Consider the following 288,358-nt stretch of genomic DNA (forward strand, 5'->3'; position numbering starts at 1 on the left):
ACTTCTGCCACTACCCAGTTTTTCAGCCACTCGCTCTATCTGAATTCACTGTTTGTACTGGGGGGAAGGTGGTGAGGGGTCTTTTTTCACTGATGCTGGAGAAAATTGATACAGGCTCTTGCTCCTCTTTTCTGTGAAGGAATGAGTCTGAAGTTTCTTGAAAATACAGGTTATACAACACTTCTAGGCACTGTTTGTGAAAACAGGCCCTGAAGAGTAGCATTTCTGAAGTCTTCCTACATGAAGGATCTGCCTCATGTTTGATAACAGAAGAGCAGTCAAAGACTGTTTTCTAAACTTTCTAGAAGAATGAAAAGAGAAACAAATACTTCTAAAAGGACATGCCTTTTCAGTTTAAGTATGGAGTTGTTGCCTTGGTAATGTAATGTTATGTGCCTCCCCACCCAGACACCCACACTCGGAAATGCATGTGTTAACACATTCTCATCTGCAAAAGAAACTTCTCCTCTTGAGTTGCTAAATGTATGGGTTTCTGTCTTGCCTGTGACTCAGCATTTCCCATGAAATGTTCATAGACTTGGCAGTAGTCTATCAGTTCAGAAGAGAAGCGATAATACTGCTAGAATTAGGATAGGATTTTCCTATTTACATTTACCTGATTATCATTTCTGGCTTCAAAGGAGTCCACCTTAAAGTTCATTGCCCCAGCTTTTCAAGGAATCACACCCATGGCATGCCTTGCTAGTTGACTGCAAGAGATTAAAGTGACATAAATATAAATACATAGTCAACAGAAACAGAGAGAAAAGCGAGAGAAGATGGAGATTGAAATAAAAAAAGAGGTGAGGACAATGAGACAAGCCGAGTGTTTCTAGCAGCTGACCAGAAAGGCTCATACAGCACCAGAATATGTGTGGGGCTTTCTAAAGAATTTCAGAGCTAGCAAGCTAGGCAGCATCTCCAAATACCAGAGACCGCATCATCTTTTCAAAGAGCAGTAAAGGAGGGAATTCAGTCCAACAGTAATTCAAGCAGGCAAGCACACATGTCTAGCTAGCTACAATTCATTGCTGGCACAGCTAAGTGTATAAAGAGAGAGGGAGGGATTATTTTAACAGATTTCTCAATCCAAAAACAAGGTAGGGGAGCCTGGATGCCCAGGCATCTGAGCAGCAAGAGGGGAAGAGGGAAGCATGAATGAACACTAGCTTTGGGAGCCAGATTTGTGCGTTGGGCAACTCAGAGAACAAGATTACATTAAACAAGTCTGGAGGAAAAAAAAGAGTGAAGAAAAGAGATCTGAGAAAACCTGAGTCGGGTTTTAGGCAAGAACAGGCCCCAAAGGTCTGCTAACAAAACCTAAACACTGAGCTTAGTAATAACTCTACCTCACCAAGAGAAAACAGCTCTAGAGTATAATTGCTGCCTCATCATAATTGTAAATAAAGCATCAACCTGGTTGGCACTGGCAGGAGTTATATTTAATCTTTGTCTCCCACTGGCTGGAACAAATTTTCAACAGGAAAAGAGGGGTTGGCATCAGGGGCTGGGCTAAGGGAGGCTCTGAGACGCTGTTGCTGGCAGGTCTCTGCTGAGCTGATGTTTCTTCTCTGCGTCACTGGATAAACGTGCCTGCCTGAGCACACCGCAGCAGGTCTGAGCCTGCTGTACCAGTACTTGTAAGGTACGCTCCAAAGGGTCGCAAAGGCTTACACTGCCCAAGCTGGCTTGTTCCGAGCTAGCCCAAGTGTTCTTTCCAAGGCCTACCTGGTATGACTGGGACATCTCCTAGAGGGAAGGTGCAATATGCCAAGTGGGTGGATGAGAGAACACCATCGAGAAAAAGGCCCAGTTGAAGGACAAGAGAGATGGTGGTGGTTAGAGAGAGAGTTTCAGGTGTATGGCAGCATAGTAAGAGGAATGAGATGAAAAAAATGTGGGAAACAGAGATGAAAGGTGCAATAAATGGGGAAGGTAAGGTAAAGAGGGGGAAGATAACTACAGAAAAATTAGAAAGAAGTATAGGGTAGGGCAATTTTATGTCATTTTCTAGAGAAAAAAAAAAGGCCTAAGGTGCAAAATCCAAAAGGGGGTCTAGAGGAAGAAATAAGATATCTCATGTGGTATGATTTCGCACAGACTAGAAGGTAAGGCATGTCAGTGCATAATAAACAGGACTGTGCGTCTTTAAGAGACCAATGTTTGTGTTTTCCCATGCTCTCCTATTGTGGAAATAACTTTCTGAGTCATTTCTCTGATCCTGGAGACAAACTGAACAGACACAAAACATAACAAAACACAATAGCAACGGGAAGAGAGAAATTCCTCCCTCCCCCTTCCACCACACACGCATTTTACGTCAGCGATCTGAATGCACTCAAAGCCTCCCAGTGGAAGAGAAACAAGGCGCAGACCGACAGTGTTGTTTGGTACACACCTTTTGAGTCAACCTTCTCCACCACTGCATGAACAGTTAAAACATGAAAACCACACTTCCCCAGTCTGTTAGTTTTAAGTATTTTATCCAGTCTCTTTGGTTAAAAGTCTTACCTTCCAGATTTTCCACAGACAGTGAACTGCAACAGGAATTTGCTAGCTTTTTTAAACTTCAAAGTCCTGCACTTCAAAGACCCTGCAATTTTTCTCCAAGCCTCATGCCCCACCCTCTGCAGAAAAGATGTCAGTTTGGGACTCTCTCTCAAAATGCCACATTTGGAAGCTCGCATACATCTAAAAATCAACATCACGACTATTATCTTCCCAGAGGGGAGTAATGAGATGGGCACCCCCACAAGTGGCTGGCCCTAAACCCAGGCTGTATCAAGACTTCCTACACCAAAATGCAGAATCACCTCAGATCAGACCCGAGACAAGTCCATTTTCTCTGTTTCTTCCTTCAGCCTCTATTACTGTGCTGCAAACTATCTCAAACCCTTTGATATTACAGACAATAAAGTCCCATGAAGTTGCAAGGCCTTACAGGTCTGGTTTAACATGCAACTTTTTTGTTGACTTTGGAAGTCGTAAAACAAATCCCAAGCTTTTCCACTCTGGGGCTGCCGTACAAACTGCTGTTTGCAGCCCGTTGGGAGGACTAGGATGACTTGACAGGAAGAAGGAGGAAGAAAGTTTTGTTCAGGATTGCCAATCCCTCCTCTGCCGCTGCAGCGAGCCCTGCCCCCAGCTCGCAGGGCTGGGGCCGACGGAGATGCCCGCACTCCCAGGCAGCAGGCGTGGGCTGGCTAAAGGAGGCAGAGCATGTTGGCAGATCCCTCAAAAGAAATGACCTACATCCACCTTCCTCCCTGAGGGAGAGGAGTCACTCTCAGGGGCTGAAAGCAGCCACAGCACTCCCCAGCTTTTGCAACTTTCCCTGAAGACTGGGTAAGGGATGGTTTACCCTTACCATGCCCTCACAAGCAGCTCTACTGAATAACTTGGGTGAGCGAACAAGAGGCAAACCCAGGAAACACGAACCTTGTGGAGGGTGGGACTGCACAAACAAGAAGACTGGGTGAATAAATCAGGCCTGGCTGTTGGCTTCCCTGTAAGAAACCTTCCATTAAGGTTCCACTGGATATTTTTGGACCCAACCTGTCTATTTTTAGGCAGGATAATTAATGCTGAAGGAAATAAGGAAAAAATCAAGCTTTAAGTCCAAGAAAATTTGGTATTCTCCACAAAATCACTATGATTAAGGAGGACTAAAAAGGAAGGGTTATATTTCAGGAGTAAAAATATGCTACAAGTCACTGTAAAAATTGTATGTTACATGGTGTTTGCTAAGAGAGGGGAAGCATTTCAAGAAGACAGTGCTTCACCACTTAACTGTTATTAAATAGGAGTGAAGGCACAGCTGAATTCCCAGCTTTAAAATGCAGCTGGTCTCTGGCTAGGTTTTTGTATAGCACTCAGCTGTGCTGAGGCTCCCAGCTTCTCTGCCAGTTGTGATCTGGCTTTGGGAGGGGCTGGCTGGGACCTTGAGAACAACTGGCACAGGCTCTGCCCAGTTCTGTGCATGAAGTTACGCAGTAAGAGAAAAATCACAGCCAAGTGACGTAGCACCCTCACCAGGTCCTTAAAATAATGTGCCTGAAGTACAGGGCTATTATAAGGCTAGAAAATCTGTTTTATGAAGTAAGATGGGAGGTTCTCAGAAAAAAACCCCACCCTCTTGGATATGGGAGCCAAAACACGATGGAACAACATGTGCAATGCTTTCAAAATTCAGCTATTATTTTACTGATAGCAATGGTTTAGATTCACATCCCTCAGCCTTACGACACAATCTTCTATCAGTGTTAATCTTACCATTGCCTGTAGAAGAAGAAAGCCTTTCCTTAGTCATCTTCTGTTCGTGTGTTCACATCCCATCTCAAGTCCAGCTTGTAAATTCCTGACACCACAGGGAACATTTGTGTGAAATATCTAACAGAAGTGGAACATGTTGGGAGCAGCAGTCAATATCTGAAGCAGTACCTCCCTTTTAGGTGCCTCTAAAAAGAGTTGCCTCTCTGCTTTGGGGAGTATCACACAAAAATTATCTTTTTAACTTAGAACTGCCATTTCCTGTAAGCATGACTGCGGTCTGGGAAGGGTTGTTGCTAGGAAAAATCCCTGGGAATTATTCAGTACAATTTCCTAATCATACCTTTCCTGCCTGATAAACACTTGCCCGTGTCTGTAATTACACAGAACCTCTTTGCAAACCTGCTGGATGAGGATCTGTTTATTTCTAGCTCAGGGAGGTAAATGTCATCTCCCATGAATGATAAAACAATTGGAAGAATAAGGACATGCTATAGAGTGTCTTTTCTAAGTGTCTTTTCTAATGAATAGTATTTCTAATTTTAAAAAAGTTTGCAGATGTGACAGGGTAATGAGCATTTGAACTACTTGGTGCTAGCCATATTTTAACGATAGGAAGCACTATACAGTAAAAGTGATGCTGAAGCATTTACATTTTGTATTTGCTTTCAATTACTTTTGGTAATAAAATGTTACAGCAGTATTGTCCACAAATCTTAGAAGCCCAGATTAATGAGATATTTATGCTACAGCTAATGAGCTCCTGGCTTCTCGATAATTTCCACAAAAAAATAAGAGTCATTGTATGAACAGCAGAAGCCAAAGGCAAAGCGGACTGACTGTGGTACAGGTTTTATCAGTTCTAAAAATACATAGCCCCCTCTTGACTGGCCAAATCTAAGCCAGTGGCACAGCAAATACCTCAAAGGCCATCAGAGAGCAAGAGATTTAATTGCCATATGGGAAATGAGCTCAGTGAGTTCATCCAGCTCTCAGGTGACAAGTACCTAACACCAGCCACTGCCATTGACATCTGTGGATACCTCACAGAGACACGCACATGGAGCCAACATGAACACAGGATGGGCGCTTTCCTCTTTAGCCAGATTCTGCTCTGGATGAAAGGTCTGGATGCTGGAGCAGAATTAGTGCTGTCTGCCTATAAGCACAGCCCTGCATTAGAGCTGCCTTCCTTCATGGATGCGTCCCACTCTCTCAACCCTGTAAATTCTTTAGTTCTGATGGCAAATTTATAACATGCTCGGTAACATATTAACCAGCCTTCTGCAAATTGTTGGTTACTATATTAAATCCCAGCTAGAACCCAGAAATCCTGGAAAATTATCAACGCAAGTGATGTGTCACCTTTTCGAAAAGAAAGGGCTATGGAGCTGTTGAAACTTTGTTGAAGAAGTCAGGGAGTAGTTGGTTATTTTATGTAGTCACGTACCCATAATTTGAGTTCATGTCTGGAAACAACTTCCTTTTTTCTTTGTAATTTCTTAAGTTAAAAACCTTTCTTTAAAGAAGAAAAGCGACATTTTTACACTAAACTTCTGCCAACATTTAAAATCCCCTAGATGGTATATTTGCCAGTTTTATGTTTTTCTAGAATACTGTGCAGAAGACAAGAAGTCAATAACAGATTTTACAACTGACTCTGATACCAAATGAAACTCATGATTCTTCTCTGTTCACATAAATTATGTTTGGAGAACGTTACCTATAAGCACTGCAAAAAGAGATAGAGGAATTTTCCCCTGCAGTTACATTTTCCCATCACTTACTAATTCCAATGTTTTGTACTTACCTTCAAATCAAGTTCAGTTCTAGAGCAGAGAAATTGAAACTCCTCCCAATTGTCTAGGCAGGAAATTAGACTTCAAATCTAACAGGACTCTTTTGTATTATGTTTATCAGTATGCCAAAAATACTGTGCTGGGGACACAAACAAGCAAGAGAAAGTGCATATAAAATGGCAGTTGTGAAGATCTATCTTCCTGTGCTGTCGGCATTCACTATGGGGCAGGAGCATCTGGCGACCTTTTGGAGCAGCTCACACACCTGAAGAACCAGCCGGGACAGAGCAGATGACAGATACTGAGCTGACAGCAGTGTCTGCCTGAGGAGGAATGAGGTTTCATCTAATGCAATCTCAAACGGCGTGGACGCTGCCTTGTGGAAGTAAGGATCATCTGTGAGGTTTAACAACAGATTTCATGGGGCCAGACTGGGTGCTTGCTCTCTCTGTAACTGTGCCAAAGAGCAGAGCGAGCTTGCTGCTCCTACCCATCTTACATAGGCAGGGCCCTATGTAGGCAGCTTTCTCTGGTCTACCTATGGTAAATATACTCACGTACTTACTAATTAAAATGTATTAATAACTGGGTCCTACACTAGCCACTGCCATTTGCTCCATCTGCTTCCTACTCACTTCAATTCAATAATGGGTTTTTTATTATAATTGGCAGATGAAGTCTAATGTGTGGTATTTTACACTTCAAAAAAACTTGAATATACCACAACTTACATGCTGTTGAATCTTGCATAAGAGGTACGGATGCTTGGGTCTGCCTTGTTTTCATTCCAGTCACTCCAACAGTTTTCAGCCTTTGCGGCCATCCTAAAGATGATTTGCTGTAGAATGAAGAAAGTAAATTCAGTATTATTCTGCACAGCACTGAGACACATGGCTTTTCTATTCAGATCGTTCTGTGACCCTCTTGAGTGAGCAGAGTGACTTAACATTTTTCTGTGCAGAAAGATGGTATTTTCATCTTGTAAGTGTAAAGTGGGGCATAACAGAGGGAGGCCAGGAATCCTTTAGGAATCTCTCCAGCCCCAGAGGCTCAGGTAACTGCCTTGGCCTTTGCTTCATCAACCAGATTTCTCTTAGTTCTTATGCTGCACGTAGCTAGACATTTGGGCAAATGCTATGGTCACAGTAATAATAATCATATTTTTGTTCATTTTTTCTCTTAGATTCACAGCACTTGTGGGCTTAGATTAGCTGTTTAGCAGTCTTGTAAACCATTATTACCAGCTCCCAGTGTAGCCCCATAAAGTCTGCTTTCTCCTTAAAGTCTTCATTGTCCCTCCTAGGAGACATGCAGCTGGCATGCCAGCCACAGTTTCTATTCCTGTTTTAGGATCCTTATGCCTCTCCGAGTTCTCCACTCTACTTACCTCCGTCCTTTTTTTTTTTGTTTTTAGATTATTGACCCTGAGGGGCAACACCTGCAATGCACTCTCCATTTACAGTGTGTCCCTGATCTGTGACTGGTTCTTCACATGTGGTAACTGATGCAGATGCTTTTCAATGGTGCAATTCCATTGTCACCATCTCTGATGTACACTGAAATTAGACAAGGGAGAATCAGTCCCTACAACAGGGAGGAGAAACTAAATTTTTCCCACATGACTGGTACTTGCTATCGATCTGAGTTTTATAGCTATGTTAGGTTGCTTGAACTACTTTCATTTTGCTTCCTCTGAGTTAACAATAGTAACAGCTTTATTTCAGTCAGGCATCCAAGTTAGGCAGAGTTTATGGGGAAAGGTACTCAATTTGTTCTTCAAAATGCACTTTTTTTCTTGCAGATGTGGTTACATGAAGAAAAATATTGCAATTGTGTTATAAAAGTAGAGGGAGTCTTTCAAATGTGGTGACAGGTATCAGAGTGATACACAGATTTATTTAAGGAGACCACAGGAAGTAGAACACAACTCTATAAAGTAAAATCAAGTATGCACTTACATATGGTTAATTTTGTAAAACATTTTTGTTTTTAAGCTAGTTACTTACTGAACTATTCGACGTATTAAAATCCAGTCAGATAACCCATATATGATATGCTTTTTAACAGCTCTGGCTACAGAGCTGCCCTCTAGTTCTAGGGGTAAAGTTTACCCAGTCAGTAATCTTTCTTGAAATTTATTGATCTTATAAATGGCAAGGTTTAGAAATCTGACTTACATGGGGGCTCCAAAAAACGCTGCTTTTTAGAAGTATTTTCTAGTTACACATGGAGTTTAACTGAGCCATCTGCGTAGAAATCAAACAAATGAAAATTAAAAAAAAAAAAAGTTTTCCTGTAGCAAAGATGACTACATTAGGAGTAAATTATGTAACTTTTTGGATAGGATTTGAAGTTACCAGAAATCAAACTATAAATGCTAGTCAGGTTGGTGAGGAAGAAAAATGCCACAGAAGAAAATTGGAATCACTTATGACAAAGCTGACAGACTGGGGAGAATGCCTTTTGATCAGCACTCTGCAGATGTGGGCCATTTCCTCTCTTTTCATTAAGAAATCAAATTTTCACTACATGCTATTAAAAATAAGCATCTATCACCAGTTTTCTGTGCAGTGGTATGTGATACCAACACTGCTTCCTGCATCCCCACAGCGGGAGATCAACAGATGGTTAACTGGTAACAGTTGTCCAGGGGCGACTGCAGTGCAGGTTGGTGCAGTGAGCAAGCCATCAGAGAAGGAGGTTCACCCCAAACAGAGCCATTTGACAGGGTGACCCAAAGAAAGTCATTATTTTCTAACACTGGTTTTCCTCTTTAAAACTTTTTATAAGGGAGATTAGCGACAAGCAGCTTAAATTAAAATGCTATTGTCCAAACCTCTGGATTGACTGAACACTCATCCATGATAGTTCTAAGCACATAAGTGAAAAGGAAACAAATCTCCAAAACAAGCTGCGGGAATCCGCATGTTCAGATTTGGGCCAGGATGCCAATCAGGGAGGCCAACCAATGCTAGATTTCAACAAGTAAAGCCTTATGTTGCTTTAATGTCCTTCCCCCAGAGAAGTCTCAAAGTGTTTCTTGAGTGTAAATTCCAGTTCTGCAAACAAGTCTGTCCTGCGTTTTCCTGAAGCCCTCTTGGAGTTAATAAAGCTCTAGAAGGATTCAGGAGTCTGATCATATTGAACAAATTGCATGATTGTGACCTTTAAATCAATACAAAAAGAGTACACAAGAATTATGTCATGTACCACTGCATTAAATGTAAAATAATTCCAGTATCAATCAGCCAGGCAGATAAGTTTAATATTACAATGTCCTTGTATTTAAGAACCATATTCCTAGAAACTAGTCATGCCAGTTAAGAAAACTTCAGCAAAGGCACATATTTGAGCAAGTCTATAACCTCTACTGAGTTAGGTATGCTGACCCTTAGCTTCTCTTTTGCCTTTAGGTACAGTATGTTCGCACCAGGAAGAAAGGAAGTCCTAACGGCAGGTTGGCATATCACTAGATGGAAACCTTTGAGAACAGGTAGACATGTTCAAAGATTTTTTTATCTCCCTGCCCCCCCCCAAACTATTTTACTATCTGATTTATCCCCAATTCAAATTCAAGACGATGTCAAACAGCAACTATTGAAGGTAAACACACGCTATGAACACAGGCACAATAATAAAATGGTTAATATGGAACTTGAATCAAGAATGAAAGAAGGGTAAAATTAAACTTATTTGTGAAAAATTATTATTCACTATTATGTTATAAAAAATAGGCCCTTTCAAACCTTTTTAGATTCCTTGAAAAGATTAGAAGTTTAACTGACTAATAATTAATCACCAATCCACTGTCTCAAGAGAGGGCCAGCCCTATGCTAATAGTTTTATCAATCACCAGGGGAAAGTGCTTAAAAGAATTATTAATATTAGGAGATTAATGATTGGATGCTAATACAGAGTAATCTGGATTGCTCAGTAAACCAAGTGTGTGTGATACAATCAAAATTAACTCAGACATTTAGGAAAAAACCCAGCAACTTGGCTATACTTACCAGGTGGAGCACTCTCGCTCAGGAAGCAAGGACTCTGAAAAATCCTGGGTCAAACAGCAGCTGAATGAGAGTTCCTCGTACATCTTATGGCCAGAAAGACTAAAGACATCTTTGTGAATAAATACACAATAATTTCAGTTAGGAAATAAACTTGTACTGAAATGTAGACGCTATCAATTCCTATATAGAATCAGAGACTAATTCAGAAGAGAGGCTGTCTAATACAGTCTGCAGCAGCATCTGCCTGAATTAATTCTTGTTGGAGCTGGAGTGTATTTCACAAAAAGCTTTCAGTCTAATTCAGGTATCTACAGATCAAGGGAGATATTAAAAGGCTGGAGGAGACTTGAAGCACAGGCATGAGAAAGATTACATTCCAGGAACTGAAAATATGCCTTTGCAACGGCCTTGGAAAGCACAATCTGCTTAGCCTGACACAGAGACAGTTAAGGGATGGCCCCATCAGAGGGTACAAGCAATTCAAGGGCAACAGACAACTCCACATCAGACAGGAGTGAGGCGAGATCCAAAGGCAGAAACTGGAGTTAGGCAAATTCAGGTTAGAAACACAAGTTTTTTAAAAAATGGCTCATTAACTGTTGGAACAACTTACCACATGTTAATATGACTTCTTCAGCACTTGGGATTTCTCTAAAGAAACACTGTAGTTCAAAAATAGTTGTTTGACAAATATGCTGTCTGCCGCCTGATTACACAGGCATAGATTTCCTGAGGACGGCAACAGTGACAGTCACAGCCCAGCCTGTCCTACAACAGCACAGTGGCATGGCAGCCTTTGCAGCCTAGGAACTAGGAATACGCCGTAAAAATGAAACCTGAACAGGCCTGGCAGTGCCTGATTTCTGGCTTTTGCCTCAGATTGTCAAAGTTATCCAATTTATGCAAATTAATCTTGAAATAAAACTGAGTGAACTTTATGGCAGCAGAATGAAAGCTTGTGACGAGCCAATTACACCACCCCCACCCGCCCCCAGTTTGACATGCCCCTTGTTTCTTTCCTAGGGTTCAGTGTTCCCCCAGCGTAACAGTGAGGAGTACACAAAAAGCACAAACAAGAATTCAAGCAAACGAATAGTTTAGAAATAAGTTAATTTTATTGAATAGGCATTATAGCTTCTCTCAGTTTCAAATAATGGAGAAGCGAATTCACACGGATTACAGAGCTATCAGTTACTTTGAGTAATCTTTCATAAAAGAAAGAAATTAAATACAGTTTTGCTATAAAAAGTGCGACAGTTATAACTGGAAGTTTTTCAAAACAAAAGCAAGTTTTACTACCTATTGCAAAAATTGGTTTAGTGCTTTAATACTTTACAAAGTAACAATCCAACTGCTAAAAACAGCTCTTACACATCATCTTTGTCAAAGTATGGATCAGATTAAAAATGACATTTAAATTGATTTTGAATGAAAACTGCATGTAGAAAAGGTTCTCAAGAACTCACACTTTTCACAACAAAAAATATTCATTATCCTTTAATGTTAATTAATGCTCCTGTTTCTTTTGAACAATGGATTTAAACATGATATGGCAGTCAGCTTAAAAATGATCAACTGTTTTGTTTGCAGACAAAAGTGACTGCAACCAATCGCGTCTTTAAATTATGAATAGGGAAGGGAATGGGAAAAGATAAATTCAATCCTTTCATACGGGATAAAAGTTTTGCATGAAAATGGTCAAACCAAGGAGGAACCTGAAAAGTCACTTCAGTGTTAAATAAATTTCTGCTGTATCTATTATACTGTTTATTGAAATCCTAAATCTCTTTGCTAAACCAGTATAAATTTATAGAAGACAACAAGAAACACAAACTCTGAAAAAAGAGAAGGATGGTATGACTACCAAGAAGCTGAATTCTTAGCCAACAAAAATCAGTGAGACTTGCTTTATTCCTTATTAGCATTTACTTAAGCCCTGGTGAGAGCCAACTACTATCTTTCTTTGAAATATGGACTTCAAGTACAAATACATTTATTGTACATTTCTACGGTTTTAAAAATGCTGTTTTCTAGGTGATTAGAAAGAGTGACATTACCTGTCCTGATTTTTTAAACTGTATATAATTAGCTTTGGTGATAATTGAACAGAGACCCTCAGTTAATGAGTAAATGAACTTCTATGAAATAAGGGTGTGACATCTGTGTTATTTTAATTCTCGTTGGGGGAGACAAGCCACTTCATATGCAAACTGAACTGAGAAAGCCAAATCTTCTTTATTGGAAAATCTACCACAGGCTCTAAGGACAAAGAGCTTTAGAATTTGTCTAAGGAAGCAGAAGATGAAAGGAAAAATGTCAGCAATAGCAAAAAAGGTGTACAAACAATTTGGGGAGGGCATGTTATACAGTAGTAATAGTAAAGTTATGATGAATTAGCTACATATACATTTTGCGTATAATAATTCAGACTGTCCTTCAAGATTTGCCCATATCTGAGAGGCATGGGGTTTTAACAAAACAGAATTGTGTAACAAAAAAGATTAAAGTATACCAAATGGCAGAAATACATGTAAACAGCATTGATATTGTCAATGTTTCATTCCACTGTTTCCACATCAAAATGTTAGTCGCAAGAATCAATGAGGAAGAACAAGGACTTCCAAGGAGAACAAAGTCTTTCAGCCACACAACAGTCAACTTCAAGGCATTATGAAAAGTTTATAACAGTATTTTACGTCTTAAAATTGAATGCAAAATAAAGGCCTAGATGGATTCCAATAAGAAAACCAAGAGCTCTATGCAGATTTGAAAAACTGCTTCATAGCTGAATGAAGCAAGACTGAAGTAAGACTGGCACATTACAACTGCAACAAGGAGTTAGCAGGGTAAGAGCAACGGGCTTGGAAAAGACACAGAAGTAATTGCTCCTCCCCAGGAAAGAGCACAAACCTAACCTAGATCATTGGCATAGAGTTTTATACAAAACTGTCAAAGCTGGCCTGGAATACTATGGTTGGGACTCCTAGCTGCTTAGGTCTATGTGGCTAATTCCACTCATGATTTAATCTAGGCTTAAATCCTGTTTGTTCTCCTTGGCTTATGGTGAATGAACAGAGACTGATATCACATGCATGCAAAGCTCTCTGAGCGGCTCCAAGGGAAAACCATTTTTTGTACTGTACACGAACTGTGCATTATACAAAGACCGTATTTACAGTACTCAGAATCTTGAGCAAATAAACAATAAAATCATTGCTTAATTTCTGTTAGTATTAAAACATAAGTGCACACAATTTGCAAAGTTTAGAGACGAGAGCGCTTCTATCACGCCCACATGGCTGTGTTTCAATTCATACCTGATTGCAAGCCCATTAAAAGGAGACATAGGGCATTCTCTGAGCCTGAGATGCCATGTTTTTCTGCTACATCTCCTGCATATTTTAAACAAAAACATGGGGAAGAGGCTTTGTGTTACTTAAACCTAGAGGCAAATGACAAGGCAGTGTTCCACTTCATCTTTACTCCAAAGATACTGTTCAGACACCACGGGCCAGAATGAACTGTATCTGTTTTAAAGGCAAGAATGACCAGGCTTACTCTGTTTTGGCTAGGTTGGCCATGGCTCTCAGGCTCTGACATACTGTCAGGCTTCATCAGGCAAAGCTTCTGTGCCAAGGGGTTCTAATTTTATTCTGTGGCAAAGCAGTTACATAGGATTTACCTAAAAAGGTGGCTTTTACCTCTCAGCTTGCCTGAGAGGAAACATGCAACTCCAGTGTAATTCCATTTTCATGTTTACATTGATTTTGCATGTGCACAAAGGAAGAACTGGGTCACTGTCACACAAGTATATTCTTTAAACTTCCCCCCTCCCCTCTTTTTAAAAAAAACAACCAGCATTTGAAAGAGGCAAAATGAAAATGAAATACACAACTCACACACAAGAGTTAGGCACTGTTTAGTTCTAACACTGGATCATATTTTTGCAATCTCAGGTGATTCTGCTACTAGAGTAGAATTTGCTTTCTTTAAGAAGGGAAGAAAACGTGCCTTTTTTCTCTCTCCCTTCTTCCCCAGTAGCAAACCTCTGCAACAAAGAAAGAGACTACATTAGATGCAGAGATGAATGGCAAAACAACATTTCTCTGTTTTCCTAGAACATAGGAAGTCTTGACAGGAAATTGCTTTTGATACATCTTACCTATTTTCCCCTCTTTTTAGTATTTTGGTTACTCCGCTAGCTATCATTATCTCTGTATTTTTACCCCATCTCCTCTTTTGCCTAAGGTTTCCTGACACACTGACACTTATCAAAGAATTACAATTTTTTAAAGAAAAATTTCTTTTAAGATTACAGGTTATTCAGATGAATATGCTTACAGTTACATAGACGACAGCAGGCTAGAGCGTTTTACAGTCATGGTTAAATGAGGAAGTGGGACAGAGGCTGCATCCAGTTAAGTGACTCTCGGTCCCCAGAGTCATAATTTTAAGGCTGTTTGGAACATGGTGGCTTTTACCCAGATCGTATGTTCCACAGTGCAAATGCGCATCAGCCATTTCAATTCTCTTGGTACAGTACATGCATTCAGGTAATGGGAGATAAAACAGCAATCAGAACAGCATATTCACTTGAGAGGAAAAAAACCCCAAATAAACAGAACAGAATGATCATGATATCCATGGAAAAAAGGTCTTATATCCCCCAAAAAATCAGTGGAATACACTAGCCCCATTAAGAATGCAGCAGTTAAATGGAAAATTATATGGTGTTCTGGTACAAGGCAAGTCTCTCCATATTCAAACAATCACTTCATGAATAAGCCCAATTATTTGTTCATACATGGAAAATTGCTAAAGAGAAAATGTAAATTCCATTGACTGGAAAGAGGTGTAGACTAATAAAGAAAAGCCCTGAATATGTGTTGGAGTAATGCTCACTTGATTTTCTGAAACCAAGAAAGCTTTTGCTCTCACAGAAATAGATGCTCAGTACATCTTAAAACCAGTCTATTTATTAAGAGAAACCTAGATGCAGAATCTTAATGTTAGGCATCCAGATTCGAAAATTTTGGTTGCAGGACATACCTTAATAGTAATTCTTAAGCAAACAAACAAACCCAAACAAAATAAACCACAAAATTTATGGAATTTTAAAAACTACACTGACTCCTAACTTAACATATGCATTGGTTTGCAAAGTCTTTTTTGCACAGTTCATCAGTAATTGATATGTACAGTACAAAGAACTATGAAGAAATAAAATCTGAACACTTTAATCTGTCAGACGCTAACACACATTTGCTATATATTAAGACACAATGTATCTGCCAATTAGAGGATGACATTTCTATGATCTAGAGTGATTTTCTTCCCACAGATGCTAAATGATTGCACTGGTTATTAATTCTTGATTTTCAATTTGAAGGAATAATAAATCTCTGATTCTGTTTTTAGAAAAAGCAAAGCAATCCTACTCCAATGGATTCAGAGTGTATTATGAATGTCCCAAGTCAATCAATATCTGTGCAGAAATGTTTCATTTGGTAAGAAAACTTTCCAGATGAATGTTTATTCAGAAGCTGCTTATAAAAGTGGCTATTGGTAGGGACTGGAAGGAAGAATGGAATTAAATAGGGAGGAATAGTGTTGTACCAAAATATATAAAGAAAAATTTAAAGCTTTTCAATTAAAAAAAATTTGTATATTCAACTCGCATTAGATATAGATGTGCACAACAGACAGAGCAGTTAGAAACGACGAGTACATTTACAAAGCTTTCTTTTCATGGTTAATTTCTACCAGCATTTCTGAAGGTAACCTACTAAAATGATGACCCTGTTTATAATAAAGGCGCAAAATATTGCTCTGTAGCATATTTTGAAAATAATATAAAAATAATTTCTATATTACAATTTAAACTTGGCTTGTAAAATTCCAACATAATACAGCCTTAAGTCTACAAACAGAACATACTTACAAACACCTTTGTGTTGTTTTCCTCTCATTTTTAACAATAGAGTATTTTAGTCATATACACTGGAAATTAATGTGCAAATTAAAATAGATACTAGTGTCTGTTACTGAAATAAGTTAAATTCTATGCTATATACTGTTTGGTGATCCTCTGCGTAAGCTGCCATACCCTAAAACAAATACTCTTCAAATACACTGACAGAGACTTAAAATACACTAAGCTGAAAAGCCACCTACAATCATCATCAGTTATTTTGCTTCTCTGGACCTATGTTTATTTGAGATTATTTTGGTTTCTATTAACATATGGGTTTTACCTGTGCAAAACATTCCCAGTGTTATGAAGACCTTACTCCCTTACTAGCTCGTACTTTACTTTCATGTCCCCCTTGCAAGTATTTTGGGTGTCCATGAAGCACCTGATTTAAGGCCCCCACTACTAACAGGATTCTGTCCACAGATTTCAGAGGACAGCAGATTTAGCCCAGAGGCCTAAGGCTTCCCTCTGCTCCTCAGGCAAAATTCTCATTGATTCTCTCATTGGAAGAGTAACGCCAGGCAGCCTGAGGGGAACAAACACTGGCTAAAGGCTCAGGCCTTGATCCCACAAACATTTATGCTTTTTCTTAACTGTTATGTTAAGTTTCTGAAAATAAGCAGTCTCCTTGATGTCAGGGAGACTATTCATATTGGTGAAGTTGAGCACCAGTGTAACTGTCTGCAGAATCACACAGTTAGAGGGCAGTATTTTGTCAGATCTGTGCTGTGCATTTTTTGATACCTACACATTCATCACACGAGAAGTAGATTACCCTGAATATGCCTATATGTACAAGGACTGGTATTGCCTCAGCAGACTGCTTTGATCTGCAGTCAAATGCTGTGCAAAGCCACGTTAAGCGCCTCTCCTCAATGCTTTCTGTATCAAGTAATACTGCTCATCATGAGTTTTGCAATTTTAGAAAAGACGACTCTGAAGACTTCACTTGGCATATTTAGACTTCTTAAGAAATAAGCAACACAAAACTTTCCAAGTACAGCATCTTTCTTTCACTGATCGCCTTAATGTTACCTTTGACTTAGGAAGAAGGAACTAATTGCTAAAGAAAGCTGGGTCACACACTATATTTCCATTGCATTTATAAAGCTTAATGAACCATAATAACAAAAGGTTAATCAATTGTTTTAAAATCCAAAACATCTGAAGTTACTTTTGATAACCTACACCATCACCTTCTTCTGAATGAGCTGCTTGTTAGCCATATGCTACAACTGATACCCACATCTGAAAAAATACTTGTAAAGTCTAGCAATAGTTTATTAACTCTTTACAAAGCACTTTAAATGGAACTTTAATATAAAGTGTGACTGAAACCCATTATGTATTACAGGCGTCCTCTGTTACGAACAGACCTTTGTATCAGAGTTTATGAACAAAGTAAAAAAATTGCATAATAGGTTTAAGCCTTTTTTAAATTAGAAAAATTGCACATTCACACATTAAAAAAATTCCAGCTTCCTCCAACCTAAATATCTCCTGGTGATTTTGGATCTATTCTGGGAAGGTATAGCCTACCCAGGATTTAGTCTGCACTTTTGAAATTTGGACAACAGTGATAATTGTTGAATCACTAACAAGCAGAGAGGAGAAAAAAGCACATACAAATGCAAAAATATGCGTGTGTATTGCAGCCACTTGAGCTAACAGAAGAAATGAATAGGGTCCTCCAAAACCAAAACTGATTTCTGTACAGCTAGGACTAGGTGGTAACTCTAACAAGCTCTGGAAGGTATAGAGCGGGCAGATCAGGCACAGAAAAGACCTTGCTGGCCTGTGGGCTACATATGCTTTCAACGCAGGGAAAAATAAACCAAAACAGCAGTCAAAGGTTAGCCATTTAGTGCAACAGAAAAATAAATTTGAAAATTATTCCCTCTCACACCTAGCTAAGGAATGACACAATTTCTTTCAGTGCTGGTGAATGCAACTCATGAGCAGTTTGGAATTCTCTCGGAAAAAAATAGTTAGAAAATTTCCTCTTATAGCTAGACTCCTCTTTTAATGGGACAATCACTTCTTCAGGAGGAGGCACTGTTTCTGCATGTTTGGACTGTTAAATACCAACTCTGGTATCCCCTTTAGACAACTGCCACACATAGCTCAGAAATAAAAAAAACAAAAAAATTTTCACAGTATTACTTATCCAGAAAAAAGGACAACTATTAGGAAAAGATGGGTAGATTTGAACTGGCAAATTGTGTTGTAGGCCTGCAACTTCTTTTCAATATCAAATGTTAAGGGACAAGAGAACAGTGGGGTATTTGAAGAGATTTCTAAAAGAAAACAGCAATATTAAACAAATTATTCAAAGATATACCAAGAAAAGGATTCTGAAGAAACAGGCACAACTAAAAAGTGTTCTGTCAGTATTTCATATAACAGATATTTTAAAATAAGCAATCCAGTAGTGGTAAATATTTATGGAAATATCTGAGTGACTTGAGGATGATAGTGAACACTGAAGTTTGGTATCCTACACAGATAAGCCTATTATTATTCAGAAGATCAATTAATTTTTCAAAATAATCTAACATACAGGTACAATCTATTCAATAATTTAGAACAGAGTAATTTATCTAAATATTGACCAACTGTAAACCTCTTTTGCGAATAGTAGATCTTAAAAACATACTATAGAAACAACTCCTTTGAAAAATGGGAAATGGCAAATTCTCATGGTAATTGCTTATTTTTACATATGTGCTGTTACTTTTTTCCTCATTCAGAAAGGATACAACTGACTCAAATATGCGGGCTGGTGTAGTTTGCTGCTAATGTAATATTTCTTAAGCACAACTTTACACAGAAACAATTCTCAGAGTATCAAATACTACTGCTACTCTAATGCTCTAAGAATTCTTAAATATTTCTTTTTTTTATGAAGTTTTATCCTGTCAGTTTTCTCAGTCTCAGCAACAAATACAATCAAGTATGATATTTGATTTGTTTTAACATGATCTGGCTTGTTTTAGCATAATCTGCAATCACAGATTTCTTTGGCAATGAGAATTTACATGTAATCACAACAGTTAACCAAAAAAGGACACTGCTTACCAGTGTACGCAACCGGAGACATGGGTTTTAGAATGTGCTTACCTTAAGGACAGAAGTCAAATGGAGTTTTAACCTCTCATTATGCATACCAGTATTTCCCTTTTATGAAGCAATGCAAATGCAGTAACCTTCAGTGTATGCTCAGTATACGGCAAGAAATATGAAGTACAGGTCTGGATTCATGGAACAGCTGTCATGGCAAAGTCCATGACTTTTTAGGAGTGGCTAATGGACTTATTTTGAAACTATTCTTTAAGCCTCCCATTCAGCAGAAAACCTAAGATATGGTCAATTTTAAGTATGTGCTCAGTTCCACAAATTTCAGTGGGAATTACATTTAGCAAAAGCTTATGTGCTTTTCCTGAAAGCCAGTACAAGTCAGCATAAGTTTGTGCATCTTGTTTCACAGACTACTTTAGGCTTGGTTTCAAAGCTAACCAGGATTAACTGTACACAAGTGAAATGGTTCCACCCATGTCAAGAGTAAAAATTGGGGTACAGCAGAAAAGAATCAGAAACAAAGACTCTTTGGCAAAGAATCTCCTGTGCGGGCCAGAAAAGTGCTATTCCATAATGAGTAAGGCAGAACTCATGTTCTGCACCTTTAGGTGGCACAGTAAGCAGTCTTGAAGGAAGTACTTCACCTATTTGTGGAAAATGAGCTCTTTAGAAAAAAATGTAGATAGACAGTAAGTGAGCCATTGCTTGCAAGTGTAACAACACTTAAAGATCTGTCTTACTACATTATGCCAGTTGATGGTGGAGGGGTGCAAAACCAGCAAGTACTATATTCAAGAAAACTTCCTAATGTCATACATCTACTTTAACAGTATTTGCGGTGTCTGCTTTACAGAACTGTTTCTATGAGCAAAGTTTTATTTTCAAAAGTATTGCAAATACTATGCAAATATTATTGCAATATTATGTAAATATTTGGATATCAGACTTGTGCAAATCTGTGCTAGGAGTTGCCATTCATACTGGAGGTATTTTATAGCCATCTTGGAACCTCCTGGCGGGTACATAACTCTAGGAGAAGACTCAAAAATAGGTGGAGCCAACAGTCTTCAAGAAAGGCTCAGAAGTAGTTATGTTTGCAGTAACTATCACTCGATAATGTTGAGACAGGAATGAATAAATAAATAATGATTAAATGCATGCAATGGCTAAGGGAATCAATTGATGCAATACGTTTGTTTTGACAAGCAGTTCATTCAGCTCTAAAATGATCCTAAATTTCCTAGCTGATCATCAAATTTTCCAAATCTAATAAATTTTTTATATTTTATTTTAAAATTTCTCTCAATTTTAACAGCGATGAAAATTCAGGTGCCCAAAACTATACTATGTGGGTTTTTTTTGTGACGTGAAGTCTTGCAAATCATAATGTATTTTTTATAAAACCTGTTTAAAAATTCAGTACAAATAAAAGTGGCTCAAATCTACTTATTTATGGAAATGTAGAAATAACTGGTAAGAACTTAAAACTAGGAAGAGCTGCAGCCCTCATGAATTCAGACCTTTCACTCCCATTTTCCCAGAATCATTCAATTTCAGACTAAAGTGAGTACAAACATTAGTAGTAATGCAATATGCTGCCATGTTAAAAATGTGCAGTATGCAAAATCACTACCCTCCTGAAAAAAAAGACTATGAAAAATTTAGGTTTTACTGAGGAAAAAATACTCTCATAATAGCTATAGAATTTCAAATGCCTGCAAGGCACATACTACCCTACTACAACACCACATCTCCGGTATTATGACTTTCCCCTATCATTCTACTACCTGAGTGATGTCAGTGTAAATTCAGGCACCATTAGTAAATTTTTGACCAAACATATACACAGCACTGACAAAGGAGTAAACAACCCTTCAGCTTACCAGTATATGTAAAAAAGACACTGACAAAATGGGAAATAATATTTTTTTTTATGATAAATTAATCCTATCATTTCCTCATTGCCCTGGAAAACCGAAAAGCTAGACACTATTTACTCATCAATCCTTTATTCTTTTTTAAGGATTCCTGTTACTGCAATTCAACACTGTTTACTTTGTAAGTAAGAAAATGGTAAAACTAAGTAGTCACGGAAGAATCCTCAATGCCTGTGTCCCTTGCTTTCTCTCTCCCTGCGCTTTAACTCTTCTTTGTAGCAGTATGAACAGTAATTTTCAGTCTCAGGACGACCATAAAAGGAACAGTTCTCCTTCTTACAGCGGTTCTGCTGGATGGAATATATTGGGCAAACTGTGCTTCTGCCTTGATTTTTATCATTGTTCAACCAGGTCTGAGGAGGATCCTCATCAGCATATTCTAAGCAGTCTCTAATATCACCAGTATTGAATCCATTTGTGTATGTCTGAGACTTGTGTTCAGTAGGCATGGCATAGCTCAGCGATTCCACTGTGTTCACTGTACGGATACCGGATATCCGGGCTGGGCTATAGCTTTGAGAAGACAGTGATCTGTTTTGTTGGGGATAGGTGGCACAGGTTTTTAAGGTGCCAACCACTGGCTTGTAGGTATCATCTTGGAAGCTCGATGGCTTGGAGTTGACATCATGCAAATGGATGACACTTTGCCTTTGAACAGGTGGTGTATGGCTATAGTGGGCAGATACTGGAATGGGTCCACTTTTCTTAGCACCATTACTAGGTGAAGAAAATGACCCAGGAGTGGGACTAGTGCGATCTTTAAATTTTAAAACCAGTTGAGTTGTATGGCTTTGAGGCAAGACGGGTGATGCCCTATCCTGAGGAGACGTTTCTAATTTTTCTTTTGAATATGATTCTGGCTCCAGTTTCCTACTAGATGACCCATTCAGTGCAGCCTTTTTCTCGGCATCCTTTCTTTTCTGTTCCTGTTCTGCATTGAAACGCTCCTGTGCACTGGTCAGGTAATAGCCTATCATCTCCTCGTGGAACTGATGCCTATGACTGGTCAAAAGAAGGCCAGCAAAAATAAACTTTCGTTCACCCTGCATGGCAGCTCTCAAAATATTTAGGCTGAGTTTCACGTCAGTGCTGTACTTCCATGGGTCAGACTGCTTGTCAGAGAAGGGTTTAGTGTTCATCTTTTCAACGGGTGAGTTGCTAGCTCTGTCAGTTGGAGATGGAGTGGTCTTTTCAGATGGAGAAGTGCTCGCAGACTGTCCAGATTCCTCTTTGCTCCCTTTTCGAGACTTAGACTTCTTCTCTTTGACTTTCTCTACTGCATCACCATTTTTTCCATTCCCTGAACTGGCTCTGCTCATTTTGCCATGCACCAGGCCTCCAAGACCACCCATATTCTTTTTCAGTTTAATTCCCAGGGTTTTACTGAGGCTTCCTATTTTATTGGCAACTGAATCTGTCCTGGTTTTGTCTTTATCTTTCCTCTGTTTGTCCTTTTCTTTTTCTTTACTGTTTTTGCCATTATTGCCGTTGGAATTACTACAGATGGAATCGCGGTCCGAGTCCATTGAGTCAGCCAGAGACTGAACGTCTTCCCCGGCTGAAGCTGTAGGGGATTCTGGTTGAGCCAAAGGGGCCTGCTATGGAAAAGTAATTATAATTAGATACAGCAAAATCAGTTTCATACAGGGACTGGGTGCAAAAAAACCCCAAATCCAATATAGATTTTTTACATTGATTTTAAATGTACTTTTTAATTTATGCACTGACATTTTAGATTGGTTTCTTCACCAAATAAAGCTTATTCGACTGTGCTGACTATGTATCTTGCTTGTTCCTACAGTAGCTTTTGGCTCATTTCAAGCACATTTGTAGAACAGAAGTCAGCCATTCAGAGGTTCTGTGAAAATCAGTGTCTGAATAATGGAGAGATGCGAGTTAGTGCTCCTGTTGAGAGGAAGGCTGCAGCACAACCTCCCTGCTTGTGTTGACCAGCTGAGTGGCTGGCCAGCATACAGAGATCAGTCATTCAGTAGGACGAATCTACAATACAAGCTGTCTCTCAGCCAGGGGGGAGACAGAGTGCATGGAAAGAAACTGACAATATTGTGATGGAAGGGAAATGAGGTTCTGCTGAAAGCGGTGAGGGGGATGCAGCACACAAACCTGTATGTAGCAGTAATTCAAAATTCATTATGTTCAAAACACAACTTATTTAAATTCATTTCTTCATTGTTCAGGTCTCTGGTGCATGAAAATCAAAGGTACGGTGCACCAGAGCTAAACATCTTGCCTGAAATATTAAACATTAAACTTAAGCAAGTAGACTGAAGAATACCGTGAGGTGTATTCATTGTCATTGGAAATACAGTGCAGATAAAACTGGTGTCAGAAGTCTTGAGTTCCAATTTATATTTTAGGTAAGGTGATAAAACATCTTTCTGGAAAATGCAGTATCGAGGATCCTAGAATACTTTAAAATGTGGCTCTGTTCATTTACTCCTGCAAGCTAAAATCTGCTAGAGATAAATATGAAACATTTAACTAACCATAATGACTCGGGGAGGGGGGGGGAAGCTCTGGAGATGTATATACTTCCAGTATAGAAATGCATGCCTGCTTCTTGTCCCTGGGTACTTAAATGTCCTCTCTCTCTCTGGAATCCCTGAGCATCCCACCACCCAGCTGGGAGCAGAGCTGTAATCCCCACTTGGCAAAAGAGGAAATGAGTGCTAAAGTGACCTGACCATGCTCATGTGGCACATGTGAAGCAGGGAGAGGTAAGCCAGGTCCCACAAGTTTCAGGGTCACAGCTTACAACTACAGTACCGTTTTGCCTCTCCTTTTTCTGATGTGGTAGCTACCACTGTAGAAACTGTAGAAAAATGGATTTTTCCCCTCTTGCAGCTTGTTAAATGCTCTCCCCTTTTGTGTTCTGTTCCTCCTTTCAAATCCCATCTGTGTAGGCTGTCTAAATCACCTCCATCCTCTCCTAGCAACCTTTTGCCTCCAGACTAACCCCTCAATCTAGTCAATGTAATTTGCAGAGAAATTTGCAGCTGACTAGGTGCCAGCTGGGCATGGTTCTAAAATAGCTTTCTGAAAGAACCAGGCTCCAGTTCAGCGCCAGTCTGTGGCCTTTTGTCAGCCACTCTAAACTGGGAGCTGTCCAGGGGTGCAAATGTATTCTCAGAAAGAGAAAGGACTTGGGATTGGTGACCTAACAGTGGCATTAGGAGAGCAAGCCAAAGTTCTGAGAAAACAATGGTAAGAAAAGGTCTATTTTAAGGTTTTTCTGAACTACACGGACTACTGAAATAAGTAACAGAAAGATTAAGCTAGAAAATACATTTCAGAACAGAGTATGAGTTGCAAAAATACACAAGCAATGGTGTTATTAAAACAAATAACTAGAAAAATCTATAAGCCTGATCACAATGACAATGAGCTATGACTTGTCCCCACTGCTAGGACACTTAGGTGTTTCCAGGCAGCTGGCCAGTCCAGGCAGCCTACCCTACACAACACCATGTCGTGCCTTGTATCTCTCATCTTGGTTTAGACCGAAGGGGAAGTTTACCTTACCCGTGTCTCAGATGGTATGCGTATCCATGTTACATTCATATAGCTGTGTAGAAGATTAAGCTTTGCCTCAAGAGATAGAATCAAACTAAGGATGAAAAAAGAAGGGAACAAACAGTCAAAAAGCCTGAAAGAAAAAGCAATACTTTTTAACAGGGAGAGGTGTAACAGCAGCCTGAATTGTGACCATCAGCTGGAGACCCACCCGTGTCTTCTCCCATGTAACCAGAGAACATAAACAAAGCCCTCCCTGTTAGCAGTTCTCCCAATACTTCAATCAGGTATGTCTCAAGACATTTTACTGCTTAACAGTAAAGTTACAGAAAGATCTTACTTGGCCAGTCTGGTGTTATCATTGTCATCTTTTCCCCACTCCCAGTCTTTCCCAGGATCGACCGCAAAGTGCAAAGGCAGTAACTTGTGTTCAGAGTCAGTCAGGGGGATCACCGCTGAAGTAGAAAAAAACAAGGATTGGGGTGGGGGGAACAAAAATGACAAAAAAAGGATTTAGCTGTGAAAAGCAGCATAACTGGTTGAAGAAGGGGGGCAGAATTTCAGTGTGCTGCAGAACTGTCTCATCCAGAGCACCACAAATGATTTATACCGGGCTCCATCTCCCTACTTTGATGTTTGTGCAATAGAAGAGGAGAGGGAGAGGTTAATACACTGATTGCTCCTGGAGTGAAAGATAGTCACCTGTGGAGGAGGGGAGACCTCTGGGAGACCAACATTGCCATTTTGTAATGCACAATAAACATTTCCTGGAGACAGAGCCATTAGAATAGCAGAAAGCAATAAAAAGTTGAAGTATTCCTGCCTGTCTCTCACACAGATGCACATACTTGTTAATTATGTCTTTTCAGTTTAGTACCTTTTTGTTTTCCACTGTCAAAGAAACAAAAATATATTGATAGCGGCATTAAGAAACAAAGCAAAACGCAGTTACAGAGATTTTGGACTCAAACTGTGAATTAACATAATTGAGGAGCATAGATCAACATATATATGGCTTAAGAGGTCAGTTTGCGGCCTGTCTTGAGTGTAGTGAAAAGACCATTACTGCTGTTATATCCCAGCATTACTGTCCAGCTGTTTTGGCTCTTCTGTCCTTTCCTCTCTCTGCTAGGGCTCTGCCTTCTGACACATATCTTAATGACTGTGCTTTATACTCAGCATGCAGGGACTGCACTCTGATTTTACAGTGTCTGTCATTCATCACCAGCACGAAACTAAGAGAAAAACACTGTCAGCTTTAATTAAAGCCAGCAATTTGCTTCCATTTCATTAGAAAAAAAAGTAAAAGCTGTTGAGGGACTGGGTGGGATCCTCAGCACAGTGCAGGTCACTGCTGCTCCTTGACAACCAATCAAGGAATTTAATTTTCTAGACTAGAACCCTTAAGGACTTTGCCTAGGTGTTCATTCCAGCAAAGCCAAGGGGCAAAGCAACCTGGAGAAATCACCCAAACATTATGGCACTGAACTACTGAAAACTGATTGCACTTATTGGTTATATGCTGTTTATATTCTTTTCTGCAGTTCAGAAAACATATGTTGTCAAAACAAAGGTACAGCATTCTTGGTTAAATATGGTTCCTCACCTAGCACAATGCAGGCAATTTAATCTGCATTTTAGATTAACACAGTGAAGTCAGTATTTGGTTCAGACAGTTTGACAACAACTGCAGAAAGTCACTCTCTATATATTTTCATCTTTGCAGACTGGAAATAAAAAGGTCAAACCTCTACAAATTTAATGGAAATGTTGCCCCCTGCTGCTTATAGTAGGTAATTCTTGAAATATTTTCCCCATATTAACTGCAAATATAGTATAGAACAGCTTGAGATTAATCAACTTTAGTTGCAGATACCACTGTAAGATGTGAGCACAGAAATGAATATTGTAAGAGAATTTAGCTCCTTAAAGAAACTCAGTGTGAGTAAGTAGCAGAGAGTCTAACTCTACAGTTCAAAATACACTGTAAAGCGAGCTCCTGAAGCACAAGAATGTAATAAATGTACAGCAGAGGTGACAACTGAATACACTTTTTAACACTTACTGGTGTAATATGAGGGCTTACCCCACTGCATTCAATGAAATTATTGCTGGAATAACAGAACACAATTAACTGATCATATTTCCCAAGGAAAACACATATTCTGCCAATTAACTGAATTACTAGCAGGTACTGACTGGATTCACAACTGACCTTACGATGCAATATGTCAACCGTTTAAAGGAAGAAGGCAACTTAGAAAAGAGCAGCATTGTAAGTTTGCAACACAACCCTTCCACTTCTGGTAGTACCTGACCTCACAGGTACAGCCTGGTAGAGAACTGGGAATGTGATCCTGAGGCAGGTCATGTTGGGAAGCCTGGACCAAAGAACTATCAGAGAGTTGAATCAGTCTCTTTGGGATGTAAAACTCAAAAAGTAAATTTGAGCTTCTTTTCTAAGTACAGCTTGAAACTAACTCGTTTTCACATAGTTCAATAAATAATCATTTTTATAAACAAATTTTAAAGGAATCCTTTTTAAAGCTGGCTGTTTCTACTGATATTGAAAATACACCTAATAAAAATGTTTAGTGATACTCAATTTTATTAAAGTCTTAATATCTAAGTACAAAAAGCTTAGAGCTGATTGTCTATAGCATGTCACTGTTGTCTTAACTAATGTACACATTATGACATGTACTGTCTCCATCTTCACACAGAAATTTGTTAACTATTATTTTTCAAACTCTGAGTTGAATGGAAACTATACTCATTCTGAGGGATAGTCTGAGGTTGGTATGAAGCACTACCATCTTCATGCAAAAAGTATCTGCTAAAGTAACGGAGTTTTAAAATTCTATATTCATTCACAGAATCACACAATCGTATAGGTTGGAAAAGACCTTTAAGATCATCGAGTCCAACCGTAAACCTAACACTACCAAGACCACCACTATACCATGTCCCTAAGCACCTCATCCAAACGTCTTTTAAATACTTCCAGGGATGGCGACTCAACCACCTCCCTGGGCAGCCTGTTCCAATGCTTGACAACCCTTTCAGTGAAGTAAAATTTCCTAATATCCAGTCTAAACCTCCCCTGGTGCAACTTGAGGCCATTTCCTCTCGTCCTATCACTTGTTACCTGGGAGAAGAGACCGACCTCCACCTCTCTACAACCTCCTTTCAGGTAGTTGTAGGGAGCAATAAGGTCTCCCCTGAGCCTCCTTTTCTCCAGGCTAAACAACCCCAGTTCCCTCAGCCGCTCCTCATAAGACTTCTGCTCTAGACCCTTCACCAGCTTCGTTGCCCTTCTTTGGACACGCTCCAGCACCTCAATGTCTTTCTTGTAGTGAGGGGCCCAAAACTGAACACAGTATTCGAGGTGCAGCCTCACCAGTGCCGAGTACAGGGGCACGATCACTTCCCTAGTCCTGCTGGCCACACGATTTTTGATACAAGCCAGGATGCCATTGGCTTTCTTGGCCACCTGGGCACACTGCTGGCTCATAGTCAGCTGGCTGTCAACCAACACTCCCAGGTCCTCCTCTGCCAGGCAGCTTTCCAGCCACTCTTCCCCAAGCCTGTAGCGTTGCATGGGGTTGCTGTGGCCCAAGGGCAGGACCTTGCACTTAGCCTTGTTGAACCTCATACAACTGGCCCCAGCCCATCGATCCAGCCTGTCCAGGTCCCTCTGTAGAGCCTTCCTTCCCTCAAGCAGATCAACACTCCCACACAACTTGGTGTCATCTGCAAACTTACTGAGGGTGCACTTGATCCCTTCATCCAGATCATTGATAAAGATATTAAACAGAACTGGCCCCAACACAGAGCCCTGGGGAACACCACTTGTGACCGGCCACCAACTGGAGTAAACTCCATTCACCACCACTCTTTGGGCCCGGCCATCCAGCCAGTTCTTTACCCAGTGAAGCGTACACCTGTCCAAGCCATGAGCCGCCAGTTTCTCCAGGAGAATGCTGTGGGAAACGGTGTCAAGTGCTTTACTGAAGCCTAGGTAGACAACATCCACAGCCTTGCCCTCATCCACTAAGCAGGTCTCATTGCAAGAGACTTCCTCGCTCTCAGGGAATTCTGTTTGATAGCTGGGGTTTCTTGTAGGATTTCCCCACGTTCCTGACAGAAAAGTATTTTCATGTTAAGACTGCAAGCAGGATCCATCACATTCATTTCTAAAGCAAACCCAACAGATCGTAGCATCTTCCTGATGCCCAGCGACATCACAGAGTTTGCAACTTTGGTGTGGTAGTTTGGTTACACTTGGTTTTGGGTGCTCTCTAGCTGAAACCACACTATTTGAAACATTGTCTACAAGTCCTCATGCCAACAGATGGGATACGTCAAAAGTAACAGTGGCTATTTCATCCATGGCAGTTTTAAGACACACAGTGAGGACTTTCATGCCATTCTTCAGTTGGGTGTATTGCCTTCTGTGCTGTGAAGTCACAGTGTTTCCCAGCACTCATCTTCATGCCTCAAGTGTCATTATTAATTTTCTATAAAGAAGAACACTTTAACTATTTCTGAAAATACTGGTAAAATAAAATGCTGACACAGATACTGACATACTGCTGTTAAAAACCACTGTCACACCTCTCACACTTGTTACTGCAAACTGATTGTGGGCAGCCATTTCACTGCTGACTGCCTGACAAAGCACAGGAGTGTGGGAAGCTCCAAGTTCAATGACGCAGTCTTAGGGGCAGTTGAGAACTGGTCTTTATTTTCTGTAAACAAAGATACAAAACACCTGCATAAATATAGCCTGTACGAATACAGAAGTATTTATAGGTTTTTAATCAGACGTTGTGGATTTCAAAACAAGAGGGTCTTTGGTGACTGTCAGAATGCCAGCTATGTGCTGGGTAAAAAGAAGACATGTCAAAATGTGTTTTAAATCCTCTCCAGACAATAGGATGTTAGCATGTTTTCTCTCTTTATATACATTTATAGTAGTGCTCAAAATGATCTCATAAATGAGTATATGCCAAAGCAGAACTTCAGGCATTCACATTAGCATTTATTTGACCACAGATATTGCACAAATATAGGACATACTGTCTCCTCCACAAGACAGCTTCTCAGCAGCTTAAACATGTATGTACATACATGCAGTAGTTCAGACAGCTCCAGATGCTGCTCCTGACATCCAGTTACATGGTTAGAGTATAAATACTATAAGTTATGAACAGCCTGGCTATCAGAGATGCTCCTTTTAAGAAGTTGTAGCTCTAATTTGAACTATCAGAATGCAGCTCAGCTACATTCTGATAGTTCAAAATCTGGCCATGTACTGTGGCAGCTGTGCCATTGTTTTCTGATTTAACAGTTGTGGCTCTCCCTTCCTCTGTGCCAAAGCTGCCAACATCTCTATGCTGACAAGGTACAAAAAATAGGCATTATTAGAGCATCCTTGTGCCAATCTATTTCCTGTCACAGCATTTGAAGAACAATAGCAATGCTGTGTTAGCTGTTAGACTGCTGCAGTCTCTAACAGCAACCAGCTTGGCAGCTGAAAGCTAAAGCATTCCCTTCATCCCACACTTAATGCCAAATTGCTCTCTGCTGCTCCACAGAATTGAAGCCTGTGTATTCAAGGCCCTGCAGGAAAAAATGTAAAATCAGATCATACAGAAAAAATACTGTTTTGATTCAACAGCCCTTGTAATTAACCTGGATGAACTTATACATGAAAAAAAGCCAACAGGTAACGTTACTGATGCTGTGCTGGATATTTGGTAGCTTTTTCTCTCCCAGCACCTTTCCTGTGTGACTACAGGCATAGGAAAATCCTACAGAATGACAGTTTCTAACCACAAGAAGTATATTTAACATTATTGCTAGCACTTGTGGGAGAAATCAAATATGTCACCTTGTTATCAAACCAAACATCTTGTAGTGTGTAATTAACAGGAATAAAGGGCTTGTAATATTAGGAATATTTCAGTAGGTGGCACCAAGTTGTATCACTGAATACTTTAACACATACTGAGAGGTAGGGTCAGAGCAGCTGAACAGTAGTTTCCCTCACTACTTTTTGTCAATCCTGTCACTTAGAGGATGCCACAACAGCAAAAGGTTCGGTGGGTGGCGGTTACCCTATCTGCAAAGTTATTGAAGAGAGAGTTAAGTTCTGTGTATTCAATCAAATTATTTACACATATAGGCTCTTGTAAGACCTGTGATAATGAAGTATTGTATGAAGGCAGATAGACGTGCCTGAAATAAATGAGATTACTGTCAGTCTACTGATACTATTCCAATCCCAATTGTTAGAAAGTAAGAAATGGACTCTGCCTACTCCAGAAATTGTCTTGTTTCACCACCAACAGAACTCAGACCTAAAAAGGATCAAGACCAAAAGACATGGAGGCATGTTCTACAACAAGACAACTGTACAATCTGTAACATAGACATATATGCAGGAGCTGCTAACGTAATAGCATGCTGACATTACAGTCCTGGCTGCAGCGTATCATCAGCAACCATCAACAGTGAACAGTATCCTTAAAAAGGCTCTCCCCAAAACTCGATCTGCATTCATATCACATTATTGCATTAAAATGGTATGAATTTGCTTTGCAGACTTTAATTTCTCACAAGGTGTTTCACATCATACCTCAGTGTACTGCTTTGGAAATGGTTCCTATGTGAAAAGCATTTTCCTAAGGGCTGCTCTTCTACAGATTGAGGGCTGGAAGGCAGCTGCAATGTCCTAGTGTATAATGCAAAGGCCAGACCTATTGCCAAGCACCTACCTTCAAATCCCTGCAATAGCTATGTGCCACTGAAGGCTGAATAGTTGGACTGGATTGATTTTCCCATTGAATATCTGACATCTAGATCAACCTTTTTTTCCCTTAATGTCTTATGATTCAGTCTCCTCTTCACCAACACAAAGTTTGCTAATACCACATGCAACCCTTTGTAGAGTGCTTCCCATCTCACACAACCTCATGTAAAAAACTCTCCGCTCCTTCCAAGAAGGATGAACACGTCAAATTCTTGCATGAAGATGTCTACAACAAAATCTGTTGTTCAAGAGTTTCTTTCCTCCTTTGCTTCATTTTAATGAACGTCTTTCTCTCTACTTTGCACAGCTCCAGCATGCTGACTGTCTCATAAGCATGGAAAGTGCCTAATACATCCAAAATCAGATGAAATGCACATAGGGTTAGGGAATTAAATGAAGGATACTTAGTTGCCTCTAAACTACTCTCTAGGGAGGAGGACTAAATGAAAATCACTCAATCAGGAGATCTCAACAACCAGCACACATTCCATGTTTACTTTACAGATATATGCATTCATAAGGGATTTAAAACACCTCTGCAGTGTCATCAGGCAAAAAAAAGGAGGACTCATACGTAACAGCAAAACTCCACTGAATTTTTCTAAAGCCTCACCGTGTTTTTGGCAAAACACTTTTCCCTTCCTCACAAAAGGAGCAAAGACAGATAGGAGTTCATCTCACAGCTTTCTATTATTAAGCAAACAGGTCTTCCAAATAAGGGCAGCTATAGCTAGCTCCTAGGCTACTGATGCAGGAACAAATCCAATCCTGAAGCTCTTGTCACTCCCAATCCCATATCCAGGAAGCTCAAACTTGACACAGAAATATCTGGTCAGACTTCATCGTCACTGTTCCGAAGTAAAACAGAAGACAGCAATATGATGAGATAAAAAAATTTCAAGTAAATTTTTTCAAATGAGAAAAGTGTATTTAGCACACTAGAAGAGAGATTTTTCCATTATGTGAGTTTTCAGTAGTAATCTGACTAATATTTAATCTTCTAAACACTTTAATAAGCCAAATTAAAAAAGGCCTTCAAGAACCCAGAAGCACAGTAGGTAACTATGATTATACTTATTTACATATATGGAACTGACAGAAAAGGTTTAAGTGCTGAAAACAGACAGGGACAGCACAAGGGTTAGGACTGAAGAGTTCTTGGCTCCCAGTCTTGTGATTAGACCACTTAGACTCCTAAGAATGCAGCAATAAAATTTAGTGGATATTGTTTCCTTTCTGATAGATAAATACACCTACAGGTAGAAGAAAGTGCTTTGTACATTGTATTCAATAGATACCCTTGGGTTGCTGTGTTTATAGCATACCTTGTTCTCTCTGTTGATCTTTTTGTTCCATGGAAACAAGAGCAGAGAAATGGGCCTGATCATAGGCTAGCACAAGAGGTGAGCAGTGGCATCTGTTAGGTAGAACTTCAAGTGGCAAATAAATTCCTCCAAATGGTATAGGTGCGAATGCTGCAAAGAAAAATAAGATTTTTTTTTTTTTTAAACTATGCTAAAGAACAGACAATAACGTTCCTTCTATTGTATGTAACAATTGTACTACAACATTTTCAGAGCTCCAGGAGAGCAGCCTAAAGTGGAGTAATCAATGCAGAAAACAGTCATAACAACAGGTAAAATTTCATTATAAAAACATCAGGAAATATACTAAGAACAATAATGAAAACATTCTGCTCTTACATATATTTTCCTTGCTCTATTTGTTTACTAGTAAATATATTAATGTCTTATAACAAAATATTGATGACTCTCACACATATGCAGATTTGTATCTTCCTGTAATACTTCTAGGTAGAAGGATATTGACTAATAATCAGCAGTAAACACACTATCAGTTCTCTTGGTAACATACTCTGCTCATGCCTTGCATTAACAGATTTCTATAAGAAACATTACAAACATGTTTATAATCCACACACACGTCATCACACACATCATGTATGTATGCATGTGTATATGTGTGTATATTAATAACGATAAGGAAAGATTAAAAAAATTCTACAAGTAGAATTTGAATGGGATGCTGCATCTGTAAGGGCAAAGCTCTTTCCTTTGAAAGATTCTACACTTGTTCATATATAATTATGGAAAACAGCATGTTTGGGCAGGAACATTCTCTCAACATGTTTGCTTCTGACCAATTATTTTTCATTTTGCTGTGAAAATATGAATCCTTATTGCTGAAATATTTCCAAAATGAGCATAAGGAAAAAGTAAACCCAAACAATGCACTGTTTTTACTAGAGACTTTGTCTTTGAAGAGGTCTGCTGTGCCCAGACTTTGGGACGGAGAACAGTATTGTTTTTGAGGCGTAAATCTATATTTTGGTGAGTCTATCCAAATTTTACCAAGTTATTAGTCTTTTTGAAAACCTGTACTTTGTACTTACAACAGTTAAACTGGGGTAATGTGATGATGCTGGTCCATGAGGCCAGCAGTGAGAAAAACACTGGTATTATTGTGACAGAATCAGATTGGGTCAAGGAGAAAAAAATGCGGGGGGGAGGGCAATTTGGGATAGGAAAAGTTATGAGGAAATGAAGCAATAGTGATCAAGTCTGTCAGAGCCGACAGCAATCATACAAGCATTACTTGTAGTTCATAATTTGAATGGAAACTGAAATTACCCCCCAGCATTTTCCTGTAGAAGTAAATTTCTGTAGACTCCATCACATGTTTAACATCCCCCTTTAATCAACCAAACACTCCCCTTTAGTTAAGCAACATACTATCATTAAGTAGTATTCTATTAGTTCATGGTAAAAAGTGAGAGAGATTAATTTAATCATTCAAGTCCTACTCAGACAGCTGTCCAGCTGGCTCCACATATGGATCTAAAATTTGTGTGCTCACATGTGCAAACTGAATAAAACTTTCTGGAAACTTTTGAATAAGAGGCTGCAAAGGAGTTAGTAAAAACAAAAAGCCAAAATATACACATTCAATTTTTCAAAGTCAGATTAGATTAATTGATGCGGAGTTTTAAGGGGCACCAAAATAACACAGCAAAATTAGAACCTTGTTAACCTAGACCAGTAAGAAATGTATTGTGTTATGTAATTTGATCGTTCTTAAGTTAACAGTAAATATCTAGGATAAACAGATTTTCAGTGAGACTTACATAATTAACCAGTATCTTTTACTTTTATCTAATAGAAATGGATTGAGTATCATTCCGCTTTTCCTGGCCCCCCTCCCCCCCCCAAAGGCAGCAGCTATGCCATAAACACTCAGATATGTTACAGCTGGCTCTTTTGTTTGTGATAGTATATGATTGGTTCAATTTACGAAGGTGCATACATTTCTAATGAAAAACTCTTACCTTCTCCCCCTGAGTCTCGTAACATTGTGTCTGCTACTACAACAATAGGTCTTCTCAAAATATGCGCTAAGACAAAAACATGGAACTCTTCTAAGCTCTCATACACTGGATCTTCTGAATTATCGACTCTGGAAGACACGGCATTGAAACTTTTTGAACCGACTTGAACCAACCATTGAAACTTTAGTGTACCAACACATCGCAGCAGCTATTTCTTCTTCCTTTTCACTCATATTCCCACTCTTCTGAAACACATATTCCAATTATTGAAATAGGTAACATAAGAAATTGGAAAGGAAAATATATTTCTGGAAATAATAGCAACTGAGAAAATGTTTTCACTTGCAGACTCCACACTAGTTTAGTAGTCAGCAAAATTCCTTACTTTCTAATATTGTTTGGTAGCCTAATGGGAATAAAAGCAACTCTTAGCCAAGCTCCTGGTATAAATCTGCTTTTGTCACAAAAACCATAATTTCATAATCATTCACCCTTGGCCCATAGACTCTACAATGAAAGGTAAGTGTTCTTCTAGTTCCTCTAAACAAAATACAGGTGGAGTTTACCTTGGTAATGTAAGAACCATTGATGTCAGCTTGAGTAGGAGGAATTTAACTTATAAAGTTGTCAACCTTTTTTCTTTGATTATTACCAAAACTTTTTTTTTTTTTAAGATGGGGAGGGGTACCTGCCTAAGGAACTGGAGATTTTCCTACTAGATTTTCAAATGAGATGCATTTCACCTACTTTCAGACATCTAAAATCAGAAGTCTAAGCATTTCACCTTGACTGCCTCTCCAGATAATAAAAAAAGGTAGGCACATCTGGAAGTAGGATCATCCCTCTCCTCTTAAGCATTTGCCCAAAGATGAGATGAAAATTCTCATTTCTCTTTACAGAATACAGAAGGAATCTAGATCAAGATGTAGTTAGGTGAGACAAGGCCAAGCATTTTTGCCAGTGGAGCTTTGTGTTCTGAAAACACATAGAAAGAATCAATACAAATATCTTATATGGTAGGAGAGCAGAACATAGAACTCAAACAGTAAGACAGCACTACGGAGAAACCCAAGTCTTTTCTTTACATTGGCCTTCTACATTGGTCTGATCCAAATACCACAGGAATTAATGAAAGTCTTTCCATTCTCTTCATCTAGCTGGAGCAGATGCAGAGCACTTCAAAAAGTGGAGAGATAATATTTCAGTTTTGAATTAAAATAAATGTTTTATTGAGGAGTATTCCATAGGTCTAAGCAGAGTTAATCCTCAACCAGCTTCACAATGAGCAGGTAATTTAAGACAAAGACAAAAAAGTGCTGTTCCTGGAAGGAATTAAAAGAAAAACAAAACACCCCTCCTCCACGATGTAAAATATAATTGGAAGACAGTTTGAGCACCTGAAGAGTCTTCTGCACTCTGAAGAGTTGTTTCTTCCTTTTGAATTGTTGATACCATTACGGAATATACATCTTGGGAAAAAGATTAATTAAATTCATTATCCTTACTTTGTGAAAATGCCTTTCAACATTTAGTTCTCCAAAACATGGGTATTAAGTGGTAATGTGCTGACAGTATGGTGTTTTGTGTCAAAACCATGATAATTAGTCCTAAATTTCAAAGGTGGCCAAAATGAATAAATTACCTGCTGAAAGAATTTGACAAAGACAAGTACACACTGTATGTTTTAAAAAAAATGAGACTGAGTTATCCCAGTCCCATCTCGGATTGTTTGGGCAGTTTCTGTTCTATTCATAATCTGATGTCTGAAAGGCATACACAATGACAGAAGACAAAGAAAAACTGAATAACAGGATGCCTATTAGAAAAGATATCTGGTTGTGACAGGAATATCAGAGAAAACTCATATTAGATTACATAATTACTACTATCTAGAAGAACATAGAGATAAGACATTTAGGAAAGCCAAAAACGTGTACAGCACATAGAACAAGATTTGTAATTTTTTCACGTCAGTACTAAAAAGTTATAAAGCACTCAGGGAACCAGTCCCTGTCAGATTCATCTACAGCCTATACATCTATTCTCAATAGCATGAAGTGTCAGAAATTCAAATTTAACAACACAAACCAATAGTGTTAAACTACCACTTACATATAGGAAGGCAAATCCTTAGAATAGAATTTATGGACTAAAATCCTTAAATTCCTTAAAATACATCTGTGCTATCCTATTTATCTGAATACATTAGTCTTATTTTCCCAACCTATACATTTCAAAATTCAACACATTTCAAAAACACTTTTTCTTCATATATGAATGGACAAACACAATTGCTAAGTTTGTTTTAAATGTTCTCTTTTACTGAAAAGCTTACAAAATGCACATTTACACACTTCATGGCTCAAAACTTTTGACAGCAAGAAGAGAGAAACTTTATGTTTAAGAACACGTGCTACTAACTTCTAGGGATATGCTGCTGATCACTAAATGCAATGGGGTACTTTTCCCCCAAAAAAGGTAAGACTGAAAACCTGACTTAAAATTGAGTGACAAAACAAAAAAAAAACAAAACAAAAACAAACAAACAAACAAAAAAAACAAAAAAAAAACCCCAACAAAATCAGCATGTATCAGTATCAGTTTCCAATGAGCATCAGGGCTTTGGATCAGCCCCACAATCTTCCAGGAAACAGAAATGCCCAGCACCTTTGGAAAGCTAACCTATAAGGTAAATCAGTTTTGAAACAGATCATTCTTTCATCCGGACTGCAAGAATAATTCTGTTAAATTCCTCACTTCTCCAGCTGAACACTTCCAAGCCCTTTTATGACTTCATAAGCATTTTAAAGAATTTTTGGTTTCAGTTATCTTCTTTCCTATTTTTCTAGTTTAATGTCATTAATGTCACTATCACATTTTAAAGCTTTGCCTCTACCTAGAAGACAGAAATAAACACACTAGATGGAAGAAGACTGAAAAATGGTAGTGTTGTGGGAAGCAGACAAAAGTAAAGATGATAATTCACAGCTGATTGCCACTTAAAAATATAATACACACAGAGAACAGCTTCTGTGAGACGTGACAAATAAAGGTGGGCAACATAACCTAGGCACACTCTTAAATGAAGGCAGTGATTTTCCTCTTATTGTTAGGTGTGCAGAGAACTTCCATAATTAACTGTCATTAATTTTCATTATATGTGAAAAATAGTAACTGAAGATAACTGTAGGGGCACTGCTCTAGAATATGTGGGACAAATACAGTAACATTCTCACAGGTCTGATGGCATCCAGCCCATCCCTGGAACTTCACATTAAAATCTTTCATCCCAACCTAGGAGCACAGCAGGATGGAAATTATTAACAGGAGGCTGATGCAGGATACAAATTCTCTGATCAAGCAGTGAGACACCTCTCCTTCCCTGTATCCCTCTTCCTGTTACCCAAACTCGTCAAGAAATTTTTCCTGATGTTCAAACTAAATTCCCCATTTTGTAATTTCCTCTCATATTCCTTACTGAATCCTTCTCCATTGTTGGCTGTGACAGCTTTTCAGCATTTGCAGTCCATTATGTCACCCTCAGAGTAATTTGTTAGCCAAACTTCCAAAAGGAAGTTAGAAGAATCATGTTATTGGCAAGACAATATGCTACAAAGATTTCCAGCTATTTTCTCACGTTAGTATTTCCAGACTATCAGTCCTAAAGTTTCTCTTCAAATCCTCTAATTATTCCTCATCGCCTAGTTAATGAGGTTTCTAGAAGTGAAAGGTATATTCCAGATGCAGCTGTATCAGAAGGACCTTTATCCCTTTGGTCAGCTGATGTCAAGCCTGACTGCCCACGAAGTCCAAAATTCCACTGGGCTTTTTTACTCTTCAATATCACATCACCAAGTTGCTTGATTCACTATTTATGATCATATTCACACATTTCAAATCCTTCTCTTCTATTACACATCTGTTTTCCATTGCTTATTTTCACAGAATCACAGAGCGGTTGAGGTTGGCAGGGAGCTCTGGAAGTCACCTTCTCCAACTCCCCTGTTCAAGTAGGGCCACCTAGAGCCAGTTGCCCAGGACTGTGTTCAGACAGCTTTTGAATATCTCCAAGGAGCAAGGCTTCACAGCCTCTCTGTGCAACCTTTTCAATGTTCAATTTTATTTCATCGTTGCCAGTAATATATGATGGCCCACATAAATTATTTCAGTGCCACTGCTGAGGATTCAGTATGAATTTTCATAAAGATTAATGAGAATGAAAAATCATCATTAACAAGTATCCTTGGCAACCTGCCACATCCTTTGATCCACTTACCATTCCACTTTTTTTCATGGACCTTTATTTATGCTAACTACATGGCCATGAAAATTGTGGACAAAATAATTTTTTCAATATAACATGGAAGCAAAGGAAATTTAAGAAACTGAAATTAATTCTTCTGTTCATGTAAAGTTAATTTTTAAATAATGAAACCCACATATATAAGAGCACATAAGTCTGCATTGCAGAATCCTGCTCAACCAGGGCACTCTGGCTAAATAATTTATCTTGATGGTAAGAACAAATTAATTAAAAAAAGAAAAAAAAATTTAAAAAATCTCAGTCTACCCTACAGGACCACTGATACCTCGAATCCAAACAGGGTGGACACTTACTCAGCACTCCAAAGAGATTCTCTCTGCTATGGAAAATCCAATTTGTACTGCAGCCAGTAATGAAAAAAAAAATCAAAAAGCTGAAGTGGAAAAGTCACCTACCCTGCTCTTCCACCTGGCTATCTGCTGTCTGTTCCTCTCTTTTGCCTGCAAACTCTGAGCAAGATCTGTTTTCACATCCTTGGATTTCCTTCTAAACAGCTCCCTGCGGTAACCTTGCTTTTTTTCCCCCATACATACGCTCCAGATTCTCAGTTTGTCCAACAGACTCATAACAGCTATTCCAAGTTTAGATTAAGTTTCAGCATTCATGCAGAGCAAGAGACCAATGCCTGCAGACAGTTGAGGTGTACTGAAACAACATGACAAGTATCAAGTTCTTCAACCTGGTGGTTAGGTACAAGCATGAGACCAGAATGAAATCCAAGTTCGTATCTTGATCTGCCACCATTCCATTTCTGAAACCTCTTTTTCCCTGCTTAAGAATCCCAAAACTAAAACCAACATACACCACAGCTGCAGCTTACTAGCAAGTACAAGTTTCTGCTGTAGATAGGTGTAGGAACCTATCCATTGATTTCCTTACACAGTATTTCAGCAATGAGATTCAACTCAAACACAAAAAGTTGCACAGTAGTGGGACATTTCCCTTCTTTTCTTCAGGGGGAAAAAAAAAAAAAAAAGAAGAAGGTATACTGCATTGACTAAAGGAGCTACAGAATGTGAATGTTTCGAGTTCCAATTTTTATTTCTTAGTCTTTAAAAATATCAGTACTTTTTTCTCAGGCAAAAACAATATCTAGGAAGCAGTTTTCAAGGCATATAATAAAAGAGAAAACCTAAATCAACTTTCCCTAGATTATTTTGGTTTGAATGTTATTTTGTATTTAGCTGTGTGGGAATGCATGCTTTTGGGTAAAACATCTTCTGTGGCACGTGAGATGCAACCATCTGTCAAATAGGAAATATCTTAAATTCAACAAAAACTTGTTAAATAAGGAAAAACCCAATCACTACGTAGGTACTAGTACTTAATTTTAATATGACATAATTCTGATCCCTCCTTTGCCTTGAATTTTATCTCTTTCGAGAGTCTGTGGGATATCCACTGTTTTCAGATCTGAAGGGCTGTCTGAACTAGCATATTTGAATCACCATGGCAATTTGATTATTTCCAGGCTGCATTTGGCTTAAGTACAATTTACATCAACTGAAAATAGTCCAGATGAAAAGATGTATTAGCCATCAGAAACTTCAGCTAATAAGGAAAAGATATACTGTTATAATGAACCTTTTTCTATCTGCACCCTATACTTGCTGCATATACTAAACACTTAAAAAGGAATAGCACTCCTATAATAGACAACCAGATCAAATAAAAATAATTTTAAAGCAATGTCTTTGTTAAATGATCTAAACTAAATTCTCCACAAGATGAGGGTCTTTGATGGACGCAGTAGTTTTGCATGAAGTTTTGTATGTTGAAGTACTCTGAATACCTAACCAAGTCCAAAACCTCAGATTACATGCATTTGAGAGGTACTTCCTGTTTCAGTGTTCTGGTTTTCTGCCTTAAATAAAACTCTAATGACACATGGGAAAATTACAGCAATATTCCCTCCCTTCTTCTCCATTTAAAATCACTTGACTTTATTAATAAGATAGTGCCAACAGCATATGAGACAACTAGCTAGAAGGTGACAGTTAACACTAAATAAGAATACCATCCACTTTCAAAATCTGTATTAGGTCACACCATGACACAACACAACATCTAGCTTTCAGCTCTACTAGGTTTTCAAGAAGTGAATAACAACAGTGATATTCAATCTAGCACTAGAACAGGCTTTGAAATCTCTGACTGACAATAGCCTGCAAAATGAAGGAATGGGTTGGAATTTCTTCTTTAGCAGGATTGCAATAGTTAGGTTCTTAACAAAAACAGAGTACAAGACATTTTCCTTTTTTCAAAGCAGTTGCTTCAATTCAGTACCCCTGGTTTTGCTTGTGAATGGAGATAAATTAAACAATTGTGTTAATCTGAAATTTATTTTTTACACTTACAGAAAGATGTGCAAATCTTTCAAAATAAGAATCTGCTTCTTAGTTAATTAGTTTGCTCTGCTTTAGTGCTTGAAGGATTTTACATGTTGGAAATAAGAACTTAAGAGCCAGGTTTTTCTGTGTTCCCTTTTTCTTTTTATTTTTTTCCAACTTCCAAGCCTCAGAATGAGAGTGCTCTCAAAGAAGAAATCTTTGGAGATTTAGCAACAATTGCTGATCTCCTTTGCACGTAGTCTACTCTGAAAAATAACTAAAAGGAACTTGCAGGTGAATGAGGCAGCGTAATTCCAGACTTAGGCTTTGTCACTGAATTCTGCTGAAGCAGATACAACTTCTGATGCTCTAGCTAATTCTGACACCAAAGGAGAATGCCTCAGCTACAATTCAAAGACTAATTTGCGAGCTTTCTTAATACAGTACCTAACTAGAGAACATAATACACCTCATCTCAAAAATACTATTTTGATATTCCTTTTCCTTCTCAAGGGCTCTATTTTGAACACAGGTACATTAAACTGAGAAAAGAATTCATTCTGTCACATTCATTCTGTCTTTGGAATGATTGTAAAGAGAATTATGTATTCACACATTTAATAGGCTAAGTGTCTTTCCTGATTCCTCTTTCACTATTTTAAAGGAAAAATTAACTGTTGTCTATTTATCCTTACTTTATTTTGATTTGCAAAGAGATAAATGCAAACCACAGTGAGAACATTAAAAACAATTTAAATTAGTTCTTTATGTAGTAGTGATACTCCCTGTTTAAGTATCTGGGAACTGAAGGTAGAGATGGTTGATTGACTGGCAAATGCAACATTTGAGGACATCTCTGACTGGTAGATACTGAAACTACATAGTACATGAAACATACAGAATGAAACAGACAGGATAAGGCCAGAGAAAATTGGTGGTGAATGGCCAAATTTAATAGAAATGTGAATTGAACTGCATTAAAAGACTAAAGCGTACCAACAGGAAAATATCTACAGACATAGGAAACAAACTAGAGAGTAAAATGAAAACCAATCTATTTTTTTTTAGCCTCAAAATAGAAGAAAATGAGACACATTATGGCTGACAATTTTCTAAACAATGTCCTCCTGCATTAGTAGAATTACCTATCCTTGACATCACAGGGTTAAAAGGAAAATATAATATTCTTTCAAAGCCCACAGAATATTTTCTAAAGATTTTATTACTCTCATCCTGTTGTATGCCCTATTTTGTCAATTTACTTATCACCACATGCAATTTTCTCCAGGGGAAACAGTAGCTAGAGAAAAACATGCACTGAGTAAACACTAAATATTTTTAGTGATAAACACTAGACATAAAATCTAAAGCTTCTGCATTCTTAAGGCTGTCAATAAGCCTATACTTTGGGAACAACTGCACTGAAAGTGAGGAATGGTTTATCATACCAGCTATTGAGGCAGAATTTGTATGTGCATCAGGGGTATTTAAGTGTTGTAGATTCTATTTCACCCCAAACTTTTTCACAAATATGTTTCTATCCGTTTTTTCCAATAGCTTCTAAACAGCTAAACTAAATGCATGCTGGCAATAAAGTAGACAGTACTGGGTTTTTCCCTGCGACCATCAGATTTTCTAGTACTGTTTATAATAAGCTAATTGACTAAAATGCTACTAATTGAGTATTACACAAAGATTAAACATGCATACTAAGCTGGTCTTCAAGAAAACACACTCTTTCCTTGCTTGCCTGCTAGCACTGGGTAGTAACTGGCAAACATTGCAATTTTTCAGAGTGTAATCAAAGTAGCTGCAATCAGCCATACTCGTATGGAATCAATCCAGATAAACAGATATGAAATTAGGTAAGAACCTGATGTCATTCTTAGAAATACAGACATACCCTATGCAGAACCTTCCAGCAACGTCAAACTTTACTAGGATGATAGTGAATCAGTTTAATTTGAAATAAAAACCCCTACCATTTTTAAATAATTCTTGCGTTTGAGAGCACTATTTATGTTACATAGGTTTAATAAAAGCTTGAATAGTCAAAGAAGGGGCAACTCTTCCTATTAGTGCAATATTAATTATAGTAATTTTTAGTTAAAGTTTTTTATAACTGTTCAAAGACTGAAGTAGCATATTGATTTTTCAGAAGAGTTTCATGAGACTACAAAGTATAACTCAATATTCTACTTTCTGTTTAAAATGACACTGCATCCAAATATTTAATCTTTAGCTTTAATACCAAAAATATTACTTCTTTCCTCTGTATGTTTAGGGTTAACAGCATTTTAAAAGTAGAAAATGTGAAGAGTTACTTGATGACTTTCCCTCCAAAAAGATCTCTCAATATTTTCAGTTTGAACTACAAAGCAAAAAAGGACTGCAATAAATGTATGAATATGAGAAGATGGCACTAAAGCTGTGCTAAAGCACAGAAAAGGTGATATCCAGGCACAAACTACTTTCTTCTAGAATGCTACTAGAAGATGTGATGTTATTCTGTCATTCCATGTTTTAGTGAAAATATCTGAGCAGTGGCTATCTTTCTGATAAGTCTTCCTCAAATTAAAAGCTACATTATCTTCTGTGAGCTGAGGCACTTCCTCTCCTTGAAGCTAAATGCTACTGCCAACATGCTTGTTCTAGAAACCAAGAAATTAGGTTTTATGAAATCCAGACTCTTTTGGATACAAAGTAACCTCCGGTTAGTGTGGTAACTGTACAAGGAAACTTAATAAAAATGCTAAATATTATAATGGCATGTTTAGATAATTATATCCTACCATGCAAAAAAATCGCAACCAGTTGAAAAGGCAGTTTGATGGTCCTATAAACATCTTCATTCATTTGTACTGTATTGTTTTCCTACTAAGAACAAAAACAAAAAGATTTTGTCATACTCTAAACTTACCCACCACCAGTGCCTCCATTTTTGCTGAAATGTGTACGAGGCTCACTTGATGCCAGTTTAAGCAGTTCATTCCACTCCCGCTCCCATTCTTCTTCTGTATAGACTAAACCTGACTATGGAAGAGAATGAAATACCTTTATGATTATGCTGGTACAAAATGCAAGCAGAGTTCTATAGTACTATTTACGACTAACTTATTTTGAGCTTCGTACATGACACAGTTTAATATCTTGGACCATTAATGGTTCAACATTTCTATTCAGGTGAAAGAATATTAACCTATTAAAAAGAGATCTAAACCACTAACTGTATACTGGATTACATTTCTAGATGTGGGTCTGCTGCTGCTGACACAGTGCTCCACTATTGGGGATCCAGTTATTCATACTCGTGTAAATTCCTTGCAACCATGGTTAGCGTGCTTTACTGCCCATTTCTGGAGGTTTCCTTTCTTCCCCAATATATGGAACTACTATGAATGCCCTCCTTGGCAGAGAGGTGATACTTTCTCCCTCTGTTCAAGAGCAGAAAGGGTATATAAGTGCTTTTGTGCCCCCGTGTTTTCATGCAGCCTAAAGTAGCTGAGTCAGTCACAGCTTAGCTGTTTCCTCACTGACTGCTGCCAACAAAAAGCAGATTACAAATAAGTCACAAACATTTAAGTATATTCACTTGATTGCATTCAGGATTACTCCTGAAACTGGCTTTTCTAGCCACTGTTAAGGCACAGACATCTTCAGAAAACAACACATGCTGAAGTACAGCTTTTAATCAACAGTCAAACCAAACCTACAGATTATTTTAGTTAAGAAACATCCACTCAATATTTGCTCACAGCTCTAAGAATCCTAATTCACCATCCTGGGGAATCTCTCCTAAATGGGGTTTTCCTTCTTTTGTGGATTTCATCCACTCATTTTATAATGCTTGTGATAGCTAAATTACACATTTAATTTTGCAGCCCAAGATTTTCTACAGGTTTCAAACTCATCTTAGACTTTTGTAGGCACAAACCTGTGCATATTTATGCCCACAAAGCTACAAACACATTTGCATTCTGATACAAAAATTCTAAATACAGGTATCTCTTTCCCCATGCAAAATGGAAGCACAAGGAATTTGATAGCAATTAAAACTTTCACACCAAACTTCAGAAGAATGCTTTTGACCCTAAATTATATTAACAAGACTGTCTTTAGGCCATACAGACCTCCTTATTCTGCTGGGTCTGTTGCCATCTCCATCTTCTTTTCAGTGCTTCTCTTTCAGCTCCACTTCTCATCATAGTATAGAGTGCTTTACGTAAAACAAGGTCCCGATCATGAAATCCCCACATCCCTAAAGTAGCACAAGACAACATTCAGTTGTAAAGAAGCTACAGTGAAATAGAAATAGTAAATACTAATACAATTAATGTTACTCTATTAGCAAAAGAAGCATAGCTTATACATTATTTAAGATTCTCCTTGGCAAATAATTCACTCATTATTTTTAAGGTTTCCTAAAGAAACAGTCAATATAGATAAGCTAATGAACAACAAGAGGGAATTCTAACGAAGTTTAAACTTTGATTAAGGAATGACTAAGGATTTGAGTTGTTTCAGTGTTTGCTTGCAGGCAACTTCAAGTTTGCTGCAAGCAATGGAATATTCAATGCACAGGCTGGTTTTAGCTGTCGTTGCCAACAGAGCTTGCAGACACAAGAATGCTAATGACAACTGCAGGCAGTTTTGTGAATCCCAGATGATACTGACACGCAAAGGCCTCCAACTCTTACACAGCATGATGGTAAATTTCCTTTGGCTTCAACATCCAAATAAAGAGACGAGCATTCAAGATGATTGGAAGTCTAAAAATACAACCAGCCACAGGCTTTCAAGCTCATTTTAAGATAATAAAATATCTTCATGTAGTTGAGAATAGTAACCTACAACGAAAGAGAGCAGAGCTCTCACCAAGACATGTGCCCATAGACAACCACATTTCAATTACCATGTTGTCAGCTGCTGGCATTAAATATGTTTATTGAAGACTTTGCAAGTCAAAGTACCCCAAACATTTGCTGTAAATAATATACCATTCCTCCTAATTAAAAATGAAGTGGACAAAGATAAAAGGACCCTTGGAAACAGCAAAAGCTCTTTTCTTACTACTTCTTTCAAAAAGAAGAGGCTCTTCAAAACTTTAAAAATACCAGCGTTTTTTAAAAAGTCACCTTTTGGGGTTCTGCTGGTGGAAGATTTTAGCAACTGCAACAAAAAAATAAGTTTCCGCATAATAGGCTGGGATATAGAAAGCATATAAAAGACTTTCAGCTTCACAGGTTTCTATTTATTTGATTTGAAGAAAGGGTTAAAAGATTTTGTATTAACAATTAATTAATCAATTGGAAATTATTTGAATTCACCCCAAACTCTGTTTCCCTTATACTTAAACTCTACAAGGAACCAACAGAGATAATAGCTAGATGTTGCATTCTTGAAGACAGCAAGAGAACTGTTTAACAAAAGCCAGAGAATGAATGCAATTCCTCGCCCACAATGAGGACAATCCTGCAGAAGCACCTGGAATTTGCTTGTTCCAGAGGTGTTAGGTTAGGCTCTGTAAGGAAAATGCAAATCACTAGTGTTTATGATATATGGTTTTTCATACTGTTCCAATTATACTTCTTTTATAAACTGAGAGGTTATGCTTTTAGGCACCTCAAGCATGCCTAAAGCAAACAGTACTTAAGTGAAATTTGAAGAATATATTGCTCCAGAACCAGGCTTTTAATGGAAGTCTTTGCATCTCATGTGTTTCTGAGCTTTTGCTGGGGATAGAGAAAAGTGGTAAATATTTTTGGCAGGTTTCATGTACAGACTCTCCCTTACCTAAAGATGCAGCATGCAAGAGGCAGTTTCCATCACCTGTTGTAGCCAAGGGAAGAAGACGTTTGCAGCTTGTACACACTGTGGACCACCAATTCAGTCGTCCTGAAAAGAAAGCATCTATTAAAATGGTGGAGTGGATACTAAAACAGGATGTGTACTGTGTACAGACATACAGCGATGATGTGTAATGTTGAAGGTTAATCACGAACATCCTTTCTGCCAAATAAACTTAAATGTAATGTCAGAAGTGAAAACTGAAAAGATTAGAGATAAAAGGCAGATAAACTTTAACTACTCTCTAAATGTATTTGCAATAAGAAGAGAGCACCTTTAATTAATTTGCATCTTCCATTCTCATATGCTGCATTCAGGGATGGATTTCCAAGGAGTTCATTGCCTAAATACCATTATGAGTCTTAGTATCAGTTCCCAAACATAATCGACGTTGGCCTCCCATACACAGATAACAGATTACGTTACAGTAATAAAGTCTCAAAAGACAAAAGTAATATGTATGTGTTAATCAAGATATGTTACTGTTAGGTAAGTTTATTAAGTAAAGTACTATTGTTTCAATCAGATGGATTGTTTCAACAGCTGATTCTCCTCTCATTTACCATAGCGTAAATCATGATTAGAGCTACTAAAATCAACAGCTATACTACCAGCGAATTAAAATGAGACCAAATACATAGCCCGAGGTCTAGGATAGCACGTGACTTTTCTCTTTGAGAACATTTAGAGAACCACTTATCCATCATTGCTACATGAAGCATGTTTTACAGATTATAAAACAGAAATGGACTATGAAAAAGACTGACAAGAGGACAGATATTTGATGTATCTAGATGAGCAAATAAAGCCATGAAGAGTATCAGTGCCAAAGCCAACACTGGAAGTACATAATTCCTGGCACACAAGTTGCTGTGTGGTAGCTTACTGGAGTGTTAAGACTTGGTTAAATGGTCATGTGAACATTTCTAATATAAAGAAAGAGAATGTGACTAATTGTGTAACATCTCTGGGGACAAGGAAGAGCAGATGATGATGAGTAGGGCTGGTATATTTCCCAAAACTTTTGGAAAGTCTGTGGGTAATGCACAATTGAATAATTGAATGAATAGTGCAATAGGCAGCCCGTGGTGACTCCATTTCTTTGTTTGTCCTCTTCTGCAGCCTTTTTCTCCCCCAATTCCTTTACTAGCAACCTGAGAGGAAATAGCATCTATATATTTGTACAGTCAGTCTTGCATTTAAGGTTAAATCCCCAAAACAGAAATAAGCTCAAGCAATGAAAAAAACTTTTTTCCATTAATGTGTTTTCATTACAAAATTATACTGAAGTTTATTTGTAATGGCAGGTAATACATATTGTGCAAAAAAATAGTACAACAACATTTTAACATGTGCCCCCAATTACTTGTTCCAGGTACTAAGAACTATGTAATTAAATTTCACTTAGTCAGTATGGGTTGAGAGTTACTATACTATAAAGGTAAAGATGCATAGCAGATCAATAACTAAACACATTTGGTAATGCTCATATGATTTCAGCAGCTAGTTTATAAATGCCCAACATCTCAGACTAGGCTTATTGAGTTCTAAATTAAATATGCATTAAAGAAGCTTAATTTAAAGTGCTATTGGACAGCCTTTGGGAAAGATAAATCTGAAATAACAAGTTATCATTTTTAGCAACTCCTGTGTCTGTGGGCTGTGAAATAACAACTTGCCACCTGTTTTTTGCAGAATGTTTTGGCGGTATCATATTAAGTTATACCAAGCTACTGCTTAAAGCATAGTTAAAAGACCTAAAACAGACAGACCTTAGGACTTAAGGGAATAATGGGTGGTATTCCTTTGCAGATTAACTAGCAGCTATTGGTAATAAATGTCAAAGTCTGGTGTTTAGGTATCTTTTGAATAACAGGAAGTTCTATAAAAGTGATCTGCTTTCAAGTAGATTATGCAAAAAATGTTTGTGGGCTTGGTTAACATCACAAAGCTTATGGCTAACTAAAAAATTAGCAAAAATGCATTGGATTATAACAAAAAAAGCGGTGCATTTTCATTTTTCAAATCTAGTGGTTATAGTGGATCCCTTTAGGGAAACAAGAGGAAAGTGGAGCTTAAATGAAAACTGGAAACAGTTCTGCCTCAGGCTTATTTCTGTCTGCTTTGATAAGACAATATTTATGGACAAACTAGACCCATTTCTCACCCTCCCTCCCTCTGTTGGTCTCCTACTTGATCTTGCTTCTTAATTTCTCACAAAATCTATTTAATCTTAAAAAACACAATTTCAAGAAATTGATTTGTTGTTTTATAGCAAAAATACTCTGAGAATTAATATAGCCATATTCTAGTATATGAAAATTTTATCTTAATTTTAGATCAAGATTAAAAGTCCTATCCAGGTCTATGATCTAGCAACATACAATCAGAGAGGCAGACACAAGCATACAATATTGCCCTTTCTTTGCACGATACTTAAGACTTCGGGTCCAAACTCAAAAGAAATGTTAACAGAATCTAGTATCTCCCATGGCTGAAGATTGCCAACTATTTCTGTATTCTGATATTATCCTACTCCTGCGCTACATAGTGTGTATCAGACTTCACATAATACAAAGCACATATAGGCTCCCCCTGCTCCCTTATTTGCAGGGCCCAACAAGAATCAATCATTCTGATACAGAACCAGATATATATCTTGTATTCCATGCAAAGAAGGTAAGCTGAATCTCAGAGAACGTTTTGCAAACTGTCGAAAACAGACAATATCACTACTTTAAAATCTACTATCTGATGACTCCCAGGACAAGATGCAAACATCAAAAGCTACCCTATTGTAAATACACTAGAACTGTAGGCATGAATATAAGCTGGTCTTATGCAACTGTTAGGTTGAAAACGTCAGTATTTGAGGAAAAGGAAATAAGAAATATTTTAAAACATGGGTTTTACCCAACAATATTCATAATGTTGGAGTATTATTAATAGACACTAGAAAGGTTTAAGTGTTATTTTCATAAGCCTCCATATTGTATTACAAGCCACAGGTGTATTGTTTCTTGCTGCAGGATTTATGAGAGGAAATTGCCAAAGAGGATTCTAGATGATTATATGACCTGAATGGCTCAAAAAGAAGGCAGCAGAGAACAGCGAATGCATTTCAAGTATTAACAGGGGCCAGGCTTGGCTTTCCATATCAGCCCCTGATGCCTTATGCGCTGGTACTATAGAAGGTAAGAAAGCATTCAGCGTGATGTCCTCTACGCAAAACCCCATCAACAGTATAAACAAGAAGGTAAAAATATGCAAGAGAAATTATTCTAGTTTATGACTATCCCATAAATATGCTTATACGGAGCTGCCCTCCAGTTTAGTGACGTCCGTTATAAAGTACTCATTGCCCAAACATGCACAAAGTTGGTGGTACACATACAAACCAACCAAATCCAAAACAAACATGAGGTTACAGAATACTAAAGAATCTTTGTAGAAACTGCCCAAGTCCTTTGCTCCCTCTTCATTTTCTCCAGTCCGTATTTTCTTTTTTGTGGTTTAAGCTACTAATAAACTAAATGGCTTTACAGATGTGGGATTTTTCTGGTAAAATTAACCACCAAAAAGTTACGACGACTTAGGAAACAGGAACTTAATATAACTCTTTCTTGACAGGGGAAAAGGAGATGCTACAAAGGATGAGCCCCCTCTCAAGCTCTACACAATTGAGCGTGGTTGAAGTTTCACTGCAAAGCTAGATTGCATATCATTGCCTCCAAGGCAAACAGTCAGCTTCTTGCCTGCAATGCCACTGTGCATTTATTGTATCAAAAATAAACCAGAATTCTTACAGAAAAAATGGAATACACATTAGGAGAAAAACAAGGATGGTTAAAGATGGGAAAAAGCGTGAAGTGTCGTGTCATGGCTTGTACAATTTTACCTCAGATTGAGTGCGATTGTGTCTTAACGCACTTCACTGTGCTATTAACAGTACTCTTTCATACAGCTAAGTAAACCAGTCTTCGGCCAACTCCTCAAAAACACTGACAGAGTAGACATCTCACTGAGGAAAACAAGTCGATCTGTGCACAGTGGGACTCAATGTCTGGTTTCCTGCGCTTGTCGTACATGTGGCTAAAGGTGAGACTTCTGATGGCTTTTCTTTTGTTTGTTGTTGGGCATTCTGGAGGTCTTTCCCATGTGGATTCTGTAGCGTTCAATAAACAATATTCACGTTGTTTTTCTTCTATGGAAATAGAAGTTTTTCTTCTATGGAAATACTAAAAATAAGCTAGCTGCTTATTTTCATGAAACTTGTAAAAGCTTATTCACAAATATATTTGAAATTGGCAGAGTTAAATTTAAAAAATAAACAGTGGTACAATCTTAAGAGACAGCTTGTGGACACAAGCTCAGTTTCCTTAAGAAACTAGGCTAAAACTAGCCTTTCTTTCATTCCTCTCTTTTCATATTTCCAGAAATCCACCTGTCATCCATCCCCCAAGACACAAAGTCACAAAATAACATTTTCAACTTCCAAAGCAAGTCTAATTCTGGACACCCCATATATTCTCAAAAGCAATGGTTCACCCTAAACACTCACCAACTCCCCTTGGGAATCCAACAGCAATAACTGCTCTGGGGTGTGCACAGGACTGACTGGCTAAGTCAACAGAGGATTACTCAGCCCACTCAGACTAGTCAGACAATTAGCAATGGGTGCAGGAACCTCAAGTCCAGATTTCAGCAGAGCTACTTCTACACTTTGCATGTTTCTTACATTACTAGCTACGAGGATTTTTTTGTTTATTTTTAGTTTTAGTCCTTTCATACAATAAATGTGTACTTGCAAGTATTGACGTGAAGAAAATTACAAGAACAGATTTTCTACATGGGCTTATATTAATCATTCAGTGACTGCTTACTTTTTAAAATAAGGGAATAAATAAAGCATTTACCAATACTTTTTCTGTACTTCAAAGAAAGGACCTTCTTGTAGGAGCTCTCTCTTTTAGCCTAGATGATGAAATCAGCTTCGCAGTAGCATCTGCAAGGCTATTCATATTTACTGATGTCCTTGAAATGTAATGTCGAGCTGTGCATGTAGAAATAAGTAAAACTGAGCAATCAAGTAAGTGCTTCTCTTTTAGCCTGATGCATAAGCAACACAGACTGTCACAGAAACTACTGACGAGAATGCAAATCAAAGATCATAAAACAAGATGGCACAGAAATATATGACTAGGCCTAACTGGCTGTAGATAACTGATATTACAGTTATCTACAGTTCTATTTTCTGCAGGTTAACAGTTCTATTATCTGCAGGTAACTGCAGATCCCATATTACTGGTTTTCTTCATTTGTTTCTTTCATAACCCTAGACAGACAGTTTTCTATGACACTGCATTTCATCCTACTCTGTGATACAATATTTGTCATTTATATTAGAACTGAATTACACAAGCATGCATTTCAAAGCTTGGAAATCAGGAAATTAATACAGTTCTCTCATAATTATAATGGTTGCTATCCCAGCACCCTGCATATACCATGTGAAAATGTGTTAAAAATTCTGGGATAAGAAAATATTTCTACAACCTGAAAAGGCATCAATTTTTCTTTAACAAAGCTTAATTTTTAACAGTTGGAAGTCAAATGTTTCCAGAATTTTGGTGGATTTGTTTTGGGGGATGTGAAACCCAGGCTTAACAACATATTATTGTTTATTTTGCCTGTAGCTGTATAAAATGCTTCATAGAAAACATAAACCTGAGCACAAAAAGTGTAGGAAAGCAATATTCTTGCAGGTTCATACAGTTTACTTTTAATTTTTGTATTGAATTGTATTTCAGCACTGCAATAGAAACTTTTTTTCTCTTCATTAAAAACACTGTGTTAGACCAGCCATTCTTCTGCCTATACTATGGTATTTTGAACTCATCAGTACAGCAGAAGTTTTCACAATATCTCTCTGTGTCAACCTACACATTAACGAGACATGGGAGAACACATGTATATAATGAAAATCAACTTGCTGCAGCAAAATATTTAGAATTCTAGAATTCCTTTCACACAGACTTCATTTAATATTATCACTATCTGAGCCATCCTCCATCGAAGAACCATACTGATTACTGCAAGATCACTCAGAGATCAGTCTGCACATTACTTACAAGGTGACCTCATTCCGATTCAGGCAATAATGAACAGCTGAGTTTATAAGACGCACAAAACCCCAAAATGCTTTTATGAATGTGGTGAATTCCATCCTCTAAGAGAAATATTCAGAAAGCAATCACACAAAGAGTAGAGGATACATTGCAGCAGCAGAGAGTGAGTAAATCATACTGTCTTTATCTGGGCCTTTCCTTTATAATCTCACACAGCATTTCTGAATAAATCGGGAATTTTGCTCTGAGTTTCTATACAAGTAGGATGTAATCTGAACATCCTTTCACATATAGATGTAATGGTAGCAAGTGCCTAAGGATATAAAAAGAGAATATAAAAGCCTTACAGGCTTTTATAGGCATTCAGCTCATACAGCCACTTCAGACAACACGTGCGACAGTCTGTTAATAGTTAATAATTTTGATAATTTTGCTCTCCCAATCCATGCTTTGTGAGTAGTAAGCTACTCTATGTTCTTAAAAAAGTTCCTCCTCCTTTTGCCTAATCAGCTTTTTTTCCCTTCCTTTCTCTTGAAATTTATGTCCTTAAACCCAAGCAGACACCTCTCTCTTTTCCTTTAAAAATATCCCCAACCTCAGCTACAGAAGCTACTGTCCTTCATGCAGTTTGTTTTGTTTTGAAACAGACTTTAGGCCCTTTGCAGGGAATGCACCCTATCTGTTAATTTTTTTTATGTCATTGACCAAACCATAGTCAAACTGGGCCCTCTGTTGGTGGGAGACAATAAAATGTCTAATGTTATGTGACTTTCCTGTTAATTCACTCTCTTCATTTCAGACAACAATATGTCTAAAATAGGCAGGAAAGAAAAGGAAATGGAGTATCTTTATGTCTTAAATAGAGACAAAAGGTCAGTTTACATGAAGTCTTACATGATTTTCTTCAACACTCACTGTTTGATCTGTTCAACTTACTTGAACTGAAGAACTGTTTTCCAGGAAGTTCCAGTTTATTTAAGTGAAATGCTCACATAAGTAAACCAAGTCTACATAGGCTACAAGAACACCTGCTATCAAAACCACAAGCATTTCAAATGGTCAAAACACCCTCCTTTCCAGGATGCAAGAGGCTCTGGGGAGGAAGGGACTTTTCCAGCGTGAGTCAAGTTATTGCCCTAATTAAAGTAACGTGAAGAAAAGAATAAATTATTTATTCTAATTTTCAGAGATATTTGAGAGAGGAATGCTGAGGCAGAAAATTCAGTAGCTTCTGCAGCCCTATTTCAAGTTCAAAGCCAGCCAGCTCTGTATTAATTAGATGTCAGCTCCAAATTCACATATTCCCTCATTTTAAGGTCAGAAAACCACTGTGATCATCTAGTTTGTACTCTTGCATTAACTGACGCTAAAGGCTGTAATTCCACTGAAGCAGGTAGGTCAACAATGATACTGTAGCAAGATGTTTTCTGACAGCCCTATGGAATTTGGAGTGTTTGGCAGAGCTGCCACAGGAAGAGCCATCCTGTTTTTTCCCTGGCCTTCTCTTCTTGTGTTAGCTGGTTCCTAGAGAAACTAGATGTATTTTCTTGATAGGTGACTGACAGTTTTCATAGTTGGCTGGTAGCATTCCTGCATTATTTTATACTGCTATTTTTTCCAGAAAAGGCCTTCTGAATACTGTTTGGGGTTTGGTTGGGGGGTGCGGGGGGGGGCTGTTTCTTAAGCAGAAAACCCCTTTCTTTTTTTTTCTAGGGTTTTATTTTCTCTGCTCCTTGATGCTATTATCTAAGTATGTCTTGCTTTTCAAATACCAAAGCCAAAAAATGAGCATATGACAATACATAAGTACTCAGTGTGACACCAGATTAGCAGAGGTGCTGCCTAAACACTATGATGCAGTGCCCTGATCAATAACAAGCAACAGTTTATCAGTTTGAACACACACAGTATGACTATGCACCAAGTCTTGAGAATGCACTCTCAGATGAATACACAGTGTTACACAAGCCAGTATAGCAATGAACAGAAAAAAGCTGGCTATTCGATATTCCACAGGCAGCCATGAAATCAGATTTTATAACTCCTTTATATCACCAGAGTTGGGCATTTCACTATATAGGTGTGTTCATTTCATGGTTCATTAATACACTTGCTATTTCATAAGGCACGGGTACTAATTTTAAACACATTTCTCCATATCTTTCAAAACTGACTTAAAACTTTAAACTACTAATAAATCTGAATTAAAATTAATTTTAAATTTCTTAACTTTTTTGCCATGGCAACAATGAAATATTACTTTAAAATTATTTAGTTTCTTATTACAAAAATAATAATCAATACATAAAATACATATTTAAAAACTATTTTCTCAAGCTGCAACAGAACTTGAAGCTGCTTCCTTTGTTAGTCATTGCAATGTAATTTCCTCACAAGAACTGGAAGTACCAACCCGCTCCGACCACCCAGACTCATGTCCTTCTCTATTGCATGAATTCCCCATCAGTCCTCGTTTCCTTCCTCCCTCAATTTCTTTGTTTTGTTAAGTAAATTCGACAGTTTTCTCTAGAATGTTTAAAAGAAACAGAGAATCAGGGTATGTGTCACTTTGCAAAGAGCACAGTATTTGCTTTTACTCTCTGGCATTTATTTCCCATGCAGGATGCGCAAGCTCCAGAAATGAAGCGTGATTAGAAATGTCAACCAAAATGTCAGATTGCCCAGCTGCTGACATCAGAAGTATTTACTCACCTGCTTGCTCCAAAGCAACCATTGTTGCCTGCTCAATTAAGTCACGTTCAATGAAGCTTCTGAAATCTTCACTGTACACACTAAGGTCTGGTAGCTGGAATGTGTAGATGGGCATCTCCAAAGGAAACTGCTCATTGCTGCACTCATTTGCTACATGCGATCGAGCAAGGGAGACTATAGCTGAGCTGGCATGAGAAATACCTCTGGAAAGACGCTTTTCTGTAGAAAAACCAAAGAGATATTATAGCCTATAAGACTACCTAAAAGACCAGTCAACACCAAGTCTGGCGAATGCCCGTTCATTTCACTCAGGAATTTATTCCACTTCTTGCATGTTACTTTATTTGGGTTATTTCCCTACTGTAAAAAATTCCTTAGTTCTTACTATGGATCCCTATGGCAAGTCATAGGAACTTCATTCTCCTTCTAGCAAAACAGATAAACAGTAAAAGTAAAGAGATATGAAAGACAAGTATTTTTATAAAAAAAATTTTAAATGTATCTTAAGTTTCCAAAGATGCATTGGAAGAAACATTTACTGGCAGACAGATGACAATCAATTAACATTTTGAACTCTTAATTTAAGTTGACTTCTTGTGAATCAAAAAATCCATCACTCTACAATCACTTCATATCGAACGTGCCATACAGTTTTAATCTCAGAACAATCTACCTGAAAGCAATTTTAACATCATTATGCTGACTTTAAGACAAACTCAGTTTTTATGCGTATGTGTTTTCTAAAATCCTGATCCAAGAAACAATACATAGTTCAAAACGAATGATGAAATTAAGAAGCCTGGTACAAAAGAATGCATTATTTTATCAAAACAACTATGAGCTAGTGTCTTACAATTTATTGAATTTCTCTGTGGACAAATGCTATATAAGGAACAGTAAAGGGTCATTAAGGCAAAATAAGCATTAGAATGTTAAGAAAGGGACAAAATATTACTATCATATCATTTCACTTTACTATATGGCCTCAGTTCTGGTATCAGCAAATGGGTAACAGAAACACTCTTCAAGTGCTTAAACCATGAATCATTCAGTCAAAACTGATAGAGATATTTTCCCTCTGTTTAGTTTCTGCCCTGTACTCCTGTTTATATTTAAAAAAACTGAAATGAACGTTTTGTAGCTGCTTAAAATTTATGTTCACCAAATGTTAATAATCTTCTCTCTCAGAAGTTTCTTTCTGCATCTGAGAAGTGACACTCCTTAGAACCACGGTACCACTGCCTTTCTGTGCTTCAAAAGGACGGACCTTTTGATTGAGTTGCGCTCTTCTCTAGCCATCCTTCGCAATGGGGTTTATCTTACAGTAATATAGAAAGTCTCCTGCGCATTGTACTGAATTTTATTAGTGAGTTGACACCACATTTATGGAGTTTCTTACATTTTTGAATATGCAGAAAGCTTTCTGGTGACATTTATATAACATTAAGTTAGATAATATTTTCATTGATTTTCCTTGGAAATGGGTACCTTATCATACTGGAAGTTTTTGTAAAAAACTATTTGGTGCAACTTCACCTCTGTAGCTTCATAAATACTACCATAAACTAGCCTTTAGTGATCAACTCTCAAACATGTACAATGCTATATTAAAATAAAAGAAGTTCCTGTACTCCTGTGCCTTCAGAAATTAACAAAGAAGCTTACTTAAACACAGCTTATTACTTAAGCTAATACTGTTTTTAAAACATCTCAAACTGACTAACGGTTATTAAAAAATTAATTTTACTGGAGTTTGTGAACTTTGTTTCTCTAATGGATCAAAGTTTTTCTAATTTTAAGAGCTAAATTGCACTCCCTAAAATATCCTAAATGGAGGGGGGAGAGAAGGTTTGATTACATTTGCATTTCTTTCTTGTCCCCGTACCTCTCAGCTAAATAACTTTTAAACAGGGGAACTGAAGTATAGGATAGCATCTCCGTTTGACATCCCTTTGCTACCACTCCATCACCCCTTTCCCACCATGGTCCAGCCCTCACCCATTGGCTGCATCCTCCACTCCAAGTACTTGGTCCATAACAAGACCCTCCTTTCCCTTCTCTGCTCCCCTCTGAACATCCTCCTCACTCCAGTTTCATGTTTCAGTCAGAAATGTCTCTCTAATCGTGAAGTCATCACTTACGCATTGAATTGGTAGCAAAGTTACTGTCAATCCAGGCATTTAAAGCCACACTTACCCCACCCTACCTACTACACTCACTAAAATATCAAATAGCTATATCAGTATAAACCAGACAGTTTAATAAAATGGAATTTTAGAGCGAGCTATATCCTAATGAGGATGAAGGGACACAGTTTTATCAACTACAGTGTGCTAACTCTTCCTCCCTTTATTTGTATTCAGTGCTTTTAAGAAGTCATAACAAGCACTACAGTTCCTTTTCTACCGATGGAAGTTATCAATTTTAAAAAAGCTTTACTGACACTCCTAAGTATGATACCATTTTCTGTTTAATAGGAGGGAAGAGCCAGCAGAAGAAGGGAAGCCTTTGTGTTTCTTCTAATGATTGCATAGAAAGCCATCACCAAGCTAGTGCTATTACCTCCCTAAATGACAAGCTGTCAGACTTGCAGATTTATTTTGGTGCAAACAGCAGTTCCTTGATAAATTAATTTAAAAAAAAATGCATTCCAACAGTCTGAGAGAGATAGTGATCTGAAATAAAACCTATAAAAGATCTGCAAACAAAAAAGTAAATTCTAATGTTTATCATCCTGTACTGGAAATCAACTGCTAGAGGTAGTTGACTCATTTTTCTTAAGGTTTCAATTTCTATTTGGCGGCAGATAGGAGGTTGTCCTTTCTTCTGTGGAACCATAAAAGAACAAAATTTTAAAGCTGAAAGTTATTCATCGATTTCATACACCCTAATCACATGCTATGAGTAAGAATGCAAAGACTGAAATATGGAAATTTTTTTTTAACCTTTTTTTGGTCTCAATAAGCACAGAAAACTACACACAAGAGTGGTCTGTGACACCCTCTAATTAACTCCTTTTATATGTACCATAAGACTGCTTGGGGACAACGTATTTTTGTACTTTAATCACACATTAAAAAAACAACTTGCAGAACTGAAGCAAAGCTCATGACAACTGAAACACGTGAAACGTAGGGTCCAGCAGCAGCTCTGTGAATCCCATCACAATGACACAGTTCACAGGCTGATGGCAAATGACTTCCAACTCCCTGCAGACAAGCACAACTTGCAAGCACACAAGCTAGAAAGCTGTTTGTTCACAACAGCCCTGGAGAAGAGCTCTTACCTTGAGCAATGTCATCCTGCCTTTGCAGGCAGGGTCGCTCAGCCTTCGTCACCTGGGGAGGCTGCTCTGGCTCCTGCTGCTTGTAGTATTTGCCCTCATTGAACACCTGTGGCAGGTTGGCGGTGTGTACCTGCCGGAGCTGCTCATAGTCACTCAAAGCTGCTGTCAAGTCCCAATTTTTGCCTGCCAAATAGCAAAAGGACATTTTGCTCACATCTGTACGTGACCAGACTGATAACCTGGAAACCATTTTCATATGCACTTAAAATATAAACTTAAATAGAGAAATCACTCTTTCTTAAAGCATCAGCAAGGCAACAGAGGTTCTTTTGATAAAACATTTTACAACCACTCCTCCCTCAACAAAAATGCACAGTTGATAAGCACCTTGAAAGTACACAGCAAACGGACAAAGAGAGAAATCTATTTCTTTATTTTAATTCCTATTTTAGTTTTCTTTATATCATAATTGGAGAAGACCTCAGGAAAGCTCTTGTCCAACCTCCTGCTCAAAGCAGGGTCAGCTATAAGATCAGACTAGATTGCTCAGGGCTTTATTCAGTTTGGTCTTTAAAATGCCAAGGATGGTGACTGTACAACCTCCTTGGGCAAACTGTTCCCACATTTGACTGTCTTCATGGGACCTATGTCCACTCTGAACCTGTCTCGTTTCAACTTACACCTACTGCCCCTTGTCCTCCTGCCACACACCACTGTGAAGAGCCTGGCTCCAACTCCTTGATAACCTTCTTACGGCACTGGAAGGCTGGTGTTAGATCCCCTCAAAGTCTCCCCATTTCCAGCCTGAACAAGCCCCACTCCCTCAGTGCCTCCTCATAGGACTTGTGCTCCAGCCCCCAACAACCTTTGCAGCCTTCCCCTGAACTCAATTCAATTTATAGCTGTCTTCCTTGGACTGGGGGTGGGGGGCAAAATTAGACACGGTATTATAGATGTCTAATGAGTGCTGAGTAGAGAGGTCTAAATCACTTCCCTCAGTCTACGGCTTATGGTCGTGTTGATATAACTCAGCATATTGCTGGCTTTCCTAGCTGTCAGGGGACATGGCTGGTTCATGTGCAGCTTGCTGGCTACCAAGACCTCCAGGTCTTTTTCTGCCAACCTGCCCCCCAGCCTGTATCATTGCAGGGCGTCCTTCCTTTCCAGGCACAGAACTCTGTGTTCATCCTTGTTAAATGTTATCAGCTTCCTGTTGGTCAATTCCCTCACTCTGTCTAGGTTCCCCTGAATGGCAGCTCTGCCCTTGAAGACATCAGCTGGTCCCCCCAGTTCCAGCTGGTGTCATCTCCAAACTTGATGTTGCCTCACTGATGAAGACTTTAAACAGGTACAGACACCTGAGGTACAGCATTTGTTACCAGCTTCCACCTAGAAAGTTATTTGCCCATCTAGTTGTCCACCCATCCAGACTGTAACATCCTAACTTGAACGTAGCAATACTTTGCAGAAGCATCAAAAGCCTTGCTAACGTTGAGATAAAAGGTATCCACTGCTCTCCTCTCATCCACAAATCCAGACATTTTATCATACAAGGCAATCAACACCAGGATTTCCCTTGCTCAGATTCCAATCAAATGGCTCCAGAAACTGGCAATTTAAGATGAACACTAAATCCCACAGAATTTAACATAAAATACTGAGAGGCAGTAATAATTCACATATGTACAGTTGTATTAATAATAAATAACAATTAGCAGCAATGATGGAAAGACTTGACAGCATTATAGCACAAAAGAGTGAGAAACTTTCTTATCTTTCTATTCGCAGAGCAGCTAGAATGCAAATGCAAAATTCTTCAGGTCCCTTAATCTTACAGATCAGAGAGAACTTGCTCTCACAGAGATTTTTAGAAAGCAGATAATATAGGACAGTGTTTTGTAACAAAACATGCAGTGAGAGGATTCAGTCAATGTGCTTCCATGTCTGTGTGAGCTGCTCATGGAACCTGCCAACACAGAATCCTCTAAAAGGTTTGCTTCCAAGCTCCCTCTCCATCATATTGCTATGACCAGCGATAACAGAACACAGGCTAATATCCGGAGATAAAGAAGTCTGTTTAGTACAGGTGGTGAAATGGTACTTGTCACTCTCAAAAAATAATAATGAGAAAAATGTTGAGATGTTTGTATGTTATTTTCAAAACAACCTTGCTGAGTGAAAACACGTACATGTCCTAGCATTCTCCAAGTACTTGTTTTTAATTGGAAAATTACAAATATTTAATAGCAAGAAAAAAGATCCCACTAATTTTATGAGACTTGTACAGCATTCCATGAGCACTTTTTCTGGGAATTCAAAAGTAACCTGATTCTGACTAATACATGATTTATTACACCATAAGAAGTTGTCACTTTATGTACTTTGAGAAGCTACATTACCTGAGTAGCAGTTATATTTAACTTATTTGCTTACACAAAGGAGAATAAGCTAAAAATAGTACAAAGCAGATTTATGCAGATAAAAGAAAGTCTTTTACTGTTACACAGTCATTTCTGTGAAGAACAAAAACCTAACTGAAGCAGGAAAAAAAACAGCACAAACAGCTGTTACCTACAGGGTTGACCTAAACTACCTCAGGTTTTGAAGTACTAAACAAAATTGTGAAAGGAGAATTAATATCACCAAGCAAGAATGTTATATACATCCTCAGTAGTCCATAATATAAACGACCATGTCAGTGATATGGAATCATATGTTATGCTGTAATCTTCTATTAGAAAGCCTGTAGGACAAAATGTAAATTCAGTGAAAATTGTCAGAGATCCTAGAACAAGGACTTGAGTTATTGCCAGCTTTTTTTTTTTTTTTTAAATCCCATGTAGATTCAATGGCTATAATCCAGTCAGGGCTCTGCTCTAACTATGTATATCATCTGAATCAGGTTGCCCAACCCAAACATCGAAGAATCATGAGTGTGTTCCCAAGATTGATGTGATCACATGAATGTGTTTGGAGTAGGGATTGCTTTTCTTTGGTCCTGTTTTCAGGAGGCACTTACAATATGTTTTTTAAATCTTCTCAATCATGAGGACAATAAAGTAAAAATTTTTTTAAAAAGTGAACGTGACAATAAATATAATTCTAGGAAATGTAGGTTTAAACAAAACAGTATTATCCGAGCATTGGCAATGCTACAAGTCCAGCGCTAAGTGACTCTCAGCAGCAACCTGGGTTTATTCAGTACAGATCCTTGAGTAACAGACCTATATTAATGGAACACAGACAGCATTTCTCTAGTGTCAGGGCATTCCTTACACATCACCTGCACAAGATATTTTCACGTTTAAGTTCTGAAATCTAACAAAAATCACTGTGCATGTGCTGTAAGTGACTGCTGTGTGACAGGGCTTTGATGTAAGTAATAGGAAAGCAGAAAATCGGTAGACTAACAGAAATCCTGCCGTCCTTAGTTTTAAGCCAAATGCAATCATCTTATATAAAAGCTCTATCATAAAAATTACAGTCAGTCTTCAGAAACTATGCTCACAACGTGTTGCAATTAAAACTAAATTGCATAGTTTTAACTCAAGCTGACTCTTGAATTATGCTCCATGGTACAATGTAGCAACTGAGCTTCTAATACAGACTTGAAACTATACATAAAATAAAATTTCTGTATCTGAATGTATCTTACATAGAAATACTTTATTTTCAAATCTCTCCATCTCCCTGGAGTTGTCTCTATCTCCTGAAAAAAATCACCAAAGCCTTAAACATCAGAGAACCAACATAGGAAATGATTACGGGACTCATTTTCCCCAAATTTGCTGGAGCCTCCAAGCATCGGAATGCAAGAAAAAAAATTCAACCAAAGTAGAGAACACATTAAGCACCTTCCTGTCCCCAAGAAATAGTGTTTTTGAATATTAGCCACCCTAACTGACTAGCATAAGTGTTTTCAGCTACTCTCTGTACTGGAAACATGTAAGCTTGCCCCCTTTGCCAAGGCTTCCTCTCATTTTGTTTTATATTTTCACAAGTAAATACAAATGACAGACCTTTTGTTTTTCCCATTGCCCGTAAAAAAGAGGAGAATTCATCAGTTTGGGAGGATTAAAGAAGAAAATTCGTAAGTCAAAGTAGAGGAAACTGGAGGCAGCAAAGAGAATTGAAGGAAAGGAAGAGACACAGATCACATCAGATGACAAGTCACTAGTAGCACTGTATCAGTTAGTAGCAACTGAATTGCTCCAAAGCAGCATCGACACAGTGGGTTTACATGAAAGGCTTTGAGTTTCTAATGGTCAGAGAACATCAGTCAGCAAAAAGATGGAGTAGCACAAAGCTGGTTAGAAAACACAGGTAGTGAATCATGATCAGGATGCTGGAATCAAATTAATTCATTAACTCAACAGAAAGAATACTCTTACTGAACAATTATTTCCAGAATAGCTGTGTGTGCTATGTGAGTCAGCAGGTGTAAAATTTAAACAGGACTGAAAGGTCTCTGCTTTAAAACCAAGTGTTTCTAGTGTGGAGGAAAAACAACAAAACAAAAGTGCAGCTGACCAAGGAATGGAAGATGCACTCTGACTGAGGGGTCGTACTGATGTTTTAACATCAGAGACAGCAGGCGTCTACATGAAAGGGAAACTGACAAAGAAACTCAGTTACACGGTGAAGTTTCTGTCCTAAATAACCGTTGCTTGAATAACGACAGGAGGCACTGTCAGCCTGAAAAAATCCCAAAGACTTAGATAAAACAATATATAATTTAAGAAGCCACTTATCCATTTTTGCCTTACCACCTCAAACTGGTTTAGTGAAGGGTTAAAAAAAAAAGAACAGCAAAGGTAGGACTCGCTTCAGAAGCATTCCAGATGATTCAGTTTTTCCTGATCATCAGAGAGCACTGCTTCCCCCCGCCCCCACCTCTGCCCTATTTAGACAACTTGAAGAGTCCAAGAAGTGTTCAGAAGTGGGTTTCCCAGTGATCTGATGCTCTGAGACCAAGCTGAGAGACATAACGTTTTCCCAGGCCTGGTCCTGGATCCAAAAAGCCTAGCTTTCCTTAGGGCACCTCAACCAGGGACAACATAAAAGCACCAACAACAGAAGAAAGGGGCAGGGGATGAGAGCTGAGTGTCCAGTGCCAGGGCTTTCTGTGGTAGGTTCACTGGATGCCAGATCCCAGGCTAGAAAGAAGTTGAAATGGAGGCAGCGATCAAGAGCATTCCCTATGCAAGAGTACTACTGCAGGATCCACAGAGAGTGAGTTCTCACCTTGGCACACTGCTATTCTGCAGTGACATCCTTAGTGAACACTGGGGAAAGCTGTTTGCTATTAAATCTAGCTTTCGAGGGAGGGAAAAGTTGAGGTGACCTCATTAGGACTGACCACATTATGATCAGAGAAGACACCTCATTCCTTCACCTTTCCCAGCCCTTCCACCTTGCCTTCTTGTCCTTCTCAACCTGTTGGACACCATCCTCTCCTTAGAAAACATTTGATAAAAGAAATCAAAGACCAAGACCTAAATTTTTATATTTAGCCTTGACTACCACTATTTTCCTCTTGAGGCACTTTAGCAAGAAAACCAGCCCAGGGACAAGACTGGGAATTAGATGGACAAACTACTGAGCCAATAGGTTAATCAGAAATTTAGAATAAACCACTCTGATTTTCCTCAGACTCTGCAGCAAGGAAATTAGGTGCATGTCAATGAAGAGATCAAACCAAACCAGAGTAAACTTCACAGGACAAGAAATATTCCTGTAGCTGGTTTTTTGCATATCTGGTTCTGCCCCAAGCTTCATGTAGGCTGCATCATCCACCACATCAGATCCATGCACTATGTACGCACACATGGTATAGCACTATAACAAATGTGAAACATTTACATAATTACTTTTTCCTGAGTGGAACCAGAAATGTTGCACTATCAGACAGCCAAGGGTTTGTTTGCCCAGGCATTATTTTAAAATATCACTGCTTTGTTGAGTTTTAAATAAAATAACATATTGCACAGTTTAAAAAAAAAAAAGAAAAATACCCCACAATACAACTATATAGTGGTCTCTATTGGAAGTTCTCTTGGAAAAGTTTCAGACTGACCTCCTGACAAAGTCCGGATAACTTTCTTTTAATAGATATATTTCCAATTCACTCCACATTTTAATAAGCTGATCAGCTTGAAAGCTGAAATCTGAAAGCAGAAGGGCACTAGAAACTTTGCACTTTTGCTTTAAACCATTTGCTACAAGACTATCACATATTGTAATTTTTTACATGAGAAATACACTCTGCCTTCATAAAGGCAGTATGATTAGCACCACTTAGGTTTTACAAGTTTTCACAGTGCTTAGACAACTGCATTCACCCTTGTTTTTCTGGAGAATAAGGGTCCATCTTTTTTTTAACCTAGTGTTTCTCTAGTCAAGTCTTCAACTTGTTTATGCTGTGAGGAGAAAGTGACTTCTTAATGCTCTGCAGCACATGAGTAATCCTTGCTTGCTCAATGTTAAGCACATGCTTTGTCAGATCACAACTCATACTCTCCAATAACAAAAATCAGGCACCCATTAAGCAGCCTACACTAGTTGTACCGATACTAGATTTTACGTTTTTCAGGCAGATAATATTCAGGCAGCAAGACCTGAGTGACATGCTACTATTTAGTCTTTGGGTTTTTTGCTTTTTATTGTTTTGGCTAGAACAGCATAGCTTAGCGGGGCTGTAACAGTTAATAAATCTATTGTCTTTCACTTCTTAAAACAGATATAATAAAACTAGAGGGCAGTTATCATTAATTAGTAGGAATAGCAAGCATGCAACTATAAAGCACTCCCCCCCACCAAGCTTTCAAATATCCACCCACTCCAATATGTTAAAAAGAACATTTGAAAGGTCACCAGCAATTCTTGATTTAATGATAAACAAAATGCTAGAAAGGATGCAATTCGAGATGGGGAACTAGGAAAGACCTAAATAGTAAGGACCACAATGAAGGGCAACTTGCAGCAACAACATATACACAGGACTTCAGCAAAGAACATTTTAAAAGGGGCAGGAAATGCTGCCTAAAGCTAAACAGGACCAAAAACATGTAAGAAAAAGGATGCAGAAGGGGAAGGTTAGACAGAATTAAACAAATTATGATGCAACTTGTGTTTACAGTTCAGGAACTGCTGATGCATATATCTAAGAAGGAGAAGCAATAAAAATATCCAGTAAGAATTAATGTGAAACTTTCACAAAACAATAAAGGAAAAAAAGAAGACAAAATGCTACACAGCTCACAGAGAAAGCAACTAGGACAAGATTACAGGATGATGTATTTCAGAAAATAAAAATTAGGTCTATAGAAGAACAAAAAGACAACGAAATTGAACAAGAAACTAAGCTGGAAGGATGAGCGAGCATCATTTTTCAGTGTGACAAATACAAGAAAGTAAAAGAAGGTATTTTGGTGAGATAGCAGTAAAACTAAATGGACGCACCTTTTGGAATTTGTAACCATTCTAATCAGATACAATATCTGCCCATGCACTTTACATTTAATGCCGTTTTTGTTGTTAATGAAACTCACACTTGAATGCAATACCATTTAGAAACCATTTTTTTTAAAGAAGAGAGAGACTACTGAAGAACCAGTACCAGCAATATAACTTTCAAGGTTTGTGCCACCATTTCTTAAATATTTTACTATCATTGTCTGTATTTTTTACTAGCAAATTGGAAAAAAATTACAATCCCACTATTACTAAAGCTAATGCAAAGCATCCACAGGAAAAAAAGCGCCTCCCTATTAAAAAAAAATAAAAAATTCAACAAAGCATCCCTGCCCACAGAACAGAAAAAGTCTTGCTGGAAGGGAAAACTTTTGTTTTCAACAGCATCCCAATCATTATAACTCCTTCAAATCTACTGCAGAGAATATGCCTCTGTGACTCAAATACTCCATGTCAGAAAGGTGTTCTTGGCATAGCAGCTGTCCCACAAATAGAAAGCATCAGCTGTTAGGTGGGAAGCACATCATCTCCCCTTTTAGCCCATTTAACGGAACCAGCATTTTACATGAGACTATACTGTGGATCAGTAACAAATCAATTAAACAGGCACAGGAATTTTCAGCAGGAATGCTTGATTCACGTAGTCCCTCCCCTTATGAAGGTGAAAACTACCTGTAAGGATGTACAATCTGAGATGTTTACAAATGACCAGACACAAATCCAGTATTTGGCAGGCTGTGTAACATACTTCTAAAAACAAAATCCAGGGCTCTTATTCCATCTACGTTCTTCTGTGCCATCTTTCAGCTTAGATTTTGAGCAGTTATGCATGTTAAAAAGTAAAACAATATGAATCTCTACATCATGACGTCTTCCTTCCAAGAACACAGGAAAGAGTTCTGAGCTGAAAGTGTTGGCTGCAAGGCTGAGAGAAATGAGAAACGCTCAGAGTTTTACAGTTAGGTCTGAACAAGACAAGTACTCACAATGTTTCATAGCATAAAGCTAGTACAAGTGTTATCATCTTGACTCACAAGTCAATTGGGTCAATTTGACCCAATGGAATACAGCCATTATGGGACGACATAAACAGAGAGGGCAATAACCTAACTTTCAGGTAGAGAAGAATAACTAACCTGAGGAAGGCACTGAATATCAAGACACGATCTATGAAATGGACCTGTAAGTTCAATTTGAAGCCAACACAGAAAGTAACACTCCAGGCTAATGCATTTATGATGATCTCCTTCTAATCTACTGGAATTCACGCTTCTGTGTAGTTCTACACTGAGATGAAATCATTTGAAATAATCAGGTCCCCAGGAATTCTACATTAAGGGCTCCTCATGAACAAGGATGTGCCTAAGATAGGCCAACTTATGGCCAACTGCAGCAAAAGAACAATTTTTGTTCCGGGGGTTACATGGGTATTCAATTGTACAGGAGAATTCAAAAAGGCCTGAACGTTGTGAACTGATTTAGCTCTCCCAAAACAGAGGAAAATGTTTGAAGTTCTTCCTTTTCCTATGAACCTCAACTCTGTCTTGTCTAGGTTTAAAGTTAATTTCTGTGCCTCTGATACTCTGTATATTTGGGAAATGGAAATGTTCACATTTGCCACAATAGAAATTAAAAGCTGAGCATGGTTATGTATTTTGTCATTGACAGGAATTCTCCCTGCATTCTTGCGCATCTGGGAGGATGATGTTTTGTGAGATGCTGTTGGTTAAGAGGATTCATAATTGCCAATAATTATATGAAATCTTGAATTTTATTTAGGACCAGAGGGGAATATTATTACCTTTGTACAACGAGGGACATTGTTCAATCATTCTAATATCTTGTCCAAATCTTCGCAGAAGCCTTTACTTAAATGTCTCGGCTGAACCTGACTAACTTCTATACTTCCATCTTTTTAACACAGCATGTGTTTATAGTTCTATGTGCTGGTGAAGTTATAATTAACTGTTCCAAACTAGAAGAGTTCTGACATTTTACCCTCACAATTTCATAGGACTCTCTCCAAATATTTAAAATTGTGATTATAGGCACAAGGCAGAGTTATCAACTAACTAGCTAACTAACTAACTAGTAATTCCAGCTTCAACTGCAAAAGCTCTTTTACTTCTTCAGTTATTGCTAGCATTGATAATTCTAGGAGATCTTTTACTGGATAGAAACTATTTATTAAACGTAGGAGCTTTAGGTTACTATGCTAGAAAGGCATTTGGAGAAATGATAAGCAGCTTCTGTCTTTCAAGGTTATTGATTGTTAGTTTTCACTAACATAAAATGATCCTCATTTTGTGCCACTAGGCCAGTGCACGATGATTAATTAAAAAAAAATAAATTATGTATATATATAAAAATTTAAATCCCCCAAACTTGACAATCTGTTAAGATATGAAGCCTACCATCAGCTTCTTTCCCATGTAAGGAAGTCTGTTCTTACAAACTAACTGCTAATAAAGCAATCCACAAGTTCAGTTTAAATGCAGTCATTTCTTCCTATTTGGCATGAAGTAGATTAACAAATATTAACAGGCTTAAGATAAGAAGAGGAACTCAAGACCAGCTTTCCTTGTAAAAAACTTATATGCAAAACTAGGATAAAATTAGACCATAAGTTTTAAAACAAGATTTAATTTTGGTCCATGTTCTCAAAGGAAAATAATGTAGCAAAGACATTTTGTTAACATTTGTCTCATTTTCTGCTAGAATGCAAAGTCACTCAAAGCTGAACAGACAGCTGGAAATGACAATTTTGATCGCTGTGTAACGAGACATCAGTAACAGCTCAGCTTCCTCTTCCCTTTGCCAAGCCCTCCACAAGAGAACTAAAAAAGGAACTGCCTGAGGGAGAGCAGAATGAGAGACTCTTTTGGGGGAGTTAGCTTTGTACACTCAGTCACATGACAGTACTGTAAATTTCTCTCTCCCTCTCCATTAATTATATGCTTTTCTTTGAATTCCGCTTATATACACTATTCTTTGAGGAGATGTCTATCTCCTGCATCTCTGTCTTACCATGCGGTCAGTCTCCTTTAACACATACATTTCATGACTGGAAAGCCAATCTCCTGATTTCTGAATTAATGGTGAACTACGTATACCTTGATTAAGCGCTATATAAAGCTGGAAATAGACAGCAATTACTTTTATATAATGGTGAAATACTACATCATTTATATAAATAAATGAAACCATTTGTACAAGTAAAAGGGCAGTTTTTCAGTTAAATATATTAAATTTTATGCAGTTTGGATTATTTTTAATGTTTTTATTAATTTTTATTATTCTTATTATTACTTTTATTTTTTTTATTATTGCCTGTGAATTTCACAAATCCTCCAGTTCCTGATGGTTCTCTATACTGCTGGCATTTTAAAATATTTCATCCTATGCCTTCCCCCTATATTCAAGTGGTAATTGCCCGCACACCTGCTGCTTCCTGAAAACTAAGCTGTTTTCTAACTGATTTATTAGTAATCTCCAAGTTCATCCACACCTATGGCCCTGGCACTGTAAACCAAATACAGCATAACTTGTTTTAAAGATTAAACTATTTTCTGTAATGGTTTTCTTTCTGCCTTAGGCCACATTTTAAGTAGGTTATACTTAACAACTCAAGCATTACTGCTATTCTATGCATGGGAGATTCAAGGTGCCAGCCTAGACCATCCAGAAGGAAAAGGGACATGTCCTCCTTATTCCTGGATATTGGGGAAGTTGGAGATCAAACACAGCTGAACAGAAATCAATTATCTACCATGCAGACCTATCTGTTTACACTTAAGAATTTTCCCAAAGCTTAGTGAGGCAAAGTCTTTCCACTGACTTCAAGGTGCTTTTGGGTCTGGCTGCCATTAACAAGCATGCATATACAAAGATGACATCTGGAGAGTCTTGCAGCTGATTTCATGTTTTCCTGTGACACTAATCTAATACATATCCTAATTTAATCCTGCACAAAGCAGTGATACACATGCCTACCAGCATGGGCTGCTTTTCAAACTATTTTGCTGAGATTGTTGTTTCTTTCACCTGGGTCACATTTATTGTCAAATTACTCTGTCAATATTAACCACTTGAGCTTGGGCTTTTATTTTAGCCTGATTTTAAGTAAAATTAGAATTTTTTGTGTGTTTGCTTGTTTTTTCCCCTGTTATCCTCAAAATTAAGTGAGGGCTAAAATGCAAATCTCTGGGTAATTAATGGAAATCTTGTAGCATCTAGATGTCCCCAACTTAGCACATTTTCATTCCATCAAACTAAAAGGAAGGCAAAAAGCAATACCAAACCTTCCATTCAGCTCTCCTCACCTTCTGCTATGTTCACCTAGTTCTCATGTCTGAAACATCTCCAGTTTTTCTACTGCAGGTGGGGGAAAAAGGGTTGGGATTTGGTATATAATTTATGATGATAATACTGACATTACATTTCTTTCGGTTCTTTTGCACAGCAATTGATAGGTTAGTTTTAAAGTGAAAAATTAAATTATCTAAAGAAGTTTGGAAATGGGCTCATTTTAGACTCATTTCCTTCCAGTGCTTTAAATTTGGAAATTTATGATCTGTTCACCTTCTTGAAAATTGAGGCATTGACATCAGCAAATAAGAGAATAATGATAAATGCTTCCTAAAACAATCGGACCTAATCTCAGGAGAAGCATTTACTGAATGCATAGCATAAAATTGAAGTTTAAAAAACCATATAAGTGGCATACGCAGCACTCGAGGTTAGGTCACAAAGAGCAAATAAAGTAACAGTTTCAGGTTCTCCAGCAGAATTGTAGAGGTTCATGCTGTCTTTATTTGCACAAGGGCACTGATAAACAACTGTCTCAGCCAGTGATTTCTCAAGAATTTGCAGTCGTGGCCAAAACAATAAGTAGCTACCTCCCTTGGACTTGACTATGTGGATGCAATTAATTTGTGGAATGAAAAACTACTGAGGGTTTTTTTGAGCTTCTTTTGACGTTTGATGATTTATAATACACCAATTCAAAGAAATCAGAACTGATTTAATTTAAAGAAAAATAGTAGTAAAGACCAGCAAAGGTTGAGAGATATGGACGCCAACTTTTTTAGTAAAGGAGCAGTTTAAAAAAATATATTGGAAATAGTACCTTCATCCATAATCAGCTTATTAGGAAAAGTAAGTAAAGTTGAAAGAACATGCATTAGTGAACAAGAAAAATGTCAACAGGGAATCTGAAAAGTTGGTCAGCAAATATGCAAAACAAAAATAAGCTTAAAATGGACACCCAGTGAAGTTTCACAAAATGTAATACCTACTCTACATAATCTCACGTACAGAAGTGTGCTTTCAGTTCTTGGGAGCACACAAACAAGGTAAAAACCTCAGAAAGTGGTGAACAATATCTCAAAGAGATATGAAATGAAACAGATGAAAGACTCGGGAAGTAATCATCCAAAAATGAAAGTGAAGCTGGAAAATAACATTTCTAAAAAACAAATGGTTTAGCAAATGTGTACAATCCACTAACATATAATTGGCAGAGCTAACGATACATAGTTGAAATTTATTAATATTCATTTACAATTAATTTAAAATAGTTGTAAGCATCTTAATAAATATAGAAGTCCAAAATATTAGAGTTTTATACCAGATCGTCATGACAATGTTTTAGTTGCTTTTGGTTTCATAAATGTAACAGCACAAGGCACGAGCATGCTCTTGGCCTTTATTGGAAGTAAAAATATTTCAGATCATTGATTTCTATTCTTTTTAGCTGGAATCAAGGCAGAACATTGAAAGTATGATAAAATTTTTCACATACTTTTTATTCTTTTTTTTTTTTTAATCCATTCATACATCCACATTAAATTGCCTCATAAATTATTCCTGTGCTGCACTAGACACATCAAGATAAAATGTTGGCTATTAAAATAAATATTGAACACAATTATTTTTGAAGAATGCAACTATTAGCACTTAAGCAGAATTATTTTCACTGATATACATCAGTGTATGAGGAACGTATCTATGAATGAGATTAAAGGGTGAGTATATATTTTCAGCAAGAGCTAAACAATTAATCACTGAAAAATAAATGGACGGAAAAGAAAATGAGTATCAAGAGCAGAGAGACCTGAGACAGTGGTATTAGCGACCTGTACAATCAAAAAGCAGCAGAAGCAGATCTCCCAGATAGTGACGACTGAGTAGAACAGACTACCTCATTCTGATGTGGAGTTTTGCTACAACCTTAAACATACAAGTGGACTCTAATAGAATATTCTGCTTTTCTACAGTTCCTATTTTCAAAAATGAGGCTAATCTAATGAAAACACAGAATGCTTCCATTTAATGGAAAAACTCTTTTACAATAATACGGAATGAACCGTGTCCTTCTATGCCCCAAACTGTGTCCTTTTTTTAAAGTATCTGATTGTCTTCCAACCTTCTAGTTTCCTATAGCTACTAAGTTCCTCATGAAAGACAGGATAATAATACCAACAACCATAAGTTTAATAATAGGGGGTAATATATTTTGGAAAAATATACAGGGGAAAAGAATTGGTAATAATCTTGTCCCGGTGCACAAGATTCAGTGTGAGATTTGAATGCAGTTTTAAGATGTGTTTTTAAACTTAGGAAAAGATATAGAGGTTCACACTGTGCTCTTGGATACTGCTAGTTCAAAATGAAGCCTTCATCTCAGGGAATTATGTGAAAGGTTGTTAGAGTAAGATTTACAGTGATGGGAATGCTCTTGTTTTCAGGCAGGCTGATTGAGTAAATCTGTTGTGTGTTTTTTTGGAAGACAGATGAACTTCTACAGTCTTCCCTCCTCCAGAATGAAAGCACACAGAGACAAGATCTCAGGTCTGCAGGTCTGTAGCAGCCGTTTTTGGTACAAAGTGATCTGCTTCAAGGATATCTGATTCCTGAACCATCACACTGTGTAATGTCAGATCCAGTTTCCATATCCCCCGAGTCAAATGCTACTCGGAGTGCCAAGCAACTGCCACAGTCACTCTCTCCACTCTATAATTTGCTGACAAATGTGGTGCTCTTATATTCTTCCTAACCTGTGATTTTATTTATTATCTGGTACAGTCAGCAAATAGCTTTTGGTGTCCTTTTATTTGCATGGGGACATACTGGTCATTCTTTGGTTGACTTGTAATTAACAACATAAAAACATCAGGATTTTTGATGTCTTGAAGATGCCATGAATTTGAGGACATTTAATCTGTAGATGTGCAGGCTCTCCAAAGGTAATTCCCGCTAGGTGTTTAGAGTCTCTGCAAGATTAGAGATGAAGGTGTAAATAGCTATCAACCAAGTGTCCTCTCTGGAGTCCTAAACAACGAGGATGAACATTGCAAAGTCTTGTAATCATAACCAAGCTGAAAGAACTGTGCTTCCCATTTTAATAATTCACCCGTAATAGTAGCTAAGAATTTTGGCAGGGCTGGTAGAAAGCTGTTCATTCAACTGAAAAGAATGATGGAAGTAGTCTGAGTGATCCAGAACAGCATTCAGAGAAAGAAAGCAAGGAGTGCTGAGCAGAGAAAGAAAAAGCCTTTCAGTATAAAAAGTACAGAAAGGTACCAAGAAGAACAAGAAACCAAAAACAAGCATGAAGTGTTCTATACACAAGACACTGCCAGCAACTAACAGAGCAGACAAAGAGTACTGCAGCTTCTGATGGAAGACAGATTCTGATGTGGAGACAGATCATCTGGAGAATTCAGGCCCGAAATAGCTCACTCAGCTATTGCTCAGGCATGCAGGCACACTGTGAGCACAAGAAAAAATTTATACCAGCACAGAGAAGGGTAGATGAGAGCCTCCTGAACTAAGAGAGGTAAGATGCTGTTTGGGTTAGCTGTATATAATCCCCATGAAAGGATTTTTCTCATGATCTCAGCTACCGTGGGTTCTCATCCTATAAGTGGGCATGCAGTTACTGGGATGTTCAAAAGCAAGGGGGAAAAAAAAAAAAGCTGGGGGCAGAAAGGGAAAAGAAGAGTATTCACACTTTAAAGCTATAAAGTCATTCTAAGCTCTCATTAAACTGAGTTACTAAGCATCCACAGCACATCAGAGAGTGGAATAAACTTTGATTACTCATATGATTGTATATCTTTAATAGATACATATGAGTAATAAGGTAAACGATTTTGTACTATCAACCTCTGGCCCAAAAACAATGCATAATCTATCCTTTACCATATGCCAGTTATATAACTCTACATGACTATAAATCTAACTTTCTTTGCTATGCTTAATTATTATTTAACACAAATGGTTTACAAATGTATTTACAAAATACATCCAGTCATAAATATCACCACTGTTATATTGAACAGTTGGGAAAAGGCCTTAGTTTTGAAATATTTATATACAGTTTAATGAAAAAAAACCCCACTAAATCAATCATAACCCATAGTTCTATGACATATCAGATTGTATTCTCAAGTTTCAAAAGTTTTCTTTAACAGCAGAAGTGGGCTGTTCATAAATCTACCAAATTATCAGAATAAACTATAATGGAAGGAAGGTTCTTTACAATACTCAAGAAAACTCAAACAGTAAGGTCTATGTGCTGTTAAGTGCTAAGCCCCTTCTGCCTCCACATACCTTTCCTTGTACTTTCTCCATCTCTGTACATATAAGTTCCCATAGCTGTATCACAAATAGCAAACAGCAAGTAACCTACAACTGGCCTTTCAGGCTCAATAAGTAGTATTTGAAAAGTAGGAATGAAACACAAGTTGTGCATTGGACAAACACAAACTAAGCAGTTTCTAATGCAATTTTATCCACCAGTGAATGGCCGATTAGACAGATATAAGGCTTTTCTAAACGTAGACATAGCAATGTCATGAAGATAAAATTAAATTCTCAGGCAGAACTAAGAAAAACAAACCCATTTTTAATTTCGATGCAGCTTTAAAAGTCTGCATTCACATCCATTTTCAGATGTGCATGACAAAGTTCTCATACCATTGAATTAATGTCTCTAAGATTTTAAGGCTGTGAAATCTGAACTCCTTAACAGTGAAGCAACTGCATAGAATTCTAGAACTGGCAACTTCGAAATATCAAACTGAGCATAAACTTGACCACAAGCTCCCTGTGCAATACTAAAGCAAACTTGGCCAAAGATACAAACAGCAGCATATGCAATGTAACTGCAAAAAGGCAATCTTTGCACTAGAAAAATATATACCAAAATAGCCAAAACATTTTTGTATACATTCTTTTGAATGGTAGAGAAAATATAGAGACAGTGATACTTGGAGCTCAACGTGTTTAGCTTATCAAAATTAGAATGAAAAGCAATTGGTTTATAGTATTATTTATTTTAGAATACTAATAGCTGGCAAAAAGAATGAGACACAAATAAATTAGAACCAATATATGTGTGTGTATATCTATTTTATTTTTTAAAAAATCTCTTTATATCTTCATTTCAAATCAAGAATGGACACTTCCTGGAAGATATGTGTCAAGCACAAGTGGAATGTTTTAGTGAGACAGGTAGCTGTGCTCAGTACGAAGTTCAACAGAAAAAAACTGCAGGGATTTTACCAGCAGGACAGGCAGAGTATAGAAACATCAACAGAGACAATATTTAGGACAGCTTAGGACAGAATTTAGAAAATCTATATACAATCTATATGTGACGTCTAGATTTTTTTAGCTATTTGTACAACAGCTAGTGTGTCTTTAAGTCGCCCACTTGTTGCCGGGGAGAACACCACATATTGTGCACAATACTGTCCTGATGCATCCACAGGACAATCAAAGCAAAACAATTACTATATTAAAATAATTGGATAAGGAAGCAGAAACTGGTATCCTTGATTGTCTACAGGATAGTGAAATTCAAGAAATTTCCCCCAAAAGATGAACAAAGGAAACAGTATTAGAAATGGCTCTGAAAAAGATGTGTACACTCCATAGAAGCACGATATGAACATTTAGTCTGAGCAAGTAATACAAATAGAATCTGTGAGCAGATCAGAAAGAGAGAAGGGCTATGGGACTGTAGAAGAACTGACCAAAACTTGTGATTACATGGAAATGAGGGTCTATACAAGCAAGGTTTTTTTGGCTCAAAGTTCTCTATGATATTAATTTTGGGGCTACAAACTACAACCAAATCTTGAAATTTCTCAAAAATATTTGTGCACATCTGTTTTCAAATTTTGAATTGAAAATATTATACAGATATCTTCATTCCAAGAGCAGGTGCAATACATTTGCTATAGCCTTGTGCACCATGGCACAAGGTGTTTAAGGTGTCTTCTGAATATTGTTTATCTTTAAGAAGTTACTTCATGGATTTCAGTGCTGCTCACAGAACCCAGTGAATCTACACACTGTGACAACTACGAAAGACAGTCATGATGGTGTAAGGGTGGCAGTCCCTTCTGTGTCTTTTTTAAACAAATGAGAGACCACTGGATCAATTACTGTCCCCTAGCACAAGATACAGCCAGTGTTAGAAGCTGTTACACCACACGCAGCCACAACTACATGTGCTGAAATGTTCCTGTGAGCACATCTTGTCCAGAACTAGCAACAATCCCTTTTACTTTGATAAATTCCTGTGTAGGAGGAAATAATTTGGGCTAGATGCATATGTCTATTAGCCTGTTCAGAATAATGAAATTGCTTATTGCTTATTTCTTTGTTAATATGTATGGTGTGAATTTATTCATCTACAGAAATGAGAAATACAACACTGAAAAATACTATACTATATTTATTTGGAAGCATTATCCTTTATAGCAAGGAAAAAATATAGCAAAGAAAACAAGATAAGCAACTCTTCTGAACCGCCTCTGATATGTAGGAACACTTTTTCAAATTTTGGCAATGCTCTATCAGCACAGTAACTGACAATCTGTCCTGATATTGCCAAGAAAAACCTTCTCATATTCTTTTTCAAAAAGACCAACAGATCAAGACAGACTCTAGGCTACAATGACAGGTTGATCAAATCAGTCAGACAAAACAGAGGTCTCTTAAATATAGCGAGCCAATGATGATATTCATAGTTAGGTATTCTAAGGTTTTATTGCATGTAACACAGATGACTTGGGAAATGCTGCAAAATTGTGTGCACCTCTGTGTTTATAATATATAATTCCTTATTACTGAAAAACCCAGAGTAAAAAAAGAACTTACAGCAAAATTTAAAACTTTCAGCATACGTATGATAAAGTGAAATCGCTCTTGCAAAAAGGAGATATAAACCCTGATGTATACTTTTAAGTCTGCTGTGGCTGTTCAGTAGTTACTGTGATTTAACACAAAATTTCTTAAAGCATATTAAGATTTAAAAAACCCCAAACTTTCACGGAAAAAGTCCAGTGTGCATGTATCAAGCCCACAGAACCGCCTTGCAATTTACATAGATATCACCTACTCATTTCTAACTTCCCATCTTCACAATTGCTGTCAGCCTACATCAGAAGAAATGAACAAGAACAACTATTACAAAATGCCTTCAAATATCAAAGGTGTCTTTCCACTTTTAAGCTCATAAACTTAAAACTACTACAATAAAATAAATAAAAAGACTCAGTTATTCTTCTGATATGGCTTCTTAGATGTTTTTCGGCCTAGCTATTTGACTCCCATACCATGAAGTTCAGGTATGTGTATTAATCATCGGGTTCCAAAAATATCTCTGGTTTCTCTATTACTTTACAGTAAGTCCATTTCAGACTAAACTTAGCTGCTTTGCACAGTGAGCTGAAACATTTACAACTACTTTCAGCTTTAAACTTTACAGCTGAAAACAACAAAATTCAGCTAAAGCCCCCTCCCCTCTCTCCCTGGCACTTATACTTTTAAGGTATGACTATTAATAACCTAAAATACAGCAATCTAACACTAAGAACTTTTTAAGGCTTTTGCTGAAAACACCTACCTTAGTATAATCATGGTCAGCTTATTACAAGAGTTGACTTACTAGTCAAAATACTAAGAAATGTCTGTTTCCGTAGACCAGAGTTCTCTTTTTTATGACTGGTTCTTGCTTTAAGCAGTGAACACAGGAAATACTTGTGTCCTGAAAGCTTACCTTCCAGTAAGTCTCTTGCCAGACCTGGTTCTGCCCCTGTGGACCGAACAAAGTCTGACAGGACTGCATCCATATCAAGAGTCATGTGATCATTCAGAGATGCTGCCAGACATGCAGCAGCAGTAGGACTCGCTGGTTGGCTAGAAGGCATCCATCTGACAAGGAGAAAAAGAAACAGGATTTTAGAATATACTCCAAAGTGATGTAAACCACATTTTTCCTCTCTTTCCCAAAGACGACTATTAAAAGTGCTAAAACATTCAAGTTACAGCATATTAAAATAAATAGCATTTGTCATCCATCTCTGCTTTAGCCTAGAAGCTGTTGATCACTCACACTGGAAGGCTTCCTCTTTCTTAACATTTAATATTTTTATTGATTTTTCTTATGTGCAGCTTGTAAATAATTCTGCAACTTGAAGACTCCAATCCAGCTAAACACAGGCACTGTTCATTCAAAGCACAATCATCATATCACTGCCACTGCTCATACACTGAAGTTTAGCAAGTATTTAAATGGTTGGCTAGCCTAGAGCTCTTTTGCCTTACTTACCAATACTAACATATACACAAGAGTGCTTAGTATTTGTTTTTATTTGCCTTGTCAATGCCACTTCCGTAATTTATAGTTTCTCCACTGTACTGGGTCTGGCTGGGATGGAGTTAATTTTCTTCATTCATTTTCTAGAATTGTGGCTAAACCAGCACTGATAACACATCAATATTTTAGTCATTGCTAAGCAGTGCTTACAAAGCCTCGAGGCCTTCTCTGGTTCCTACTCTGCCCCCCTAGTTCATAGGCTGGGGGTGGACAAGAGCCTGGAAGGGGGAACAGCCAAGACAGCTGACCCCAACTGACCAAAGGGATATTCCAGACCATATAACATCATGCTCAGCAGTAAAACTGGAGTAGAGTCTTTCTGAAGTAGCCATTACTCAGAGACTGGCTGTGCATCAGTCTGCTTGTGAGAGGTGGTGAGTGATTGTCTTTGCATCACTTGCTCCCCCCGCTCCCTTAATGAAACTGTCTTTATCTTGATTCACAAGGTTTTTTTCTTTCTTTTGCTGTTCCGATTCTCTCTCCCATCCCACTGGGGAGTGAGGAGAGCGAGTGAGCAGCTGGTAGGTGCTTAGTTGCTGGCTGGGGTCAGCAAACTCCAGGGCTTTGTACAGCAAACTCCAGAATTTGTTAATGGCCACTTTCAGCTTTTGCTGTTTGCTGTGTTGTTTATCACTTTGTTTTTCTTTGCCTGTGAGAGCTATGATAAAAGCACTAGCCTTGTGTCTAATCTCGTGTTTGGCCCATGTATTGCTGCCATCCCAATACTCTGGGACTCATCTCATGGAGCCAATTAACAATTACACCTTTCTCCTCTTCTCCTTCAGGAGCAACTTTGTAGGGAAATTAAGAATGCCACCTCTCCTTCTCCTCCAGGGTAGATGTTTCCTGCCTTGTTGCAATGGCCCTTCATTTTCTCAAATATCCCTGCGTAACTGAAATGCTCGCATTATGCAGAAAGATTACAGCTGTCTGCCAGGCAAGCAAATTATCACTTGGTCACTCTGCCACTGGGATACTGAGGCCCATAGTCAGAAATTAGAGGGTAAGGAAGCCCAGCAGCTGGGATCCCTAGCTAAGGACTGGGGTATCGGGAAAGGGACTGGAAAAGGGACAGCAATCCACAGCCTCTGGAGGCAGTTCCTATTGAGTGTGAAGGCAAGGTATCCCCTCAAGGAAGATGTGTAAGCTACTAAGGCAAATGGACCACCATTGAGGAAGGTATCCAGTATCTGAGGGAATTAGTGGTGGTGGAGGTGATTTATAGCAATCTGGACAACAACCAGTCCTCCAAAGATCTGGACAAAATCCAGCGCATGTGGCGGAAGTTTGTATGGAACACACCGACACCATATGCCAGCACACTGGCAATAATGGACTGGACAGACATCAAAGTACCAACTGTGGATAGACTGGCCTGCCAGCTCTGGCATTTCAAAGAAAACCTCTCTTCCTCCACAAACCTGTGGGCCTGTGTCTACCTTGTGCTGCCTACCTTGTCCAGCCTCTTGGAGGATCCTTCTGTTGTGGGGTGTATGCTGAAGAACAGCAGGTGTTGACTACTACAATGAAGGTGCATGGTTGACAATATTGCACCAACCAAGAATTCCTGGTTCCCATACATGAGCTGATCAATTGGCAAGAGAGACAAGGAGTGATCAGCAAGACTCGCTTAGCCTGTAATAGTCCCATACGGCCCGCACGAAAGTCTGATGGTGGGTAGAGGCTAACGGTGGACTACTGCAGCCTCAACAGTCATGCCACCATTGTGTGCTGCTGTACCGGCCATGCTAGAACTCCAATATGAACTGGAGTCAAAGGCAGTCATCAAGTGGTATGCTGCAACTGACACTACCTATGTGTTCTTCTTGATTCCTTTGGCAGCAGACTGCAGGCCACAGTTTCCTTTCACATGGAGGGGTGTCCAATATGCCTGGAACTGACTGCCCCAGGGATGGAAGCACAGCACTACCATTTCCATGGATAGATACAGATTGCACAGGAAAAGGGTAAAGCCCCCGAACACCCACGGTACATTGACATCATCATCATATGGGGCAACACAGTGAAAGTGTTTGAGAAAGGGAAAAAGAATAATCCAAATCCTTCTGAAACCTGGTTTTGCCATAAAACAAAGCAAGGTCAAAGGACCTGCACAAGAGATCCAGTTTTGGGGAATAAAATGGCAAGATGGACATCATATCCCAATGGATGTGATCAATAATATAACAGCCATATTCCCACCAGTTAACAAATAACAAACACAAGTTTTCCTAGGCATTGTGGTTTTCTGGAGAATGCATATTCTGGTTACAGTCAGATTGTGAGTCCTCTGTATCAAGTGACATGTCAGAACTATCTCAGCTGAGATAGTATGTGCAGTAGCCCTTTGGCCAGTTGAGCCCTGGGCCTCAACTGGAGCCTATGGTAGAAAGCACTCAGAGAGACTCAAGGTCAATCTGTAGGGTTTTGGAGCCAAGGGTACACAGGATCCAGGGTACTGGGTATGTTTCTAGCTTCCTCTATTGTAGTATTTCTACAGTTGAATTTTCAGCAGAGAAGCCACCTCCACAAACCATATCAGAAACACCTGCAACAAATATACAGTATAAACACTTGGATTGACTGAGGCCCAGCTGGGAGAGGCAGAAAGAAAGGGTCTGGCAGGATTTCGCCCGTTCTTCTTCTGAGAGATGCAATTAGAGTACTAGTTAATACAATCAGGGTACACAAAGGTCTTCACTGTTTTTATATCTAATTCCCCATGCCTCCCCAAAAACCCCCACCCAACCCAGCCTTCTATCCATGGATTTCTGAAGTAGTTAGTATTTAATACCAGCTTAACCATAAGAGAAAAGCACCAACATTTTTTCGCAAAAGTGGAGGATGTCAGGTTTCCTTCCTGGAAGGATTTGCCTGTCCCGAGGCAAAGTGACAGCAGCTTACTGTGAGAAAACCAGCACCACACCAATATGTCACTGCACTGGGTGTCGGTGGCCAGGTTCTGGTAGCGGAGGGTGGCCGCTGTGAGGAGAGGTCAGGGCTGCTTCGTGCCGGACTCAGCCGGTTCCAGCTGGTTCTGGCCGGCTCTGCAACAACCCGCAGCAGGGCCCAGCTGAGCCCAGCAGCCAAGCTGGTGGCACCTCTCTAAAAACGGTCCTACTTCACAGGAAATTAGAAGGTTGATTTTAAAAGGAAGAGGAGAAAGGAGCGGCTGATATGACAGTAATTTATAAGTTTTGTTTTATTTGTTTTATTATTGCTTTATTTTGTTGTATGGTCATTTATTGATGACCAATACTGTAGATGCTGTATAGTTTTTACTGTGTTTTTAAACAGTGTGTGGGGGGCAACCTTACTGGGGTACTCTCTTTGGGGCACAATCACCTAGGGACCCGTTAGGAAGCAGATCGTGTTTTGCCTCAAGTGACATGTGACAATGTCTGGCATGGGAGTTTTTCTTGCCAAATCCATGGCTAACAAAAATACATCTGCCCTACTGCATTTTGTACCTACTTTTTTATTCCTGAAAAAGTGAAACCCATCCTTCTAGGCAATGTTCTCTACAAATATCAAATAAAAATTAATGCAGGCACTTCAAGAGTAGTTGGTGCTAGACAAGCTATTAAGACAGCTGGCATTCAAAACACAGTTATGCTAAAGATATCTCCGTGCTTCTACCCTGCCTGCACTGCTGCAGAAATAGTGCAAGGCAAAGAAAACAGGATGAAGTTAAATGATACACAACATAAGCAAAAGCGTATGTTTTACTTTCATGCTTGTTATTCATCATTGGTCAAAGTTTACCTTTGAGCATGAATTAGATTTTTCCTGTTAATTCCTCCTCACAGGCTCAGTTGCAACTTTACCACATGCCAAGGGTAAGGACTAGCGTGGAGATTTCCTACTGGTAGCAGATGATACTGGTTGGCTCTTGCTTGTACCACAGCTACAGAGAAATAAACTGTGAGAGAAATTGGAAACCAGTTGATTTCACTGTTCCCCAAATGAAACACAGTCCTTTCCTACTCCATGTGCAATTACCTGATTATATTTAACCTTAAAAATGGAATGCCTTTGCTTTCTTAGAAATTGCCTCATTCTGCAAGTATGTATCCCAGGTAGAATACAAACATCATTTGCCCCAGGAGGGTGGGGTCCTTCTCAGCCCCATCCATGATGACTGCCTGCAAAACCCAACTTACTCCAACAAATTGAAAGTGTGTGGGATATGGTTACACAATTACATGTTTTTCAGAATCAACGCAGATTACGCTGTTGCTAATCCTACCCACTTCATAGTCTTCTGGCCCCTACACTATACCATTATATGTTTTATACTGCTTCTACATTTATGCTTTTATACTATTTATACAACTGTATGATTATGTTGTGGCCACACTGGGATAAAAGGGGAGATGATCCTTTCCCCTCTATTCAGCCCCGGTGAGACTCATCTGGAGTGTTATGTCCATTTCTGGCTCCCCAGCACAAGAAAGACATGGACATACTGGAGCAAGTCCAGTGAAGGACCACAAACTGCACATCTGGATCACCACTGCACAAGGGAAACACTTCTACAATGTAACATAATGAAGATGTAGTAACAGAAGGAAAGCCAGAAATATTGAGGTGGCTAGTTAAAAAGGGAAACAGACACTTCAGGAAGAGAACTACCTTAGTGGATTATGGCCGAATTTGGCAACTGAGCTTTGTAGCAACTGAATCTGTTTCAATGCAAATGCAGGACAAAAATGCTACTTTTATTAAAAAAAAAATAAATACTCATACATAGATCCACTGTACTAAACAGCACTAACATCCATAGAAAAAGATCACAAGAAACTGAATACAGTTAATTTCTTTAGTGAGTAGGAGAAAGAATGAAATAAATCTTAACCGTCAGGATGGAAGCATATGGATCAAGCTAAAAGAGCCGGCTGCAGGTGAATGATGCAAAGCATTAGTGAATTTCAGACAACAAAAGTGACTCAGTAGTATAATGACTGCTAATTTAAAATGCACCAGCTGGGTACTCAAGTACAGTCACTATATGTGGGTGCTAGACTCCTCATAAATTTGGAAAACTGAAGTGCATATCAGTCTGAAGAAGTCAATTCATGAGTTGTCTCAGCATCAGCATTATTTCAGTATTTTCAACAGTAGTATTGAAAGATACCCTTTTAACAGCAGAAGACAAGACCAATCTCTTTCTGCATTTATGACATCACCCATCACCTCAGACTTGCCTCCTGATTACATGATCATCAGAACCCATACAGTAACCATCTCAACAGATGCATTTCATTCTTAACTCATCCCAGCAAGGGTTATGTGAGCTGCCTGTGAAGATCTTTTCTACAAAGGAGGTTCTTTCTGGTAATGAAAAAGTTCTCTGTCTATATATAGAAAACTGGTAATATCTGTGCATTGACAGCTGATGAAAACACAGCTCATGTGCAACAGAGCCAGAGATAAGGCTAGCTGTTGTTTTACTGAAAAACAATAATTTAAAATGAAATACTATCCAGGTTCCATTATATAATGATAAATAGCTGTACAGGTAGAAAACAACTACCTTGTATTAGGTGCCAAGGAAGCACACCCAATCCAGACCTTCCAAATCCACGATAGGGTCAGGAAAATGTTTCCTAATTGAACACTCCCTCTGTACCTGTGCACTATGCTATATAATTCTCTAGGCTCTGGGTCCTGCAACTGTGCTTAGAACACCTGCACAAAAATATCCATGTTATTTAATTCTTCCTATTACACATCAGACCTAACAGCACAACACAGATTAATAGTGCTTATTCAAGCAGATGTGTCTCAAAAGATGGAAGAAATCAATGATGAAACATGTTAATGAACGTTAAAAATGAAAGAAAACAGAACAAACCCACCACCAATTACCTGAAGTAACACTGGGTCACTGTGTTGGATTACTTATAAATGAAGTAAGATCTACAGGACTGTGCTGACTAGAGCTGGACTCCTGCACAATTTCCATGCAAACTCCAAATTTCAACTGAATTAAGCACATCTAATGCTATAAGAGACAACTAAAATCTCTGCTACACATGCAACTGAGGAGCAACCTGCTGTGGAAACTCATTCCTCATATACTGGGTAAGGCCTCACAAAGTCCCTGAAACATTATAAACTGAATGTGGTGCTACCAAACCCACAAATATTAGCAGCGCTAGTAAAAAAAACAACAAAACAAAAAATCCCCCAAAACCCCCAAAGACCCCCCCCAACCCTCTCCAAAACTGAAATACTAGGTTTCCTACTATAGCAGTATTTTACTAACTGTTAGTACTAACTACTAACTATGTACTATTTTTCTTTTTTTCATGCAGCAAACATTACCTCTCTACCCCATTTTGTAGTCATAATTATCACAGGTGGCAGGTGGTCTGACTGTTACTTGTACTACCTCACCCTGAAGAAAAACCTTTACAAAAAGCCTGAACTATGCATGCTCTACACTCTGAAAGCAATGAGAGAGTTGGTAGGATCATCCCTGTATACATTTGAACTAGCACTATTTTTTTCTCCAGATGGACTTGTTTTCTCAGCTCTCTAGAATTTAGAGGGGGAAAAAAAAACAACAAACCAAAACCCAACCAAAAAAAAGTCTTAAAAAAATACCACCTTTGCCAGAAAACTACTATTATCTGTGAAAACCCACCCAGATGGAATAGTAAAAACTACTAATAAGAAAACAAAATAAATTGTAAAGGAGGAGGCAGTGACTCAGAAGCCAGATGGCTACCAGACTTACTGTTCTGAGCAGACGAACATAGTCTTTCCTCACCTACAAAACCAGCACCACCTTTGCTCTGGATGGCTAGTCAAAGCATTAACACAACTTACACTTTAAATATACCCACTTGCAGGAGATCTAACACAATCATCCATATTATACCCACCCGTCAATATGTATCACTCTTGTGGTCAACAGTATAGACACAAATACATACTTGCAGTTTTCCTTTCAAATGTGTCACACATGATACACAAACAGCACTTTGAACTGAATGTAAATGGAAACATCTTGACCCTCAAAACACAGTGAAGACCTTGGTTTTCACTCACTTTCTAGCCAAATATCTTACCAAAATAATTTTTTATGTATACAATACAAGAGGCAGTGAAAGGGAATAATCTGTTGTATATTGTAAGAAAAAGCATTTTAGAAGTATTTAAAGAAGAGATACTGATTGCTTCTAAATGTTAAGATGGGTTAATAGGACTTGAAATCAATTTAATAAAATCTCAGTTATATTTATCTACTCCTTTAAGTACCTCTCTCTTAAAACTCAGTCATACTTGGAAGTAAACATTCTTCATGTGAATCTAAATTTGGACTTCTTCAAAATCGAATAGCTTCATCCAGTTAAACAATATGAAGATATTTTTTTCCAAATAAGTGGGAACAGATGCATAGGGCTAAGTAATGAAGCAAAAGCAAGTATGTTAAAACAAATCCGATGCCTCCAGAATACAAATAGCTGACAAAACAGAAGTGAGGAACAGAAAGAAAACAGCGCACAAACAGTGCACAGCAGACAAACCCTCAGGAAGACATAATGATTAAACTGCAACTTAGATTTTTCACAGTTTTCAAAGAAAGGATGAAATAAGCACCATCAATAATATGCCCAGTCTCAGTGCTCCAGGAAGCCAGTAGAATGACACTCACCAATTGCATTAAACCAGTTTCCCCCTGCACTTTTTTAAATTTCCCTGCAGTGTGACAAGGCTAAATGCCTATTAACATTACTGATTCCTCTCAGCTGGTTTGGCAATATACAGGCTAAGCGCAGTCCACTCTTGTGTTGAATGTTCATGCTGCCTGTGTTTTGGTTGTGAAGGCAGAAACACTCTGTTTGTGCACAGCTCCAGACTTTGAAAGTAATTCTTTCTGACATGCCATATTTGATGGAGCATGTCATAATTTCTACAATCTTGACAATATCATGAAACTGAAACAATGCACCAAATAAGACCATTTCTTCTTAGTGAAACATTTACATTTTTTGAGCTCAGGCTGTGCAATTTCTCATTATTTTCTGCATGCAAAATGTATTTTCTTACAGTTTCACAGAGACTTTAATTTTTCAGTAAGCCAGAGAGTTTTTATTTGGTTATTACATTTCTAAAGCTGTTCTACTCTTCATTAGATAACACTTTGCCAAATGTTCATATACAAGAGAAAACCTATTAAGGGAAAAACTGTAATTAAACAATCAAGTCCATTAGAGAAGATTTGTTTAGAAGGGGAACATCAGCTTTAAGGGAACTGATAGTTAATGTAGGCACTCAGCTTTTCAGATTGCCTAGTAGGAATACCATGTATGTGTGATAGTAGTTAATTGTTCAGAGCATTTGTTACCCAGGTAAAAGGTGATTAAATATTAAGATACAGGACCAATCTGAAATATTGGATAATGCTCTGCCAAGAGTAGCTGAAAGGAACAACATTGAATTTCTAATGTTTCTGCACCAATGAAGACACAATCTTGTGAATACTGTGGTTTCTCTACAGGAAGACTACCTTATTCCCAACATGAAACTTCTCCCTACCCTTTATTTGGGTTAACTTCAATGTTATTTAACACACTACAACCTCAATTCAGTAAACTTTTTGTATTCAGAGTAACACTTCAATCATGCTTTGTTTCAGTGTTCCCCTGAATAGCTGGGGACTTTTATCTCTATGTTTAGATACATATATTTTTATTTCTGTACAGATATAGTCAGGTCTCCGTCCAAGATATAGTTGGAAAAATCAGAAACAATTACTCAAACATGTTTCTGTTTTCCAGTATTCAAAGTGGAACTAGAAGGTAAAAACAAAAGACAGATGTTGGCAAAGCCTCTTCTGGAATACTGGGAGCAAGTTCAATAACTTATGTTTCAGAGAGATCACCTCAGACTGAAACAGGTGAAATGAAAGGCTACAGATCATTAGAAGTTAAGTGTTTTATCTTAGGACAAGTCACTAAAAGAGCTTGGATTGCAGAGCCAATGAAACAAGGTTGAGAACTGGATTGAGACTGCTCTTCATAAATACACCAAGCCACAAATAAATATAGTCTGGAAATAAAGACAGGGCTCCCAGTGACAGAAGTACTGGGAACAATCTTAGAAGCTGGGGAGAAAATACTGAACTATTGTAAAAAACTAGAGCTACTTAATTACATGTAAAGTACAATACAACATCCTGCAGTAATAGGAAACCAGACTTAAAAAACTGGACAGTTTTCTTGCAATCCTATGGCCTGTTTTTTCCACTACCGAATAAGCTGAGTTTCTAGGAAACCCTTTCAGGGGTTATTCTCACTGGGCAATGGAATAAGATGGTCCTCATTGCGACATTAAAACAATTTCTATATGACAAAAATCTATATTGAACTTTTTCCCTTTCTCTCTGTAATTTCCACTTGGAAAATTATACAAGCAGTTTACACACACATAGGAATTTGCTTACTTCTGCAATAGGACATACACATATGGATAGGGTTTAGATACAGATGCAAAGAAAATATCAGAAGTTTAAAAGTGAGATTCTTCCTGAAAACAAGTTTATACAGTAATTTGTATTGGTGAAAAACAACACCTTGAATTCACAGCAGTATTTTATAATCCCTTTTCAAAGGTTATAGTGATTATACCTGAAGAATTGGCATAAGAACAAATTGTCTCTTTGGAAAAAAGTCTTCTCCTCCCTAGTTTCTGGTTTTCTAATAAACAAACATGTAGCATATATTAAAATATAGACTATATTGTAAATGTTTATCTTTCTATGTAAATATTGAGGATATAATACAGTGTATCAATAAAAAAGATATGTGATGGCCTCAACAACATGCTAAGTTTAGTTGACAAGGTTTTTTCCTCTGTAAAAAACCTCAGCGTTTTTTCTTTGACCCTTTTTTTTTAAAACTTACACTCCATTGATAAAACATGTAAGCACTAGCTATAGGAATTCACACATCTTTACTAAGCTGATGATAATTATACATCTGATAAGTGGTTTTATTAAAAAAAAAGCAAACAACCCCCCCCAAACAACCACTAGTATATAACTGTGTCGCTAAAAATGTAATCACATTTAATTTTTTTGGTTTGGAGCAAGCATGGCAAATGCATACACATTAAAGTGTTAACAGCTCACATAAAGGTAATGTTATTCTCTACATCTACAATTCTCTACCTTTCCAAGGAACTTAATGGCAAGCCAATGTTATTTTCCAGAACACATCTTGTTTTGTTCCCTGTCAACTAGACTGCTATTAATTCTTGGCGGGACAGGAAAAATTAATACTTTTTACAGGGATAAGAATAACTGTTAAAATATTAGACTCCAAATTCTAATAAAAATACGGGTTCAAGATACCAAACACTGAAGAAAAATGGAAGAATCCCCAAAGAGCTAAGCAAAGTGTGTGCAATGAGAAAATCTCATTGATGTTTTATAGAATTGTAACAGTATGGTGTAAACTGTAAGTGTATATTGAGTCACATTCATCTAAAGCACTTCTATACAAATCATTGTAGTAGCAGTTCAAAAACCTACAGAACCATGTGCTTAGTTTTAAGCACATGCCGAAATCCTGCCCAAATCAGAGATAAACAGACTGTGCTGCTTTGGTTCCCCAGGCAGTGTGATGAACCAATTGCTACTGATTTGCATCACCTGCCTTAGCATTTCTCCAAGAATTTTACAAGTTCCAAGTATCCTATCAGAGGACTGAAGTGTTTTTTCTTTTGTTTTTATTTCCCTCTAGTAATGAAGCTAGACCCGTTCTTCCACAGTCTGCATCACTGCCATTCAGTCCAAATTTCTACCTGGAATCTACAGCTGGGGCCCAGCTAAACCACTGTTTGCAACTCGGGCTGTAACACCAACTATCCAAAGACAGCTGTAGCCTTTTACTTGTAGGAGCAATACAGCTTTTGACATGATCATTCTTCCTTTGTTTCCCTTAGTACTTAGCACTCTCCTTGGTCTTTAGATCCTTCTCCACAATTTTGATTTACAGAAAGATAAAATAAATTAAAAAAAGAAAAAATCAAAAGCTCTCTTAGAGGACAGGGGGACAGCTGGGGGTAGAAGTGTTCTGCTTACAGACCACAGCATGGTCATTTAAGAAAGTGGAGACAGGGTATTTTTTGCCAACTGTAGAATTTGCTCACTGGTCTGAAATGCACTTTTTCCTCTCAGATTCACAAGGAATAGACTAAGTCAATTCTTCTTTTTCCTCTTAGACTATGCTCAGAGAATGACAGTTGAAGGTAAGAAGGATATTTTGTTTTGATTAGCAAGGTGGCAGAAGGCAAGTCTACTAATAATATCAATGCCCTATACATAAATGCAAATTTAAAAAACCAACCAACCAAAAAAAAAACCCCCAAACAGTCCACAGTCTTAAATTAGCACCTCAATAAACTGCACAGGCATGTTCCAACATGCTACTATCTGGCTTATTATTTATTTTGCACTAGGATGAAATCTGGCTGGTACCATCCAGCATAGCTGAATTTTTTGGTATGGATGACCAGACGTGGTCTGTCACCTTATCTCCTTTTGCAGCATTAGAACATATTTAAGCTTGAGAAACTTGCAAAATGATGTACACATACAAATCCTGGCTTTCCATGTTTCACTTGTAACTGCTGATCCCAGTCAGCCAGAAAATGCCACTTAGGATCATGCACTAGTAAAGGAGATATAGAAGTATGGAAGATAACACTGTCTTAACGCTTTGAACTTGTCTGCTGCAGATACCTTTAAACTTTTTAATCTAGCATGTTTCAGCAAGACTGACTATTCTCCTGCTACACCATCAAGATGGTCCTCTATCACTGACAGTACAGGGTTTGGCTTTACATACCTACCTAGCTGCTAATCCCGGTAGCTATCTCTGAAGGTATATTTAGTTATGGGCACCTCAGAGTGAACCCCTGCTTGTAACAGAACAGAAGTCAACACTTTTTTAGGTTGGGGCTTTTTTTTGGTTTTGTTTGTTTGTTTTTTGGGTTTTTGTGTGTGTGAAAATGATACAGCTAGTAAGTTTAAGTCATAAATGAACTAAAATATTGCTTCTTAATACAGTTTGTTGGTGTACAGAACTAAAGGGCAAGCAGGCAATCTCCCTGCATTTGCACAATGCAGATGAAGTTATGAAGTATATTCTTGTCCTGTTTGTTTTGAATCTATAAACTTTGCCTCCAAAAGCTACAGGCAACTCCTTGCCCAAACTTTGCATAATTATGCAAACAACTACTAATGGATAGTTAAGAATAATTACAAAAGTGTACTTCAAATTTTCAGCAAATGAAAAGGAAATAATTATATTCAGGACACTGTTATGAGTTAAACAGAAGCTACCTAAATAATCTCTTTACTGAAATGCTCACTCTAATTTATTTGAAAACCTCCAAATGTTTCTGAAAACATTAATTATTTTTAATTAGTCTCACATTTGACAATTTTTTCATTGTTCTTTGCTTGTTTCCGTAACCCTGAAGGTTTAAATTTTGGCAGTTTAACATCTATATTTGTTTAAATAGCAATGGATTAAAATATCTGTATGGCCCTTCATAAATTCATATCGCTTAGTTCTTATCTTCTTGATACATTTGTATACTTATAATTAAATGAATTTTACTGCTTGCAGAAAGAATAGCTTATTTTCTTATTTTTTCTTCGCCCTTTGAATTTAAATAGACCAGCAATTTGACAACTACATTTAATAGAGATTTGCTGTTATTCAAAAGGGGTTTTGTGTGTCAATAAGAATCCAGTATTTAGACTGCCACAAGCCATGTATCATTTGCAGATGAATACATTACCCAATCAATGCACTACCGGAGTGACTACACTAAATCAATAATGCTTATTTATGTATTACTTCTAAAAAATATATCCTTGGACAAATCTACCATAGTCATTATGTTAAGTCAAAACTGAAACATGCTAACTTTGAATTCTGAAAGGGAAAATTTCAGCAATAACTACCTTTCCCAGAGAAATAAAAAAAGAAAAGATTTTTCTTGAAAGGTGTCTACTTTTGCACGCAATTTTCTTCTGGGTTTTTTTGTTTGTTGGTTGGTTGGTTAACAAGTATTAGTATGACTATAATACTTCATCCTGGAAGCATGATTTTGGTTTTTTTTAAATCAACTAAAAAATAACCAGGAGGAAGAGCTCAATTTCAGAGAAATTCCAAAGCAGAAGCTACATAACATGAAGTCTTTTAAAATTCCAGCCTGACTGTTGACAGCTGTGTATGACATTGTGCAACTCTCAAAATTTAAAAGGAGAAATTATCTGGCAAATTACTCAACAGCATCTCTAGCTATGTGAAGAAAGGTGTACAGATTTGTAATTCAGTTTTATTTATTTACCATGATCCAGTAATTGGAAGGAGGAAAACAAACACAAGGTGTTCAGAGAAAAGTTATGTCAAAGAGGAGAAAGCAGAGGTAAAACATGACTGCACAGTCTAAAAAACCACACAGAAATCAGTTCATGCACATAAAGGTATGTAGCTAGTGCTACTCTAGATATCACATAGTATCTTCTGGGTTTCAGCTGCTGCTCCAGAAGTGTATGGGTCTGCGTCATATTTGGTAGTCCCATGTGGCTATTCCAGATAATACAGAGTTTTCGAAATAGCAATACATGTCTATGTGTAAGTAAGGTACCTGAATCACACCTGAAATACTGAAAGATCCAGGACTTGGGGATTTATTTATTTATTTATTTAAATGTCCACCTTAATTTGTCAAGACTGCACAAACCATAAATAAATACAAACAACTGGACAGAAATTCTGACATCAAGTTTCCCCAGAAAATTCTTAAGTTCTCAAGAAGGTTTTTTCCTAGACACGATGACTTTAGTTGGAAAGACACACAGTGTCTCAATAAACACATTAAAACAGAAGCTCGCTCTGTTTCCTAACAAAAGTAGCTTTCAGGTGATCGAGTGACAACCAACAAAACTCGTTACAAAGAAATAATCCACACCTTTTGATCACTCAGTATATCCTAGCTCCCTCTGCAGTGATTTCACTGTTCCCAGAGATTCCAGGCCTTCAACTTCTACAAAATCTCTCTAGTATTGCCCTAACTTGCATGGCACTGATGCTGCCTACCAGCAGGATACTCCAGCCCCCCAGAAATTCAGATTTGACTGTGAATCACTGGACACAAGGCAGCTTTTTCACACAATGCATAAAGCTGCTTAAGCACTCTCAGAACAGATCTCACAGATCATAGTGGACTTAATAATTGAAGTCAAGAGTAGATACTTATGCTCAGACTCCTATAACACAGAATTTTAAAGGCCAATTAAAAGAGAGCATATCTCTTAAGTATTTTACTTTTACACTTTGTATTCATCCCATTCAAATTAGATTAGAGATTATTTCGCCAGCCTTGCACCTGTTTTGTTTTAAACAGACTTTTATCTTCAAATAGCTTTCAGTTTTAGCTGCCAAGAATATAAAGGTGAAACCCAGTTTTCAATCTCACACTCAGAAGAACATCTTCCATAGAACTAAATGTATATTATACACTTTTATCAGAGATGAAGTGGACTTAAATTTTGCAATCTGTTTTGTACAACTAAGCCCATGCTGCTCACAGAACTCCAATGAAAGAAAAAAAGTATTATTCAGGAAACATACCTGTACAAACTGTACCATTTAAGCTATTGTACACTTCACCAAAACGCTCCTTAAAGCCTCTGTACTGAGTTAGGAAAACCAGCTCCAAAGTCATACAGACATCTTTAATCTGACTCCATTCCAATTAGCTCCACTTGCCTGAGTTCCACCACCAGAATGGCAAATCACTCCATTAAGAGGCACTGCATAATTACATTATAGAAGGGACATGTGGTCACAACTTATTTGCAATAATAATCACCCAGTTCTGCAAAATCCATAAAAAATGCTTCAGAAAGTTGCTGGATGGATAAGATCTTGACAGCTGATGTAGTTACAGTGATGAATTAAAAGGCATTAGTTGAAGCAGCCAAAATGATGATAACTACCTAACAAAAGGTAACATGCTCTAGACCTTATGGCAAAGTGGGGTATTTATATGTTAATTATAAAACGTGGACTCTCAAAACATGTAAGATAACAAGACAACATTTAGTGACTAGTACAATTATGGGCCATTCACCTTCTCACGAATAAAATATCAGAGTTATAGGAACAAAAGGTGAAGGACAAGAAAGAAGAAAAATAAAAGCACCAATCAGGCTTTATTACTAAGGTTTTGTCTACACAATGGGACCCAGGAAAATTAACCCAAATTAATTTAACTGGATTTGTCCATGTCCATTAAATTCCTTTGCAAACACTTTCATCTGGACGTAAAATGTGGCCTTGATTTGGTTTGGCTCATCTTGCCTTCGAAGTGAATTAAACTAAATTCACTGGATGCCGCTTTAATTAAGAATGGGAGAGTGCATACAGAGACTTGGTGGGATCTAAGCTGCCCTCTTTAAATTCCTACATTTAGTTCACTTGCATCAATTTTCCTCAGTATCTTCTGTAGGCAAGCCCTGAACTGATACATTAGACAGAGAAGTGAAAAAATAGAGAATGAGAGAAGCTATGCTTAAGAATCCTCAGTCAAGACACTAAACCCCTGCAGGAACCATCGAAGAAGAGCTATTATCCAAGAGAAGAGAATTATTCAACTATTTTAAGTTCAGTTCTAGGAAGAATACCACCAAAGTTCAGAGATCAACTGGGAAGTATTTTAAAAACGCAGCTACATTTCAGTTTACAGAAATGCTATTTATTTAAAACTTCTACTATTTGCTTATTTATTTAAATTATTTGAAGCTAGAGCTATTGATAAAGGACACCACTAAATCATCTTTTGAGGCGATTTATTTAAGAATTAGAGGTTACAACCTAGTATTGGAGGCTAAGATAAAAGAAAGCAGAAAAGAAAAATTGAAAAGATCACGCTGCGTTTAAGAGCTATGGCACACTCCCACTAAAGAAACATTAGGGAAAGCTAGAGACACTCAATACCTTAAAATATCCGAGTCCCCATAAAATCTTCTGAAACACCTACAGTCACCGATAACACTGGTAACAACTGAGAAGTCCTTTACTTGCACTCCACCACTGATGGCAGCCTAGCAAAAAGCACTGCACCAGTCCTATGTCAGATGCACATGCAGGAGGATTAATTCATCTGCTCAGATGTTCTGCTGGAACATTTTTACAACTGTATTTTCATGGAGCTTCAGAGAGTTTTCGTAACACTATTGTTCTTACTCAAGAATGATTACATTCTCAGAGGGAAAAAAATGTCATGGATAAACAAGAAGTCCACAGAAATAGGGGTCCAGAACTGAAATAGACTGACAAGCGGGAGACAGAGCCTTTCCAAGTAAGGATCCTCTACATCCCTTCATCAGTATTATTTCAGGATAAAACACCACCATTGCTATAATGTTTTTGCTTTCATATAGGACAACAGATAAAGAGAATGAACGTAAGGCAATTACAGTCTTTCCCTTATTTTATTCACAAGGGCCCTCATAGTGTGTTAATTATATTCTGGCAGAAAGCAGCAGTGCAAGAGATAAATGTAATGCCACTGATAAAATTGGAATTTCCCTAAAACAAAGACCTTCATTTTAAATCAAATTCAAGTATCAATTATTATTTTATCTGGGAGAGTGATAAACAAGTAGGCAGTATTATACTGTATTGGAAATATAACAATTAGGGTTTCAAATATTAATCTGAGACCTCTTATTAAGTGCAAGTTTCATTAAGTAACGTGCATCTCTTCCACTAGAATATAACTCTACAGAAGCAATATGAACAAACTAGATTTTTTCCTCATTCAGAATTTTCTCCTTATTTTTTTCCTCATTTATAATTTTTTCCTGATGCTGCAAGAAGATATTGTTTCCAAATATTGAACGTATTCATAAAGAAGGTATGCTGGCCAAAACTCTAATCTTAACACAGTTTTCTCTCACAAAAACATGGATCATATACTCTCCAAATACTCTGCATGCATAAAATTTACTTCAGTATGTAAAAAGCAAGATGTCTGAATAACCATTATTGCATATATATAACGTATAGTTTCATTAATTTTTTCAAGTCTGCGTTGCATTAAAAATGAAACACTTGAGCCTACAGGCACCACGAAATGCATGCAGCTCAACCAACACAATGAAGACCAGCTTAACCACTTGCTGTTTCTTACATTTTGAGTTATTTAGCACCCTATTTCTACATGGCAAATTCTAAAATTAATTGTCATAGCAACAGGAGTCTAAGTCTTCATTTACAATGCAGATAATCTTTTTGATCATGTTATTCGTGCATAACCCCATAGCTTCTGATGTGCAATGTAATGCAGTCAACTTTTACTGGGGAGTGTGGGGAGAGGAACAGAACACACAGGTATGACACATTGGCATACAGTGGTCAGGAAGCAGCTCAACCTCAACCTCTGCTTTACAGCAAGTTACTTCCTCCTATACTTGCACTTAAGAACAAACAGCTGCTGCTGAAAAGCCAGACTGCTAAGATTAATTCTCTTGTAAAGGCTGCTTATTCTTGAGCTGTAAATAGATACACAGCTGATTCAAGCTACCTTTAAGCAAGTTTTTATTTTGACTTACTTACAATAGACTTTAGATAAGAGTTCCTTGAGGCATGTGTCAGATGGGCGTTATGCTGCTGGTTTTTGGTGAGGAAAATAATCCATTTTTGCCACAGTAGAAGGTATGAATAAACAAAATTTTGTCCCCTGAGAAATCTGGAAAAAAGAAGTAGTGTATTAATCATTGTATTTATTCTATGCTATTTGAATAATAATAACTGCCAAAAATCAACTTTACCTTTGACCTTAGGAGCCTAATGGATGTATTACTCTCAATGCAGATAAATTACCATATATAATAATTTGCGTTAAGAAGATTACTTGGGCAAAACCCAGACAATTAAGAAAAAAAAAAGATAATTATGAATGTGCAAAAATATCCTTATAGCTATCCTATGTGAAAATGGTAATTCACACTTAAAAATTCCTCTAACAGTTCTCTTTCTTAAGAGTCAAACACACCTTTGGAAGTTTTTCTTCTCATAAGCTATTAAAACTTAAGGTAATGAACTAGTGAAGACTGATCCAGGAGAAGACTCAATTAGGATAGCCATTTTCTGTCATGGAAAAAACGGATAAACATACAAAGAAAGAAGGAACACTACTTTATTAATGGGATTTATTTATTTTTAAAAGGAACAGCATTTCCCTTCGCATATAATCTACTCCTGTCTCTTAAGTATAAACCCTGCTGCTTGCAAATACATAATCCAAATACTATAAGCTTTACCTTACTATTTTAAAAGGCACTTAACAACCAGTTTTACTGTTTCTGTTTTTTTTTTAATCCATTCACAAAACTCATAACCTTGTAACTGAGCTCAGCCTTATCAAAATCGGGATTTAACTGATATCTGCCCAAACCCTTTCACCACAGAAAACATTCCTTCCAATAATGCTTTTAAAACAGGTAGAAATATAACAAGGTCCACAATTTTTATGAATTTGTGAGAATTATGATAGGAAAACAGAACGTTATATTATTTCTCATTATCTCCTAGAATATATATGGAAATAACCAAATCTCAGTAAATAATAGTCCTTATGCAAAAAATCCCAGTTGTCTGTGCAACAAGTCAACTGTAACATGAAGTGTTTGTGAGCTAATATATAGTACTTAATAAGATTCCTAGCTTTTTTTTTTCCTTCACCATGATACATTTTAATGCAAGAATCATACATCTGGCAAAGAATGATCTTCAATTCTTTGTTGGAACTTACTTACCAATGTACCACATCAGAGATATCCTCATATGGAACTAGATTATTTTAAAGTTCAGAATAACATAAAAAGAATCATTTCATGCATTGCAAAGGAAATAAAAGCAGCAGTCAAACCGCATTTGCTTATGATCCTCATCTTTATTACCCTCAGAGAACTTAAGAAAACAACTGTAAAACCCTCATCAACTTAGAGAAGTAACTTTTAATAGCTCTAACACTTTCAAAGATAATTCAACTGCAAGGGATAGAAATAACCATCGAGTGTGAATATGTCTCAACATTTCCGTGTATACCATGTTAACAAACTGAAATATCTACACTATGAAACTCCTATTAGCTATGGGGGAAATAACTAAAAACTCTGTTATGCAGCCTTCAAAATCAAATGATGATGTTTCTGCTAAGGAGACGTAACACTTATCACTGCCCTGGAAATAAACAAGCAGTCAACATATATTCCTTTTTTCAGCTACATATTAACAAACAACGATTGAAACATTTTTATAGTTTTGTTTAACGCATCAGCTGCACAGAAGAACAAACCCTTTCCATCCAACACTCAACCTACTTCTTCAGTTGGAAGAGGATTTAATGTATGTGCTTGCAGTACATACTTTTTTTAGCAAATCATAGAATTGCTTAGGTTGGAAAAGACCTTTCAGACCTTTAACTGTTAACCTAACACTGCCAAGTCCACCCCTAAACCATGTCCCTAAGTGCCACATCTACATATCTTTTAAATACCTCCAGGGATGGTGACTCAACCACTTCCCTGGGCAGCCTCTTCCAATGCTTGATAACCCTTTCAGTGTACCATTTAAATGTACCATTTAAACTACACTAAAAATTATACCATTTAGTTTGCTGTTGTAAGTAAGTGATCTAAAAGATTACTAGGGATACTATGATTGTTAGGGCACAAGGAAATGCACATAGCTCAGCCCTTTTTGGCATTTCTCACACACACACACTGTAGCTTCAAGAATTTATTTAGTTTTCTGGGGTTTTGTTTTAGTTTTTATCTGTTTCACTGAACACTTTCTTTAACTTGATAGTACAGTGTGCAAAACTTCAAGCTTATACATAACTTTCAGTGAGATTTATAGCAGTTATTGCTATCCCTGCAAATAATTTCTTCAGTCATTCTGTGAAATGCAAGTTCTTCCTTACAAATGGCCTAGCGTATGGGAGATTATAATCATAATCTGTGTAGGAATTGAACATTAAGGCTCACTTAGATCTGAAGAACTTAATTTTGTTGTTATGAATACTCCTTCTGAAAGAGCCTTCTCCCTTCTCTTTACCCACTGAGTACAGAGCAAGCATAGGCTAAGGCAAGCTGCTATGAATACTCAGTTTAAGATCAACCTTAAATACTGCTTACTCTGTCTGTTGTATTCCCCTGTATAGTGGGACAATAAACTGAAGAATGCTCCCCATATGTCCACAACTTGGTCCATGACAAATTATACAGAGATATAAATATACAGAATAAAATTATCATTAGCTATCAAAACGTTCAGGGTGTAGAGTAATCTCAGCTGCAATTCCTTTATAATTCTGGGGAAAAATTTTGAATTTATCTTTTTACATTTGCATGGTTCCTGCAATGACTTCTGTGTGAAGTTAGCAAAGAAAATGAGGAAACAAAGATTAAAGATGCTACATATATATTTCAAAACAAATAACTTGATCTCAGACAGGTCTTTTGAGGGTAAGAAGGAGTCTTAGCAATATCAGCTGAGGCCAGACGGCAGTGTTCTTCATTAAGAATGAATATTCACAGTAACTTTCTCAGTTTTCCCCAATTTTTGTCTGACATTTCAAAGTAATCACTGACAAGGAGCTGAAGAAGCTTCCTCCACTCAGTTTTTAGAAGTACCTCAATTCTCTTCTGAGACTCTCATGCAATCCTTGTCCTAAACTCAAAAGGGATCCCATTTTCCACTTCTACTTCTGACACAGGACTGAAATACTTTCTACAATCTTCTCAGCAGCTTAGGACCAGCTACACAGAGTTGAAAACCTTCTTTGCTTATATTCTGTTGAACCTGGATCAGTGTCTCCCCACAAAGTCTCAAGTGTGTGCTCACTTCCATTATTTTTGTTTCATGCATACAATCTGAAGTAGTTTTAGGATAAGACAAAAACATTATCTTTTATAACATCAGCTTTGTGCTTAGTTTCTGTTAAGACTAGGCTTCTTCAGTTTAAGTTCTACATTCAGAACAAGGCCTTACCTACAGTTACATTGCTCAGTGGTTCTTTGCAAAGACTTCATTTAGCTTAAGCAACATATGAAGGAAAAGATGTCTATAATAATAAGGAAGCAGTAATATTTAAGAAGTGATAACAAGATCACCTGAAGGAAGAGGTTTTTATGTTAGAGATGGCCACTGTCAGTATGCAGGTCCTCTTAAAGAGAAATGACAAGCATTGAAAAAATTATTATTCTAGTTATGGGAAGTGGCTCTGCCATGTCCTGCAGATGTCTGTGTTGAAAACCATGGGGGAAGTGTGTACAAAATTTGACACACAGCATCTGTCTATAGCTCATCTACAAAAGATCTATGACTGGCTAATGTTTCTCGCAGACACCTTTGACAGTTATGTTATTCCCCAGGGTAAAGCAGCACTTTGGTGATCTTTTTAATGACCAGTTCTTGAGCACAGTCTTAAGTGCTAGCACAAACAGATTTTCTTTTTGTACTGAACCTTCATCACTTGAAATCTCTTTGTAACCACTGCATGAGAAACATCTATCACTTTATCTATGTTCTAAGTCTCTATAGTCTGTCACAATTTACTGATGAAGGAAAATATTTCTCCTCTAGATAGAAAAATTCTTATTTACCCTAACTAGTGGTTCTTCCATGTGAGAAATGGAACACATTTCTCCGCTCCTTGGCTTATGCTAGTTTGACTCAGGGAATGTGTGCAGTGGATTGAGCTGACAGAGATATGAAGGCAGAAGCTTAAAGGACATCAAAAGTGTTAGCAGTATGAGCTTCGTATAAATAGTCTTATTGATACAATTCTCCAAGCATCCTTTATCTTCTTGTACACGGACATTAGAGAAAGGCTCAAATGCTTAAATGTATGTCAAGTGCACAGTCAACACATTAAGAGTTCAGTATAGCCTTTTAAAATGGAGTCTTCAGATTATTCATGCCTTGAGGTAGACAATTCAGCTGCTATTTTAAACACAAGGCTTGACTGTCTGTTACTCTTCACTTTGCATTGTTCCTCACATCAAGACAAAACACATAATGGTGATTTTTCCATGTTCCCCTTGAAAATACTGATCCCACCAACTGGTTCATCCCACAGCTTCAGTGACAGACTGATGGGAAAGTTCCCTCTCTTACAAGTACCCCAAAAATAACTGCAGAATTGGACTTTCGAGATTCAGATTACATACAAAAAGCAAGTCCTTGTAAGTCCTTAGATGCATGTAGAAAGAATGTAGAAAGAATAGCAAGTTACTAGCTTGCCAGGCATTCGTATAATGTACTGGAATTCAACAGTAAGCATATCAGCTCAGTGTATACAGCAGCTAAATAAGCTACAGCAGGAAAGAGCTCACACAGACATATTATACAGCAAAACAGAATTGGTAATTTCCCCTAATCCTGTGATTCCCACCCTCATTTCTGTGAAACATGAAGTTCCTCAGTTATTGCATTTAGTTTGGAAAACTAAACTAAGAAGAATAGAAGGCTTAATTCTTTTTCCTACTAAAAACTATGCTTTAATGTCATCTCCAAGATTTTTAGAATAACTAGAGATACAAAGGAGAAAATAAAGATATGAGATATGGAATCTGGAATGATTCATTTCACAACATTTTGAAGATGCGTAATTTAAGTATAGCAACTATGTGTTTCACTTAAACTACGTAAGTAATTGACAGTCTGTGAAGAACCCATTAGGAAAACTGAAAACCATGCATCAGAACCCTAGAGAGAAAGCACTCCTCCTCTCATTTGAATAGTACAGAACAATATATCACAGATGTAGTATTAAAGGCCATTAAACAACTCAATAGCTATGCTGGTGGCTGAGCAGTCACAGCTTGTCATGTAGCTGATCAGAACCTGAATCTTGAACTCTTCCTCGTCTCAGGGTGTCAAGCTGTAGGACAGTCATGCAGTGAAGGTCATGCATCGCATTTTATACTGAGAAAGAAGTGAAATATGACTATAATCAACTATAATGGATACTAACCTGTTTTAAGTACTCTGAAGACACTCATTCCTACAGTCACTACATCAGGATTAAAGCACAATTCTTATACACCATGTTCAATTTTTGGAATCTTTGCTTATGTTAAAAATCTGCAGGTTAGTATCAGGGTTAGGGAAAAACACCATGCTTTTTTTAATTACGGTGTATTTCTAAAACTTTTTGCCAGGGTAGGGGAGGACAGAATGGTATAAGTGTGTTATTTTCAATGCCAACTCAAAAGATCACTTTTCATGGTGGAAAGGGAAAAATGTGGCAAGTTTTGTTCAACTATCTAAGCCGAAAAGTACCAACTCTGAATTAAGTCCTGAATAAATTGCTGAGAGCCATCCTACTGCAGTTGAAAAGGTCTCTCTTTTGAGTCCTAGGGAAAGAAATAATAGATATCTGTACCAAGTGAAAAGCAATGTCAAAGGAACACCTTGCAATAGGCTGAACGCCTCAAGTTTGGCCTACATGAAAGACTTCTACTGATACATAAAATGTTTCTTAAAGAGGAGGGTGGATTTCTCTGTGACCAACAATCACATGCAGCTACAGTTGCACTGGATAAAAAGTGTGCCTGATGATATAAATTAATTTGTTTGGAGGACTGCTATAATTGACAAAATCAAATCAGGGTTGACTTACAAATAAGTACCCACAGAAGGTGGATTTGCAATGCTATCTCTGACAGCAAACTTCTAGCCTCTGAGGATGTTAGCAGTATTAGTCCAGTTCATATGAGCAGCATATATTAATTTATATGCTGCTGTGAAGTACCAGTATAGAAATTATTTGAGAAGACAAGACATATGCTAACTATATTTTTCAAAACTTGTCAGAGACCTCTCAAACTCCAATTAGAGATGTCCTGGGGGGACAATAGGAAGAGGTGAAAACATTTTTCTCCAGTGAAATAACAAAACAGTGAGCTTGGTCATTTGTGCCTTTGTCCTGGCTTATTAAAGATTCTTCTTTTTTTTTTTTTTTGTCAAGTGACAACACAAAACATGCAGATAATTTTTAAAAATAAAGGCAAAAGCAGTACCGTACTATTATAATTCTCTGCGGTTGTCTTGGAATCTGTTTCTTGTTTGTGTTGTAACTCCTTTTCAGACATGCTTATACATACTAGCAAACTATAAATTTCACTTCATTTTCAAGCAAAATGGCTAGTGACATGTCTAGTGTCCAGTGTGGAAATATCTAGTATTAAGAATGGCTGTTCACTGAAACTTAAGGAAAATATAAGATGCCTTAAGCAGCAAGAAAATCCCTCTTTAATTTAGTCAAATCAATTTGGTAACATTCCGTATGTTTTCTCTTACCTGAAACAAGCTATAGCTACCTCTACAGTCATAAAAACTGATAATCTCTTTGCATTTATAATTTTTCCTGTAATTCAGGCAATATAAAAAAAAAAACATTAACAAGAAATACTTAGGCTCAACGAGGAGAACTGGAAGCTGATGAATCAAGGAAAGTGTTATAAGGAAACATGCAGAAGAACTGTACACAAAAAAAAGCATGAGCAACTAACAGATATTTGAAGTTTGATGTTAAAATAGTGCAGCCTGATTTTTGAGAGCTTTTGAACATTTCTGACCAACTTCAACAGGATTAATGGACATTCAACATCTCTAAGAAGTAGACCATTAGTTCTAATTGCCACTGTCGTCATCATCTATTATTACGTTCTATGAAAAGCAGGACACAGTTGGAATTAAATACCAGTGTGTGACACAGGAAATTTAGAAAGCCAGAAAAAAAAAAAAAAAAAAAAAGGAAATTGCTATTGATTGCAAAATAAGCCTGGGGGTGGGGGAATGAAACCCTCCACCACAGTGCATATTAATGTCTACAGGCAACAGCTAAAGAAAATAACAGTGCCTGGTTTTTTTTAACTTATGTACCAAATTCACATATGAAAACAGTGCCTGTAAACTAAATGAAGACCAATCTCTTCTGAAACAAACTGCTCATCATAGACTACTAGACAGAAAAGAGGGGAAAATACAACAGAATTTGTATTCTCCTTGAGCCTTAGTCAACAAACGCGATGACAACATCACTCTAAGGAATTAGAACATGTTTTGTAGAGCTTACTGCAAGCTTCAGCACGTATCTTTCAGTTCAATCTACTGCAGAAGGAATTATTTATATATTTTTTAAACATCTCAAACACATGGATTTCAGAAATACCTCTATTTTTGTCTGCTGTTTATAATAAAAAAGGCCTGGAAAGTAGAAAGATTTATAAAACAAAAATTCCTTGAAGCTATCCAAAGTGACATTCTCTTTCACACATTTAATTTTTTTGTCTTTATTTTAGAGACACATTGATCAAACTCCTCTGCTTTGCTGCTGATGTGAAGCTAAATGCATAGCAAAGCTGATTGGGAGTTGTTGCTGATTATTTTTAGAAACAATGTGTCATCACTTTGGACAATACACACTGTCAATTTATTAGAAGTTTTTCAAAGAAGAATGGCAGAAAATTGCTCTTCCTGACTAGCAGGTCTGCTTATTAGCCAGAAAACCAAGGAAGAAAGAAAGAAAGAATCCAAGAGTAACAATTCTTGGTTCAAAATAAAAAGATGTGGAGGTGGAGCAGGAATGATTTCAATGATGATCTATAATTTCAGTTAGGTGTCATATGAAATACAAATGGCTGGGGGGGAGGGAAGGGAAAGAGAGAAAACCTATTATTTGATGCGGGGAGTTGGTCCCACAAGAACAGATCAGTAGTGTTTGGTAAGACAGATACTCAACAAACAGGCAAGACCATAGACCACATAAATGGGAAAAAAGGGAGAAAAAAAAAAAAATTTTGCTTGAAACCCTGTTCTTCCATCACCTGCAAAAAATGAGCTGATCAAAATGGTGGCTTAAGGAGTGACCAACCACAGTGCAAGAAGCAGAGAAACAGGGTTACTCTCATTTCCCTGTTTAGTTTTGCAGAAACCTACTTGAAAAATTATGTTTTTATTGTTTATGTCAGTCACTTTCCACCAAAACAGTCAGTTTGCTAGACAATGAATACGTGCAGTATTCGCTCATCTGAGACAGCTTTTCTTTTATTTACAAATGTTTCGGAAAAACATCTTGCTTTTCAGTTTGCTGAACCAGTCAATTAACCAGCAGTATTCTCCATTTCATGACAGACATAATTTCTTGGAGCTGCAGTCAGTAGACACTGAAAAGCAAACCATCTATGGGGAGCTCATAGTACTTTAAAATGTAAAAAGGTACAAGCTGAACTTTATCTAGTGGATAATAATTTGTTTTTTTCAAGCACTAGTATCAAAGTGGTGGTGTCAGGAAAAAAACAGGTCATTACCATCAACTAGTCAAATATTTAAACTTGAATCTGAACTAAGCTCATGCCACCAGTATTTGTGTTTTAATTAATATAGAAATGGATCTGGTTATATGCAACTTAATATATGCAATTCAAACTACAGAGCAGCTACTATTTTCTTACGTGTAACATCAATGTTTTCTATGATGATGATCTCTAAAGACTAGAGGCTTTAACAAAAAGGAAGAAAAAACTCCACTTTCACAAACAGATTTCATCCAAAAGATATTTATCTGCAAAGAACTTCTCGGGCAACTTCAAACAGTCCTGAATCTGACCTGTGATTTTTTACACAGCTTATGTGACTGAATATCTAGTCCACATATACAAATCCACATCTGCTTGATTAAATTAGACTGTCAGTCTCCTAAAGTAAAGCCATAGCCAAAAGGCCTAAAATTATGTAAACAACCTCCAGCAGGAGGTTGAAAATCTGGCTCTATTTTCTCTATAATTCACATGATAGAATTAAAAGCTCTGAGTAGCATGCCCTCAAACAGAAAGACATTCAGAGAATTTACATTACTATTGTCATTGCTACTTAAAGATAAGCAGTAAATTTTCCCATAATACTTTACCTCTTAAAAGTCAGACACTTTCTAGAATGTCACTCCAGCTGGTGTCACCGCTGAAAGCTGACCTGGGAAGACTTCCTGAACCTACCAGTCCTTTTCCAAACCACTACAAGAATTTACTAAGTGACAGATTTCCTCACGTTGTTCTCTGTTCTTTCCATGAACTCATCTATCCACTAAACACTACTGAGATGAAGTCACATGCATCTGTGGAAACAAAGACTTCAGCAAGGGCTTTTTTTTCCATATGGAGACAAAATTTAAGAACTGGTATAGCTGAAGTGCATTAAGTTTCGTACTGGTGAAACCTGGCTGAGGAAAGGACCTGAACTGCTAGAATTATATCACTTTGCCGCCCTAACATAGAAAAGAAGTAATGAAGTAATGTTCGCAATGAAAGGATTGCAGATAGATCAATAGACTCACCTTGCCTTGGCTGAACGCAGGAAAAATGCAGAGTATACACTGCTCTAAAGAGTGCTAATGGGGGTAAGGAAGAGCGGGGAGGAACTGCCGTCGCTTTTCTTCTCCCACAACTGTACTTCAAACAGTCTGAAAAAATACTGAAATCTTTTTCAGCTATCTTGCTCACTTTATGTAGAGGCATAAAGATGAAATTTGGGGTTTAGTTGTCATAGCACTTTTGCTCTCACTTCTCTCAACTTTCTCCTGGACATGACTAAGCTGACTAGAACATCAAACAGCACAACACATACTATTTACTCTGAAGAGAAATAGTGAAGAGTGAAGATAAATACTTAAGTTTTATACATCATTTACAATTTGCTGCACTGCTTCAGTGAAGAAAAAATATTCTTGTATGCAAAATATTCAAGTATTCTTGCGCAAGGACACTAGGCCTTAAAAAAAGAAAAACAGCATTTTGATTGTGAAAGCTAGGAATAACCTTCATTATAAGAGCACACTAGAAGCTGCGCTAACAAGCATAAGCATGATAAGCAACATACAGTCCTGTGACCTTCTGGGTTTACAAATAGCTCCAACATTTTTCAGAAACAGGAAGCAGCTCTCAATGCTGGAGGTGCCAATATCTTCAGTTTTGTCTGGACCCACCTATCTACCTTTAGTTAATAACAACATACAAATACCAGCATGTTTTGAGGCACAGTTAACATCTATGAATTCAAAGAATCAATAAATCAATTCCAGATGTAGAAAACTTATTTGGAAAATCCTATCAGCTTTGCAGGAAACTGTTCTGTGAGCAGCAGAAAGAAGGAAGCCTCGTTTTCTTTGGATTTCTGTCCTTAATATCCTAAACTTCTGCAGCCACCAGCACATCCCAGAGTTAGTCCAGAACCACGTATGCACTAGACTGTCCAGACAACTGCTGTCAAACAGTGTAGAAAACAGTACAGTTCTAGTTTCAGTCTTTCTTCTCCACCAGCCACAGACTTTCACAAATTTTGTAAGAATTTTATTAACTTTGACAATTCTAACTATTTTTCAAATTGTACAACAGTTTCAGGGGAACTGAGAAGAATGATTCACAAATGGATGGGCATAAGTCTCATTAGAGAGACTGTCAGAAAAGCAGGCTAAAAATGTATTCCCCTTTTTATGACACTTGATATCAGTTCAAGACTGCATGCCTGTTGCGCTTGCTAGCATAACATTATCCAGTGATGTCTGATTTCAAAACTTCATTTCCAGCTCAGCATAACCCTGGTTTGTCAATCCCAATGGCAGAGTTGAAGGTTTACCCATTTAATCAGCCTTTCTTCTTACCAAGAGATGGAAAAAACACAGTGCAAGAATTTCAGAACCCCTAGTCTGTAGCCAAACAAGTCAATCTGCAAATAGAGATCTGAAGTTCTCCCTGGACAGTTAACAGATGTAGACAGGCTCTACTAAGGTGCTCTAGTTGTGCTTTGGAGTCTCCATTAACTATTTTGGGAGTCTAGGTTCTTAATTCCAGGAAGATGCTTAAAGTCACATCTTATAAATACCCTGTTATATATATTGCTTGAAAATTGCAATCAATTTTTCAACACTTTGGATGAATTCAGACATTACAAGAAATGGTAGTGTAGTATTTAAATATCTGTACCAACAATTAAATACTAAATATACATATATTAGTGTTTCCTTATACTGCAGGGAGATATCTTTTTTTTTCCCCTGTGCAACAGAAGTTATTTTATCATTTTTCTTTCTTTGAAGAAACTGACTCTTATACCTATTTTTCAGTAGCTGCATGAGAAATTGGAGATTTTGTCTCACTGGTCCAAGAACACGGCCTGGAAATTAACGGACACGGTGCATCTCAGTTTTCACTATAACACTGTTTACCAAACCAATTTAATCACTTATAATCCCTTTTTTCAATTGCTGGGCTTTTAGAAGCTGAACTTTTAGGAAGAATAAAGCTATTCTGCATACAGCTCTTCTTAGCTCCAGCTTTCAAATAGAAGTCATCTGCATAAATACTAGAATGTGTTATGCCCTTTTCTTATTCTTTCTAATGAATAAGACATATTTTTCTATTCTTTTTAGAGGCACAATGGGAATTCCCCCAGTGCTTGCCCTTCCTATACTGCAAAATATTTGATACAACAGATAAAGCAACTGGACAGCTGTCTACTTTGTTATTTTTATTGCTCTCATAAGTGGTTCCAACCTCAGCAACTTACAGAGTACCCCTGATTCACAAGAAGTATTGCAGATAACTCAGATGGCATTCAAGAACACACAAGAATACCTTAGTATTTTTAAGGTCCTGTCGTTTCCTACTGCAGCAGCTGTTCTTGATAACCATGGGTAATAACTAGTATGGCTTCACCAAGTAAGAGATACAGGGAAGAGACAACCGGCTTCCTCTTGGGTGGCGTCTCCCCTTGGTGATGCTTTAATCATCACAAGAATCAGAAGTGTATTTAACAAATTGTCTTGTTCTATCATAGTATCGAGCAATTCAGCAGATGCTTTCAGAATCAATGAAAAAATTTATTGAAATTATTTCTTTGTATGTATTAAAATCTGTTAACAACAATCACTGAAGAGTGGAAATCTTTCTTAATTTCTGCATAAAGGGAAAGATCATTCCCTCACAAAATAAAATACTTCACCATAAAAATTTATCCAACTACTTATGCAACATTTCAACCAAGATATTTTAATAAGACATCCTTTTAATCCCTGCCTGTTTAATAAGACAAATAAGGCATTTATTAGTTTATTACACCACCAGTGCACAATTCATTTTTATGATACAGCAACAATAAATAACTGAAGAACAAAAATGAAACAGCCAAATCTCACAGCCTCCAGTGAAACAATATATGGAACATAATTACATGCAGTACACATTTTGCAAAGGATGTTGACTCAGTTCCAAGTTTAGCAAAACGTGACCGGGACGTAAGTGTCTGGAACTTAACCACAGTGTGTTTGACCCTTTTCATTCTTGAAACCTACTATTTGCCAAACGTCATTTCACCTTCTAAGAGTGTTAAAGATCCCCTAGTCCTCTGTAAAGAATTAACTGCTCCATGAAGAGACTTTTTTAGAATCTTACTGGTCTAATTTACACTGAAACTTACTTTAGTTACTCAAAAGGATTTTATTCTCTCTGGATAAAGTGTCCAAAGATTTTTAACATCCATGTGAAACCAACAGTCTCAGCTTTTCATGCTTGAAATATATGGAAGTAATTCAAGAAGAAATGTGAGAGAAGATTATTTACTTGGAAAAGAGTTACTCCCGGTCTTCTCTATCAACATATCAACTGTCTCCTTCTTTTTTTAGCTATACAAACAGTACCAACTTCTCCATCCATATGCTCTCTGCCCTTATACACATTAATAAAACTGAGAGAACAGGTATGGATAGTTTTTGTCTAATTTTACTGAAATTCTTTTTGTCTTTGCAAGAGGGGTAATTCAAGACTACATGAATTTACTTATAAGTATGTGAATCTGAATGAACTTAGGTGGGGCTATAGTCTGGTTCTGCAATGATAAAAATTTATTACAGAGCCCATGCAGCATCTAGAATAGAATACATTTACTTTGAACTGTCCTGATTTAAAAGGTTTAATTAGAAACTTGGAGTTTCTAATCACCTTATCTAAAATAGTAATACTTCGAGAGAGACAAAGATCATATTTTCATCATGTAGCCACTGTCTACTAGCTAAGTCTGCAAACACTACACTAATATGCGCATCATATTATTAACAGTAAAAACAACAGAACAGAAATTCTCATGGACTTCAGGCTAAATAACTATAAAGGGAGGAGTGTTTAAGTACTATAAAGTCTTTATACTGCATGAAACGTTTAAACTGTATCCTTCTACTGCTCTATCTTATTTCCATGTTACAATATATTAAGGCCTTCTTAGATTAAGATGGATTTCTTTAGAATGACAGACTCTTGCTCTAAACTGAATCAGTCAGTATTTTTTTCTTAAAAATACATCCTGGTGATTGGACTTTCCAGTGAGAACATGCATTATTTTTGTAAAGTATATATTTAATTCTTTTCATCCAGGTCTAAAACCTTGGAAAAACACAGCTTTAGTGCAGAAAAGGAATCTTCAAGACAACCAGAATTTCCTGGAGTTCCATGAGAACCTACCTTGGATAGAATTTACTAAGACATGAATTTTTGTTTGGATACACTGGCCTGAAAAGCTATGTGAAGTTACTGCCTTACAGACATGGCTTCTACCAGTGGTGAAAAACATGATTTATACAGTTTGTACAAAAGAGGATGAGTCTCATTTCTCACTATGGAATAGGGCTTAGAAGTATTTTATTCTACTTCTGGTAACTAGCAAAAGTATTTTGATTTCATGAGGACTAAGTAAATCAGTCTAGTTCACACAAATAATATGAGTAATGAAACATGTAAAGGCATATACCAGAGGTAAAGAGCATGAACTACAATCTTTATGTTTTCTACACTTGAAAAAGCAAAGCTCCATGTTTTGCACTCACTGACAATATGTACCTCATACAATAACAATATTGTTGTTATTAGGGAGCAAAATTGTCTCATAATAGACAGTTATTAAAATAACCAATCCAACTAGCAATTAAATCTCAAAATGACAGAGCACTGTCTGTAATTAAAACACACTTCTACTTCCACCCACATTAGGCAGAGCAGCCCGAGTATCCCAATACAGCAGTTAGTCTTTATTAATTGTATCTTAATGAGGATTCCTAAGACAAATTCAATATTGAAATTCAAATAGTCTACAATCAAATGGTCCATAGTCTTAAATTTGCCTAAAATTAACAGTAACTGCCAAATGATGAGTTAAAGAGTAAGCTGCCTGTAGTGACAGGTATGTGTCCCAGTTATTTGCAAAACCAAATGCCACTGCTCTATAATAAGCCAACATACTTCTGTAAAAATACTACCATAGCAATAGCCAAGATGACACTTAAATAAAATGGAATAACATTTCAGTCTGATCACTCTGACTACAAGTTATATTAACTGCATCAGAAAATTAAAAGTGAGATTTGTTTTCTATTGATAACCACCTCCTTGTTACTGGAAAGTTCTGGGACATTGCTTACATTCCAAAGAAGGCAGTTTCCTAGAAACTTGTAAGCAGTAGTTTGTTATGCTTTGGGTGATACTATTACCAGCCCTGCAGGAGACAGCAGACCTCTGATGGAGATTTGTAAAACAAACCAGAAGTTATCAGAATTCTTTGGTGCCCAGAGCAGGCATTGAGGGGACAGGGGGAAGGACGGGGATTGGGGGGGGGGGGGGGGGAGGTGAGAGAGACACTTGGGCTTATTTATAACCCAGAAGACCCCCTTGTCAAAGCAGACATTGAGCTTAGTAGGAACTGAAGGGCTTACACAGCACAAGCTACAGTTTCAAGACAGCAACACAACAGCATCTGTGACTTTAAGCTTTAGCCACCTAAGCCAGGGTTTTCTTTTCCAAGTCGTGCATCAGGGAACACACAGAGAAATAATTTCTGTAAAGTTGGTAAAAAGAATATCCAAGAAGGATCTATTTTTGCAACAAATGATTAAATGCTTAGAAGTGAATTTTGCCATCAAAAGATTTTTAGATTGGCAATGTAAGGTGGAATAACAGATCATTTAATTTCCTCCTTTTTCTTCAGATCTGCAGGTTCCCTGGTCTACTGTAATTTCCTAGTCCTTGAAAAGCAAAATCTAACAAAAGTATACTATAGAATTAGATACTTCAGGTGCCTAGATGAGACACATCAGATAGACTTGTCTTAGATTAGGAACACAACATCTAATAGCATATAGAGTGCTAAGCAGTATTACCTGAAATCAAGGTTGGAGAAGGTAAACCACATGAGCCATGCAATGTTATGACTCCTGAGAACCAAGTTTAGAATATTTTTCAGTTAAATTAGGCACAAAATGTGGAAAGATTAGGGTCTAACTTGTCTTATGCAGGCACTGCTTATCTCTATTTGACCACTATCACTAGCAAGAGACTGGAATTGGCTGGAGTCACCGCCCCAAATAAAATAATCACTTTTAAAAGATTAAAGAAGCCATTAACGTGGATTGACTTTGCCCCAGCAGAACAGAGCAATGCAATCTGTTCAGTGCTGCTGATCTGGCAAGGACAAATAAAATTAGTCTGACACCCGAGTAGAAAGACAGGGACTTGCAGATGCTGAGTGCAGTGTCCAAACTCACAAGGACTTTTAAAGTGACAATGGTTCCAGAGAAAACATTCTATATGCAACACTTGGATACAGCTTTTTCTCCACGATCTAACTGGATACTTACAAAATTTTCAGCAAGAATCCGAAAGATTTTACTAATATCATTCTTAATCCTCAACAGCTTAAATAAAAAAACATTTCTCACAGAGGAGGGTGGAGTTCTAAAAATATTTGTGCATCAGCTATAGAGACAACTGATGAGATCAGCAATAGCTCAGGAGCCTTAAGATAGTTTAGTACATCAAGTCCCACTTCTGAAAGGGAGAGACAGACAAATCTATATTCAAGAAGAGACCTTTGGTAGTCAGAGGAAAAAAAAACAGGATCTGGACACAATTCAGGCTTGAAAGTAGGAAAGAAAGATTTGTGAATTCTAACTTTGCTTCTTTGCTCAACTTCATCCACACACAATCCAGTCTGTTTACATGTATTTGGTATGAAGGTTTGCTTGTAAGGAAGTATTTTTGTCACCTCTCTTTTTCTAGACTGTATGAAAATCTTACTACTCAGAATCTGTGTGGTCAGAAAGAACACTCTTCAGTATGGAACTATTACCCAGATCTATATTTATCTTCTTACTCCATCCCCTGAAAAGTTGAAGAAAATTATTTTCTCTTGAAACTGTATCAGATAATATTCGGGTGATTACAACTCAACAAGGAAAGAAAACAGAAGAACTGACAAAAATAATTTCAGGTCCCCAGATCAATACTGTACATTCAACAAACTTCACAACTGCCACATGTAGAAATCCAGATCTTTATGAATTACTATTGACTTCATAAAACAGTGCAGCAGAAAAACAAGACTGTATATGCCAAAGCACAAGAGAGCACAATGCTAACAGCAGAATGCACAACCAGTTCGTTCAGCTGTTATACTTAAGAAAGGAAAGCAGTATTGGTCAAGGATACCTTTTTCATCTCTGAGAGACATTTCACAGTTGAGATCACTTCAAGCATTTGCATTGGCTGTTGTTCTTGGATAAACAGGCTAGCTCACAAGTACTCCCTTTTTTGGTCATATGTGCATTTGCTTTCTAGCACCTAGCTCAGTCTCATTTCAGAACTCCGTATTATAAGACAATGTTCTTTTGTGCCATTGCTCTTCTGCCATCCAAACAGAGCCCCCGACCTTTTTTTAAACACACATGTATTTATCATTGCTTTGCAATGAATTTGAAAAAATCAATGTTTCTCTCATTTCAAATGAGTTACAAAAGGACTTATAAGTAGACAAAAAGAAAATACATGTCTTTCCAGCACTCTGTTCTACGAAAGAGAAGCATACCTGCAAGTAGGATAGTTTGTTATTTGATTACTTAAATATTTTTCCTTTACCCCGGACATATTGCTAGACTAATTTCATAATTGAGATCTTATAAATATTTCAAAATAATGAAATACTGAGGAATCCCCATCCTTTGTTCAAAAATATTTAATCCAATTAAAATGTTGATTCAAATTTATGCTATTCCTCCCTGAAGTTTGATGACAGTTAAGATGACCAAAACGTAACCAAATCAAGAAGAAATACAATGTTGTATTTAATACCTTTACTCATGGCTTACTGAGTTCTGTACGATTTGCCTTGAAATTGCAATAGCATAACTTAATAAATACCTTAGCAAAGAACTGTGCAGGCTTTATTTTTAATGTCTAGAGTTGAGAGACTGATTATTTTTTTTTAACCCAAACAAAATCCATGTTTTCAATTTTTTTTTTCTAATTTTTTCCAAGCTTCACACTACCTGCAAGTTAACGACATTTTTCCAATCATCTTATTTCCAAAATCTGTTTTAAGGTTTGTCAGTATAATGTTTATGAAAGCTCAGAACTCTGCTACTGACAATCGCTCTGTTGAAGACTAATGCCAGTAGAAGAACAAGGTTATGGCTCAGGCTTTAAAAGCATAATCTCCAATTTAAGCAGAAAATTTTAGTAGAAAAATACACCATTTCAAAGACAGCTAAAACCAGCACCTGCAAGAAGATAGTGCCATTTGCCACCCAACAGTCTGCCCTAAACTCTATGATCAATGATGACTATTCACCATCTTTGCTATGCAAATTTCTTATATTTAGAACAGATTGGGAAATATCAAAAGTATTAAAAATAATTATTTTGAGGCAAGAGAAGATTAAATTAGAGTTAGCTAGCTTAGAGGTTTCTTCTGTTTGAATTTCATTTTTTCTGATTCCTTTCTACTTGAAATACCATGAACCTGCCATTATGTTCCCTAAGTTTTGCTAGAAGCGCTGTCTTCATATTTTTGAGCTCTGCCTCCCCCATTCATCCATCCCTCATAGTCAACTTATCTCATGATGCTCACGTAATCCTGAACAATAAAAAATAAACATAGAAATAATCCGATAGAAAGATTTATTTTTTCGTAGCCTGCAGGTGGCTAGGTTCGTCTCTCTTTATTATCCAATAATGAAAAGGCCCTTCTGTAAAGCAAACTGGAAAACAGATGCTATGAATTTAACCATGAGAAACACTGCTGAATTCCCTGACATCTATAGGGCTGAAGTTTCAATACTAACTGATATAGAATAAATAGTTACAGTTATTCAATACTCTCAATAAGGTACAGTGTGAATCAAGACACCTAAAAGAAATTTAAGTAAATCTACTTTAAAGCTAAAAGTCCTAATAAGAAAGAGCTTTAAGTTCTGTCTGATCTTCCAAATCCTATTCCTGACACTGGAGTGAGCGAAAAACCTCCTCTCCTCATACTTGCACTTTCTATTAACAATCTATATCTAACAACACAAATAAAGTATTCATGCAAAAATCTGCATAGCACTTAAAGCCATTCTGAAGGGCATTAACACACAGCCACACCGTGATCACAGTCAGACAGACCATCACAAATCCCTGCAACTCTTGAAGGAGGCTCTGCAGACTGGCCTTATGACCAGCTGGTCATCAGAGATACCAGGGTAACAAGCATTATTCCTCTGAGTGGCTTCATAACACTTGCCTCCTACCATGCTGTAGATTTTAACAAAAATTGAACTGCACTCCCCCTCTTCTGCTCAACAATGTGTCTCCTTGTTTTCAGAACAGCATCACATTTCCATAATATTCCCAGCAGCTTTCTAGATGCTCATCACAACTGACTAGTTTATGAATAAAAACATTCAGATACATTTAAAAATTATTTCTTTTTCTTACACTCCAGGCCCAATTCTAACTGGTTCTAAACCACCTCATGTATTTCCTAACTTTCATCTGATTTACGTGCTTACACTAGAGCAGGAAGCATGCTTGAGTCCACTGAATATTAAATAAAGCTTTCCTCATTGCTCCAACTCAAGGAATATATGTTTAAAAATATAGTCGAATCATTGTTTATATGAACACCTTTTGTGAAGTTGATATAGCTCGCAAATACTGGATAGGTTTGGTTTTGCAAAGGATCCAATACAATTAGTAGGTCATAAGTACTGAATCATCTTACAAGGTGCTATAGACTACTATAGAGAAAGTTGATGTGTTTCATGGAAGTTGGTCACGATAAAGTTATCAAATTTAATGCTGATAAAGGTTTAGAAGAATTTCCTTTACAGTTCCAGGAATCATTCACAGAATTTACAACAATAATAAAAGAAGATATCATATTTGCTTTTGTTTAAATGAATTCTGAATTAACTCAAAACGGTCATATTTGTAGATGCACAAGTGCTCAGGCCTAGCTCTGTGTGCAATATGTGGGAAGCCTCTGCCCAGAAGCTTGACCTGGTGCATCCCTACAAGGCACTGAGAAGACGTGTGAAGACTGGGATAACATAGAAGTGGGAGTCTAGGAAAACCTGAAGAAATGAAGGCAACAAAGAAGGGAAACCATGAGAGAGAGAGAATTATTGTCATGAGGAGTGGGGACAAAGGCAATACACCTATAGCAAACTATAGGCTCCATTAGTCCCCATTGCTGTTGAAAAAGTTGTTTACAGTGAATTTCAAACCCAAGGTTAAGCTTCAAAATTAGAAAAAAATTAAATCCGTTAAATGAAGACACCAAGGAGGATACATTTTCCATGCTGCAGTGCTATGGACTGTTAGCAGTTCTGTTAGGACTCCTTCACAATCACAGTGAACAATGACAGGAAACATACATTTGCAGTAATGGAAAAATTGATCTCTACTAGGTATTTTGTTATCCTGACATCCTTAAGCATTGACTTTCATTTTATCATAAAAAAATTATTAGGATTCATAGCAGTGGAAAAAACCAAGACCCAGCCTCCAACATCTGGAGGGGAAATAATCTCACAATAGCATTACCGCTGCTCTTCATGAAAATGTTATAGAACACTTCATGCATGTCAAATATAACCTTCTCATACTTCAACCTTCCACTAGACCACGTTGCTCAAAGCCCCATCCAACCTGGCCTTTAACACTTCCAGGGATGGGGCATCCACAACTTCTCTGGGCAACGTGTTCAAGTGCCTCATGACCCTCATTGTGAAGAATTTCTTCCTTATATCTAATCTAAATCTACCCTCTTTCAGTTTAAAGCCATTAAGAATGTGCCTGTAAGGTGTGCAATTACTATACTATTTTAAAAGTGGAGCCAAGGAAGACAGATTAGTTTGAAAAGCATTATTAATTTTGAGTCCCTGCACTTTATTACAATTTTAGAGGGTATTTAGCAACTCAAAATTAAAAATCTAGTAGTTCCCATGCGCTTAATTTTCAGCATAGTGTTCAAGACAGACCCTGTGGTGTCAAATCAAGAATACAGACCACAGTTTCTCATACTTTTCTGGCATACATGGTAGAAATTAATTATTTTCAGCTCCATTTAGTTTGCTGCTTTAATTTATTGAAGGTCCCCTCAAGCAGTTCTGTGGACTCAACGTGGCAGGGGAGGAAAAAGCAGCAGGGAAGAACTTTTTAATCCAGCCTTGCTGCCAAGGAAGTGTTATGCGTAACATACTTCCAGAGGAGAAACATTTGTGTGAAAAGTTTGGTTTAAGCAATGTATTTAGCATCACTGAGAAATCCTGTAGCAGAAGCAGGGACAAAATCCAACTCACCATGGTAGGTTCTACTTGCAAAAATCTCCCTTGTCTCCTGCATGCCCTATCTCATTTTGGTGAAGTAAATGAGGCAGGCATCCACACCAGTAAACCCACTTTCTCCCTAGAAAAAGGACAGAGAAGTCAGCAAGCAAATGGCAATTTACAGCAGCTGATAATCAGCTGAACACCACTTATTTAGCAAATGTATTGTTCGGTTCACTGTCCTTACCAAGGTTATTACTATGGGGATCTTCCATTTAAGTTTCACAATGGGTTGCACCATGTTATTACAGAATGAACTGTTAAGAAATATAAAAGCAAAGAACTAAGCCCAAAACAGAGCTTCTGCAGTGACAGATCACCTGCTGCAGCAGTTTAACATGGCGATGATAGGGATGGTTTTAGGAACTTACTTAGCATCCAAGCTTTAGTAAGCACAGATGAAGATTCATTTAATGGAGTAACACTGCATCATCCATCAGCTCTATGTTGCCACAGGCAATAGGCATGCTGTTAGCTTGTTAATAATTTTAGTTGGTTTCTTTGGTTGGCTACACTTAATTGTTGTCAACCAGAAAACAAATTAAATTCTTGTTTTCTTTGAAAGACCCGTATGCTCAGCATTTCAAAACAACTAAATGATAGATGCTAATTTGGGGGGTGGAAGGGATGTTTATAGCTACTTACAGGAATGAGGTAGGTAGGCCCCTGTTTCTGTTTCTAATATGTTTACCTATTTAGGAAGGCAGGAGGCAACCGTCCAGCTGATTTTACTTCTGATTTTGAAGCTCTGCAGTATCATGTGCCTATGAGAATGGAGAGAAGACCAGAACATGTTTTACTGTTTTACTCAAAAAGTGACACTGTAAAGTACTGTTCTGCATCCATTTATCATTTCCACTACACACCCTGACCCTGGAATCTTAATCTACAGCACTATTATGGATAAAGAATTTCTTCCTTTCTTCCAGCTTTGACCATTCCCAAGATTGTTATAACCACTTCAGTATCTCACTGTTGAGATCACAATAGCTTTTCCATCAAGAACTTCAGCCACAGCCCAACCCAATTCAGATTAAACAAAAGAAACATTCATTATCAAACAGAGAAACAGAAAGGAAGCTTTCTGGAGGAAAACATTGTCTGACCACCGGCACACACTAACCTAGACATAGGGATTCTAAAAGGTAACTTGATAAACTCAAACGGTATGCCTTAAGATTGAGATTGCTTTGCCATTGCAGAGGTATGTACATCAGGTGACAGTTTCTTAGGAATGCAGCCCCCTTACTGTTTGGTTCAGAGAAACAAAGGCAATATATCTCAAAATCCAGTTCAGAGGGCTGGTTTTCCATCAGTTTGACTGTGTATTCCATGTCAATGACAGAACTGAGTAAATTATTCCAGCTGATCCAGTATATTTAGTCCCTTTCTACTCATGAAACATCCATCTGCAGATTGAGATTTTGTTCAAAAAGAAGTCATATGATTTAAAACAAACAAACCAACCCAAAGACAACAAAGCACTGCAGATTGATCTAAAAGAATCCTCAATATGAATTAAATTAACCATGAAGCATAGACCCAAATGGTTTAAAGAGCTATATGATAATGTTTTGCTTCCTGACTAGATATGTGAGCATGTTGTAGTTTATCCAGCTTTTCATCTGGTTTACCTGTTAAAAGAGCAAAAATGATCAGCACATACTCTTCTTTTAAAGCCTGTTTAGTGATACTCTGCCCAAATATCATTCTTTCTAGAGAACATTCTAAAGTCTGCTTCTCTATTAGTCTAAGTACCATTAATCAAGGTTTTAAAACCTATATCTTATAACGTTTTTATGGCTATCATTCTTATATTTGCTTTCTCCCAATTCTTTGAATTTTTTGTTCCTCCTAGTTACAACATATTACACTTTCTTCTCTATACACAATTTGCGTTTCCTTAATAAATTCATATTTACTTGTATATTTATGTAAGCAAATCCACATATTTGTTAAATATATTTGTTTTACAAAAAGACAGACTAACAAACTCTCTTTTCCAGTCTCTCACCTGTATTTTTCCTAGTATATGTTGTCACATAAATTTATTTCAACATAACACACCTTCACTGGTAATTTTTAAAGCTGTAAGATGCTGCCTGCTTTTCAGGTTCAGTTGAATTTTCACTGGTTAACTCATGTCAGCCACCTAGAACACTGTCTAAATTCAATTTTCTGTGAAATTCCACTGAAACAGGAAAACAGTTATGGTGACCTGACCAGAAAGAACTAAATATACTCCATATTCATACACAGAGTATTTGGAAGTGGTGGCGGTCACAAAAACAACATAATTAAGGTGTGGAAAATGAACATGCAACTCCATGCAGTCGGGAACTTACATGCACATTTTTACTAATGTCTACTGAAGTCCATAGGCAAAACTGTACTTACTAAAGATACACCTTTGATTCCCAGCATTATAAGAAACAATCCAAAATGTCAAATTAAGATAGGTTTTTAAGAGATTGTCCAAATACTTTTCACTCTTGCCGAGGTCTTTATTTCAGACTTTGAGATTGAAACGTTACCCAAACTTCACTTCAGTTTCACTGTAGTGTTTATATTGTTATGTGCAGATTGTAAAAGGACACATAGTTACACTAAAATTCTCGTAGCTGAAGAATGGTGGTCAAGATCTTTGAATTCATCTGATTCCTTTCTACCAGCAATATTTCATTCACAACACACATTACAGTCACACACACAAATCATTGAGAACAAGTGGTGCATCAGTAATGCTGTTGGTGGAAACAAAAAGAGAGCCCAAGCCTGTTGTGCTGTTCTGATGCCCTCTCATCCTGCTGAACCACTTGACACTCACAAAACTCAATTAACACTTCTAGAAACAGCACACATGGAAGAACAACTCAGAGTATCACTGTCCATCGAAGTGCCCATTTGTTTCTCTGAAGTGCCATTACAAACAGCTGTTTTAATTGCAGAAGTTAAAAAATAGCCAGAACAAAGCTCTCTCTAGATAGCAAAAATGTGAAGTAAAAAAAGGAATACATAAGAGACTGTAAAGAAAAGCATCTCCTGGTTACTTTGCCTCCTCCTAAGACCATCCCTGGACACTTGCATGCATCCATTGGATAATAAAACAGAGGTTAGGAGAATGAGAGGAAGTATACTGGCCTCATCTTAATTGGGTGAAATTCATGCAACAGCACAAGCAATGGACAAGGAGACAGAAAACTTGTCTTTCAATGCAGAGGCCATAGTAAAGCCATAGTTTTCTATGATTGTGAACTACAAATTTACTTGAAATTGTAATTACCAATACAAGCAATTAATTTGACCTCAGTATTCAATTCTATATTCAGTTATTTGATGAGTCTGTCAAAACGATTCATACATAATGAAAGAAAAACAAATGACACTAGATTCAAACTGAAACAATCACAAGAAAGTTTTTACGGAAAGAACATCAAAGATTTCCAGTAAGTTCCTATAAAAGTAATTAATGCTTTCAAAATTCAATCTGTGTCTTGTTTATGGCATAACCGAAATGTGACAATTTCTAACTAATGATTCATGAAGGTTTTGGTGTAGTAAAACCTTGACATGATTACACTCTAGTAAGTACTGTATGTTCTCACACTGATTCTGTGATACATATTATCAATATATTGATTACATTCCTGTTTAAGCTCAGATTTATAATTCTATCTCTGAAAATAAACTACAGACACTTCCAATCATGCAGATGATAGTTTTTTCATTAGCCCAAAGAAACATACATACTGAAGATTTCCAACTTCAAAATGCAAACAAGGACCTTTGTGAACAATTCGATTCTGATCAGTTCCACCATGAAAGGCTGTGACAGGACAGTACAGGTATACTGGAAGTGCCCGTGTTTGAGGTTTATGGCAGACCTCCAGTTTTGACATTATTAGGTACTAAAGTAGTTTTTGCAAATGCTACTGTACTTGAACACTGACAGAAACAGTATCACCAAGATCTTGGAAAGTTTTCTGTACGTTCCCTTTAACTCTCAGCAGCGTGTGTCACTTTGAGTTAGAAGTCTTTTTAGAGCTCTAATGTGAGACATGATAAACCTCTCAGTTATGTTTATTGCTGCTGACTTTTAGCATCACTAGTAACAGCACGAAGTCACGGAAAACACAATAATTGTTTGACTGGTCAAAAGCTACAGACACCTTTTTACATTGGAAAATTCTCTTTTTAATTAAAGACCTTATATACAACACATACTTCTTTATCACATAAAGCAGAGACACTTTTCCAGGCCCATGCTAGAAAGCTACCAAACCTAAACTCTCAAGTTTATCAATTATCTACATTCATCTCCTGAAATAAAAAAGCTAAAATCTGAATTGAACAAACAATGTATGTCCACATATCTGCTTTACACTACTTCCCCAGCAAAACTAGTCTGTACTGACTCAAAGATGATGCTAAAACGTATTAGGTTTAAAATGTGGATTCCTCTTCCTTCTCTGCGGGCACTGGTTTAGGCCATTTGGTGACATTTGCTCCTTTTCATTTGCTCTGATACTTGTCTAAGTGGTCTGTGGGCCACTTCAACTCACTCAGCCAACAAAAAAACCCCCTGCTACTTTATTTTGTCTGGAAGAATTTTGTGCTGGATTGAACCAGCTCACAGAAGGGTCTGCAAAAACACCATAGCCAGTACAAAGTAGGCAACATGAAGCAAGCGGGGTAAAGAATCTCTTTTCTTCAGTACCAGCGACCTTTCAGATTAGCTCTCCTCTTTTGTAAATCCACAGCTTCAGTGTACTACAATTGAGCTGGTTACAGGTCAGCCCACTGCAATTGTACTGAGGGCAGAACTGAAGTCTGCTCTGCAGTGCTGGTGCCCTGCTGGCCCTGGGGAACAGACAGGTACCTTCTGATGTGGTGACAGCTGGAAAATCATTTTTCACCTTTAATAGTATAAAAGTAAGCTGAGTTGGAGCTTAGGTCTGAGGGCTTTAGCTGCATCTTGCACACCACTTGTGTTTCAAAGAAATTTCCAAATACGTGTCTGCACATTCCTTAGCAATCTCACAAATAAAAATCTGTGGAAATAGCACCAATCCTACCTGTCCTAGAAGACTGGGGCAACAGAAGTGGATTGGAACATATTCCTTTTCTTCAATAGCCAAGGAACATTTTACCAAGAGTAGGAAAGACTAAATTATTTGACTGCCTAGCTACACATCATTAAATTAATCTGACTCTTCTGTGCTGTCAGACATGCAGCCAGCTACTCTCATCAAGTCTCTGGAAACAGGACTGAGAAATACAAGATCATAAAACTTGTTTTTATCTCCCCAATACTGTGAACACCTACAGTTTATGGTACATATTCATTTTTTTAAAATGCCATCAAATAAGTAGCTCTTTTTTTACTAGCCATTGAAAGCTCAAAATTCTCAATTAAATAGCTTCTAAGGAGTTCTTTGCAAGTTAAAAATGGTATGGATCTAAATTGAACTCCAGAAGTAGATCTTGACTACGTAACTATCTATACACTTGGATTAGAACATCTTAAGAAATAGGAACCAGAGGAACTCCAATACTGGGAAAATACCTTGGAAAAAAGGGTTAGATTTTATACTTAAAGTGCCTAGCCTGATAAAGTCATACCACTGCTGTTTAACTTTATGAAGAAAATGGTTTTGGTTTTTAAATAAGAAGTTGTCTGATTTCACCTATTAGCTCAATAAAAGCTCATTCTGTAGCCTTACTTTCATTAAAGGAATAAGTTTCAGGGAATGAAAATGATGTCACATTTCTACACATACAAAAACCCTGAGACATGTAATTCAAATCTTAATTATTTTTCCCTATGTAAACCAGTTACAGGACTTCCAAATTAGTTTCTGAAAAATGCTTTTTTCCCCTTTTACAGTCAGAAAATTGAAACAAAAAACACAAAATGATCAAATAAAGATTGTCTCTAAACTAAAATACAAATCTTGTAAAGAATATTTAGTATGGTGTGTCCTGGTTTTATGTTAGCATGTGAATTCACTTTTTTCTTACAAACTCTCAAGAATTGTACTGTACCCTAAATCACAAACATTAAATTCAAATTCTAAGGGTTTTTTCTCTGACATCACCATCAGTGCTAACATAAAATATTAAAGTACAATTTTCTTTGTGAATAATACAAAGTCAGCAAGTGCATTGACATAGGTTTCAAAATAATTATCATCTGGCTTAACATATGAAAAGGTTACTTTTAAAATCACATTTTCATTTATTTTGTCCTGAATTTAGAAGAGTTTAAACCCATACAAATCTACTTCCATGATTAGTTTTACTGACATCATTAGACTGTTCACACGAAAGAAAACACCTGTCACCAACACGACAGTGTTTCTGAGATCTTTTGGAACACACGGGAAGAAATCTTAACTTCAGTGAGGTCAGAGAAAATTTTCCGTGAACTTCACCTATAAACATCCTTTAAATACTGTGAACTCTGTTACTAAGCAAACAAACAAAAATCTCAGGGGAAGATTAATCAATACCTCTCATCTTTAAACAAAGCTAACAGTAACTGACTTTTACCTGTGGATTCTCATTTTTTGTGGTTTGAAAACTTTCACATTAGAATGTGTTGCAGTTTAAAATATATCTATATAAAATATATTTCTATATATGAATGTGTATGCACATATATACATAAACCTGCCTTGCTTGTTCATTATCATTTCCCATGAACCTCTCAGACTTTGGTACAAGAAGACAGATCTTGAACTAGTGCCTAATCACTAGTCATTTTCACTAATCAAAGTCACTGATCAGTTTCTAATCACAACTCTTTTCTATCATACTCCATTATGGGCATATAAAGTTATACCTTCTACTAATCTAAAAGTATATCCTTCATTCATTCCTAGGTGGTAGAAGATGAATGACTTTTATTTGAAATGTATCTTAATTTCTGATGATTTCTAATTAACTTATCTGCAATAAATTTCTGATAAAAAGCTATTTCTACATTTTATACACATGTAAAAACCCCACAACAGTAACTGAACAAAGCTACATCATGAACTTTCTCTGAAAGCTATCAGCAAAGTAATTTATAAGCATACAGACACTTCAATGGTGGACTACATTAGGAAAACCTGTTGCTAGAGAGCTGTACAAACTTTAGCCAATAAATCGAGTGCATTGTAACTGCAAACTGAGCTACCCTCTTCTAAAAGCATATAAAATGCAAGCAATTCAAGTTACTCTTGCACTCTACACCAACCACCCAGCTTGCTGACTTCGCAGGAAAAACACACCCATAGTTTTGCCCTTCAAGACTTCTTCTTCTTTCGCCCTTTGTCAGCTTCATAGGACAGCTTCACCTTTATAAATAACAAATGCAATTTAATTTTTAAAAGGATCGTACTTTATTAACTATAAAACACACCTCTAGATACAAAACCTGAAAAGCTCCAAAGCCCACTAATGAAGAGTAGTACTATACCATATTTCAAAGTATGTGATCAGGTGTGATAGGACCTTCCCAGTCGCTACTGAATGAGAAAATATAATGCAAAACTAGAGCACGCAGTACATAATGATGCCTAAAGACTCACAGCATAAAGCAGTCTCCTATTGATTTTAGCTTCATCTCATGAGACCTATTTTCCTTTAAATCCTAATTCACAAAATAAAGCCATTTTCCAGTTGCCACTCTTCCAATAACGCAAAAAAAAGATTGACTTGGAGGTTAGTGAGGGCTTCCTGTAAAAACTGGGAACCTGGTACTGCTTTATATAATCACGGAAGCATTGTTTCTCCTCAGTCAGCTTCTTAGAACTGAGGATTGAGAGAGAAGAAAGGCGGACTATGGCCTGCCTCATCAACACTGTATGGGCTGAGCCATGGTAATTTCAACAGACCGCATTCAGAGAGCTGCTTGGTTTGCCGCCCATCTGTGCTTCTTACCAGCAGCTTCTCAAGGGTGAGGGGTGGGCAGGAAAAAGAATGGAGAGCATCAAAGACACTGAAACACGCAAAAGTCTGTGCTTTGGTAAGTGATTACTTCTGCATCGTGAAATGCCAGCAGAGCAAATCTGACCTCTGTACAAGAGAAGACGATTAAGGAAAAAGAAAAATGACTAGGGGAAATTCTCTGTATGATTTAATGAGGTGGGGGAGGGAGAATATATTTTGAACCATAGACAATAACTCTTCTATCACTCAAAATATATATCTATAGCCCAGATGTCAATGAAGGTTTTCCAAAAAATAATTACTCAAAATCTCTTGTTAGAGGAAGACAAAAAAAGAATTAAACCATCTTTCTTGTTTTTCAGAGATGCTCTAAGTGGAAAACATGATGATTATATGATGAGCTGTCGCTCAGCTACAACCCACTCAGTTCTATTACTGCTCACTACAGCTGCTTTAACATTCAGTCGGCTCAGTTACCTTTTATATTCATTACATGCAGAAATTCTCAAACGTCCCCTATCACACAGGGAAATCCTTGCCCTCGGAGTCCAAACTGATTTGATCTCTTTTGGCTTTATTAGAATTTAGGACTGAATTGTGAAAGAGAGTAGGAACCCTATTTCCATATCATTTGAATTCCTGCACCACACACATTTCTCTCTGCCCTTCCTTTTGCTCTCTAGAAGACTGAGGTTATACGGTACAGTGCACCATTTGCATATCAAAAGCAACAGCACTTTACACAAAAATGAAAAGCAGCCACTTTTATGGTTTCAGTGACTAAGAGCTTAAGACATGAAAAGAATTTCCTTCCTCTGAATCTGTAACTCCAAATTCAGGTGTAACTCAGTTCATCAAGACTGGTTCAGATAAATAACTTAAAAATGAAGAAGCTCTCCCACTGTCACTGTTACCTGATACTTATTTGCCAAAGGCAGAGTTCATTTTCTTTCCAGACCCTTTCCTTCTGGAGCAGGTAGAGACTTTACTGTCTTACCTGAAAGAACATAGTTTTAAAAAACATGCAAACAAGTTCAAAGGTCATAAAGAAACAATTCTTATTTATCTCAAGTTATATGCAACTTGTCTGAATGACACTACCCCACTTACTGAGGTATTTCAAAGTCTTTTTTCAGTGGCCACCATGGCCTCAGATGAGTCAGATTTTGTTATTAAAATAAGCAGGATGACCGTGCTCTACCTTATACAATCTAACAAAAGAACATATATACAGAACACTATTCCAGGTTACCATAACTTCATGCTAAGGCAGCAACCTTGCCCTAAGTTTCTACATGGAGGTGCCTTTTCTGAAGCAAAGTGTCCAACACTGGTGTTAAGAACATACACTCAAGCAATTAGTGCAGAATAGCTAGCACACCATGAACTCTAAACTAACTTGTGACCTTCAGCAAGCTCCAAGAGACACAGCCTGGATACTATATTATTGCACCCCATTTTTCTCAACAGGAGGCAGAAGTGATTCAAGCACAAGCTATATTACCTGCTGAAGTTCAACATGGCCCTAACTGTATCACACGTAACCTTTACACCCTCAATGCATCAGATCAACCTCCATTAACCTAAAACCAGCATCTACCCTCCAGAAAGCAGACAGGCAAATAAATACATAAATACAAAGACATTCACAGTTCTGTTTCTGGGAAAAACCCTTCCTGCATCTTAATATGGGTCTGTAGCCTAGTGCTTGGCATACTAACAGATAGGTGAGCTATCCTATCCTTGTGAGGCACAGTAACTGGCCATCTATATGTCGTTCCCCTATTCTTTTTACTGATGGTCACAGACATCAGGTAGATGAGTGCATAAAGGCTTTAAAAGGGATAAGAGATGGATGCAACCATGTCCTCTCTCCCCATAACATGACTGTGATTTGTGACATCAACTTTAATGACTTCCCTGCCTAGAAACGTACCTGGCCACCCACACACCCTAGACAGAGTGATGAGGTGGGAACAGCAAAATGAATGACTCAGAGAAATACCAGCTGTTTACTGCAGTGTCTCACTACTCCCAATACCAACAGTAGTGGGTGGTGTTTGAGCTGTCCTTGACCCTGCCAAATCCCTCTTCAACTACTTCCCACTGTGAGAAATGTTGATATGTTTCCAAGTCCTACCATGAATGCATTGCCAATTTCACAAGGAAGATCTGTCCACTTCAGATGGTTTAAAAGAAAAATAGCTAGCAGACAATTCTTATGCTCAAGAGAACCATGCTATACTATCAGTACACTGGATTACACATTCATTTGACTTGTACCAGACAATCAAGCTAGTTTATCATTCCTGAGTCACCTAAAACCCTTCTTAAATCCTCAGAGATATCTGATCTATTTCCCTATATGTCTTGAGTTAGAGTCACATCATTTAAAGAAATTGCACTGGATGAGAAACAAGAACCAGAATTTAAAATCAGTCAGCCTCAGCAAACTACCTTCCATTTTTCATCTATTTCTTACTTAATAAAGCACACAGTGCAATAGCATGCTTATTTAACATAAGGAAAAAGTGTTTATGAGTACATTGCTATTTGCATAGGAATCTTACTGTTAATCCATTTTTATTTAAAAATAAATTTTATCAAATTCTCAAACACATTTCTATACTAATGCTATGTGCCTCACATGAAGCCAACAGTCATGCCACTACCATGGTTTTACAGAGAAGTAACAGGATAGTGGATCCATAGAAGACTGAGATCTCAAATGCAGAGTAATACTATTGCTACCATTCTCTGTAACCCTTATAGGATTACAGCTCATCTGGAACACTATATCCCTTTATTGCACTTCAGGTAATAAAAGGGAGAACCTTCTAAAAGTGTTAGGTGGACTTAGCTGCTGAAGTCATACATCTTATGGTGAATAAATAGTTCTCTCTTTAATGGTTGCCAAAGCAGACATTGAATTTCTTATTCATTATTTGGAGAAAACTACACCCATCTTTCTAGAAGGACTTGCTTTTTGTGGGTTCTAGATCTCTGCTGATTATTCGAAGACACTGAAAAGCCTACATCCTACAAACATGGAAAAAAAAAGAAAATCAGGTGCTCGGGAACCTGGCTTCCCCACATAGCCTGACTGGACTTGTTTGGTTGGAAACAAGCGTCAGAAATGTAGCCATGTTTCAGTACATGTAGTACTACTCTCTGGCCGTCTACACCAAATACAAATGAAGGAACAGGATCTTTCTATAAAACTTCATAAACTGGTAAGAGACAAAAGGCATGCAGAATATATAAATAGGTATTGACACCTGGAAAAGACCAATGTGATCTAAGGTAGCTTAGCTAACCACTGACAGCTTCACAAGAATAGTCAAATTCAAACCAAGGCTGACTGGACATGCATGCATTACAAGTGAGCATTTTTCACAGCTCTATTCCTCATGAAGCATGGAGAAGAAATTTAAAATTCCCAATTCAAACAGCATATACAAACCTCTTCAAAAAGATCACAAGTCAGCCGTCAAAACTATCTTTTATGTCCTGTACCATCTTCAGTCCAATCTTGCCTTTCTGCCTGCCTGCCTGATGTATTCAGAGGTTGTTACTGGAGTCACTTCCTCTTGTTTGTCCTATTTAACTAATGTAATTCAACAGAATAAAATAAACTATTTCTGCAATAGCAGGAAGGCACATAGTGAACTGTAGAATACCAAATATACCAATTCACTTTATTCAGTGAATACAAATTTTACCCAGAATACCTCACTGTAACTGACTGACACTAAAACAGAACAAATAATTCAGTAATCACACCTGCACCCAGAACAGTCTGTCTTGTTCACGACTGAGGTCATCCAGAGAGGGGAGTTTGCAGTGCAGCTGCTGTACTTTACATAAACACAGAGCTTCCACGGAAATTCGAATGCTTGCTTCTTCCTCCCTCCCCCCCCTTTTTTTTTTAAACATAACTTTCCTATATACTTTGGAAAACTATACATTTCTATCTCCTGCTGCCTTTTGTGGGCAGTTGGGTTTTTTTCTAATTTGAGAATGAACTACATCGCAAAATTATTTCCTACTGTAAATGACAGAACTGTCCTATTATGATATTAACAGAAGGTTCTTAGCTGTTTTATAGCATAAGAAACAGAATTTTAAACGGCCTAACTCTACTTTTTCAAAAGCAGGCAAGACAGAGTTTTAAAGGAGAAATGCCCAACAATTCAGATAAGTGTGACAAACTGATATTTTATGCTTACATGGTTATAGCCTTTTGGTGGCAAAATGACCCAGCGTGCACTCACTTCTTCACAATGCTAAGCTCCTCTCCAAGACTGACCCTCCTCCTCCACAGTTATCATTATACTAAACAAATAGCTTACAATAATGGAGAATAGTTACTGCCATTTCTCATGTGCTAAATGTATATTCTCTTCACAGCTTCCTTAATGGCTCACTTCTATTACAAGCATTACTAAGTATACACCTTCTCATTACTTGCCAAAACCACATTCTAAACATTTCCAAAACTATGTTGGTAAAGTATGAAATTCAGATTTAAAGTACAGGATAACCAATCTTACATGGATAGCTACCATTTAACAGAGACAGTCTAAAAATTTTTCAGCACAAATAAATGTTTAGTAAACCCCAAGATAAGTTAATTATAATATATATTCCTGTATCATTAACCTACATCAATACAGATTCAAGCTCTCATTTTGTAAACAGCTCTGCAAGAATGCACCTTTTTTTACCCACATTCCTGAAACAAGTTGCAAAAGATAAACAGCAGGTTTCAGGATCAGCCAGTCCAGGTGTCCTAACTGAGCCAAAGCCCCTCACTGAAGCAAGCTGGGAATCCTCTTCAATAAGCATTCTTAATGGCACCCATTCAAATTCTCATATACACTGGCAGAATAAGCAGGAAGTTCAACAACAACAAAAAAGGAAATACATTTGCACATTTCAACGCATTAAAATAATGCAGGACTTCCATTCTTCTCTATTCAAGTTCCCGTGTATATGTAAAAGAGGATGAAGAAGTAAGATTTCACATTTCAACTATGGATCTTGCTAGAAGCAGCATCAAAAGATGGAAATGTGTCTCTGCCAGTCCAGCTGAATGTCATCTAGTCAACTGTTAGTAAAGGTACTTACTGAAATGAGTGGCAAAATCACCATTGCCTTCAGTAACAAAGAATCCTCTCTGAAGCTAAAAAAATACAACATGGCTGTTTGCACTTTTACTAAGTGTGCTTGCATTACATCGGCTTTTACACCAGAGCCGGTAGTGCAAAGAGGAAACCAAACACAATTTTATGTACTGATGTAATCAAGCCTACCATCTCTGTGGGGTTTTTTGTTCCTATGGTCACAATGACATCAGACTACTCTGCCTATTTAGTTGTGGAGGGCAATGACAGTTCTTCACCTCTGCTCACCGACTTCTCTATTCTTTTCCTCCTGCTTGTACATCCTGACACAACAGGAGTCAGCTTGCATTTCAGTAGGACACGAAACAACACTTGCTTCAAATCTTTCCCTCTCCCCCCTCCTTTCACTCAATGTTTCCAGCTATGGCAGGCAAACTCAAAACTTTACTTAAGAAAGTGGAAAGAGGGGAAGGAGGAATCTCAGAAACTTAACAAAGCACATCTAAACTCTGTAAAGTGGGTCATAAATTTACATACTGGAACACACTCTGTTCAAATAATAGCTGTATTTTAAGTGTAGCAGATATTTATCCATACACAGAGCTGACCTGGAAAGATTATGGCTGTTTGTCTGCCTGACAACACAGGGAGATGCTTAATTGGTACTCCAGCCCCATAGACACCAACAATGTAGTTAAATTAATAGGCTTGGTACTCTTAGCTTTCTAGTTTGCATGGGTCCACGTATGTGTTTCAAAAGGCTCCTACAAAATTATGGAAATAACTTCATTTTTCTACATCAGTTTCTACACCTGTAAAATGGCAATAATTATACTAATCTTAAAAAGAACTTAACACATCAACTGAAGAGAAGTTGATTCACTTTCTGTTCACATAATCCAGCCCTGGAATTCCCCATCTAATTAATTCTCTCATCTGAGACACATCATCTAGGCCAGATACATCCACACTCTGCTCTGAAATTAGCTATAGTTGTCTTAGAATCCAAAACACACAAACATACTGTAATACCTCTAAAAAGTATATTTTGCAGTTCTCATTTGTACTGTAGAGCATTTGTGAGCAACTTTAATAGTCCACCATGAGGGGAAAAACATTTTTTCCACAAAGTGAGTTCTTACACAGCCTTATCATCAGGAAACAAACTTCAACAGAATATATTAAAGAAAACATATTTACACATGGAAAATACTGTAAAATTTACTGACAAATGTAATCTGTTACTGAAAGCTACCAGTATACACACAGTATACTTTGTAAGTTTTCCTACTAAGAGATGTCTTGAATCTGCCCTGCTGTATAGCAGACAAATATATATCTGCACGGTAGCTGGTATCAAAACTCATCTAAAAAAAAAAAATTCCCCCAACCAACCAACCTATTAACCAAACTACCCCCCCATCCCCACCCTCTTCCTCCATGTCTTAAACTATTGGGAGAAATTAATAAAGAGAAAACAGCAGTATGTTAGTTCTAGATATTTTTTGTCTTCTTCACTGAATTAGATCTTTTGCAAGGTTTAAGGAAGGCAACATTATGAAGCACCTAAACTACAATAAAAGTAACCTTGCCATAGACCGAAAAAAAATTAAATGTCATGCTAGATAGTTAAGTACGTAAGATTATCACATATTTCTTTTGTTACCCATCTCATATATTCTTCAGCTGAAGTCAGATAAATATTTTCCATAGATACAATTTCTCATAAAATGTAGACAATAAGAAAAATATGATTCTCTATAGTGGAATTTCCTACTTCGGTCCCTAAAACTGATGATTTTAATTTGCCAGCTGTCCTTCCCATTAATAAAAAAGAGCACAATCCCCCCACATCTGCTATTATTTTTGAGCAGCTTATGAAGTAACATGCAAAGAAATGAGCAAACATTTTAATAACTGGAAGTCAAATGCATTAGAAAAGAGGTATTATAAAAAATACAAGCATATGTTTATATGGACAGAAAAAAAATGTTATATACATGTTGAAATGTTTATAGGTATTATACGTTTATATAATCTATATGTAATATATAGGTATATCCATACTGCATCTGTTATCTATATGTCTATATTATTGATAAGTTTATACAGACATAAATATATGTACTTTTACCTATAGATAATATAGATATCTTAACTAACATCACTAACACCACTTTTTTTCTTTTTTTTTCATTTGGGATAAGCTGTCAATTCAAAATTAAGAACTTGCCATACATCAGTCATTAACCCTGCTGTAAGCCATGCAGTTAGAGCCTAAAGGATTTATTTAATATTATTCTTACTAGCAGTTGACAGACATCTGACAATGCAGAAATGTAACGTTTCATTTAACTTATCCATAGGCTTATTCCACTGAGCCCCAGATGCTTTAGCAAAAGAAAGAGAAAAGAAGTGCCATAATTTTAGCATGGGGGATGGGAAACCTGTTTATAAACAAATGGCCCTTCCTTTATTAATTTCTACCAGAAATTAAGAGGCATTAATTTTAAAAAAACAAATAAAAAAATTATCTTAAGTAGTAAACCATTCTTGGTTCATTAGCTTGCTTGCCTTTTTTTTTTTTTTTAATTATGTGTGTTAAGGTACCATGTGTTGCAGAAACCAGTAAGAAATTTTCTAGAGGACATTCCATATTATCCATCAAGCCTTTTTCCCCCTAAACTTATCAACTTACCAATTCTTCTCTTCCTTCTCTGGCAGAAAGAAGTCAAATTACAACAGAAGACATGGATCTCTTTCTAGTTTTATGTCACATGCATTAAGCCGTAGATAATAAAATGCAACTAGAAAAAATTATAATAAGCCATAAAATGTATTGTAACATAATTATGTTCCATTTCATTTCAAAAGCCTTCCTGCACCATTGATTTTGTGCCTTTATTTAACCTGCAAGATCTTGAGAAATTGTTAAGCTTTTTTTTTTTCAGACAAAGAGACAAAGCATACTGTGACAAAGGTGGAGATGACAAAAGGCAAGAGTTTCTAACATAAAGTCACACCTTCTCCAACTCTTCACATGTCCCGTTGGCAGTGTGGAAAAAGATAACACTCTGCCGGGTATCTTGAACTTGATCCCACTCAGGTTTCCTCCTTTGCCAGCTGCACTCAAAATGTGTGTAATTACCATCAGGTGAACCAGTCATTTATAGAAGCACTTTTGAAGTGCCTGAGATTGTACCAATGAAGTCTTTCAAATAACCAAACGCAACATTTCAAAATACAGTCACCTGCTGTAGTGATAGACAAAGTAATGAGCTACAAACTGCTGTACAAAGGTCAAATTAGAGAACAAAAGACCTCTGAAAACTGGTAGAAGTACAGATCAAAGTGATTCAAAAAGATTGAGAAGATATAATTAACATGTAATTTAAGTAAGCTCAACTTTTCAACATAACAACTTGGCCAACAGCAGAAATCTATCAGAAACTAAATTGAGTATGATGGCATGTATTAGCTATAAAGATAAGTATTTAAGCTATTTTTGCATTTCAGTTTGCTAAAGATTTCATTTTGTTTATCCTTGCAGTCTGAGATGCATAGTGTAAGCAAGACAGCTGGAGAATGATGAGTTATGGGCTGTTTAGAAAGAACAGAAAGTGTGATGTAAAACCACTATTGCCTGATAACATAGATATTATAATTTAGAGAAAAAACAAATATTTACCCTGACTATAAGTGACTGAATTCTGCTCAAGGACAAAATATTTCCAAAGTTTACCTAGCAAAGTTTCTTCAACTCTACCTTCCCATTGAAAGAAAACTAATCTTGTATGTTAGTTAGAAGACTAACCTTTTATGTTGTCCATTGACTAATGAAGAATCACATATACAGCAACTTATATACCATTTGTAAACTTCAGCAGAATATTTCATCCTTCCAGAAAAGACAAAGGTGTTCTATAATGATACTGGCAGAGCATCTTTACATATGAATAAAATGAAAATGCATCCAGAGCACACATCATCTAACATTCAATAGAAAGAGATTGTCATCCTGCAGAAGAAAAAAGCTGTTCAAGAACAGAACAATCTCTGCCTAAAATCCCCAGCTGAGCAACTGTGTTACTGAACAGAAGGACACTGGGCAGCACAGGAAAAAACAGACCCAATTTTAGCAGGCAGAAAATATAATGGGGCTTGCAACTGGAAGTGAATTAAGCTCTAGGCTGGAGTCAAAACACTGCAATTGACCATAAACAGAGTTTCAAGTATTACAGAGTTACAGTATTATACCAAATAGCACAAAAGAGCCTGCAATGCTCTTTTAAAAAACTTCCCATATAATAAAACAGTAACAGTGCCTGGCAAAATGAGCCCTGATCTTCAACTAGGTACATCTGTGACATAAGTTAACTGTAATATTTCCCACTGACACACAAACTGAAACAGAAAAATCCACCAAAAGAGGAGGATGAGAAGTCTAATACAGAAGATGAGAAAACAAAATCTAGTTGTCTTTCACTCTCTCTTTTCAGATGTTCATCTATCAAAGGTGTCAAGCAGATAATATACCAGGGCAACAACATAGCAGAAAAGGGATACCACATCCTAACCTCCTGCTTTGTAACTCTCCTTTACATGTGAGGCATCCTAAGGATTGAATTACAGTTCAAACTTTAAACTGAACAGAAAACCTTTTAATATACTACACAAAACAATAAACCAATTAACACTTGAGCACACTTCAGGGCACAGTGTAGATCATCATTGGGATAGCATTTACAAAAGTCATAAATAGCTTCAGCAAAGCCCTAGCAGAGACGTACTTTGTGTAGGATAGTCAGATTTTCCCCAACGGCTAGTGCTGCTCAGTGCAGACCAAGTATTTCAAAATAAAAACCAAGAACAGGAATCCCAAATTGTGCACACCAAATTTGCACTTTGCTTCTCAAGAATCTGTGGAAGTTTTTCCAGATAAAACAGCCTTCTAGATTAATGTGTATTTTTTCCATCTCTCAAATTACATCTCTGCAATTATTCACATAACAGGGTAAAGTGGTTTTTTGGGGGGCAGAGAGGGAGTGCTTTGAGGGAGGGCTCATAATCAAATGATTTCACAGAATCAGCATCGCAAAATGGTTGAGGTTGGCCGGAAGCCCTGGAGGTCACCCTGTCCAACTCCCCTGCTCAAGCAGGGCCACCTAGAGCCAGTTGCCCAGGACCATGTCCAGCTTTCCAGTATCTCCAAGGATGGAGACTCCACAACCTCTCTGGGCAACCCGTGCCAGTGGTCAGTCACCCTCACAGTGAAAAAGTGTTTCCTGATGTTCAGACAGCATCTCCTGTGTTTCAGTTTGTGCCCATTGCCTCATCAGTTCCTAGTCACTATTATTTTTACAGAACACTGTCACACCTAAAGCTTTAAAAAATCCAAATAGACAAACGTACAAAACCCTGTGTTTACAAAGCAGTTAAAAAAGGACAAGAATCATTATAAAAAGTCAAGGAAGAAAAATAGGACAATAACATTTAACCTCAGCCAAATGAGAATTCAAAGCCTAAAAAGCCACAACTCAAACAAAACCTTACAGACTAAAAGAAAGGAGTGTCTCTCTGAAGAGAGACATTGGTCCAGGGCTGGATGTATAGATGGCCACCAATAATCACATGGCTCTGCAAGCAGATCCAGCTTCATTGCTGCCTTGCACATCCACACAGCTACCTGATCATGTCCTTAACGTTTGCTGTCCTATTCCAACTGGCACCAAGCAGAAGACTGACTTGGTCCATATGCTGCCTACTGCAAGACGGTGCCTTCCCCACCCCCATTACTTCTAGTTAGGTTGTCTAGAAGCTGCTGCATTGGAAATTGAATATGGGAAGAAACCTTTAATGGCTTACATTGCCATTTAAGATTTTCCTGATACAAAAACAAACCCAGTATTTAGGTCAGATAAGACACAAAGTTCTCTGTGTCATGCAAGCTGGATTTATCAGCCATGTGCAAATCACTCCCATTGCACATACATGGTACATCTGATCTGAATGCATGCTGTCAAAACATCTAGAATTTCTGTGCATCTGTAGCTCCAGCGGAACTACGACTCCAACTGAATGTCCCATGGCCTGATTAGAGCCACTACAGGAATTCCCAGGCAATCATCCAAAGGCCTTGCAAAGCACCCCGAAAAGAACCAACCTCACACAACTGCCAGCCACACAAACCCACAGTATCCCAGAGAACAAATCACTGAAACAGGACAGAAAGCCCTTTTCAGGTAGAAGCTGAACTGTATGAGAATTGGTCATTCTGCCATTGGCTTCAGGAGGGAAGAACTGTCTCTGTATGGACTTCAAAGTTTTCAGAACACAGATGGCAAAATTTGATACATTATAATGCTGCTTTTATTGGGTTTTAATTTACCTAAAACTTTAAAGCCTTTGTGTGTGTTTAGCAATGAGCAGAAAATAAAATCGTTCTTCCTGCATAGGTTCATCCTCAAAAATAAATGATGCAATACAGTCAATATTCTCCTGATCCTTTGGCAATTCCCACTCTAGACAAATGTTTTTTATTGCTGAAGCAGATATTAACCAATATATTCCAAGAAAGAGTGAGCTCCCTGTTCAGATTATCTCCACCTCCCTTATAAGAACATTTCTCAACCACAGGAAGGCACTTCTTGCTGGAGAAGGAGAAAAAAAATCTCTACCATCTTTCACGAGGAACGTCTTGTATAGATTAGTTTTAGGGTTTTGGGTACATCTGTGTACCACAGACTTTACGAATACTGTCAATGTCAGAGTAAGAAGAAAATTCTGCTTCTGTAATTGTGTGTTCCATCTGAGACATCAAAAAGAAAACACAGTTCCAATTCTATGACCTGTTTATAGGGGCAAAACAAACATTATGAATCATATTAGACAAGCAAAGACACCAAACTACTGACTCCCACTGTTGTAACCTGAACACAACAAGGGTCCTATCTTATGAACAAACATTGAAGAGATGTCTGGGGAGAAAGTTAACTAAACTGTAATTAGTTCTTCCCTGGAATATATGAATGTCTCCAGATGACCAGAGGGAAACTTTAAAAATCTAACCCGAAACAAGATTTTTGCTGAATTTTTGTGTGAATTCTTACAGACTTCCACCAGAGAAACTGTCTAAGCAAGGCTTTTACAATCCACCCTAGCACGTGCACCTTCATTGTTTTATATACATTCAGCATCTCAGTTTGCTTTCCTAACAAGTAAAGGTTTTAAAATTATTTCCAAGCATGAAATAGCAGAGAACTGTCTGGCAGCTCAATGAAGACACTTGCCCCTGAATGAATATAGATAGCAACTATTAATAACACAGATATTTGTACTCAGAGAAGGCCAGGATTTACTCCATTGGTAATCCTGTCCCCCATGGACTATTCCAAATGCACAGACAATCGGAGCCAAATAGAACAGCTTGCAGACTCAGAATCTACCTGAGCAATGATTCTCTTGACCTTGCAGGCACTTGTCAGACCCAATTGAGGGCTGTAAGCACTCATATCCAAAAATACTGCAGTGCTACCTGACTTGGACAAGTCACCTAGAGCAAGTTACTGAAAATCGCTGATCAATCACTAGGTGGTTAAGCTAACGCCACTATTAAAGACATTTATATGCTGCAACAAAGAAAACAAGTCATCTTGAACAACTAAGTAGAAAAGAACAGAAACAAAAAAAATAGAATAGAATTTCCCTCAACCCTGCATTTCCTTCCTTCTGTTGGCTTAGCATACCATATGAAAACATAACAAAAAAGGATGGAGTTTTTAAACTAAATGGATAGCGAAGTTCCTCAGTCAGATAATGTGACGATGAGCTGGCTGCTTGTGAGCACATAAGATTTCCTATGGAAGAGTCTTGCTGGAGCAAGGTTTTCAGCGATGATCTCAGCTGAACCCTTGAACTACTTTTTAAAACCAGAAAATTATCATAATATAGATACTTTACATATAGCTATATATAATGTAATACATTATCTACATTTTTATATTAATTTCTCAAATTTTCTTTCTAGATTCTATAGGATCTCTAGATTCCTTAAATTCAGTTTAAAATAATGTTTAGTTATTGCAACTGATTTAAAGAACTAATACATTATAAAATTTAAAAACGGTCAAAAGATCTTTAGCAACTCTAGGAGCACCTGATGCCGTTCTGTGGATCAGAAAACCACCATCACCTACTGTATGCTGTTCATAGTTTACTGGAATTTTCCCCTATTATTATATCTATGCAGCGTGCCAGTGGACAGATGGTAGCAAGGTGCAAAATACGTAATGGATATAGATCAGCTGCGTGATAGGGAACTTGGATATTTTTCCATTGTATCCACATTTATGTCAAGAATTTAGGAACAGCCGCTCACATTATCCTAGAACCATGAGCTCTTAGGAAAAGCAAGTATATTTACAAGCATGTATATATAAAGCAAATATGTATTAATATATTCCTATATACTTTTATAATTTAATTTTTTTAAATGCATGGGAGGGGAAGAGATTCTTCTTCTTTCTTTGGTTGTCTTCAATTACAGTCATAATTGGCCATATTGAAAAAGGAAGGTAAAACACACAAGTGGCGAAACATTTATACCATGCTACGCAAAAATGAAGAAAAAAAGAAAGGGGGTCAACAATTACCAGAAATGCACACAACAAAAGCTTGTAATATAGCCTGCAATAGGCTTACAGTGGTCACAGGTTTTTATTCAGGTGAACTGCCTTGAAGGACAGTACTTTATGATTTACAACATGTACAAATTCATGCTATAAAAGACTTCCTCTGAAAAAAACATCCACAAATTTCGATATTCATCCAATTAGTCACACTGAATGGTGTGAATACTGAGAAAGCTTTTGTTCTTAATTAGTCTTATTTTTTCATTAAATGCAATGACCACAGGAATAGTGAGCTTCTATAAAATAGCAAAAGTGGTTTTTCAGTTGTCAAGATCTGTAATGCTAAAAATCATAACTAGGGAGCTGCATTGAATCCACACTGAAAATTTGGTCAAATCATTGCTTTTTTAACCTGAACTGACAATGAATTGTTATTTTGAAATTTCACTGAACGTGAACCAGAACAATTAAAGTTACAGCTGAACTCACATCAAAAATAAACTGAAATATTTATTGTTTCTTCAGCTCCCTGAACTGTTAAAAAAATGTAACAGAAAGGTGTTTACTGGTGTTTGGGTTTGGGGGTTTTTTCCTACCCTTTCGCTGCATTTTTCTTTGAACAACTGAGTAGTTTCTGTTATTTTTTGGACAAGTAAAAACATAATGTTTCATTCTATCTAAATTCCTTCAGAAAATTCCAAATTTTAGGAAAAATATTAATAAAAGATTCATCATAGTTTTGTAATGAATGAAGGGGAAAAATTAAACAAGGCATTTTTAAAGCCAGAGCTACAATCAATTAAATTTGTCCTGACTATATCATCATTATAGAAATTGCTATTTTATCCTCTTATAAATTTCAGAATAATATTTAAGTAATTCATAGAAGTAATTCAGAGGACAGTAGTGTAATTCAGGGACTCTGGCTTATCTTATACAGGAGCTAGACAATCAAAGAAATTCATTCTGTTATCTCTGTATCAAGCCCATGACTTTCATTTGAGCTACATAATTAATTTTAGGAAGATGATCAGCACTGATTTAAAGACTTCAGTTGATGGAAAACCCATCAGATTCCAGATGGTTAATTAGACCTGCCACTGAAAATCTGGGGAACTTGCTTCCAGTCTGCTTTATCTAGCTCCAGTTTCCAAGTCATCGATCTCATTATACCATCCCTGTGCTAGACTTAAAAATATACTCCTACTATCAGAGGTCTTTTCCTCTGTTCTGGTATTTTTAGACAATAATTACATCTCCTCTTACCCTTCTTTTGCATAAAATAAATGTTTCTTTTGAGTTTTGGAAAGCTTGTCTTGTAAGAGCAGATTATAGAAACTCATTGTTTCAGCTCTTATCTCACATATATGCAGATCACTGCTCCTACAGCACTGAAAACCTGCTCTCAAATAATAAAAGATTTACCCTTAGGTTTTAAAAACTCACTTTTATAGCCCAATACAGTCATACGTTGCTGCTGCAACCAGCCAGCAGGATTATGCATGACAGTAGAAAATATTTGGACATTCAGAACAAGGACCCTCGTCGTCACACTTGACAGTCACTGCCATTTCTTTTTCCTTCTGAAGTGTTCAATGGCAGTTTGGACACTGACAGCTGAGGACACAATTAAATGGAGTTACATGTTCACTTTGCCTTTTTTAACCTGTGGACTGTCAGGCATGGTAATAGATTTTTATTTTAAGACATTTTCTTTCTCAGGAAGTAGTTAGCGCATCTCATAACAAGGCACAATTTCTTTTTCATTCATAAAGGGCAGCCTGAGGCTAATGGGAAAACATTTCAGTTATAAATATGGACCTGTCCAAACTGCAGCATATTGTCCCTCACACTTGCATGGCTCTTAGTAAGGGGTGGGGCGTGAGCCTTCACAGATCTCGGATCTCACACATACCTTTCCAAAACAAATCTCACAGTTTTGTGAAGGGGCTTCCTATTTAAGCCAGTACAACAGGCAAAACTTTCAAATAGTATCTGCAAAAGGGAAACAAACACATCTACTGAAATGGAAGAAGTACTGATGAACAGAAAGTCAATTAATCTTCAAAAACACTGTTAGAAATAGAAAAATCTTCTGGAGACACTCTTTTCAGAGATGTCAGAAATGCTCAAGTTATAACCTTGAAATTGGGACCTAATAAGTGACTATTACAAAAGGCTGCATTGTAATAAGTACACACAAGGCACTGAGCTATGAAACTACAGATCAATTTTCTTTTATCACTTCCTAACCTCTCAGTCCTTGGATTTCCAACCATAATCTCCTGCTAACGTAGCTCCTGAAGTATGGATTTTTGTACTGTTTGCTTATTGTAAAAATATATATAGATGAAAGGCTGCAATTTATATTACAGAACAAGAGAACAGTCTTTACTGTGTTGTGTGGATAACAGGGAATGCCTTTTTCAGTCAAACTGCTGGAAATGTAAGACGAATTTTCATTATCAAATATGTTCTGAAACTACATAAACTAGTTTTCATTGTGTTATTCAAATAAAACCAAATGAAACTGCATGAAAAAATCCATATCTTGGTATTGAGGTCTCAAAAAGGATTCTACCAAGCCCCCAGAAAGTTTGTCTTATTTAGAATGATGTATATAGGAACTATTTATAATAGCAAGTAACCCAATAGTGGAGTACAGTTAATGGGTTTTAAATCCAAAAAGGATTAATATCTTCATTGGCAGGGCATCCAGCAAACAATGAAATGGAACCTAGTATGGTTTTCTCTCTCTGAAGTCAAAATGGCAACAATAAAACTCTGCTATAATCTAGTTGTCATAGTTGCATCCTAGTAGACATGCATCCTCCCATCTCACAAAATCAACCTAGACATTTTGTCCATCATTTTCTGCAAAGAGGAAGAGAATCACTGACTCCCTCTACAGAATCTACTATCTCCTGGCCACTTCTCTGAAGAATTTGAGAGCTCATTAGAAGAGACACCTCAATGTCAGAGGCAAAGGTCTTTGGACAACTGAACCACTGCTGTAATACTGATCTTGCAAAGAAGGGCTTTGGCACCCAGAAGGCATAAGTAAGATACCATGGCTCTGCAAGTTACTTGGCTTTCACATATTAAGAAATGACAAGAACAGAAGGAGAATTTCACTCACTGAAGACACTGACACTGTATATATATCTAATAGGGAGTCCCTATCATAACCAGTCTGACTTCATTCCAAAACACTAGGCTGCAGCTATCAGCTATTCTTGGCTATCCTTTAAAAAAAAAAAAAAAAGTAACTAGTGAAAGCAATTATCTCAACTTCACCTAGAAACACTTTGATCTATTCCGTTGATTTTCAAGACCTTTCTGGCTGAAAAGAATGAGAAGCTCAAGACTGCTAACAAGCAAAACCAAACCAAACCAAACATAAAAGGCCAAGAACAGAGACACAAGCTAGAGAGGAAAGAAAACCATAGTGCTCTGGATATCAACAAAATGAAAGGCATAGCAGCTTATGACTCTTTTGCAGATGTCTTTCTTACTGAATGATTTTCATGGGGCAAGTGCGTGCTACTCTAAGTGATACCACAAACACTGTAGAAGTGATGAGATTTTTTGCAAGTAGGCAACCTTTTAGTAAACTAAGCACTTAAGTTCAACAGGATTTTTCCAGTGTCTAAATAATATCAAAATATTTAGTGTATTGTACTGTATCTGACAGAATCAGTTGTTTCTGTAACAGTGGACAAGGCAGTCTGGGAAAGCTGCAAAGTCAACTGTTACTACGCCTGGAGGGAAACTTGTGGTTTAGTATTCCAAATTACGTTTAATGATCATAGCACATAGAAGGGATTATTTAAATCCTTTTCCTTTAAATGATAATTGCACCATGTAATAAATATTCCACAAATATGAATATGTTAATGATTGCAAGGAAAACCAGCTCTGATAAAACTTGCATAAATAATAAGGCCCCTCTCCCCAGTAAGGAACACGTGGACTGTACACGGAGAAGGCTATGTACATGTACACACAGGATGGTGGGAAAGGAATTAAAAAGGAGTCTTACAGCTACTCAAATACCTAATCTGATCCTTTATTCAAAACCTTGGAAATATACAGCACTAGTTATTTAACCCCTCAACAGAAGCCTTTTTTCCCCTCAACTTCAGGAAGCAAACATGTCAAAAGCTGTTTAGACTTTGATATTGCACAAAATAACACACCGTGCTACAGCAATATTCTTTGCCATGTTCTAATTTTTCCTGCTTTTTCATTTAGAAAGAGATTAGCTGCCAAAATGTGTTTCAAGTTTGAAGATAAGAAAACACCTTCTTAACACTAAACACTTCTTAACACTAAAATAGCTAGAGAAACAAGTAAAGTTGCTGCCTTGGTGAACCAGTAATTCATACAGAATCAGTTAGAGAATATATTGCCAGAGATGTAAATATGACTGGAAGATAAGCTGGCAAACCAAGTTATCAACATACAGTCCCAAAAGCCTCTTAGCCTTTGTTCAATCAATCAAATTATTGAGAAGACAGATAATCCTTCTGAGCTACAGAAAACAAAAGAGCAGGGAAGGGGAGAAAAAAATGTCAAATTACGTTAAAGTTGTCAGAAATAACATTATTATTCATAGGAAATCCTCCATCCAATTCCTGGAAAGAGAAACAAATGGAAAAAACTTCTTGAAACACAACAGCTACTAAATCAATTTAATAAAATAAATTAATAGCTACTACAGTAATATAAATATTTCATTAGGTAGTAAGTTGCTAAATTCCTTTCCCTGCTAAAAGATCACATTTTAAAATCTCCAAAACTCAGTATTTTTGCTTTTGTATTAGATGCATCTTTCACTGACCACAGCTGTAGCTCAGCTTTTGGAGAGAAACAATTACAAGTGCAGATCCAGCAGTGGAAAGCCATATGTGTTTTTTCAACAACAGCTCCCAAGCAAAAGCAAACCCTATTGTCAGAGAGCAGGAGCACTCTGTGGGAGCAGAATCTGTCTCCGCCTCTCTCTTCAGGAACAGCAATTTCTAGAGTATTGCCTTAATAGTTACTTGCTTTAGTACCTGAAAAAACAGCTTAGCTCATCAATCAAAAACACACTCTCAGACACCTACAGCAAAACCACCCCCAAACACTGTAGGCAAAATGTATATGTGTATCAAGGAAAAAAAAAAAAAAAATCTGACAGATGAGCAATCTTTTTAGCAAAATAGGTCGGTTATTATTTAATTATCAGCTTTGTAAACCATGTTTACCTAGTTGCAGAGATTGCTGTATAGAAACTAGACAGAATTTGCTGGACTTTCAGTCTCAAACTCCCAGCCTAAACTGTCACATTACGATATGATTCATGTTTGAATAATAAAATTAATTTTAAAATTAACTGGGTGACATACCAAGCAAGAACTTATTTTCAAAACCTATGAAAGGTTTTGAAACCTATAGAAAAGGAAATGCTAAAGTATTCAATCATATATTTACAATTCCAGATTCCTGGAGTGTGTGGCAGATAACTTCCTGACACAGCTGGTGAGTGAGCCAACTAGGCAAGGTGCCCTGCTGGACCTCTTGTTCACAAACAGAGAAGGACTTGTGAGCGATGTGATGGTTGGAGGCCGTCTTGGGCAGAGTGATCATGAAATGATAGAGTTTTTGATTCTTGGAAAAGTAAGGAGGAGGGTCAGCAGAACTGCTACCTGGGACTTCTGGAGGGCAGACTTTGGCCTGTTTATGAAACTGGTTGACAGAGTCCTTTGGGAAGCAGTCCTGAAGGGCAAAGGAGTCCAGGAAGGCTGGACATTCTTCAAGAAGGAAATGTTACAGGCGCAGGAGCAGGCCATCCCCAGGTGTCGAAAGACAACCTGGCGGGAAAGAAGACCGGCCTGGCTGAACAGAGAGCTTTGGCTGGAACTCAGGAAAAAAAGGAGAGTTTATGACCTTTGGAAGAAGGGGCAGGCAACTCAGGAGGACTAAAAAGATGTCGTGAGGTTATGCAGGGAGAAAATTAGAAGGGCCAAAGATCAACTAGAACTTAATCTGGCTACTGCCATAAGAGACAATTAAAAATGTTTCTATAAATACACTAGCAACAAAAGGAGGGCTAAGGAGAATCTCCAGCCTTTATTGGATGCAGGGAGAAACAGTGACAAAGGATGAGGAAAAGGCTGAGGGACTTAATGCCTTCTTTGCCTCAGTCTTTAATAGTAAGACCAGTTGTTCTCCAGGTACCCAGCCCCCTGAGCTGGAAGACAGGAACAGGGAGCAGAATGGAAATGGTTAGCAACCTGCTCCACCACTTAGACACACACCAGTCTATGGGGCCAGATAGGATCCACACGAGGGTACTGAGGGAGCTGGCGGAAGCGCTCACCAAGCCGCTTTCAATCCTTTATCAGTTGTGGACTGAAGGTTCGCAAATGTCACACCCATCTACAAGAAGGGCTGGAAGGAGGATCCAGGGAACTACAGGCCTGTCAGTCTGACCTTGGCGCCAGGGAAGGTTACGGAGCAGATCGTCCTGAGTGCCATCACGTGGCATGTACAGGACAACCAGGTGATCAGGCCCAGTCAGCATGGGTTTATGAAAGGCAGGTCCTGCTTGACCAACCTGATCTCCTTCTACGACAAGGTGACCTGCTTAGTGGATGAGGGCAAGGCTGTGGATGTCGTCTACCTAGACTTCAGTAAAGCCTTTGACACCATTTCCCACAGCATTCTCCCAGAGAAACCGGCTGCTCATGGCTTGGACAGGCATATGCTTCACTGGATAAAAAACTGGCTGGATGGCCGGGCCCAAAGAGTGGTGGTGAATGGAGTTTACTCCAGTTGGAATTTGGTCACAAGTGGTGTTCCCCTGGGCTCACTACTGGGGCCAGTTCTGTTTAATATCTTTATCAATCATCCGGATGAAGGGATAGAGTGCACCCTCAGTAAATTTGCAGATGACACCAAGTTGTGCGGGAACGTTGATCTGCTTGAGGGGAGGAAGGTTCTATAGAGGGACCTGGACAGGCTGGATCGAGGGGCCAAGGTCAATTGTATGAGGTTCAACAAGGCTAAGCGCCAGGTCCTACACTTGGATCACAACAACCCCATGCAACACTACAGGCTTGGGGAAGAGTGTCTGGAAAGCTGCCCAGCAGAGAAGGACCTGGGAGTGTTGGTTGACAGCCAGCTGAATATGTAGCTGGCAGTGTGCCCAGGTGGCCAAGGCGGCCAATAGCATCCTGGCTTGTATCAGAAACAGTGTGGCCAGCAGGACTAGGGAAGTGATCGTGCCCCTGTACTTGGCACTGGTGAGGCCGCACCTTGACTACTGTGTTCAGTTTTGGGCCCCTCACTACAAGAGAGACATGGAGGGGCTGGAGCGTGTCCAGAGAAGGGCAACAAGGCTGGTGAAGGGTCTAGAGCAGAAGTCTTATGAGGAGCGGCTGAGGGAACTGGGGTTGTTTAGCTTGGAGAAAAGGAGGCTCAGGGGAGACCTTATTGCTCTCTACAACTACCTGAAAGGAGGTTGTAGTGAGGTGGGTGTCAGTCTCTTCTCCCAAGTAACAAGTGACAGGACAAGAGGAAATGGCCTCAAGTTGCGCCAGGGGAGGTTTAGACTGGATATTAGGAAAAAATTCTTGACTGAAAGGGTTGTCAAGCATTGGAACAGGCTGCCCAGGGAAGTGGCTGAGTCGCCATCCCTGGAGGTATTTAAAAGACGTGTAGATGTGGTGCTTAGGGAGATGGTTTAGTGGTGGAATTGGCAACATTGGACTCTATGATCTTAAAGGTCTTTTCCAGCCTAAACGATTCCATGATTCTATGAAGTATCTGTTTCCCATTGTTATGAATACATTTTACTACTATTCTTGTATGGCATCCTTTCAGAAAGCTACAGTACAAAATATTGTAGTTGGGTTCGCATTTTGTAGTTGCTTTGATTTAGAGATTTTTCACTTGGATATGTGTTGAATTCATTCTCACTTTAGCCTGCAGCATTTTAAACTCCGAGCCTTAACTATCAGATTTAATTCTCCATTACATGGAATCTCCTATATCAAAGTTAATTGTTTTTCAGAAAGACATCTCATCACACTCAACAGCTCTTCCTAAAGTAAAAACACACCAACCAATTAAAAAACCTTATGTTCTCAGTATTTGAAATTCTTTCAGATTGTATAATCTGGCCTACTGAAAAAGATAAAGAATAAACTATTCAAACCTAGTCTTAATGTATCCTCCCAAAATATGAAATATATAAGAAATGTATGCCATGAACTCTTGTTTATCTTGTCCTAAACAATTTTCTACATAATCTATTTATTCCGTTATCTGGACTACAAGCCAAATTGGATATTCCATCTGCCATCTAATAGCTGTAGCCATTCTTGGTATTTCTGATTAGACAGAAGTACATATTCCTCAGATAAACTGTTATATCCAATCACATAGGTCAAGCTCCTTTGGACTTTCTAAAAAGTAGAAAAGTGAAATATTTCTGCCAAAAAGAAAATATTCATCAGAACTATGATAAAATAAAAATGGCATGAGAGACAGCAGCTTGCTGTCTTTTAACAACTCTACTGATTCTTATACGCTGGAAGAAGTGAGAACTATACCAGTGATTAAAAAAAAAAGGAAGCTTTTATTCCTTATGAACTGTGAGCATATTTTTTACTGTCTTACTTCTCTAAGGATTTGGGAAATACATAGTGATTGTGTTCATCAGAATATGCCTACAGGCCTGTAGCAATATGCTTGCTTACACTTTCATTTTACTGATACAAGACTGCTGCTTCATTTTGGGGGCCTTGCCCAAGAGAAGGCTCATGAAACATCACATACTTTTATCTCTGTATTTTGTGCCTTAATGACTATGCAAAGTTGTTGTACAGCCTTTGATATGTACAATAAAAAAAAGACTGTATTAGTAACAGAAATTTCAGAGAGAACTGGGACTCCTGAGCTTGTTTATGGCTTCAGGGAGGTGGGGGATGACAGATTTTGCTGACATTTGCTCTTGGATAGCACTGAAACATGACACAGAAATGGTTCGTGAAATGTGTATTACTTTCTCCACAGCATTGGAAAATAACACTATCCTCTTCCCAAATTACACATAAAAATAAAAGAATGCTTCATGATAGCTACTTTCCGCAAAGCTCATATAAATGGTTTCTAGCCGTCAGTGTCTGGCCCAAAGCTTAATTCCACCGAGCTGCTGAGAATAAAGGATAGTGATTAAAGGAATACAGTGCCACTTCAAACACTGTGTTTGTGGTATACTAGGAACAATACCATAGATTAGCATCCCTAATGTACTTTGGAATTCCAGTATGTATCTGGAATGGTAGACTGGCTGGTAGACTGTAGTCTACAGTTGTCTATATAGTTGAAGAGTACTGGTTTCATATAAAGCTGCATTGATCTGATTTTAATACCTTCCAGCACAGAATGTGCTGGATCTGATTTCCAATGCTGAATTGCAGTAATAGGTTAAATATGCAATTGTGCTGAGCTATCAGGTAAAATTGAGTATATCAAAGACTATTTCCCCTTCCAACATACAAGTATCTCTGTCTGTCAGTCTCTCCTCTGGATAGATGTAGTAACTCCCTCTTTTATTTGAAGATATTTCTTGATTATGAAATCTAAGAGATTCACTACATATTGTAACTTTTACTTTACAATTCAGGCAATGATGGGAACACACAAGTTAATTCCAAAACAAACCTAATGAGCAACCTTTCTTTGCATAATTTCAAAATTTTTAGAATATCGGCAATAACATATGTAATATTATATTTTCAATTTTTATTAATCATGTTCTTTTTGATAAAAAAATCTTCACGTTACTTCTATCAGACATTGTTCAAGCTTTTTCTTCAAATTCCCTTCAGTAACATCCAGCTGGATATACACCTAACAAACTGTCCCATGTAAAGAGCTTTATCAGTTCAATTTTACTGCTTCGTTGATTTTTGAAGACTAATGGCTTTTATGCAGTGTCCCCTCAGACCCAGTTGCAGCACTTTGACCAATTTCCTTCCAAGACTGGGCAATGGTCATCACACAATAAATCTGTTAGTCATGACTTAGATTTCATAAACAAATTCCAAAAAAGAACATTTCACTTGGGAGAGTAACTTTTTAAATTAAAATAATCAAAGCAAATAAATTATTTTAGTTTGCCTGAACTAAAAGGAAGAATTCCAATAGATTTTCAGTTATACTCAAAATGTCCCATTCATCTTTTCCCTTTCCCATTTCCCCCACAAGCTTTATCTATTAATCTGTTTTATGATTGAAAATTTTGGCACAGCTAAATAAAGAGACCCACAGTAAGCTTCACGTACAGCAGCTAGTTGTAAATTTCTGATTATAAGAGAGGAAACTCTCTGCATTCAATATCTGATTCAGATTTTGCTTTTAATAACAGGAACTGCAACATACATACTTTCTGAAGCAAAATGAGTGAAAAATTAATAAAGCAATTCGAAAACATCTCAAGACAGAGAGAAGTGCTATTAATCTCAGTGGGAGTGAGAGGCTCAGAGAGATAACAGTAATGTAAGTAGGGACAGGGCGAAGCTCTTGGGTTCCAGTCCAAATGTTTCAAACTCAATGCTCTAAATGAGAGCCCAAAGTCTAAATTTAGGTGTCTAAAATTAAAATGGCCTATCTAAGGGGTCAACCATCTGTATCTTCCAGTTAATTTAAGAGACAGTATAGTTACTCAGTTCTGTGAAAAAACAAATCACTACGTGTTTACATATAGAACTCATGTCCTAAGTTTAAGGGCACAGGTTTAACATATAATAATTTTCCAGACTCCATGCCTCAATTTTCCCCAAAGTTAAAAATTTTGCCTCGGACATAAGGGTCTCCTTGCTCATAGTATTCTCAATATCAAAAACCTTCTTCCAGAAATAACAGGGCATGCTTATTCGGGCTAATCAAGTTAGATTCTTCATTTACCATGGACAGTAATACAACTGATTAACACATGTATTAAGCAGCTGTTCCCTTCCAGTTTTTAGAAGTTTGGCAATTATCCCCTATACACTCCCTTACTCCCCAGTTAAAGTGATCTATCAAGGGAAGAATAAGGTACAATTCAGAATCTGAGTGTTAATCCTCCAAATATTCAGTAAACTACAGTTGAGAATGATCAGAAGTTGTAGAACTGCCGCTGCTGGAAGATGCAGAGACAGGTTAATAGGATGGGGACGTTCACAAAACATCCAGTTCCAGAGGGTTGAAAGCATTTTATTTTAAAGAAGCTGTGGTTTTTTGCTTTTTGTTTTCTTGGTTTGGTTTTGTTTTTTTTTTACCCTCCTCTCTTCTCAGTCTTTTGAGAAATTTTTAACAGAACCACAAAACAGAAAGCATTTTCCTGCTTTCCCCAAGCAAGAAAGAAACAGCCTCAGAGACAGATTAGAAAGATTACATCCACGGTTAGGTGAGAAATCTATTGGGGACTTCATTTCTATCCCATTTCTGCTTCACACATCAAAACACAATCCACTGGCTCACTGCGTGTTTTACCTGCTTTTAGAAGATGTGGAGCTATTACATATCTTGGCTACAGCACCTGACTAGCTCAAGCTGATGAGAGACATGCTGTTAGTATTCTACGTCTGCACTTCAGCACGTGATGTATCAGTCAAGATGGTGATTATCATAACATCATTTTACAAATATTCTTTATGAGGCAGGAAACATTTTAATAATAAGAGATCTCAGACAATAAGCCAATAACCACATAGCCACTCAGCAGGAATCTATTTCCCCTTCCAGTGCCAGGTTTGCTGCAAGAAACATCCCATAGTTTTGTATATGACATTCACTGTCTTGTAGAAACAGAGACTATCTGTGACAGTTCAATCACATCTTGGAACTGTGAGGTTATTTTCATCCCAGGTCATATATAAGAGCAAAATAATGAGGTGGGGGCTTTTTGTCAATTAAATTGCCAATCCTTGCTGCTAATGATCTTTGTATTAAAGAGCATATTTCCCTATTCAAAAGAATGCAAAATTCACATTTTCACACACAAAAAAGAATGCAGTATTTTTAAGAATACAGATTCTGTAACTTCAACTGCTTTCTTGCTTCTCAAGGCATTTCTTTCCCCATAGGAAAAAAACAACACTCAAGGGGGAGGCAATTTGAGTGCACTGTGTTTGTATTATGCAAAGGCCCTTCCTCATCACCTTATGAAAAAGGAAATAGTTTTACAAAGGATATAGTTAGATGTAAGTTAGTTTCTTTGTCTTTCCGGGATGACAGAAAGCAGCTTTTACTGAAAATGTAAAATTATGGGGCCTGATTTTCATCAAGCATTTTGTTTAATGCACTAAGCTATGCAAAACATCTAGAAAGCATTCAACTCACCATTAGTAAGTAGCTACCGTAAATACATTCTCTCATTTTAACTGAAGAAGTAGTCTAGACAAGCTACTACTATATCCCAAAACTTTCAGATTTCCTGTGATTGAACAACAAATCAATAAAACATTTTGGTACAGCTGTAACTTTCAACAGATGCTGACTATTTATTTATTTCTAAGATTGTACTTGAACCCTAAGCAAAAAGTCATTGGCACCATAACATTTTTAAAAACCTAGCATTTAGATGCTTTACCACAAGCAATATAAACTATGTACAATAGCTGCTAAAGCTGCATTTTGCTAACAGTAATGAGACTGTTTATTTGAAACAATAAATAGCCCATATGTTGCTTGGCTGTCTGGTAATCCACGCTGAAAATCTCTCACATGAAAAATGGCTTGAGATTTTGGGGAGAAACTGGAAGATGATTACGGCACTCATACCAGAACACTGCAGTGGTTCTGCAAGTATATTACGCTTTTGTGCATAAAACAAAAACAAACAAACAAACAAACCCCAAACAAACAAAACCCACCCACAACCAAAAATGAAACACCCTTGGTGCAACATTAGAACAAACTCAAACACATTCAAAGAAAGCCCACACTGAAGAGCATAAAGAAAGCCCTGCATCATTCACTCCCTAAAAATTGCATTGCCTCCCAAATCTTCTCCCTTGGGAAGTCAGCAGGGCCAGAACTTCACTATATGCTACATTCTCCCTGCATTCCCTGCTGCAAGCTTAGGACAGACAGCTGAAAGAGAAAGGAAGGGCCTTATGAAAGAAGCTTATGCTGACCACCAGGAACGGCAAGCTATCCTGTTCTAGATGTACATGCACACATGGAGGTGTGTACATGTGCATATAAATAAATGCATATACACACATATGTATATATATTTATTCTATCCTAACAGTGTATAAACCCCTCTGGGGCAAACATCCTTCTCCGCCACAAATACAGAGAAAGCTTATCGTCTACCATGTGTGTTTTATCTTTGCATAAAGGGTGATATTCTACTTCTCCAAGGGTTCCTGACCCCTTTTCTCTAATTGATTAATTCAAAAACAAAAAAATATTAGGACATCTCTTTTGGTTCTGCCACGGAAGTAGAGCATACTGCCTGAGAAGTACTTTGTGAATTTCCTTCCAAATCAAACAGCAGAGGTGCTTTTGATCAGCACTGTGGTAAGCATACGTTTTGCAACTATTCCTTTGGTTTCAGTCAGCAGCACAGGTCTTGGCCCTGGCTGAAACATTCTCAGTAAAATTTGATACTCAGCAGCAGAAAGGATGCTCAACTAACAGAAGAAACAATCAGACTCCATATTGTTTTCTCTTGGGAACACCGGAGGTGCAGATAAACCACCGATTTAAATAAATCAGCAGAATCAATAGCTGCAGAAACAGTGCAAGGAAAGAGCAAGAGATTAATATCTGCTCCTTGAAGGGCCTAAGGCATGAGAAAATGAAAGTTTCCTCATCTCTGAAACTGTTCTTCATATTCCAGATGCTTTCTCCTCCAAATGTTTTATCCTGAAATGCAGAAATAATAACCAGAGAAAGTACTGTGTTGCTTCTACAATGCAATCTAAGAAAGTCCATTAATATTTATTTCAAATATACAAGTATTTTAATCATAGAAAAAAAGTTTTAGAATGCTAACAGTGAGATGCACAAGCAATGCTTTTGGACCCTGAACTCCCCAAAATGCTTTCTATTTCTGAGGTCAATTACCTCCAGACATGACGTAACAGCCAGCTAGACTGCTGACTCTGAAAAGTGAGGGGCAACTTGACCCTTCCCCAGTCCAGCAAAGGGACACCCTCACACTAACCACGTAGGAAGCACCAAAGCATCAAAAAAAAGTTAGATGAAAAGTTAAAAAGAAATAATCAAAATTCACAATAAGAACAAAGACATTTTCTTGCTGCTATTAGGCCACCTTCCTTTTTTTAAATTTTACCTGTATGTTTCTATACATCTAGTTGATAGGGTAGTCTTTTGCATGATTGAAGGACTGTAAAGCTACCTGAAATTTGTCATGTGAAGTCCTGCAGCATGTGGAAGTTCTCACATTACGTAAGACCTCCAAATAGAGTCAACCCTGAAATTGTCATACAAGATGTAAACTGACAGTCATATGCTGTCCCTCCTGTTTCAATCCATGTTTGGATTCCTTCCTACCAAGTAATCTTAGAAATTCAGTTCCTGTAAGAAAGATGCAAAAGCTAGATATTATGTTAGTCAAGATCAGAGACTATGACAATGTGAATTAAGGTTTTCCTAATGGCACCAAACATAGCTTTAGCATAAGTACATTAGTTGCTGTCATAGTGAAAAGAATAGCTTCAATTGCAAATGCTAACAGGCAGCAGATAGTTGGGCATATGTGTGCGTCTGTGGGTGAATGAAACTGAATTTTGAACTCTCAAGCAGAAGACTGGTACTTGCTCTCTGAAATCTGTACAGGCTGCTTGTAAACTTTGATAACACCTGGACTAAACAGAAGGGTCACATTCTGAATCCTCCAATTAACACAAAGGCAGAACATGCAATTAAAAGGCTGCTCACACATTGTGTTTCTGCACACTGACTATTTAGATTGGGGAAAAATAGGAGTCTGGGTGCCAAAAAATAAGGGTTCCCAGAAAGAAGTAGTAATCACAGAAAGAAGAAGGGGCCAGGAAAGATCATGACTGGAGAAAAGACTCTGGAAGCAAGGAAAAATCCTAGAGATCAGAGATGCATGGAGACAAACGAATGCCAGGGGATGCCCAGGGACCCTGGCCAGTGACGTCCAAGATTGGTCACTACAAGGAGATGCACAGCACAAACCAACGCAACTTTCTACCCAGCTTTCCCAAACTAGCAGTGATCTCCCTGCTGGGAAGGGAAGTCAAGACCTAGCGAATGTAGTGCTGGCAGCAGAGCAGGTGAGTGAGTGTGCAAAATGAATCAAGTATGATAAAAGCTTAAATCTTGTTGGTTCTTAAGTAAACCCCAGTATGTACCTCCCTGCACGCCGGTTTTAGCTCTGTCTCACCTTTGACAGCTGTAACAGTTTCCTGTTAGTTCTCAGCATTCTGTGGCCTACCTCATTAAGAGTACTACCTATTTACAAAAGTTTAAGCAGATTTTATTCACCATTTACAAAACAAAAACATAGAAAGAAAAGGAGAAATGAACCCCCCCCAAACCAGAAAACAGTTACACAATTCGACTTTATAACTACAGGTCTCAAATTGAAGCTTTGCATTGCAATCACAAAAGCATTTTGGTAGAAAATATAAAACACATTCTTTCAAAAGAAAAATTAATTTCATACCCCTAGTTGCTGCTACCTCATGGAAAAATGCAGCCTACCAAATTAAAAAATTTAAAACTAATCTAAAATTGAAGTTCACAATTAATAATAAAAAAGTTATGAATCCATGGAAGGATATCAAAGAATTACATTTTATTTCATGATTTCCATTGCATGTATCATGAAAGGAAGCAGGCAGAAGTATAAAAGGTGGGGCAAAAAAAGAGCATCTTAGTTAATTGGGAGTTCATTTTATGCTGTAATTGGTGAAAAGTCTCTCTAAAAAGGTTATAAATGCCATAGTAATTTCATTAGGAAAGCTCCCATGGCATATTAATTTAGTTTCTGGCACTGTTATTGCATCTTTTCAGATACACAAAATCTTAGGAGGTAATTTCATTAACAGTAAAGATCTGAGAAAGGCAACTATTTTAAACAGACTGGTGACAATTCAGCTTGGAAGCATGCATGTTTATTAATATACTATCATTCTCTTCCGATTAACAGCTGACACAGAAGAGCTAGCAGGCTCTGCTATTGAAATTATGTTATCCTCAAGGCTTCTGTATTTGCAAAGATTGCATGAACAGCTCTCAAAAGATTAATGACCTACTCCCTTATTTAAGGCAGATACTCATCTTCAGTGATCGTGCATAAACTCTGAAGCTGAGCATGAAATTTAACAACTGTCTTAGCCTACGATGCTAAGAAAGAAGACTTTTTTCCCCCCAAACACTTGCTACGCTGGACACCGTAGGTAATTCTGGACATATAAAGTACTTTAAGTGCCAGTCTGTAGAACAGCATTAGCAGCTTCTCCATCCTGGCCTTGATTCTGTAAACTAGCTTATACATGCAGGTCTCCAAAGCTACCTATGGTCTCATTAGTTAATAGAAGCCAACAGGAGCTTATTATTATGGGATAAATTTATAAAACACAAATAGATAGAAAGCAAGTTCTATCAAAATAAGTATGTAGATACTTATAAATCTCACACTCTATTACCACTTTCACAAATATAGTACTTATTTTGTATGTTTTAGGTCACAATAATTCTAAAACCTGCATACACTTACTGGTTAATTGAGACATCCTGAGCTCAGCTATAATATAAAAGCAATTTTTTTTCTCTTGGCCATGTTTTAAACCCAGGCTGTTCATTCAACTTCACTCTTAGTCATGAGAAACGGAATACAAAAGAGCTTCTTTAAACCACAAAGGTACAACCTGTGTGACCAAAGCAGCTAGTTTTTATGCATTCATCTAATGAATTAAAGAGTCTATAAATCAGGAATGAGTGTCTTTCAGAAAGAGGATGTTATAGTTCAACTAGACCTACAGTTTTTTAAGCAGAAGCTCCACCACCAAGTTCTACAGCTTGAGTGATATCAGGACATCAGACCATAAAACCTCATAAATGTCCCACCGGGCTCAGAAATCTAATGAGTCACATCCTAGGCATCTCTTCATCAAAACACTAAATCCCCACTGCAGTCAGATGCAAAATCTCTGAAGAATTTACCCATTACTACATAGACACTACATTCTGGAATAAAAAAAGATAACTTTTAAGTCCTACTCCCCTGTACACCGAAGTAAATTTTATTATTCTTAGTAGATTCGCCCATTCTTTAGGCAGTTTCATTTGAAATTTTTTCTTGACAGGTACTGAAAATAAATTTTTTAGAAAATTTGTTTCATGACTGATCATTATTCACAAATCGGTGTAAACCCTATGACTAGCAAGCATGGGATTCATGAGACAACATATATTTAGAGCAGTTCTACAACATGTTTAGATCCACAGCAGTAAGAATGAAGTGTAACTGTTTGCCAATCAAGTACTTTTGTTATTTTCAGGAAAATAAATAATCTGAAATTATATTACTTTAATCTAGAATTGAAACTGGAAACAAACTTAATAAACAAGACAAGCGTTACTAAATGGAAACACTTTTAAACCCAAAAGGGGGGGGACACACAGAAAAGAAAGGCACTCAATATTTCTAAGTATGCTGGATTCTTAGACAAGCATGGATGGAAACACGGCATGAACGGTAGTGTAATAATTTACACTGAAGTGTAATAATTATTGAATCACATGGTGCTTATTTTAGATTACACATTCAGTTTGTCATGGCCATGTTTCATTCTATTCTAAGTATCTGTTCCTCCAAAGTGCTTGCAATATCTCCTATCTTGTTTTCACAGATAAATAACGCAGGTACTCTTGAAGTCACTAATGCAAATATTACCTAATGCCAGATTCAGGACTTTTTTGGATTTCTGCAGAACTCCAATTGTTTTTTCAAAGCTAGTAAAGACATACAGAATCACACCCAGAAAAAAAGCAGAAAGAGCATGTGACCTCTCAGTTAAAAAAAAAAAAAGCTTGCTTTTTAGGTTACCATCTGAGCTGACATGAAATACGACTGTCCAACTTATGAATTCTCTCCAAAAATATTGTATTTATGAACAGCAATGTTTGCCTGAATGCCCTAAAATCAACAAGTATTTCATCACATATTCAATTCCTATTGTTACAGCAAAAAAGCAGTGGAAGGAATGCCTAGCAGAGACACGACAGTACAAAATGTATTTGCCATAGCTTAGGAAACACTATACAACTGCAGGTTCAGTTTTAAATAGACATGTCTAAGGGCTAGGAAAATGTTTACGTTTACAAATTACAGAAAAACAGAGGAAACACAAGGGTTTGGGGCTGATACGCAGCTCCACTTTTTCAAGTATAGAATCAATGTTTTGAATTGGGGTTTTACAGCTTGACTATTAATGAAGTTACAACTTTATCTGACAGTTTAACCATCAGGACAAGAGTAAATGTTAAAAAAATACTTCATATGACCTAGAAGCCTAAATCCCATTATAAGAAGTTATGTGATCTCTTAAGAACCTGTAGTCAGCTTTTCAAGTGAGTCAAGGAGCTCTGGAAACTTTTAAAACAATTCTCTCTGCATAGGCTACTGATATTATAAAATAATTCGCTTTAGTCTCTGTCTCTCAAAAAAAGTAGAATTATCTCAACTATTAACACACAAAACTTAAATGTTCTGTTGCAAAACACTAATCAAAGATCTACCAAGCCACTGAACCTCAGAGCTACAGTCTGCTTTCTGTTACATTTGGTCAACTTTATCGAATCCTGTGACATTTACATACATAGAAGGATGTATTCCAGAAGAACATATTACTTTGTGAACTACTAGTAATGTATTTAAAGGAAATGTGCTTATTCTTAACTGTAATATATGTTTCCTGTAATACTATGAAATCCTGGTACTAACTTTTTCTGTAAATACAACAAACCCTCTTGTCTTATTTAACATGCATTATATGCAGTGACCCAATTTAACAGTGCAAGGCTTGAAGAAAAGAAGAGCTGTTACATCTACAAATATATAACATCACTACATTCCAGCCAAACAAACAGTGGGAACATGCAAAAGCAACACAGAAGGAACACTGCCTATTATTAGCAGCTCTCTCTGTCCAGATATTTTATTAAATGGGTGATAAGCTTTTATCTTACCCAGCTGCTCAGGAATTTATAAAAATTAAAAAAAAAAAAAATCAACGTTTCCAGCAAATTACTGTAGGATTAGCTACTTCCCTACTTTAAAATAATTGTACAAGGTTTAAAGATTTCTACAGGTTTTTAATAAATATTTTTGCTATTTGTCAATAACTCATTCTTCTAGAGCATGTGCCTGTAAATCTTCAGCTACATTTTCAAAAACCTTTTCCTTTTCTTTCAAAAACACTAGTAGCCCCTTATAACAATATACATATATATAGATGTAGTTTTATATATACAGCTACTGCATTTCATTTGCTTTCTAACTTAAGCTGGAAGATCAAATAAAGGTCAGATTTCGCATAAGCATCTGTACAGAAAGTTAAGTTCTCCTTCAGCGTTTTTACTTTCATGACACTAGCAAACCCCATTCTTACTGTTGCATTTAAAGAAAAAAATGAAACGGATTGTGTGTAGTGCTCGTTATCTCAAATTATATAATTCTAATTAACACTACATTAAATTTCTTATGGTATGGTGATAAAAACAAATAAGATAACCACAAGCTACCACAATTAGAGTTTCACTTCTTAGAGATTTTTTTCATCTCGATCTCAGGATTTTACTGTACGGCACTGAATCAGTTATAAAGTTACCTCCACTTAAGACCATGAAATATACTGTACAATACTGGGAAGGTACAGGTTCCCTGAAAAGCTATTCTTTTTTTTTTTTCTCTCTCTAAACATAATGTATATTCCATAGCCATATCCAAGAAATATATGGCTTGCAGATAAAACGTCGCCAAGAAATCATACCTATATGGCAAATTATTTTGTACAGTTACATTTTGCCCCACTTTAAAAGTGAATATATTGACATGGCATCATTTCAAGTAGCACAAAATAGATTTTTTTTTTTTCCCATAGATATCAGTCATGAGAAGTTTTTTAAAACATCTGGGACTTAATCTGAAGCTCTCCAACAGCAAAAGATTTTGTTTTCCAGGTGTGTACAGAGTAATGGTAACAGTAGTGAGCTAAACCCACTTGTTGGCCATTCACTGTTTTAGCATTTCAGCTTAAAATATATTTTACTGCTACAACTATTCCCTCTGAGGTCACTTTCTGCCAATGAGACTCAGAACTCCATAACTCAAAGGCTATTTTCTGGCATTATTTTACTACTAAAGAAGGTCCGTTTCAGTGGTTTGGGGGAGGTGGATTGTTTGGGTTTGTATTTTTAAAGCTCCAGACCTCTTTTTCTCCAGTTCCCAAGGACCATGGCAGCATGAGTCTCAAGGAATTTGTTACAGACAGAATAATTTTCTCCTTCGTTGATAAGTCTCTGATTTGTAGAAGAAAAATGGTTCACAGAAAATATATGTATACATATGTTATTATAACTTTTATAAAATAATAACTGGGGTAAAACCAGTCATAGAGTTATTTCTACCCACAATGACATACAGCATGCAACCTTTTCCTCACAAAAATAAAGCATCTTTTTATGGAGGTAAACTTTATTATGAAATCCAAAGAAGGATATTTCATATTTTTCTTTGATAGCTGTAAATATACATTTAATGACAACCAATTGGCTTCAGAGATATCTTCTCTCATGAGTACATATCCCTCTCTTTATACTGGATAGGGAAATATTTTATATTAAATATGAGAGGCATGTGGAATGAAAGCTAACAACTGAATAGCTCTTGAAGAAAACGTTTTTCCCATTTTCATGTAAAGCATATTTTAGGAGACAAAATTGGAGGAAGGAAAATGATAATGGCTCTTGTTTCTCAAATTCTGTATCAAAGAAAGTCAAGAGATTATCAGCTAGATGCAACCATCTCATCAACTCCAGATACTTACAACTGAGCTGCTCAGGCATGAATATTCATCTCCTGTGGTAGCAAAAGGCAATGATTTATATTTCCATGTTAATTGAGGTCTACACTTCACTAGTGCAACATCTTGTGCTCCTAAGAGCTTATCTCAAGCACCTGATCTGCATTAGCACTGAGGGAGAGCAGCCAAACTAGCAATACCTCAACTGGATGCACATGCATCAGGTTTTCCAGTATGACTACATATTGCTTATCTGCTGAAATGAGCATATCATCTTTTTGCGGTCAGAGTGCTACCAGGCCTGAAGATAAGCAATACATCATATCAGTAAGGCGCATGTGCCAGTAAATCAGTGCCTTCAGGCTTGCTTTAAAGAAGATTCCCCCATGTGTAATAAGTAATGAATAGTTTGTAGCATGTGTTTATAATCACAAACAAAGCCAGTTCAAACAGACTTGGACCTTGTAAAATTGGACTTGCAAAATTGTTAATTATCCCAGTCACAAGTCCTGAGATTCAATTTCCAACATACTGGCCTCTGTTTGACCCATCCTCCTTTGCCAATTACAGGGATTCTCCCTTTGAAGGGTAAAGGAACTGAGAAAAGCATTTGGCATGGATTAAGCAATAGAAAATGGTTATCTCCTGTTACAAGCATGATGTAGCCCAGAGAGAGACAACATAATAATGATTATTGTTACAAACAACACAGCTCTAGACCTTACAGTGCTACTCTTTCTTCTGCACATGCTTTTATCTATCAATGTCAGAAGAAATTTTGAACAATGTAGAATGATAAAAACATAAACTCTGTTGCCCAGGAGACATTACAGACCTCTACATGGGGCTTCTTCAAGAGAACCTTCTTTATTGAAGGAGGCGAAAAAAACCTGTGTAACTTTCATAGAACATGTTTTTTCACAGCCTTTACTTTCCTCCTATTCTTGCCAAGAATAGGCATCCTTTTATTAATCCTAATTAAATTCTGCTTTGAGCATTTACAGTCTGCTTATACACTAATTAATACCTACCTATGTATTTCCTGCTCCAAACTGTTATACAGTCCTTATCTGTTAAGCATCCTCAGTTTGGAATGTTAGAGCAGAGATACACAAGTATGATCATAGAGAAGAATATGGGAGAAAAAGACATTCAGTAAAGCACTTCTGGGTGCCTCCCGGAAGACAGGATTATTTATATGAGTGCAAACAACTTCTCCTAGTTTATTTGAGACTCTGCCTCCAAGTATTTAGCAATGAACAGAACAGAGGAGCTCTACCATAACACAAACATGCAAGAAAACTTCAGTTATAAACAGATAGATGTGAGTTCTGTATATCTGAGGTCCTAAAAATATTGCTTTCATATAAAGAAGCCTGAAGGAACAAACGGCCTATTGCTAAGAAATACTTAGCTCCTACAGGACCTGTCATTCCCAGTGTTCCTCATCCACTAAAAGTCATCTCCAACTACATAGCTCAAAAATTCATTCCTTCACACAGCTCTTTCAACACAGAAGAGACACTGTATAAAGCCCAATATTAGAATAACTGATTTCCCCTCCTGCCCCCCAGGATATCAAAACTATACATGATAAGAAGCTGTGAGAATAACTCACAGGACCTCAGGTCCTTGTGGCAAACTGTCACTCAGACCTGGAGCTTCCCCTAAATGACTTGGCATTGACATGCCCTCCCATGCTTTTGTTTCAAGTCTTGCTTTTATGATTATTGAAAAACCAAACATGAAACACTGAGAAAAACTGAAATTGATATAAAGCATCTCAGCTGTTATGTTTTTTGTTTTAAATTCCAAATTTTCAAGTTAACTTCACAGTCTCTGAATTTAATCCTCAGCTTGTAAATGTTCAGGCATCCCAGTACTCACAGTTAATGAAAAGGTTACTACTTTTCAATGACAATTTCTAACAGCAAACAGCCTCAACTTATCAAACTGCAGACACTGTATCAACCTGACTTTATTTAATGTTATCCTCGTGGCCTTCTCTGGGAGACTACTACATTATATGTTACTTCTGTTAATTTGTGCTGAAGGGAAGTTTCTCTCCAGCTCTTACTCAGTTGTACTTGTAGAACTGATGAACACGACCTGCCCTGAACCTTTTCCACATGTGAACTTTATCTACAGGTTGTATATTCTGTCATTATTTCTGTTGGAATTACACAAATCTACCTTCCCTTTATACTCTACCTTTCCTTTAATTCACCCTTCCTGAGACAGAGATGGAAAGAGTTATTTAGAGAGACATGAGAAGTGATTTCATTGCTTCACGCTTAATTAGTTTGCTAAATCAATGCTTTCTTTACGCTAAAATAATCTTTTCCCATTACCACAATGTTATTTAATACACCTGTAAGACCTCCTTTTCTCTGGAATTGACAATGTAACACCTCTAAGACTTAAAATAGAAGCTACTGGGATATTAAATATTCTCAGGTGAGAGATGGGCAGGTTTCTGGTAAGGGATGGTAGATCAGAGACTAAGTGTTCATGACATATCCATCTGCAACACTTTGGTCTGGGTTCTGTTCTCAGATAAGTATGTTATTCTGATTAGAGTGAGTGTGCTGTCATATCTGTATCTAAGCATGGAGTTTGATAGCCTGTTTACTTCTACTCTTTGCTGTTTATTACAGACTGAATCTAACTAATAAACTCAAGTTTACCACCATCAAGAATCTGTCCTCTACACTGATCTCAGTGCTAACAGGGAAAACTATTTAACACAGGATTAAAAAAAAGCTCCTTTGCAGTATCTCAGAAACTCTGAAGGCAATATAAGTGTTTGCACAGAAATTTAGTAAGTATGTACCTAGACAGATACATCTGGGATCACTCCCTCCACGTCCTCGCTTAGCAATTTCCAATAGGGCATAAGTACCTGATAGAGTCACTTACCAGTAATAGGGAAATGACTCATTCCAACCAAGAGACATAGCAATCCAAGTCAGGGACTGTTTCTCACATTTTGTTTCTTGTTGCAATAGATCTCAAAAGAGAAGGGAAAAGCTAATCAAGTAAAGATACTACCTGCTGTATGATCTTATTTGGCATTCTTGTATTCATGATTTGCATAGTTCCAGACAGACAAAACCCTTTACAATGTCAGGCTCCCCATTAAAGTTCTGTCATTACTGTGCTTTGAGTGTCTAGGTAGACACTGCCTATGGGACACAGTCATAGCCCTTCTTTGCTGGAAGAGTGCTGTTGAAGAGAATGATACTTACTGCACTATTTAGAAAGTAATTACAGTAGAAGAGAGTAAAGTGACTTAACAAAAAACATCAATGCTGCAAGAAAGGCGTCTACTCCAATGCCCTTGTTCTTAAAAGTAGTCCGTGGAATGACTGAATTGTCAGTCACTCACATGTATAATGTTTCAACAATACAATAACCTTAGCCTGGTCTGCTGTGTAACACAAAGCAAAGGAATTTGTTCAATGATTTTTTCAATCAGGAATATAACATCAGCAGAGTTTCATTCCTGCTAAGGCGCTGAAACATAAAAGATAGCAAAATAGAGAATAATCTTTTCATTCAGATTTCCTAATAAGCAATTATTATTTTACCAGTTTCTATGGTACCATCACCATGGTAGCTAGCCATTTTAATCACAGGCATTAGAACACGTTTCTGATAACATCATAGCAATAGCTTAGAAATATATTACATCTCCTAGTCATAAGCAGCAGTGATGACTTTGTAAATGTCCATATGACAGAGGTCACTAATGGCATCAGCAGACATCAGGATTAGAAACGTAGTATTTCAAGCATCTAATTAAAGAACAAGTTCTCAGTGTTCCTTACTCTAATTCTGAAAACAATAGTGGAAATATAACCATTGTGACAAAAACAAGAATCAAAATTCTTTCACAGCTTGCTCAATTTCTACATGGGTTTTGCCCCTTCTTTGATTAACTAGTCCATGCATATAATTACTCAGCAGATCCTAAGAGAATGTGCAAATGAAAAAAAATTCACTGTAGAGCACTGAATATCTGCAAAACACTGACAGATAAAAATAGCTACTTTACCCTTGTATTAAAAAAAACATACTTTGTTCTCTGTACAGCTTAAATGGTATTGAAGCATCGCATACAAGACTGAAATCATGATCAAAGAGCATAACTCAGTGTTCTGACTGATGAAATTTTCAACATACAATGTGAAACATACTAATTTTACTACATGTATCATGAAGTATTTGCAGATATGTTCATTCTGAAAAAAAAACCTGGAAGTATCCGAAAATAATTTCAACTATAGCAATCCTTCATTTCTTCTATAAATTACATAAGAATTTACATTTTCAAACTATCTTAGAGCAAATTCATACCCTTGTCCTGGGATTTCTGATTTTTTTTTCAAATTAAAGTGTATTTCAAAAGGGTGAGAGACTCTAAAATGTTAAATGAATTTATAAACCCTTTTAATAAAAGCTAATAAGCAACTTCAGCAATTTCTCTATTTCAAGCCTAAAGCTTTGCCAAGGGTCCATCCAAGAGGTATTAAATAAGATAAGTACAGGTAATGTCAATAATATTCTGCAGTAAAACACTACAGCAAAGCACTATGACTAAAAATCACTGGTATAATTGTATCCTAAAATAGACAGCATTGACCTCAAATAGAGGAAGAACAAAAATCTGAAGTAAACTGAGAATGAGACTTGAAATACATCACAATTAGCTTTGTCACTTCAAACTACTTAAAATCAGAAATACTCATCACAGAAGCAGTTATGCTAGGAGAACAATATAAAAACAGAACTGTAAGTAAAGTCTTTAATATCTTCAACATCTCCATGCTTGTTAGATTTACAGTTTTACTCCCTTTGGTCAGTAGTTGGGGAAGGACAGCTAAACAAAAAGACTAGAAAATATTTGATGGTGAAATAGTTGTATTGTTACATTTTTACATGCATATACTAATTAATCTGCCTTTAAAATAAAACCAATTAATTACTATCAAGGATTTGAGGACAGTTCTACCATCTTATCTGAGAACACTCGACTTCCTCAGTTTTGTGTCATGCTTTGTCTTAGGAAACCAACAATAAAGAAATACAGAAAGATGCAGTGTAACTGCATGTAACATCTATGCAAAATTTATATGGCACTTGAACTGGTAAACTTCTACTCTTGCATAAGACTACACTGCTGAATTTTCAGACCATCTAAGCAGCCAGGTTAATCTCCCAGTTTTTTCATTAGGGCAACACTGATTAATTTGTTCAGAAGGTCCACATACCATTTAGCTCTATGCTTTGGTCTAAATATCTATGAATGCATTTGTATGGCTGTGCACTGCATATCAACTATAAATGAACCGTCAGACTACAAAATCTTCAACAACAACAAAAAAAGCCTTTTCTACTTCTTTCAGTTCCCAATTTAATAACAGTTGCACTTGATATTTTAGGGGCTTGCCATTTCCTTAATTAAAAGTTTATGTTTAATTTTTGCTTAATATAAGTCCCAAGATATTTTACAAAATTCAAGTCAAAAGGAGATTCAGATTTCATGGTGTTTTTGGGAATCCAGAATATATTAAACACAAGGAGACTTCATTAAACACTGTAAGATCTGAGGTCTAGGCTATCTGGTGACAAATATTCTGCTAGTTCCCTTAGTCCTTTCCCTCTTCCAACTCCAGCTTTCTCTCCAGCAATACGTAACTATGTGGGAACGCCTTGCCAGTGTTGTTCTCCTCCTATCAAGGCTATAGAAGTTACTATGTCTAAAGGCAATAATGAGCTAAATAACAATATGTGACAAGGAGATTATATATACACATTTTTAAAGTTCTTATGTGTTTATGCAGTAAATGAAAAATTTAACAAAATACAATTTTTTCCCCAAATAACACAGACAGGATACCAATGAACTCATACAAGATTCTAAATGATGTGAAAACATCACAGTGATTAGATTTAAAACATACAGTTTTAAATTAAAATGAGATGTTCTACATACAGTACTTCGGCTAATTAAAACATAGCTTCCTTAATTTTTTAATAAGTAACACGAAGGGCAACTATAGCAATGATTAGCACAATGGTTGCATTGGTAAGATCTGAGTCAATGTTCATACGCCTGCATGTATACAGCTCTACAAAATTCCTGACCTGGAGTCCCATTCACTGAAAGTCTCTTCAGTCCCTAGCCTTTTTGCTGAATCTGCCAGTGTGACTAAGGGAGATGTGCCAGGGGCAATGAAAGATGCAGAGGTAGGCTTACTATGAAAGGACTAAGTACCTTCCCACCTGCTCATTCCACACTTACCTGGAGTCTATAACATCCAGCCATTATCACCCTTATCTGAATTTGTATTGGTAAACCAAGACCAAAATCTTCTAGATCCCATTTGCAAAAAAAATAGCTTTTTCAAAAATAGATACATTATGATTAAGCAAACAATCAGTTATTTTTCCGTTATAGCAAATTATTACTCTGTTACACCTGATCCCTACCCAGCCTCATACTTAACAGTTATTATATTATACATGAATTAAGCTGTCCTGAAGATGACTGAGCTTCTTGTAAACTACAAACATAAAGACGTAATATCACAAAAGACCAAGATTCACAAAAACGTCATTTCTATTCCACATCATACCATCATTTCTGCTGTGCGCCATACATAGCCAACATTGGTTCTATACTCCACACCACAATCAGTGTTACAGCTTTATCAAAAGCATACAGGCTTGGAATAGAAAGTATCCCAGAGGAAGGTAGGGATCAATATTCAGCTGTATTCCAGATTCAAATGGGGAAACTCTAGTTTGCCCCTGTGCGAGCAGCACAGGCACACCTGGGCAAAATCTGGCTTTCATCCATAGAAGGGAGATCATTTAGTCCATTCACACCAACAGCAGAAAACAGAGCCAGATCCAGCCGCAACAGCTATCACACTCGTATTTTAATAACAGATTATAAATAACAAAACAACACTTTTCCTACCAACAGCACTTTCAATTCCAGAAGCTTAATATACTTTGCTTTAAATCTGTGCCATAGCAACCTTTTTTAAAGTCAATGTCATCTGTAAGGACTGAGTTAAAATAAAATGTGGGCCAAATTTATCAGACATTAGTTTCCTTCAGATACAGAGCTCAGAACACTGACTGTGTGTCATCCTAGATGTGACTTGAGTTGTATATGTTGTATCCAGCAACGTATTTTAAACCAGTCCATTGCAAAATACTTGCCCTGATCATCAGTTTCAAGTATTTGTCTGAGATGCTGAAGGTCAAATGAGAAGTGTGAAAGGTTTCTTTCTGTTTACATTAAATGTATATCTTTATGCTAGAAATTGTAGCACTATTCAGGCCTCAGGAGAGAAGCCTCAAGAGTTTGTTTAAAATATGACAGCGTTATAGTTGGTCAATTTAAAGGCACATCTAAGGGACAACAGAAGAGACCATTCCCTCTTGCAGTGTGGAGCTATGTATGCCCACATAGCCATGAGTATCACTGTGTGTGCATGATACTGACCAGTGATGAGGAACTTATTGTGACAGAACTACAGCAAAAGTAGTGAACAATTTATTTGTTTATTTTCAGCAGTGGCTCATGAGGGGCTCTCCATCTTTATGTCAGATAGATACTTAATGAGCCTCCAGCAAGAGCTTAGAACAGGCATATTCCTACAACCTCCAGGGTAAGCGTAGGGGTAGTGAGCTTTATAAATTTAGATTATGTAAGGTCGTGTGCCCCACTGCATTATGTTTTATATGCACATTATTTCTCACTGCACTATATTGCACCCTGTGAACTCCAAATGATCATTATTCACACAGATCCTGACAGATTCCCTTTTGCAGCTCTTTCAGAGAGAGAACAAATATCATACGTACGTCCAATATTTATCGGAATGAGGTCAATCCCCCAAATGTCCTGACGGGCTCCAGGAACCATAGGAGATACCGCCTGCCCAAATCGGCCTCTTGGCCGAGCAGCACCGGACCACCCGGCCAGGGAGCAGGCTCCTTTCATCAGATAAAGCCGCGAATGCAAGAGCGAAGCTAGGGCGAGAGTCTGCAATGCAGAAGCCCTTCCCGGAGCTCACCAGTGAGCTGGGGGAGACGCGGCAGGGGCAAAGCCGGCAGACCTGCCCGCAACCCCACCACAAAAACCCGAGGCACGGGGTGTTTCTAAATGCCCGGCTTTGCCCTTACCGGCTACGGCCGAGGGCTTTGCCCTCTGGCTGTCCGCAGCTCCGCACAGCGGGAACTTCTGCAGCCGGGGCGGAGCGGGGAGCCCGCAGGCAAGGACACCGCTGCGGGCCGGGCCCACCTGTGCCACCTGCCGCTGAATGACACCGGCCCATCCGCCGCACTGACCTGCCCCTGCCATGCTCCCAGCCAGGGGAGAGGAGGAGGAGGAGGAGGAGGGAGAAGCAGCTCTTACCTGCTGCCGCTGCTCCTCCCGCAAGCCCTTACTAACCGAGCTCCATCTTCCTCCGGCCGCAGAGGGGGGGAAGGAAGGGGAGTCAACCCAGCCGCTGCCGTCCCCCCCAGCTGCCGCTTTCCGTCACCGCTGTCCCCCCGCCCGCGCTGCCCGGCGGAGCGGCCGCCTCTCGCCCGCCCTGCAGACGGCACCGGGAGACGGAAAGCGAGACCCACCTCCCGCCGCCGCCTCCTTCCCATGAAGTCACCGGCCGCAGGGCCCTCCCCTCGGCTGCCCGCAGCAGCCCGGAGAGCCGCGCTCCGCTCCGCCCCGCGCCGCGCCCGCCCCCGCGGCAGCGGGCCCCGCCGCGCCGAGCCCGCCGGTACAGCCGCGGCCCGGAGGCGCCCCGCACGGCCGGCGCCTTCCTCCCTCGCCTGCCCTCTTTGCAAGCTCGGCCTCGATGTCCCCGGCCGGAGAAGATGACGGGAGAAGTAGGCGGCAGCGCACAGCCGGGGAAGAGGGGCCGCAGCCGCCCCTGCAACGCGAGCGCTCCTCCGCCCCAGGATGGTCCCGCGGGAGTAGGAGATGGAAAGAGTTGCTCCCTTTGTGTATCCATCCTGGCTCTGGAAATGACCGTGCCTAGTTTTGCCCTCTGCAAAGAGGGTATGCCATTCTAAGTTACTGCTTTTCATGTGCCTTCTGTTTCGATACTTCATGTTACTTGCCCAAGGGATGACAGCAAAGTTTACTTCAGCCTACAGCAACGTCTCAAGTAATCTGGTTCCAGCTACTTCCGTATGAACACAAGTGTAGTCTATCTCACTTAGTTAAAACTACCTCCCCCACACCACAGCAGTCTTTCGCTTCCACTCTTCCAGTAACACTAGAGTTGAAAAGGAAATGGCTTAAGGGATACACCTCTAGAACTGAGCATTCCCTTTTTCCACTTACTATGACAAAAATAGAAACATGCAAGACCAAGAACTAGGCAAAATATGTGGGATAGAAGGAAAAAAAAAAATCACAGGTACAGGAGTACCTGTTCAAGAAAAGCCTCCTTATCTAGAAACACTGAGAATTCTCACCTGAAATCAGCCTACTACAGGTGGACACGCAATCAGTGTTAGCAAACAGATAGAGAAACACTACATCTTTAAGGAAACACTAGATGTAAACAAAATGTCATAATACGTTTTGCACCAACACAGCACATCTGGAGAAGCACATCTGGTGCCATGTGAAGACAGTTTTGTAGATACGCATTTTCATATCATAAGCAAGTGAGGTTTGATGGTTAGGGAAGAAAAACAGATCAGTCAGTTACATTCTAGTTCTCTGCTAGCACGTCAACATCAGTTTAGAATACTGTTGAAACTCCCAAAAGAATCTCACCTTACCTTTGAAACATACTTCCTTTTGTAGCTAATGAGGACAGAAATGAAAACATTTGAAAAAGTTACCAACTGTTCCATATATAACCTTTTGCTGCAAATGCAATGAGCTCCTAGCTTTTGGCATACAAAACCACAACAGGCAAAAAACACAACAGTTTTGTCCAATACTGTTTTAGGCCTGCATAAAATGAACTCTCATTTTATGAGAGTTCCCCTCCCATCCTCTATTCTCCCTATAGGAATTCTTTATGCTCATGATTGAAGATTTCTTAGGCAAGCAGAGTTCCCTGCTGTGCTCTCAAGTTCCTCCCAAGAGCAAAAAAGTCATGAGCAGAAAGGTTTCTTAGTTTCTCCACCGATGCAAAGTCCAGCATTCTTCAAGTGTGGCAAAGAAAAATAGTGAAATGTATGGATAACACACTCAAAAAGAACCATAATTACAAAAAGAGATACTTTTCCTTTTCCTTGATGCAATTGTCCGTACGGGTTGTCCTACAGGTGATTCCCAGATAGTGAGAGTGCTCTAAAAGACAGAACAGTTTGGCAGAGTTTTGCCAAAAGAGCTCTAGTCTATTTGCCTTGCGAAGGAAATCTGTTTCTGAATATCTGACGAGACCCTCAGGTGGCTACTCCAGAGCTCTCAGGACTGAAGATACTCTAAAAGCAGTCACAGAAGCTATATAGGCCCAGGGAGCAAACTACGGTTTGATCAGAAGGCTCTAAGTTGGCCAACTGGTGATACAGAGTCAGAGATTCATTTAGATGGCTGCTGCAAAAGAAGCAGCCAGTTCTCTTTCTTTCAGGCAAAGCCAGATATAATCTTAGCAAAAGTCTGAAGGGCTTAGCAAAGGAGAGGGTGCCTAGACCCATGCAGGGAGAGGCTCTCCTGTTGAGGCCTTAAGTTTCCTCATTCTTCATCTTTTCTTGCCACTAGCAAAACTTTCTTTCATGCCACCATTATGGGAAAACAAACATGTTTCCAACAGTCGAAGTCCCAGATGAATTGTGAAAATGCAGAGAGGCTGGATCTAGGTGAAGTGTTCGCATACTTTGGGGACATTATGTTCTGCCTCCATGGAAGTGGTAGTATCTCCACTAACAGCAGTCTTAACAGCTTAAAGAACCAAAATTCTTTAGTCCAAAGAGGTGCAATGAATACTGCAATCTCTCATCTGAACATCTTCCCCCTCTTTAAATTAGAAAGCAGGTATGCCATACGTAGTCCACAAAGATCAGGAACCCAGAGATCACAAAGTCATTCAGAGATCTTAAATTTCCAGGCTTTTAGAGAAGGGAAGCGTGCATATGACTAACATTCCCTGCAAAATCTATTGTATCTTTTCTGGGACCATACATGGACACAGGGAGAAGAAAAGCAAGAAAAGAAGTATCTTCACAACTGATGTTCTACGCTGTTCATTAATCCTGGCAGTTGAGTGGCTGTCAGCATAACATGACTCCATAAGTAGACAGGTTCCTGTCATGGTGAAAATGATCCAGTCTCTCCCTGTCTATTCACATAAAGCATTGCCACTGTGTTGTCTCTCATCACCTGTCTTGCATTGCTCTGGGTCGGAAGCAGAACTGATCACAAACTAAGCAAATTGCTTTGAGCTCAAAAATATTCTGGTAAGATCAAACTCATTTCTTGGCTACCACCAAACCAAAATGTTGCCTTAGGTGTTCTCACCCTCCAGGGATGGAAGCAGGCATCCTCTTGTCTTCATAGGCAGGTAAAGACAGAAGTAGAACATGCCTGCAAGTGTGGTGGCGATTCTTCTTCTGTTCACTTAATGCTGACAAAATGTCACAGGGGAACATCACCAGTATGAACACTTTTAGGTATTTGCTTGCAAAAAGATGGACTTTGGCCTTCAGCTGCCAGCTAGGTATACAAGGGAATGCTGTATTGATATACCCAGCCTTTAAATTACTTACAACACTATCACGAGACCAAGTATGGGTTTGTACACTTCAGAAATGTCTTAAAAAACACTGTCTTTGGGGATGGCGTGAAAGATGGTGCTTGCTTAATTACCCTGAGCCCCAGTCAAATGAAGGTATAAGAAGGGTATAAGAGCTGTTGCCCATAATCTGATAAAGAAGAGAACCCTAAATAAGCTTGTTGTGTCAGTTTGATTCCTTAAGAACTTTGCTGTTATCAGAAGACAGATGGTGAAGGCTTTTGTTGCAATTGACAACTCTAATGAAAAAAATCCATATTGGAAATATCATGACCCTAGTAAGCATCCTAGGCATGTCCTGTGAACTGGATGTGTGGAGATACCCATACAGAGGATTGAAAGGTACAAAGCAATCTCATGGATCTAAGGTAAAGTTACTGAAACTAGGTTCCGCACTCTCACCTTGCACATGCATTAAAAGCTACGGTGAAAGCTACTGCAAGTTAAATAAGAATTTATAACAAACACCCTCTCAGGGTAAAGAGGCAGAGATGAAACAACAAGCAGCTTTTTGTGGTTAGTAAATAAAAAGAGGAAAGCAAGAAGGAAGGCTGGCTCCTCCCTTCCGTTTTCTGTTTTATGTAGGGAGGAAAGACAAAACTGTAGGCCAAGGGTCTATCTCCCATGGAATATTTATATATATCAAAGGGAGTTTGTAAACTTATTAAATTCAAAGACAACAAAGAAATATTTTGCATTCCAATTGGGCAGAGTAACCTGTACTCTTCAAACAAATAAATGGCATTCCTAATAATATAGATTTTGATTGAAATTCTGTCAAAAGAAAGCATGCTGCAATAGTAATGGAATAAGCATTCTACAGCATGGTTTGAATTCCAGCAGTTGAAGCTGTTACAGTTGGGGGGCGGGGGAGAAAACCCAGATACAGCTCTACAAAATGTATGCTACTAAAATATATATAAAGCTGATTTGATTCCACATGACCTTAGAAAGAGCACTGAACTTTCCAGGTATATACTAAAATTGAACACTTGGCTAAACAGACAGAGATAAGAGCAAGAGCACTGTGATTTGGTTAGTTGAATCTAAGCAGAAAACAAATCCTGTGGGTACTGAACTTTGTAATCCAAAAATAAATGGTGAGGTATGATTGGCATCATTACAACTTTTCAAGTTGGTAACAAAATACTACTAAAATGTCAACCTTGCACAGATACAAACATCCAAAGCAATGAAAAATAATTTCTCTTGCTGTTTCCACTCTCTCATGGTAAGTTTCTAGTAATTGTGGATATGAGCCTGAGAGTCACAAACATGTTCATAGGGTTTGAGGTATACTTGAGTCACCATTAAGAGTTTGACTTGCAGCATTTGCAGACATACCCAAGTTAGCTTTAATCTGTCTAACACAGGTACCCATAGCGGAACAGCAATATCCATACACTGTTACTTAAATCCTGTGCTTCTGAGGACCCTGGACTTTGAAGAGCTAGTATATAGAATTACTGTTTCTTCTCAAGAGATGTATGGAGTTTACACAGATATGCCATTTTGGTATAATATCCTCTAAAGCACAGAAACCACACTTCCAGTTTCCTTTAATGTTAAGGCAGTAAAACTCAATTTTCTTTCATGGAAACAATATTTGGGTTGCAGGTTTAGTTTACTTTTCTGTTTCATTGTCACTGGCATTATGGCATAATAAAATGAGTTTACAGTTCAATAATAGCATGTATTTACCATTGATCAAAATTACTGCTAAAGATATTTTTGTTAATCATTAAAGTGATATGACAAATTATATTTCTAATAGGCACACACACACTAAAATAATGACAGTGCAGTAACTGAAGGAGAAATAGTTTAAAAGGAGCAGCCTCTATATAACAGCAAATTTTTACTACACAAATGTGCTGACATTAATCATTGCAAACCATTTGAGAACATTTTATATATTCCAATTCATAAACTTGGATTTATTATGAAGTATATTGCAGTCATGAAATAAATAGTTGACAATTTATGAACCCTGTATTTTTCACTTTTTCTAAGTTTGCCTTTTTTTATAATATCTATTTTTTTCTTTTTATAATATATATACTTTTGAATATATATATATATATATTCTGAACTTAAATATTAGATATACGTGGTAATGGTGCTGATTTTACCTCCACCCCCCAAAAAACAACTAAAAGTTTGGGGACAAAAAAATTAATAATTACTCAGGAATTATGCATATGCTTAAAGAGAAGAATGGGTCTGGGGAACATTTAAATTAGAAATAGGGCTAAAATCAACAATGTTCAGGTATAAAGAAAGTTCATTTCGCTAGTTTAGTTCCAGATTCTCTTGCCTTGCTTTATTTCCTTGTTCAAGGCATAGTTGTTTTATCTTGGCTACGTATCTTTGGCTCTCAAAATGCAGTTTCATACAGAGGGAGAGATGTTTGTTTCCCCTTGTAGGATGCCGCTGAACAAGCCTCCAGGTTGCTTTTTGTCAGCAGGGCTTCTTTATAGTGCAGCATTTTGCTTTCCCACAGTACTGCAACAGTAACAGCAACCATATGTATGCAGACTGTATCCCACAGAGCCCTGTAATTCCCATTTTATAAATGCAGCAATTACACAGAGGTTAAATAATTTGAACAAGAGGAGATTCATTACCAGTCTGTGTCAAGAAGACACGGAATCTAAGTGCAGGCCTGCTCATGATTCTTAAGAAGTTTTTGGACAAAATCTTGAAAACAGAGGCATTTAAATGTAAACCTCTAAATATCATTATCTACCGTAAGCATTTCATGACCTCGAAGACATTCTGCTGTTGGTACTGATAGGCAAAAAGGTCTCTCACAGTTAGTGTGATCTGTCTAGAGTTTAAAAAAAAAGTCAGAGAGTAAGGTATTAACAACTACTTCAATCACTTACTACTTTATAGCCATTATAGACATTAGCTGCATAAATCCATCAAGTCTCCTTGCCCAGATCCCCAGCCTCTTTGGGGGTTTCTCATCAGCCTCACAGCCCCACTCAAGTCCTTCTTTCCTTCTCTCTTACCATCTCTCATGCTTCTGCCTTCCTGTGACACAAAGCTATTCATAAAGAGAAACCAACACATATTGTAGTCATCTACAATGCATATTATCCTCTCCAATTTCAGTTCTACCACTCCCATCCATTCTGAGCCTGCAACAAGTTACAGAGATTCCAGAAGGGACATTAGGTGAGTTCTGGATGGAAAGCTTATGGAAAGTGAATGTAAGCTTGCAGTTATATTCCCCAAAAGATAAGAACATTAGGTTTTATCCTTCTGGACCTTTTTTTAGAGCTCTGGATAACCAACTTTGGCAGATGAAACTCTAATAATTTCTCTCTCCTATACAGTAAATATGCAGAAAATTAACTTCTATGAGACTCCATAGAAGAGTGTCAGACTCTTCTGAGACTGGGGTTGAAGACTTCTTGGTTGGGGTTTTTGTTTGTTTTGGTTTTGGTGGTGTGGCTCAGGTTTTTTTTAATGCTTTGATGAAAAGATTCATAGAAGTATAATGTGACGTCTATGACTTTGTAGAGATATCTAAAGTTTCCAAACTTCAGTTTGGTCCTCAAAGCTCTGTAAGAGAAAGCTTGTAGGAGACAACTACATTTAAACAGCAAATAAATTCTACAAGACAATATGCCGTCCAAGTCATCCTTAGAAAGTTCACCACAGGTGCAAGAACTTGATGCAGTTAATTAGCAGTTAAAGGAATGATGTACTAAAGTCTAACAAACTCCCAAGCCTATCATTTTCATTCTAATCGTATGAAGAGCTAGTGATAGATTACTGATTAAAAGAAGGCTCTAGATTAAACTTCCTAATGAACCCCCACCACACACTCAATCAGTTTCTTCTGATGTTTTCTCTAGAATCTCTTTATGGGTGCTATGTGGAGAATAATGCACAGTTCTGTCTCATGTCTGGTCACATAAATCCAGCCCTAAAAACATACTTCCAAATTTTGATGGAAAAGAGCTATTTTGTAGAGAATGATCAAAACACAGAATTCATACAATTTAGTGGGCAAAATGAGCTTAAATGAAAATCTGCTGAATCTTTAACTTTGGGAATAGATAGTTTCCTGTGCAGCATTTGCTGTATGTACATCTCCTTGAATGAATTTGATGTTTTCTTCATCTTTCATACTTTTTCCTTCAGCCTATCCACATTTCTACACCTCACTGATTGCAGGAATTTCCTTAGAGGACCACAGACATCCTGAAGCTAACAAGAAGACAGATGTGTGTGTGTGTATATATGTATGTATGTATGTATGTATGTATGACAAAACAAATTGTGGAATGAGGTATCTAATCAGGCTTCATTGGCCTATGTTAGATATATCGCCTTTATAAAACAACTTTATTTCTATTTCATGTTTTTTGTCTTTAATATAATGAAGCATCCACTTTAAACTCCCATTTCAGAAAACATGGGAACTGGGGCAAAGCTGTTAAAGTTAAGTTATATACCACAACTTAAACTATATGCAACAGAAATGCAAATTGTGTTCCTTCTAATAAATGTCATTTAGAAAAAAACAAATTAAATTATGACTGATCTTGAATATAAATGGTAAGCACAACTTCCAGTGTTCTTATTAATGCTAATATCAGTCTGCAAGATCATTAGAGACTAGATATGAATGGACAGACAACACCAAGTTGCATCTTGCATACAACTGTAATGAGACATTTATGCTTATAGGTCAACAGAAAGTTTTTCAGAAACTCTATCTTTGTCTAGTAAAGTAAGTGAGGACACAGACAATTATCCCTAAGAAGAAAAACTCCTCTAGTCATCTTTTAAGATTGCTATATGAGCAATAGCCCTTAATGATACTTTGATGGTAGCTCTGTAGCACCTGGAAGAGTTACTAATGAAAACCCTATTTTTATTATTCTATTTGGACAAAGTAATTTAACATACAGTATCCACAGAAAAAGATTTCCTCGAAGGCCTAGGAAAATCTTCTTTAACTCTAGATGTAAATGAAAGCTTTAAATAAATAAATAAAACCACACACACACAGAGGCCAATTGAAAAGGCAAGAAGGACATACTTGGGCTATGAATATCTCAGAAGATTTAACTTAAACTAGAAATGAGGGGAAACAACTTTTATTTTTAAACTGGTTTTGAGTAATTGTAGCTAATAGTACTTAAAGTTAGGGTTCCTGTGAGTTGTTGCTTCCCCCCCTTATGTTTATACAGATCAAATCATCAGCATTTTCACTGCTGAATCCTACACTGTTTGAAGCACATACACTGCAGGCCAGGACAGAACAGGGGCGGGGCAAGAAATCAGGCTGGTTACCTCCTCCTCCTTCTGACCTGTGAGACTGAGACACAGAAGAGGTTAGCTGTTTCCTAATTAATTTGATTTTAAAAGTTATTCTTATTATTAAATGTCACTGAAATTAGCAGCATTTCTTGCCAGCCAATTGCTTTTATTATTTGTTAACTCTGGAAATATCTACTCAACAAGAACACATTTTTCTATCAAGTCAGCTGAGAAGTTTATTTCTCCTGTCATTACATCAGATTATTACTTTACAGTTACAGACAAATTGTTATCAGCCTTCAGAGCCTTTAAAAATAATACAATATGGTTCCTGGCACTCCTAAGCAGACTGAGAAATGCCACCCACACAATTAGCAACACATTTTTTACACAGTAAGCAAGAAGATTTGTTCTACAGATGTTTTGGAGTTAATTCTGCAGTAAAATCTGGCACGGAACAGAATCACTAATGCACTAAGGCACGACACTGCTGTACTGAAACTTACAGCAGATCTGCAATGCCTTTGATGCTTACTGGTGAGAAATAGGATCACTTCAAATATCCCTCAGGATATCTGACTTAGGACACTTCACATGCGTACAGCTGTACTTCACTAACAAAATGCTCTTAGTATTAACAAGGTTATGCATTACAGAACATTGCAAAGGTATACCTTGCTGATCAAAAGCCTGGACCTATAAGCACACAGTGTTACCGATACAGTTGCACATGGTTCATAGATCTCTATTTACAGAGCTGTGAAGAGGAGCAAAATATCCCGCTTCTAAGTAACCCTCCTGGCATGTACAGAGGGTCTGGAAGTTGTTTGTGACAGACGAAGGTGACATGACTTTCCAATTTTAATTTTTTTTTTTTTAAATCAGCTTGAATGGCTAAAGAGTCAGCACTATTATACCTAAGGGACACAGTAAACATTCCTGATTTAGAAATACTCAGGGTTCCTAGAGGGAAAGTTTTGCTTTTTGACAGTGCCCATACTTTTGGCTGACATTTGAGGAGCTGTCTGATTAGCAGAGTAAACGTTTTTTTAAAAATGCCAAGGCAAACCTTCCTAATCCATGGGATCTCAATGAACAGAGAAAACTCTTTCAGTACAAAATTTAGAATTTGTGGAAGAAGGTAACCGCCTACGTGCAATGATAGCAAGCACCTGGAATAGTCAATTCTGGACATGGGCAATGATCTAGTAGTGAGGGTCATCTCAACTTTCTTTAAGAGGGAATTACCCATGCATTATCATTATTACCATGAGACATGGGACTTGTTCATTTACCAGATGAACCAACAGTAGTGAAAGAATACCTGTCTGTATTCCTGACTTCTGCTGAACAGCAAGCTGCTACTATATTTTTCACATCTATGCAAAGGCACAACAATACTGTTCCAAAAAACACAGATCCAGTTAGCAGACTTGGGACATTTCAATTGGTTTGAAAAGAAATAAACTACTACTTTTAATAACTAAAAGCTTTTACAAAGTCATAAGAATTAAAACTGGGAGATACATTCTGCACAGTTTGCAGGAGCCTCTGAAATAGCAAACAAAACATTGACATCACCATCACCTTTGAAAGACAAGTATTTTACTACTGAAAGTTAAATTTTCTTCTGGATTATTGTGTTTGGCCTGAGAATGCTATCCAAGAGCAGAAGCTGAAGAGACTCAGAAACATGTAAAGACATGGAAAGACTTCTAGGTGAGGAGACACTACAAGATATGTAGTTATTAAGAAAACAGTTGTGGGCTTTCTATTATTATCCTCACAGTCGAAATCCAAAGAAACATGCCATTAAAATGAACCCCAGTGATTGAAATTACAATACTTCCCCTTCCCTTTCAATGCATTAACAGCCACTGGAACTTAAATTCACAACACATCTGAGACCAAGAGATTAAAACAAAGACTGGACAGCCAGGCAGCTCTGGAATTCTCAGAATTGCCTAATGACATTAGGTACCAAATTCTCACCAAAATATACACACAAAGGAAATTATTAAGGAATATTTTCATCTATTGGCTCATAAAAGAAGTTATTTTACTCATCCATAAAAGAAAAACAATATTAACTGTTAAAAGACTAGTTATGGTTATTCCTGACAAGAAAGTTTCCTACTGCCATCTCGCCAGCACACCAAATTTAAGTGCCTAATAAAAGGTGCTGCCTTCTCTATGATACAACTTTGAACGAAGATGTAAGTTTTCATCACTAAGAATTCTTTAAAAGGTCTCCATCAGCCTTTAGTCATAAAAGCTCAAAATTTTGATCAATCTTTAGTTGTTTTAGTTAAGATTAACATGCCCAGCTCACACAATCAATTGTAGCCAATGGAACATGAATCTGAACAGTTTATTACTACCATCTTAATTTTTTAAATTATTAATCAACTAAACGTAATCCTGCTAAAATTCCTACATCATTATTTGAATTTGCAACAAAGCAATTCCTGAACATGGCTGTAAGACTAACTTAATGGTCCAAAGACTGCTTCAGGCTTGAAGGAGAAATTATACATCGGTCACACTGAATTAGCAGTTGTCATAGGGATGTTGGAGACTATTATTCCCTGTGAGCACATGTAACTCCTACTAACATTAATGGGGTTACCAAACACATTGAGAGGAAAGCTGGCCCCATTATGTGAACATTGTTGAAAAAGATTAACTGATTTCTCATGCTGGATGGATGGAATGGAAGTTTTCAACACTGATTCATTGAAGAATATAAGAGAACACACTGCTATTAAATGAATGCATGGCACAGAAGAGGATTGAAAGCCTGCCTTTGTAAACAAGGGGCTACAAAGATCAATACCATACCCTAGGAATCCTCTCCTTCAGAGTCTGAACAAACTACAGGTCTGGGAATGAGGCTACGTGGACTTCATCCAGGTTTCTGCCATGGATACATGCATGATTAACCACACACACAACTTAATCTCTTCAGGGAACATTAGTGCCATCTAATATACAGGAGCCACCTAATACAGGTGTCCAAATTAGAAGCCTGCACTCCTCATATAGTCAACAGAGCCTTCAGATGGCTCACAAACCTAACTCTACCACTCGTCATTGAATATTAAAGAAGCCTAGACGGCTGCTGCAGATGCTTAAATGTAAATGGTTACATTTCCACTAGCAGTAAAATACAGACTATTTTTTCAGTTCTACAGGAGGAAAAAACACTGAGGAAGTATCAAATGAAAAACCATAGAATACCTCTCATTTGAGTAATGGCATAACAGCACAGTACATGCAGATGTCCAGGCTACCCAGGGTCACCCTTCCTTATGAATAAAACTGAAAATGAAAGAACAGCTCCCTGAAAAATTATTAACTGCAGGGATATCTCACCACCAGATTTTGTAGCAAAGAGTTAAAGCAAGGTCATAAGATTGAGAAGCCTGAAGGACTGAATGCTAGAAGACATACATATGCACACTCCCTTCCTGGAGCATCTGCCATACACCTCATCAACACCCATGGTCACATTTAAGAGGCAGAATGTGACCATTTAGAAGCATTGCAGTCACATGGTGGGGCAGAAGAACCCAAGAAGTACATTGTGTGTGATACAAGTAGGTCAGTGGAGCATGGAAGAGGATGGTATTTCTGAAAGAGCCTTCTAAGGAACAGCTGAGGAACAGCACAGAAAACCTGTCCTATGCAGGTTTGTGACAACTCTAGGAACCGAGAATTCTAACTTGTGTGCATTCAACAGTGATGAAATATTGCAGTCCCATGTCACGTGAACAGTAGTGACTTTTACAGTAACTATAAAAATGAGAGGATAGAAAAAAAACCCCCATATTTTAAATACAATTTTCCCCATTAAATAATTTTGGCTTATCTTGTGACACGGAGAAAAAGAGAAAAATAAAAACAAAAAATCCCCACCCTGTTCAAGCTCCTTTGTGACCTTTAACTTTTTTGACCCCTTGTCTTTCCTTTCCTCTAGCTAAGACTAGAAAAGTGATACCACCTCTGATTTTTCTTTGACAATTGCTTTACCCTTCTGGATTACTACAATAGTGTAGAAATTTTGCTGAAGAATGGTAAGTGATGCAATATTGGCTAGATGAGATTTAATTTTCACCATCAGTCATAGCTCTTTTTCCCATCGAAATGGGCAATTCCTATTTGGATCATCAAATGCTTGAATTGCCTCTGCTAATCTTGAGGAACACACCATTAGTGAATATCATGAATGAGAAGACATTGAAAAGATATGCAAAAAGAGTAGACCATCACTGTGTTATGCTACTTTTAAGGCAGTCATTAATTTGACCATGCGTGATGCGTTTTGCATATGTATTAATTTAATAGGACTATAATCCATATTTTGATACAGCATTTAGATATCTGGAAAGGGGCAATAATAGCACTTCTTTTTCCTGGATTCATGATATTGCTGTAAAATAAAGATTGGAGTGTGTTTCAAAATGTGGATAACAGAAGGAAAGTGCTCCCATAATATAATTGTTTTCTTTGGTTAAGAGCTTTTTCATATAAATGCATACAATAAAAAGGAAGAGCACATAAATAGCTGATAAGAGGCAAAAAAAAAAAGGTCTATGTGATGATACAGGATTTTTGACTCACTTGAAGAACTTCTATCCATATGAACTGGGAGGGAGAAAATCCCTGAGTTTAAATATGCAATATTTTTCAGGGGGTTTCTATTTTCCTGTTGCTTCCCGAAAGAAGCTCTGAGCCACTGGCACCAGGGGAAAATTCTCCATATCCACATAGGGATAAACAAGTTATTTACTGAGCATACCAATCATAAATTCATCTCCTACTGCAATGGCTTGCTCTTCTTCCCATCAGTTAGAAAAGAAACAATGGTAACCTGACTAAGAAGTGCAAAATTGGGGAAATGGTTAGTGACTTTCTGCACCACTTAGACATTCACAAGTCTATGGGGCCTGATGAGATCCACCCGAGAGTACTGAAGGAACTGGCAGAAGTGCTCACCAAGCCCCTTTCCATCATTTATCAGCAGTCCTGGCTAACTGGGGAGGTCCCAGTTGACTGGAGATTAGCAAATGTGACACCCATCTACAAGAAGGGCTGGAAGGAGGATCTGGGGAACTACAGGCCCGTCAGCCTGACCTCGGTACTGGGGAAGCTGATGGAGCAGATCATCCTGAGTGCCATCACACAGCATGTAGAGAATAACCAAGGGATCAAGCCCAGCCAGCATGGGTTCAGGAAAGGAAGGTCCTGCTTAACCAACCTGATCTCCTTCTACGACAAGGTGACCCGCCTAGGGGATGAGGGAAAGGCTGTGGATGTTGTCTATCTAGACTTCAGTAAAGCCCTTGACACGGTTTCCCACAGCATTCTCCTGGAGAAACTGGCGGCTCATGGCTTGGACAGGTGTACGCTTCACTGGGTAAAGAACTGGCTGGATGGCCGGGCCCAAAGAGTGGTGGTGAATGGAGTTTACTCCAGTTGGCGGCCGGTCACAAGCGGAGTTCCCCAGGGCTCTGTGTTGGGGCCAGTTCTGTTTAATATCTTTATCAATGATCTGGACGAAGGGATCGAGTGCACCCTCAGTAAGTTTGCAGATGACACCAAGCTGTGCGGGAGTGTTGATCTGCTTGAGGGGAGGAAGGCCCTACAGAGGGACCTGGACAGGCTGGATCGATGGGCCAAGGTCAATTGTATGAAATTCAACAAGGCTAAGTGCCGGGTTCTGCACTTGGGCCACAACAACCCCATGCAACACTACAGGCTTGGGGAAGAGTGGACCTGGGAGTGTTGGTTGACAGCCACCTGACTATGAGCCAGCAGTGTGCCCAGGTGGCCAAGAAAGCCAATGGCATCCTGGCTTGTATCAAAAATAGTGTGGCCAGCAGGACTAGGGAAGTGATCGTGCCCCTCTACTCGGCACTGGTGAGGCCACACCTTGACTACTGTGTTCAGTTTTGGGCTCCCCACTACAAGAGAGACATGGAGGTGCTGGAGCGTGTCCAAAGAAGGGCAACGAGGCTGGTGAAGGGTCTAGAGCAGAAGTCTTATGAGGAGCGGCTGAGGGAACTGGGGTTGCTTAGCCTGGAGAAAAGGAGGCTCAGGGGAGACCTTCTTGCTCTCTACAACTACCTGAAAGGAGGTTGTAGAGAGGTGGGGGTCGGTCTCTTCTCCCAGGTAACAAGTGATAGGACGAGAGGAAATGGCCTCAAGTTGCACCAGAGGAGGTTTAGACTGGATATTAGGAAATTTTACTTCACTGAAAGGGTTATCAAGCATTGGAACAGGCTGCCCAGGGAAGTGGTTGAGTCGCCTTCCCTGGAAGTATTTAAAAGACGTTTGGATGAGGTGCTTAGGGACATGGTATAGTGGTGGTCTTGGCAGTGACCACCTTGGCAGTGACCACCTTGGCAGTGACCACCAGTCTTGGACTCGATGATCTTACAGGTCTTTTCCAACCTACACGATTCTGTGAAAATTAGGTGTACATAGAGCTAGTTTTGCAACTGATAGCTCAAGGGCCAGGAACATTGCAGAGCACTACATATTTGAAGATCAGTTGATAAAGGTAGTATGTTTCTTCCTTTACATTCCCCCCTCCTCTAAAAGGCAATTAAACGTAGCAACTCAAAACCGCAAAAAAGAATATTTCTCTAATTCAGATAAGAGATACTATAAAACCACTGTTCAGTGGTAATCAGTCCCTAAATCAGTCTTTATCTTCATTATTTAGTTTTAATAGTTCATCTAGTCTGATATAATAATGAATTGGATAATAAGGACCTAACCAAGTTTGTAATCCTCCTATGATAATTAAAGGGCTAATTAACATACATGAGGCTATCTGCAAAAAATCTGATTCCTAAATACAATGGTTTAGGCATTAAAGGGGAGAACTTATGCCTGGGATTCAAAATCTGAGGATCTTCAAGCAAATTATTCTTCATGTTTTCAGATTTTATTATACCTCGGCTCACAAGTTGATGAGTGGATTATCAAAGGTTGCTAATTAACCAGCCTGAAAAAACAAAACACATTCAACCCAAACTAGATACTAGGGCTACATAATCTTATCTGTTCAACGTCAGTGCCAGCTTGATGAATCTCTGTAGACAACAGTTAAGTCATAATCATGACCATTAGCACTTTGATTCAAACCAATGAGTTATGTTTGTCAAAGCAAGATCAGACCATACTATGGTGACTACAGAAGCAATAAAAATAGATCAAATTTTCAATATTAAACTCCTTATTAGTAACTCACAGAAGAGACCAGGTATTACTTAATAAACAATTTGGCTATGTTGAACCAATAGACTATATACAGATATTTTCCTGATTCTGTCTTTATTTTTTATTCAGGGCAAGCTACAAATCCAAGAACCAGAGAAAGCTCTACCAATAAATCTAGTTATAAAATATGCAGCATTGCTGAAAGGTTAAATTTTGTCCAGTAGGTTGATTAAACATCCAGTAATTTGTGATCAAGAAACAATTAATGTCAAAGTTGTTCTCAGGGGAAAAAAAAAACAAAACCAACAAACAATTGCCAAAGCAGCCAAAAGGAACAAATAGGTAGTATTGTTTTTATCTAAGCATTAATGCTTTAAGCTTAGTGACAGTGAAGTATTTCTTTTCAAGTTTGGCTTTCTTTGGATATGGCTAGATTTGGTTAAATTGTGCATATCTAATGAGAAAACATTTTCAAAGCAAGGACACTGTACCTGTTCTTCATCTAACCTGCTGTCCTGTACCACATCCAGTTGCTATCTAGAACAGGAATACTCATACCTTTGGCAGGATATGGAACTAAAGAACAGTGGGACTTTTTTTTCCTGGTTCCCTCCGTCTTTTTCCTCTTCACAGTTTGACAGAAAACAATGGATCAACTTAGTTTATTTCCTGAATTAGAAATAAAGTGTCTCTGTGGTCACTTGTTTTGTTTCTTTGTTCTCTTTTATCATCATATTGAGCTGAAATACCCTAATAACCAAAAATTATCACTCAAAAGAACCTGGAGAAGTTTATTACCTCCCTGCTGCCCAGAGAGGCAGTAGCACGAGAACTACATCTTGGCAATGCACAACCTGATGTTTTGGGTGCTTTACCTTGTCTTTTTGTCCAGTTATAGGCTATTGGAAGGGTCACTGTCCCAATCCAAATTCCTGCTCAATTCTCTCCCCAATATAGAATAGAAAATAAAAATCATCACTCCCCTGCTGCTGCCAGACATTTTAAAAAAACTACAAACAAACAACTTAGTACTAACAGGCAGTTAATACACCAGTATTTAGTTCCTGACAGCTCCTTGATTACAATTCTATGCTTTACCAAACAACACCTTCCCCTTTGACTCAGCACAGGGCTATTACTCACCCCTGGAGAGGAAAGGAAGAATTTAAGGACAGAAACAGCAAGTAGGAAGTTCTTTATATCAAAGGACGCAAAACTATTTTTCAAAAAAAACACTGACATGCATCTCAAAACACAAAAGGGCAGGATGCTTTCTAATGCCAGTCTTTACTGTAGGGTTTACTCAAGGCTGAAAAATTAACTACTCATCTATCCAGTTCTCTGCCTGAGTTCAGAAACTGGGCAGTAAGTGGGAAAATCCTTAGTTCTTATTGCTTTTCTTACATTTCTCAGTTTTTAATCCCTTCTCCTCAAACAGGAACAGGCTATATGCTGACTAAAAGCAACCCCAGAGTACATTGCAGCTAAAGATTCTACAGCATTGGCCGCATCCCCTATGTCAGGCTGGTTCCCCACACTGTCCAATACAACCAAATCCAGCAGAACTCAGCCCTCATGTACAGACTATAAAAAGAGGGTAGCTTTTGCCAACAGAATATACTGGAAGTATTACCTAGACAAAAAACTCAGAAAAAAAATCCAACTTTGGCTGATATTACAGAAGACCTAATTAAATAGTTGACTTTTTTTTTTTATCTCCAGGCAAAGAGCTGAGTTGATAACACCATAGAACTCATCTAGTTTGCTTATATCCATAATGCAGACATTCCTAACTAAGAGCACTAGAGGGTCTGTGAATCTGAGATAAGATTTTTATCCTCTAAAGCCTCTGAAGAAATGACTTTTCAACAGTTACCCATTTACACAGCTGATTTTAGGTTGGTTTTTTTGTTGGTTTTTTTTTTTTAATTTGAAGGGAGCACAGGGTACACTGTATGGCTTGAATCTACGCCAGGACACTTAGCTGACTCATCATAGTAATTTTGCTACACTGTTACTTGTGAGCAAACAAGCACTCCCTGGGCAGATGGGTAGATGCAACACATCAGTCCAGGATTTAATGGCAGGAGGAAAAGCTCACGTGCAGCAGTTTAAGTGTTCGCAATGTATGGGACTTTGCCAAGCACACATTCAGTAGGATAGATGCTTCTTGGAGCCACTGCTCTCAAAGCCATGGGCCTTGCTTGCATATGCACACTTGATACGTATGATACTCCTAGATGTGGCACAGCCCAGGTTCCAGCTCCAATCAGGCTGCTCCAGCAGTCTGAAAATCTGGATAAATGTACCAAGTCTTCACATTTCACTACTCAAATTTCTGGGAGAAACACAGGATGTATTCAGGGTGTCTGAGAGTCAGAGAGACGTAAGGGAAAGGCAGAGGGACAGCACATATCCAAGTTTCTCTCCTCCTGCAGCAGCTCGGCTTAAGCTCAAAGACTGCATCTGATCTTCCCACAGGAGACACTAAAAACTTTCCTATGCCAAAACCAAAAATCAATATTCATCTCTCTGCTGATGGTGGAACAGAAAAGTGAGTAACCCATGGAGGGAAAGCAAATAAAAAGAGACAGAATTAAAAAGTAACTTCATAAAACATGGCATTCAAGATGGATTGCCCTTAGGCACAGGGCAGGACCTTAAAGACATGAGTGGCAATTTTATGTGTGATCATATGCAGAGACAATGACACATGGATAGGTCTGATCCTGACTGTGATGAAGCCAATGGGAAAAGCCTCCTTTAACTTCTACAACACAGGATTAAGCTCTCAAATGAATGGGCTTCTTGTATGTATAAATCAGACATCTTTAATTATTACATAAAAACACACTTCATCCCTCTACAGGTTTTAATGAATATGCTTCTTGCATTGTTCAAGAGGTTTTTTTGCATGAGACATCTCCAGACTTACATTGCTTGAATAGATGACACATCCATGAAAAGTAATTGGACATGCATTCTTTTTGGTGATTTCAGTCTGTCAACATCTGTTTAGACTGACTTCATTTAAAATAAATGTTTCTTTCGGCAAATATATTTTTGCCATCAGCTAGAGTTCTTTCATATAACTGCAGCCAAAAGTTGGACTTGCAAGCCTGAAAATGTTGTCATTAAACCAAAATACGTATACATACACACATGCAGAATAGACAGTGACAGCATACCCTGTTCTGTGTTTGTTTGGGGCGTAGGGTTTCCCCCTCCATTATCATGCAAGGATGTTACTTTCTGACGCACATATGCAGCAGTGCACAGCTGTGACCAGCTCTGCCCCTAGACATGCATTCTGGACAACAGTTGTGAGAAATGAAAGGTTCCCAGTGGCAAGAAGGAAAAGAGAACTCCAGAGCTCTACACTGATTCCTTAGAAAATAGCTTCTCCATGATGCTGGATTCTGCAGTTGAATGTCCTCAAAATGAGTTGGGGTAGCACCAGTCTTTTTTTTTCCCCATATTAAATTCTATAACCCAAGATAAAACAAGACTAAGCCAACTTGCTCTGTCAACATCTATGGTGGACACAGTCCCCAGTGCTCTGTTTCATGCAGCGTGATTGTCTGCATCACCTCCAGACTATCCTGGAAGTAAGCCAAAAGTAATTTTTGTTGCTCACTCCATTATTTTCTTCAGTCCACAATAAAATATGAAGATGAGACTCATTTTCACCAATTTTAAATACAGAGGAATTACTATCAGCAAATACTAAACATTCTGCATTACAAATATGTTGTTTTGCTCCTGTCTTCTCACATGTGCCAATACTTTTACCTACCACTAGAGCAGCCTGCTGGATATCCTGCTAACTCAGTGCAAAGCACGCTACAAACTTGAGCTCCATCATGAGGAATGGCATTTAGTTCACGCTCGCTGTCTGAGGTGGCTGCAGTTCTGAGCCCATTACAGGACAGCTGGGGTAAGGTTATGCCTCTCAGTTTTTTTGGAGTGAGACTGCAGCTTCCACATGTGCACATCCAGGTTTCTAGAGTGACTACATGGAAAGTAAGTCACAGATGTTTAAAAGGTTTCACCCCGGACCCTAAAATTCTATTGCCTTACAGATACTATTACACAAACCCCAGAACACATAGGGCACAACACTAACACAGTATCACAATGTACTCAGCCACAATGCTGCACATCTATTCCAAACGTATCACTTTCATGTACACAGATCTGGAGATGTAGGTCATAGCTGTCCACAGGGACACAATTATTTTCTGAGATCATGATTCTGCTACAGTTAGCATACAAAGAATAGAATTAAATCAACTTGCTGCATAGTTTGCCTTTCCTGAACTTGGCTTTTCTGGTTCTAGGATTGCTACCGTTAGTCCTCCGAGAATTACGAGCACATTGCTCTTAGCCTGAAGAGCAATAAACAACATGGCACAGGAGAAACAACCAAACACACTTTACACATTGTTCTAGTAGATGGGGCAGAGGCACACTCCCCTTGCTTTTAAACAAAGGAAAATAAAATAGTGGGGCTTACAACTAGTTTTTAATCACAATGTACCTTTCATATCGAGTGGGAACCCTGCAGGAAGACTGACATCAGCCCATGAGATGCAGTCATTACACACCACTACCTTCAACAAGACTTTTATTTCTGAACCAGCATCCTTTCTTCCCCTGCACTCAGCAAAAGGATTACAAACAAGACTTTAAGGCTTTCCTATAAAGAAAGGAAGATAACCTATAAAATTATGATGTTCTCTAATTCTCACAGAAATCTACAGAAAGTGTTCCACTGGCCTTAGGGACTGAGAAATTTGACCCACAATAACGGGTTCTTTTCTCACTTTGCTCCAAAGTGCTTCAAATGGCCTAATTAAACACATGCAGTAAGTGTCATAAGGTCTGTTCTCTTTAAGGGAAAAAGAAAGCATGAACATCACGTTCTACAGAAGGCATGCAAGCAATCTGTTCCATAGAGCTGATAAACTGGACAGAAACATTCTATTGCTTTGATGCATTGCATTTCATTGCTTTGATGCTGACAATTAAGTGCAAATTGCTCCTCACTAAAACAGAAATCTCTTAAGACTACTAAGGTTAAGAACACCAGAACATAAAAAAAATTATTTTGACCCATTTTGCCTATATTTTGATGTTTATAGCAGTAGCAATGAAAATACCTTTCATGTATGTTTAACAAGTTTAGAATAGCTATTTCCCTAAATAAGAGAAACTTATTTGGCTTGGGTGAACCATCTCTTAAAATAACAGCCCTTAACCCTTTCAACTCAAACATTCCTTAGAATTGACTTGTATTGATTCTCTATACTCCTCCTGCCTCTAAAAAAGCACTTGAAAAAATCAAACTAATTTGCCTCTAAATTTATAAATGTTGTAAGATCAAAGGTGAATGTGCACTGTCCTCCTATTTGTTTTTTTAATAGGTTTAAAACTGTGTGCTGGTAATAGCCAAAAAATCTGTATTTGACCACATTACTTTTAGCCTGTGGTAAGTTAAAGAAGATGCTTCTAGGCACCTCTCAGGCCTCCACTGTGGAGTAATAGCTATTCAGTAATGCCAAAACTGATGGTAGAGTAAAATCTCCCTTCAATATTTTTACATGAGTTCTTGATTTGAGTTTCCTTAAGGACAGGAACCATATCTTACCAGAAGTGGCGGCACACAGCTTCAGATAAGCATCGGCCCTTCTAACAGCAGCTTCACAACAACCATCTTTGCCAAAAACTATGTTCCTCTGTGACACTAAAATTAAAACGTAACTGGACATAAATACAGACAACTGCTTCTATCATCCTTAGTCCATTTTACACATGCCAACTCACAGATAACGTTCTAGAAATCACAGAAAAATTTAGGTTGGAAGGAACATCGCTAGTTCAGCTTGCTGATCAAAGCAGGTCTAATTTTAAAGTTACCATAACATAGCTTTATTTTATAATAAAGTTATCAGAGACCTTAAGGCAACTAAAGCATGTACTTGCACTCACGCTTTTAATTTTTTGCACAAAACCATGAAGTGAGATATCTTCACTGGTAGTAATTCCTATGGAAGTTTATAAGGTAACTTCAGGGGTGGGGAAAGGACTTATATACTTGTCCCTTCCTTCCCAATCCAAAAGATTCCCTGGTGATAGCTGTGGATTCTGACTGGAAGCCATCTCAGTCTCCAGTCAATACTAAGAGTTGAAATTATGCTCATGGATGCACCATTGACTTAAGGTATTTTAGTCTTGGTTATGTCAGATGATACACCTTGGTTTTCTTGGCTGAAAATGCTAGAAACCAGTCCAGCTGACAGAGAGACCCAAATGCTTGATTTTACCTTTACCGGTTGCCTCCTGGCAAAATATTGCAGAGAAGTAAATTAATAGAATAGAAAATTGCTAAAAGGTCTTCAGGTTGTTTCTTTGAAACCGGTTGGCCATGAGAACATTACAAATGAAATGATACTCATTTTCAGGAATGCCATGGTCAAGATCAAATCAAAAGCAGGTATTATTTACAAAAGGAGGAGTAGTTTATGATAGGCATCCAAGGGAATGCCCTCTCAAAGAAGAGAGGCTTAGAGAGTATATTCTTGGGAAGGGGAAATACAGCTACAAGCTTTCCGTATCCTGATAATAAATGCAGTATTAAAAAACTGAAAGTTTTTCCAAAACTACATTTAAAATTTATTTAGTGGGTAAAGCTTAATTGACCAGACTTAGTTCTCTGCAATTTAATGATACTGAGAAGAACAGAAAATTGAAATGGCTGTAAAACACTTACCAGATGACTGTAAAGGTCAAAACAGTACATTTCACTATCAGTTTTCATGGGTATTATGTAACTTATGTGAAATTCTACTCTCAAAGCAAAAAGACTACAAAGGTGTTTTATAAAGTGTTCCTCCTCCCCCTCTCCGACTGTTACTAAAAGAGCAAGAGAGAAATCAGACTTGCACGGAATTAATTCTGACTCATTAAATGAAGCTTTTTAAGAGTCAATGAAACAGTATTCACCTATTACAGCTCATTATCTCAAAAAATGCAACCTCCTGGGTATGGCAGCTGCACTGTTTCTCAAAAACCTCTCTCTGAACTCACAGGGATCATCACTGCTTACTCTATCTCACACATTTTATAAGCCTTCATTCAAAGCAAAGCATTAGAAAGCAATAATAGTTTATAGCAATCTGTTTCCTACTAACCACATTACATTTCTCTATGTAACATGAATTTACCTTTCTGAACGAGAAAGATTGAACTTTTCATTAGTCAAATAACCTACCTCACTTACAATTATCAAGCAAAATAGAATCGTCAACTAGTTTTGTACCACAGATGTACTTGGGAACAGAAAACATCTGCACTAATTATCTGTAGCAGATCCCCTGTGAGCTTCCTATAGGACACTTCCATTCTCTGTGTATCTCATACCCATAAACCAGGAGCAGTGTGATATCCCTACAGGGAGTTCATTCTCTGCAGTTAATTATGAAGGAGTAAAATTTAGATAATAGCTCTTTTCATCACTATTCCAATCTGAAATATATCCTAATAACAAATTTATTGCAGCAATTTACGGTATTTTTATATTTTTAGACACAACTTCCTAGCGAGATATTCAAATTGTGGTAAGACAAACATTTACTTCAGCAGGCCTACCTTTGTCCTGTGTGGACTGCTAAAAACTACAGATCATACTGAGGAAAGCATTAGGCCTTAACATACTGCAATATCTTTCCTTTTTACTATGGTGAAGATTCAAATAGAAAAGAAACCTCATTAATCTACATATGTATATATGGTACACAATACACCTACTGTTAAACCAAAGGTAAAAAATTTGCTAGAATTGTACAGAAGCAAAAGTCCAGTGAAAAAAAGAATAATTTGGATATATCCATGTGACTCAGTGATCTTAAAAATTTAATACAGGAATGAAACACCAACTCAGAACTTATTTAGCCTATTCCATATTATCAGCAAGGCTGGCCATCTCTTGGCGTTTAAACTAGAGATGCATAGAACAAATCATAAAGCTACTTCACCAAAGAGGTTTGAGTTTTAAAGCAGATAATTAGAGCCACATATATGATCATTAGAAAGACAGAACTCTGCCAATACCAGGCAATTCAGATCACATTTCAAAGCAACTGCTTCAGCGTAAATCTTGTTATAAATATTGCCAAGAGGAAAGGCATACAACAGCATAAAAACCCTTATAAACATTCTAGAAGAAATACATGCCCAGGTGAGGCCAAATGAATTGAACTGCCTGGAACTCATTTTAAAAGCATCAGACTTCTTTTTTTTCCCTGCACTTTCTTCTTTTTTATTTCCTAGTTGCAAATTTAAAAAAAAGATAGCCTTCAGATGCATACTGGCAGCTCTGCTTTGGACAAGTAGCACTTTATTGTCTCTTCAACCTCTTTACTAAGATATTAATAAAAACAAATGGCAAATCTTCAGGTAGTAAACATCTTTTATTTCCACTTACCTCATCAGCAATAGCATAGCTCCCTACTCTTCCTAGAAGATATAGTTTTCTGCTGTTTATGTTTTTCTTTTTGCCCCCTGGAAGGAGGGACACCCAAAAGACTTGAATTTGGTATTGTCAAGCTCTTTCCCTGACCCTCCACCACTACAACTCCAACCCAACCTCATAAGACCTGCAGATTATCACAGTCTCAACCTAGTATTTCATAGGCTTCCAGCAGATTTACTAGAAATACCATGCATTTCATGAGGCAATGATGTTGATGAACAATAGTTTGCTTTTTAATACACAAAAAAGAAAACTGTTTCCATGATTTCTGTGTGTTTGAGAAACAGAGCAATCTTTCACCTCAATCCCATTCTCAGTCAAAGCCTAGATACATGCCAAGTTGTTTTGCTTGCCTCAGTGAAAAAAAATCCAGCAGGGTGAGCAGCCTCACAAGCGTGCTGGAGTGCAGGCTGGGCAAGGTTGCATGCTGCCCTTCTAAGGCACACCACTGCCAGAAGAGTTACTGCAGGGAAGAGCTGTCCAGGCCCTGAAAGCAGCACTAAATGCAACATGAATAGTGACCAGAGCAAGATAATGTTTACAGTTACATACCCATTAAGACATACTCCAAAAAGCAAACTGTCCAAAACAACATCAGCTGTCACCCACTGAATAATTACAAAATTTGTCTTCAATTCTGTGATTAAGTAATGCTGCCTTTGCAGGCCCTCCTTAAGGCCTCTAACAGATAGATTCGAAGAAGCAATCTTCATACTATTTTTTGATGAAATTTTCCAGGAATGCACTGTGAGGCACCTCACAAAAATTGAATGTTTCAGCCCAAAGTATGTCAAAGTCATAAGGAAACGGGGAGCTGTTTTACAATGCAAAGCACCTGACAACCGTAACAACCTATTCTGTAATGCACACAAGTGCTACAGTACAGCATTACTCCGTCTCGCTCGTCTCTTTTCAGAGCCCAATTCCAGTGTCAACTGTAAGGTGGTTTTTCCCAGTGGCAATCCCAATGGGCAAATGCAAGGCGCTTCCTCTTCCATGGGTTGCAGTGCTGGGTTTGTGCTGATTGCCACCAGCCCTGTCAGTGCTTAATGAAAAGGGAAGTAATTCAGAAAGACTTTACTGAAGTGACCAGTGGTAAAGCTCCGATTGGGGAGGGCCTCACTGTAATAACTGCCCTGACCAGGACCATAACAAATGTGTATTTCTGAAAGGAACAGAGGCTGTTTTGCAGGGCTGTGCAACTGAAGAAAACTGTACTAGGCCATAAAGAGGAGACTTCTATCTGCTTCTACACCAAGAAAACACCAAAAAGCAACAAAGACTCCTCCATTTATCATCTGCCTTCCCTATTTCTTCTACTCCAATTGTATTCTTTCTTTCAGTATTAAGTGGACTAAGTTTCAGCCACCTGAAGCTAGCCATAAGAACATTAGCTCTTATTAGTTTATTTTACTATGTTAATCCACTGTTTTCTGGCATGTCTGATTTTTTTTGCTCTGCCCACAAGAGTTTGTGTCATTCTTTCATTTATTTTAAATTTACTTTTCTGTAAATCTAGACAACAGTTACAAAGTAAAGGAAATAATACAGATTACTCTCAGTCTCCATTCAATCACTTCCGTTCAGTGATGTGCCTGCAATCCCTTAGCATATCCATTATTCTAGCTTGAAATACGTTTCCCACCAGTTTTTTAAGCTGCTGGTACCTTGCACAGGATAATACAAAGAAGGCGTTACCCCGCAACAAGAAAAAGTTTAGGAAGAAAATTATTCATATGCAGACAACTGGATGGGGACCATCATATCATACCTACCCATACGTTCTCAGTACCATATGCAAACACCTCTTAAGTCAAAAACAGTAGTTGGACAGCCAACAACACTGCAGCTGAGGAAAGGAAGAAAAGGAATTTAACAAACTGAGAGAGAAGTTCACACAGGCAGAAGTTGATTTTATTCAGTATGCAACAATGTCCAGGACATCTCCTGCTTACCAAGGGTAGCCACTAGAGGTTTGAGAATGAGTTATCAGAACTACAACTCTCTGCCAGGAACAAGGACTTCCATGAAGCAGAAGAAAGAAAAGTAGAAAGGTGTTCTGCCAGTTTGGATTGCTTCAGGCACATGCTGTTCTGTAACGAGCCAACAACTGCTTATTCACCTGTGGGGGAGAGTCCTGTGTCATCTCTAGGGATGGTTCAGCTGAAAACACTACAAGGGAACCTATTACTAGCAAATAATCCAAAGAGCCACTGGTGTTAAAGAGAAGTATTTTAAAAGGGACATGACTTGTGACTATTTTCGCAATGAAGGGTCATGATTGCTGCATTTTCTAGAACCGAAAGATTACAGCCAGTGTTGGTATGACCTGACTGAGGATCCTGACAGATGCTAAATATGCTACATTTGAGGCCCCAAATACCCTTCCCAGACAAAAGTTTTTCTTCAGGCCTCCACATTTGTGGATATTTCAATAGACCTGCTCTCCTCCACATGCACAGCACTACCTGAAGTAAAATAAAGACTCCATCTGCCTTCCTTGGGAAAAGGGGCACCTCTATTACCCAGATATTTATGTTTTTGGTTTTTTTTAAGCATAAAATAATTGTATTTTAGCCTAAAGAAAAAAGCTTTAAGGAATTTATAATATAGACCTTTACTGGATACTATGCTAGCTTCTTCAGCAAGTTTTGCAAGAGAACAACAAACAACTGGCTAGAGCAACAGCATTTGAAGAAAAGAAAATGGAAGAGAGATCTTTATCCAAAGGAAGTTACTGAAATGTATTTTCCTTATTTCACGTGAAAAGCTTGTGTTACAACTTGCAAGGACAGGCTAAAGTGCTATCTGAACTTTAACTCAATCTGACACAATCCATGATAGACCTTTTTAATATATATCTTTTTTTTTAAGTAGGCTGAAACAGCAAAAAATGAGCAGAAGTTTTAGGATCAACTATTTCAACATTGGGAAAAAAAAATTTAAATTGCATTTCTCAATTAAAAATAAAGTTTACAGAATTTTTTCCAATCTTATTTCCCACACACATACACACACATAATTCTAGTTCTAATACTTTCTAATAGAGTTGTTAATGAATGGATAGTTGCTTTTTTAAAAGCATGATCAGAGTCCATCTCATCATGACTACATGATTCTCAACTATAGCACTTAATCTTCTTGTATAAATACCAGTCATACTTCTCCCATAAGAACTTTTTCTTAAGCACTTAAAATTGTATTATGCTATTTAAATCAGAGGCATAAAAATGTGACACAAAATGTAAAACAGTATTAGGAAGCAGCTGGAAAACAGTGGTTTGCTCTGTATCTTACACCTTCAAAATGGAAATCTGAAGCAGAGAAAGATTGACTCATAATTGCAGTTAATGAATATATAAGTAGGCTGCAATTAATTAAGCAGATAGATTGCTTTTTTAAACTTCCCTTCTGTATTACAGTCTTCCTTTTTATCTCATTTTGCTCCATCCAACTCTTCTGACAGCTATTGACAGCAATAGCCAAAAACACCACAGGTTTTCCTACAGAAAACCCTACCAATACTGACTGCTAAATCCAGTGGTGCATGTCAATTTGATGACTCACGTCTCTTATTTCATTTTAATCTCCTTTCATTTCATGTTGAGGACGTGAAGTTTTACAGTTTCATTACAGCCTGCTCCTTTGCCTTCTCTCATATACCTAAGGCTAAGTAGGACAAGTAGGAAAAGCCCACACTGGCTTTTGTGCTGTTGTGATAGGAGGCTTTAACAATGTACAATTTCTCTAGAGCTTAAACAAAAGGAACAGAGACAGGAACAACTCTCAGTAATGCCACTCTGCTTGCCACAGAGTAGTAAGGTTTAAGAAGGAAGTATCCTGTTTCATCTTTCCTCTTGCTTTCTTCTCTACAATGCTGAAGTCTGTAGAAATTAGAGGAATAGCCACATTCACATTTTAAGCTGTGCATTAAACAGAACCAAAATAGACATTCAAATCCATGACTTGAGTGCTTGATAATTGTGTTTTTTTACTTTCCTGCTCAAACAGAATGACTACACTTACATGTGGCCATGATTAAGGCTGCTCTGTCATTTATGTTAAGATAACCATACCAGTTTGTTTTTTCATTAGTCATTTAAAGGTCAGACCAGTTTATCTAATCATGTGTTTTCGTAGAGACTGGAACTCAACTTGGACAGATAAAAGATATTTCTATTATACATTTCCATTAAACATCTGCAGCTGCCTCTGACTTAGATTGGGTTTGGATACTTAAACACAGGCATAGGAACTCCAGCATGCATTCAGGCCTCCAAAACATCTAGTCTTCTTTAAAAAACAAAACAAACAAACAAACAAAAAAAAAAATGAAAGTTCCTAGAAATTATGGTACTTTCAGGACTAGTAGTGCTAAATCAACTACTGTGCACAGTTACAGTCTAAGAGATGGTAGGATCTAAAAATTTACTCTCATGCTCGTTGATATTCTTTGACATTTGTGGACTTACACCTACAAATGTGCAAGTCTACAGTTCTCATTCATCCAAATAAACGTGAGAGGGGAAAACTGAGTAGATGATATACTAGCGTATGGTATGCGTTTTCCAAAAGCAAACCAAAGCTAGCTGCTCTAGGCACTTTGATATTTATGAATATAGTATACTTCCTACTCAAGTCCTTAACTCAGTGATCTATATCATACAGCCACCTACAGTAACCAGGTCATCAGTGAACTTGAGAGGTAAGAGCAGCATTTTTTCACAGAAATTTTTTTGTTTTGTTTTGCAAAAGATTATTTACAATATAATTAGCTTCTGACAGTCAAATTAATTCCAGTTCTGATTTTTACTATGTTGCAATGAAAAACAACTTAAACTCTGAAAATGTCAGGTAACTGTCAAACTTTATTTAACTACCACATTTCACTTATGAGGAAACATCATTTGAATAAACAGATGGTGTTGCTATGGGGTTGCCATCATTAGTAGGAGCTGTAGAAGCACACATTTGACTCTGAAAATGCAGATATAAAGGACAAGAAAACTGTATGTAATATTGGGCATTTCCAGAAGCAAAACCACAGTTATACTAAATCTTAGTTTGTTTCATTCCTCCACTCAATAACATAGTTTTAGTGTCAGGGTTGCTTGACTTCCTGAGAACTAAATAAGAACTGAATCTTCCTAACCAATTCTCAATTAATTTCAGGAGTATTTGCATTGCTAGCTCCTTTGCTCCCTCCCCTGAAATCCCTGGAAAAGTGAATGTACGATTTTGGTTACTACATCAAATCATTTATGTAGCTGGGAGTCTATTGAAAATAGATTGTCATGCTGTTTCAGGAACATGAACACCACTAGCCAGCTAATGTATTTAGTCAGTTATTTAAACGTTATTTAAACGGCTAGTATGGAATAAAAAAAAAAAAACTATGAAAATAAAGAAATAGATAGAGTATTCCAGTTCATCCAAAGAAATGCAAATAGAAGAACTGTAAAGATATTTACGATACATGTCATTACTTGTATTAGTTGAACTTTACTAAAAATGGACATCATACTAGGAGAAAGGCACTGTCTTATTTCCAAGAATTGCTTTAAAACTGCAACAGCTAGAAATTTTCCAAACTAAAACAGATTTTTCATCTGCCTAAGCGTGTAAACAAGAACATTTCAAATTCCAAATTAGTACCAAGAGGGAATGAAAAGGTAATCATGGACAATATTTCATCAGCTGGTTATGATCATAATTCAAGAATGCTGAATATAATTTTGACACTATACTTGTGGATTACTTTGAGATTTAAAAAGTGATTGGTTAGATTTCATTTTGACCTTGCCTGTATTTCACTCATGTACACATAGAAAAATAACAAGCGTAACCAATCAGTTCAGCAACACTTAAAAGAGCATTTCCACAAAAATAATTCGGATATGCAGAAGGGACTGTTATTATTACTTACTTCAGAATTTCTCAGTGTACTAACACAAGGATGGACCTGCAGGAAAAGGCTTAAGCTCCCTTGAAAACCTTACCACTAACATGCCGCTGCACTACAAAGTCTAGCAAAGTCAGACCAGTTGCTAGGAAGGATTAAAATATGGCAAACAGGAAAATCCTATTACTGACATAATGGCCTCATCATAGTTCAGTCAGAAACTTAGTGAACTTTAAGACAAATGATAGCATTTTATGTACAACCGTCACCAAGGCAACAGGAGTATGGAAGTACTGAGCAAAATGAGGGCACAAAAGAAAAACTGTAACAAGTTAAACTGAACAAAAAACAGACCATAAAAATATCGATGGGAACTATCTTCCAAGTGTAATACAGTAAAATAAGAATGTGAAAGGTCATGTATTACATTGGACAGGGGTAAATATGCTTTCTTTGTTAACAACAAATGTATATAGTAAGGAAACTTACCTACCTTCCTATAGACACCACACAAATCACTCCTCAAAAACTTAAAGTCTGAGATTTTTTGCTGTTGTGACAAGCCTGGTTTTGATCTGGAGCAGAAGTCTCTATGCATTACAACTGGGAAAGTTTCTTTCTATGTTTACTAAACATCTGGCACTAATGGCAAAGCAGACTAGGTGTTTTTGTTTCAGTACCCCGCATCATAACCTTTGGAACAGCCATTTCCACTTTCAAGGGTATTTCCTTTATAAGGTACAACTGTTAGATTCACACACACTACCTGTTAACCTGAGGTAGAAGGCATCATAACAAAACATTCCAATTCACAAGTAAAAAGGACTTGGCTTGGTTCTTAGCCTTACACATCTAAGGTCCCTGGATGGAACAAATCCCCAAACCAAGTTGCTGGCCAAATTTGTTTCCATATCTTCTTTCATGTTGTTCTGTAGAATTCTGAGTACCCTCGTGCCCGCCTTCCTTCAAAGTGAGATGTAATTGCATTTTATTTGCATTATACCTGGCAGCGATCGTAACGCTTTTATACTTTAATGTTAACGAAAAGAGTGCAAGCACAGATAGCTGCATGTAAGTAGAACCTTCTTGTCAGATACAAGGGCAGTATTCTCTATGCAGAAGTACTATTATAGCATCTTTTTAAGCCATAGGTATTACAATGGAGACCAAGTAGCACAGTCATTAATTTCAATGATATCATTGTGCCTAGCATGCAGATATCTTTCCAACATGCTCCAGATCATTACCATTAACCAGAGATTAGCACCCATGACATTTTATCCAAAAAATTAAGCACACAAACAGCTTCGGTCTACCTGCAAAAGCAAAGTCATCCAGGAAATTATAATTAATCTGAATTACATGGTAGATCTGTAATAAAGAATTGTAAATAGCAAGGTATTGTAATGGTTATAAACTACCTCAGAGCATTCAGCCAGGAGTTGGTTTGTGAACAGTTTTTATAATTCTTTCAGCAATGAAAGAAGCAGCACCCTAGAAAAAGAAGCTTAACTTCAGAAGCCAAGTTAATGAATGCATACAAATTGAGATTCCTCCCCATTCCTCTCAGAGGCAACGCTTCCTGCTCTCACAATTTTATCATGACTCTCACTATTTTTAGTGCTTTTCTTGGAGTCTCTGCTCCTGGAATCATGCCTGAGAGTCTCAGCATTAATTTTAAAAGAAAAGATTTCTACTCCCCTGCATCCTGAGAAAAGCTTGAAAGTGTGAAACCAGTGCAGCCTACAGGCTAAAAAAACTAGAAAGTATACAAGAAATTCAGGGTGGGTTTTGTTTTCTTTTAAAAAACCTCATGTTTTCTAAGCTGATTCCTTGAGTGGCAGGAGCTAGATAATGCATCAACTCCTCATAGCTGACTGTCCACTGGAATCTCTCCAGAGCAGATGTAAGGCACATCAGCAGTTTTACATGGAAAAAATATGCAATTCCACTTTCACTGCTCTTTCTATGCAGTGGATATTCTTACTCTTCAGAATGCTAATCCAGCTTCTCTTAAAAAAAAAAAAAAATCATACTTTTAAAAAGAACACTTGACCTTTTGAACTAAGAATGAAAATTATGTTGTGCACAAACTATTTTTGGTTTACAAGATCATTTTCTTTTTCTTCTCTGACAAGCTAACTCTTCTGCAACTAAGAGCATCTTGCGTGAGAAGATAAAACCAAGAGTTATGTTACTTGCAAGAAAGGTGTAAACACAAGTTAAGAAGGAATATAACATCAGGCTTTCTTAGGAGAAAGATGATGCTTTTACATTCGCCTTAACATAGCTACTTGCTTTTAATTATACAGGCACTTGGAATTGGAAAGAAAATTTTAAATAGATTACCTGCTTTTATATTATTATATGATTCAGCAGCTTTTTTAAAAAGTTACCACTAGATGGTGCAAAAGCTTAAATAATTCATAAATCTACAGCGCTTCTCCATGCCTCTTCCTTCCCTGGCCACAATAAAGTGCGCTCAGCAACAGGAGACCAACACACAACTGGGAAGCAAACTCATCTTCTATAATTTGTATTTGTCAAAAGAGCAGTCAAAACTAGCTTTCCTCTAGACATAATAATTCACTCCCTTCTTTGGCATTTCTTTTAAACAGGAGGGAAAAACAGTTGCTCATCTGAGGGAAAATTAAACAGTAATGAAATCACTATGACTCCCTACAGCTCTCTGAGAGCTACCAGAGGAGGGAAGTGACTGACCACTGCAGATCAGGGTATCCAGAATGCTATTCTTGGACTTGAGAAACACAAATTCAGCTCCCTCTTCTGCTCGACAGACTAAGTCAGCAAATCCAAAAGCAAGTCTCTTAACCTCACTGCATCTCAGTTCTCATCAGCAAGTAAAAATTATGGAGCTGTTTGTTAGTACTTGCAACCTCAGATAGATGTTGAAAGGACAAATACATTTAAAAATTATGTGATATTCCAGAACTGTGAAGTATTTTAATATATGTATGAAAGGCACATAACAACTTTGGCATTCACTTTCCCTTGGCCTACAGTACTCTAAACAGATGCATTTTGATTAATTTTAAAATGAGCTATTGAAGCAAAATTCATGGAGACTACCCTTTAAAATCCAAATCTCATAACAGGTGAATCGGAGTTTCAGAGTGTTCCCGAAATAAAACTCAATAGCAATGGATTTACTATTAAGCAGGCATCCTTTATTACAGCGCTGGGCAGCACTGGGGATCACTCCACCATAAGTGCTCCGACAAACAAGCAAGATCGCAGAGGTTGTATGCTGCAAAATTATACATATTCATAAGATTAATTTATATAAACATGAGACTTCTTGGAATTCATTAATATATGTAAATGTCTCTGACATATGCATACTCAAGTCCTTAGGTGGTCATTAGGGATCCTCTGGTGGTTGTTGGAGGAAGTCAGTAGTCTTCATCACTCTGACCGCTGACTGAACTTTGTCTTTACGCATGCTCAGTCCATCTTTGTCTTGCTCATACCTTCCTTGCATATCCAAAACCAGGTGGTTCTTGTGTAGTTTCTCCTTATCAGCCCTTTCCAGGGACACAGGGCTGAAGAATTCCTTTTTATCTATCGACATTGCAACTACCTCAGCTAACCAAGGATTTAACATAGGCAAAGCATTCTTACTCTAATTATTATTATTAGGGGGGGGAAAGACCATATGTAGGTTTCCTTCAAATAAAGAACGCTCGTTAGCAATTCTACTATCTAAGCTTCCTTACTTAGGGCCAACAATACTGGCAAGCTAGGCTAAATTATCTGCGAAAGGGAAACTAAAAGGAAACATTGAGCAACCAAGATATTTACATTTCTTTTTGTCTTTGGGGATTTTAGCTCTTTTCACTATGATGACTTTCAGAACTCTCTTACCTGCTACTGCAGGGGATCAGACCCAGTTACTCACGAAATGCTTCTACTGTGCCCTTATCTCTTCTTCTAGGGCCTTCTATTTCATCACCTGAAGGCTCTGGATTTTGAAGAAAGCCTGGTGGGTCAAATGTATTACTACACAGCTAAAATGGTTAGTTATGCCTATCCTGGTGGCCAACTATGGCTGGATATTTATTTCAGTAATTTTGTTTAAATATTTATCAAGAGTGCAAAGAACCATTTATTACAAATTAAGTTAAACTGATAAATAAAACAAAATGTCTTCTCCAGTTCTAGATGCACAGCATAGGAAGTTCTGAGCTTACTTTGTTCACAACCAGCAGAACTAGGAGCCTAAAGTGTATGTTATTCCAAAACACATTTTTTAAATAATCATCAGTAAACAGATTATAACCAAAGGTATGAGTAATGTGTGTTTAAGCCTATAAGAAAAAGGTGAGTGTTGGGTAGGTAACATTAGAAGTAAGTCATGTAGACAAAGTAAATTTTCTATCAGCTAGTAGACGTCAAACAGACTATTAAATTAATCACATATCAATGTATGTGAGAACACATAGAAAGCACACACCTTCATTTCACAGGGAAGAAACCTCCATCCAGCCATAGATCCTACCCTCCACGTGAACATTAGAAAAAAAGAAAAAGAAAAAAAAAAGGTGAGTAACACATACACCTATGAAACAGACCAGGAACTGCTACAGGAACTATGAGAAATACCCTACAGTACGTGCAACTGGGAGGAAGAACACTAGGTTAGAAAACTAGGTTAGAAAAAATAAAGGAGACTGTGCCTAATATGTTAACAACTAAGACCCGAAAACCAAGATAACTGAGAAGACTCTTCCCACTCTGGATGCATCATGGGATAAAATTCCCCCAGGAGATGACAGGACCTCCTCTAAGCTAAGCTAAAACTTTGGTGGAAGTATCATCAGGGTGCTCACATGGGATGGAAGAGATTCAAGCTTGTGGCTTTCACTACAGCAAACATTTATCGGATATATATGATACATTTAGCTGTTAAGCCTTTTACTGCTCTGAACAAATTTACTCTGCTTTAAAAAAAAAAAAAAAAATAAAATATCAATCATCAAGTCTGTAAGTCTTTGCCAGATTGTCAAAGGGAAATGGAACTGGCAACCTCAGAAATGTACCACAGGATTTATCAGGAATTAAACTGCCCAAAAGTGATAGCAACTGTGCCCTTTTCCTCCTGCGCTGCACTAAACAGAAGTGTGTAATAAATATGTCAACAACATAAACAACAGACATGAATATAGCTGCAAAGAGATAGAATGAAAGTTCAACAATAATCCAGTAGCTTGATTATTCATGGAGGAAAATGTATAACAACAATAATAATGCAGTTACAGTCAATTCCTTTTTCATACACAATATAAAATCTTTATACAATGGAGTAATGCAGCTATATAGTTAGAAAATGGCTTCACTGTATAAAGCTCAGAAATAGTGATGTAGCCTCTTTTAGTTGGTATTATTCCCATAGGAGGTAGAAGAGAATCTCCTTTTCATTTAAGGATGACCAGAAAACAATAGAAGTAAATATTGAGGGCACATCTATACTACGAGGCCTTTACTAGCATAGGAAGTGATCTATGTCACTACTATTATATAAAGAATGGCCTATATCACTACATCAGAATAGCTGTTGGCCAACCCCTGTACTGAGAGGCAGTTTATCCTTAAATGAACTGTTATGCCACCTCCTTAAGTACTATAAGGAGAGCTGGTCTCTAATCACATGCTTCTATGCTGGCAAAATTATGTTTACACTGGAGGGTTTGCCAAGGTGAGGATTTGCCAGGCCAAGCCTAAGCTTAAGTTCACACAAATGCAACTACTCACTATGGTTAATGAAGTGCCACCTTCAATATCTTCATCCCAAAGTATTGCTAGGGCACCTCCCTAGCTCAGTACACTTCCCTCCTCCGAGATGGAGGATGAAGCCATTTCAGCAAGATCTGTCCTTCGTAAGATGGTAGATATTCTTAACATCTAAACTGGATGAGAAGCCTGTTCTACCCTTTTCCTTTCCTAACAAAGCTCCTGCCACTTGGTTGTGAATTTGGCCTCCATCCTCTTTATTCTAATGCTACTGCACACATGGCAATATATTCTTACTGCAGACGGGGCCACTACACAGAGTACGGGACCAGTTGAAAAGAAACAAGGAACAGGGGACTCCAGACCACTCTGAATCCCAGCCTCAGCTAACCCCTACATCTGCTGTGGGAAAGTCATCTTTTTTGCCCCGTGAGCATGACTGCTGGCAGTTCTCTTTTGAGGCCAGGCTGTTGCTTTCAAGATCAGCCTCCAATTGACAGAATTTTAGCTTAATTGCCCCACCACAGGCAGGATGACACTTAAAGCCATTCTGGACAGCAGCAGGGATCCAGGTGTGACCCAGTCTTGCAACCTAAGAGAAGCTGTAACAGAAAGCATTTCATGACCCGCGCCCCAGGTCAACCCACAAGGAATTACATACAGCACATTGGAACAAATAGAGGTCAGAGATTGTGGCACTTGTGCTTTTGCTGGACACCCCCCCATCCTCACAGCACACACAGGATAGCAAGAAAAATAGCTGGCAACTTCATTTTATATAAGCCACTCCTGAGAAATCTGCTGGCTGATAAGCAGCTGTCACAGAAGCAAACAAGGAAACTCCAGATGAGAGATGCAATTTCCATGGGAGTATGTGCTTTGCATAAGACTGAAAAGAATTAAGTGGGGTCATAATAGAGACTACAAGGGGTTCTGAAGGAGACAGAGAATTTGAAAGCCTGTATTGTATATCTAGTGTTCTGATTAAGTTCATAGGTCTTAGTCAGGGAAGATACTACTGCACATTTTTCAGCAGATCTCTTACATTTGCAGACCTGATCCCTCTGGGTGCCAAGAATATTAATGAGCCAAAATGCCAATCTAAATGAGAAAGATTATCTTTACGATTAAGACTTAGGTACTCACACGGCACCTCATACTGTAAAAGATATTACATAGTGAAAATATTTAACTTCAGAAAAGCCCTGGGAGACACGGAAGATCAGTTCCACAAAAGGAGTATAAAAATTAAGTATAAAAAAATTAAATGACATTGCTTTTCACCATGGCAAAGTCTGCCACTGAACATGAAATTGAATCTTACTCTCCAAAGTCCCAGGCTATCACTCTGAACATCCTTGTCTTCTCTGAGGCAGAAATAGTTTCTTTTCTTTTTGCTTACCTTATCTCTTTATTGCTAGAGAGAGTAATAGCACTGGAGGAATATCAAAATATATGTACAGGTTGCACCCAAGCTGCACCTTTTCTTGAAATATTAGCTTCCGGATTAGTATTCTGTGAAATCTGTAGGATATCTAATTGAAAGACGGCATGACCAAAATTTATGTCAGTCATTAATTAGGATAGAGCAAGGTCAGACAACATACCTATAAAAAGAAATCTGAAAAGCATTTTCTCTATTAACTGAAAAATATACAATTTTTAGACTGTTAGAAGTTCAGACCTTAGCACAGTATATGTGCACACTTGTGTTTTACTGGTCATAAATGTGGACTTGTAACCGCTATCTAAACAGACATCAGAAGAGGCAACTGAAAGGCTTCCCTTCTCTCTCCCACACATATACTTTTTTTCTTATTAATCCAAAAGTTTTCTATTTTCTAATAAAAAGAACCACAAGTATTAGAAAAGATGGACAGAACTGAAGGAAAGCGTAATCTGTCTGAAAAATAACTTCATTTTAGTTATTCTAATAACTTTAAAAGAGAGATTTTCTATGTAAGTATAGGAATGGACTGATGAGCTCATATAAAAGAAAACATTTCTAGTGTATTCCTTTCTGGAGTTCAGTTAAATACTTGTGAGAGAAAGCATGTGGAATGCAGAGAAAAAAATAGTCTGTCATCCCTGTCCCTCCCCCCCCAAAAAGGCTTATGTAACTCTGACTTCTAAGTCACTGAAATAATCTGATACAGATAAGTGAATATATGAAGAATATAGTCTGCAGCTGCTGACTGGCTTCTTCATCAAATTGAAATCTTGACTCCTTTTCTGGTATGACTGCCATCATTACAGTCATCCTTTCCACTGCTAGCATAGACAAGAGAACAGGGAACAAGCAGATCTACCCTTCCTTTAACCAACAGGTGAGTGGGCTTATTTCATCCAGATAAGTGCTATGCTAAAAGCCATGGCCACCTTTAGAAAAAAAAGAGACATTATTAGTTATTCTTGCATTACTAAGCAGGCACTTGCCCAAGAACATTGTATTAACATATTTTAAAAACACAAAACTTGTTCTGTAGTAATTTATGATTCTGCAAAGTGACAAAAACTAATTAACTTTACTGATTTCATAGAATGAATTGAAAATTTGCAAGAGAAAATACACCTGGTTTTGCTTGAACCACATGTGTACAGCCACCAACAGTTTTTAATTTAAAAAGATAAAGTTAGTCAGATTACTTTGTGATTCAATTCAAAAACAGTGCCGCACAAAGCAAATAAATCCACCCAGAACCGGTAATATTTGAGAACACGTTGAGTTTTGACACAAAGTTGTTCTTCCTTTCTAACCAGCAGTACTGCTCTTGGTGATTATTTTAGTCAGGGATTATTTATTTTTTCCCCTTGAAGAAAATAACTTCCTTTTCCTTTTGTTTCCAGCAGAACTAACTCATAAAGTCAGAAATTGCCCCACACTAAAAGGAAGCTAGAGTCCTGTGTCTCAACAGGATAGAGATTTGGACAGATAGTAGTGCATGTATACAGAAAAAGTCATACCTAGCTGAGGGAGAATATTCAAGGATATACACTGAGAACACAAGTGTTAACAGGCAATGTGCTATACGTAACTTCAGTGTTAGAGGCCGTGTCTAGTTCAAATATTCATTGAGAGACAGAACAGGATTTGTTGACTATGGATGAAAGTTCTCTCTCATAATACTTTTGTACTCATGCTGCTCAACAGCATATTGGAAACTCCTTACAGGCTACAACAGAACATAAGGAATAACTAGATTACATTTATATTAACTAATAAGACACATACAGCTTTTTCACCATAGAAGAGTGTAATACTATCAACTATCACATCTGACACTGCTCAGAAGAAGCATATTATCTTTATGTTAAGGATATTTATATGTACACAATATAAAAATTATTTAATTGAAATTCAGAATTAGCAACTGGCAGAATGTCTCACACTCGTTATTTGAATCATCTGCTGGAAACAATAGAAGAATTTCAACTACAGTTGAACTCTTCACCTACAATTGGAGAACAGGGCTAGTTAAGGGAACGTAGCCAGTTCTCTGAGCTGTATATTAACTTCAGTTTAGTTAGAAATATGAGTTGACAGTGGAACAGTACTAGAGGTAGATCCTGCAATATATACTGGATTTGCCAGATGCCTCAACTCAGCAGGCAGACAGAAGCTCTTGATGATATAGCTAGTAAGTTGGAAATGCTACATGTACTTCAAATGGGTCTTTGTCTAATTTAGTCCCACTATTTAGCCCATTCATTTGGTGTTGAGGGTGCAGAGGTACCCACCAGCACTGGAACTCTGCCAATTTTTCATGGATCCTGAAGTTGAAAGGAAAAGCAAACAATGCTAAGATGACTCAGAAATACACTGAAATTGCTTGTTAACAAGTATGACATGCTTCAGGTGTACTTTCTTGGGGGATTTGAAAACAAAAATTTTTTTTTTTTTTGAAGATTTGTATCCTCCCCTCAGCTTTATTCAGCTTGCACTAAAAATGCTAGAGAAGCAGCTGTAAAGTGGGACACATGCACTTTGCGTTTATTATTTGTATCTACATTTGTAACTTCACACTCCATCTAAAAGTCTTTTGACCATATCTGCAGTTTTAAATACGTATAAAAAATTAGTAGCAAGCAGAAAACTGATGGCATACAGATAATCCCAAATTAATCACTAATGGAAGGTCTGAACACTGGAAACCAAAGACTTGGACAAGCAATTTATATTAATCCCCTTATGGAGTGTGCTGGTTTTGGCTGGGATGGAGTTGATTTTACTAGTGGTATTAACTAGTATTAACTAGTGGACTTTTCAGCTTCCCATGCTCTGCCAGGTGCAGAAGAAGTTGGGAGGGGACACAGCCAAGATAGTTGATCCAAACTGACCAAAGGGCTATTCCATACCATATGACATCATGCTCAGTATATAAAGCTGGGGGAAGAAGAAGGAAGGAGGGGACGTTTGGAGTGATGGCATTTGTCTTCCCAAGTAACCATTACACGTGATGGAGCCCTGCTTTCCTGGAGATGGCTGAACACCTGCCTGCCCATGGGAAGCAGTGAATGAATTCCTTGTTCTTGCTTTGCTTGCGTGCGCGGCTTTTGCTTTACCTATGAAACTGTCGTTATCTCAATCCACAAGTTTTCTCACTTTTACTCTTCTGATTCTCTCCCCCATCCCACCAGGGGGGAGTGAGCGAGCGGCTGTGTGATGCTTAGTTGCCGGCTGGGGCTAAATCACAACATGGAGGAAGAGAAAGAAAAATGGACTTTCGCTGTCAGCCTTGAAAAGAAAATCTCTTGCTCAGTCTTACCAAGAAAACTCTACAGATTCCTGACTATTTAGTATTTGTTGTGGGTTATTTTAGTACCTTGTTTCAAAAAATAACCCATGTTTCTAACCCAGCATGCAGCTCACCACACCTGTTACGGAGGTAATAGACAACTAATATCTGCTCATCTCTCCACATGCAGCACTGTTGCCTTCCTCTCATATCTATTCTCTAATTAATGCCTCTCCATATCTTAATTTCTGAATGTACATAACAAGAATTTTGAAGCTTACAATTCTGACTATACCAGAAACAGTGTTCAGCCCCAGAGAGTTTAAGTAGAATCACTGCATTTAGGCACAAAGTCCAATAAGACTACCCACCCAAACCCAGTGTTTAGATTCTCACTGACAGAGAACATACATAGCTGTGGGTTGTCCAGCCCTACCTCACCTACATACCCATTGAATCAAAGGCCTGATTGATTATTAAGCACACAGATTTCTCTCCCCACTAGGAAATCCAGGGCAACTCTGTAATTGTGATTTACCAGTAGCTAGGGGGTTCTCCTGTCTCTATGTCTATGGAGGCACCCCCACTCCCTCAAAAAAACCAAAAACAAATACCACCACCCCCCCCCCCAAACTGAAAAAATGAAAAGACCAGAAAAAAAACCCAAAACCCTACCAACCCAAACCAACCAACTAACCAAAAAAAATCAGGTAGGAAAATATGCTGTAGTCCCTGAATTCTAGTGCTGTATTCTTTATTTCTGTATTTACCTGTTCCTTCAAAAGACAAGAGTCACTAATATCTAATGAAAAACCTCAGGCCTGAGGCTGTTACTGACAGACTAGAAGTTAAAGAAGAGAGCATGCAGGCCTACTGATCTTTTCTCGTGCAGGAGAGGAAACACTCACTCAGTTGTTTTTAAAAAAAAAAAAAAAATCACAAAATAATTCTCCATAAATTAACCATGAACCTGACTGAGATCACAGAGATTTTTGGAAAGCTGTACTTGGACATTTTTACCATTTGGTTTCTGACAAGGTATCTTCTATTCCTGTGCTAGTATAAAAGTCTGATGCAACTCAAATATTCAAAGATACTGGTCACAATCCAGACTCACTGGACACTTCTGTTTCATTTTTTGCACTCCATCAGCTATTTAATTTCTCCAAGACAATGACACTTAGAACATGATTTAAAAGGCAGGGTAAAAATAAACAGTCACAACAGATGACAAACATCAAGAACATTACATATTTTGGTGTCTGCTTTGAGTAAAAACCTAACTGATGCAACACACTCAAATACATTTCTCACAGAAACACTACCTATCTAAGAAGCAGCTGAACACATAACTTTTATTTTTCCCGCTACTTTGCATAGTCACAATGGTTTTTATCCTTCACTTCTTCAGCTGCACCTCTCTTGTACATAAAGTATACATGAAGGCATATATGTGCAAGCTAGTTCAGGGCTCTTCTGTGATCTCTTCCTTCCTTCATGACTAAAGCTCTTTCAATTAATAAAAGTTTGTCATTTAAACTTCCCATTTAATAGAAAAGTGGCTTTGCTTGATTAAGCAAGTTAGTGCTGCACCTAAAGCAAAAAGTTTAGAGAATGGCAGACTTTAGTCTAGCTTGCACATGAAAACTCTGTTATCAAATCCAGTGGTAAAATATTAGCGCTGAAGTTCAATTCAGAAGGGTGGGGGGGGGAGGGGCCACACATAACATGTCAGAAAAAATACCTGTCTGACAGTGAGTTCCTTATTCCTTTAAAACTCTTTTCAGAGAGATTACACTACCAGACTGCATTGCAATCACAAAGACTGTGCATGTGTTTCAACCAAAAAAAAAAAAAAAAAGCAGGACTTGCTTTCTCTCTCAGACGTACATGTAGTTGTATACTGCAAGCAAACACTGGTGAAGTCTATATTATCCACAGAAACTGTGCGAAGGGGAAACTGGACAAGACTACAGAACTGGAAGAGTACTGCAAACTCACTGTGAGTAAGGAGTATTCCCTTCTCAAAAGCTCAATTGTTTGTTGCATATTGCCCATATTCTTTTGGTGTTCTTCTGCAGTCACTAATGCAAGTTTTCCTGATTACTGCTAGCCTAGAGATTGAGCACTGTCTCCTCTATGAAAGGACACAGGGTTCTCAAGTGTCATTAGCAGGTAACAGATTCAAAACTAAGAAAATACAACAGCCCATAACACGCTCAGCTGTGAAACTCTGCACACAAGCCCAGCCATCTTCTGTGATCCATTCCCTCACACACCCCCAGCATTCACAACTCTAAAAACAGTATAAATATGGCAATCACAAAGGAAGAAGCGCATCACTGACACCTATTGCTCTCTACCAATCTGAGGTGAGAACACACATATCAAAAATATGTAATCCCTTAAGGCCTAGAGGCATGCACCACCATGCTTTAGCTAAAACCTTTTCATTCAGGCACACAAAACCTTTTCCGAACCCTGTGTGTGCTTTTGCTGCATTTCCATCTCAGACATTGGCAAGCATTCACTTTAACACTACTTTTGGTCACTTCTGGTACTTCAAAAAACAGGAGTCAGCTCTCACTGACTGATAAAAACTGTGTAGTTTTTGTTCCTGTTAGAGTCAACGATATTTTCAACATGCTCCAGGCAGAAGATGATGAAGTAATGGCAAAACGACCCAGATACAAAGACCATAGTTCATATTCTCCTGTGTGTGAAAGACAGTTTTTCCTCTTCTTTGGTGAAGAGAGTTTAGTCTGTGATTTGTATTTTTTATTCAAATGAACACAACCACAAACACCACATTTACTGATCCAACTTTCTGCTACGTGCTAAATATTCACGTCAGTAAGTACAAATGCCTGTCAAGTCTCAGCAGTAAAATCATCACAGTATCACTAGTCAGACTTATGGTTTCAATTACATTAACACCTTTACAAGAAACAATACAAAGGTGTATTTAAAAAAAAAAACAAACTAACCACCAAACTATTGACTACAGATACCCTCCATTTCCTCTTGTCCGTTACCTTTAGCAATGATGGCTAACACTGTGTGTCAGCAGCAGATGGACACAATGCTATCAGTATTTTAGCAATTCTGCCCTGCAGTGGCATGGCAGAGGGCATCATACCATACTATCAGTCAGTATTTATACATCAGTGCTAGGATCTCACCATTTTAAATGCAGAACACTGTAATCCTTTTTGCTGTATTATTTTCAAGTAGTTTCTAGAAGACCATGAACCATAACCTTCCTGAAATAAAGGAACATTAGTACTCTTAAAGAACACATTGTTTCACTATGTAATCTATTGTTTGCTAAAATATACCCTTGAAAGTGTGGTGGTTTTTTTGTTGCTGTTGTTTTTTGTAAGTCTAACTGGTGGAGGAGGGGGAAGGAACAGTTCAAACTTTCCACCTTGGTTGAACCCAGCCTTTATTGCCCAAGAATTACTCTACGATTAGTCAAATACACATTTTCCAAACATCCTCATCTTTTATGTGCTTACATACAGCAAAATCTTTCTAGCCTAAACTTTTTTACATATATACCTCAGGAATCTTGATGGAGGAAGGGGGGGGGGGGGAGGTGAGGGTATGGTTTTAGCGACAATTCCAGCAGCTCTTCTCTGAAACAACCTCCAAAATTTCATCTCAGTTGTGACTAAGAAAATGGCCTTCTAAGCTAGCTCAGTTAACTCATGTGAATCGATTTTTAAATGAAAATATATTTTATAGTACCATCTCACTCTTCTGCAAGCTGCGCAATAACTAGACATGCAAATACCTATTGAAATATATATTTTTATTGCATAAACTTAGACTTTGGCTCTATGACTTTCAGTTGCCATGACACTGTACAGAGATAAAGTGATTAATTGCTAATCATGACAACAGCACAATTGTTTTAAATGAGTGAAATTGCAGTCAATCAGGAGCTGGCGGAAGGCCCGGACTTACATAAAGTTGGTAAGGGGGATTTAGACTGGAATGTGGAATGTCTAATCAAAATTATTGTCTTTGGGAAGTGAAACACATCCTGGAGAAATATGTAAGCTAATTAAGATGTTTCAGGAACAATCTGAAGCTACTAGTAGAAGTGTGATAAGAAGCACCCTCACGCAAACTGTCCTCATTATAATACTAAAAGTTACACCACTTGAGCTGGAGACCCCGGCCCAAGCGGAGACCCCTCACTTTTGGGCATGCGTAGAATATTGAAGTAATACTGTAGCTTTAAGAATAAGATGAGAAAATGTAGACCAATAGAAAACTGCTTTATGTAATTACTTATCCATATGTTTAACTAGACTGTATAAATACTGTACCTGTATGAACAAGTGGGGGGCTAGCTTTGTGGAGCTACCACCTAGCACCCAGTCTTGCGCAAAACTTGAAATAAACTGATATCTCAGTTTATAAATGTTAGAAATGTATTTCAGAAAATAAATGTTAGAATGTTAGAAGTTGGGTTTTTTTAAAATAAGCTTACTAACTAAACATACATGTGCTATTGATTTATGAGTCAGGAAATACTGATACCTAGCAGTACCATAAACTAGTTTGTTCACATGAAGATATGCTCAGTCATGCCCACCTGCAAGCACTGACAAACACAAGCTTCAGTCAGCACCCATCCACATTTCAGTCTTTCAATAGTAAATGCTCTTCAAAAAACAGTTTCACCTTGGGCCCCTTCTGTAGGGGCAGGGCACACTTGCACATAATAGATGCCAGATAAAAGATGAAATTGCTGTCTGTCTCATTAGCATTACTTGTACAGAACCATTCCACGATCCAGGTCCACATATTCAGGCACTTCTCATTATTTTCAAGTGGGATGCTCAAATACCTTAGCGGTTCTAGACCTCGGTTGCCTACTGTACAGAAAATTTATCTTATGGTATTGCTATCTTTTTCCCTGGAGTTAGTTCACAGCAGTGTGGAACAATGTCCACAGACAGAGAAATACTATGGAGACATGCTATGAACATGGAAGGAATTAAATGATAACCAGTAAAAACTTTAAGGATTTTCTCTGACATTAAATGAGTTCAGCTAATATTTCTTCTAGCTTTGCATGAGAGGAAGCAAGAATGTCAAGTGTATAGGAGACTTTTAAAGGGTGAAAAATAAGAAGCAAATAGATAACTTGAAATAAGGAAAAAGTAGTACAACACTCTCCCACAACTGCTTCCCGCCCCCCCCACCCCAGAGCAATTTCATATTTGACTGTTGCAGTGTAGCAGCGTGTATGGCAGAGAAGGCAGGGGCACTCAAAGTACTATGAAATATGTGGGTTTCTTTGCAGAATAGCAGCCAAAACAAGGACAGCACACTGCAGGAACCTCAGATGGAACTGAATAGCCCACAACAACAGTTCTAAAGTAACAATCACCTTTCCGCTGCCGATTCCTCTTGTGGCTTTTGTATTGCATTTCATGAGTGTGAAGGTAAGAAGTGCTCTGCATGAATCCTACGGGCATTGAAGGAAAATTTACTGCAGTTTCTAAGCCCAGGACACACCTATTCAACAACTGGATAAACTCCCTGCCCAAAGTATTCTTATCCAGCTGTGGGATATTCAAAGGCAATCAGATTAACTGTAGCTGTAAACATATTCAGATGTGTTTCTGGGCAGCCACAGAGACATGAAAGAAACATATTAGATTCCACAGAAGCTTTGGACACAATCCATATGTTAGCCTTCACTCTGTGCATAGATATCATGATGGCAGACTTTATTTATGACCAAAACAAACTGTACAGAACATTGATAAATTAATACAGTTCTACCACAGAAGAGAAACACCTCAAGTTCAGAATACTATTTAGATAGCTGCCAACAAGGCAAGAAACAAAGCTAACATGCTTTTAAGGTTATCTTTTGTTGAGATAAAAACTCTCTCAGTCGCACTTCTGTCTATTTCAGGAAGACCTTTTTCTGTTAAGAAATAATCTCTTCAATAAGTTAGTTATTGTGGGCTCTCCATTGTGAGAAATCTACAAAATTAATTTCATTCTTTTTGGTTCTTTATTCCTATGGCCCTGAACTCCTCTATTGTCTATCTAAAAGTGTTTTGTTTGCTGTTTTGTTTATATTTCCCATGCTGTATGAAGCAATCCTTTTCTAGAAACAATGAGGCATGAGCTAATGTATTTATTACCCTCAGAATCACTGTGTTTTCTTTGTGTCACATCCTTCAAGAAAAATCAGGTTATTTTCTTCCCCCAGGACACAGTCCAGCTTCCAGTGTTGGGCACCACAGTCAGAAACAGTGCCAGTTTTAAGAGTGATTTAAAGGAAATTTTTTTAAACACTTTTACCAGCATCGTCCCACTTCTTTGCCTGTCTCTTCAGCAATCTGCATAAGGTGAGTAACGCCTTATCCCATTTTGCTGTATTATACAAAATGTCATTTAGGAAACTTATTACACCTTATCAGCAGAATTCAGCCTTTCTGTGAAACATCAGGTAATAAATAACATCCTGCTGACTATATGTCAATTATGACTATCTGCTTAATATTTCTTCAAAGCCATACTCATGGTTACTCCATACAGTCCAGATATTTTGCCTTGGATAAAAGCAGAAATCCTTCTCCCCTCCAGTAAGATTTCCACAGAGGTCCAGAAACAGCAGAGCAATAAGCCTGCAACTGTAAGGTGATTAGCATCAAGCAGTGCTCAGTTACAAAATAGGAACTGGTATGCATGCTACAAAAATGATTGTGTTTTGATTTTTTACTTACTGTATGCTGCCTTTTCATGTTCTTTCTGAATCATGTCCATGTATTGGCAGACCCAGAGGTATTGCAGATAATGCTTTCAAACCATTTGTCACAAACCATCAATGAAGTAGAACTCTAAGAAGAAAATTGACATCCAACAGTTTCCTCAAAGATTGACTTAATCTCTAATTAGTTATCAAAACGACCACAGGTTATGCTACTGTGGATGCAGTATTAGTAGCTTGTAAAGATACAGGTCGACCTGTTATAGAGTACAGGACTGAGCCACGTAATTAAGTTTAAATTAAATGGAAAGAAAACCGAAGCTAAAATCTGTAATTAGACAGTTTTCCATTTCAAAAAGCAAAACCTGCATAAGGCCATGTTAGTCATGTTAAAGTTTTACAGATAAAGTGTACACATATAATACATACATATTTGCATAAGGTTTACTATAGTTATTTTGAAACCTCAAGACTTCCTTGTTCTCTCCCCCCACCCTCCCAAGAAAGCAAGATGTGCCAAAGACTCCATACAAAAACACCACCAAACTTTTGGTCCCTGAAGATATATAATGGGAAGGTTATCATAATGTTTTACAAATGTTTGACAGTAATTTTAAAACTATAAATCTTAAAATTATAAGCCAAATACGATTCTATGATTCTGTAGATAAGTATCACAATACCAGCACAGTCAGTAAAAAAAGGTCTGAACAGCCAAGAAGATCGAAATCTAATTTCTTGTCAGCATACTTCAAAGGAAGTATTGATTAAAAAAAGAACAGTTCTTTAGGAAAATATCCACTTCTACTTGACACAAATGAGAAAATTCCATATGTGAAAACACATGAAAAAAGTGGAATGCAGCTCTTCACAACAGAGTACTATATTTTAACACAAGCTGTGTACTTAACAGCAAATTATGTATACAGTACATTTAGGAACAATTTTGCTTAAGTAGCAGTCAGTGAGAGTATCACTAATTTTGTTTAATGATACTTTATTATATAACCAAAAATCACAGGAAGATCAGAGCCAGCCGTAAGTATTTTTAGGTGCGGTCTTGCAAAATAATTTTACAGGCCTCATGCCAATAGGTATTTCTTACGTAACTAATCCATATAACTTTGGAGAGAGCCAGCAAGCTGATTCTCCATGGTTTTAGGTTACCTCTTACCTGTAAACCTGTATAATCATTTACATGTCTTTGACATGTTAACTATATCATAAATCATCTTATAGCTGTAAAATATACTAGTGGATACCAAGAAGACTAGAGCCATCAGTCTTGCTATGCAAATATGTAGCCAGCTGAGGGTGGGAGAGGGAATAAGGGAAAGACAAAAGCAAGAAAAAAATCATATACAACATTTTCCTTATTTAAGTCACATCCTTATCACTCACCTCTGCACGCTCTCTCCCCACCATTAGTATAAGAGGATCAATTTACAAACAAAGGTTCATCTACTGGGTTAACATGGCAATGATTTTGTAAGGAGGCAGAGGGGTCCTCTGTGATAACAGACCATAAGCTGCTCCATGCCAGACATAAAAAGCTGCGCCAATCAGTGAAGCTGGTAGCGCCTCTGTGAGAACATGTTTCAGAAAGAGGTTAAAAAAAAATCCATGAAGAATAATACCAAAGCACATGAAAAACTAGCGTGCCAAATAACAAGTCATTCAGAGAGGATTGGTCAGCATATATAGTGTGATCAACTTAGTGATCAACTGATAGCTATTATGGAGGTTTTTCAGATTTTCAGCTGTTTAGCTGGACATTTACATTTCATACTTTCCAAAGGAGACAGTTTTAAAAATTTACCCTGAAAGCAGGCAAGGAAGATATTTCAGTCAGTAGAGGCATAAGCACTTCAGACTACTTGGGTTTGCTGTGCTTTTTTTAACTTGAGATAAGAACCTATATATGAAGAGCTATGTACCACAGAGTAGATGATGTGTGGTCCTACGGCCACGCTGCTAACCATAGAAACATTCAAAAGTTTTAAGTTTCTTGCACTGAACAAGTTCAAGATGTTAATGCTAAGTGACAAACTTCTTCCAAAGAAGTTTCATATTGATGAACCTGTGACTAAATTTACAGAATGTTGACAAATTAATCCAAAATAATTTCATTCCTTACTCAGTATTGGGCTTTCCTTGAAAAACCATTTACTGTCAGATAAAGTTATCAACAAAGATAACTTTTCCAAAAATAATTTTCCATGTGGCTGATATTCGTCAATGTGTCTGACAGCATTTTCAAGCAGTGTATTACTCCTACAACCTATTCTCTATCTGTCCATGCATGTGACTTCAGCCATTGACCAGCATAAAATGAAATACAGCAGCAATTTGCTGTCATTTTACACACTGTTTTGGGATGTGGGGTTTTTTTTCTTAGCTTTTGGCACTGTTCAGAGATGGAATACACTGTCGGGTTTAAGAGGATAGCTGAGAACACTGAAAACATATTTTTTGTCTCAGGTTAGACTTAGCAATTGTTGACTCTTAACAAAGAATTACAGATGGTAAAAATGTAATTAGAGTTACAGTTTCTTTTCAACTTCCTGAAAAACACCTTTGGGAAAAACACCACTGCATTTCTGAATCACATCACCATAATTTTTGAAACATTACTCAAAAATGCACATAACTGGAAATAACTATAGCCCATTTAAGGGCTCTCATGGAGTCGTCATGCCTTCAGCATTTCCTGTCGGATTACGAATTTGAGGATTTCTTCCTCCACACCATTACAAGGCACAACACATGCAGAGCAGCTAGAACCTTAAAGTAGAAACGATTGTTTACAATGCTACACACTATGTAAAATATGCTCTTGTTTTGCTAGTCCACAAGCAGTGGCTGTATGAAAGAGGGTATCTGCGTACTGAAATCAGCATAGAGGATCAACATTGCTTTAGAAAAAGAAAATCCCAAGACTACAAGAACTTGCCCTCCTTCCATACAATACTGCAAGGATACAGTCTAGCAGAGGTGACCTGGAGGGGAAGAGCTGCTTGGAAGTGCAGAAGATGCACCGAGAGGATTATTACTGTCCTATTCCAAGAGCTTCTTGGAAAGTACCCTTCCTCAGACGCTTTGAAATTGTTCAGGTGAATGAGCTCTCTAGTGCAAGCTGAACATAGCTTAGATACAAATTTCTGGAGCAAAGTATGCATATAAATGGGACGAATGTCTTCCTTGCACTGAGAAAGCAGCTGGTCCATCTAGCATCTTGTTTACATTCCCCAAGCCTTTTTTTCCCCAAGTTTCTCCCAAGCACATTCACTTTGGTACTTAGCACAGGCAAACTGAGAGCTGTGCATATGGGAAATACTATATGTATCACATCACTGCCTTCCATAATGCCCATTAGAATTTCTGGACCACAGATGTCTCAGACAATTATTTACTGAATGGGTAAAGCTAATAATTCAACAAATAATCTGTTTTGAAATTGGGAAAGTAACCGCTGCTGTTTTCTAGAACCCATGCAGAACTACACTTACATCAATTGTCCTCAGTCCAGCTGCAAGTTCTGTGAGTTTGGTTCCTTGACACATCGGGAGAAATTAAAAAAAATAAAAGAAATACACCTTTGTTTGTATCTTAGAAAACCCACCTTAGAAATTTTGACTCATCATTGAAACTGTTGAAACTGGCCCTTTTTTACAAACGTGGTACCAAATATCATGTTTGGTTCAGGATGACTGCAAAACCTAGGAGACATTATTTTGTTCATCGTGGCACAAGGCATATTTTAATCACTTGCAGTTACCCCTCTTTTTCTATTAAGTGATAGTTAGCCAGGATGTGCGTGCAGGTGCATACAGGAGGTCCTGACACTCTTCACCAATATTCTCTCACTCCTTCCTTTAAGCGGACACTTTGCGGCAAATTATTTGTAAACCATGGCCTCTGTCTTCACCCCCTGCTTCCACTGTAGAAGCAGAGATTCCACTTTGCCCAGTTATCCAACATCTTTTGCAATACTCCTTCACTAAAGCTCAAAATGCTCCAGGCCAGCAGAAAGCTTGCTGCAGCTGGGCTTCTAGACTACAGCGCTATTGCTGTCACTCCCTTGACCCGTAAGTTGGAATGATCTGAACACTGGAAAAGCAGGTTAGATCCCAAAGTCATCTAGCAAAGTCTTTTTTGAAAGCGTGTTACACGCGGTTGTATTCTAGAGGAATTTTCCTTGCGTTACACGCTGGACAGGGGTAAGATAAAATACCTTCTTTTAAACAGACATGCAAAATATACAACCACCTCCAGCGTTGATAAAACCAAACACAGCTGCGCCACGGGGAGGGAGGAGACTTCCTTTTATTCACCTGTTATTCACCTGCGGTTACGCTGAGATCGCCCTGCCACTATTTCACCACCACCCAGGAAGCAGGCAGCCAGGTTACTCTTTGCGCAGCGCCCTGGAGAAAGTCCACGTCGGAGGCAAGACCAGACCCATCGAGGCAAGGCAGCCGCGGACGGGGGGGAGTCGGGCAGCGCTTCGCCCCCGCGCGGCGGGAAGGGCGGGCCGCACGTGGCGGAGCGGCGCGCGAGGCAGCCGGCCGTGCCCACCGCCGCGGGGCATGCGGCTGTGCCGCAAGAAGCCCCCGCCGGGGCAGCGGCGCTGCGCCGCGCTGCTCGGCTCCCTGCTGCTGGCCGCCGCCGCGGCGCTGCGCGCCGCCACCCGGCCCTGCCCCGACGCCCACGCGGCCGCCGCCGCCCACCCCCGCTGCCGCGAGCGCCTCTACCGGGCGCTGGAGCTCTCCCCCGGCCGGAGGATCAACTGCTCGGGGGTCGTTCGCGGGGACGAGAAAGCCATCCAGGAGGCCCAGCTCAGCAACCTGGAGGTTGCGAACAAAAGGGCGGCCCTGATGCCCGGCGAGTACCTGAACATGACGAAGGACTGCGGCAGCTTCAAGGAGGCCCGGAGGTTCATTGAGTTCCCGCTGAGCCAGGAGGAGGCGGAGTTCCCCATCGCCTACTCCATGGTCATCCACAACAAAATCGAGATGTTCGAGCGGCTCCTGCGGTCCCTCTACGCCCCCCAGAACGTCTACTGCGTCCACGTTGACGGCAAGTCCCCGGCCGCCTTCCAGGAGGCCGTGCGGGCCATCGTAGCCTGCTTCCCCAATGTCTTTGTGGCTAGCCGCCTGGAAAAGGTGGTCTATGCCTCCTGGTCCCGGCTGCAGGCCGACCTCAACTGCATGCAGGACCTGTTGCAGAGCCCCGTGCCGTGGCGCTACATCCTCAACACCTGTGGCACCGATTTCCCCATCAAGACCAATGCTGAGATCGTCCGTGCCCTGAAGATGCTGCAGGGGCGGAACAGCATGGAGTCAGAGAAACCCTCGGCCCTCAAGCAGGAGCGCTGGCAGTACCACCACGAAGTGGGGAATTCCATCTTCCGGACAGCCACACAGAAACTGCCGCCACCCCACAACTCCCCCATGTTCACAGGCAACGCGTACATTGTGGTCACCCGGGCCTTTGTGCAGCACATCTTCGAGAACCCCACTGTGCAGAAGTTCCTCGAGTGGGCCAAGGACACCTACAGCCCTGACGAGCACGTCTGGGCCACCCTCAACCGCATGCCCGGCGTGCCGGGCGCCATGCCCCAGAATGACAAGTTCCAGCTCTCAGACATGAACGCCCTGCCCCGCCTGGTCAAGTGGCAGTACCTGGAGGGCGACACCAGCAAGGGCGCGCCCTACCCGCCCTGTACCGGCCAGCACCAGCGCGCTGTCTGCGTCTACGGGGCGGGCGACGTGCCCTGGATGCTCCAGCAGCACCACCTCTTGGCCAACAAGTTCGACCCCCTGGTGGACGACGCCGCCATCCAGTGTCTCGAGGAGCACCTGCGCCACAGGGCCCTCTACGGCAGGGGACTCTGAGGGGAAGCCGCGCAGACCCTCGCCAGCACCTGCCTCCTTCCGTAGGCGAGTCCTGCCGGCGGCGCCTCAGGGACAGCGGGAGGGGCTGAGGACCCGCGTCGTGAGGTGGGACGGGCTCTCCGCATTAACCGCGCTGCCGGCGGGATCTTCCCGCGGGGCGCCTCGGGGGCGGGCGCCTCGGGGGCGGGCGCCTCGGGGGCGGGCGCCTCGGGGGCGGGCGCCTCGGGGGCGGGCGCCTCGGGGGCGGGCGCCTCGGGGGCGGGCGCCTCGGGGGCGGGCGCCTCGGCCCGGGGCACCCGGCGGGGAGACGGGGGCGCGCGCAGGGTCACCCGGCGCGCGAGGTAACTAACGTTCGGAACGGCCACGCGGCCCGCTGGAGGGCGCCCCGGGGCGGGGTACGGACGCGGCCCGTCGGCGGGGCTTGGCGGAGGTAATGGCCGGTGTTGAAGGGCGGGAGGGCCGAGCCCCCCTCCCGTCGTGCCTCCTCCCCTCCACTGTGACCCGACCCGCGGGCTTCTCCTCAGAGACAGCGTGCGGGGCGCGGTCTCCCGCCCGGCACGCCAGGCAGCTTTGTAACAGACCGTCTTAAAGAAGCGGGAGGAGTGTATTTTTCCATTCTCCTTCTATAGTCTGTTGGCAAAAGTGACCCCAGGGCTTCCTGTTGTAGATAGGCAGGGCCAGGTTATAGGCCACAGTGACTCCACGTTCTGGTACAAGCAGAGCTGAAACTATAATTAATCTGCTTTTCTACAAAGCACCTGGCAGGCCACCTGCTCCTAGCACCTGGTGCACTGCTCAGCTTAACATCTGGCTGCTGCTTTTGCATCAGTTTAAAGTTTAATTTCTGTCAATAGCCATTAGCCATAAAAAAAAATCCTTCAATAAAATCCAATATACTAAAATAGATGCCTCTTGGTATTCTGTATCCTGTAGTCCTCTGAGGAGAACTGGTTGTGGTCCTAGGCAGAGCCATTAAACCAATTAACCCCTCTGCACCCCACTTCTCCATCTGTAACACAAGGAGAGGGATGCTTATGTAGTTAATGGTGTGCAAACCTACATTTTTCTAACATCTTCCTCTCTCTTTGCCTCCCCCCAGAAAAGAGATTTTTGTGAGGAGTGCTCTCAGTAATATAATTGCCATATCCAGTAGTGTATCTGGCCTTTCAGATGAACAAAACAATCATCCAACACGTTGTTTTCTTAAGTTTCTAGAAGCTGAAAGAAAGATTTGTGAACTTCGGTATTTCACCCACGTGTATTTTTCCCACCTTGTCGCATTAAAGCCAGCCACTTGCCATGGATCCAACAGCTTTTCACTACCTATAATGCTCAGGGATTAATTCAGTTGTCTTTGTACTACCAAAAAAAACTTCAAGTAATTTTTTCTTGTCAGTAAACACTCTCACGTTTATAAATTCAAGGTCTCCGGTGGAGAATTAGCATTGTACAAAGAACATCTGAAGCAATTCCATAGCACCAGGCTACATTTAGAAGAAGCTAAGTTATGACTGCAATCACACAGATCTTTAAAACATTGATTTAAATAGGATGAGAAGATTAAATAACTGACTTGAAAAGGTGTGTCACTGCAATTTTGTGACATTTTAAAATGAACTTGTTTGTAAAATGCTGATCTTTAAAATGCCATGGTGATTTCATAGCAAACATAAGCAAAAACCCCAACTACTGTCAAGAAAAGCGCTCAAACAGAAATACGCAATGTATCATTGGGCATTTGTTTATTCAAAAAGACCAAATAAAGTAATAGGATTGTGGGTCCCAGTGGCAAACTCTTTCCAATTTATGTAAACAGACATCTGCTACAACAGAGATTAAAGCTTTACACTAACCTGATAGTAACATAGAAAATTTAAAAATGGTTTCAGCAGCAAATTCAACATTAAATAGCAAGTATCTCCATGCCTAGTACATTCTTTTAGAACAAACAAAACTTCTCTGCTGACTCGGGGTAAGAACTCAAGTCTCCCAACATAGAGGACTGCATCTAACCACTGCTGCCTAATCTGATTTTGCTTGTTGGAGCTCTTTCATTTACTTTAAATTAATACATATTAGCCCCAAATGGTAAACTACTGCCAGTGGTTCATTGGGAGACTGGGATACGTTCAAGTTTCTGGACTAAATCAGGCAGAGCGGTGTCAGTGGGTTTCTGACTATGGCAAGGTGTTGTCTTTTTCCCTTGGAAAATGGAGAAAAAAGGTGCATATTCATGGAGAGAAAACAAACCCCATACTTCTCTAGTCTAGGGAATCACATAAAAACCAAACCCATCCATGAAATGGATGTCTGTGAGATCTAAATAATTTCTCTCTCGAAGAACCTTCTGAGCACCTACAAAAAGTGAAAAGGTGTTTGGCGGGTGGAAGGAACCCCAGCCTGAAATAGTGAAAGATTGTTGAAAGAGGGACCTCTCTATTATTTTGCAAATGTACCTGTAAAGAAAGATATATACTTACAGGTTACTTACAGATCTGTTAACAGTAATTTTTATTCCCTTCACTCTGTAAATATGTTTAACTTCTTCAACTGTTTTCTTCTCTCAGAAATACAAAGTATTGCTTGTACACACTATTTAAATAACAGCATTTCATCTATTATTGAGAGACACTGCCCTGACAAAAAGTGTTACAGGTGGAGAGACAAAGACAAGTAGTTACATCAGGGAGGGAAAAAAAAAGTGCCACTTCAAATCTGTTCCATGGTAACTACTGTCCTGGACAGGCCATGGTTTGTCCATGCCTGGACAAACACCATCCCAGAAACATGGTCAGAGGCAAAAAGAATGTGTGCTGCCAAGTTAGTGTCAGAGCTTGTGTTGACAGCTGTGAGGTTTGCAGGAATTAATTCCTCCAGAAGCATAGGCAAGCTTCTCTTCTGCAGTGAGCAGGCAGCCGTCTTCATCCCATAGGCAGATACTCCCTGAGGCATCACTGGAGCACTTTGTGACAATCAGAACAGTTATTCCCAAGAATTATTTACACCTCAGTATGCCTCAAGAGCCGTTTTCTAAAGAGGTGGCAGAATTAACAGGGTAAATACCTTATGCTGAATGGGGAGTTTAAGAAAAAAGGATAGTTTAGAAACAACAACAACAACAACAAAAAGAGAGAAACTAGAGGTAAGCTAGGAACGGAGAGTATTTCTAAACAAAATACAGAAAAAAGCCAGATAAGGTTGGAACACCAGACCTGTGTGAGGTTTAACTTTAGAAGCTTTAGAAACCATAAAGCAACCTTTATTCATGTTGTTTCTTCACATACACAAAAACAACACTAACTTCTCCAGTTTTCAACAGTACACATAACACTGAACAAATAAACACTGAAGCAGTGGTACCTGGAGCTTCTGCACTGTAACATAACTGTGCAAGGAACAAGGCTGCCAAATGCTTCTCTGTTGCATATGCACAGATTGCTCTTTGGCTCTCAAGGACAACAGACCACAAGAGCAAAGAATAGCATTGATCACAGAAGTTCAAGTATTCTTTGTGTACCCAGGTAAACTCAGTAGTCTGTATTTGAATCCCATGTCCTAGAAACATCCCACAGATGCAAAAATATCAGATACCTGCATTGCCTAACACTGCACTGTCACGAAGGAGACGGGAAATGCATATGTAAGCTAATTTTAGGAACAATAAGTAGTCAAACTTATAACAAAATATTTATTTTGTAAATGAAATACAGCGTACACAGAAAACAAGAAGGATTCTGACATGAGAGTGGAAAACAAGTGGTTTGCAGAACAACAGCTTGATGTATTTGCCATAACCAAACAGAGCTAGCCTATGTTACCAGAAAATTTTCAAGTGATATTAAAACATTAACCAGATGTGAAATAAAGCCTCTAATACAACTAATAATTAGCCAGGCAGCAGCAATCAAAAGGTTCAGATTATGTGTTTGCCTTTCTTTCCTTCAGTTTTTATTTTTGTTTGGTAACACCTCTCTTCCTGTTGTTTTGTATGAAAGGCCTTCTCAGACTTCCGGCTTGAGAGGGGAAGGGAATGTCTAGATTACGGAAGCATATGTTATGACTGCCCACTTATTCCTACTCATTTGTTTGCTGTTTCAGCTAAAACATTCCCTTACTCCCCATTTGTGTATGCTTTCTAGCCTTTCACAGAGACTCCTTAGCACACGGTCCCTTCATTACCACTGTGCTCAGGAACAGATTGCTTCCTGTCCCCAAACATTCCAGTTGCTCCAAAAATCTTTAAAGTCTGTTGTGCGTTGCCTTTAAGACTACATTATTATTAGCAAAAGGAAAAATCTTAGAACAGTTCAGAAGCATCCGTAACATTTAATATATTTTTCATCTATGTCACTTTTTGCCACTCAACTCAGGCTAAACAACAAGCTAATTAAGAACATCAGCATCACTTAAGCATTTGCACATTTTTTCAGTCCAGTAAGACTTGCGTACAGAGTATTTAAATTCATTTCAGAATGTCCATCTCCTTTTCAAATGCTTCCTTGCAAGGCAAGACAATATTCAAATCTCAGTTTTCACGCCAAATAGGAACCACCAGATACATAAGGTCTACCATTCAAAGTATTACTGTTATGCATCAGCACAGGGAATATCCCATCACCTTCTCCTTCCAAAAGACCAAGTTTAGAGCTTCAATGGGACTATTACTTCTTTTTTTAAACAAGTCAGTAAAGTTGTCCTGAATTATGAACATACTCATTTCTGGTTCCTGCTCACATTGATTTGAATTTCACTGATTACTAAGTAGCAGACATCTTTGTCAACAAAATTATTTCTCCTTTCATTTGTAATTTTTCTTAGTATATATATTCATTACATTACTTTCTTTTTCAGTTAAGTATTTCTTTTCCTTTCAATTATCAGCTAAGGTAGCACTAAGCCTGGGACTGCTGAAGTAGTAGTACACAACTGTTGAAACACAAGAGAAGTCTGATAGAGGAGTATCAATGAAATGTAAACATAAATCCATTCCACACAGTAACCTCACGTCATCAGTACAATTGTGCTTCTCTATTAAATTTGGTTTTAATGGAAAAATACCATAGTACATAAGCTAATGCACACTTAATTGGAACAAAATCAGATATATAATTATTTGCATTAGGAGGCAGTCCAAAGGCTACAGAGAACTACAGATTGAGAAGTTTCTGTCCAGAGACAGGAAGAGACTGCAAAGAGTTGGAGGTAGGAACAGCAAACTTTTATACTTGTAAGGGCTGAAATTCAGTTTACCACATGATTATTGGAGAACAAAAAATGTTTAAACCTAGAAGATTGAGTCTGATGTAGAAAAAGAGAACACCACGGTAGGGATATATATTTGCATCCTTTACGATAATGTCCTCAACAGATACTTCTTAAGCTGTTCAAATGAGAGGAACAGTCTGTTCTTCTGGTTTCAAAAATGGGTACTTACTAGTCTGCAGTTTGCAGCAAAGGTCATTTAGCATAGATACAAGACAAAAAAATTAATGGTAAACATAATACTTGCAACAGTCTAGCAAGCAAGTTTGTGAACTCCTTTCTCACTTGAAGTGAGGGAAGCAGAAGTTAACCAAACCCCATATCCTTTGATGTCCAAAGGTAGGATTTAGAGAACCGTAGCATATCAGTCTGGAAAGGTATTAGAAGAGATACTGAAGCTTTATTAATTTAATTGACAGGGCCACTGACATGCAGAGAAAGGTTTCAACACGTAAATTATGCTCCACCTAAAGATGCAGACTGATCTGAAAACAGTTACCCCCTGACTTTTCTCCTGTCCGGTTCCAGGTTCTAGTGGTCTGTAAGTAGCCTACTGTCAAAAATAAATGAATTTGACACTGCTGAGGCAGCGAGCATTCCTGTGACCACACTGGAACAGTCACTGCTGTTAACTCAGACAAATGAGCTGTCAGTATATTATATTCGTACTTCTAGTGAATAAACTATTTTAAGGATTTCTTGATTGGAGTTATTTAGTCAAATGTGTAAGTCTAAAAAGGACAAAGTTATCTATTTGATGTCTCAAAATTCATAGCTCAACTTTTTCACTGAAATCCTGTTGGCCAGGTGTCCAATTAAATGTATTCCACATAAATACAAAAAACAGTTAGAAAAACATTAAAACAAGCAGCACTAACATTTGTTGAGAATATACTGCACTCTTATGAGACTCAGTTTCATTATTTCAACTTGATTAGCTGTGCAATAACTTTAATACTTGGGTTACTGTATTATTAGAGGGTACCAAATGGACAAATTTATAGATAGAAAGATGCACTAACTAACAGACAAATATACTGGCCAGCATGAGCTGCGAAGCTTTTGTTGACATCCTTCTCCATCATTCTGAAACAGCAATTTCTTGCAATACTAATCAGTGCAACCATACTCAGAACCCTGTAACTGAAAGACCTTTGCATTTGCAACATTACTTTAAACACGCTTAGACAATATTGGGAGAATATATTATATTAATGATTTTTTTAAAACAAAATTTTCCAATAATCAGTCATTCACAAGTTTTTAAATAAAAGTTTATTACAGAAATTATTTTGAACAAAAAAGCAACAGTATCTGTTGTAATTAAAAAAAAAAAAAAAAGTAACATTGTATTCATGCCCTATAAGGTGAACTGAAGAAATACTACAGGTATTTCTTCTGCTGTCATTCTGTGATGCTTTTTAGTATGGATTAACTCACATCTGCATCACAAGAATTAAGTATGAACACAGTCCCTTTCCATGCTTCTCTCCAGAAAGTGCTGCATATTAACAGAAAATATTGCAGACAAACCACAGTTCTATTCATTCTGCAGTATTGGAACCAGTGTCTAGGAAAGAAAGAAGAAAGCATGAGTACTACATACCCCCACTACAGTTGAGTATAAATTTCCTTCCCCAAGCTCAAAAGCATTCCCCAAGCATTTTAGAACATGTTCTGTGCCTACCGAATTCCCTCCACTGCTATCAATGTGATGCATGAACTGCTTGTGCTGTTTCACTTCGGTTAGCGCCATTGAAAAGAGCCAGCACAAAACTTGAAGGTTGTGCACACACATCATTTGCTATTAAGGCATTAAAAATACAAGAAACTTTGCTTTAACTTGTAGTGATACACTACTAGATTGTATCACTAGACCTAACACTTTACTGCAGTCAGCCACAGTCAGATGTGCTCATCTGGCTAAATCACATGATCTACTAAAATGAAAAGGTTTTGCGCATCCAGTAGCATAAGCTCCTATGGAGTGTGGGCTATAGTTTATTATGCATTTTGAAACAGATGCAAGAATGAGCATGATCTTCGTAAAACAACTGAGAGCAATTCTCTGTTCTGAACTTTTGTCAGAAGCACCAATTAACACCAGTGCAATTTCTGGTGTTACTACCATTACTGCTTTCTTGTTCTTAGAGCTATGGAAAAAATACATAACTTGGATATGGAGAAAGACAAGTCAGTGTTTACTACATTCCTTTAGCAAGTCAACTTCTTGTGGGGAAAAAAGGCTGTAATGTTAATAGCAACTTTAAGTCACCCAGTTCTTTAAATCTTACCTGCATACTTTATCAAGAGTGAAAACAATTAATACTTGGAAAGTAAGGTTTCCTCTACTCTAGCTATATTATTATATATTCTAATGCTAATATATTATAATATATGTTATATATTATATATTATCTATTATCTATTATAGCACACAAAAACCAGAGAAGGTTATATGCTTGGCTAATACCAGAAGTTGAGCAAACAATAAATTCTGTCAGCTCTAGAACTACAACTTGCAGTGACCACTGTAATCATGCCAGGATCAGGAAGCCATGAAGAACCTGTTTCAGAGGTCTAGGGTATATTTAAATAGAGCTTTTTCCACTCTCAGTTCTTCCTTTTAGCATCGCTCCCTGGCAATGAAACAAGTAGCACCATTTCATGCATCTTTAGCAGTATTCTGCCACATTGATGGTTTTGAAAGTTATAAAAGCTTGCCACAAAAGTCACTAAATGACTTTTTCTGGCAAAGAATTTCAAGGAGCATTGACCAAAGTAATCCAGTCAAGCAGACATGGAACATAAACTCCTGTAAGCAGTGTACATACAGTGGGCCTGTTGAGCAATACATAAATCTTATATGATTTGCAAATGCTAACATAAGCTTTTCATGTGCTTGGGTCCCCTACTATCAAATCCAGCAAACAATTGCTTAGACACTTTTCTCAGACAATTACTTGCTCAGACTGATGAAGCACTCCTTGAGTTCCATAAAACATGGTGCTGTTCTAATAAAACAGGTTAATACTAGAAAAATTACCACACAGAAATTCAATTAAGATTACTTCCAACTTTCTAATTGCTCTAGTAGTATGTACTTCCCAACAACAGGTGTACAGCAGTCGCTAACACATTCCTATTTCAGTCCTTATGAGTTAGGGAAGCATTTAGCTTGCTTTTGTTTCATTTCTCATCATACGTAAAAGGGAGTGCAGAGCCCAACTTTTGTCTAAATAATACAATCAATCTAGCTTTAATCAGACATTTGGTCAAAGCTTTCTATAAATGATCAAGTCTCATGTCTCAGCTTATTTATATCATATTCCATACTTACTTTTTCCATCACATGCTACAATTTTCACTTTATCCACTTTCACAAGTTCAGTGACCTCCCTAAATTCAACATCATTCAGTACAAATGTCCATACGTTGTCACAGAACCTGTATGTATTCAGAGACCCCTTTAAAAAGACAAGAGACATTTTCTATAGGATGCATTCCAAAAGTAACAGAAGATACAATGTTTACTATCTACTAAACTATGTACCTTCTAGAACTAGGTTTGCCATAAAGCCAATGGTGAACCTGAATGCATACAAACTTGGCAAGCAAGCAATTCTGAGGAAAACTGTAGTTTAAATGCTCTCCAGTGGCTGAAATTTTCAAGACCATGTAGTGACACTGTAGTCTATCCAAGGGGAAGCTTCACAGGTACACTAAGAAGTTTTATAACTTTTCTAATGTGTATAAAGGATCAGTATCAGAAAAGATTTCTTAAAACATGGGCCACAAGAAAAATCAGTTACAGTAGTGATCATAACAAGATGCGCATTCTGCAATTGTTTAAATAAAAAAATCATTACAAAACTGACCTATGTGACATAAAGAGGTATTCCTCATGTTTGATGTATTACTGAGGATGTTGATACATAAACCTTTTGGCCTTCATCTTCACGCATTTTAAACTGATACTCTTGATTAAGCTCCAAGTAACATTTTTTTAATTTATCTACTAAACACATTCTGAACCGTTTTCTATACTATGTTACATACACAAAGCAAGTTAAGTGTGTTAGAGAAAAGAAGTTATGCTCTTTTTAACATATCTATATGGTTTAAAAATCTAAAATCTTAAGAGCTCACTTCATTAATGCATTCTGCATCAACTGTAGAGGACGTATTAGGACATAAGTTAACACGACAAATTTTTGGGTTTGTTTTTTTTTTTCTCAAAATTACAATCAAGTTGACATTTAACAATTTGCTGGCTATCTAACATTAATTAGGGTGGCTGGCTGGGAAAAAACCCACAAACTTATTTTTCTATGATACCTACAGAAAACAGCTACAAAATAATCCAGTGACTTGCATAAGGGTAGATCTACAACTCTCTAATCTCTCTTCACATTATAGATGTGGCTGAAAATCTGGCCTCATCTCACTTCTGGTAGGTACACCTAAGAGAAGCAAAAGTCTCCCTCCCCATCTGCAAGACACTGAGGATAGCAATGCTACCCATGAAAGCATTCCCGTCTTCCCCTTCCCTCGTTTTCATCCACCCACCAAATCTGTTTCTGATTTTTTCATTCCTTCAAAAGATCCCTGGCAGAATAAGAAGATAACAAGCCTTACAATTGCATACAGAATATACATGTAAACAGTCGTTATTTCAGAGTCAAAACAGACCTTCATAAGTTTTTGCTTAGCGCACACAGCTTTTAAGGACATTCTGCATCAACGCTTAGTTACTGTACCTCGTGAAGAACTTTTATATATTGTTATCTTACCCTGAAATTGACTCTGTTCCGGACTCGTTGTGCCAGTGCCGAATTTATAGCTTTATCAAACTGAAGTAGCACCTGAAGGGCCAGCTGAGGAGTGATTTGCTGTGACTAAAGTAGTTTTAAAAAAAAAGTTTTGAGTTGTTTCAAAGTAAACTCAAAAATGCAGTAAAAATCAAAAACATCAAAACAAAGTTCACGTGAAGCAGACCTCTAGAAGAACAATTTACAGAAGTATTATGTTCCTGTGTTTACCTCCTTTTTCCTGTTGTAACTCTGAGAGAAGAAACGATGTGCTAACATGATTTTTTGTGCTATGCAAAGATTTCTTCTGACAAATATTCATTGGAAACAACCAGAAGAGCAGGAAATCGATTACAATGTTCCAGATTAATCCGGCTGTTTGTTTGCTGGGCCATGCAACAGGGGATTATGCCACTTATGTCAAACATTTTCCTTTGTCTAGGATGTTAAGAAAAGGACTTCCCATGTGAATGGAGTACCAATAGCTTTTGATTTCAATCAGTAAGTTTTCCAAACGTTGGCCATAAGTACCCCGACAGAGCAACCACGAAGCCGTTTTAATAACTAACCTCTCTTTTTATTAAGCTAATCGCCCGGACCATAAACTCCGCACACACCTGTATGAGCTCATCCAGACTCTCCTGAAGACTGTTCCCCAGCGTGGTGTTTCTATACAGCTGATATGCCATGGTTTACCGAGATGGGCTGGATACCTTCCTGGTCATCCACGGTTCTGGACGCCTGCTATGTCCTCGTTCTCATTTAAAAAAAAAAAAATTAAAAAAAAAAAAAAATCTGAAAACCACAACAGAGCCTTTAATGTACAATGCACAGCAAGAGCAAACAAAATTTAAAAAATCATTCCGCAAACACTGACCGACAATTAAGACCGCTCAAGAGCACAGAGCATTAACGACCGGCAGGAAAGCCGGGCCGCCGGGGAAGGCAGTGGGGAGGGAGCCGCGTCGCTGCCGGGCCGACACCGACAGGCCTTTGTGCCCCACAGGGGCGGAAGCGGCGCGCCGGGATGGGGCCGTCTTTGTTTGCCGCCCGTTCGGCTTCCAAACCCATCCCCGACCCGTCCCCGTCCCCCCGCAGCGCCGGGAGCGCGCTTAGGAAAGCCGTTACGGGAATTTCAGGCAAGCGCTGGGGACTGAGCGGCCCTGTGCCCCGACCGCCGGGCTGGGCTGGGCTGGGCTGGGCCGGGCCGGCTGGGCTGGGCTGGGCCGGGCCGCGCCGGGCCCCATCGCCCTCCCCCCCCCCTCCCCCCCCCGCGGTTCCAGCCAACCCGGGGGAAGGTGCCGGTCGCCGCACCACGGCCGCGGGCAGCTCCAGCTCCGGCCCCGGCCCCGGCCCCGGCCCCGGCCCGCAGCGCGCGGGAGGCCAGCCCCGCCGGCGCCGCAGGAAGGGGGAGCCGCGCAGGCAGCGCCGCCCCGCCGGGCTCAGCCCCGGGGCTCCCGCTCGGGGCAGCCCCAGCCTCACCCGCTCCGAGCGGCCGGAAGAGGTAGGGGCCCCTTCTCGGCCTCCCCGTGGCCCGGAAGCGGAACGGCGAGGGCGGTGGCTGGGCCCGGCCCGGCCCCATCCCGCCCCCCGGAGGTCAAGCCGGGAGGACGCGCTGCGAGGCGGCCCACGCAGCAGAGCTCGTCTTACACGGTAGGGGAGCGGAGCAGAGCGGCTCGGCCCGCGGCAGAGCCGCCCGCCAGCCGGGGGCAAGGGCCGGAGGCCCCGCGGGGGCCGTGCCTGGCGCCCGGGGAAGCGGCGACGGCGGCAGCAGCAGGCCAAGCCCCACGGCCTTCCCCGGCGCAGCCCCCACCACAGCCATTAAACGCCGACGTAGTGCTGCGACGGGTTAGGGTTAACTTAAAAATTATATAATAACGAACATTAGAGTGTGTGTAGTGCCGGGTTTCGATTTTACCTGTCCAAGTGACTGAAACCCATGCCCTCCTTAAGCGAAGAGCTTAACCCATTTTTCTCTAACATTATACTCAAGCCTTTCAAATCTTCACCTCCAAAACTATCTTCAAAATACTTGTTAAATTTCACTGCGACTAGTTAACTGGCACCTACAATACTTTAGGAACCAAATTTAAATTTCATGTTTTTGAGAGGGAGGTGCTGGTGCATACAATCACAAGAGACTCATTAATACATTCCTAAGCAGTAAAATAAAACATTCAGACCTTTTCCAAAGGTACTTATTGCATATAGCATTTATTTTTTTCCTAATTAAAAACTTTCCCATAAATATTAACAGTTAGCACATTCAGAAATGTGTTTATCACATTACTCCATGACACCCCGGAACACAAATAGAAGACAAGCTCATTTAGAAAGAAAGGATCGTAACATTCTTAAGAGGTAGGTGAAGAGTCTTGTACTTATATAGTTTCATATTAAAGGGGCAAAGGAAAATAGTCACATCTGGGAAGAATATTAATAGTCAATTTAAGCCAGTTATATAATCTGTGATTCACAACCTATGTTTTTGCATGACTACTGCAGCTTCATTTTGTTAAACACTCCACATTTCCCATATCACACACGTTAAAAGTTTACTGATACTAATGGACAATGTCTTAACCCTTGTATGTACCATTCAACCAGTAGAGCATCCTACTACTCGGGCTTTTCTTTTTAATAAAAAGGCTTTGTTCAGATGACTGAATGAGAAACACTGCAGAGACACTGGGAAAGTAAGCATTTGTCTTCCATGAGTATTTTTTGTAATTATTAACCTGGAATTCCATGTCATAAATATTAACTAGCAGCTGAGCAAGCTAGAGTAAGGAGCATGGCAAGATAAGGACTTGACTTTTTGAAAACATTCCAGTAGCTTCTCCTCAGATCATTTTCAATACTAAAAAAACCCCCACACCAGTATGTTTAAATCAGAGTAATCTGGGCAGTCCAAATTGCAAAACTGAAAAAAGATCTAGTTGAGCAAAGAATGGCTTTAATTTCACTGATCTCAGTCATGCTTGAAAGGAATGATGAAAAACTAACAGGACTGCACCCTCTTTACTTCACAGATGCCCTTTTTTCTCCGTTAGCTCAATATAGGGAACAAGATGTGATAAAGGAAACAATGTAGTTCAACTTAAAATTCTGAAGCTAGGAAAGCTGCAAAATCTATCTTTCAGAATATGAATATTTAAATATGCCTTCTATTTCAGAGTGCTACTCTGGCTAAAAAGCTTAATTATACTTTAAAAAGTATAATTAAAGCACTTATTTCAAGCATCTCCGACAAAGTCGGTGAAACAGATCCTCTAGAGAATGACCTGCATCCACAAGGATTGAATAAGAATTTTTACTGAAAGCTTTGTGAGACTTCTGTGGTTACAAAAAGCAAGCAAGCTATTATTCCGCTCCCCTCTGTTCCTCATAAGAGGCTTTTCTTAGGGAGACTAGAATGACTTGAGAATTAAAGTAATCTCCAAAGACACCAGCTTTTTATAAGATGCATTTAAGCCATCTTTCTTCATAATAAATACTGTGTAATTTCATAGGATACACAAAAACTTGACACTGGAAGAAATACACTTTTCACCAAGTAACTTAGTTCTTTACGACAGATTTAGTTTAGAAAGTGCCTCTTCACAATGTAGTTCCATTATTTTCTGTTAACTAGAGACATTTCAGTAGATGACATCAAGTGAAGCTGACATATGACTAGGCACCAATGCCACCCTCTCCCTATGACACACTTCAAGGTCATTTCATAAGAGATTCCATTACCACCAACATGTAATTTAATCTTGAAGTCTGACACAAATTAACTGTTGAAAGGTTTTAAGCTGTCACTAGAACATATAAGTGTATGATGCAAACTTGCTGAAACATGCTAACAAATACAGGCTATATACTAATTGTGTGCAATTCGGAATATAACTACTGTTTCTCAGTACAAAGTTCCTCACAGCAAGAAGTACTATTCTTCACTTGTTCACTGAAAATAAAGGAAAAAAACATATACTGAACTGCATTGTTATGAACAAGGTTACATATGATTCTAACTAGTTCTAAGCTTTTTAGAACCAAAAATTCTCCATTTTAACATCCCAGAACCTCAAATACTTCAATCTGCTTCAGCACTAAATGCTTATACATCCCTCTCCATTACTTTCCAACAGAACATGGCTTTGCCATACTACACAGAACATCAAGAACATTCAAGCAATCTAGAGTCTACTCACATCAGTTTTTAATGACACTTTCTCCAAAATATCTTTGCCACTTCTGAACACTTACCCTGTTGTAGAAATCAATTTACAAAACGTCACACCCACACACACAGGTGCCACTGGCCCAAACATCTCTATTTCAGTTGTGCACAGTAATAACAAAAGATAACTAATGACTTATTACCACATATATATATATAAACTAACGAGACCTCTGAATCAAAGGTAAATTAGTGACTTATGAAATTAACTTTTCTTGACGGGGCTCAAACTGTATTCTAGCAACATAAATTTTACTTCTAGAAGGAAGTGCCATTGAAAGGTGAATTCCCTACAATACTGCATCTTATCACAAAGTGATTCAGGTTTTGAAATAACTTTTATTAAAGTATGACATTCCAACTTTTCATGTTTTTAAATATTAAAATATATTAAATTATTTTATAGATTTAAAAAAAGGTAAGGTTGACAAAAAGTTACCCATTTGTGTTCAAGAGAACTTGGGGACCTCCTTGCTTTTTGTAAACATCCACCTCACCATTAAATGATGAGCTGCAAAAGGTCAAGAGGGGAATAATTCTTTAGTACACCTGTTTCTCAAGCTGCATGTCTTTAGGGACAGAAAAACTGTTGTGCTATATCTTCATTCACAAAAACTTATACTAGAGAAATAAACCACTAGGTAAGCACATACACATTTCCAAAATAAATAGTACTACTGCAGCACAAAACTGTAGAATCACTCAGTCACCAGGAACGACAACAGTAACAATCCCATCATTTGATAATATGTCCTATACAGAGGACTGGCTACTCTACACTGCACTGTACACATAGGAAGCAACAGGATGTATAGAACTACAATCCTTCCACTAAGAATATGATTTTACTGAGAAAAATACTTTTTTTAATTAGGAAAAATTTGAAATGAGATGATCAGCATGCTTAGTTTCTAGCTTAGGACCCCCACAGAATCAGTAAAAATCAGGAAGGTTTACAGGTTTGCACGTTCATACACACCACACTGTGAAAGTATCAGAATTAAACAGGCTGTTAAGCATCCAATTTTCTGACTGGAACTTTACATTAATCTGGGTCAACATCAAAATTGAAGCAGGAGATAAGACAGCCCCAAAAAAACTGTTCACATTTTTGAAACTGTTCACAAAAACTGTTCTGCTTTCAGAGCAAGACACAAACCTGATGAAATGGATGCAAGGTAACTTGAAATTAGCATTGCCTGTTAAAAGAGAATATCCTGCATATTAATCTCTTTGAAACTGTGGTACAGAAGCTACTATAACAAAAGTACCTAGATCTTGAGATGAAAGTCTCTGAATTGGAGACTTAAACTCCCAGAGACATGGGCAATTTGCCTTCATCTGACATGAATATGCTCTCAGAGTCTATACATGTATCATTAGAGACAGTAGATTAATTGTTAATTGGCAATAAGTCTTGACCATGGAACTCTCTCTTGACTGCTATTTATCAGTGTCAGGTAGTGATCTGGTTGAACACAACCTTTTTTTTTTTTTTAAAAGAGAACTGTATAACATTAACTTTTAATATAATTGAGAATTGATATTTTTGGCATTAAGACAAAGTTGTGAGCACAGTAAAAACCAAAAGTGAAGATTTAATATATTTGCTACAATATTATATTGCTCAACTCCTGAATGGATTTATTCGCATGCACCTGTCCTTACAGGGAAATAGCAACGATTATCAAAAGACATTACAAACTTTTACAACATATCAACCAGTGCATTATTGCTGCCCTGATAAACCTATAAACACTAGTTATGTGTCCAAGAACACCTCTTACAGACACAAGTTTACTACCATTTTCAGGAGAAAAAACCCCAACCTTTAAGTGACTTTTTTTTTTTTGTTAAGTGAAATTAGTGCTGGTATCATATGCCAAACTAAGAGCTTTAGAAATGGAAGTTCCATCTACAAGGGTGACACTGGTAGCATAAGACTCCCCATACCTCTGCAAACAATTGCTATTATGGCTAGAATATCCATGTAACTCCCAAGCTCTACTGAGTATGACCAGGGTTCCTACTGGTGACAACCTATATTCATCCAGGAAGAACTGCAATGAACTAATTTCCTACTGGTAGCTGAGAGAGTCTTGATTTACTGAAGCAGAATCTAAATTCGCAACTTAAATTGAGGAAGGTCTGATATCTTACTAGTCATTCAAACAGTTCAGCTTCTATTGTGGCTTAGGCTTAAACCCTTTGGCCAACAGACTGAAGTTCACAGAACTGCAGTTCTGCATTCTGAAAAATGGACTAAAAGACACCAAAGCTCAAGCTCACTCTAGTGACCTAAATAAGTACTGCTTGTGTTAGGTATGTGAACAAAAATAAGGATCTCCACACTTGTGAAAGACTACATTATGTGATTGTTAATAGCCAAAACAAATTAAGGTTTCTGTGACAACAAAGAAATGCACTCGACCATTTACAGCAAAACAGATTTATACAATTATAACAAGTAACTTAACGGCCTCGTCTACCTGCAAATGAATTCCTTCAGCAGGTACACACAATATATTGCTCAGTCATAAAAATATATATTATCTCTTTCCTTTAACATTTAGGTATATAAATATTTTACTGAAGAACATGCATCATTTAGATAAACAATTGCAAGAACATCCTCTGAAAACAGAGTTCTTTGACATTTAGCAGTATAAAATGATTACATAAACACAGCTATTAAAGTCAAGACAAACCAATACAGCAGTAAGCAGTCCACTGTGTGCTAGTCCAGAGAAATTAAGCACCTTTTGCAACAGGTTATATAATACATACACATACAGAGAATGCATCATAAGTGGAGCAAAAATAGCATAATTCCATCTGCATATTCTTCAGTCTTGTTTGAACTCCAAACTTACTGTTCACTTTTCTGCTCTTGTTTTCCATTCAGCTCTTGGTCAACTCTGCTTAGCAAAGAAAGCAGTAAAATTAAAACTATGTTAAGTAGTTTAGTTTGCTAGCTCATATATTAAGCAAAAACTATTAATCTTAACAGCAAAACACAAAGCTTTTACTTGGAAAAAGTTTTAGTAAATAAATATTAAATTTTTATTGAATGCAGTCACAACAATACTTTAAAAATCTATTTTCCTACCTCCCCCTAGAAATTAATTAAAATTGTTAAGAAACCATTTAAATAACTATAGCATTCAAAGGAAGCATTTGAAAAGTGCAAGTGAAGTTTGACTACAGAAGAAGAAAAGCAGGTTCTGTGCTTTTATTAATGAATGCAAGCAGGAATACAAGTTTACAGGTAACGTGACAATACCATCAAGTGCTACTACTTTGATGAATTCATACACTGCAGAATAAGCACAGAATTACCTTTAATGTTATAGTAATGAAGCCAAGAAGGTGGTAACACTAGTTGAATCAAAGAAAGTTAAGTGGCTCCTTAACTGCAATACTTTTCCTATTAAGTTTTAAGACTCTTAATTACTCAGGAAAAAAAATCACCATCATGCTGCTAAAACTGGGGGTTTTTTTGTTTGTGGGGTTTTGTTTTGTGGGTTTTTTTGATATCTGCATTGGGACTAGCAAACAAAATGTTACTTTGCAGAAACCAGTGGATGGTTGACAATCCTGCACGAGATGTACTTTTCCTCTTTACAGTAAGAACAAGCTACAGTCTTAACTATATCTTCTGGAAAATAAGTTGTGCATGGAGGTAAATTAATTTTAAAACCAACAGCAGTTCCAAAGTGAGAGAGGCTAAGGTGAAGTTTGTCTTCTAACAACCTAATTGTCTAACCTACCTGTCCAGTCTCTCAAACTATAACCAGCCAGTTTTTCAAAATGATAAACACAATGACAGCTCTTCTAGGCCATGAACCCATAAAAAGGGGAGGCAAGGTTTGGGGTTTTTTCCCCAGCTGTAAGAACTGAACCTAGTACATAAGGATCCAATAAGTCTGGAGCAGTGTTGTCTAGAAGCAACAGTTCTAGTTGAGTACCTGTTCAACTGCACAGTATGCAACTGCAACTCATCCCTGTCCTCACTGCAGTATCTTAGGAAAGCATGTTTTGACATGACTTACAGGACTAATCACAGAAAGTGTAAGAAAATATGGTAAGCTAATGCAAGCTATGCATAAACATACAGCTGACAATATAAATCCATAGAAGTATATAATATTCTAGCTTCCAGAGTGACTCTCACACATAGCCAAAAAATTCCTACTGCCATCCTCAACAAATTTAGTAACTAAACTTCAACGCATCTCCTTTCCCACTATTATAATAAATAATGCCTACAACTGCTTCCAACCTGATTGAAGTCTCAGTATCAAACAGTGCCTGTGATCTCTCCTCTATACATAAGTTTCACTTAGGAACATACCACTTTTTACAAAAGCAATAGTAGTGTAAGTGATGATATCGACAGGGACACTAAAAAGTGCTTGTTGTACTGGAGATTTTTCAAAGTTTTTACATTACTGTTTGAATGTCTCAGGTTTGCATCCTGAATACAGTGAGCCTTGCGATAGAATTGGGCCAAGTTATGCATGCTGGGGGGGTGGGGGTGGTCAAGCAGAACTGTTGCTCCATAGGTACTGAAAGGGTTCCTTAAGTTTGACAGGCTTAGTACTTCAGGTTACACACTGCAAGATTATAACCTAATTGGAATAATTTCTAGAGAATGTTCAACACTTGGCACTAGCTTTACCTGCTAGCTTTCAGAAAGAATTTAAATTCCTTTTATTTTAATCTCTCAGTGTTCCTCTCAGTGTCCATTACCCAATTTAGACAATAAGCCTCCCTCAGTAGTTATGCACACACAGGAAGAGTAATTTAAAAAAAGGCAAAGTTAGTAGCAAAACCTTTCAGAACATTTGTTAGTGATAGAGTGAAAAAATAACGTATCCATTTAAAAAATTTCATCAGCTGCTGGAATAGCTTGAATAGTTAGCAGGAGACTGAAAATTAACAAAATGAAAATCCAATGTTTATTAGCAAGGAACACAGGCACTGCAAATACAAACAGCACTAAAAATACTAATTTAGATTGCATCTGTGCAAGTTAATAACTAAAAAGGTAGTGAATACCAAGAATACAAAATACAAGATTCAATATTAGAAATTCTTCCAGAGTTGCATCTTTGCTGATGCATAGCTACAGCTTAACACCTAAAAAGAACTCTTCCTTCAGATACTACTTATTAGAAACAGTGAAACTTGATTTAATCAATTCATACAGAAGCACTACTTTTGACTCTTGAAGATTCAGTTGAGAATCCATGTATCCCCTTAAAAAGTGAGCATCTCATGTAATAGAGACTGTTCACAAATATCTTTGGAACATTCACGGTGAGTTTTTAGATGATATACTGTACTTGCAGGCAGTATAGTTACTGTCATGCATAAAAACTTAGTCACTAGTGCATGTTTATATTTACAAATGCTTATTCCTTTATGCAAGCCAATCAACTGGGAGTTAGTTGCAGTGCATATCATCTTATCTAGATGCAACCCTAATCAAAATATGAATATACCTTTTCTGTTTCTTTCTAAACTTTTCTTCTTCATACCTTGGTGAGGAAAAGTTTGATTTCAGTAAATATAACATATGAAGGCCAAATTCAACAGAAGCTGCAAACTGGTATTAGTGTCAATACAGTTTGTAGAAACATATCAAGTTTTGAAACTGATATAATTAAGAAAAAAGATATTGTACCTCCAACATTTGTAAGCATTAAACAAGAAGCATTAAGATTTAGTTACTATGACATAACATAGGAATTCAATACAACTTCTTGTACAGTATTAACATCCAAGTCTGTATTCATAACAGTTTGAAGCCAGATATAATCCTCCACAGAAGTCTGAGAATTAACTCCATAAGTCAACCAAATTCAGACTTTGCAGAATAGTTAAAGGTTCATCAATACAGAAAGGAGTCTTTCAAGACTTGGAATGACAGTCTGAATATTCATAACACATCCTTCAAAAGCCCCAGTAAAAAAAAATATTCTAAAGATAGCAGAAGGCTGCTTCAGCACTGTCATATCTTTCCTCCTGCCCCAAGAAAAATGTGTTTTCTCCATTTTATAAACAGTTACATTGTGCAGCTGATACCAGCTGAATGTTTACTGCAATAACCAGTCATTTGGGGGGGGGGGGGGGGATATATGATTTGTGGATTTATCCAACATGGATGTGCCCTCCTGTCCACACAGTGAAACTATGCCATCTTTCATTATGGAGTTCCCAGTCTGTGATCACCTACTGTGATGCATACTCTAGACGTTTTGTATGTTATACCCTCTAATAGGCTGATCAATTTATCATCAGAATTGTTAGTATTTTCACCTGGCTTTTTTAAGACCCAAGTTTATGGTTTCTACTCTACTACTGCACCCACAAATGCTATTGACAAAACTATCATCATCATATTTGAGAGCAGAGTTGTGCTGATGTTAAAATGGATATTTATATCTGGAGGGAAGGAAGAGGGGAAAACCAAGGACATTGATGCTGCCTTCACCTCTTCACCAAAGTAGTTTTAGAACTGTTATGGGTAGGGATTCAGCATTTTTCCCCTACAGCAATTCTTTTAAATGAAATCCTAAACCAAGTGATATTTCACCACTTCACTTGTTCCACATTTTAGCATGAACACTGAAGATACTATAAATAACTTCAGTATCAACAAGCCCAGAATTTCTCACTTACAAGCCAGTTTAGTATACTAAGGGGTAGAACAACTGGAATGAGGCCTTGTCTCTAGAAGACTAATTCACACACCATAACTTGGAATTATGTAAGGCGCTATCTGTGAAAATCCCTATACCTTAACATTTTGACTATCCATGCTACTGCATACCAAACTGTACTTAGCAATGTGGTCAAACATGGATACTCCCCCTAGAGATACGAATGATCTGAGTTAAATTAAATTTTATTAAATGCAAAGTATTACATTCAAACTGATCATTGAATACAATATATACCAGTTCTAAAACATAATCAGTGTAGAACATATTTGAATAATAAAACGTACTGTTTTATGCATTCTGGGATGCCAACGTATTCCATGGGGATGAGTTCAGCTAGTTCTGCCAGGGTGAAGACATACCTAATTTTTTGGCTGAATTTTGAGCTGTGGAAGAACAAATGCAATGTACAGTTACAATTTAAAAAATTTTCAGTAGGTCAATATTAAAACAGTTTTTGAAGTTTAATGTAAACATGTTAGGATTTTTTTTTTTTTAAAAAAGAAATAGCTTCCAGAATATTATTACCTAATAAAAGGTTTTGTGATGGCCAGAAGCGTTCTGATGAACCAGGAAGGATGAACTATGATTAATGATTTCAGATTTTTCCTTAACCTGAAGAATTCAAACAGCAGACATAATTACTACAACACAAAGGCAACACGACAACAAGGGGTTTTTTAATATATAAAAAGTATGTTTTTGCAAGCACAACCACCACATAAATCTAGTATTCTGACATTCCATTATTAGAAATTACCATCTGCCAGAAGAAAAAAAAATACCACACAACCATATAGTCAAAATGTAAGATGTAGTATCAGTTTGACAACAATGACAAGGAAATAACATTCCAGAGAGAAGGTTCTTTAAATCTTTTTACACAACTAATGATGAAGTGGTTCATAACACTACTATTTTCACAACAACAAAAAAACCAACAAAAACCAGGCATGCCTGTAGCATTATTCCACATTGTCTAGCTTAGGAAGAGGTTTTCAATACACCAAGCAATTTGCTTAATTAAATCTTAACCAGTAGGTACCAGACACCACATTGAACAGCAGTTTTTCCTAAATATGTATATCATTGAGCATGTGAACATTGTAAGAAAACACTGCAGCGCTTCTTACCGTCTATCAATTTGCTGGTAACATTTCCTAAGCCAGCCTAAACTTGGCATTTTTCTCCGTGTTGTTGCGCCATTCAGGTAAACTATCATATAGTTCTCTGCTACTAACAGCTCTAAAGTGCCAATTACATACCTGCAGAGACAAATAAAGAAAACTTTCAAGTGAAGATCTGTGGACATTAAAGTAATTCCTAGTAGTGCTCAAATATATTTAAAAAATAGTTGGCAACAGTGTTGAGCAACATCTAAATTTTTTTCTTCCCCTGGAAGCAGATGTAGTTACTTTTCTATTTGTTACCTTTCCCTCATCTGAAATATAAAAAGCTTCAGTTAAAAAAAAAAAGAGGTAATTGCCCTTACATTAAAATGCTAAGTTTAACAATGTGAAATTAAGACAGTATTCAGAGACAGATGATGACTTACTTAAATAGATTGTCCATTAGGTATCTGTAGTTAGGCTGGCTGCTTTCAGGCATAAAGCAAACGGCAAACACAACAATGGCATTTAACCCATCACCATAATAACCTAAAAACAAAGAAAAAAGCAGCAGTAGTGACAAAGGTGACTATACATTAACTACATTTACACAAAGTCAAGCACATTCGGTAATCTTTTTCATTATTTACCTTAAAGAGATTTACAAACATATATTCCATAAGGATGGATTCATACCATTACAGAAAACCTCAAGATTTATTTTTCAACTTTGTCTACTTCTAAATAAATAGGTGAAGTTTTTTATATAGTCAACTTTTCTTCCAACCTAATCTCCACAGACTGTTGGGAAGAGTCATTAAATTGATTTATGCCTTAGTAGGTCTACAGTTAATGCTTTCAACACTCTTAAAACCAAAAAATTTTACTGGTAGCACTGACTGTAGAACAGGTAAGTACATCTTATTCCATATATGCATGTTAGCTTCATCTGAACATGTGTGTACATTTTGGAACTTACAGTTTAATAGGGAAAAAATATTAAATCAACCATATGCCTTAATGCTGCAACAAATGAATCATCACATGAGTCTTTATGCCCAAAGCTCTTCCTGTACCACCCCAACTCAGCTTAAAGTAGTTTCTCAACAGTTCCCCTCAGCACATCACTAATCCTTACCACCATGACTGATAACTTTTTTATATGGTTCAATTGCCTTCATGTCCACCCTATGGTCCTGTTCTCCAATCCTAAACATTCGCCAGCGTCGACCATCATCCTTCTCCTCTGCTGCAGTGTATTCAGTAAGTGATCCTTTCCTAATTACATCAGTAGTTTTTGGTTTTGGAAGATCATCTGCCAAAGTTAAAACATGTTCAAGATCAATTATGAATATTATGTATAGTGACAATCAATTACAACACAGGTTAACCACTTTGCTATCCATTTTAATATTCTTTAGCCAGTCAGACATATCAACTGAGTTAGTTCCTCCAGTCATTACAAAATAGGATCTCATGGGTGTCATATATATATTTTATCAAAATACTCTATGTTGGCAGTTATCCATTGACTGTAATTTTCTATGTTAAAGTACATGACAAATTTCCATTCATGTAGGAAGCCTATTTAATTGTAGGCTTTTAGAACACAGGCCTTGATGAATCTCACCAAAATAGACAAAGTGGTTAACTCCAATGATAATTACACAGGTTGCTTGATCACAGATTTACATAAAAGCATGATTTAAAACATTAACAGTACCTTGCAAGCAGACATGCAGGCAAATCTGTTAGAAATTAAATCTAATTCATGTGTGTGCAATCAATATATATGAAATTTATGCTGACAGCAATATGTAAAACAATTCGCTCCAATTAAGTTATGATTGACTTTGTTGCATAGACCTTACCCAAAGCGAGAAAAACCTACTGCAAGTTAGTTGTCTGTTCCCAAGACAAAGCTGTTAATTGAAACTATCCTTCCAGGAAAATGAAGGCAGCAGCATTAAAGGAAGAAAAGACAGAAACCCTTTTCAGCCACTTTTAAAAACAAGGCACAAACATTCGGAACGTTTCCTCCGCATCATTGCAAAACTAACCCTAAATACCAATTCTTCTTCACTAAAATGGTGAAAATCCTTTTACACAGGTAAACCCACAGTCTCTTATGAAAACTTCACCTGCAATATGTCTTTAGCTATTTAAAGGAAAAAAAACACTTATTCTAAAGAGTGTTTCTTTCTCCATTTATAAGCTATCTTGGAATTAAGAACAGGTAGTGTTTCAGACGTAACTGTGAAAAGAGAGCTTCCTGTTTAGTCAGGAATTAAAATTATTTTATTTCCAGAATAAAAAAAAATAATTGAGTTTACATGTTTACTTAAAGACATCCTTAAGTCACGAAGTTTACAGAAGTTAAAGACTCCAACTGTTTGACCAACACAATAGTTCTTGGCTTACATAAAAGTGCCTTAAAACATAATTAAGCTACAAGTTTAAAGCTTGTGCTTTAACTCCTACACAGAACTTTTTTACCTCAAAATTTGTTAGAATCTCCAGGTTTTGCCTACAAGAATATGATGAAGCATCTATTCACTTCTTAAAATTAAGATCATTACTAGTGTGGCTATAGCTAAGTTAACTTCCTATCAAGTCATTTCAGAATTCCTTGACACAAAATAGATGCTCTTCTACCACTTCCAGTCAATCCAGAAAGCATGCAAACTCTAAGGCTACTGACCTTTTGCCATTCTCACCACAGTAACTTATGAGATCAGGTGTTACTCAATATTTTTTAAAATACCATTCAGTCCTCCTTAAATACAAAGGCTTGCAATTAATCCATTTCTGACTAGCTAATCTATAATCTAGATCCCTTTATATACTTCACCTCCATTTAAAACTGATCTATAATACATGTAAAACACCTTTGATTTTTTTTTCCCCCCAGGTTGGTTCTTAAAAACGTACTGCAATGGAGAGGATTTTCCATAACTTCGAGCCTTAGAGGTGTTTAATGACATTCACCTAAGTTTATCTGGAGTTACAAGCTATTATGTTGTCTGTTCACTAATCAGTTGAGGTCTGATTTGCTCTTTAAAAATTCATTGCGCCTATTTCCAATTTCTAATCACTCCCTTTATATTTTTCCTCTTGTAATATTGAGTCATAGTTATTTCCCACCTGAAAACTGTTGACCTACACATAAGAAAATATAAATTTTTTAGGGCATCAGACAAAAGTAACAAAATACTTACCTTCCCATTCAAACTCATTGCTATTTTCTGAAGGAGTATCTAAATCGTCCAAATCAATCTCCCCACTCTCATCCAAGTCATCAGACAAAACAGATTCCTCACTGTGATCCAAAGTTAAGCTAATATCTGGAGCCATTAGTTTCTTCCTCACTTTGGTTCCATTAACCTCTATATTTAAAAAAGCAAATTATTTATTTTCAAAGCTAAAGTGAGTTTAGTTAAACATATTAACAAGACAGAAGAGCACAGTGCTTTCTCAATGCATTGTAAGTTAATGCTCATAATTTAAACAATGTATCTTTGGAATAAGAATTAAACACAGGGTGAAAAGAACAGCACTTGGAGGTCAAAGTTCTCAAGTCCTCAAGACTGTAAGTTTACCCGATAGCATACACACTATGATCACAGTGGTAGACCACCATACTCCCTACAGAAGAAAAACCTGAAGTGCTGCCACCACCTAAGCAACTATTACGCATGCTAGCTATATCAGAGTGTACCACAAGTTGTTCTAGATATTATACTAAGTGTCATGCAAATAATGCAATAGATTCCTGTCCCTAGCCCTTGTTTTTGTTAGGTGTTGGTAACATCATAACCATCTTCGATGAAATAAAAAATAATATACAAGCTGAAAAAAAAAAGGCTGACAAGACAGTGAGGACAGAAAATTAAAGAAATTATTAGATGAATACACAGCACGCTTTGAAACACAGGCAAGTACTTGCATGATTTAGACAGCAGTTGAAAGCAGGGAATAAAATAAAATGACTGATCCAGCACTGGAAATGCCACAACTAAAGCAGACAGACAAGATCCAAAAAATGTAAAAATGTAAAAAAAAAATCTGTATTATTTCCCCTCTGAACATTCGGACAGGCAACTTTTTAAAAGGTCACAAAGGTCTGAAATTTGGAGTGAAACTAAGGTAGGCCCTAACTGATGCACAGAAGCCAAATAACGAAGCAAGATTTTAAGACAGGTCAGGAAGCGAGTGCAATAATTCATTTTTGTCCAGTATTACCTGGATAGCTCTGTTCACAGGGAGGATGAAAAGTCTCATATTTTATTCCAAAACCCTTTTCTTTCTAGAAAAGATGATTATAATACCCTTCACATACAAAAAATGTCATTTAGAATGCTGTTTCCTCAAGCCTGACTCAAAAAAACCCCACCAAAAACCCCCTAAAACAAAATGGAGCTTTAAAAGAGCCATCTAAGCAGGAAGCAGTCAGCTTGACTGGAGTGGAATGTTCTTACCAGCTTCACTTTCTGTTCCAGCTGCAGCCAATACATCTGACTCAACAGGATCATCCTCTGGCAGGGGCCTGGTGCACAAAGTAGAAACTACTGTTACAAAACTTTTTTTTTCTTTTTTAAATAGCCAGCTAAATGCCAAATATACACACCACTAAAAAAACCACTGTGGGATAGTACTGAACTAAATATACTTATAGCCTGAGTTCAAGCTTTCAGTAAACAAAGCACCAAAGTAGCAGAAAATTCCTTTACAGCATTCAAGTGACTGTCTGTTGATGCGACAAATGCCAAAGTACTGGTTGCTATTAGTGTCTGTCATCCTTAAGAAAACTTGTCATATTCTTGCTTAAGAAAATTGACATTAAACACATTACAGAAGTAGTTTAGTCATGTTATTATAGAATGCCTCTGAAGTCATCTGTTTTAGTTTCTTTGTAGGCCCAAGCATCACTAGCAGCCTTAACTGTTAAAAATTTTGCTCAGAAATGTTGCTTAATGAAATATTTGGGCCTTCAGACACTGGTAATAATACGCAAACAATGTAGTTGCAAAAAATTACCACAGAAAACTAACAAAGCCAAACTTAGAAATTTTCACTTTAGTAACCCTGGAAACTTCAACAGTGGCATTCCTGCATTACTTAACTTACATATGAACATGAAGCGATCCCTTTCCAGACCATAAAGAAACATGCCACAAAACCTTTTCAAGACTAGTATATTAATGGAAATGACTTCAAGATTATTACTGAGTGTTAGTTCACCAGGAAGCTAAAGAGGTAGCTTATTCTGGATGTTATACATTTAATTACTTTTCAAAAAGTTAAATACCTTGGAAAATCTTCATCTTGCCATTCTTCCTTAAACTCAACACCTTCCATTCTCCAGCCAACTTGAATTGCTAATAGAGACTCCTGATCAGCCAGAACCTCTTGTATTCAGGACAGTGGGCTAAAGAGGAGCTGCAGGAATAGAACAGAAGATGCTAGTTCAATACTATTGTAATTCCCATATTTGCCACACATCCTTTCACTTATCACCAAGTTGAGGTATTATATGGAGGGGGGGGAACAGGGAAAAGTTCATGGTTTGTTTACATTTTATTTTTTTTTACATACAAAACTGCTTATGGAATGATTTATCACACAATAATTTAGGTTGGAAAGGATCTCATGTAGTCCAATGCCCTGCTCAAGCAGGAACAACCTCTCAGTTAAAATCAAGGCCCTGAGCAACCTGATCTATCATTTAGGATTACACCAGTTCACTGTAAGAAACCTGACAGCTCTCTAGATTCTATAAGACATATTGAATACGTGTGTATTTTGAGAAAAAAAAGAAAAAAACACCCAGGTGGTCAGATCTAAAACATAACCTGGTTCTTAAAAAAAACCCCAAACAAACACTTTAAAGATAACTATTTCAGAAAGGGTTTTCAGAGAACTCACCCTGTGACGTGCAAGTCAAGCTGTGTTTTTTCAGGTTCACCCATCACCAGCAACAAGGAATCCCCAATAATGGAACGTAATAAACCATTCTGCAGACATGCAATACCAAGCCAGTTGAAGCTCTTGGCTGCGTTGGCTCTAAAGAGTGGCAGGAACAGGTAAACTTATCAATGAAGATGGTAAGACAATCAACACTAATCAAAACAGGAAACAATTATATTTTTAAATGCAAAGAAGCAATCAACACAGAACACCAGTAAGTACAAAGTTTAAATGCAATCATACTGCTAATTAAGCCAGAGAGACAATTTATTTTTTACATGGCTAAAAAGAAACAAGTCACACTTACTGTTCTGTAGGATCACCTTTCACGACAAGTCTGTTTCTCTTCCCCTGATCTGATTACAACCACAGACTGATTTCAAAACGTCCTGCAATGCTTAAAGCTACACTACACAAGCTGATTAATAAAAAAAATTTAAAAGACTGATTTTTTGTAAAACTGCAGTACCACAGACAAATTAAACACTAACGACCAAAATTTAAGCTTATTTTATTGACATTTCCCTGCTTCCCTCACCCACGAAACAGAAATAAAATTTCTAGAAGGTAGCAACCTGGTTCCTCTTAAGGGTCAGATTCTCCTTGTTTGAATCGTTCAGCCCCTGCACCGCTCAGTTGCTGGCGGTATGTGCTGTACACACAATCTCCAAGAAGTTGCCCCCAGCAATTGCCCTCTCAGCTCTCCTTCTTTCTATTTGTCCTTTTTGACTAATATACTGTTTGGAGTAGTTTCTTGCTGCTTGAATCATATGACTTTCCTCATGAAACACATCCTCTCTTTCATGAAGATGTTGATATTCTCAGCATACAGTTTCTCCTGGGTACTAGTGTGCTGAGTGTTTGCAACAATGAATTTTAAATATTTGTTTGGAGATAAGATCATATTTTGATCAGTAGTAACAATGAATATGCGCATAGTTCTTTATGCATTTGTTTCAGGACACCAAGATGAAGCATGAGAAGTTTCACAAGGTACCCTACGCAGTCAAGAGAATATGGTGGTTACAATCAGTACGGAACAGACCATCTGATGCAAATACGCAGTTCACTGTAAACAAACAGACACTAAACCTAAAAGAAAATCTAAACTCATGACTTTATTCTTAAGGGACAGATGAAGAAATGAAGAAAACTGACAGTAAAAAAAACAAGCCACCCACAAACCAAAAACCAACACACACCACCACAAACCAGCCCTATCACTGTGCTGGTGGCTATAAGATGCTACTCTTGAGCTTGCCTGCACTGCATTCTCAATACAGTTCCCACAAGACTGTTTAAAGTAGGGTTTTGCTCCAAGACTTCAACAGTTTTCTCACTACACTTTTGAAGAATACCAAACACCAAGTAACATCTATGAATTTCAGATGTACAGCATTTCAGTGTAGAAGCAATTCCTAACTGCATGTATTTCATTACATTGAGATAAACTAAGACAGGCACAGAGTTTAAAAGTTACTCATGCTGTAATCAAAGTTTAAGACACTTTTACAAAACAATTCTCATATTACTTACGGAATTCTCATCAGCAACTTCTCATTAAGATAGATTTGAAAGTAATAATTTGCTAAATACCGCATCATACAATTGCGAACAACTTACAAGGCACGTTCCAGGTTCCACATCAGATAAGCTTGAATTTAGGTTTTCAGCCTCCTACTTAACATGCAGACTAAGTAGTTGTTTTGGATGTTTTGACTTAAAGTCTCATGTACAAAAGCACTATTATTTGTCAACTAGAAGAATGAGAAATTAAAGAGGAAAGGTAATCTTCTCAGGAAAGTTAGAAAGCGCTGACTTTAAAGTTAAATACTGAATAATTTTACATCACTAATATAAATGCTTACAAAGCAGGGGAAAAAAATCTACCATTTCTGCTTATACAAACTAAAGCAGACTTTAGAATAGTCTTCCTACAGCTGCTGTGGTACTGCTGACATCTTCTGTTTTTACTTCAGCTGTAAATCAAAGATCTGAAAGCTTAACTTGAAAAATGTAATATATCGTAATAATGCAAGTATTTATTAGTCATGTAGAAGAAAAGCAATTAATTTCTACCTGATCCTAGCACTCTTCACGGCCAACTCAAAAAGTCGTGGTTTCTGAGAAGAGCAAGCCTGATCATTTTTACTCTCCACTGCTCATTACTTTCCATTTTACTTAAAGAAATGGAAGATTGGAAGCTATCTAAAGGCCAGAAACTTCAATACATCAAAGAACATCTGGATGCAGGATTGCCATGTGGTTCTGCTCTCTTACTGGAACCACTAGACTTTGGTGCTCAGCAATGCCTTTTATATTTTTAAGTATCTCAAGAGGCAAGTTACAATATTACAAAAAGAAAAAAAAGTATCACAAGGGAACACATCACTAAAACCCTCTACTCTTCCACTACAGCTAATGAAGAGATTTCCATTTTCAGAGCACCAGGTTAAACCCACTTAAGGTTGCAAGTGAAGAGTATTACTGCTTGCACCAGAAGTCAAACATCAGTGTTCTCATCCTTCTTCCTGGAAGAAGAGATAGTTTTCAGAGTTCTCTCATTAATACCAAGTGGCTTAGTTGGTAGGTGCTGGAATACCAAATACAACAGTGTTGAGAAGCTTATTATAAATTGCCATTTTTAAAAATTTAGTTTACAGCTAAACAGAGACTCTAATCTGTCCCAGATACTTAAAAAAGAAAAAAAGACAACAGAATGCACAAGATAATTTTATTCACAAAGTTAAAGACCCCTCGCAAAAATTATATTTTAGGTTTTCACCATTGAATTCTCAGAAGAATACACAAATAAATAGGCAGTCATATCTGCCTGTCCAATACAAAGACCTATATTCAGTCCTTGATCAGCACCTCAGCATTTGAAGTTGAATAAATATAAAGTTTATTTTGCAAGACAACTGCAATGATGAGCACACTATTGAACTATGTACCTGATCGGCAAAGAATAGCACACTGTTTCAGTCTCAGAAAGTCGAAATCAACTTCAAAAAAGGTTAGCCTACTTCTTTCTACATTTCACCTTCACCGTTTCAACAGAAACATTAACTGAGTGTTAGTTAAGTGAATTCCAGGTTCCAGACATTAAAGAGGTGCCTCTAACAGTATTTTTCAGATTTGAATTTACAGCATGCCAAAAGTAAGAAACAGATATATTTTCTGGTACACACATCCATGTGGTGCAGCTCACTATAATTTCTAAACGTTTTTATAGCCCCATCGGCTTTTAGAATGTGACCACACTAGCCACGACCCCAGGAAACATTTCCCAGATCTGAAGACCAACATCCAAACTTTATCACTTGCAAGTTTGCATAATAAGATGATGCAAGGACTTCATTAATAACAAGTCAATTCTTCATCTCCTTTTACTCCCTTCTCTCAGCATCAAAGCATGGAGAAATCAATCAGCTAAAAGAGAAAACTTTTGAAAACACTCTTGCTTCCATCTCTGAGGATACTGTTTTAAACTCCACATTCAGAGCAACAGAAGAATCTGCATTTCTGAATCACTGAGATCCATTTAAAGGTAAATACTAATTTGTCAGAAAACAGTCAAAAAGAATTTATATCCTGCCTAAATACTATCAATATTCCCTTGTAAGATTTAAAGATGCATACAAGTTAACCAGAAATAATCAATTACTACTTAGTGTATTACATTAGTAGCTGAAAATAAAGAGCAACTAAAATAAAAGGCACTAGAAAGCAACTCTAACTTCTGCAACATAGCTCTATACTGTGCATTTGCTAAACCTACATCAGAAAAAGTTCTTCCACTCACACACCCCACTCATTAGCGGAGGAAGCCGCGAGCTCGGCAGAGCGGGGCCGCACGGCGAGCCCGCTCCGCTCCCCGCGGGGCAGCCCGGGCGCGAAGGCAGTCCCTGCTCCCGGCTGGGGCAGCAGCCGTTCCCCCCGCGCCCGCTGGGCCAGTCAGCGGCTCCTACGCCCAAGGCGCAGGCGAGCACTGCCCCGGGAAGGCCCCCAGAGCCCGAGGGCTCCTGACTGAGCCCCACCGCCCCTCGCGCACCGGCGGGCGGCTGGGCCGCGGCCCCGCCCTGCGTCCACACAGCTCGGCCGGGCCGCGGCCACGGCTCAAGGTTCCCGGCTCGCCGTTATCGCCCCCTCCGCGGCCATTACCTGGGGGGACGGGGCGGGAGGAGGGGGGGGGAGGGGAGGGGCACGAGACGGGCCGCGGCCTCGCCCGCGCCGCCGCCGCCACGGAAAAGGCCCGCTCCGTTGCGCGCCCCTCCTCACCCGGAAGCGCATACGCCGCCGGACCCACGTGACAGCCCCTCTCCGTGGGGGGTGGGGTAGGGTTGGAGCACTCCCGCACATGCGTAAAATAACGCCGCTGCGGCCCGCCCCCCGGGCAGTTGGCGCGTGCGCACTCTCCTCTCGCACGCACGCGGGGCGGGGCGGCGCGGGCCCGGCCGTTGGGAGCGCGCGGGGCGGGGCCCGCGCCGCTCTGAGGGCCGGTGGCGGGGCCCTGGCGCTGTCGGGTTGGTGGCTGTGCTCTCGTCCCCGGGGCCGAGGAGCCCTGCCTGCCTCCCGGGAGCGTGGTGAGGATGAGTCCTGCGGCCCGGGCAGCCCTCAGCTGGAGGTAATTAACGGCGCCGCTGCTGTCCCTGGGCACCAACAGCTCCCTCCCCCGCTGCCCGTCCGGTCAGGCCAGCCGCTTGTCACAGGAACGCCAACCGAGGGGTCGAGTCCTGGGCCGCGGTAAACGCGACACACAAGGGAAAACAAAGTCACTGACTGAGTTCAGTGTACTAGACTAGTGTGCTGTGCCTGATGCTTCAGGTGCTCAGGGAAGTATGAGATGAACGTCAGAAACAAGAGCGATGTCAGAAACAAGATGAATGTCAGAAACAACCTTCTCCATGAGGAAAAAGAGAACAGATAGTAGTATTATTACATACCAGCAAGGCAGCGGTAGGAGAGTTACTGAGCAAAAAACCTGAATCTCCACATCATTTGAAATACAACCTCAGCTGTATAAATATGGCAGCAATGGCATCCAAAATACAGTCCTTCTTCATGACATAATGTAGTGCTACTACATATGCACAACAGAAGACAGGAAGTTAGATAAATCTCACTTTCAACTTTTTCACATACCTAAGAATGTTAATGGTAGTCAACGTTACTAGGAGGAGGAGATCAAGATGGAGGGAAGGTTTTGGATAAGGTTTAGAACTTGCCACTAACACATTGTTATAATATACAGACAGCTGCTAAGTGCATGGATCGAGAGTTACCTTATTAGTTTGATGCCTGAATACCCCCCCTGCCCCTTAGTTTATCAGCAAACTTAAGTTTGCAAAGTGTCGGAGTACAGATTTTGAATCAGTACTGTTCTATTCTGGTTTAGATAAAGTAGAAAATGAGATTAAATTATGCTGTAGAGAATAATTTTGTTACCCAATAGATAATCTTCCTTGTCTTTCAACAGAGCAGTAATAAATAAGGGGCGACCATGACTTACTAAGTTAAAAGGTTGAAAGTTTTCCAGCAAATTAATGTTTTAAGAAAAATTGTCTCATATTAAATACTTTAAATGCTTTTCTACATGTGCTTGAGTTGTTGATAAACTCAAAACTGTCTTCAAAGTGCACAAATGTCATCTGCAGGTCACCAATGCCAAACTCCTGTTACGATGGTCAGCAAAGTTGCGCAATTTCCTATCTCTTACACGGGGTGGCACAATATAGCTGGAAATCTATCAAGTGTTCAAATGTAACCTAGAAAACAAGCAAACAAGAGGTCAGAGCCAACGACTAGGGAATGTTGAATAATTCTGTTTTTAAACATCAGACAATTGCAAATATAAGCAGATTCTCACATGAAAGCTCTACCAAAGAGAACAGGCTTGAAGGAATAACGCTCTGTCGCATGAATTTTGTCCTGTACATGGGAAAAATAAACTGTTACACAATTTTGGGTCTGAAATAATTCACGATTAACCTTTCAATAGAAAATAGTCATCAAAAGCAATAGAATACCAAAACATTCACCTTTTTCATGATCTTTTCCCATTTTACTTATTAGAAAAATATTTTCTAGTAATCTAAAAAAAAAAACCAACTAGATTAAAAATGCCCCCCTTTCAAGTGGTTCAAGCAACAGCTCAGAAATGTTGTAATTTTAAAACATTCATTTGAAAGTCTGTCTCTGTGGGGTTGTATGTAGAGACTGCATTTGTATACAATTCCTCCTTGCCATTTTCCCTATACAGAAAGTACGAATACTGGGGTTTTTACAACTTTATTTTGCCCTTTTTTGATGATAAGGGCTTTGGGCTGTAGTTTACCTCTGCTTTTGTAGTCCATGCACATAACTTGGCGCCTGTCTTATATATCTGTGATACAAAATGACAAGAGCAACACGTTATAGAGTAGTAGCTTTCAGGTACGTGGACCGAAGTAGGTAGCACATAATATTCTGCCTCATTTCTGATATTCCTGTCGGGTACATCATCACCTCTTTAAAGCCGTTCTATTGTAATCAGTTGTCATGCTACTGTAGCTAGCTGAGTTTCATAGTTGCATCTTCTTTGCATATCATGGGGTAAATTATTGAGCAGAAAGTGACCCCCACCACAGTCCTTCTATGTCCCTGTGTACTTTCTCCCAAACCTCCCTGAGCTACTTCAGGTACAAACCATGATGTTCTTCTTAAGCAGGCTTGCACTTCACATCTCCTACCACTCCTCCCTGTTGTTTTGCCTTTTTCTATCTTGGAACAAATACCTCGTTGTTGAAAAGAAGTCAAGGTCTAAGACAAGTCCAAGTGAAGATCTTGTGTTTGGAATTCAGCTAGAGAAGTACAAAAATACAAAGAATGTGCCTCTTTCACAACCGTCAAACCAAACCCCAGACCTTTGCCATTTCAAGGACATAGCTATTACCTACATACCAAAGAGAATCTATTCATCCTCTTGGTGTATGATTTTCAGTTTTTTAAATATATTTTTCCTATCAGAGAGCATCATGGTTTGTTGGGTACAAACAGTCATACCGGTATGAGAGAAAGGAAGAGCCAGCTTCCTAGCCATGAGAGTCTTCATGTCTGCATTTGTGTGTGTGGTGGGAAATGTAATGATTACCTTGTTTATGGAAGTTATTAATGTTCTTCAGTAGTATTTAAATAATATTTCTGTATCTGCAAGTGAAAGGTACTAAATACATTGCTATTAATACCGTATTTGCTAACTACTATGCCCTCAAGAAAAATAGACATTAATCCTAAATTTCACTTCAGTTGAAAACTGAGGGACCCATTAACTGTGGGAATAATGTGGAAAAATAAAAGCAATTAGATCTCTTGCATCTGCCTCTTCCAGATAAATACCATTAGACAATTCCAGTGCACCAGTCGAATTGCAGACAAACATATGGCTGTATACTGTTAACTCACGTTTCTTAATTTGTACTACAAAGTCTGCCTATCTGAGAAAAAGAAGATAGTTACACATAGGAACAGATAATTTATGTTTTCTGAGGTTATTTTCTGCATAGGTATTTTTGACATGGTACATTCTTATCTTACTGTGCCTTGTAAAAGATGTCTGATCTTTGCCATTTGCAGTATCAGCTTAATTCTACCATAATGTTGTTAATAATACCATCTTCATCATATTGTGGTCAGAATCCAATATCAAGTGTGGATGAATTACACCAGGAAAATATTTATGCATAATCAAAAATCTGCCACTTCCTTCATCTAAAACTGTTGAGTTCTCAGTCTGTGTTTCTGTGTGTTCTGATGGTCAGGCTGTTATTCATACTTGCACTCAGTATGAATCCAGTGATACTTGGTTCAGCTCACTTCTTTTTCTGTTTCTGAAAAAAACATGAAGTACCCTGTTACATGGACAGAAGATATCTTTGCTGGTTGAGCTTGAGGGGAAAACTGGGTACAATTATATATTCTTTTAATTATTCATGACTTGGGTCTGAAGTGAATGTGTATACGTTTTTCACTTATTCACTTTATAAAATTCAAAACTAAGCCCAGAAGCAGTTTTGTTCTTGGCAGCGTGACAAGTTTCCTTTCCTCAACGAACCAGTCAAAGGAATTGTTCCTCAGAGAGTTTGTCATCCTCATGTATCCCAGAGAGTCGGGAGGGGAGCTGGCGTTCATTACACCCCCCATCACACATATGCGTGTGCACTCCCTCCCTCTCTCCCTCTCTGACTGTGACAACAAGCCCATCTCAGAGGACTGTGTTTATATCTAGCATGTGGTTTCATTTGTGTAGCTGATTTGCAGTTCATTAATCTAGAAAGCATTGCCCAATTCTGGTAAGGACAATGTATATCCATCCATATTCTGCTTATTACACTTCCTATCCCCAGTGCAACACAACATACAGTTTAGAGAGAGGGAATTTGCTCTGTTTTGCAGAACAACTAGAGCAAAAGCAGCTCAAGAGCCAAAGCTGATGTAAACATACATTAGGAAATTGTTTTGATCTGGCCTATCAGGCTGCTGGCAACGCACTGTGCTTCCTTGGGAGACATGCAAATTTATGGGACACAACTTGACATGATTAAGGCAATGCATACAGAAGAAGTAATTGCCCTTCGGCAAGAGAATGATGTCAAGAACCGACGATTCTTTACGTTCTTGGCAGTGCAGGTAGGATCATGAAATTAGGGGCCTTTTGCAGATTCATTATAATTTAGATGTTGGGATGGGTATTTTTTAAACTATGTTCTTCCAGCTTTTATGGTTGTATTACTATTAGTTGTTTGTCTTGCAGGGGAACCTAAGGACGATAGTCAATTTGTAGTCTTCAAAACCTAAATCTGTATCTGCTGATATTATGATAGTTTATGATAGCTTGTTGAGTCTGGAGAAAAAAAAAAAAACAAAAAACAACAACAAAAAAGGAGTTAAAATAATGCCACAGGGAGGCATCGACTTCTGCTATTCACTCACAGCAGTGGGGTTCTTCACTTTGAAATTTAATTATCAGAGACACTGACACTCCTTGTTGACAGACATGTGCTCAAAACTCATCCACATGCCTGAGTGGAGTCAGATTCATCTTGTGCCAGGGTTAATGAGAAATTACTGATCACTACCTGGGAATTTGGGGGTAAGAACAGCTGAACTTAAGGTGAAAGACTCCATATCCTATTACTACTCCCCTGAGTCAGCCTAACAAATAGCGAACTTTAATATCTTAATTAACCATGTGTTAGAATCAACCTTATTCTCCCTTGCAAGCTGTACACATTGCTAATTACATTAGGTAAGCACACACGAGCACAAGGGAAGCAGGCATTAGAGCTGTGGTTGGGCAGTTAGGTTTCCCACTGTACTGTATAGCAAAGCAAGTCTGGTGGCACTGGGGTGATGTTGAAATGGCACCCTTTAATTTAATGCAAACATAAGGATAAGGGCAGCCATACTCTTTGTATGTTGGAGAACATTACCCTTCCAACCTCCTGGACAAAACAGGCACAATAGACAAAGGAGGCTGTCTTTGCATTCCTTTCCCCTGCTAAGTTTGGCAAAGGAAGAAACTAGTAGGAAGAGCACAAAGTGTGTAGCTCTGGAAGCTGTCATCTTTCATACGCCTACTATACAGAGAGCCTCAGAGACCCATGTTCTGCTGCTTTGAATGCTCATGAGCCCGAGTGTCAATACAGCCTTGCTGTGCTGGGTGCACAGTGAGAGGGAAGAGGAAGTGTGGTTGGAGCGTGTTGTATTCTGGCTGTGCACAGCTGGCGTATGATTCATCAGGGACTTGTACCATCTGGTACAGATGAGAGTCTATCATGTTACACAGTGTCTTTATCAGAAGTAGGGACTTGGAGGAACATCACAAAGCTACGATTAGTTTGCTGGTGCAAATTTAACTTTTGAACTACAAACCTCATACGGAGAGGCTGACCACTTCCAACAGTCACATTCTCCAGTTAGTCCAATGCATACTTGATAAATACTTGATTTTCTAGGTTCTGCTAGTTGGATAAAACTTTAAAAAGTATGTAATTTCTTGTGGTTTTTTAGATCTAACAAAATATAGCCCCAAAGTCCTTTTTAGAACTAAAATGCTTCAAATTTGTTTTTTCCATCCCTCTCCATCAGTACACAATTTTTTTGACATTTCCTCCACTGGTACCTGTCATGTTCTTTAAATTAATTTTTGGTTCTCTGTTGCTTTACGTATTAAATGCATTTTTTTGAGGTAATTTCCATCTAAGCTTCCTCTGTCAGTCCCTGGCCCTTCATCTCTAAGCTTTTATTCAGTTAGAATACTTAGATTTTATCCTAGCCATTAATTTTCATTTTCAAACAGTATTTTTTGAAGATTAGCTAAATTAAATCATTTTTGCAATTAGTGTCAAATTAATCCATAATGGAAGGTAGATTACAGCAGAGACAGAGTCTCTAGATTTTGACAGATACCCTCATTGGGTTTAATGTTTTGTATAATATCTCTTTAAGTGAGCAAAGAGCTCGCCTTGATGACTTCCTTCCCTCACACCTAGGTTGCTGGCCACATAGAAATCATATTTTTGGTTATGGGGAAAACTAACTCTCTTTTTACATTTCTGAATTCTGAGAGGGAGTGTTGTTAACCCTGATTATATTAAAAAACATGTTTTGCCATTTTCAGGCCTTATCTCTGGCACTCAATAGCTGATGGTTGCTGAAACTCCAGGGATTGTAACATAGAAAGTTTACCACAAAAAAAAAGTTAAAACTTGATTTCGTAGAGATAGGTGAAAAAAAAGCCAAATGATAAGTTTAGCCAGTGGAAATCAAGGGATAGTAATCTCCAGTAGGCAGACTAGGGGAGAGAAGGAGGCTGGAAATGGGATAACAAGACCACTCATCTTGGGACCACTTCCTGGATCAACAAGAGTTGGGTCTGAACATACCTTGATATCTTAGCACTTTGTCATTTAGACTGATTAAAATAAAAGGAAGCAAACACACTGCTACTTATATTAGGCTCATTTGAGTGTTTGGCTATAGACACATCTGTGCCCAAAGAGCTTTAATTTGAGGTACCTGATTCAGAGCAGACCTTCAGCTCTGACCTGTGATTGAACTCAGCTTGACTTTCTCCACTGATTAAATGCTCACTTTTGTCTGCACTGGGCCCTCAGACACTTTCATTTTCTAAGACAATTTTTTTTTTTTTTTTAAATAAGCAGGGACATCGCTGTAATGGTTCATTTATTCTAGCATCATATGGCATCACTTAATTTTAAGTGATTGGTTTAAGCCAAAACTTCTTTTTGTGCCTGATCTGGCCTACCTGATGTCAGTGACAGTTTTGTTTAAAGTAGCAGCGTGTCAAGAACTACTGTGATTCAGGAATAGATGAAGAATTTCTAAAAATTATCTCTGAAGTTTGAGAAGACAAGCAGCTCTGCTGGGGTAAAATTAATTATTTATTGTTTAGTGGTTTTGGATGAGCTTTCCTTGTGTACTCTGTAACCGTACTTTAGGCTTGGTCATATCCTACTAGTCTAGCAAAATTGTCACAGAATACTAGCAGAGCTGGTGAACAAGGAACAAACAAACAAAAAATCCCCCAAACTCCAAACATTAGCTACTGTCATCAGAAGTAAACACATAAACTTTGAGATCCTAGGATTAAACACAGAGGATATGCATGGGTAAAATTAAAGAACTGAAGTCCTTAAACTAGGGATAGTAAGACCTTCAGCAAGCAAACAAGATTTTACCTTTATGCATGTATAAGAGCCCCAGTTTATAATGCATCTTGGCTGTTGCTGCACTGGCTGTTGAAGTTACCAAGCCTAGCTGCACCTTTCTAGCAGAGGATGCCATACTATGACACAGGCTGCAGAACAAAATGTTGTCTGTTTCTTTTCTACTACAGTTTACAGCCTGTCTTATAACCACCAGTTGAAAGCTGTGGCAATTTAAACTAAATTATTACATTATTAAGTTAATGAGTAAAAGCTCTCTTTGCTGGCTCTACCATGGAAGCAGTAAGAGAACAAGCGGTCCTGATAACCACTCCCAAATTGGAGATAATGAATCAAAACCTTTTGGATGCCTTTGAAATTAAGACTGACATATAGAAAATCTGTGTCTAATTTCCAGTTCTGCCCTTTTCATGACCTTGGCCAAGGAAGATCACAATCTAAGGCGTGGTTCCTTATTACTCCAATTCATAAACAAACTGTGTAGACTATAAATTCTTCTGAGCAAGAATGATGTTAAGCTGTTAGTTTTGCACAGCGAGGCCTTGGCTTTAGCTGGAGCTACTTAATGTTACTGTAGCAGAAATCAACAATACCGAACTATTGATTTAGGGATCATTTAAATTAAGTGTTAATGATATTTGTTCAGCTATAGTCCATGTATGAACCTCACAAATGAAGAATCCTCCCAAGTCATTGAAACTCCTTCTATGAATATCCTCTGTAATATTTAAGCTTTTCAATTTACTTAATGTTGAGCTGAATGTGTGAGCTCTGCAATGATTAATGAGATCTCTGAGAATGGGGATGTCTCAAATATTGTTCCCTTGTAAAGTTTGCACCTAAATGCTTCCAGAGACCTAATTATCATTTGTGAGTATCAGCCTGTTCTCTCACAGACATACTGTGGATCTCAAGTTCAATAGAAACAGGGGAGATAAGGGATAAGGAATAGAAATACAAGCACAGCATTTTGCAGCCAAGTAGTCACATATGAAATTAAATCAGTCCTGTTTGTTGGCTAGAACATGAGGAAGGAGAAGATTTTTCCCAAAAACAGAACTGAAAATCCTTTGCATCACTAATATTCACTCTAGGTAACCAAAAATCAATACAGATTTGACTAGAGATAGATTTTGTTAGATTAATGGTCAAATAAAATGCAAAAAGTACTGTCACACGTAACAATGTTGGGGCATCGTAGGCCACAAGAAAATAAAAAGGCAGTAAAAGACATGTCTGTTGTGTCCCACAGTCTTCAATTTATCCCCCAAGCATGCAAAAGAATTGAGCAAACCAGAAAGAGCCTTCTACAATGAAGCAATCTAGAATATTGTCCTCAATTTCCAGCGCATTTACAAACTGCTATAACTAAATATGACTCATCAAGATTAAAAAAGAAAAATAATTTAGTCAGAGCTGTTGTCAAGTCACTATTTAATGTTACTTTTTGTATTTGCTGTGATAAGCACTAAAATTTGCACAGTCCTTGATAAATCATTGTTTAGCAATGTCTAGAGGGTCCAGTAAATGGTTTGAAATTGCCACAATGTAATAAATGGTTATTTGATAATGAATGAAATTGTTTGAAAATACTGTTAAAATGTCAAGTTTTAACATATAGAACATTAGTCAACAGGAGTGCAAACATGGAAACCATAGTGACACTATAAATATACTGCAACAAATGCATTTATTTGTACAGGGCAAATAGTAGGTGCTGTATATGAACCAGTATAAATTGATATATGAAGTTAATTTCAATCTGTAAAAGTAATTGCATTGGTTTAACTTATTTAACTCTCCTTACAATAATATTTATAGCAGAGCAAGAAAGTAAAGAAATAAATGATGATAAATAGATAAAATACATAGGAAATGGGAATTGTTTTCCAGTTTAATTACGCTGTCACATAAAATTATCACAGAAATACACTATGCTGACAAGAAGAATACATTAAAATCCCATTATGCTGTGCAGAGTTGGCTAGCTTTTGTTGCCGTTTATTCCATAAATAGCTTCTCATCTTTTCAACTATCATGAGAAGTTAAACTTTGTAAAAAAATATAGTGGTGCAAAAAGGATAATATAGGCTGCACCAGTTGATGGTTAGCCTGTGGCATGAGGCTGGGAAGCAAGAATGACATACCTTTCTCTTCAAGAATAAATCTGACCATGTAGTAAAATTTGAAAGAAAAAGATACCCACTCAGAATAAGTAATTTTCATTCTTTTTTTTTTCCTCAGACACAACTCTAACTGGAGAGGTTTTGCATGGCTGTAGTCTCTCTATATAACATGTTCACATATTGTGGTGATGGAACACTCTTATAACTACAGTAACAGCACAACCAAGAGGCAGGCAAAACATTATAATAAAAGAGCATTTGGGTTTTTCTCCCAAGCCAGATATTTGTGGTTTCAAACTGAAGTTCATCGTACCATTTCTTTTTGTGATATGTGAGGTATTTTTTATCCATCTGCTTTCTGTGTCTTGGGCTGAACACAAAATGACAGCCTCACCAGAGGCAGAAAGATGCATGTATTTCTCTGAACGGGACTTGATTTTTCTTCTTCTCTATTTTTTTCAGAACAGTTGAAGCTTAGTTTGCTTGAAAATAGTTATCTGCCTAGAATATAGGTAAAGAACACTATAAGGCTGCAGTTAGTGCTAATAATATGGCTGCATTATTTTGACCTCTCAATTATATCATAAATCTTGCTGTGTTTTTAAATTTGCAACTTCCAAAGCTGTGTGATTAAGTAGGAGTTGGTACTTTACTTAATTAAAAAAAAAAAAAAATTACTCTTTAGGGTTTCAGTAAAAACCTGGAAAATATGATTCTTCAGAGACTTCAAATTCAGAGGAAATTTTTTAATATAGACTTCATTAATTTTTAAAATCTTATTATTTTTAAGCCTACTTTATAAATCTTTAGCATCTGATTGATGAGGTTTGATCAATGAGGATAAGCAATACTCTAAGTAGAAAGGAAATCTCTAGAATATGAAATACCTGCAAAGAGAATACTATGTGCAAACTGAAATCCCAAAAGATAAGGCAGCTTCCTGTGTAAGATGAGATTTAGGTATCAAAGATATTCCTAGTACTTGTCATACTTGAATAAATTAAATGAATGGACTTGCTCCAAAACTTTATTCCAGCTCTTTAAAATTATGTGTATGCTGTAAGAATGATTTTTTAAAGCTGTCTGTTGCTGTAAAAGAATGGCTATAACTAAAGTAAGCTATCATTAGACTTTGGAAGGGATCATTTATTATACTCCAAAATGGTCTGTTATTTACAGTTCTTATTAAAAAAATTGAACGTGGAATGCATTCAAATTTCACCAAAGTTGTAATACTGTTAACTTGCCTTCTAACAGTAGCAAATGATATTTTGGCTCACAAGAATGATTTATAGCCTTAATACTACCACATGAGCATTTCAAAAGGACAAAAATTGAAAACATCATCTGAATGTTTATGCAAATCAGAGACAAGCACCTTAATTCTCTTCTTGTCGTTATTTTCTGATCTTAACCCATAGTAACTTCGGTGACACATGTACAGTTACTTTTTTTTTTTTTAAAGGGGCTTCTGATTTTAGCCATCCAAAATTAGGTAACGCCTAAATTTTAGATAAATATAGCATCTAAACTACACTGAAAGCTAGTGCTTATCTTCAGTAGCCCCAGTGTCATGGTTTAACCCCAGACAGCAACTAAGCACCACACAGCCACTCACTCGCTTGCCCCAGGTGGGATAGGGGAGAGAATCAGAAGAGTAAAAAGTGAGAAAACTCGTGGGCTGAGATAAAGACAGTTTAATAGGGAAAGCAAAAACCACACACGCAAGCAAAGCAAAGCAAGGAATTCCTTCACTCCTTCCCATGGGCAGGCAGGTGTTCAGCCATCTCCAGGAAAGCAGGGCTCCATCACGCGTAACAGTTACTTGGGAAGACAAAATGCCGTAACTCCCAACATCCCCTCCCTTCCTTCTTCTTCCCCCAGCTTTATATACTGAGCATGACGTCATATGGTATGGGATACCCCTTTGGCCAGTTGGGGTCAGCTGTCCCAGCTGTGCCCCCTCCCAGCTTCTTGTGCACCCCCAGCCTACTCGCTGGTGGGGTGGGGTGAGAAGCAGAAAAGGCCTTGACTCTGGGTAAGCACCCCTCAGCAGTAACTAAAACATCCCTGTGTTATCCATCCCCTGGGTGTGCAGGCCAAACCAGCACACCCAGATACCCACCTCGAAGTATTTTCAGACACAAAACATGACAGCCATAACTATCTCTCATTAAAGATCTTGAGAATCAACTGCTATAAATGTTGGAGTTTAGACACTATCATTATGAAGAGATATGTAAAATAAACACCTACTCGTAATGAACATTTCTTTTAGGTTTTGCCCTTTATAAATTGTGCCACTATAATTTTTGCTTGGAGAGTTCGGTTTAAACAAATTCAAAATGAAACTTTACCAGAATCAAATCTCATCTATTTTCAGCAAGAACCATTAACTTGGCTTTAATTTGGAGGTTTCTCTATGAGATTTGCATTGTTGTAAACATTTCATGCAACAGTAAAGGTAATATCCATTTAAAGAAAAAAAAAAAGAAAAAAAGCTAAGCAATATTGAGTGATGAAAGGACAGCCCAGAACTGAGTGATGTCATTAATTGCTCTCTTCATCCTATCAGTTGAAGTCATTTAAAATCTTCACAATTTTATCTTTCTACGAAAGAGGGAAGAAATTCAGAATCTTTGCATCAGTGCTTTCAGGCTTAAGACTGATGCACGCTTTTGCACACCTTTTCGGTATGAAGTACTGTTCAAGCTAATAATTAATAATAATTAACATTAGAAGTATCACAGTAATAAACAAGTTACAGTGTTTGTTACACACACGCACCAGGTAAAAAGAGAACCAATTACGTCCATCAGATTGAGTTATTACTATTTTGCTTCATGCAGGACAACAATTTATCATCAAAACTGTGCAGAAATATTCCACAATAATATCCTAAATTCATAATTGTCCTGTAGGGTCATTTGTACTTCCTTCCTCCTTAATTATGGCTTCTTGGACTCCAATCTGTTCTCAGTGGAGTCAATAAAAACACAACAGGAGCAGAATTCAGGCCCTTTGGCCACAGATGAGACTCTGAAAATCACTAACTTCTAGGAGTAAATTGAGGTTTCACTTGAAATTCCAGTAGTGGCGGTTTTGTGCCTCTTCAATTAAGCAAGTGTCTTGGCATAACAGAAATAATGCTTATGTTTAAAAGCATTTTCTAAGATTGGCATTTGTCACCTTCATATGGCAGGGTATTAATACTTCTTTCCATCATATTTTACACGTTCATACCTTCAGCAAGAGCATAGAGAGACCCTCATCTCTGAACATACTCCTCAAAACACAAAGAAGTAAACAGAGGTAAAAATCTATTTCTCTTGCTAGTTTTTTCATTTTCTAGAAAATTAAACTATATATGTACAGAATCACAAATTCCTTAAAAGAAAGGAAAGGCACTGTGAGGGTTGGGCATTTTTTGTTTTGAAAAATCAGGAAATTCTTAAATGACAAGTGTATCACTATAACAACAACAACAAAAGTATCTTGATATCTTTAGAAGTCAGACACAGAACTGAGTCTCAAACTGAGGAACTTGTTCCTAAAACAGTCCATTCACACTGTCATCGAAGCAGAGTATGGAATTCCTGTATGTTTTTCCAGCATGTACCAAAAGTTGTACTCGGATCTCCAGGGTTGTCTGTCCTGGACTTGAAGTGTTTTTACCAAATCTAGGAGAAAGCAAAAGAGCCAAGTGAGCCAGAATGTCTGTCAGTTAGCGTGTTGTAAAATGGAGGGGTTTTTACCACTGTTGCCTACTACTAATTTGGGACATCTGTTTGGTAAATAGGACCCAAAGTAGTCCCATATAAAGGCCTCAACTCAGTGTAATGTTTAATTGAGTAATCCAGTCAGAAGAAGAGCCATTGCTGTGCTTTAATCTCACTGTCTGTGAGTACCTTGCTGAATCAAGGCTGATGTAGTGATGTGAATTTACATGTGATGTTGTTGTGAAGCCTGTACAGGTTATGCCAATTGTGCTATGGCCGAGCATTTCCAGTCTTCATTTTCTGTAAAGTCTATGGCTTCCCTTTGCCACAGGCTGGCAAGGCATATTGTGCCTATAATATTGTCTTCTGATTTGTCAGCTGTGCATTGATTAAGATACAGATGAGCCATATACTAGTGAACTAAGATGTTAAATGGATTTTTGGGGAAGTTCAGCTGCAAGGAATTTTACAAGTGCCAGCTCAGATTTTCTTTGAACTGCATTAGCCATAAATATGGATTATTCCTGTAGGTGCTGTATATAGAGAATTCGATCTGCTTTAAAGGTTCAGCAGCAAAATATGAACATAATTATTTCCCAGCCAGATGACTCACTTTAGTAGAGACATTTTGATCATGTGACTTAGTCAAAGTGCAGGAAAAAATAAATATTTCCATCCCTGTCTGCTTGAAACTTTTACCATTATATAAATATATACATACATGTACATTTACATAATGTACACATACAAAATATTGCAAATTTTGACAGCCTCACTAGGTAATTTTGTTTGAATAGCAAAGCAGCAATCAGGTTCCTAAACAAAAGGATAATCCAATTTCATTGCTAAAATCTAAAGTTAATTTAATGTTTCCTACTATTTGTGAATAACTGGTATCTGAAAATATTTTTAAATGAATATTATTGAGCAGGTGACCACTCAGTGCTTAACAGGAACTAGCAATTAGTGTATGTAAATCAACTAAGACAGCAGTATCTCAATTGCTGTTCTGCATAGAGGAATAGTTAATTTGTAGGAATACATGTTTCCAGCCCAGATTTGAAAAAGTCACGTTTTCCACTACTGAAAACCTCAATACCTATAATATTTGTTGTGCAGTTTATGATTATTCTTAATGCCCTTGCAAACATGCGTAATAAAATGCTAACAAACCATCATCCATTACTTAATTATGTTTATCTAGATGGATAAAGTTGGGGTGAGGGGAGCCTCTGGTAAAAAATATTGTTTCCCATTTGGCAAACACAGACTAAACTTACAGCTTAATTATTCCTTGTAGTGCTATAGAGAGATTTTCCTGTTAATCATACTCAGGTCCAGAGTTTATTTAAAAAAAAAAAAGTTCTGGATTTTTTTTTTTTTTAAGTGAGGTTTAAAAAGTATGTTGACTCTCAATTAAATCAACTTCCCCTCCAGAAGGGGATTTAAATGTTTGTGGGGCTTCATTGGGAACTACACAGGGAGCTTTTCTGACAGTGATGAAACACCTTCTATAAGGCAAGACAAATATCTCGGAAAATAATGTTATAGTTGCCTTCAGAAATTTTGCCTATGGAAAATATCAGAATAATTCATCTTAATTAATAAAAATACCTCTATGTTTCAGCAACCAAGTGCAAGAAAAATAGAGGTCAGTTCCAGAAACCTTTATTCATGAGAGTATCCCACTAAATTCCAAAAGATCACTTCTGCGCACAATGATGCCCATGTGATTAAAGACTGCAGTTTATCTCTAGATGTGTTTTTCAATGCTCCATAAGATCTTTTTAGTTTGAAATCTTTAAATAGTGTTTTTTCAAAGCCAAATCTGTGCCAATTACCACAGGACCGCTAAACATTAAAAGCAAAATCAGAAATTGCGTCTTGTAACACACTTGACTCTTCTAGTTTTTTGCCTTGCAAAGGTAGCCTAGGAGGTGCTTACTGAGAAGAATCATCAACCAATCTTCACAGTATATTCTTCAGCAGTAACTGGGCAGAAGTATGCATTGCAGTGAATCCTTTATATTAAAACCAGTCACATTAAACTTGTACAGACACCCATGAAAATACCTCCTTTTAATGCTGAAGCTTACCATCTTCATAGTCATAAGAGAACTTTGTACATCAGTTAGCTGCATTTGAAATGGACAGGTTGGCAAAAGATTGTTTGGCATATCTGTCCTGGCTCTAGCCAGCTGTGATTTGATTAACTTCTATGTTAAGTAGCTAATAAATTGCTTTCTGCTAAGTATTTAGAAGTATATACTATAAAGAGCTACTAAGTTCCATTCCTCCCAGAGTACCTTCCAAACTTGGCACAAAGCCTGCCTTTGTTGCACAAACACAAAAAAAACACATCAACATTTTAAAGGGTGTCTGAATTCTGGATATGGATTAATGAAGTACTTTTCCTAATTTTTTTTTCCCCCCCTGATATTTTCACATTTTTTCCTGATACAGGAATAAGCTGTAGGTTGTTAAGCACCAGTAAGAAAAACAAGAAAAAGATACTTTACTTACAAGGGTTGAAAATCTGTTCAGTGAAGATATAACGTAAGTAGAAAAAGCTTAATCCAAAACCCCACACACAGATATTGCTAAGATCTCATTTATCAGCCTCAGTAAAATGCTAAATTAATCATTTTTGCATAGATTTGAATCTATACTACCAGATTATTTATGTAAACATAGAAATTTACTACTTGACTATTTGCCTTACATTTTCTGGACATCAGTGTAGTTCTTGGGTAGCCCATTAGAAAAAGTTAAACAATTACCTATATTAGTAGTTCTTGAAGACATCTTTGTGTTGGAACAGATTATGCTTTAAGAAAAACAGCTGGAAAGATTTTTGTTTTCTCTGCAAAAATAATCTGTAAGAAACAAAGCAAGTATTTATTTCCATGGTTTTCTACAGATCATCACATTGCAATGAAGAATCTATAACAGCACAAAAGTAATAATCAATACTGAACAGTCACACCAATGTAGTTACAGAAAAGGGTGTGACTTCTTTTTTTTCTGATGTTATCATGCCAGCAAAAATTTTGGCATACATGAAGGTACAGTGCTTTAAAAGGTGCTTTTAAAGACTTGAAAAGACTCGTGTTTCCTTCATGGGAATAATCTGTATCGGCATAAAAGATTTCATACTGATCCCTATCCACATTAAGGGAACTTTTTAAACTTTTTATTAAATCATTATAAAGCAGCAAGAGCTCTTTTTTAATTTTTTTTTAAGCTAGAGACATGCCCTAAATGAGACCCACTTTTTACATCAGAATTGTTTTAATGCATTTTCTTTAAATCAGCAGAAAAAAATAGGAAAAAAAAAATTAAATGTGAAAAGTGAGCTTTTAGGAGAACTACTTATAATACTGGATGATAGCATACATATAATTAGGAAAAGGAAAAAAAAAAACCAAAAACAAAAACAAAAAACCACACACCAACCAAAACCAAACACCCCCAAACAAACAAAAAAAACACCAAAACAAAAAAAAACCCCATAAGGAAACATTGACATGAGGGTTGCCACATACAGACTTAAAGCTTTTGAAACTCAATACAAGGTACATTACTGCAAAACACAGAAGCAATTTCATAGCCTTAAAAGCATTGCTATAAGATAGCCAACTTTCAGCAAGACGAAAAGTATCAAAGTCATTATTGATCATATGTTCCCTTCAGACAAAAGCTTTTCCAGACACTGATCAAATATTAAACAAAAGAACAGTCAGAACTGGCCGATAGTAAAATCTGTAATAGAAAATTTAGAGACCTATAACTTAATGCCTTTTAAACCTGACCAGGAGGGGAAGAGGAGTTAAAAACCAGCAGTCCCTGACAAACTGTTCAAAAATATTTTAAAATGTTTCTCTTTCTCTGAAGGAAGGAACTTAATATATTAAATGAGGAAAATACAAACCTTTAATATGTTAATTTGAAAAGCTGAATCTTTGTTCCCCAAGTTAAATAGGTGCGCAGACATAGCCAACCTTGTTTAAGTCATAGGAATGATAATTAAGGTCGCTCTTCAGGAAAGCTCTTAATCACATGCTTACAGAAGTCGATAGCTTGAAATACCTGTCTAAGCGCTTTCCTGAAACAGGCCTTACTAGGTGCAAGTTAATATATGATGATCATATGGAAAGTATCTGAATAATTTCATACCTATTTATAATCCAGACAAACATGAACTCTCATTTCTTACTCAGTTTTCACATGTAAAGGATTTCATTTAACTATGGGGTTCCTGGTAATAGTTGGAATTTTTCAGCTGATTACATTTGCAACAAAAAGCTTATGAAACGTCATTCACTACATGTGACATCTTAGAAAACCTGCTTAAAAAGTGCTATACAAGCCCAGAATATTAGAGCATTTTCTTTGAATGAAAATTAGCTATTGGGAACAAAATTAAAAATCCTCTTGCAGTGTATATAGACTAGTTAATACCATCCAAGATAAAAAAAATCCTCTTCAACATTTCAGAGTCTCATAAAAATTCTCCTGTCAGATTAAAAGGTAAAATCTGTTATGTTTATATTGATGATATAATAATTTTCTCTTAGGACCTGGATCAGCATTTAGCAAATATAACAGCTGTACTATATTACAGTCTGAGCTTAACTCTAAATCTTAAAAATGAAAATGCTATAGAATATAGATTAAATAATCTGTAGCATATTTTGTAAAAAACAAATTGGCTGTAGACCACATAAGTTGTTTTTGTTTGCATGTTTCCTGTGCCCTGATATATGAAGCAAATCCAGCTGTCTTGGTTTTACAAATTGGTATCATCTATATACTATAGTTGTCTACCTTTGAAGAGCCTCTTAATAACGTTATGGGGCAGGGAGAGAAAAAACATCAGATAGATAGATGAGCATAGAACATTTCTAAAAACTCTTTAAAACTGTCCAATTAATAATCTTGTGAAAAAGGCTTGCTTGTTAAACGTCTACTTGTATAAATGCTACCTAAAGGCAAATTTATCAGACTTCTGAGAAATTTGTTTCGATATCCTGATATCTATGAGAAAACATTTGTTCCCCATACTGATCTGATAACACTACAGAATACAGTAACACCATAAATAAAATCCATCAAGAAATTTCTGAAAGAAAAGGTGGTCATGTATTTATAGAATCAAACCACTGTTGTATAAAATATTTTAATCACTGGTAAATAAAAACCCAAGCAAACAAAGGAATTTCCTTTAATAAAAATATCAGAGCCCATAATTATACTATTAGTTTAGGGTTTCCAAAACTGTTCAGTGTTAGCCCGACTTCTCTCCTATTGAAGTCAACAACTGGCTCAAGGGAGAGAAAGGTCCTAGGCTAGGTGCTAGTATGGAGTTTGGACCAGTCTGTCAAAAGTTTTTAGAAGGGGTATTATTCCATTAGGAAATGGCAGCTTAGTGAAACCATAGTGTTACATGCAGGCTAGCTCGAGCTCTCAGGGTGCAACTAATCCTCCAGTCCTCCGACAGGCTATTTCAAATGCCACTGGTCCAGACACAGATCCTGAGGTGCAGCCAGGAAGTAAGGATACCAGATGACAGTTCATGACTAGCGAGTCCACTAAATTTGAAAGTATGAAGCACATTTAAAAATATTCTCCAGCAGTTCAGTTTGTTCTCAATGGAGATTTGAAAGAAGGACACCAGCCAGGAGTAGTAGATCCATAATATCCGTAATATTATTTGCAGCCACATGATGGTCTCTATTCTGACTTGCAGGTGAAGATCAGTATAAAGCTTCTATTCAGACTGGGATGCTCACAAGAATCCAATCCTTCCTTGAGGAAGGCAAGCGTTTCATGTTCTGGATGTGATGGTGGAGTGCATGTTTTTACTATGGTTTAGGATAAGAGTATCTGTATAGACCCAGAGGTTCATCAAGTGCTCTAGATATCATTAGGTTTGTCAGGTAACTCCACCTGAGTACACCTGTACTCCAGGATTGTCTTCCCATAATTTTGGTGAGATGGCTAAAGCTGGATTCATTGGTTGCATTGTATAAGTCTCCTGTAGGAATTTATTGTGTGAGTGCCTTTCAGCAAATATGAAAATATGACTTGTACTCAGTTCCTGAAGAAGTTTAGGATTCCTGAAGAAATTTCTTCAGGAGCTGAAGCCCTTCACACTCAAAGGTACAATTTTGCTATTTTAAGGGGAGGTGTTGGAAGAGAGAGCAGCCTGTAAGTGGAAAGTGGCAGGGAATAAGGACCCTCCCATCCTCCTTTACTCCCTGTTTTATCTGGTTAACATAACAGATGATGAAAGCAGATTAAAAACAAATAAACAAAAAACCCAAAGCACACCACAATCCCAGGGTGATGCCAGGAATGGAAACTGTTAGCAGCAGCAGCAGCAGCATGGGCTACTGCTTCTCCTCCTTTCTCCCACCAGCAATCAGTCAGATAACAGATTCATGATGAGTTTGAAACATGTTACCTAAACAACAACAAATCCAGCTCCAGCCCATAGGAAATAAAATCAAAATAAGATTTTTCTTTCCTAACCACTGTCCCTGTTGGTATACCTCTGAGAAAAAGGCAGGCTAAAGCCCTCCTTGAGCTGGCAACTATAGTGCCAAGGAACCAATGATTCCTGGAACCTATTAATAACTGCCCTTCCATCCCCAGATCAAGGTTAGGTGATAAATTCTGCAGATTTAGAACGGGGAAGCAGAAATAAAACTGAGCAGTGGATGTAGGAGCTCCCAAATTTTGTCCTTAGTAAGATTTGAAATTAGGAATGAATGGAGACACACAGGTATCAAGACCACTTTTGGCCTGGCTGTTTTTAAACATATATGATATGAGATTCAGGAACTAAAGTATATGTTTCAGGGGGTAGCTGGAGTCAGACTAAGTTATTGAATCTGTTCAATTTGTATGCTAATACAAATACAACAGGAATACCTGTTTCATAGCCATATTACCAGTTATCAAAAGAACTAATTTGTAAATAAAATGGAGGACATAATAGCAAAACATTATACACCAACTTGAAACATTTTTAATAAAATTTCATTAGGGAAGAAATAGGTCTTTTCATACTCTTCTGAATGAATTTTTGCCCCTATCCCATAAAGGTCAGGATTTCCAATGGGGAAAAAATTGCAAAACTGCTATGTGGTATTAATATGAATGCTTTGGAAAAAATGGCATCTCCCCTTTACCAGTTGAGAGAACCATGACGTAGCATGGATCAAAGCTTAATGTCCATTTACTGTATCTACAAATTAGATCACAAATAAAAATTTATCTTTGTACATCCAATAAAGAATATTACCTTTCAAGCACAATTAATAAAATGGGAAATTTCTTTCTTAAAGATAGAGGCAATGAACAACCTTTTTTCATCTTTCAGTAGTGCCACGTGATAAAATACAAGTAGTATGGTTCATGGACTGTTGGAAAGCTGTATTTCTGCCTAAGATGTAGATGTATTTCCTTTAAAAATTAATTTTAAAATCTTAATATGATCCAGAATTTTTTATAAATCATATTATTTGGTATTTGAAACTTATCACTAGACATGCAGGGAAACCCTGTCTTTAGGAAGCCAACATACTGACCACATGCATTTTAAATACAACTGGATAGCTGTGATGGCTTTTATTATAACAGCTATTTTCAAAGATGTGACAAGGTAGTAGGAAGCAATTTAAGGAGCAGCAAATCCACCAAAAATTCACAAGCTGCAGATGTTCATAAATACGTGAATAGGTTAGTGTCTACCACAAAACCACAGTGATAATTTCCCTATATTTTTGGACCACTGTTTTTTCTCAGTAGAAATCAAGTGAACATGAGTCTTTCCAACATGCAATAATACTTCTGCTGTTGCATATTTTATAATCAAACAACAGGATATTTTAATTTAATTTAAATTATGATAAAATAGTGAACATTAAGGAGTGGGTAATAATATCTATTTTAAGTTTAATGGGATGTTCCTCATATCAATTTACCTGATCTATCATAGAGCTAGATTTGTTAGTCCGTTTAAGGCAGTCTGAAGTTATTAGAATAAAACACTTCTAACTCAACCTAAAAGGACGTAAAAGGAAGACAACAAAGAAAAGGCCAGGTAACTACTCTTCATTAAATCCTGTAGCCTGTTTTCATTTTACATAACCATTTCAGTGGAATTATAGTTATGCTTGAAGATACACTTAGCCATGTACTCATAACTGATAACATCTTTCTGTCAGGCCAGAATCACTCTTCTTCATTGGTATTGACTTCACAGGTATTGTCATAATCTTTTCATCCTTTTCCAGTTGCAGGAGATTTGAAAGATCTGAGGTCTTGGTGGTAGGAAATGTGGATAGGTTATTAGCAGAGTTGTTGAAGCAATTTCAAAGAATTCTGCATTGTATTTAGAAGGCAAATAATCAAAGATATGTTTGTGCACACAGAACCTGAAGTTCTTTCTTAATAGAATTTTAGGCCATATTTCAATGGACCACATCTGCTTGGGGGCTTAAAGCAGGAAGCTTTCAGGTGTTAGAATGCATGAGATGGAATGCATAAGAAAAAACAGCACTATGAAAGCTGTGGAGCTTGTCTCGATCACAGAAAAAATTGTTCTTTTGAAAGATAATAATATTAGGCAAATTCTGTACCCTTTAGGTAGTAAGTCTTCCAGAGAAATCGGCTGGACCATAGACTGCAGGCTGGGGCTCTCAGAGAAGCAATCCAGAATTTGTCATAGAAAAACAAACATTTTGACACTTACTTGATTAAACATTGTGACCAGTACATGTATGCTTATAATCAGACATCCAAAAGTATTATGAAGACTACATTCAGCAGCACATATAAATTGAATTTACACCCACTTCCTAAATTTCCATCAGTCTTAAACATGTGAACAATGGTTGTGCCATGCTCTCCCTGGTAATGAACTTGGGCTTACCTGGATCTCTGGAAGGGTTTGGTTTTTTTCATTGTCGAAGGACTGTTCATTGACTAAAATAACTTTAAAAAAACCCCAGCAAAACAATGTCAACAAAACTTAACACTGAAAGCCTGATATACAATCAACATATAAACAATTTCTGCCTGCAATCCTGGACATCACTTGTTGTTTTTCCACTCTTGATCTTTATCCAAACAAATTCTCCCTGAATTCAACAGATATTTGACAATTAAAAGACAAAATACAATTTTAGGATTAAGCCATTGCTTTGATAAATCCTACTAAATTAAACTAAAGTAGTTTTGTTATTCTAGACCTGGATTCAAGGCTGCTACACCATAGGGCAGCTTGGTGCTTTAGTTTAACCCTAGACTTACAGCTACATTTTTGCTAAATTAAAAATGAACACTACATTATACACTGAGACCTAAAGCAAGTTTTACTTATGGAATAAATACCACATATGGCTTTATCAAATTCTAGTCTAATTGTATTGGTGTTACATGAAATGCATGTAGGCTGTATTTCTACATTTTCTTATTCTGTGGAATGGTAATACTGGATACTAGTAAGAGCAGACGCTGGCATAATGGGACCTTCTGCTTTTTAGAACAACTCAATGTATAGTATTAAAAAAGTTGAGTGGTGCATCTTAACTCTCAAATGCTATTGAAAGACTTAGCGAAATTTAATGACTAATGTCAATCTACAGTAATGGAAGGCATGACCCAATATTTGCAAATAGATACAAATTCCTTAGCAGTAAGCTTACGTGGAAACTTAAATATTATTATCAGAAAAAATATGGTAAAAATATTTGTCTAAGTCTACAGTAAGATTTTTTTAATTCACAGTGCTGTAAGTCTAGAACGTCTCTTTTGGTGTGGTCTTGTCTCAGTCCTTTGCTCCTGAGACAGAGTTCACACTATCACTCACACATGAAAGAGATGACATTTGGATTTTTCAGTAATTGGCAGAACTTGGAATTCTGAGGTTTCCTTACCTTCAAATTTGATTCATATGTTCCTGTGAGCAGGGCGGCAGGTGAACAGAATGTAGCTCACAGTGGTATTTATAAGCTGGAATTTTGAACTTTGAACTTGCCAAGGCTCTACACTAAAGACTGAATGTAATTGGTCACTTCAGGTAGTGATAAACTTAGCATCAAGGCGGGGGTGTGTGTGTGTGTGAATCTGCATTTGAGTGATTTGCACAAAACCTAACAGAGAAAAAATGCCCCATCACTGTCGATGGAATGAATATTCTATCAAAACTGCAGTCACATTCTGTTCTATTGAGATTAACTTTACCTGCTGAATGTTGTGAAATTTATTTCAGTGGCCTATGACCACCATATATCAGCATCCGACCCCTATCTATATAAAACAATAAGCATGAGCTTAAGGCTGTCTTAAAGGCTGTCTGAGAGATGTATATTTACCGACATATAACCTGACTAAAGCCAAACATCATTACCCCTGTGACTGATTGGAGGGCAGCCATAACTTAACAGTTTTATTTCCCTTCTACAGCTGAGCTCCTTGACCATGCTAGCTGAGCTGACACGGCATTTCAAGTCTTGTTACCAGCTCAATGGTTCTCTTATTTAAAAAAAAAAAAGGGGGGGGGGGAGATGGGGACTGGAGAAGAAAAAGAAAAGGCACCTCTTCATTTAGTCTCTCCATCTTGATTGTTGCTGATGGGCTATCAATAATTTCAACTTGGTTAAGCAGCTGGCTGAAGGTTAAATAAATTCTGCCTGGTTTTTTGCATGATCATACTTGAATTCAAGAATTTCAATTTGAAGCAGATTTCTTTTTGGCTGCTCCTTGGGAAGTTCTTATAGAGTCAAAGATAGGCTAGAAAAGAAGTTATTTTTGTGGAGAAGCACAAGAACAAAATTAAAGTCGATGGGGCAAAGCAACCATGCTTTGAAATTTCTGAAAGGAAATCTAAAGGGATAGTAAAGGCTTCCGTATATGTATATACACATGCATACAGAAATTTAGATGAGGACAACAGGAACAGAGGTTATCAGTAATCCTCCAGTCAGAAGGATTTTGCCCAACTGCTTTAATAGATAGTTAAAATCTAAGAACAGCTATCCACTGATTCATTAATGAATCATGATTTTAAAAGAAAATAAAATGGGTCATGCCACTTTACCTGCAATGTGTTCAATTATTTTGTGCACTACTATTTTGACACCCAGAGAATTATTTACAGCATGCACAACTACCTATGCATCTCAGCCAATGTGGGTACTAATATGCTGTTAATAATGCATTCTGTGGACTCAGCAGTCCTCTTACTTGCATCAGCTTTATTGTTTATATAAGTATTTACTTATTGGGAGTATTCCTGTTTTATTTCAGCACAAGAAACTTCAAGCTCAGTATGAATCAAATACACATGCTTTCACATTTAGCTGTAGTAGGGTGATTTTGGAACAAACACACTCCTCATTACTTGAGACACAAGGAAAATGCACATTGAAATTTGTCTAAAATAATCAGAATAGTTAGTGACTTAAATAGCAGGTGGTGTCCTGTTAAAGGAGGAAGAGAATTATGGTTATGTTTTGAAAACTCATACAGCTGCTTTGCCTCATACAGGTTTAAGTGTGCAGTCTACTTTTACACAGCAGTTAATTTTTCATAATCAGATTACCTGCATTTTCAGTAGTTTGCTAGTTCAGAGAGAGAAGTCAGATGCAGGTCACAAATCTTGACTGCAAGAGCATGCACATCTATAGTTACCCCACACAGCAAGTGCCTTGACTTGCTTCCTTCAGCTTTCACTGTTTGACATAGAGAATTCTTAATACCTACAAATAAAGCATCTGAAGTTTGAGAAAAATTGAGCAATAATACAAACATGTGAAAGGGTGGGAAAAGAAGATTCAGGAAATTCCTTAGAGGTTTTGAAGACAAAGCTGGATAAAGCCCTGAGTAACCTGGTCTGATCTCAGCTGACCCTACTTCGATTAGGAGACTGGACTACAGACCTCCAGAGAGTCATTCCGGCCTGAGTTATCCTATGACAGTATGACTCCAAATCATTGTTCAGACAGAAACCATAAGCCTGTTGAGGTTTCTAGTAAAAGCCCTGGACACGAAGACCCATCCATACTCTGGAGCACTGCTGTTCAATGTTCCAAGGAAATGAACAGTCCTTGTGGAATATATGGAATATACATTGATGCCTAAACCTCCTTTTTGTTCTCTATACATTTGACATTTTGGCTGTATTTTAACAATACTTTATTTCTTAATACATAAGAAACTACGTGTTTCATTGTAGTACAGCGTACAGCATAATTATGGTGCATGGTGTAATTATGAAGAACATACAATTCAGTCCTTTGCATAGTATCCTTGGGCAGGTTATTCACAGTTTCATACTTTCAAACACAATCAAAGGTGAAAATACTTTCTGGACTACCACTTCTAACTGCACAAGTTGCAGCGTGCTTGAAACTGTGTATATTTTCCAGCCTGCATATGTAAATGTTCTGTGCTTACTTGCCAAAGTCCAAAATTACATCATTTCTGCAATTTGATTTTCCTTACAGCAAGAGAAGAAAGATGAGATTCAGCCTTCTGTAAGCTTTCTTCAGGGCTTCTCAAACCACAGCCTAGATTGTTTACCCCCCCTTTTTTCTCTGAAGGGCAACATCCACCTGTCATAGCAGAGGAGCTTGGAGTTACTTGCCCTATAATATGGTCTTTGACCTCAAAGTGAGGGACTTGCAGACATAATAGCATGATCCTCAGATTGCTACCAGTCAAGTCTTTCCCCCACTCACTGATATGTTCTGCATGGCATTTCTCCACAGACACTGCATCTTCCTTAAAAGCATTCTTGACCCAGTCTCTTGTTCATGCCTTTGCCCTCTCTATCATAGAAACTAGAAGGGACAGAACCCGACACTGGGCTGCAGAAAGCCGTGCAAATAGCCACCAGAAATCAGATGCAGATTGCCTCCACAACAGTATTTCATAGCATAGCTTCCCCCCAACTTAACATTTTGTATACTCCAGTTTCCCAATCCAAATCCTACATAACGAAAACCCTCAGGGATTGCTGACTGCATAGCTTGAGAGCGTTTCAGCAGTTTCAAGACAAGGACACTTCTTTGGCTCTGTATCTTTCCCTCACACTTTAAGAAAGGGAAGGAGGAGGATGCCTCTCCTCAAAGAGCTGTGCCAGTTAAACAAATAAAAGAACCCAAGTATTTATCTTATTCCTTCCTCTTTCACAAAAAGCATGACATGGATATCTTCATTCAAATTAATTACGGTAAGTTAGAATCATAGAATGGTTTAGGTTGGAAGGGACCTTTACAGGTCATCTAGTCCAACCTCCCTGCAACGAGCAGGGACATCTTCAACTAGATCAGGTTGCTCAGAGCCCCGTCCGGCCTGACCTTGAATGTTTCCAGGGATGGGGTGTCTACCACCTCTCTGACCAACCTGTGCCAGTGCCTCACCACCCTCATTGTAAAAAAATTCTTCCTTATGTCTAGTCTGAATCTAACCTCTTTTGTTTAAAACCATTACCCCTTGTCCTATGGGCTAATAAACTTTTTACTGTGAAAAAAATGAATTTCCTCTACAAATATAATTCCTAACTTCAGTCTAAAACTGCTAGTTTATTCATCAGCCAGTGTCATTAATATATCTGTCAATAGCTTAGAAAATACTGTCCTAATAAAACAGTAGGCTGCGATCAGCTATTAAATATAACTCAATAACTTGGCAAAGGCCATGCAAGTTGCTCATCAACTCACATATTTTTACAAGTTACAGACCCATGGCAGCAATCTCTGCACAACAAGAATATTATCTGGAATAAAGTGACCATTTAATGAAACATTTTATGGAAGCAAAAAGTACACACAATTACGTTTTATTAACAAACTCTTGACCTTACAAATTTCAGTGTCCATATTCAAAATGCTACTATTCAGCTAACCCTAGAGCTGGCCTCATTCCTTCTCTAAGTCCAGTGGAATTCTGCCAGGAATGATTAAAGCAGAAGGATACTCAAAATAACTGAAAATTTGGAATGTGAAGTGGATATGTTACCAATTGCCTCTGTTATTTGCCGTTGGGGGGGGGGAAGTGTCACAGTCTTTAAAGTTTCTTAAAAACACAGCTTTGAGTTCTCAGTTCTTTGCAGAGCATATTGGCTTCTGCAGAAGCATCAGGTATATTTAAAAAAAAAGCTTTTAAAGAATTAAAAGCCAAATATCAGAGTATCATATGTCAGTTCCATACTGACTAAGCATAAATTCATTGTACATGTTGTTGTAGGGATGCTAGAATTTCTGCCAGTTTAGGACATTGTATGTGTGTAAACATATATATGCTACATATATATATATATTTATGAATACATACACAGAGATCGGCAGTATCAGCATTGTCACATGTAAGCTATGTAAATAGTGCACGACTGGAAAAACTACCACCTCCAAAGACAGCCACTTCCAAAAGAAACCAATACTGAGCAATGGAACGCAAAGGGGACACCTCACCACAATTGCATGGCTTTTTTTTGGGGGGGGGGGGGGGGGGGGGGGGGGTTTGTTGTTTTTTTTTTTTTTTCTTTAAACCCTTTTGGGAAGACTGCTATGGAACATTCATGGGTATCCAACACAACCAACCTCTTTCTTGAACTTTCTTACACTATATTACATGCTGAGTTGTTTTCTTTCATGAAATCTTGTTGATCTTCTGGAGGCATTCAGAGACTTCAGATTAAATTAGAAAAATATATTGCTCTAATATGTTGCCCAATTTGAAATTAAATTCTGTAACATGATAGTTTTCAAAAATCCTGATTTATTAGAGCTAACGGATGTGACCCACAATTTTTATTTTAGGGTTGTTTTTTTTTAAATATAAACTTTAAAGGCTACTTAGTGATACAATATATTGATATATCTATAGACAGTTTCTCTTTTCTGATTGAATGCTGTCTCTCTGGGTGTTGACACCAGATGAAAAGTTGTATAGGTTATTAGTAAGAAAAAAAAAAGAAGTACATGAAATACTTTTCTTTCTTGCCCTACCCAGACGTCCTTTGCCAGGAAAGATGCTCTAATTCTTGCAATATCTCAAGATTAGCAATGCATCCTGCAAAATCTCTGCATGTAAAGAAAACTGTTAACCCAGGAGGGATAAATCAGATTTACTGCCAGAAAGAAGAAACACTGTTTCTTTATCAAATCCCATTTTTTGTTAACAGTCTCTCAGCTGCAATTTGATAATGGCTGCTTGATTCTGCACTCACATAACTGGGGACAATTCCTATTCCAATCTACATTATGTTCATCTGTTAATCTGATGACAGAATTTGTCTCCTTAGGCAAATAATTTGGGGACTAGAATTTATCCACCAGTAGGTTTCATTCCACTGAAGGGTAAATTAAGGTGGATTTGTAACATCTTTGTTTATCTGAAAAATTTAAATATATTGAAAGAACTTGAAAGCAGATTTAATTTAAGAGAAAAGTAAGGCCATTATATAAACAGCAGCAGATCTCATCCAGAATATGTCACATAAATATCATACTATCAAACAAGAAATGTAAATTATCATACATACTCTATAATTGAAAAGTGTATTATACATTAGTGAAGTCACCCATTTATCTAATCATAATCAGTTCCAATAAAATCTCATTTAGGAAAGTTGAGTGTAGTTCAGGGTGGATGGTTATGAGGATATCAGTCATGTGAGTATGCACTGAAACAGTTTTGAAAGATAGTTCTTATACATAGAAATGCAATTATTGCATGCCTCTCATGAAAGAAACTTACACTGATATAGGCTAAAACTGTGACATTCAGAACTAGAAAAAAGTAAAGAACGTATACTGAATAATTATTTTAAATAATGTTTTAAGGAGATTTTTACTCAAGATTTTACATTCGCAATAAGTCATTACAAGAATTACATGGCGTTTAATGCTAATAAGAGATGGTTCAAAAGCGGGGGAAAAATCCTGATATATCTCATTTGAAGGTTCTGATGATAGACAGCTTGGATCCAAACCTCCCATGCTGGGTTTTATAAATCCAACCTTTCAGTAGGAGAAATGCTGATTCACCAAACATATACAACTCTGTTCCAAAGGAGGTAAAGCGCAACTATTTTACTATTTTATTTTTATCACTGCTGCCCTTCTACTGTAGCATTTTAGATAAAATAGCCTCCAGACATAACCAATAAGTGGTTTTGTTGAGCTTGTTGACATAAAAAGACATGAAACAGACTAATTTTGCCATTTATACCGTACATCATTCCACATGAATTGCAGGAACATTTGCTATCTTGGTTTCAACAGAAATGCCGGTGACTTAATTCAACAGTAAGGTAGTATGAATAAAATGTATATCATGACTACAGCTGAAGAAGCAGTTCATGATGAATACTTAATTTGGTACCATTAGCCTCTTCTAAAATTATCATTAATGATTTTTTCTTCTGTTCCTCCATTTATTGTGCACAGCTGCTCACCTAATCACTTGCATAAACTTATCTTAACCTATGGATTATTTATTATACATCCATCACTCTTACAATGGTGGTAACCTAAGCTATACTGATTTTATCTCTTCTACATGTTCCAAAATTTAAACTTTCTGTGAGACTAGTCCCCATTCGGTTGTGAATACTCATGTACATACATACTGATGGCAATATTTACATGCAGATATATTCAAATCACTTTTGAATCCATCAATAGTATGGAGAATAACAACTCAAATGTCTAAATGTTCTTCATTAAAATGAGGTACAAGAAGTGAGAAAACATAAGCTTGACAAAAAGAATATCCATATATCCTCTTTAATTTTTTTGGTACTTACTAAGCTCCAGGTATAATCCTCCATCAAGTACTGCAATTCCACCTTATATATATATATATATATGTATATATTCTTATATTGTGATATGTTAGTTTCTTCACAAAATCCAGTAGATTCTGAACAAAGGGGCTTCTTCAGAAACTCAGGGGAAAAAAATTAACCCTTTTGACTACCCTGTTCTTGCAGCTGTAGCGAGCCCTGATTTGCTCTGCTTTACCTGGCTAGATGTACAACCATATATACATGCAATTCATCCAATTTTAACAACATATGAGTAGACTAGGGCACTTGGAAAATAACCATGATGATCCACAGGAGTGATCAGGATACCTTATTCCCATTTTAATGTTCTATTGTAATATTTGGAAGTAGGAGAGCGCTAATTTACAAGCATATAGGCTGTTTTTAAGAGGAAATTGCAAAGGAGTTGTCAACCACATGTAGATGGAAACCAGCTAGCCAGACGTAACATTATATTTGCAAACATACCATGTTAGAAGTGACTCTTGGCTAGACATAGGCCCTCTTCCCACTTCACTTGCTTCTAAGCCTTCCTGATGTCAATATGTGCCAAGTTAAATATCATTCTCTTATTCTGAAAAACATATCTTATGGGCTACATGCAGAGAAGCCACCAGATCTAGACCACAAAGGACACGCAAGAAGCCCACTGACTAGAAAAGCATCTTTAGGAAGTGAGGAGAGACATAAAGAGGGACCCGAACTATCCCCATGCACCAGCACAGGTGCCCTGAATATTCCTTATTTCATGAGGAGGGCCAGCCTATTTCTCTGTTTTGTTTCCCTTTCTAGTACCTCTTAATTTAGGTGAGATTTAGACAGCTCCAAAGCTCCACATGCAACTCTATAAGAAGCCACTGTGTGATCATTCATTTCCATTTCTCAGTAGGCTTGTATGTGACTGAATTGCCCTGGTCAAAATTATCTGCTGTTCTCACACCCCAGCCTTTAGAACAGCTACACTGTTTGACGCTTCTGGGCGATGTCCTTCACACCAGCAGGTTTGCAATCAAACCAAAGTAAAGCTAAGAAATGCTCTATGCCTTTGTATATCTGACTGCAGAGATCCCTCTTCTACTTCTCTCATTATATGCTTGCTGTTCTACTTGCTATTTTCCTTTTCAAACTGTGGGAACACAGACCATGGGTGGAAGATTGACATGATCAGCATTTACTAATACTACCTGTAAAAACTCTGAATTTACATGAACCACAGGGTGTTAGTTTCTAAGCCACAGCATACTGTGCTGCTAGAGTTAGCTCAGTAAAGTAAGATGCACTCAAAAGACACGTACACCTAGGAAAACTAGTCTTCATCAGTTCCACTGCACAGAACAGCTTATTTAAACATCTCAACCACAATCCCATAATTCTAACCACAAAACACACAGTACAAAAAGGAGATCTAACTGATCTCCATAGAAGAAGATATGCTACTGTTACAGAAAGGCCAAATACCATAAAGAGCTAGATGGGCTCACATCTTAAGAATTTAAGAGAAGATCAAATACTGCAAGCACAAAGACTCTCACTGCTGGAGAGCTATGTGTAAAGAGATCAAGAGGTGACAAGGTGCAGGAGGAATGCTACACCCAATATTCTGTACCTAGAATTTAATTCCGTTCTCTGACTGTCCCAACAGCTTTAAAAGATTTGCTGCTTCTTCATCTCAGCCTGTAAAAACAGTATTACTAATATACTGGTGTGAGGATCAACTCTTGTAACAATATTCTGAAAACTCACTGTTTAATATTTTTGGTCTTGATTCTGGAAGATTCATCTTGACAAAGGGTATGAAAGACCTCACTTAAAATCTGTGGATATTGTTCACTATGAGAACTCAAATACCCTCCTCACACTCCCTAGAGAACATTTCTTTGCAATCCCAGTAGAATGTGTGAACTTTGAAGTGCTTCACTGAAGAAAAATAATTCTACAGTAGAAAAACTTTCTGTGAAGTTATGCAGAAAGCTAAAACCTGCTTACTGTTCTCCTTCCCAGTTCATACTGTCTAGCTTAAACCAGCAGTGAACAATTTTGAAATATGCTGGGCTTTAGCCAGCCGTTTAAATGAGTATATGTGATTTAGTTCATATTTTCAGGCCTCTTTATTAAATATCTTCCAGTTCCATCTTGCCTAATATTTGATCCAGCAAGTTTAATGACCATTCCTTCATTAAACATTACAAGCTTTTTAAGACCTTGGCAGTGCTGCATTTCATTCAATAACCTAGTGCTGCTACAAAGTCAACACCGAGTGCCAAGTTAATCCCTCGTGTCCACTAATTATGTCCAGTGCTGCAGCTTCTTGGGTGAGCCTGAATCACGGGGGAAGTGCAGGATTTCCAGGCCAATGGATTCAGCACTCCAGCTATATCTCATATCTTGACACTAGATGTCAGCGAAGGGTAATTGTTGTCTCAATTTAGAGGCCAGCCCAGGTAGCTACTAGCAACCTCTGTTAATGTTTTATAGCAAAGGTGAAGTATAGCTTAATACAAGCATCTGACATATATTACAATAAAAAAGGATATAGTTGTCTAGTGTTTTTAAAGTCAGTCGTAAAAGATGAATAATGACGCAGTTTAAAGCTAAAAGACAGCTGCCAAGCTGAATGGCCATGATGGATGTCTAAACACCCAGTGTAGAGAAAACCTGTTCCCTAGAGACCACCATCCAAAAAATTAATTACTACGATTCAGCATCTTTAAATGTGCCACTTAATATACTGCCACCATAATTAAATTTCCAGCCCTGTGACCTTGAGACCATTTCCTGAGATAATAAATGAGATCAAGGTTTAATCGATGCAGATGCAAGTAGAAACTGTCCGAGGAAGCACAAAACCATCACAATATAGTCAAGGTCAGGAAAGAAAAAC

The 288,358-nt window shown here is 37.9% G+C and overlaps 4 protein-coding genes across 12 annotated transcripts; 1 reads left to right on the plus strand and 3 right to left on the minus strand.

The window, feature by feature from the left end:
- Positions 1-21,104: 21,104 nt before the first annotated feature.
- OTUD7A (OTU deubiquitinase 7A) lies at positions 21,105-169,641 on the minus strand. Of its 6 annotated transcripts, XM_072870252.1 has the most exons (16): positions 169,539-169,641; positions 119,028-119,100; positions 118,524-118,593; positions 118,310-118,415; positions 97,198-97,330; positions 78,941-79,095; positions 59,392-59,574; positions 56,106-56,324; positions 47,212-47,313; positions 45,549-45,676; positions 44,339-44,451; positions 34,765-34,892; positions 32,744-32,893; positions 24,942-25,056; positions 24,611-24,695; positions 21,105-22,665 (listed from the first exon to the last, which is right to left on the minus strand). In XM_072870252.1, the coding sequence occupies exons 6-16, from the start codon at positions 79,089-79,091 to the stop codon at positions 21,232-21,234; spliced, it is 2,808 nt and encodes a 935-aa protein (XP_072726353.1). In that variant the 5' UTR covers positions 79,092-79,095; positions 97,198-97,330; positions 118,310-118,415; positions 118,524-118,593; positions 119,028-119,100; positions 169,539-169,641; the 3' UTR covers positions 21,105-21,231. The 6 variants fall into 6 exon arrangements, with proteins under 6 accessions (XP_072726353.1, XP_072726356.1, XP_072726351.1 ...); XM_072870255.1 differs by lacking the exon at positions 118,524-118,593 and having other exon boundaries at positions 21,105-22,662; XM_072870250.1 differs by lacking the exon at positions 118,524-118,593.
- Positions 169,642-221,644: 52,003 nt separating this feature from the next.
- On the plus strand, positions 221,645-223,004 carry GCNT3 (glucosaminyl (N-acetyl) transferase 3, mucin type). The gene has a single exon (XM_072871611.1). It carries the CDS (start codon positions 221,645-221,647, stop codon positions 222,950-222,952), a length of 1,308 nt encoding a protein of 435 aa, XP_072727712.1. The 3' UTR covers positions 222,953-223,004.
- A 6,489-nt stretch (positions 223,005-229,493) lies between these two features.
- On the minus strand, positions 229,494-234,598 carry GTF2A2 (general transcription factor IIA subunit 2). Of its 3 annotated transcripts, none has more exons than XM_072871617.1 (5): positions 234,340-234,501; positions 233,643-233,782; positions 233,008-233,112; positions 231,555-231,681; positions 229,494-229,784 (listed from the first exon to the last, which is right to left on the minus strand). In XM_072871617.1, the coding sequence occupies exons 2-5, from the start codon at positions 233,712-233,714 to the stop codon at positions 229,759-229,761; spliced, it is 330 nt and encodes a 109-aa protein (XP_072727718.1). In that variant the 5' UTR covers positions 233,715-233,782; positions 234,340-234,501; the 3' UTR covers positions 229,494-229,758. The 3 variants fall into 3 exon arrangements, with proteins under 3 accessions (XP_072727718.1, XP_072727716.1, XP_072727717.1); XM_072871615.1 differs by lacking the exon at positions 234,340-234,501 and adding an exon at positions 234,508-234,598 and having other exon boundaries at positions 229,495-229,784; XM_072871616.1 differs by lacking the exon at positions 234,340-234,501 and adding an exon at positions 233,903-234,249 and having other exon boundaries at positions 229,495-229,784.
- Positions 234,599-239,686: 5,088 nt separating this feature from the next.
- Positions 239,687-255,243, minus strand: BNIP2 (BCL2 interacting protein 2). Of its 2 annotated transcripts, XM_072871613.1 has the most exons (12): positions 255,222-255,243; positions 251,016-251,153; positions 250,399-250,529; positions 249,569-249,636; positions 248,309-248,476; positions 246,229-246,405; positions 245,537-245,639; positions 245,115-245,246; positions 244,510-244,596; positions 244,269-244,367; positions 242,761-242,796; positions 239,687-240,171 (listed from the first exon to the last, which is right to left on the minus strand). In XM_072871613.1, the coding sequence occupies exons 3-12, from the start codon at positions 250,446-250,448 to the stop codon at positions 240,123-240,125; spliced, it is 969 nt and encodes a 322-aa protein (XP_072727714.1). In that variant the 5' UTR covers positions 250,449-250,529; positions 251,016-251,153; positions 255,222-255,243; the 3' UTR covers positions 239,687-240,122. The 2 variants fall into 2 exon arrangements, with proteins under 2 accessions (XP_072727714.1, XP_072727715.1); XM_072871614.1 differs by lacking the exons at positions 242,761-242,796; positions 255,222-255,243 and having other exon boundaries at positions 251,016-251,168.
- Positions 255,244-288,358: the final 33,115 nt, after the last annotated feature.

Source organism: Ciconia boyciana, chromosome 8 (genome assembly GCF_034638445.1).
Source record: "Ciconia boyciana chromosome 8, ASM3463844v1, whole genome shotgun sequence".
Taxonomy (NCBI): Eukaryota; Metazoa; Chordata; class Aves; order Ciconiiformes; family Ciconiidae; genus Ciconia; species Ciconia boyciana.

Excerpts from the sequence above, each read along its gene's own strand:
- OTUD7A (XM_072870250.1), bottom strand. The coding sequence starts at position 79,091 with ATGCCTTCTAGCCAACCAGCGAGTCCTACTGCTGCTGCATGTCTGGCA. Across the intron at positions 47,314-56,105 it reads GGTTGCTTTGGAGCAAGCAG|GACGACTGAATTGGTGGTCC; the intron begins GTGAGTAAATAC and ends CTTTCTTTTCAG. Across the intron at positions 22,666-24,610 it reads GCATACCATCTGAGACACGG|CAGGCCCCTTTGGCTCAACC; the intron begins GTAAGGTAAACT and ends ACTTTTCCATAG.
- GCNT3 (XM_072871611.1), top strand. The coding sequence starts at position 221,645 with ATGCGGCTGTGCCGCAAGAAGCCCCCGCCGGGGCAGCGGCGCTGCGCC.
- GTF2A2 (XM_072871617.1), bottom strand. The coding sequence starts at position 233,714 with ATGGCATATCAGCTGTATAGAAACACCACGCTGGGGAACAGTCTTCAG. Across the intron at positions 231,682-233,007 it reads GGAACAGAGTCAATTTCAGG|GGGTCTCTGAATACATACAG; the intron begins GTAAGATAACAA and ends GTCTTTTTAAAG. Across the intron at positions 229,785-231,554 it reads TGTAGCATGTGATGGAAAAA|ACACTGGTTCCAATACTGCA; the intron begins GTAAGTATGGAA and ends TTTCTTTCCTAG.
- BNIP2 (XM_072871613.1), bottom strand. The coding sequence starts at position 250,448 with ATGGAAGGTGTTGAGTTTAAGGAAGAATGGCAAGATGAAGATTTTCCA. Across the intron at positions 248,477-249,568 it reads TGGAACAGAAAGTGAAGCTG|AGGTTAATGGAACCAAAGTG; the intron begins GTAAGAACATTC and ends TTTTAAATATAG. Across the intron at positions 245,640-246,228 it reads AAAAGTTATCAGTCATGGTG|GTTATTATGGTGATGGGTTA; the intron begins GTAAGGATTAGT and ends CTTTGTTTTTAG.